General features: G+C 37.3%; 1 protein-coding gene, 3 long non-coding RNA genes and 1 pseudogene across 17 annotated transcripts, besides 36 other annotated features; 3 read left to right on the top strand and 2 right to left on the bottom strand.

Annotated features, from left to right (window-relative positions):
• The first annotated feature begins 8,793 nt into the window (after positions 1 to 8,793).
• Positions 8,794 to 40,179, top strand: PSMD14-DT (PSMD14 divergent transcript). Its single transcript, NR_110593.1, has 4 exons — positions 8,794 to 8,852; positions 12,215 to 12,441; positions 14,852 to 14,913; positions 39,954 to 40,179. It is a non-coding gene; the product is annotated as a PSMD14 divergent transcript (long non-coding RNA).
• On the bottom strand, positions 14,387 to 18,698 carry LINC01806 (long intergenic non-protein coding RNA 1806). 2 transcript variants are annotated; one of them, NR_110163.1, is made up of 3 exons: positions 18,542 to 18,698; positions 17,970 to 18,013; positions 14,387 to 16,562 (listed from the first exon to the last, which is right to left on the bottom strand). It is a non-coding gene; the product is annotated as a long intergenic non-protein coding RNA 1806 (long non-coding RNA). The 2 variants fall into 2 exon arrangements; NR_110164.1 differs by lacking the exon at positions 17,970 to 18,013.
• Positions 18,310 to 18,419: a silencer, noted in NCBI's record as "silent region_12057". NCBI's record gives its function as "represses an Ori minimal core promoter by ATAC-STARR-seq in GM12878 lymphoblastoid cells {active_cell/tissue: GM12878}" and the evidence as "EXISTENCE:reporter gene assay evidence [ECO:0000049][PMID:35858748]".
• Positions 18,402 to 18,902: an enhancer, noted in NCBI's record as "H3K27ac hESC enhancer chr2:162101046-162101546 (GRCh37/hg19 assembly coordinates)". NCBI's record gives its function as "activates a minimal SCP1, AML or CMV promoter by ChIP-STARR-seq in naive and primed H9 embryonic stem cells {active_cell/tissue: H9 hESC(naive and primed)}" and the evidence as "EXISTENCE:reporter gene assay evidence [ECO:0000049][PMID:30033119]".
• Positions 18,402 to 18,909: a biological region, named in NCBI's record as "H3K27ac hESC enhancer GRCh37_chr2:162101046-162101546".
• Positions 18,850 to 18,909: an enhancer, noted in NCBI's record as "active region_16711". NCBI's record gives its function as "activates an Ori minimal core promoter by ATAC-STARR-seq in GM12878 lymphoblastoid cells {active_cell/tissue: GM12878}" and the evidence as "EXISTENCE:reporter gene assay evidence [ECO:0000049][PMID:35858748]".
• Positions 20,139 to 20,248: an enhancer, noted in NCBI's record as "active region_16710". NCBI's record gives its function as "activates an Ori minimal core promoter by ATAC-STARR-seq in GM12878 lymphoblastoid cells {active_cell/tissue: GM12878}" and the evidence as "EXISTENCE:reporter gene assay evidence [ECO:0000049][PMID:35858748]".
• Positions 20,269 to 20,348: an enhancer, noted in NCBI's record as "active region_16709". NCBI's record gives its function as "activates an Ori minimal core promoter by ATAC-STARR-seq in GM12878 lymphoblastoid cells {active_cell/tissue: GM12878}" and the evidence as "EXISTENCE:reporter gene assay evidence [ECO:0000049][PMID:35858748]".
• Positions 24,136 to 24,205: a silencer, noted in NCBI's record as "silent region_12056". NCBI's record gives its function as "represses an Ori minimal core promoter by ATAC-STARR-seq in GM12878 lymphoblastoid cells {active_cell/tissue: GM12878}" and the evidence as "EXISTENCE:reporter gene assay evidence [ECO:0000049][PMID:35858748]".
• Positions 24,296 to 24,665: a silencer, noted in NCBI's record as "silent region_12055". NCBI's record gives its function as "represses an Ori minimal core promoter by ATAC-STARR-seq in GM12878 lymphoblastoid cells {active_cell/tissue: GM12878}" and the evidence as "EXISTENCE:reporter gene assay evidence [ECO:0000049][PMID:35858748]".
• Positions 24,296 to 25,053: a biological region, named in NCBI's record as "VISTA enhancer hs416".
• Positions 24,497 to 25,053: an enhancer, noted in NCBI's record as "VISTA enhancer hs416". NCBI's record gives its function as "enhancer in: forebrain[10/10]" and the evidence as "EXISTENCE:transgenic organism evidence [ECO:0001131][PMID:17130149]".
• Positions 27,207 to 126,474, bottom strand: TANK (TRAF family member associated NFKB activator). 13 transcript variants are annotated; one of them, XM_047441806.1, is made up of 10 exons: positions 102,951 to 103,009; positions 102,025 to 102,488; positions 86,185 to 86,325; positions 83,676 to 83,823; positions 59,842 to 59,950; positions 58,644 to 58,762; positions 39,446 to 39,522; positions 38,691 to 38,806; positions 31,886 to 32,466; positions 27,207 to 28,095 (listed from the first exon to the last, which is right to left on the bottom strand). In XM_047441806.1, exons 2-10 carry the CDS (start codon positions 102,147 to 102,149, stop codon positions 27,919 to 27,921), a joined length of 1,593 nt encoding a protein of 530 aa, XP_047297762.1. In that variant the 5' UTR covers positions 102,150 to 102,488; positions 102,951 to 103,009; the 3' UTR covers positions 27,207 to 27,918. The 13 variants fall into 13 exon arrangements, with proteins under 13 accessions (XP_047297762.1, XP_047297768.1, XP_047297761.1 ...); XM_047441812.1 differs by lacking the exon at positions 86,185 to 86,325 and adding an exon at positions 99,984 to 100,323 and having other exon boundaries at positions 100,509 to 102,152; XM_047441805.1 differs by having other exon boundaries at positions 102,025 to 102,152.
• Positions 29,251 to 29,320: a silencer, noted in NCBI's record as "silent region_12054". NCBI's record gives its function as "represses an Ori minimal core promoter by ATAC-STARR-seq in GM12878 lymphoblastoid cells {active_cell/tissue: GM12878}" and the evidence as "EXISTENCE:reporter gene assay evidence [ECO:0000049][PMID:35858748]".
• Positions 63,416 to 63,475: an enhancer, noted in NCBI's record as "active region_16708". NCBI's record gives its function as "activates an Ori minimal core promoter by ATAC-STARR-seq in GM12878 lymphoblastoid cells {active_cell/tissue: GM12878}" and the evidence as "EXISTENCE:reporter gene assay evidence [ECO:0000049][PMID:35858748]".
• Positions 70,170 to 70,339: an enhancer, noted in NCBI's record as "experimental_54752 CRE fragment used in MPRA reporter constructs". NCBI's record gives its function as "activates a minimal promoter by MPRAs in K562 erythroleukemia cells, with activity observed for both the introgressed and non-introgressed 2:162049694 variant alleles {active_cell/tissue: K562}" and the evidence as "EXISTENCE:reporter gene assay evidence [ECO:0000049][PMID:34662402]".
• Positions 73,660 to 73,829: an enhancer, noted in NCBI's record as "experimental_54751 CRE fragment used in MPRA reporter constructs". NCBI's record gives its function as "activates a minimal promoter by MPRAs in K562 erythroleukemia cells, with activity observed for both the introgressed and non-introgressed 2:162046204 variant alleles {active_cell/tissue: K562}" and the evidence as "EXISTENCE:reporter gene assay evidence [ECO:0000049][PMID:34662402]".
• Positions 80,218 to 80,387: an enhancer, noted in NCBI's record as "experimental_54744 CRE fragment used in MPRA reporter constructs". NCBI's record gives its function as "activates a minimal promoter by MPRAs in K562 erythroleukemia cells, with activity observed for both the introgressed and non-introgressed 2:162039646 variant alleles {active_cell/tissue: K562}" and the evidence as "EXISTENCE:reporter gene assay evidence [ECO:0000049][PMID:34662402]".
• Positions 93,604 to 93,773: an enhancer, noted in NCBI's record as "experimental_54734 CRE fragment used in MPRA reporter constructs". NCBI's record gives its function as "activates a minimal promoter by MPRAs in K562 erythroleukemia cells, with activity observed for both the introgressed and non-introgressed 2:162026260 variant alleles {active_cell/tissue: K562}" and the evidence as "EXISTENCE:reporter gene assay evidence [ECO:0000049][PMID:34662402]".
• Positions 96,165 to 96,214: an enhancer, noted in NCBI's record as "active region_16707". NCBI's record gives its function as "activates an Ori minimal core promoter by ATAC-STARR-seq in GM12878 lymphoblastoid cells {active_cell/tissue: GM12878}" and the evidence as "EXISTENCE:reporter gene assay evidence [ECO:0000049][PMID:35858748]".
• Positions 96,195 to 96,364: an enhancer, noted in NCBI's record as "experimental_54726 CRE fragment used in MPRA reporter constructs". NCBI's record gives its function as "activates a minimal promoter by MPRAs in K562 erythroleukemia cells, with activity observed for both the introgressed and non-introgressed 2:162023669 or rs3769979 variant alleles {active_cell/tissue: K562}" and the evidence as "EXISTENCE:reporter gene assay evidence [ECO:0000049][PMID:34662402]".
• Positions 96,195 to 96,664: a biological region, named in NCBI's record as "ATAC-STARR-seq lymphoblastoid active region 16706".
• Positions 96,275 to 96,664: an enhancer, noted in NCBI's record as "active region_16706". NCBI's record gives its function as "activates an Ori minimal core promoter by ATAC-STARR-seq in GM12878 lymphoblastoid cells {active_cell/tissue: GM12878}" and the evidence as "EXISTENCE:reporter gene assay evidence [ECO:0000049][PMID:35858748]".
• Position 96,279: a transcriptional cis regulatory region, noted in NCBI's record as "Neanderthal adaptively introgressed variant 2:162023669 (GRCh37/hg19 assembly coordinates) or rs3769979 in the experimental_54726 CRE". NCBI's record gives its function as "modulates activity of the experimental_54726 enhancer by MPRAs in K562 erythroleukemia cells {active_cell/tissue: K562}" and the evidence as "EXISTENCE:reporter gene assay evidence [ECO:0000049][PMID:34662402]".
• Positions 96,675 to 96,724: an enhancer, noted in NCBI's record as "active region_16705". NCBI's record gives its function as "activates an Ori minimal core promoter by ATAC-STARR-seq in GM12878 lymphoblastoid cells {active_cell/tissue: GM12878}" and the evidence as "EXISTENCE:reporter gene assay evidence [ECO:0000049][PMID:35858748]".
• Positions 98,946 to 99,115: an enhancer, noted in NCBI's record as "experimental_54722 CRE fragment used in MPRA reporter constructs". NCBI's record gives its function as "activates a minimal promoter by MPRAs in K562 erythroleukemia cells, with activity observed for the introgressed 2:162020918 variant allele {active_cell/tissue: K562}" and the evidence as "EXISTENCE:reporter gene assay evidence [ECO:0000049][PMID:34662402]".
• Positions 102,536 to 103,299: an enhancer, noted in NCBI's record as "H3K27ac hESC enhancer chr2:162016649-162017412 (GRCh37/hg19 assembly coordinates)". NCBI's record gives its function as "activates a minimal SCP1, AML or CMV promoter by ChIP-STARR-seq in naive H9 embryonic stem cells {active_cell/tissue: H9 hESC(naive)}" and the evidence as "EXISTENCE:reporter gene assay evidence [ECO:0000049][PMID:30033119]".
• Positions 103,147 to 167,345, top strand: TANK-AS1 (TANK antisense RNA 1). Its single transcript, NR_187173.1, has 3 exons — positions 103,147 to 103,305; positions 104,201 to 104,272; positions 166,869 to 167,345. It is a non-coding gene; the product is annotated as a TANK antisense RNA 1 (long non-coding RNA).
• Positions 121,937 to 121,996: an enhancer, noted in NCBI's record as "active region_16704". NCBI's record gives its function as "activates an Ori minimal core promoter by ATAC-STARR-seq in GM12878 lymphoblastoid cells {active_cell/tissue: GM12878}" and the evidence as "EXISTENCE:reporter gene assay evidence [ECO:0000049][PMID:35858748]".
• Positions 122,187 to 122,286: a silencer, noted in NCBI's record as "silent region_12053". NCBI's record gives its function as "represses an Ori minimal core promoter by ATAC-STARR-seq in GM12878 lymphoblastoid cells {active_cell/tissue: GM12878}" and the evidence as "EXISTENCE:reporter gene assay evidence [ECO:0000049][PMID:35858748]".
• Positions 122,297 to 122,346: a silencer, noted in NCBI's record as "silent region_12052". NCBI's record gives its function as "represses an Ori minimal core promoter by ATAC-STARR-seq in GM12878 lymphoblastoid cells {active_cell/tissue: GM12878}" and the evidence as "EXISTENCE:reporter gene assay evidence [ECO:0000049][PMID:35858748]".
• Positions 123,526 to 123,695: a silencer, noted in NCBI's record as "silent region_12051". NCBI's record gives its function as "represses an Ori minimal core promoter by ATAC-STARR-seq in GM12878 lymphoblastoid cells {active_cell/tissue: GM12878}" and the evidence as "EXISTENCE:reporter gene assay evidence [ECO:0000049][PMID:35858748]".
• Positions 126,300 to 126,639: an enhancer, noted in NCBI's record as "active region_16703". NCBI's record gives its function as "activates an Ori minimal core promoter by ATAC-STARR-seq in GM12878 lymphoblastoid cells {active_cell/tissue: GM12878}" and the evidence as "EXISTENCE:reporter gene assay evidence [ECO:0000049][PMID:35858748]".
• Positions 158,903 to 158,972: a silencer, noted in NCBI's record as "silent region_12050". NCBI's record gives its function as "represses an Ori minimal core promoter by ATAC-STARR-seq in GM12878 lymphoblastoid cells {active_cell/tissue: GM12878}" and the evidence as "EXISTENCE:reporter gene assay evidence [ECO:0000049][PMID:35858748]".
• Positions 172,511 to 172,640: an enhancer, noted in NCBI's record as "active region_16702". NCBI's record gives its function as "activates an Ori minimal core promoter by ATAC-STARR-seq in GM12878 lymphoblastoid cells {active_cell/tissue: GM12878}" and the evidence as "EXISTENCE:reporter gene assay evidence [ECO:0000049][PMID:35858748]".
• Positions 177,925 to 178,219: an enhancer, noted in NCBI's record as "tiled region #6450; K562 Activating non-DNase unmatched - State 23:Low". NCBI's record gives its function as "activates a minimal TATA promoter and a strong SV40 promoter by Sharpr-MPRA in K562 cells {active_cell/tissue: K562}" and the evidence as "EXISTENCE:reporter gene assay evidence [ECO:0000049][PMID:27701403]".
• Positions 203,121 to 203,290: an enhancer, noted in NCBI's record as "experimental_54429 CRE fragment used in MPRA reporter constructs". NCBI's record gives its function as "activates a minimal promoter by MPRAs in K562 erythroleukemia cells, with activity observed for both the introgressed and non-introgressed 2:161916743 variant alleles {active_cell/tissue: K562}" and the evidence as "EXISTENCE:reporter gene assay evidence [ECO:0000049][PMID:34662402]".
• Positions 212,895 to 215,020, top strand: LOC100131736 (DEAD-box helicase 18 pseudogene; annotated as a pseudogene).
• Positions 213,271 to 213,440: an enhancer, noted in NCBI's record as "experimental_54373 CRE fragment used in MPRA reporter constructs". NCBI's record gives its function as "activates a minimal promoter by MPRAs in K562 erythroleukemia cells, with activity observed for both the introgressed and non-introgressed 2:161906593 or rs1559527 variant alleles {active_cell/tissue: K562}" and the evidence as "EXISTENCE:reporter gene assay evidence [ECO:0000049][PMID:34662402]".
• Position 213,355: a transcriptional cis regulatory region, noted in NCBI's record as "Neanderthal adaptively introgressed variant 2:161906593 (GRCh37/hg19 assembly coordinates) or rs1559527 in the experimental_54373 CRE". NCBI's record gives its function as "modulates activity of the experimental_54373 enhancer by MPRAs in K562 erythroleukemia cells {active_cell/tissue: K562}" and the evidence as "EXISTENCE:reporter gene assay evidence [ECO:0000049][PMID:34662402]".
• Positions 223,296 to 223,465: an enhancer, noted in NCBI's record as "experimental_54344 CRE fragment used in MPRA reporter constructs". NCBI's record gives its function as "activates a minimal promoter by MPRAs in K562 erythroleukemia cells, with activity observed for both the introgressed and non-introgressed 2:161896568 variant alleles {active_cell/tissue: K562}" and the evidence as "EXISTENCE:reporter gene assay evidence [ECO:0000049][PMID:34662402]".

Raw genomic sequence — 232,989 nt, 5'->3', positions numbered from 1 at the left:
GTGGGGGAGAAAATAGCAGTAAACTTTAGGAAATCATGCTTTTATTTGCAGTTCTTCTGCTGACCAGATCAGATTCTGTAGAGGCCGTATGCGATAAGGGATGCCTACATTTTCTCCTTAATAATCTTAATATTAGAAGTCAGCTTAAAATGGCCTTAAATGAGACAGGCTTCAACCATAAAAAAAAATTTCCTCTTTTCAGGAAAGACCTCTGTTAAGACTAAGTTATGCTTCAGAGAAAATAATGAAAGACTTGGTTTAGATATTCAGGATTTTATAAAGTGGAGATCAAAACCTGTAGCTGAAATCTAGTGAGAGTGAACAAGTAAGTTTAAGCATTTGTAACATTTTAAAAATTTACTTTTTTTGGAAGGCAATTTCTCAATATATGTCAGCATATCTCTTCCTTATTCATTATTTAAAATATTTCTCATGATAAAACAGGTAAAAACAAAAAATAATTATGTACCTAAGTTTTAGATTGTAAACAAGTATATACAAAAGTAGAGTCTAAGAAATGACAAGAGGTAAGTAATGTTTTTTGTAATTTTAATATTTGAATTACAAAGGTCTATATGGACAAGACTTAATCTCAGCAATAAATAATGTCTTGTGTGAGGTAAGCAGATAAATAGAAAATAAAATGTCAAAACAGAACATACATGAATACATATTAATATCTACTGGGATTCAAGTAACATAAGTTGTACATAAAGAAAAACATTAATAGAGAATAATTAGAGAATAAGTATTTCATGTTATACTCAAAAATTGTTTATCAGAGAAATGGTTCTCTGTGTAAAAATTGCTTTTAAAAATCAAAGATTTGTTTAATTATTTCATACTTAAATGCATGCTCATCATTAAAAATTAAAACAACACACCAATATATTAGAGTAAAAAGTGAAAGCTCTTCCCCACATCTTAAAACACATCATTTTATCATCAGAGGTTAATATGATTAAAAGTTTGACATCTGTGATGGCCTGAATGTTAGTGTTCTCACCTCCCACCAATTCATAGTATTAAGAGGTAGGGTCTTTTTTGAAGTGATTGAGTCATGAGGGCTCCACTCTCATGAATGAGATTAATGCCCTTATAGATGAGGTTGGGAAGAGTGCCCTCTGTCCTCTTCTGCTATGTGAGGATGCAGCGTGAAGGCATCATATTGGAAGCAGAGAATAAGCCCTCGCCAGACATTGAATCTGTTGGAGCCTTGATCTTGGACTTCCCAGCCTCCAGAACTATTAGAAATAAAATTTTATTATTTATAATTTTCCCAGGCTAAGGTATTTTGTTATAGCTGCCCAAGCAGACTAAGACCATGTCTATTATTTCAGCATATATCCTTAAGCATTTACATCACATACATTGTTTGGAGAGGTTTGCTTGTTTAAACTCTAAGCAACACATCTTGAAGATCTTTTCATGTCTATATACATAGATATACCTCCTTCTTTTAAAATTGTTGCATAGTGTTTCAAAGTGAAGATATACCTTACTTTATTAAACTATCTATGATGAATATTTAGGTTCTTTCAAGTGTTTTCTATTGAAAACAATGATGCCACATGTAGCCTTGCACGTGTAGCCTTTGTGGGTACATTTGAGTATTTTATAGTATAGTCTTAAAGAAATGGAATTACTGAGTCAAATGCATGTGTACTGTATTTTGATGAACACTGCCAAATTTCCAACTACAGTGAATGAAAATGCCAACTAAACTTTTTTGTGTGTGTGTCAAATTACTTCTCACCTGATATGTTAGTCCTTTACCTTGATATAAAGAAATACCTGAGACAGGGTGATTTATAAAGAAAATAGATTTATTTGACTCAACATTCTGAAGGCTGTACACAAAGCATAGTGCTTGCATCAGCCTCTGGTGAGGGCCTCAGAAGCTTTTAATCATGGCAGAAGGTGAAGGGGAGCCAGCATGTCACATGGTGAGAGAGGGAGCAAGACAGAGGGAGGAGGTGCCAGTCTTTTTTAAACAACCAGATCTTGTGTGAACCCATAGAGCAACAACTCATTCATTACCTTGAGGACAACACCAGGCCATTCATGAGAGATCTGCCCCAATGACCCAAACACCTCCCACTAGGCCCACCTCCAGTATCAGAGATTACATTTCAACATGATATTTGGAGGGGACAAAACATCCAAACCATATCACCTGAGAATAGCTAAATACTTTTAAACTGTGGCTTTAAAAACAGCAAAGTTATGGAGAAGTTAAAAAAACCAAAGAAGGGTCAATTGTGTTACCATTATATTACATTGTCAGTTAATCAAAACAACAAATAAATATTGAGTGTTGCCATGCCTCTGGTGCTGTTTAGTGGTGGAAAAGTAAACTAGAAGGCAGAATAAACACTATTTTCACCTTTACGACCATAGTCAGTTCTGACAGTGGGGTCCTGTGATACAGTTTTTTATCTTACAAAAAAAAGTGTTTTAAATAAAACACAAAATATTATTAAAAATTAATTTTAGAAATTGAAATAGACATCCTACATTATTTCCACCTTGTGCATATTTCCATGCATTGATGATTCTATAGCTAAGAAAGCAAGGCTGTCACTTTTGGTCACACTCTCCTCTAAATGGGTTGATCTCTCTTGCTGCAATGCAAAGAATACTTTAAGGGATATTCACAACTAACACAGACATCAACACAGTTTGACAGCCTATTAGTCTTGCAAATATGAATTTATCAATAGTTGAGATAACACAATAAAAAAGTGGAACCCATTGGAAGGCTTTCAAGCAGTGAAGGCCATTTAATTATGTAAAACTAACAAAGCAGAGAGAAGTTAGAACAGACCTTCATTTGGGGCAAAATGAAATCAGAGTCAATAATATCAGTGGTTTGGAAATATTCTAAAAATCTGGGGACAGGATTGACCCATTTGTAATCTGTAAATGTACTGCTTTCTTATACAAAGTTTATACCAGTGGGTTGAGTAGGGAATAAACTATTTGTGCTTTCCATATATATACACACATTTCACAGAACTATAGACAGATGTTTAAATAAAAACAAAACAACTTTACTTCATTCTTGCTTTCTACCAAAACACATTTCTTATTATTGGATCTAAATTAACTGAGGCCTGGATGTGGTGGCTCATGCCTGTAATCCCAGCACTCTGGGAGGCCGAGGTGGGAGGATCTTTTGAGGCCACCAGTTTGAGACCAGCCTGGACAGCATAGTGAAACCCAATCTCTGTAAAAAAATTAAAAATTAGTCAGGTGCAGCGGCATGTGCCTGTAATCTCAGCTCCTCAGGAAGCTAAGGTAGGAGGATCTCTTGAGCCCAGAAGGCTATGGCTGCAGTGAGCTATGATTGCACCATTGCGCTCCAGCCTGGGCAACAGAGCGAGATCCTGTCTCAAAAAAAAAAAAAAAAGATAAATTAATCAACAGGTCTATATTTTTGAGAACTGACATTTATCCTCACTTAAAAATTCTTATCTCACACATATATATACACACACGCATGCACCCATACACATACACACACACACATACATGGAACAGTTAGTTCCTCATAAGACTGAAAGCAAAGGATGTTGCTCCTCCCAGTTGCCTTTTTACTGAGAATTTCGCATGTTTTTTTTTTAATTATTACAGACTCCTTTTAAAATGCATGGAAGATGCCCCTTTCAAAATTCAGTTTTTTAGAACTAACAAATAATATTTAAAAGGGGATTTTCATTCCAAAACTTGAGTCTTTGGAGGATAACTTAAAATATATGGCTTTAAAATTAAGGCTCAAAGTAGTGTTTAAAAATACATTTAAAACCCCATATTTCTGTATTATAATCAATAATGAATGGGCATAGTTTGAGTCACATTTTATTGGATGCTTTTGCCTAATAGCCTAAAATGATCCACAGAACAAAACTGACCAAATGAATTCCTAATATATCTGTTGCTATTTATCAAGAAGCAGTAAATTGGACAACTATGCTATTTTATTTTACATTAAAAATGTACATAAATATGTCAGATATTTTGCTATGATGAACTACATAATAAATACACAAGTTAATTTATTAATGAATACTACAGATTAACATGTTAGGCAATTTATCTTGAGATTAATTTATAAGCTCATAGTGTTAGAAGAGTATCTGTCTATCTCTGGCCTTCAAATGACAGTTTTAACCAGATTCATAATTGTCTATTCTCTTGCTTATAACATAGAATTATTTCACTTTCCAGACATAGAAAATGTTAAATCTTTCTTGATATTTATCTTTAGTATTTCCATGACTTAACAACAATCATTGCTCCTTATAGTCATAAATTGTTTTCATGAAAATTTTTTTGTTCTTATTTAGACATAGAGGAACAATGCTCATTATTTTTTCTCTGGAAATAAATTTTACAAGTGAATACTAATCAAGTCAGTACCTTAGCCTTTTAAGACTAAAAATGCCAATTCCCTTAGCTTGTCTCAAGGACCTAAATTAGATCTTTTTAGCTACTTTTTTATTCTTTGAACTCTCATCAATTTCTACACATCCTTTAAAAATGTGGTTCAAAGCAGGAAATAATTTTCAAATGAAAGTATAATTAGGGCCAGGTGCGGTGGCTCACGCTTGTAATCCCAGCACTTTGGGAAGCTGAGGTGGGAGGATCACTTGAAGTCAGGAGTTTGATACCAGCCTGGCCAACATGGTGAAAACCCGTCTCTACTAAAAATACAAAAATTAGCCGGGCATAGTGGTGCGCAACTGTAATCCCAGCTACTCAGGAGGCTGAAGCAGGAGAATCACTTGAACCCGGGAGGCAGAGGTTGCAGTGCACTGAGATCACGGCACTGCACTCCAGCCTGGGCAACAAAGCCAGACTCCATCTCAAAAAAATAAAAATAAAAAAATATATATATATATACTTTTATATATATATATAAAAGTATAATTTATACATGAAACAGAGGAAAAATGGTTTCCTGCCTGTTTGGGATATTTCATAAATCATGAAAACTCTTTTTCATCCGCATTGGGGACCGTTCGTGTACTCTAGATAGACCCTCAAGTCTTTTTTCTCTGTGCTTTTTGCCTAGACATTCCTGCACAATTCTATATGTTATTGTTTATGTGTACACCTCACATTTGCTTCTTTTGAGCCTCATTTTAAAAATATGATCATTATCCTAATTTAAATTTTAGTTTATTTTTCCAGGATACTAACCACCCCAATTTATTCAATATCATTTGCAAATTGGTGCAGCATAGTTTTGAATTTTTTGAATAAACAAAAAATATGTTGATTATTACAGGTTCCAAGTCATTCCTGAACCTCCTCTTGGTAAGGCTCTGGAACAACTTGCTCATCAGTCTAAAAGTAGTATGACTGAGAAGATATTTTCCTCACTTATTAAAAAGATGAACATATGTGATGGAATCTAAAATCCATTCATCTGGAGGAAAAAATGGTAGAGAATAGTCAGAAAATCCTTTAAAAGAAAGAATGATAGGGGTAGGAGCTAATCTGCCTTATCATCTATATAATTGAGTCTTCACAATTATTGTATTTGACACTGAGGAAACTGAGACTTAGAAAATATAACTAGCTCAGTGTGGTAGATATTATTATTTGCTTACAGTTCTTCATTTTCTCTAAGTCCCTGACATGCCTTCCCCGTGGAGACAATGCATTTTCCTTTCGCATTCACTTAGGGTTGATTGTGTGATCTTCAGACCAATGCAGTGTACGTGGAAAAAACAATGTGTTGGAGTTGAGGTTTAAGAGTGTGGCAAGTTTCAGCCAGCCTTCTTGTACTCTTACCATCCATTATAAGAAGAATTTATTCCAGGGAGCTGTTGTTATCACAGCCTGAAAAAACAGAAATGTGTAGCACTCAAATCTGACCTGTAGCTTGGAGCAAAGTCCATTTGTGTCCAGAAGAACACTGCAGTGTCACAGCTGACCCAGATACCCACGAAAGAGAAATAAATATTTTTTGTTGTACGCCACTGAGATTTGGGGAAGTGTTTGTCACACAGCATTATTGCAGAAAAACCTGAACAATACCTCGGAATCACACAGCTAAAAAATGTCAACGAAATAGAGGCAAAAATCCGGAACTAGATAACAGCATATCCAAGAATGTAGTGGAGAAAATAATGGATTGCTCAAAAGTGGTGTGGGGATAGTAACTAAGCCCTTGGAAGAAATATTAAATCTCTAATGTATACTTTAAAAAAAGAAACTCTAAGTTGGTAAGAGATATAAATGAAAAATATGAAAAGATAAAGATAATATAATTAGAATAAAATACTGAATTTTTTCTTACTAATCTTGTAAAGAATGTCTAAGAGTGATACCAAAGTCATTAATTGGAATACATAAAAACTTTGTATGACAAAAATGGCATAAACAAGGTAAAAAGACTAAAGACATACTAAAAAAATACACATCACAAACAAAAAATTAATATTTGTAATCCTAGAGAGGTGCTTACAAGTCAATAATAATAAGAGGTATACTCCAGAAGAACAGCAGGAATAAGATAATAGGCCATAGACGCATGGAAACAAGATAAACCTCATTACTTATCAAATTCTGGAAATTAAAAGAAACAATAAAATAAAATTTCCCATCTATTGGAATGTAAATGATTTTTAAGATTATATTAACACCTGATATATTCTGAGACTTTGCGGAGTTTGAAAATTAAAAAAAAGAGAGAGAGAAGAAAAACCAATGTAGAAATGTCTTGAGAGCAAAATGACTGTGACCTCTTTTGGAGGACAGTTCAGCAATAACACATATTTTAATTTTAAGAAAAAATATTTAATTTTAACACGAAAGTCTTAAAATTATGCAGACTCATTGAGCATTTACATTTCTTAAGGAATAATCTTGTCAAATGTGAAAAGATGTATTACAATATTCAAAGTAAAAAAAGTTGAAACTACCTAAATGTTAATCAACAGGGGATTGATCAAATAAATTATGGAACATCCATAAAATAAAATGTACGTTTCAACAATAGCCATTAAGAATTATGAAGATCTGTATGGACATTAAAAGACAGCAGTGATTATATATTAAGAGAAAAAAAGGAGGCTATAAAACTGTATGTACAGTGTGATCACTTTTATAAATATGTGAAATATATGTTAATGTAATTAATTCTTGATGAATAGGCAAAATACTATTTATGGTAGTTTTATCTGGATGATAGGTTTATGGTTGATCTTCATATAAGAAAATACTTTTTGTCTATAGTATTGAATGCTTTCTACAATGATAATATATAGTCAGAAATAAAAGCAAAACACTTTCCTTTTAGAAATGAAAAAAATACAAGCAATATCTTCTGCAAATATGGAAAAAGTCTATAGGACTCAAAATGGGTGATATCTATTGTTTACTCCTTGTCTAGGTTCTCATAAATTATTCATGGAAATCCTATCGTACTAATAATTATTTTTCCTTCATTACTCCTTTGCATTCCTTTTCAGAGAGTGACAGGTATTATACTCTGCAGGCATTTATATTATAGAGTATTCTTTATAATAGATATTTTCTTAAGCCATGTTTACATGATTCAAAAAAAATCACATAAATAAAAAACAGTTACATTGGCTAAATTAGAGTATTTCTACACAAACCAATAATTTTAGCTTGAACTTGAACTGACCAACTTGAATGGACCAATTACTTTAGGATTATTTTTAAGATTAAAGTAAAGAAAATTATGAAAATCAACAGTTTCCTTCAGTTATTTAGAGGAAAAAATAATTACAAAAAAGTCTTCAATGAGACAAATTAATTTTACAAAAAATAGCAATTAGGCAATTGATATAATATTATATATATCTATCAATCTGTAGATAGAGATACAGATATAAAAAACCCAGGGATACACTAATAAACTACAGAACTTGTGTAGGACCCATATGAAGAAATTACAAAATTTTCAAAGGATCATTAAAATTTTTGAAAACTTTCTATGTGAGTAAATATTTTAAAGCTGTCCCATCATTTATAAATTTAATGTAATTCAGCGTAGGATTTCCAATAAATTTTTAAAATTAGCTATGACATTAAATTTCTTTTAATTGGGCAGCCTCTGAATCAGAATAGGTCTAGAGAGAGTCCTAAAATTTTTTTATTATGAAAATAATATGGGCTTCTCCTGAAAAATTCAGGCCATGCAGAAGGTGTTAAATGAAAAATATTGTCCTTGGCCTACATCCTAACTCCTCAATCCAACTCCCCAGGGGTAAATCATTGTAAATAGCTTTAAAAAAATTGTGGTAGGGCCAGGCAAGGTGGCTCACGCTTGTAATCCCAGCACTTTGGGAGGTCGAGGCGGGCAGATCACGAGGTCAGGAGTTAGAGACGAGCCTGACCAACATGGTGAAACCCCGTCTCTACTAAAAATAAAAAAATCAGCCGGGCATGGTGGCGTGTGCATGTAATCCCAGCTACTCAGGAGGCTGAGGCAGGAGAATCGCTTGAACCCAGGAGGCAGAGGTTGCAGTGAGCCGAGATTGCGCCACTGCACTCCAGCCTGGGTGACAGAGCGAGACTCTGCGTCAAAAAAAACAATTGTGGTAAATAAAACATATTGTTTTAAACATTTTTAAGTGTACAGTTCAGTAGCATTAGGTACATTCACATTGTTGTGCAACTATCACCACCATCCATCTCCAGACTGTTTGCATCTTGCAAAACTGAGACTCCCCTGTACACCTTTAACAACAACCCCCATTGTCCCCTTCCCTCAGCTCCTGGCAACCACCATTCTACTTGATGCCTCTATGAATCTGACTACTCTAGGTACCTCAGATGAGTGGAATTATGCAGTATTTGTCCTTTTGTGTGTAAGTAGCTTTTTAATAATCTTTTTCAAATATTTTTTTCAAAGACATTTACCAAAATTTTATGACTAATGCTTGTTCATAGTAGAAAATCCAAACTACCTAAGAAGTTTCTTTATAGTAAAGAGCAAAATTTCCTCTTCTCCACAATGTCCATTCCCATTAACCAAAGCTAACCATTGTTAATACTTTTTTTGGCCAATCTTCCAGAATGTTTATATGTATCAATAAGGAACAGCCTCACATACACATGGGCCTGCACACACACTTCTATGCTTTTTCTGACTTTTTTAATTTTAAGAAGGCTAATATATATATTGTTGTACAATTTGCTTTCTTCACTTAATATATCTTGAGTATTTTTTCACAGCAAAACATATGTTCTTAAGTGAATCTTTTTTTAACTTAATAATGTAATTCAGAATAATATGAACGAATAGTCAAGAATGACAAAGAAAATTTTGGAAAGGAAAACTACTGAAGGACTTGCAATACTAGATATAAGACTGTATTATTTAAATATTGTGATAAAGGTAGAAAAATAGAGAAATCAGTGGAGTGGAAATTAATCTCAAGAGAGGTCTCTAGAAGATAAAACCTTTCAGCTAAATTCAAAAATCTTAAAATCAGTAGGAAAAAACTATATTATTCAATAAACTTGCAGGGACAAGCTGAAAAACAAGAATCCAATCCTCTCCTCACATGATAAACCAAAATAAATTGCAGACATATTAAAGCACTAAATGCATAAAATGAAAACAAAAAAAAATCATCAAATATGTAGGAGAAAACAAAAGTGAATATTTTAGCAGGTGGTCATGCGTGCCTGTAGTCCCAGCTCCTCTGAAGGCTGAGGCTGGAGGATCACTTGAGCCCAAGAGGTTGAGGCTCCAGTGAGCCATGATCGTCCCACTGCACTGCAGCCTGGGCGATAGAGCAAGATCCTGTCTGAATAAAAAAATAAAGAAGTCAATAAAAAATAATAAAAGTGAATATTTATCTAACCTTTTGTGAGGAAGATTTTCCTTTTTTTCTTCAGAGATGGAGTCTCACTCTGTCGCCCAGGCCTCCGCCTCCTGGGTTCAAGTGATTCTCCTGCCTCAGCCTCCTAAGTAGCTGAGACTATAGGCATGTGCCACCATGCCTGGCTAATTTTTGTATTTTTTATTAGAGACGGGGTTTCACCATGCTGGCCAGGCTGGTCTCGAACTCCTGACCTCGTGATCCACCCACCCCAGCTTCCCAAAGTGCTGGGATCACAGGCATGAGCCACCGCGCCCGGCCATGAGGAAGATTTTCTACAAGTAAAGGTAGAAATGTTAATGAAAACACTTGAGAAATTGACAATTTAAAAGTGAAAAAGTCAATAACAAAATATGATAAAGTTTAGCTTAGAAAGATCCTTGTAAAATGTATGGCATAGTGTTACTATGGCAATTTTACATAAACACCTTTCTTTATAAAAAATAAAAAAAATACAAACACCCCAACAGAAAAAATGGGTGTTGTATAGGAATAAGTACACTATAAAGCAATATTATAAATGGCAAACAATATATGAAATTTAAAATTTTTCAAGTAAGCAAAATAACTAAAAGTAAAAACAATTATTTTTTCAAACATCAAATTCGAGACCATTAAAAACCTGTTAACATTTAGTGTTGGTGAAGATTAGGATAAACAGACATTCTCATGTACTTCCATTTTGGAAGGCACTTTAGTCTACGTATCAAAACTCATAAAAAAATCCTTTTTGACCCTAAAATTCCCCTTTTAGAAATTTATCTGGAGGAAGTAATTATAAATGTATGCAAATATTTGTCCACAGAGATGTTCACATAACATTGTTTATGATATAGAAAAATTAGCAATTATTGGCCGGGCATGGTGGCTCACGCCTGTAATCCCAGCACTTTGGGAGGCCTAGGTGGGTGGATCATTTGAGGTCAAGAGTTCGAGACCACCCTGGCCAACATAGTGAAACCCCATCTCTACTAAAATATACAAAAATTAGCCGGGCATGGTGGCACATGCCTATAGTCCCAGCTACTCAGGAGGTTGAGGCAGGAGAATCGCTTGAACCCAGGAGGTGGAAGCTGCAGTGAGACGAGATTGTACCACTGCACTCCAGCCTGGGTGACAGAGTGAGACTCTATCTCAAAAAAAGGAAAAATTAGCAATTACCAAATACATAGTGTTAGAGAACTTGTTAGACAAACTATGGTGCATTTATACTATGGAATACTATAGTTAGTATTTAATGACATGGGAAAATGTGATATATTTTAAGGGAAGTGTCACTCATCAATGAGTAATGTCATATATCCTAATTATTTTTAATACTTACTAGTGCATAAAAATATGTATAAGAGGCCAGGCACAGTGGCTCACGCCTGTAATCCCAGCCCTTTTGGAGGCCGAGGCGGGCGCATCACGAGGTCAGGAGATTGAGACCATCCTTCCTAACATAGTGAAACCCCGTCTCTACTAAAAATACAAAAAATTAGCCGGGCGTGGTGGCACGCGGCTGTACACAATGAACATGTATTACTTTTGTAATCGGAAATAATGTTATAAAAATGAAATACTTTTAAAAAGCATTTATGATACAGATATTGTTATTTATGTTTTTCCTCAAGTGATTAGTTGCTCTGCCTTATTTTGGCCAAGTTCCAGGTAAGCTTCTGGGCACTTTATTGAAAAAAATAAATCAAGTAAATCATTAGACTAAAATTATATATTGATTTTGCAAAAGTAGCAGTATTTTGCTGGACAAAGTCACAGAGCTAAAATATATGATATTTTCATTTTTAACAATGAAACGACTATTATAATTAAAAGAATTCAGTTTGCATTATATGCCTTTAAATAAAGATTAAATGGACCCCTGACACACCAAATTAATATGTAATCCAGTTTCATTTTTTAACTAATGGAAACACAAATTAGTATAATTTTATAATTTAATACTCAGCAATAGATCATTTTTTAAAATAGAAGAAATTAAACATTTTTCCACATACCATCCTTAGGGAACAAGGCATATCATAAGATATGACAAATAAGCTTCTAGGAAAAGTCTTCATTTGTTCTTTCCAGAAAATGTGAATTTGCTAATTTGGTGACAAATATATGTATACATATTATATGTAATAAAATTATACTGAAAATAAAATCAATGAAATATTGAAATTTTAAGTGCAAAGCATCTGGTTAAAACTGCCTACTCTTGCTTATATATCCTTTTTTATTTGCTATTTATATTAGCAAAATGAACTTAACATAATGCCTCAAATAGTTAATGAATATAAAGCTTTAAAACAGTAAATATGTATTGTACATGATCTTTTGGAATCTGATTTCAGGTACAACTAATTTGACAGGCAGTATGATAAGGAACAATCTGAATGACACGTAAACAGGAGGGGGTAAATTCCAAGCACAGCCTGAATGAGAAGTACAACTCATTTCCTGTAACCTAGATGCCTTTTTAACACATCTATGCAGTCTCCATGTGAAACCAGGTGCTGTTCCCAAAGGAGAAAACACTGCCCTCCAGTGGTCTTCAATGAAGAAATGGAAATAGTTTCAGGTACCATGATAGCAGCATTTACATGAAACATGGTATATTTATCTAGTCTCATTTTTGGCTGTATTTCTTAAGCTGAAACACGTCTACAACTGAGCATAAGGACAAAATTTCCAAGATAAATTCTAATAGGTAGGTAGTTACTCCAGTTAGATAGACATATTAACAAGGAGGATTATGACTTTCTAACCCCAAAAGCTGACCATTTATTCGACTATCAAAATTGGATTATGTTAGCCACCTATAGTTTCTCACTTTCCAGATAAGAAAGAAGATATTTCATCTCTGTGTTTCCCTTGTTGGCCAATTTTTTAGCTAAAAGACATTTAAAATTGTACAGCAGGCAGAACCCCAGGGGACTGAACAGTGTTCCAACATCCTTAAAGGCTTCCCATCACTTGAAAAACCAAATTCTTCCTCCTGTTTCTTAAACTAACCAAAGTAGGCAAAAGCAATTTTTAAAAGTCTTTGTGTCTAGCATTGGAACTTTCTCATATTTCACACCATTATATAAATGTCACTCTAACCTATATGTATCACAAATGCTACGCTAAATTAGGGCCAAATTTGCAACCTAGTTTAACTGGGTTTCCTCTTTTTGCAAATGCAGTTTTTGTGTCTGCATTTAGCAATGCATACAAAACTGTCCGTGTAGCTAACTGCTTCAAATTGCTAAATTTGAGGATGGATGTGTAGAGTCTTTATGTATGTGCCAAAGCAATCCTGTTTCTAGTCATATAAAGACTTCCTAATCAAATGGACCTTGACTACATTGCTAAATTCTTGGACCACTTCACTTACTCTTTTGGATTTAGTAAAGGAAAAACTGAATTTTAAGAGGGGAAAGAGACAGTTTTCAAACCTCCTCCATGTCTCTGTCCTTCAGAAACCAGAATGGAACTACATCACATGATCAGATGGACTCTAGAGTCCCACAGCTATAAAGCCTCATCCATTACAAGCTATGTGACTTAAACTTAGCCTCATTTTTCTCATCAGTAAAACAAAATCACGTTGGGTTCATTAGGTGATTATTAACGACTGAATGAGGGAATGTACGTGAAGTGTCTAGCAAAGAGAAAGGGCTTCACCAAGACGCTACTGTTATTCTATCACCATCACTTCTTAGACTATTAATCCAATGGTCAAGTAAATTTTTCTAGAGATATGACTTTCTAAAATTTATTCCCATTTATCACCTTAAATAATGTTCATCATTCAGTTTACTATATAGAAAATGTCCTGAGTCCTCCAGATAAATTCTTTAAAACAAATGCCTTGTGCTAAGAGAAAATATTTTAACATCACATTCCTCAAATATAGCACCTTTAAGTATGAATCAAGTTTTTCTTCTTTTCACTCCCACAGAAGATGGTATCCATTATATAATCACCTGGATTCACAAAGCACTTTAGCATGTAAAAAATGACAAACATCAAAATTGTAATCACTGCAAGGGTAGTATAGTAATTAGACATATTTGGGTATATTGTAGTAAATTTAAAAGTTTCTGAGCTTGAGAAAATAAAATTCCATAACCATACTTGCTCTAGTTGTTTAACTCAACTTACTGTACATTTCAGAGAGAACAATTACTTTCTTTAGGAGATTAATGCACTATCCTTTGAGATGAAGAAAAACCTACAGATTTTAACAAAACATTGTTTGTTCTTGTCACTAGCTGTGGTGAGGAGTTTTTACTGAGCCATGATAGCACATCTTTATCTCCTACTTCTGTGTACACTTGCGGCATTATAACACATAGTTTTATCTGGGTAAATTCACTGAGTATGGTCTTCACTGATCATGACATCTCATCAATAATCTCATTATTATGCTTTATGTCATACAACATAGAATCTTTGATTACTCAAAATATTTCTTATAACTCAGAATCAAACTGTTTATGATTTAAAACAGAATGTATTGATGAATAGAGAATGCAACAGTGATTTGATAAATGTTTAATAATTTATCAAACTCAGAAAATTTTGGGACAAAGTACCATTTAAAGATAAAGCAAATAAGTACAGCTAAATATTGTAATAGTGTATAGGTGTTACACTGAAGCCTGTGTATAAGCATTAACTATGTACCAATAAATGCAAAGAAAATAAACTTTGGTTATAGCTTATCTAAATTAATCTCAGAATTTGACAATTAAACATATGAATTTGTAATAAACATTCTGCATTTTTTTAAAATTCATCATATTTGTAACAGTGCCAAAATAATCTAAAATCAGAACGCTTTCTGAGTATAATTATATTATTATAATTCTCTACCTTGACAGATGACAATTTTAGAACACCCTAAATACAATTTCTAGTATATGCACTAAAATAAAATGTAACAGATAGACAACTCACCATAGTATAAGTAACACATTCAAATTTAGTAATTTATTTTCCAGGTGGAAACCAGGCTTCTTGGAAGACTTCAAACTATGCCAAATGGTCTGATTTCACCATAGAGGTAGGCACTAGAGGACTAAATTTACTTCTGTGTAATTTTTGTTAGCTACATTTTACATGCAAATGTCTATACAACCATGTTAATGAAGTTATAGAGAAGAAAAGAAAGTTGGCATTCCCACTTTTGTTTTATTCCAAAGCAACTTTTCAGTTGACTTGCTATCATTTTAAGCCATTGTTGTTTAATCATAAGAAAACAGAAAAGTCTAACGATGCATTCGAATTGGATTGCAAGTCCAGAAAAACAATATGTTACTTCTAAATAAAATTTAGATTTGACATTTTTTCCCTCATAACTTTATGGTGTTCACAACATAGGATAACTTTATAGTGTTCACAACATAGAATGCTTCTAGTGGAATCAGACAAAAAAAAGTTTTGTTAATAATAAATATTTAGAAAAGTTCAGTTTTTCTGATCCAGAGTTGGTTATTTAGAGGAAAAATTTTGTTCCTTCTTATCAAGGGGCTCAAAATTTTCTGCACCCCAAATGGAATTGGCTGCTTAATTGATAGTTATCCAAAATCTTTTTTCCAAGAAATATAAGCAAATATATTTAAATTTGACATGGGTAAATTTCCTATAAAAATGTTGATATTTAAGCTTCAAAGCCCATATTGGCAATGAAAAGTGTACAGTATCCTTTTAGGTGGAACATTAATAATCTAAAATTTGTCTCATTATAAGGGAAATGTGCCTGGGGTATATGAAAAATAATGGTTTAAACTAAAGACACAGATGATTTGCAATAAAACTGAAAGTAATATCTCTAGAAGTGTAGGTGATAAAAGGAGAAAGAGACAGAAATAATGGTTGCAGCTCTGCATTTATGGTATAGGTTACAGCCAAGACTGGATACAATCTCATCTCATAATATCCAAAAGAATAAAGCAAAATAAAACCTCCTTCACCCTCGCACATTAAAAGGAATCAACATCTTGACCCAAAGTTCAAACTCCTAGAACTTGTAAATATCTGTAAAACCCCCAACACCAAGGTTTCTGTAACCTGTCACATCAGAGAAATAGGGAGATCTTCCACCACGGAAATATGACTATTAAGAATTCACAGATTACCTGAAACATTTACTAATCACCTCCCACCCCCAACACCCCCTCCTCCGAGGGAAAAAGAAAAAGGGAGTGAGAGAGGAAGACTCAAAGCACTGGGGAAAGCCTGCTATGAAAATGCCAGGCCTTTCTTGGGGCTTAGACCGTCAACCTAATCCTAGCCAGAACTATCGCAGGACTATAATAGGGCAACAGAGTACTTTGTGTTTGAGAATTGGGGTAGGAGGACCAGGATGTGAAGACATCTAACAAATTCATAGATTTTTAAAAAGCATTTGAGAGCGTTGTGTTTATACATGCTGGGCAACATAAACCATAAACCTTGCTGGATTTCTGCAAACTGCTGCGTGGAGGATACAAACGACATTCCTGTCAATGGGAGGAATAGACAGACAGAAATCAAGACAGAGATAGGCAGCACCCCCAGGATGTGAAGCTTGTTCCAATTGCAAGCTGTAGTGGAAGGAGATGATGACACCCAGAACAAAATGTCTTTTTCACGAGGATGCTGAAGCTCTTGCTTTGTGATCTCTGTTTACAGAAGGAATGATCCATGGAAAGGACTTAATTTCTCCATTTTCTGGAATCGAAATATAAGGGCTTTTTAGTTAAAGTTCTTCCTGTAGAGTGTATTGTTGTGTTCCATGAAACAGACAAAACTCAGCAAGACAACAAAGACTTGATCTGTAAGAGAAGGTATTAAACAGCAAGTCCTCTCCAGAGGGTAATTAATCCTTAGTCATTCATCTTAGAAGTCCCAGTTACAGTTAAGGTTAATGTTCAGGTAGCTTCTTTCTACTTTCTTTAAAAATTTTTTTAAACATTTTTTTTTTTTTACAGAATGTTATACTATTAATTGCCAATTTGCATATGTGTGCAGCTGCTGTTTTGGCTCTGAACTCAATCCGATAAGCTTGCTGGAGGTATCGCAGAGCACTTGGCAGCTTTCCTATTTGAAAAGAAAGCCTCTCCCCTCTACAGAACAGCTGATCGTCTATCAGCGATAGACCCTGATGGCGTGAATTACAATTACACTACTTTTCACACTAAATCTGGGTGATAGCTACTTGGAAAGAAGTTTCATCATTTTTTACCACAAACTGGAAAAAGAATTACATGGTCATGCTGTGCTTTTAAAGGCAGTTTGGTTCACTTTTGTCTATTTAACACCTAATTCCAAGAAGTCCATAGGCATCTAGAGATCTGAATGGCGCGTAATGAATTCACTGTTTAGATTGAAGATTTTAAAAATCTACCTCAAATTACATTTATTAACAGGGCGACCAGGAAGTGTTAAAGTTGTTAGACACTTCATTTATTAAATAATTTGTGGGTATTTTCAGTTGTCATATCTAGAGTCATGGGGTTTGCTTATTTTTTTTAATTAGCAATCCAAAACAATGCTACTGCAATTTAACAATTCATCACATAATCTTGGGCTCTTCAGTTCAACTGCTAATGTTAGATAATTCAGATTGTTATTTTTGTCTGTTTATAAATGATTTTGGTTGCATTGTGCTGTGAGGAGAACTGCAGCAGCCCAGGCAGATGATCTTTCTCTTATTTCCTGCATTGCTCAGGATGGTTGAGGGGCCTTCCAAAAAATGCATTTGAGGAGTTAAGTTTAGCATCTAGCAAAAGCAAACAAGTGATGGGGCAGGGGGCACTAATAATAACTTGATTTATTATCATCACTTATTTACGTCATTATCAATTTACATTTCCTGTCTGTTCGGAAAACTGAGGAAGGGCCTCTTTGCCAAACTACATTTTGTTAGAATCCTCCATTTCTCTGATTTTCTGGGACGTTAGAAAGTATTGTCTTTCCTCTTCTTGAAAGAATCGGCCAACCATCAGAAAATTTAAGAAGCTCCTAAACATCCCTTTTCTTTTCTCTTTCTTTCCTCAGCCCTCTTCCCCTCCCATCTTGACATTTAAATCAATTTGTTGGGGTGGGTGGGGGGGAAAGAACAAGAGTTAAACCCACCTCAGGCAGCAGAAGTGGAACACATTAATCCTGACGTAGTTAACCTAAGAGAAAAATAGATTTTGTTTTCCTTTTTTAGTCGCTAGCTTTATTAGATTTCTCACTCTCACAGATTATCCGAAGACTACCCATTGATTGATCGCCCGTAGAGCTGCATTTGGTGTAATGAAAAAACTCACAGCTTTATTGGCTCTCAGGAGACAAAACAAACAGAACAAGATATTCATATTAATGCAAACAATGCAACAAATGAGGGGAAGAATCGCCCGGCTGAAGCGAGGCCCGGCGCGGCCGCGGCCGGGGGGCTGAGAAGGGCCTGGGTGCCTGTCGCCCGGGAGCCGAGGTTTCCCGGCCTCCCCCGACCCCGGGCGCCAAGAGCAGTCGGTCCCCCCGGCCTCCCGCCGGCAAAGGGGCCCTGGGGCCCAGGCGCGCGGCCCCTGCGTGGCGGCAGGCGGCCCAGGCCAGCGCCGGCGGCTAGAGAAGGCCTCCAGTCCAGGCCTCATGGAAGGGCCTGCCTCGAGCGGCCCCTCAACGCCCCGCAGTGTGGCACTGGAAGGGACCTAAAAACCCACCTGGCTTTCTCCTTTCCCCTTCCCCACGCTTCCCAGGGCCCAATGCCCGCATCTCAGTTTCGCTTTCCGGCAGGGTCAGGGGTGAGAGGGAGGAATTCTCAGGTGTCACCTCCTCACCCGCCTGGAGGCGGAGGCTAGAAAGACGCCGGGGCACTCTGGAGGGGAGGAAGAGGTGTGCCTAGAATTCTCTCTCTTAAACGCTCGCGTTATCACGGAGGAGACTTTATAAACACTTTAAACACAACACCAACCATTTTATCAGCAAAAGCGAGGGGAGGGGGGCGTACAGTAAATGCTGAGAGATGTTCGAGAAGCCCCAAGACGTTCCTTGCGGAAGGAGAACGGAAGAAAGAAAATTACGGGCGGAAAAAGAGTAAATATTAGCTCCACACCTAACCACTTCCCCAGCCCCAAACTAGGAGAGAATCTGCTAAGATTCAGCTTCATATTTATATAGTCTATGTGATGTTAAAAATAGGGTTGCCAAATATTGCATGGGGCATTCTTAGAGTAAAAAATTGTTATCTACCTGAAATTCAAAAAATTTAACTGGGCATCCTGTATTTTTATTGGCTAAATCTGGCAATTCTAACTAAAAAACATTCTGCTGAAGAAATCATATAAGAAGGAAGGCTCATTGTCTGATGTAATCAGGTTATTGGGGACATGTTTAATGGAACCTTGCCTGGAAAAAGAAATTGAGTTTCTCCTACAGCATACTTTTGTAAGCACATGGTAGGGTGGAGGAGGAAGAAATGACTGAAGCGACTTGGAAATGTCCTTACATTATATTTGAGGAGGAAATGACAGTCATTGTTGCCACTTCACTAGGAAATGGAGCCGGGTTCCTTTCCTAAGGTTGGCTGACTGGGTCTGGCCCACAGAAACCCTCCCTCCCTAGCCGGTAGAGCGTACCCTAGCATGTCTGCAAGTGGAATGTCAGTTACAGTGGTTCCCATGTCGGCATTAGTGCATATATTTTTTCTAAACCTTGACTATAGAGCCACGTTACCCATTGGTATTTAGTATATTTTGAAAAAAAAAAAAGAGTTGAGTTGAGAACTTTAAAGGCAAAGTCTGCTTTGAAATGTATCAAAGGCTTTAACCTAGAAATAGATCTCATCCAATAGGGTCTTGCAGATGCTGAAAGAAAAGGCTTTTGCAGTGCCAAAGGTAAAACCTCAGGAAAAACGCAACAAAACAGTGGGTCTTTGTATATTGAAGTGTGTGTGAGAGGGTGAGGAGTTAGAAAGCTGCTTTCTGGAGAAAGCCTGCTGCTTGCATTGCTTCCCCAGCCCCAGTTAGAGAGAGCTTTTTCAAGCAAGCTTTATCACCCTTACTGATACTTTGGATCCCCAGTGAGCTAGCCTTCCTTTTAAGCCAGTTGCTTGAAGAGGTCTGAGTACACCCACACAGGATGCCCCTTTATCACTGGCGGGTAGAGCTATTTAACAGCTGCAAATGGAGAAACTATTTGTCTAATGAGTGCTGTTTTCAGAGTTGATTCACCAATACTCTCAGGGGAAGATAATATAAGGCCGAGACTTCCTTCTGAGCTGCACAGCCATCTCCAGACAGTGAAGGCCAGGTCTGGAACCAAATGAAGTATTTGGTTGGTTTAGATAATGTTTTAGTTCCAGATCAATAGTTTTAGAAAATACATAAGCTCACTTCCAGTTCGTGCTGGTTAGCTATTTTGTTTCCCCCAGACAAACTCTAACCTAGAATTCAGACTGTTAAAAAACTTAGCACTGTGGTTTGGCAGTTATGGTATGGTTTAACTCCATACTCTAGAGGTACAAATCATTTTTTATCTTCTCTCATGTTAGTTTGTGTCTACAAAAATATGTTCCATGACTTGCTCTTCCCTCATTGGAGCAGGCCAGAGAGATGCTCAACACCCAGTGGGTTAAGGTGCCTCTTTTCCAAGCAGAAATGGACTGGGGCCCTTGTTAGAGTGGTGATAAACTGACAACATTGATTGATTGATAGATTGATTGATTAAGATGGAGTCTGGCTCTGTCCCCTAGGCTGGAGTGCAGTGGTGCGATCTCGGCTCACTGCAACCTCTGCCTCCCAGGTTCAAGCGATTCTCCTGCCTCGGCCTCCAGAGTAGTTGAGACTACAAGCATGCACCACCACGCCCAGCTAATTTTTGTATTTTTAGTGGAGATGGGGTTTCACCATGTTGGCCAGGCTGGTTTCGAACTCCTGACCTCAGGTGATCTGCCTGCCTCGGCCTCCCAAAGTGCTTGGATTACAGGCGTGAGCCACCTCACCTGGCCGACAACTTTAAATAATAAACCCCACTCCAGTGTCAGGTAATGTCAGGCCCCCTACTCTCTCTGTGGTTTATTCTTTTGTGTAAAAAGACTTTGGATAGGACTTAGGCTTCCTCTGAAACAAAGTACAAAGTCAGTGAAACACTGTATTTTATTTGAGGTAAGGGCTGGTTATGGAAAAAACAATAGTTTGAAAAAGACAGGAGAGCTTGAGTTGAGTTCCAACTATTTGAGTAGGTGTGAGGGACTCATTTATTCTCTTTAGATACAGTGGGGTTTTTTTGTTTGTTTCTTTATTGTTTGTTTTGTCCACACAAAAAGAAAGTTGAATTAGGCAGTCTTTAACATTTTCTTTTAAAAACAACTATTCCTTGAATTATTTTAAAGTGAAAAGTCATTATTTTTACAGTCCTTCCAAAGGATATTAACAAGATAGTTTTTGAATGTATTCATGGTATAGCCCTAAACAACAAAGGACACATGGGCAAGTGCCAGGATATCCAGGCCTTCTGGATTCCAAGGGGACATTCAACCATGGGAGATGGGTTAAACGTCAAAGGGTTGCATAATCAGGTACAGATTCTCTGAAAATGTGTGAGTGATTTTGAGATAGACATAACCCTCTATAGTCAGGACAAGGGGATAACATGTTTGAGAACTTACTTCAGTCCTATTAGGGGATTGATGCTTCAGAGAAAAGAGGACTACAATAAGATGAAAGCTACAGCTATGCAGTAAATAAACGTGGCATAATCATTCTGAATATTCTAGTGCTTGGTGCACTTTAAAGTGTGTGAATTCATCCATGAGGAGCTCTGAGGATGGAGGAAGTTGGCAATCTAGGAACTGGTCCTAGAAATGACCCAAGAAACTTGCTTCTTTGTATCTTTTTGGTGATAGAAGATGATGTTTCTTTTAATTTGAGGCCTTCTTGAACTGTAAGCTCCCACAATCTTTCGCTAAACAGACTTCATTCACATTCTGAATCTGGTTTTTGTCTCACACATATTAAATTTTACAAAACAGAAAGAAACAATAGAGCTTATTAGGAAAAACTTGTTTTGAATAGTAAATTAAGCATAATGGAAATAGGCACATGTTTTAGCACGGTTTTTTCCCCTTTTTTACCAATTGAACATTTACATCTTTTTCAAAGTGCTGTGATTTTCCCCTTAAGTCTTAAGCTGGCACCACACACTTTCAACAAATGAGACTTACATCACTTGTATCTGCTGAGAGAAATCATTGTAATACTGTGGATTCCAAATGCACAGCCTTCCAAAAAAGAGTTTTAGTCACCCCTAAACTGTATTAATCAAATCAATGTGGCATTCTAAGAATCCAAAGAACTACTTAATTTCAAAGACAGTGTAAATCAACTGGCAGCTCTGACTGATTTCAAAATATGCCGTTTTCAGAGACTGGAAACCTGTATATTCAGAGGTACACCTGACTACATGGTGTGTTATTAAGAGATATGCCCCAGGTGGAGGAATCTTCAAAGCCAATATATTTTCTTTATAACTGGTGTCAAATTGATGTATATATTAAAAAATCTTGGAAAATGATCTCAAAAAGGAAGTAACAGCCCAATGAGCCATATGTTCAGGGAACCTAACAGGTTTCCATTGGGACCAAATTTCACTTCACCTTTTTGTCCTTATGTGCAAATAAAAACTTATCTGTAAATACACCGTTAAAACAGTCATGCAAATTTGTGAGGTCTGTATACTGAGAGGAAATTACACTAAGCCTGTATAAACCAAGTTATTGGAAGATAAATAATTTGGTGAGATACATAACAACATGGGATTGAACTAAATTTGTTTGAGCTCTGTAGATTCACAGCTTTAGAGAGACATTGCTTCTACAGAATTGGTTAATGAAGCAAAGGCTGGTGAATAGTTAATAAATTGCTTAATTTTGATGCTGATGGAACATCTGAATCTCCACGTTTACATGAATAAATATAAAGTTAAAATTTGTTTTGCTGTTAGATAGGTTGCTATTTTAACAGATTCAGACACAAGGGAATTTTCCAAATGCCAGCTAATACTGTAGCATCAAGAAGTCTGTATATGCCAAGGGCAGAGGCCTGCTTAGTGGTTTTCCAAAGAGTGGAAAGCAGAAAGCATTAACATTTACTTACACAAAATCCTTTATGTAACTCTTCTAAGATTTTTCAACTTAAAAACTTTAAAACGTTCTGTATGATTTTAGTAGATCTGAAGTTTGCATTCAGCTATTCTATTGGTATGCCTGGGCATATTCTAAAAGGAAAAATGATTCACTCTGCACTTGTGTAGTTTTTCACATGACTAGGATCAATGAGGATGGTATAAAAATACCAAAATTTACTCATTTTAATTTCATTTTTGTGTACTTTTATCATGAAATATTACAAAGCAGAATAATATAAATGAAACCTTTGTGTATATATGACTGAGCTTTAGCAAACCTTATTTTAAATTGATTTTTTAAAAAGGAACAATGGTGTGTATAAAGTTATGCAAAGGTAGGGGTCAGCAGAAGAAACAATTACACTGCACAGGTTTTTAGTTACTCTGGAGGTCCATCTATGGCTTACGGGGAAGGAAGTTTTATGATGTTTATAAGGGTAGTTTATGTAAACCCGTAACAGTAAAAATATTTTAATGGTAGGAATAAAAGTGCCTTTTAAGTGCAACAATCAGCTTTTACGGTCAAAAAGTAACAGGAGGTTGTATGAAATCTCAGGTCCCCGCCTGCATCAACAGGTATGAAAGGCTTTTTTCAGCAGACTCGGGTTCCGATGGGCTCTTTGTCGGAGGGGCGGCCAGGGCGCTGCTGTTTTTGACTAGCTTGTCTCGGGCCAGAGTATAGAACAGAGCGGCCAGGCGGGGAGCTGGGCCTCCAGATCAGGTCCTGCCCCCATCTGCCCCACAGTCTTCGCGGCAGGGGGGAGCGCGGCCCGCTTCTTTCCAGGCCCTTCTCTCCCCGCGACGGTCTTTCGAGGGAACTCTCGAGGCCCAGACGGCCCCTTAATCTAGTCTTGGGGTCAGGAGGTCAGGCCTTGGAAGCACAGCTAATGCTAAGGCCCTTTATGTATCTTCGCTGCGATCATTTAAACCGTGGACCGGTAGCTCTGGCAAAAAAGGGGCTCCAGGGGTCTAAGAGCCGCAGCGCGCGAGGCGTGGCGGGGGGCGCTGACCTCGCCGACTCGCCGCAGGCCAGCGGGGCGCGGCCACTGCAGGGCGGGTTGGGGGCGGCTGGAGGCCTCGGGGTGGCGGCCACGCTCGGGCAGGGCAGGAGATCTGCGCTCAGTCCTGGAGCCCTTCTTGGCCTTTGTGGCCCTGTCACTCTTTTCACCCCTGGCTGGCCCTAGCCCTTTCTGAATTCGCCTGGACTCCCAGTCGCGCTCGCTGGCCGACGCGGTCGATTCACCAGACAGCGAGTGGGCGTGAGAACGCAGGCTCTTCGGCCGCTTCCCCAGTACGTGGATCCCGGAGCGCGGGTCCTCGCCCCACCGCCCCGGGGAGTGGGCGCGCGGCGCAGGCCGAGCCCTCGGGCGAGCCCGCGCGGGGCTGCACTCCACCGGGCCGGCGCTGGGGGCCGCGCGGGGGCTCCTGGCCCGCTAGGGACTCGGTGGCGGTGGCTGGGTTCCACTCGCCAGCGGCGGGAAGGACGCGCGGGAAAGCGAGGGAGCAGGAAGCGGGTGGCGGCGGCGGCGCGGGGCCCGCTGGAAAGGAGGGAGCGCCGCAGGCGGGAGGAGGGAGCGCGGAGGAGGGAGGCCGGGAGGAAGGAGGGAGCGCGGCAGGCAGGCGGAGGGAGGGCTGATTAGCATGCAGCAGCGCTCGCGCGCCCGGCTCCATTGTTTTAACACCTCCCCTCTCCTCCGCGCCAATCTGTCACCGTTCAGCAGGCGAACGCTGCTGCCTCAAATGCTGCTCTTCTCAAATGAGACGGATAATTAGTTGCCCCGCACGAATGCCGCACTCTTCTCACCCCTGATTGCTATCACCTTCTTGCTCCTGGCAGTTTTGACACCTCGTAATCAGCCTGCTGCTTTTCTCTTTTCTTCCCGACTTCTGCTTCCCTCCCCCCGCTTTCCTTCCTAGTTTATTTATTTATTTATTATTATTATTTTAAATGCAATCCCGGTGCTTATTTGGGCGAGTCCTCCGCCGAGTTAACCTTTCGCGTATACATGTGTGCATTTATCTGTATATGGGAAATTGGGTGTCTGTGCGTGAGCGGGGGGCGGGCTGGCAGTTTTGCGGGAAACACTGCTTCCACGCCGAGAGAACTCGCTTCTCCTAAAGATATTTTTGGGAAGGGAGGAGTTGCAGAGAGGGACGGGAGGGGAGAGTTGGGGAGACCTCAATTAATGCTTTAAAGATCTCTTAGAAATTAACAAACTGGGGAGTCTTGGAATCTGCTGTCAGAAGCGTGTTTTCCCCTCTCTCCTCTAACAAGCACTGACAGTCTAATTACTGTAGCTACAAGCAGCTGTCGAGGCAGCAGCCCGGGAGAGGAGGCGCCACAGGCTGGGCGCGCCCGGCCGGCCCCTGCGCCCAGCCGAACCGCCGAAGCACGGCCCGACTCGGGGAAGGACTCAGGGAGGATGGAGAGGGGCAAGGCCCCGCGCCCGAGAACCCCGGCGGGCCTGCGAGCCAGCGGACACGCTTATTGTTTCCTTAAGTCTTTACCTTGAAGGTTAAAAGATGTGACGAAAGGAGGGGACGTGGGGGGAGTGGGAAGAAAATCTTCTAAGCTTCTATCCACCCCTTTTCTACCTCCTCGAGCTCTCCCTCCCCCCGTGTTGGTAAAATAACCACGCAACCCGGGGCTGAGGGGGCGGGGTGAGCCAGGCTGGAGTGTAAGAAAGCAGATGTCCCCGCTGGCAGCAGCCTCAGCCTCCGGGGAAAGCTGCACCGGGGGGGCCCTCCCGAGGACATTCACCTCCCACTTCTCAGGCATCCCGCTCACAACTGCCTCGCCTCGGCGGGGGTGGTTTTTTCAGACTCGGCGTTTCGCGTGTGCAGCTTTTTTACCTGGGAGCTGTTCTTACCCGGCCACGCTTAGCAGATGCCAAAAGCCAGACCCTGCACGACTCAGTCATGAGACAGAGGGAGAGACCTGGCGGGTGCCCACTCCACCTTTAGAGCGGTGACCCGCGCTCCCTCTGTAGAGCAGGGCAGGGGGCTGCTCTCCAGGCTGCCTTTCCTGTGGCCCCAAAGGGTCTATGTCCCTCACCACGTGGAGCTTAGGGTGCCGCTGGAATCCAGAAGAAAACCGAGTTTGCTAGTCCTGCTAAAAGTGGTGGGGGCGGGGAAAGGATGGGCTGGGGAGGAAGGTCAATGGTACACTTTAATTTGAGTCACCTTCTGGGACACGGAGTTTCCTCTGGTTGTCAGCAAGCTAGTAGATGTCAACTGTGTTGAGAGAAAGTCTTCCCATCTAGAAAAGGACAGGGGAAAAAAAGAATCCCCTTTCACCAGATAGGTACAGTGGTATATTCTGGCTGGTACACGCTGGGAAGTTTTTATTTTTAATTTTGTGTGTGTGTGTGTGTGTGTGTGTGTGTGTGTGTGTGTGTGTGCGCGCGCGCGGAGAAGGGAGGCTGGGTGGGCGGGAAGTGGGGGGAAGGGAAGAAACTTGGATAATTGTCTAGGCATTTCCATTCAGCCCTAGTGGCAATGAAAGAAAGATGTACATACCTCAGAACCCTTCGCAGTGAATACCTAATAATTACTGTCACCCTGGTGAGGAACATGTCAATATGATGTGCTTGGCACCAGGAGAAGTCGAGGCACCACTCTCATTCTTCCACAAGTTAAGGTTCTTCACTGTGGCACAGAGGCCTGCTCAAATTCCCCCATCCCACACCCTCTAGTTTAAAGCACTTGCTTCAAGAAGGCTTAAATTTCTGAGAGTTGCAAATCAATGCTTACTTCATAAAATGGAAGCCATGCCTTAAACACTTTTAAGAATCAGGGGAAAACAGAAACCTATAAGGCGAGAATCATAGGGAATAAAAATGAAAGGGAAGTCTCATTTTAAACAAATTTTGCAGCCGTCTGAATTTGGTATCCACTCTCTCAAATGTCTTCAGTGGCCATCAATCAGGCTGCTAACAATGAATAACAAATTTCTCAACAAGAATATGAACATTTCTAATCTAAGTTAACAAATATAGATAGTCCTTGCAGGGTTTTAGATTTTCTCCCGTTAAAAACAAATGTTTCTTTAGAAAGTTTAGTTTGAAGAATAATTCTAAAATTCAAAGTGATTCACTAATTGTAATAAATGCCACCAAATCTGGTCATCACCATTCTATTAGGTTACTGAAATGAAAACATGAATTTTATAAACTTCCCTAAAAATGTGATTCCTTCCTTCCCTTTTTTTTTTTTTTTTTTTACTCAGGAACAAAGGACATACAAATGATCACAACATAAGTACCTCTTAATATTTAATTAATTTCATCATGTAGCTATACACACAGTAAAAATTAAAGCCATGTATATTATTTAAAAATCTAAAGTGTTTAAATAATTCTACCAGTTGTTTTATCACTGGACAAGAAATGTATTAGGTTTGATATTTACAAAGATGTTTATGTTGTCTGCTATTTTCTATTATAGGTTTATTCAAAGAGAATATCACCTATAGCATAAATAATTAAATTTTTCAATAAAAACAAACTAAAAAAACCCTAGAAACATTTGACATCACCAAATTCAACAGCTCTCACTAGAAATCCAAGCAATAAACTTAGATATTTGAAATAAACATAAATTATGATTATATAACTCTAAGTCACATACATAATTTTGAATTATAGTAATAGCACTGTAAACATGAATACAAAGGATTACAGTTTTATACAGAATTTTTTTTGTTTTTCTTCTTTTAGGCTTATTTCTCCTTGAAAGAACAGAATGATCTTTTAAAAAATAAGAGTTATATAGTAAATCCAGAAAAAAATTCAAATAGCTGTGAAACTAGATTTTCCTATAAATGATCTTGAATTTAGTTTACAATCAAGTATTTATAGTATTAAAAACCCAAAATCATCACATAGAACTTGATATGTCTGTTTTCAAATGTGTCTTAAGTCTCTCCATTGAAGTGTGAATTAAGATGCCGAAGGAAATCCCCCCTGGATGTAATGGATGGTGGGAAAACTGCTTGACAGAATTCACATACTCGAGGTATATGCAGTTCTGAGTCTGTGCCACTTAGTACCACCGAGTCACTGTCTTGATTAGGAAAGGGCTTCCAAATGGGCTGCAGGAAACAAACAAAAATATCTGTTACTTATGTTTAAATTCAAATAGCACTGGACTTCAAATTTGAATTTCTGAATGAGTTACGCATGGGCATATATATTGAATTCCCTAATATAAAAGCAAATTACTTTTCCGTAAAGTTAGCATGACATGACTCAATTCGTGGTTTCATAAAGGGCACAACTAAACTTTGATTAAAAGTCACTTGGGACACACACAGTCATGCATTTTATCTTTATATATTTAAAAAGATTGCAGCTTTAGCATGCAATTTTTAATACTCGATCACAACAGCAGTAGTTTTGGAACAATAGCTAATACTCTGGTCTTTTAAATTAAATTCTATCTTTTGTTTTTTACAATAAAAACCTTAAATTATAGGGGCTTTATTAATTACATAGTACACAAGACATGATGTGTGTGTGCATTGCGTCTTAATCAAAATCAATTTCACTACTGTTTATAAGCAAATACAGTGAATACATCATACATGAATCAGCATTATTTTGATTTTTAAAAAGAAAATTTTCCTTTTAAACTACTGAACAAATTTCACTGATGTTATCTTTTGTTTTTAAAAACACAAATATTTAATCATTCAACAAAATCTAACACATGCAGTGTTTTGACTTCTTACTTTGCTTCTGTTATATAATAGGTAGTTTGGCCTTACTCATTCTTGTGGCTGAATAAAGTGAAACTCGTCAATAGTTGCCTGGTTAAAGAATTATGGAAAGTCATAATCTAACAGAACCACCTCCACTATAACCAGCACATAAATACCCTTTCATAACTGCATTTATTCTTTTTTTTAAATTTCTAGAAGGACAAGAAATAGCATTTAGCTTAATAATAGCTACACAATAGATGTCTGTTAACTGGAAAATATTTTCCTGAATTGTGTAAACCAAATTATTTTTTAAAATTTCTTATGTGGACACAGGTAAATTCCTCTGACACAGCTAAATTCTGATATTTTAAGAAGAATCATCTCATAAAGTCAAATTTAAAGAGACCCCTTATCCTCCTATTACTAATATGTTTTTAAAGTCACACATCCTAGTCTAGCACCTGACAAGTGTTACTGTTATTTCCCCTAACTTCTTTCATTCTGGTTAACCAATCATTTACATAAACAGTATATTACTAATGGAAGCACTTGGATTTCACGACATCACTGTCTTCTTATGAACAGTTTACTGGACAGCTGTGTACAATTGGTGTAAATATACAACGTCTGTCTAGGCACCCAGACACATTCAAATATCAGTATGGAGGACTTATAATAATGCTGACTCAATTCCTTTCATAAGAAATGTCAATTTTATTACAAAAATAGTAATATTTAAAATAAATGTTATAAAATTTAGGGTAAAATAACTCTCTGGAAAAACTTCTTTGATAAAAGTAGTAAAAATTGTGAGCATACAAACAAAAATCTAGTTAGAGTTAACTTGATTCTAATTTTAATGTTTTCAGTTTAAACAAAAAAGTACAAATCACTGTAATGGGAAATTGATATGGCCAAAAATAAAAGATTATTAAAGATAATTCTTATTTATATAAAATAGTAAGAAATTAAATCAGAAGCAATTTAGCTTCTAAATTTGGTAAGCCAATCTTCTACTCCCAATTTACCTATTAAATCCATATTCATTTTTCTCTATTAAGAACTTTTAGTTCAGATTTGATCTCTTCATAGAATTTAGTTGGGATCCCACTCACTGACTCAGCAAAGTAAAAAAGAAAATCACATAGAACAATAATAATCTGATATACTTTAGTCTTGGTTATGATAGCTGAATATATAAAATAGATGTTTAGTAGTAATGATTGATAGAAAGTAAAATTTTGAAATATGTAGCCAAAAATTTCACTTGTCTTTGCTACTATCTACAAACAACTCAGGATTTTTTTAAAAAAAAAATTATTATTATTATTTTGAGACAGGGTCTTGCTCTGTCACCCAGGCTGGAGTGTGATGGCACCATCACAGCTCACTGCAACCTCGAACTACCTAGCTCAAGCAATCCTCCCACCTCAGCTTCCCAAGTAGCTGGAGGCCACAGGCACAAGCCACCACACCCAGCTACATATATCTATATAACTATACGTATTTGTAGAGACAAGGTCTTACTATGTTGCCCAGGCTGGTCTCAAATTCCTAGGCTTAATCAATCCTCCTGCCTCAGCCTCCCAAAGTGCTGGGATTATAGGCATGAACCACCGTACCTGGCCCAACTCAGGAATTTTGTACTTATACTAGCTTTGTACTTATACTAGCTTGCATAATACTAGCTTTATTAATACTAATAAAATAGCTTAAAAGGTTTTTTTTAAAAAACTCATTTTAAGAAATATTCTTTCCATCCTAAACTGTAACATGGTCTTCAAAACAAACTAATTTCTTTGCTTTTTCTGCCAAAATATCAATTATCTAACCTTATGCCCCATGTCTTGTGACAACTCAACACTAATTCTCCTGAATTTTTTAAGCTGAATACTTTTCCATCAAGTTGTAATCACATACCAGCTGTTTCCCTTGCTGTAGTATAGAAAGCAAATGTACAATGCAGGGTGCCATCTACTGAAACATGAATGCACAGACTAGTAAAAGAACAAGCAAGACATATAATAGAGAAAAAAGTAACAAGCATTAGAACTGATGCACTTCACAGCTCCACAGGAATTCTACTTGCAATAAATGAAATTGTTTAATTTGTTTCATTTAGTAGCAACTATAACTGAGACTATGATGTGAAATAAAGTACAATGAACAAGAACATAAGTGAGGTTATAATTAAAACTTATTGTCAGCCATGCCTAGTTCTTCCCACTACTAAAATATACCACAGCTTGACAACTGCCTTCTTTGCGTGCTGATTTAAGTCTATAACCTATATGTGTACTTAAAGCAAAAGGGTATTAATAACTTTTTTAAAAAAATTAAATATCTCAAGGCAAAGAGAAATCAGACAAATGTTTGCAAGTTACATAGACATTTACATCAATCTGTATTTTCATAAGCTTCTGTTTTTTGTAAAAATTATATAGTTTTCATTTGCTTTCAGACATTAAACTTTTTTTTAACTAAAAGAATCATTCTGTGATAGAATTTGAATCTAAAAGGGAGGGCAGGAGTGGTTTGGGGGATATTAGTCTGTGAGCTTTAGAAACATTAAATAAAATATTTGATATCATACACATGCAGAGACTATTTAAAAAATATACTAGGCTACATGTTCATTTCCAGATTAGCAACCAAAACCAAACTAAACCCTACAGATCTGTGTACTATATAACTGAAGATGTAGTAGAAGTATTCACTGAAAGATAGTTCACTTATTTTGATAAATAGAAATGTAAGATGCAATTATTTACTTATGAAAGATCTTGAATTCTTATAAAGATGAATATGATATACACAAACTATTAAATAAAACAGCATTTGTTTCACACTATGAAATTTAATATTCTTATTAATCCTGAGTAAACAAGCTTTGAATAAGGAACTAAGAAAGTGACACCACGACAGATATGGATAAGGCTTAACATGTATTTTTAAATCTGACATAAATTCTAAGGTACTTTCCAATAAAGTTTTACCATATTCAGCTTTTCTAATTTCATGTCATTTATTATGGGACTTGTTTTTTTGAAAGCCTTAACTTTGGCTGTCAGTAGTTTAAAAAGGATGTTTGATAACGTAAAAGAGATGCATATCTGTGCATGTATGGCAAAATGTGTGTTCACACATAATAATATATTTGTTAATGCAAAACAGTTACCTGCTGTGGTCCTCGGATTGCTTTTCCCGGGGAATCGAGTGAGGGAAAAGGTGCATCAGATGGGTCCAGAAGTGGGAAGCTATTTACATATAATGCATTATGGTCTCCAGGTGGCAAACACGCAGCTCTATCCAGAGTTGTCCTGATACAAGTGTTTACGAGATTTGAGGGCTTTGTTTTGTCAGTTGTTTTAAGGTTTTGTATAGCTGAAGCTATGGGGTCAATTCCCTGAATTTCAAATAAAGTTTCTTCTGTTTTAACAAAGTTCCCTGGGTTGTCTCTGAACTCCATATTAAATTTCTCTTGGCACACTGCCTCAGACGTGGCAGGACTAAGGATGCCGGGTCTCTCTGGAGTGCTATGTAAGAAAGTTGAGTCATTGTCCATAGGTGGAAACTTGACATTGAATTTAGAAAGTGATTCAAAAGAGGTGTCTTCCTCATCTCTGCACAGTCCTCTTGGTGTGACAGATGTGATGGATGGTGCACCTCTATTTATATCATCTTTAGCCTGAGGCTTAAACAGCGCTTCTTGTTTATCTGTTTTATCCGTACACTGTATAGGCACAGAGCACTGTGTTTCTGGAGGGAGAAGAACACAAAAGAGAAACAGCCGCATTCAAATCATTAAAAAAATCTGTTCAATCAGCTTTGGAGAGATTATTATTATTTTTTCTATTGGTTTTTATAGCAAATGAAGACAACTGGGATTTTAAAATTTGCTACCATCTTACACAGAATATTAGCAGTCTCCAGCGGGTGAACTGAAACATAGCTTATTAGTCGCAATTTAACTACTTTGTCTTTTCCTAAGTCTTCTGCCGTAAGCTTTGCATCTTGTTCACAGTTACACTGCTCCACACTTGAAAAACATTTGCTTGTAGTGTATACATTTAAACATTTTGTCAGTAACGGAAGCTATAACTGTGAGTTTGCTTAGACAAATAAGTTGTTAAAAGGGAAAATCTTACTAGGTATATCTAAAATTAGGTCATTTATTATTAATGTCACTGTCTAACTAAGTATATCACTAATCAGTTTAGCCACTGTCTGCTCTCAATAATCCATGTGAGGGACTGGTGGTTGCAGGAGTTGGGAAAAAGAAGACAGTGAAGGCAAAGGAAGGATGAAATATTGTGATGCATGTTAAGAAAACTGTGGATGAATAGATTATTTTATCATCTTATATCTTTTTTTAAAAAAGACCTCTGTAAAAAACAGGTAAATATCTGGTAGACAAAAGGGCCTCTGTAGCTCATTTATCTAGAACCACTTATCCAACAAATTCAGCTTTGTAGGACACAGTCAAAAGCTAGAAAGAAAACAGAGCTTCTGAGGAGCCAGAATTAGAGCCACAAGGTTCATAGATAGATGAATTTTGTTCCTATTGTCATTTTAGATTTATTCTAACAAACTTGGTGGTATTTCCACAGCTCATAGCTGGTTTGAAACAGCAAATTAAAAGGGAGTATGAGTTGCTAAAGGCAGACATAGATATCAACAAGAGCTAAAAGCATAGGAAGAGATAAGAAAGACAAAGAAGCTGATATAAGAACTTAGAAAACACTACAGTCTAGTATAGGGCCAATGAGTGCTCAATACAAAAAAACAATCATCAAAGTACTCTCCATGTTGATGATTCTGAGACACTAGAAAAAGCCAAATTAAGCTCCACAATGTCCCTTAAAGAAGGCACTGAAGTTGGTAATGTATGTATTTTAAGGATTGTCATCAGCACTGTTGAACATTCACAAATGGAGACATTACCAATGATGCAAATCTAGGTAGACAGGGTATACAGAACACAAGGTATACAAAGTATCTGTACAGGTTAGTAGGCACTTAACAAATGTCAGTTCCTTTATATTCCTTTGGTCTTGGCAGTCTCATGACACCTCTCTGTCTTTTGCCACAGCACATTCCAATATATTTTTTTCTGTTTGGGTATGTGTAGTAAAATGCAACCAACTTCTTTGGTTCATTTTGTTATATACCTACTGCCTCTCTTTATACCTCTCTTCATACCATCCTTTCTTATTGGATTATTATAACAGCCTTTAAACTGCTTCCTTGCCTCTGAATTTGTCTCATATCCAATCTGTTCTCTTCACTGCAACTTCCCCTCCATCCCTTCATTCTCAGAGTAGTTTTTCTAAAATACTAATCTGACCAAGTTACCTTCCTAATAAAATCTTTTGATGGCTCTACAAGCCCCTCAGATCTCAGAAAAGGCTTATTAGACTGTTCATGACTGGCCCCTGGTCATCTCTCCATGCTCATCTTTCACTCCATACTCTGGCTATAATGAACTTTGTATAGTTCTCCAAAATAGCTACACTCTCTTGTCTTTGCACCTTTGCACCTGCTGTGCAGACTGCCTGAAGTGTCCCCTCCCATTACTCTTTGCCCAACTCTTATTTGTCCTTCATATCTTGGCTTGGACATAAGTTTCTCTGGATGACTCTCCCATGACTCTTGGATGCCCTGAGAACTGAAACACACTGTTATATAGTTATGTGTCACTTAACGACGGAACATTTTGAGAAATGCAGTCTTAGGCAATTTTGTCATTGTGCAAACATCATAGAGTGTACTTACAGAAAGCTAGACAGTATAGTCTACTACACACCTACATTATATGGTATAGCCTATTGTTCTTAGGCTACAAACCTATACAACATGTTACTGTACTGAATACTGCAGGTAACACAATGGTATGTGTGTATTTAAACACTGAAAAGGTACAGTAAAAATATGGCATAAAAGATAAAAAATGGGTATGCCTGTATAGAGCACTTACCGTGAATGGAATTTGCAGGACCGGAGGTTGCTCTGGGTGAGTCAGTGAGTTAATGGTGAGTGAATGTGAAGGCCTAGGATATTACTGTACATCACTGTAGACTTTATGAACACTATACACTTAGGTTACACTAAATTTACAAAAAAAACAAAATGTGCTACAATGTAACAACAGCTACCTACAATGTCACTAGGGTGATATTAACTTTTTTTTTTTTGAGACCGAGCTTCGCTCTTGTTGCCCAGGCTGGATAGAGTGCAATGGCATGATCTTGGCTCACCGCAACCTCTGCCTCCCAGGTTCAAGTGATTCTCCTGCCTCAGCCTCCCGAGTAGCTGGGATTACGGGCATGCGTCACCACGCCCGGCTAATTTTGTATTTTTAGTAGAGACGGGGTTTCTCCATGTTGGTCAGGGTGGTCTCGAACTCCCAACCTCAGGTGATCTGCCCAGCTCAGCCTCCCAAAGTGCTGGTATTACAGGCATGAGCCACTGTGCCTGGGCTGATATGAACTTTTAAGTACCATTATAATCTTATGGGGCCATCATTGTATATGCAATCTGTTGTTGACTGAAAATGTCATTTGGCACATGACTGTATTTCCAAGTATAACTCTGTTTCTTCCCACTAAAGTAGGTTTTTTGAGGTCTTAAACTGTTTTGTTTCCTTCTAACTCCAGACCCTTGCCCAGTGTCTGGCACATAGTATGCCCCTAACAAATGAATTCTGAATGAATCTGTAATCTCTCCCCTACAAAGCCTACTATAATAATCAACATTTACCAGATACTCTATGACTAGGAGTGCTATAGTAATTGTCACCAAGCTTAATTGTTTATCTGGATTTCTTTAGCCTCTGAGGTTCTTAAAGTCCATTAACTCTCGAGTAGTCATTTTCCCTGGCAGTAGACTTGAAAGTGGTAGGAAAGTCTAGGAAACAGTACTGTCTTTGTAGATGACATTTGCTACTTGCAAATAACAAATCAGGAAAACCAACTGTTGAGGTAATCAGATTCTGTAACACCCGAAGAGGAGAGACTTATCAAATGATCTTCACAAGGAGAACAAGGTGAATGCTGGAGAATCTGCTGCTGCTGCTGCTAATGGAAATGACTATTAACATTAATAGCACTTCCACATGGCATGTACTATTATAATAATTGTATGTACATTAATTCATATAATACTCAAAGTAATCCTGAGGCAGGCACTATTATTATCCCCACTTTACATGTGAAGAAACTGGTTGGAGAGGTTAATTCAAAGGCCACACAACTATTATAGTAAGTGGTAGATCTGCCACTGGAACCCAGGCAACCTAACTGTAGATTTGTGCTCTGAACCATTAGGCTAAATTGAACATGTTGGTTTCTATATATAGAGAGAAGTCCCCAAATTGACAGAAATGTGCTTTGAATTATTTTTCTAGCAGTTGATCTATCCCCGCTGTGAACAAAACGAGGAGAAATCAAACAGCTCTAAAAAAACAGATATTTTCTTTCAGCAAAGCTAGCTGGCATAAAACTCAGCCACATTAAAATAATCTGAGTTAATCTGCTCAAGCAGTGAGAGTTAATATCTATTAAAAAAATTTAAACCTTACATTCCTAATGCTACTAGAAATCTAAGCTGAGACAACTTAAAACTCAAATGAGATGCATGAAAGCACTTGTCATCCTGACACCATATTGAGAAACATGATCAGGTGAGCAAATAGCTTTTCTATTTTGTCTATTTTAAGACTACTTAGCTTTGCAAGGAAAAAGTAAAATGGGAAATATTTTTAGATTTCCCAGTTTTAAATACAGGCTATCCATTTAGTTACTTCTCAGTATAATCACGTTGTATATTGACAAAAGAAAAAGACCTCATGGTTGTTTATTACCCTTCTCATGGATGTTTGTTACCCTTAATCCTATATTCTTCCTTCCCAATCTCTACTGAAATTGGACACTCCTTTATGAACCAAACAGTACTTTATTTGAAGCTATGGATAAACATACATTTTATCTTTATCATTTCTTAAGTCTACTGCCATATGTAGATGAGTAGAAAAAACAAAGTAATAATAAATAGGAAATGTAGAATTCTACTAACTCAGTATTTTCAAATGAATCATATCTGGTTATTTAAAAGTAAAAATCAAATTTTAATACAAAATAACATAGGGACAATACACGTACTCTTCCCAGATATATTGTGCAAATCATATTCAAAATAGTTCTTCTATATTTTTATACAGTGTAGCATACATACTTGGAAACCCTGAATAGGCATCTTTTCAAAAAATATTTTTTCCTTTCTCCTTTTGATATACCACTGTCAGAGTATAATATTTATTTTGGTTTCTCTTTGGACCCCAGCAAAACTTCACTAGAGTCTGTAGCACAAAATATTTTGAGAATAATGTACTTATTATTTGTGACACTGTTAATATAAAGCATAAAAATAAGGCATCAGGAAGCAGTTTTAGTGGAGAAGAAATTGAAGTTAAATACTCAGTGTTCTAGCTGACAGACACATACTCAGATTTAGACCTGTGCAATTTAAAAATGGTCAAAGTATTAAGCCATTGATAATGAGATAAGTTTTCTGTGTAACAAAGAATATATCACCATTACAATGCCTTGAAAAGATGTTGATGTTCAAAAAAGCATGTTTATGAATTCTAGGTACTACATCTCCATAGCTAGCATATTTTAAACAGAAATAATTCATTTACTTCAGAGGTACCTAGTTATCTTTAGTCCATACAAAAGATCAATTTCTCATGAAAATGACAAAAATTAAGGTGAAGAAAAGAGTTGTTTTTGGGGAGGTGGGGGAAGGGAGAGAAAGAACCAAATTATGTCTGTCTACAAAGATTATTTTGTTTCTGTAATACCACATTGTGTAACTTTTCTGAAAATAAAATGGTAGTAGTAGCAAAAAGTGAATTTACACTATAAAATGATTTTAAATAGCCTAGATGTAAGAGCTGCAAGAAATGGAAAGTGATCTTTAATTAAAAGGGTGTTAGTCAGCAAGACTGCAACATCTCTCAGAGTGAAAACTGTAAATCACATCCTTTGGGAATTGTCTGCAGAATAGCTCAAATCACAAAGGTAAAGGAGAATTTATCATTATAAATGATCAGTTTACCTTCCTTTTGTTTGCAGAAGTGTTTGGTTGCCAGACCTAATCCCTTAGATTTTGCTATTCATATAGAACTACTGAAGCAAACACCAGGAAGCCAGTCTGGGGTTTTAGGAAAGGGTACAGCATTTACAAAACATACTATAACACATATGTAAAACAAATGTTCCTTCTAAATTATATTTTATACTAAATGTGTATTTTGTGCATTAAACACAACTAGCACTCAGGAAATTTGAGTGCCACGTTTTTATTCTTGAACCAAATGAGTTCAAAGAATTCTTGAGCCCAGGAGTTCAAGGCTGTAGTGCACCATCAGGCCTGTGAATAGCCACTGCACTCCAGTCTGGGCAACATAGCAAGATTCTGTATTGAATTAAAAAAAAAAGAACATTAAAAAAACATCTATCCATAGTGTATGTAATGCACTTTCAGGCAGAATTTACAAACAAACCTGATGTTATAATTTTACTTAGCTCATATAATATGGTAGTGTGGCTTCAAGGTCACTTATTAACATAAAAGTTAATGTTTAATAAGGTCCCCCAAAAAACAACTGAAAACTTTCAGGGATATAGTCTGTATTTATTTTGTATTTTTTTAAGGTGGGATGTCTCATTAAGATAATTAGTAATTATGTCTTTCAATTTAATCTATATAGTACCATATACAACAAAGAGAAAAAAACCAACAATTACACATGTAATACATTACAGAACTTACACAGCATGTACACATTCAAACATACGTGGATGAGGGGTAAATTACAGATGCTACACACTTAATAGGCATTCAGGAATATTTTCACATTCAAAAGGAAATCAATTTCAATCAAGCAAATCAATATTACTGTAAATTAAATTAAATCTTACCAGTTGCAGTGTCTGGTATATTAAGTTTGCTTAAGTGGTCTTTCTGTGCTTTTGCTAGCATGCATATTTTATGAAATTCTTCTTTCAGATCCCAGAAAGTCTTCTCTATATTACCCCTAAAAAAAAAAATCAACATTTTAAAATGTAAAGCTATAACTTCCAAGTTTTTTAAATAATCAAACTTATGTAGTACCATTTTATGTGCCACAAAATAATTATTTAAAAGTAAAAAAAAATTATTTTAAATTCCTAAACAATGTCCCCAAAATCAGCTTGTGTTTGTAGAGGGCCAGGCACAAAGTAAGTGATAAATTAAAAGTTTTAATACATAAATATAGTATAGTCTAGCATATCTACTTATTCATATATACACTAATGTTGGCTGTCTTATTCTCACATTAGAAATTTCAATGCATTGACTTTTGTTCTCTGCAAATATCTTAAATAGAATATTAAATATTCCTCATTTTGGTAAGGTTCACATTAGGAGCCATCCATATAAAGAAATACGACCTTAACACTTGGTCTATTGAAATAGTAGAGCTTTACAGAATTCAAGTTTTAGATTCAGCTCTGCTATTAACTGCATGACTTGTTTAGGTCATCTTTAACATGTAGGATTCTGGGGTTGGTCACTTCCACTTATTCTAAAAGGCTATTTTTTTTGCAATTGTTAAAGCTTAAAAAAAACAAATATAAAATATATTTCAGTATTGATAATTTTTAAGAGTTGAGAAAAAAGGATGTAGAACTACCTTTCATGGAGCAAAGGACTGCCAAGACTCCTTGCTGAAGTTTCTTTTCTAGGAGAAGAAACCTCTTGTCTTCTTACCTTAAACATACAAAATGATTACTATTACTACTTTAAATTGCTCCCAAATTCAAATGAGGTCGAGTAAAGAGAAAACACAAAGGAAATTTTATTTACCTTCCCTACTGAAAAATAACTTGAGACAGCTTATAGACCTATATGTAATATACAATTGATTTTTTTCTTTAAATGAGAAAAATCAAGGAAAAAGGAAAATGAAGAAGGAAAGTCTGAAGAGATGAAATATTTCTGGTAACTTCAATTACTATTTCCGGTACTGGTAATTCAAGAAATTTCTCAAATTCAACTATTGATCAAAATTGCTGCTCTGTTCACCAAGCACCTCATACGCTCAGAAACTTAGGGGGAAAAAAATCTATGTGTCTACTTCTTTTGATATTCAGTAAAAATGGCCTATATATTTAAATCAACGTGTTTGTCTTTTGTTATAGATTCTTTGCTGAAGAATGCAGCTGTATTAAAGGAAGAAAGAAAACCAAGCTACAGCTCCTTATAATTCAACAAGCATTTAAAAGATTTATAAAGATGGTGCAATTATGTATTTAAGCTGCTTCAACACAAGTTCTTGCCTTTCACTCCCACCCTGTGGCTTACACTGGTATTACATCTATTCTGACATTTAAAAATCAACATTAAAGAACATATTGTAATAATGTATTCTATGGTTTAAATATTTAAAAAATTTTACATCATACCTAGAAAGTGTTGTGTACTTTCTAAAGCTTATAAACTGAAAAGGATTTGAAGAATCCTAATACAGAATCATAAGTTATAATTCATCCAAAATTGTATAGTTCTTAAATTTCAAATCCAAACCAGTGGATATCTGTCTTTAGTGACATTTAGATTTTATTCAATTAAGGTCATTGTAGCTATTATAAATGGAAGATTTTACTTCATTGTGTCTTATCACTGAAGTACTTCACTCTTGCTTTTCAAAAGATTTCTTTCAATTTCTTCAGAGTCTTATTTGTTCTCTAAGACAAAGACTTGATTTCAGTTTGTTTTTCTTAAAATTAATATCTTCTCCAATTTATTTCCCAGTTTTTTCTAAATAAATACTTTAAATATATAGAGTATTATTTTTATAGTATCTCAGAATTAGTAAAATAAAATCTTGCCAATACAAACAATTTGTGATTTTATACATTATATTGTCAGACTGAAGTAAAATAAAGATTATTTTGTTGCTGCATATCATGTGTTTGACAAACATTCAGGTCATATATTCTTCTGGATTAAAACTGCTGTATTGAGCATTATAAGGCAGTCACATCAGAAGATATTTTCACATTCACAGTTTGTTTTTAAAAGTGGTAGACAAGGTTTTTCTATGGTGTTTTGTACAATTAGAACACTCAATGGATTTTAGTGTGGACTAGGAAGAAAGGCAACATTTTAAAGCTAGCCAGCCAGTCAGAACACTACAAATACGAAAACAAACTTTTAAAAGATTTTATTATTAAGTCTATATCAACAAAATCAGAGAAGAGGTATATTAAGAAAATACTTATATTTGATAATTTAATATGTCAAACAAATCATAAAATAAGTGATTATATATTAAATGGAATGACCTCCTTATAGTGAGCCAAGATTGTACCACTGCACTCCAGCCTGGGCGACAGAGCAAGACTGTCTCAAAACAACAAAAAACAAAACAAAAAAAAGAGTAATGCCCTGTAGTTTTAGCCTAAAACTGGAGATAGTTACAGAAAGTGGTAAAGATAGTGCTCCAAATTCCAAAGTCCTGACTTTGACATAAACTAGGAATGACTGCTTCTGAGATTAAAGAAGTATTAAAAAACTAATGGGGATGAAGAGGGCTGAAGGAAAAGATAGGAAAAAAATGACAAACCTTTGTCTCGCTTGGTAAATAATTGATGCTAACTTACTTCTGTGATGTTTGGATTTGATAACTAGTGTGGGTGAATTTATCAAGAAAAGATTCCTTTGGTGTATTGGCAGGAGGTAAAGGAGGACTCCTTAAGGAATTCCTATGACGTATCTAAACTAAGGTCTTCAGCTTCTTTGGGGTTAGAAACACAGCTCTGCTTACTATTATTTTTGTTTTTATTCTTATTGAAAAAAGTATTACTGGTTGTACTAGGCAATACACTGCACCTTTTATCATTCATGCCAAATAAAGCTGTTAGTATATTTCAAATGAAAATTCTGAGTTCCCGGTACCCAAGAAAAATCTTCAGAAAGGCACCTCTTAACATGTTACTTGGGGGAAAAAAAAAAAAAAAGTAAACGGTTTTCTGACAGACATTTTGAAGTCGGGTTTATTTAGAATGGGGCATAACATGTTAATGCTATTTTCCATTATAGCAGTCTGATACAACTTTCTGAAAACAATCATTAATTTTTCAAAGGATTTAGGATTAGTATAATCAATGGCAACTTCAACACTTTCCCAGAAACTCAGACTTTTTTGTCAATGCATTATCTTAATAAAGATTAATCAGTTTGTTGAGCATCTCAGAGAGTAAGATAACTTGTATTTTTCTTTCTATTCTCAAATATAATCCAAGTGGGCTCTGTACTGCAGGAAGATGAAGTTGTAACTTCAAATAAGAAAGCAAGGGAATTTTGAACATTATATTTTAGGAGATTTTAAGCATTAAATCATTCAAAAAATGAATTTATTTTGAGGTACTAAAACTTAAAATACTTAACATCATAAACTGTTCCAAGTACTAGTTTGGAAATGCTGAACTTGTGGAATGAATGCTGAAATAAGAGTTTTACACATCATACTTTTCATATACACTTCCAGTATGTCGCTGGGTAAGTCATTCAACTAAATCCATTAAGATAAACACATCTGAAACAGTTGGAAGATGTAAAATGTTTCCTTAAATTTCCTATGTGAATTGGGAGAATTTTGATTTAGTGTAAGTCAATTTAAGCTTCTCCCTAGATGGGTATTATATCAAAAATATATGTTCAAGGGACAGTTGAATATGCAGTGATATTTAAGGAGGAGAAAAAAAAGTGGTTAATATTTCATTAGTCCAAATCAGGCTTTATTATTGATGCAAAAATAATCAAAAATGTTTTTGTTTCCCATTCTAGGATATGTTAGATATCAACCTCTCAAAGAAAGAAATGTACATTTTCCTTAACACCTGCTTTTGTTATAGTTGATACTAAAAGTGAAATTATTTTATTCCTTTTATAAAAAATTGGAAAGATACAGAAAAGAAATAAAAATTGTCATTTGAAACCATATTTTTTCTTAAAAATTTTAAGCAATTAAAGTCAGCAAAATAAAATTGAGTTACAGAATTTTTTTTTCCTTTTTTGAGACAGAGTCTCGCTTTTGTTGTCCTGGCTGGAGTGCAGTGGCGTGATCTTGGCTCACTGCAACCTCCATCTCCTGGGTTCAAGCAATTCTCCTGCCTCAGCCTCCCAAGTAGCTGAGATTACAGGTGCTCGCCACCATGCCCGAGTAATTTTTGTATATTTAGTAGAGACAAGGTTTCAACATGTTGGTCAGGCTGGTTTCGAACTCCTGACCTCAGGCAATCTGCCCACCTCGGCCTCCGAAAGTGCTGGGATTACAGGCGTGAGCCACCGCGCCCAGCTGAGTTATGGAATTTTTAAAGATAATTCTGACTAAACTCTTTAACAAGATGTATATTCTCTCATATGTATGTAAGAAACCTAAACTTTAAAAGGCTTCTATTAAGTAAAGAAGGTTAGTTTTCAATGATACATATTTCACTTAACTCCAGTGTTCATATCAAAGACTCCCTTTAAACTTTAGTTACGATCCTTGCATGCAAAGGAATATTTATTTTTAGCTAGCTTAGGCAACTGAGTGTAGTCAATGTTTTATTTCGTTTCGGGATGAGGCTAAATAGAAATATGCTTTTAAAACAGAAACGAGAATCCTTACTTGGATCAATGTAAACCAAGAAGTAAGCCAAGGTGGGATGGGATGGATTGGTAGAGGGAATATAAACTATGGAATAGGTATAAATGTTAGCTTGATAAAATTCACTACAGAAAAAGGAAAAGTAAGTAGTAGGAAAAAAACTGAAAATAAAGATTCATTTGTCACTTAGATTTTTGAGAACTAAGAATGAAATGTTAAAGGAGGAACTGAGGTTGAATATTTCCTTACCAGTCTACATATACTGAGACAAAAGATGTTATAGTGAAGTCAAGCACTGGATACAGCTGAATCAGGGAGAAAGTGAAAAAAGGGCTGAGACAGAAAAAGATTAAGGTATAAAACAGGACCAAAAAAAAAATTACAAAAAGATATTTGATAAGAATAAACATAAAAGAATAGTACATAAAAGTTTGAGGATAAAAGATAAAAAAATAGAATATTGTATTTAATCTAAAAGAACTTACGGCCATATAAAATCTATGGTTCTCTCACCCTCATTAACATTCCTGAAAATCTAGCAAAGCAAGAGAAACACAAATCCTAGGAGCCTTGTCTGTTCTGTGTGATACAGTGTGCTAGGCAAACCCACTGCCAGTGTGGGAACAACTCCAGGGCAAAATGGGATCCATCCCAGAGTTCTGAAGGAAGTGGCAAGAAAATAAACAATATAAAAATAAAATTAAACACCCTAATTACTTCCAAGTTCTTTATTGGGTTGTGGTTTAACATAACCCATCCCCACAATCTCTACTGATTCAATGCTACAATAAAACATATTGTTCAGAAAAGGTAAAATCCTTTGCCAGTACTGCCACAATTACTGTAATTTCAATTCTATCAAAGTTAATTTGTAGAATGAGATGAATACTTTTCTACTATCTGTCTTCTAAGTCTTTCACTTTGTATTAGGTACCTTTTGCATATATCTTTCTGATTTCTTTAAAGGGAAGAAATATTTAATTGTGGACATGCTTTTTTAATGCAAAATAGAAACTGCATAACTTCAGTGAGCAATTTAATTAAGATTTCTCACACTCCTTTCACTCTTTCCCCAAACACTACATTTAAAATGAACTGATCTGTGCTGTGCATGGTGGTGTGCTCCTGTAATCCCAACTACTAGGGAGGCTGAGAGGGAGGAGTTTGAAACCAGCCTGGGCAACACAGCAAGAACTCATCTCAAAAAAGAAAAAATGAACTGATTTGGAAAAATCCTTTAACTACAAATTTAGTGTTATGCCACTACACCATGAAGAACAGAAGCTATCTTCTTGAAAATAGCTATTATTTAAGCAATTTGCATGTATTACTTATTTAACTGAAATCACAAAAGCTGCTTATTTTGAGATGGAGGTCTTGCAACGTTGAGCAGACTGGAGTCAAATTTCTGGACTCAAGCAGTCTTCCTGCTGCAGCCTCTGAAGTAGCTGGGACTACAGGTGCACGCCACTGCACCTGGCAAGCCACAAAATCTTCTGAATTACGTATTTAATTATGATTTTTAAATTTGCTTTGAAGAGATCAAATAATTTGTGTATAGTTTGGCAGGCGGAGTAGCTGTGATTGGAACACAAGCCTTTTTGCCCCAGTAGCTTTAACTACTTAGCCATAATGCTTGGCTGCTGGAGAAGCTAAGTGGTACAGTTATCCAGCATAGGGTTGGAGATAAAGAATGGTTACATTTACATATTGCACCAAGGCAAACTAATTTTAAGATTCTAAAATCTTCCTGTCATACAATAAAAAATATATTTATCACTGAGAAGCAGTTACAGGCCATGTTTTGATGCTTAAATATTGCCCAGGGTGGGAGGGGAAACCTTTGGTATAGCCTTTTTTTTGCTGCGTTCTCAAGGATGTATCGTACAAATAGAAATGTACATCCAAAAATAACTTAAGATAGATTTACTCAAGTTTTGCCAAACGAGTCACTTGTTAACATAGGCAATTTGGCAGTATTTTCTTTGACAAAATTTCATAGTATTTCTCAAACTTGGCATAGAAGTTAAGCATTTGACAAAGCATGACAATGGGTGGAGTACCCTACTGGTTAATTCTATCCTCTCTGGAAAGCTTAACTCCCTTCCTGCCTCCCCAGCTATCTTTTAATAAAAGACTGGGTATAGTTATAGCAGCTGATAAAGTCCTTGTCTGATAATTTCAGTGTCTGAATCATCTTAGGGTTGATGTCTGTTCTCTTATAACTGGGTCATATTTTCTGGGTTCTTTATATGTTGGGTGATTTTGGACCACATCCTGACCATACTCAGCCAGAAAAAAACCAAAAAACTAGACTTTAGGAGCTCAGATTCCATTGTGGAGGAGTGAGCACCTAACAAACCATTCTTCTGCAAATAACAGTTACAAACTTTGGACAACACACACACACACACACACACACACACACACACACACACACACAAACCAACTACCTGAAAACACTGAAGACTGAACTTTGCATATATTGGAGGAGAGTAAAAAATGTGTAGTAAGTAATTGGCTTAGAGTGCATTCCCAGTTTTCTATGGTTTTGTCCTGATGATGGCCACACTGCAGTAGAGGCACAGTAGTGGCTGAAATTCCAGTAACAAAGCCCACTAACATTCTGGCTGGAAGAACCAAGAAGGAGAATGAGATCATAACCATGGTCACCAGAGAGTGAAGGAAAGGAGCCCTAGAGAATTTGAGAACCTTAAATTCTGAGTTTAAATTCAGCCCAAGTCTCTGGCAGTCTCCAGGTTGTGCGAGGCTAAAAGCTTTGCAGCTAAAGCTCTAAGGATTGAATGGAGATTGGAGCTGCCCCTCTCCATAGGAGTGACACTTACCCTGAGCTAATCAAGTTCACTGCCTGTAAAAACAAAACTACCAATACCCTTCACCACTCTAGAAAACATTTTGTCTGTTTCTTAAAATAAACAAACAAAAAAACTCCAAACATGTAAGTACTATATGACCCAATGAATGCACTCCTGGGCACTTCAAAATTTATGTTCACACAGAAACCTGTATACAAATGTTTACAGCAGCATTCCGTCTATAAAGTAAGAAAAAGATAGGAAGCACTTTCTCCTCTGAAGCCATGATTATATCACCTAAAAACGGTTATGGTAAATGAAATGGCTCATTCAAAACTCTCAGTTTTAGCTTTCAGTTTACATAATGTTCTCCCAAGTGACCTAGAATAATTGTGGCTCTTGTCTAGAAATTATCCTTTTTCCATTAACATCTTGTAGAAAATTTAACTTTACGTATCTATGCACACATAACCAAGATAAAGGCAAATAAGAACTTGTCTTCTTTTCTGTTAGCATCAAAAAATCTTAGGGCAGGAGAAACCCTCAAGAAACTGAGGTTAGGCCTTTCCTGAGTAATAAAATTCCCAACTGGGGGCCTCACCAACTTTTTTTTTTTTTTTTTGGCCAAGAAAGAACTTAGTAAAAAATAAACTACCAAGACCTAGTATATTCTTCATGTCAAAGGGGAATGAACATTTATCAAAAAGAAAAAAAGTAGGAAGAAGAGTTTTAGATTCAGCTTTATCAAAAAATTATCACTTTATGCTTACGGCTCAGGATAAGATGAGAAGCAAGAGCTGAGGACAGAAGTGAGGAGTCTCAGGCTGCAGCACAGGTAAAAAAGAGAAAGCAGGAGAGAATGTTCAATTAGCAGAAGCAAGAAGGAAAGCAAGGAGATTCACTGTGGCCATTTGGCCGTCTAGCAGACATACGGTCCAGATGTAACTTCTAGAGAATACAGACAAGTCAGTGGCTCCCTATAATATTATTAAGATAAAATGTAGAGGGAAACATGCTGTCTTTAATGTTAAATAGTCAAGAGAAATTAGGAGCAGAAATAACAATGAGTAAATCCATTAAATATGGAATTACTTAGAGGAAACTAAGCTTAAATGCAAAAATCACACTACTATTGACAAACATAACAGGAAAGAGACAATAAAAGATGCTCGTCTTAGAATTATTTGTTTCCAAAAGGGACTTATCAGGGAGGGAGACAAAAACCACAGGTTAATGACAATGCAGAATGTGTGGAAACTGCTATACAATAGTTTTATTAGGATTCTAAGATATATAGCTTAGAGCATAAGTATATAGAAAGATGACTAACTGGCAAAGAAAAAAAATCTTTCAGGAAATAAATCAGCTTTCGTAACATAGCAAGACACTGCTTAACCAAGCAGCAGAGAAGCTCAGAGTGTATAGGTGCAAATGAAAAATTAGGTGACTCTTCCCCCTCCTCTACCCTCAAAATCTAGCAGTATCTTAGAAGGAACTAAGAATCCAGTTAGAGGATGTTAAAATACAATACTGGGAAGAGTGTTAGCTGAAGATCCTGTACTTAAACAAAGCTAAGTGGTTTTCTTAGTATTGATTTCAGATCCCAGATACAGTCTTGCGCCTTTAAAAATTAAAAAAACAGAGTACCTAGTATGCAGCACTTCATAGTCCTAGGGTTTTATGGAACATACTAGAAAATGCAGGTATCTACTATCAAACTATCTTTTAACAAATTAGAGTCAAAATTCAGAGTCTGCTCTAGACTTAATATAGATTAATTTACAAGCATCACGATTTAAAGTATGAAGATATAAGACAATTGATTATCCAATGTATGTGAAAAGAACTGATGAGGAAGCATTAGGACCTCCATGTACAAATAAAGGTTCCTGAGGAGATGCTGGAATATTCTTAGAACATGACATTTTTTCAGGAGGATGAAAAGTAACTTACTAAGAAAAAGGCAATATGATTTTTTTCTAACAGGAAATTATAATCTGGTTAAACCAGTGGTTCTCAAAATATGGTCCAGGATCCTTAAAGGTCCCAAGAGCCTTTCAAGGGATCCACTGTTGGGAGAGGTAATCTGCCATGGCCCCTGAGCATCCTGGCACATTTTTGCTGTTCATGTCAGGAATACAAGAATCTCACTGTTCTTTACCGGAGCCTTTTCTTAGGCTTGTGTTTGCAGAGCAAATTTGAAAGACTAGGTAATGTCTCCCTCTTGGACAAAGAGCAGGCATGCTTACTGCCTGCTATAAAATGGTGGGTTCCCCAAGCTCAATATGCCTCTCCTTTAATGTAACCATTGCATGTATAAGCATCATCTGTGTCTGTGTTACCTCCTAGGCAGGACCAATGAAAATAAGATGTTCTTCGCTACTAACTTTACTGTAAATAATAAAGTCCTTTTTCTCTGATTCACTTTTCTGTTTTCCTCCAGTACCCACCCATGAAACAGTAACTAACTTATTAGCTTGTAAGTAGAATAAAATGAAATCCCAGAGCCTGACATAATTGAAATCAACTATTGTCACAATTAAGATATTATTAATATTTGCATTTTTTACTGTGTTGGCATTTAGACTGATGATGCAAAAACAATGAATAAAACTGCTGGTGCCCGAGTATGACTAAGGCCATATCAAACTGTTGTCACTGTATTCTTTAATGTCACACACTCAGTTAAAAAAAAAAAACCAGCAAAAAAAGGCAGTTTCAACTAAGAATGTCCTTAATAAGGCAGTAAAAGTGATTACTTTTATTGAAACTTGATCTCAACATATTTTTAATATTTTGTGTGACAAAATGGGAAGTATACACAAAAGGACTTCTGCTGCATACTGAAGTACAATTATTGTCTTGGGGAAAAGTACTTGTGCAACTATTTGAGTTGCAAGTAAACTGGTTACTTTTCTAATGGAATGCCATTTTTGCTTGAAAGAATGACTGACACACAAGCTATGGTTATTCAGACATTTTCTCAAAAGCAAATGAAGTTAGCCTGTCATGTTAAGGAAAGCAACAGACAAGATTTGTTGCCAATGATAAAATTTGAGCTTTCAAGTGAAAATTAAAATTTTGGAAGACCTGTACCTGTCACAGTAAGCTTGACAGATGCCCAATACTTGAAAGATTTTTCTGATGCAATCAGTGATGATGTTAAATGTGATTTAAAAATATTATATAATAGGTCAACATTTGCAAGATCTACATAACTTAGTGAACCAATATTTTCCAAATGATTGATTCATGATGTTACAGAATCATACATTAGTAAAAGACATACTCAAAGTACAAGATAGACCAACAGCTTTTAATGTAGCAGAAAAGTTCATTGATACGCTTTCAGATTCCATATTGCAGCTAACATTTTAAGACACTACCAAGTTTTAGTGCAGTATCAAAGACTATCCACAATCGCTAAAAAAGCTATTAAAATACTCTTCCCCTTTTCAAATACAATATCTATTTGAGGCTGAATTTTCATCATACAATTCAACCAAAAAAAAAAAAAATAACAGCAGGTTGAATGTAGAAGCATTTCATAACACTGAAAAAAAAAAAAACCTTCAAAACAGATTTAGAGAAATTTTCTTTTTTTTTTTTTTTTGAGACAAAGTCTCACGCTTGCCCAGGCTGGAGTGCAGTGGTGTGATCTTGGCTCATGCAACCTCCATCTCCTAGGTTCAAGCGATTCTCCTGCCTCAGCCTCCAGAGTAGCTGGGATTACAAGCACCCACCATCATGCCTGGCTAATTTTTGTATTCTTAGTAGAGACAGGGTTTCATCACGTTGGCCAGGTTGGTCTCAAACTCCTGACCTCAAGTGATCCACCCACCTTGGCCTCCCAAAATGTTGAGATTACAGGCGTGAGCCACTGCGCCCAGCCAGATTTTGAGAACTTTTAGGATGACAGGTTATAATAATAAGATAAACTAGATGGTTTGTGGGTGCTATAGTTTGGATACTTGTCGCCTCCAACTCTGATTTTAAAATTTGATCCCCAATGTTGGAGGTGGGGCCTAATGGGAGGGGTCTGGGTCATGGGGGCAGATCCCTCATGAATAGAGAAATCCTGGGGGCTGTGGGGGTAAGGATGGCAGGTGAGTGAGTTCTTACTCTTTTAGCCCCTGAGAAAACTGGTTGTTAAAAAGAGTCTGCCACCTCCCCTCTCTCTCTTGCTTCCTCTCTCATCATGGGATCTTTGCAATGCTGGCTCCTCTTTGCCTTCGGCCATGAGTGGAAGCAGCCTGTGGCCCTTGCCAGATGTCAATGTCCAATCTTGAACTTTTACAGATATCAAAATCATGAGCCAAATAAACCTTTTTTCTTTATAAATCCCCAGCCTCAGGTATTCCTTTACAGCAATACAGACTAAGATGGAGGTGGACAGGGGGCTATTCCTTACCTATCAAGGTTTAGAGAACAGCCTTTCATTCCTTGGCCAAGAGAAATCAGGGCTGGATAGACTCTTATCGACTCTATTCTGTGTGCTTTGAAGACAAGTTTTAAATAAAGAGAAGTGTGAGAAAAGGGATGATAGGGGAAATAAGGAGAGAAAAGCCATACTAGAGACATTCGAATTTGCTTCTAAGTTAGGAAAGACAATTTAGAAGGTGACATATCACTTCTTATTTTCTTTTCTTCCTCAAAATTATTTCCAGTATTTTAACAAAAGCAAAAACTGTAAGATGATGTACTGAATTCAAAAACACAAACCCAGAGCAGGAAAGGGTTAGGATTAATTAATAATTTAGATTGGAAACACAGTTTCTGCAATAGAAAATTTCAATGTAATTATTAAAATGTTTTGGATATCAATATTTGTTTTCTTAAGAGTTTGTGTATCAGCCAGGCACAGTGGCACACACCTGTAATCCTAGCACTATGGGAGGCCGAGGCAGGTGGATCATTTCAGGTCAGGCATTTGAGACTAGCCTGGCCAACATAGTGAAACCCCGTCTCTACTAAAAATACAAAAATTAGCCAGGTGTGGTGGTGTGTGCATGTAATCCCAGCTATTCGGGAGGCTGAGGCAGGAGATTCACTTGAGCCTGGGAGGTGGAGGTTGCAGTGAGCCGAGATGGTGTCACTGCACCCCAGTATGGGTGACAGAATGAGACCCTGTCTCAAAAAAAAAAAAAAAGTTTATGTATTATGACTCTTTGGAAAAAACTGAACTTTTAATGAATAAATTGGTTGAAGATAGTTATTTTCCTTTCTAATTAACATTCTACCAGAAAGTCTATAAAAAAGGCTAGTCTCCAGAGGAGTAATACAGAAGCATTATATATAAAAATAGGGTATATATAATGCAGTTTCTAGAAAGAAAACCAGGAGAAGCGGTACATTTGCTTTGGACTGCAAGGCAAGGAGTACCTGAGGTACTACACACAAACACGTTTTTCTCCAGTTCTCTAAGCCCCAGCCTACATTGGCCTGTGCCATTGTACAGTGTGCATAATCACCATTTCTGTATGATAAAAGATAGAAAAGATTAAACATTAAAGGAATTCAGGGGCAAATTTTTAAAAAGTTGAGTAACAAACACATGCAATTACATTTATTTCAAGTTCCTCTTTTAGAAGAGGTGCTATGTGTTTAGATGATGTAAATGAGATTTGGCTTTTCCATAGAAATCACTTAGTAGCTAAATATGTTGACTAACGGCCTAATTTTTAGCTTTTGTTCAAATGATGAAAAACATATTTATCATTTACCTATAAACCATTTTAAAGCTTTTACAATGAATATAAAACCAGGTACCTGGACAACATACAGCAACTTAACAAACAAATGTGGATTAAGGGACTTGCAACAGAAAGTGTCTGGAGTGTTGAGAGAAGCTACAGGGGCCCAAAACTCAGACGAAGATCCCTAAGTGGGCACTGCACTTGAAGTCCAGTGTATATAAGATATGAACAGTGTAAGGATGGGAATGCCATCTAAGACCTAGACCTGTGAGATTAGGATTTTATTAGCTACAGAAGATCAGAAAGCAAAACAGAGTTCAAGTTCATGTACTGCCTGCCAAAACTGCTATACATAATTGAAGAAGCAGACCATGCGTAAATGCCGCTCACTGAAGGACTGTCTATAGAATAAAGTTAAGAAAAAGGTAGAAAGCACTTTCTCCTCTGAAGCCATGATTATGTCAACTAAAAATGGTTATGGTAAATGAAATGGCTCATTCAAAACCCTCAGTTTTAGCTTTCAGTTTACATACATAATATTCTCTCCCAAGTGACCTAGAATAATTCTGGCTCTTGTCTAGAAATTATCCTTTTTCCATCAAAGTCTTGTAGAAAATTTAACTTTACTTATCTATGCACACATAACCAAGATAAAGGCAAGTAAGAACTTGTCTTCTTTTCTGTATTTGAACTTAAACTTTGGGCCCTTGATCAAGCCTATCTTAAGCTCACTGAGAATTTTAATTTTTAAATTAAGGTCCTAAATGTTTTATCTGTGCCATAAAATTATAGTTAGAATTTCTTTTTTTTTTTTTTTTTTAGACGGAGTTTCACTCTTGTCACCTAGGCTGGAGTGCAGTGGCGTGATCTCAGCTCACTGCAACCTCCGCCTCCCGGGTTCAAGCAATTCTCCTGCTTCAGCCTCTCAAGTGGCTGGGATTACAGGTGCCTGCCACCACGCCCGGCTAATTTTTGTATTTTTAGTAGAGACGGGGTTTCATTTTGTTATATAATTAGGACTTTACATTATTTTATAATGCTTGCTAATTGCTGTAGGTCTCCATATTGTCATTTCCCCAACCAGACTATATCCTTAAAGGGGATAGATGTTGTCTATTACAATACTATTGCTATTGCTGTGTTTTGTTTTTTGTATTTCTGTTAATGACTAGCAAGGCTTGGCAAATAGGAGTTCAATAACTACTTCTTGTGTAAGTGATTGACAAATGACTTTTTAGACAACAGCTTTCTTCAAATATGTCAGAGCTTCTATATTTACTTGAAGTTGTCAGGTACAGCACATCTTACTGCTTGCAATTGCCAGCTCCACAGCTATATCACTGTTTATACTATTCTAAACCTAAAAAATCTTTCTTGTTCCTCAAAGCCACCATATCTGCTGATCTAATCACAATGATAGCTATATTCGAAATCTGCAAACTGTTTAACTGACATCTTTCAGTAACTGCACTCGTCATTTACTTGAGTTTTTGATTAACTCAGATGAAAAATAAAGACATGTTTAAAGAACAAATTAGAAATATATAGACATGAGAACACATAAACTCTATTTAATTAGTGAACTCATACCATGTTCACTTCATATTTTGGATCCTAGAATCTGAAATAACTTTTCAACATTCAATAATGTTAATTATTAAATCAAGACTTTAAGCCAGAAGACAGGGACAACATCTCTTTGCTCTCCAGTGGTTGGCAGTGTTAAGTATACATCATGAATTCAGAATTACTGGATAAATGAAGAAAAATAATTTACCAATATCACCAAATTTTTTGTCTTCTATATTATTGCTTTCTACATATTTTCTTGCATCAAACCACCGGAGAATTTTGTATAATTCTCCACAGGAACAAAAAGTAGCATAGAAAGATGAGGGCAAACAATTTCTGTCAAAACCTAGACACTCAAGATAGTATTTAGTTTGGCAACCAAACTATTTCCCAGAAGCAAATTATAAAAATCTCATTTCTGAGATTATATAAGTGACACAGTACATTACAATCCTGGTTTTTAAAAAAGTGAATTAAACTGACAATTTATAGTTTTGTATTTTTATAGAATGTCTTTATATTTGTTACACAAATACAAAACTTGTTATTTAAATAGTAACTGCTAACATGGACATAAGTTACTATGTCTGAAAATGGTGTTCTGTAAACAAGAGATGAATAGTCTTTGTCAAGAATAATTGTGTGCATTTTTGTTATCTGATTTCCTATCTGCATTTTCAGTTTTTAACATTATAAAAAAGAATTAGTAATATGCAACAATTTCTTAGTTCTCTAAGCATTGCTATTATTCTCCTCTGGAAAGTATATTCATATTAGAATTTTTGAAATTGTTCTTCAGATGACAGGCTATGATATTTTTTCCCTTTAGGATTAATAATCACATAATTCAGGAATTTAATTCACTATTAAGTGAATATTAAGTTCCCTTACGTTTCATCAATATTTGTCATAAGGTAAATTAAGTATCAGCCCCCTTGTCTCTTGATCTTTCACATCCTCTTCTGTACACCACAATCTACAATACCTGTGTTGCTTTTAAAATATATCTATGAAACTTAGATACTTTTCCCTTCAAGGGGTGCAGCTTAATTTCTTGCCCCACTACTTAGTGACTTGCTTCTAATGAACAAAATTAAGTGGAAGTGAAGGAATGTGACTTTGAGACTACGTCACAGAGGGCACCTTTCTCTCTCTCAGATCCCTTACTTTGAGTGAAGTTAGCTATCAGTTTGTGCAGAGAGGCTCATATGGAAAGGCCTCCTGCCAACAGTCATGTGAGTGACTCATCTTGGAAGTGGATCCTCCAACCAGTTAAGCCTTCGGATGACTGCAGTCCTTGTCCACATCCTGACTTCAACATAAGAGACCCTGAGTCAGGGCCACCCAGGTAAGTCACTGGGTGAATTTCTGACCCATAGAAACTCAGGTAAATTTGTCGTTCTAAGCCCTAAGTTTTGGGGTAAGTCTGGAATAATATGATAGATAATGCAAAGGACTGTGCAAATTACTGTGGTGTACAAAAGACAAAACTAAGGTTTTCCATTAAACTGAGTATTTCCTTCCCTACTGTCTCAAGCAGAGTACTAAGGGTCATCTAATGATAGAGGCTTTGTCTTTACCTCTTTCTGTCCCTTTAGAAGTCAAAGGATTTTTGCATTCTTTTTGTGTAGGAATAACATGAATAGAGACTGAACTATAAATTTCATGTTTCTTAAGTAAAATTTTCTAAAAGGGCCTCTTTCCCCTTCAAATATCCCTCTTGCCTCTACTTTGTGTCTCTTTTTTCCAAGGCAGCCAGAGTGGCTATTTGCCAAAATGTCCACAAGTCTTTCCCTTCTCAAACATCCTGACAAAACAAAATCCTAAACAAAACAAATTGTCTAAAGAAAACAAATCCTCAAACCACCCACCAAACAGAAGGAGGAAAGCACTGTGGGTGGCTCGTAGTGGCTTCCTTCTGTTACTGGTTCAAAGCATTTCTATTAACTTACTAATTCATTATAGAAGCTAGGCCAATTGATTGGGAATGTGATTTCTAGAAATAGGTTAGTTTTGCAGAAGACCATTAAAGTATATTAAAAATAGAATAAAAAAGAATCATACCATCACCTTAACCATTTCTCTATAATGCCTTCCAGTTCTCATCCATGTGGGTGCATACTTTTAAAAAACTGCAACAGACATGGATTTTTTTCATTGTGGAAGAAGCTTGAATATAACCATATATTCAGAGTTCTTTAGGAAAGGTTTCACCTGTATTAGCTAAAGGTGAATTATAACTCACTAAGTATAGATCAACACATAGGCCAATGGAACATATTTTAATTTCCATTGCTTGATGGGCCAGTATTTTTTCTAACATAGGCCTAATTTTTTACACTAAGCACACAGCCAACTCTCAAATATTCAATAAATCTAATTTATCCATTCTTTTACAATATATTTTCTCTTTTCTTTAATCCCTTATACGTTTAGTGCTCATTAGCACTTTGGCTAGAGATACATAAAAAAAGAGAAAGCTGAACTGCAAGACAGTTAATTTTTATTTTTATTAAATGGTTACAAAGAAAATTGAGTTGATGAACTATTCAAAGTATAAAAATGTGGCTAAAACATAAACCTTTCCCCTATTAGTAAAGATAATTAAGAGAACTCGCTGAAGTTAGGTTTATTCCTTACTTGGAGCTTTTCCTCTTACCGTCTGCCCAAAAATATAGTTATAATTGATGTAATATTATTCACTCTTTGCACACAGGCTATCTCTGAAATGATTTCTGTTACTTAAACTTAATTTCATCCCAGGTATCCAAATATATATTTCACAGATAAAATACTTAGCTTACAGAATTTAAACAAATATAATTTTTAAAAAGATTTCCATTGAAGGTCTGCTTTTGATACTTATTGACTGAAAATAAACTCTAAAACTTGCATAAATAACAAATTATCCAAATTAAAAAAAACAAAACTATTACTATATCTTAGAACTTTTCACATCATCCCTTTTGTTCTAACCAAGGTTTTATTTTCAAAACTACCTTCTACATACTTTAAACTGGAGATATTCTATTACTTTCAAAGGAATGCTATAAATTATTATTAAATTTGCAGTTAAGTAATGGCATTTGGAAGACATTGAAAGAGGAAGATTAGAAATATTGTTTATTTAAGCACTAAATTTATGTCAGTATAGTAATTCAACAATTTTATAATGTACTACAATAGGCCTAGTAAAAAAATTGCATTCCAAAAAGTCAGAATCATTGTTTCTCAATTTCCTCTTTTGCAAAATAAACCTAGTATATTTCATTGCCATGGTTTCTGTGTTTATCAGCATTTTTAGATAAATGAAAATTCGAATGGGGGTGAAGAAAACTGAATGACTCAAAGAATGGTTTAAAATAAAAATATATGTACTAAGGGGTACCAAGAGAACTTCTTATTCTAAAATTTTTATTTATAGAAAAAAGCTCTCAAAATTGGATTTCTCAGATTTGATGTTAAATAGTAAGATAGTCTTAGTTATGCAATCAGTAACTGAATAACCCTAACAAAGTGAAAATCTCCTACTTTATTTAGAAGGAAAGAAATAAATATAGCACTCTTGATTTAATTGTTCTTGTTGATGTTAAGAAACCTTATTTGCTAGGAGTTCGTATTTTATTCAAAATATGTATCGTCCCACTAAAAGCCAACTCATCTCATTAAAAATATCCTTTTCAAACTTATAAAATTTCAATGACTTATGAAAACATGGAGAACAATATAATATACATACATATACTACTGAGTTAACAAGTGTTAACATTTTGCATACTTGCTTGGCTCTCTTCTATTAAAAAAAAAAGTTGCAGATATAACTGCTGAAGCCCTCATTATTCCTTTTTCAGATATCACAGTCTCTTTTCTCCCCAATTCTAGAGGTGATCGTTTTTCTAAAGAAGATGTGTGCCCTTCCTGTACAGGTTTTTATACTTTTATTACATATTTGTGTTTTCACAAACATTAATGTTATGTTTTAAAAACTACATAAAGTATCCTAATTAGCCACGCATGGCAGCATGCGCCTGTAGAATTGCTTGAACCCAGGAGGTGGAGGTTGCAGTGAGCAGAGATTGCACCACTGCACTCCAGCCTGGGTGACAGAGCAAGACTTCATTTCCAAAAAAAATCCAAAAACAAAACAAAACAAAACCAACAACAACAACAAACTACATAAAGTATTCCCATTTTATCATTTTGTAATTTCCATCTTTACTCAACATTGCTATTGAAATTTAGGCAAATTAATATATATTTAGTATATTTTAATTTTTCTAAAGAGTTTCTAAAGATGGACTATTCTATTATTGGTGGATATTTAGGTTGTTTCTAACCCATGGCATGAACGTCCTTGTATATGTCTCCTTGCAGATATGTACTATTTCTTTCTGTATTACTTCAATAGAGTCTTGCTTAAGCTAGTTGGGTGTATTTTTCTTTTAAACTAAGCACAGACTATTGAAGAAAAAGCTAGAAAGCTATTATCTAATCTGTGTCTTATTATTTACCTGATTTTAATCTTTTATTTCATTGTTTATATATATACACACACACACCACACACACACATATATGTACATATGTATGTGGCATTCATTCATTAATTCATTTATTTATTTATTTAGAGATAGGGTCTCACTCTGTTACCCAAACTGGAATGCAGTGTCATGATCATGGGTCACTGCAGCAGCCTTGACTTCTTAGGCCCAAACAATCCTCCTACTGAGTAACTGGGACTGCAGGCGTGTGCCATTCTGCGTGGCTAATTTTTTCATTTTTTATAGAGATAGGGATCCCCCTATGTTGCCCAGGCTGGTCTCAAACTGCTGAGCTCAAGTGATCCTCCCTCCTTGGCCTCCCAAAGTGTTTGAATTACAGGAGTGAGTCAGTGTGTCCAGCCCTATTTCTTTGTTAAATGTTTTCTTTGTTGAAATGCTTGTGATGTAGAAAAACGGTCAGTAGGAAATACAAAACCTCAGCCTTTATTTTACTTGAAAATAGTTCTTCTATTTAGAAATATTTAAGCCACATATTTGTATATATGGAACTTCTGTTTGGAATTCCAGCAGATCACTTCAGAAAAATAAAATGAGGAAGCTATGTCACGCATCAGCATTTAAATGCTGCTTTCTGCAGAAGCAATGTCTACCTTTGGTAGTTTTTCTCTTGCTATTCCTGAAATCACTTTATCTTGTGGCTGATCAAGAGTCAAATTATTCTTTCTTGTTTCACTGTCTTCAAGCAGAGGAACACAGCCATAATTGTTATCTGCAAGACAAAAACCTCTTGGACATTAGCAGAAAACCCTTATTTTTGGTACCACCTGAAAAAGCAAAAAATAATACAAACTCAAAACCATAAAGAGAATACATTTTAAGGTAGGAGTTTTAGAAAATTCTTTAGGTAATAGTTACTTTGACAAGTTGTCCATTTATATTTTTTCCTTCCCACTAAACAAACACACAAAACCCCTGCTCTCCAAAAGCCAGCAGTATGTAAAATATGCAGAATTTAGAAAACTAGAAATATGCTCTTTGCATCTGTCAGCAACAATTCAACTTTTATATTCACATTTTCAGGTATGCGTTTCTTATTTAAGATAATTATTTGTATTATGACTCCATGCTTATTATGGGAAAATTAGAAAATGCAGACAGCCAAAAAGAATAAAAAGTAAATGCTACCCAAATTTTTATCACCTGTGAATTATTCCAGTTAATATTTTGGTTTATATATTCTATCAGAATTCTTCTTTTCCTATACATATAACTTCACACAAGAATCACCTTTTTCTGCATAAATGAAAAAAACACTTATTTATGTATCCTGCTTTGTTCATTTTGCTATATATCGTCCACATATTCTTACAAGTTAATACCTATTATCATCACTTTTCTTGGCTACATAGCTATTCATATAGATCAGTGTAACTACTGAATATTTGTTTCTAGCTTTCCATGATTAGACATTATACTGTGATACACATCCTCGCATATATATTTTTGAGTACCTGAACAAATATTTTCTTATGATATAGTCTTAGGACTTGAGTTTTTGGTTCAAAAGGCATAGATGTTTTCAAAAGCTTTTGCTGCTATTTACTGGCAAATTGCTTTTTAGGAAGTTTTATAAACTTAGAGTTCTACCATATAGTATAGTATATGTGAAAGTCCACTTTCCCATATCCTGCAAGTGTTCATTTAAATAAACATAACATATAACTGTACCACAGTTATAATATCAAAACTATTGAGAAACAACGAAGGAATAAAATAGAAAAACTCAACTTACACCTTTCTTTTCACCAAGAGGTTCTAGAAATACATAAAAAATTAACATGAACATACCTTGAGTGGAATTCACAAGAAGTAACTGAGATTTTAGCTTGTCAATAATAGTCTGTTGAAGTGACAGCTGTTCCTGTTGTTCACGTATTCTCTGCTCATAGTTCTCAGTCTGCTGACATAAAAACCAGTTAGCCTGATATTCACTGATAGACATGAACATATATTTACCATCCATTGATAATATAAATAGATATGAGTTGCCCACATTGTCATTTTGCAGGTATTGTGATTTATGAGATACAAACTGGCTCCAGGAATGTACTTGTAATTGTTACAAACATCAGTGATTCAAGACACTTAAAGCACCGCAGAAGTTTTAAAGATTAACTTATTTAAAGACATTTCAGTCAAGGATTCAATCTATGATTTCCTGATCCTTCAGTAAGGATCAAAACTGTAATTTAGCATTTATTCCTTAATGGAAAAAAAAAAGCACAAATGATACAACAGATGCTATATTAAAGTGATTCTTTAAAAATACATACTAACTTAAAAAATTAAGATTTTGTGTCTTTCAAATAAACACACTTCTAAATTTATTTTTAGAGTACACAAACACTAAGGAAGTGTTGATACAAATCAAAGGGACAAATGCAAATTATAAAATTATACTGACCAGAAACTTCTCCACTAAGTTTTAAGAAATTAAGAGAATATAGTTGACCTTTGGTGTCTTAAATGCCAGTTTCCCTTATATTGTTAATCCATTAATTTTGCTATGTTATTGCAGTGACTGTGAGAATAAAGCAATGAAAAAAGACACAAGTTTGTACTGAGGAATACAGATGCTGCAAACATTCAAGCAAATTTGAAACTGTTGTATCACAATTACCAAATTAGTACAGTCTTAAAAGCGTATCACCAAACAATAGCAGAGAACTCTTTTTTTAACCAATTTCTATCCCTGGAGGGATAAATAAATAATGACTAAGTTGCAAATTCCTTGAAATATAAAATGAAAATGAAGTTCTAATAATCTCAGAATGATCTTCAGTAGATACTAGATATTTCACTTTAAACTGATTCTTAAAGTTCAAAATTAGTGAAGCTCTATTATTTTCAGAGACCAATAAACTTAAAAATTTTAATAAATTACATAGCTGTTCATAGATTAGCAAATATAAATTAGCTTAAGAAATTAAAGCTTGGGAGGCTGAGGTAGGTGGATCACGAGGTCAGGAGATTGAGACCATCCTGGTTAACACAGTGAAACCCCATCTCCACTAAAAATACAAAAAATTAGCCAGGCGTGGTGGCAGGCACCTGTAGTCCCAGCTACTTGGGAGGCTGAGGCAGGAGAATGATGTGAACCCGGGAGGCGGAGCTTGCAGTGAGCCAAGATCACACCACTGCACTCCAGCCTGGGCAACAGATCCAGACTCTGTCTCAAAAAAAAAAAAAAAAAAAAAAAAAGAAATTAGAGCTAAATACTACATTTTCCCAAATGAAAGGTGAACTTTTATAAGTAATACACTCCAAATATGAATAACTGACAAAGCTGATAAGCAACCCATGTGGTACATTGTCTTTGCACATTGCCTAAAGGCAGTCTTACATAGTTTCACATTCCCCACAGAATTCATATGGATTAAGTAACTTATACATAGGAGATGTTCAGTATATGTTCACTGAAAAATTAAAAAAGGAAATACGGATTCCAATTACATTTTATTATTGTGAACAGAAGAATGAATCATGTAGGTCTACCTGAAGTGCATGTCCAATGAATACGTCTCAGAACTGATCACTGATACCCAAGTCTAGTCTAGGGCCTGGCTTCCCAGGATAAGACATCTTATTCCTGTATAAATTCACACCCAACCCCCTAGAAACAGTGTGGTAAGCTGACTGAATGAAGGATCCAAAAATCTACAGCAAATTCTAAATACCTTAGATTTACTTGGGCTACAGAGCACCACCAGGGCTGAAGAATCAGCAAACAAGTTACAGTCTTCTCTATATATTTCTGCGCTAATTAAAGCTTTCTCCAAGAACTCAAAGTTCTTCACAAACATCAATCAATAAGTACCTATTTTTTTCACTTTATTTTGATAGGTATATACATTATACTGTCCAGAGATTAAGTAACCAGTCCAAAAAACTTAGCAAGTTAGAGACAGGCGCAGAATAAATGCCTATGTTATTTAAGTCTCTATGTCTTTTTTTCCCACCTTAATGAAGAAACCATATATTTTCTTTTGAAACCAACTCAGAAAGCTTCTGCCAGTTAATTTTTATCTTCTATTCTCTGGCTTAAAAAACATACTTTAGCACATCTGCATATAAGATATTACAATAAATAAATAATCCTGAAAATGTATTCAATAGCTAAGAAAAATTAATGGATCAATGGCTATTTCAAATTGAAGTTTTAACTACTTCTTAAGCTACTTAATAAAGTATTATAAAGGTCGAGCAAAGTCTACAATAATTTTAAAAACCAACACTCTGGAAGTATAGTAAGGGAAACAGAACAGCAAGAGTCCATGTTTTCCTCCTACACTTTTCACATACTTGTATTTAGCAGTTATAATATTCTAGTCTAATTGTCTAATGTCTGATTTCCCTCTAGACTGAACTCCTCAAGGGTAGAGAGTATTTCCTCCTGATATCTCCAGAGTATTACAGAGTGCCTGGCACATATTAGGATGCTCAGTAAATATTAGTTGAATAAACAAACTAATTAACTTGTTAAAGAAATATCAGAGTTGAGCAACCCATGCTGCTGCTCTGCCTCTGGAGTAGCCATTCTTTTATTCCTTTACTTTCTTAATAAACTTGCTTTCACTTAAAAAAAAAAAAAGAAATATCAGAGGAACAGATATGCTTTCAGAAATGATCTGAAGGAATGGAGGAATGCTTTTGCTTATATTTCTCTAGAAACACTAAAAACAGAAACAAGGTCAGTAGGTAAATACGACAAAGGGAAACTAAGTTTGAGAAAACGGATGCAAAAGATAGGTAATGTTTGAAGATTCTTTTTTTTAAAAAGGGAAGCTTATACCGTTAGAAAAAAGGTAGTAATTTGAGAAAATGCATATTCAGAAAAAAGTACAAAGATTTTGACCACAGACTATGAGAGGGAAAGACCAAAAGGAAATATTACATCAAACTGGGAAATAACCAGTAGAACTTGGTTTATTTGCTATTTGGAAAGTAAATGAAACTAGTCTTTTTTTTTTCATTTGATTAAATGCTTTTGTTCACAGAACATATCTGCCTAAACTTAAAACCAGAAAAGTCCTTTTACAAGGTCAGATTATTGTTGCACAGTCATAGTATTTTTTTAAAATACAATTACAAAGCAAGTACATTCTAGCACTATCAAAGACCCCACGAAACAGAAAACTCACTAACAACCACATTGAAAATGTACAACAGCAATGTCTTGTCAACACTTCTGTACAGAGCACAGACATGACAGCTAAAACAGACAGAAAAGAAGATGCTTTTGACAGCCAGTGTGTGTGAATGATTCTTTGAGTCAGATGGCAGCAACAAGTTACCAACTAGGAGATCTGCATGACAACTAACCATCCATCTGTATCAAACACCATCTGGCCAAGATGACTCTGGCTTCTGTGTATTTGACACTCCTTCCAATTTCAAAGACTAGCAAAACAAGTGGTCTACCAGCATCTAAAGAGGTAAACAGGTACTTAGGTACTTGTGCTATAAGGTACTTTGTTTTTTATTTTATTATTATGTTATTTGTATAGAGACAGGGTCTTACTATGCTGCCCAGGCTGGTCTCAAACTCCTGGGCTCAAGTGATCCTCCCACCTTGGCCTCCCAAAGTGCTGGGATTACAGGCATGAGCCACCATGCCTGGCCCATAAGGTTAACTTTGTATTCTTTCTTAGTGTTCAAAAGTAAAACTTAAAACACTGGTGATCAAATATAGCACACATCCTAAATTTATCAAAAATGGTTGCCCATACTCTGGATTATGATAAGCAAAGCAAAAAGTTTATTTTAAAAATTGCCCTTTTATCCAGGCAAAATTTCAGTATTTCCTCTTCAAAACTAAGGCAGCATATTTCCTATAATTTTCTGTAGATAGATGTTTAAATTTCCATGAGTATCATAAATATTAAAATAGAGTTCCATAAATTGAATTGTTTCCTATTGCTGGTATTGAACATTTTTTTTTTGTATTTTCCAAGGCACTTATTTCTTACATAGGGGAAAAAAAGTTTAAGTGCCCTTAAGTTATCTATAATATCCTAAGTCAAACATTTCTTCTCATCCTCAATAATTAATTGCAATATTCTCAAAAATATCACTGCTTTCCTCCAATGATTTATTAAGGAATTTAATAAATGTTGAGTGGATTGAAAAAAAAAAGAAATAGTCCCAATTCAAAAACCTTTCAAATTATTCCAAGGTTAATAAAGAGAATGAAAGATTTACTAAAGGATTTGCGTGGCTACCACAAATGCTCTCCATAGGAAGCTCTACAGTTCATGAAGGAAGATAATTAAATATTAATTATCCTAATACATAGCACTTTAGATAGAAACTAATTAGACACAATCTAATTAAAATACATCTTGAAATTTTGGTAAGCTAAGAATCAACTTCAATTTTGAGTTTTCTTTAAATAGTACGAGATCAAACAGGATCAGCAACCCAGAGATCCTGGCTTACACAAGTCTTTCTTCAACCATTTTCTGCCTACTAGGTTATAAGCCCTGTACGTTCCCACCCTCCAGTACCAAGATTTATCTAGAAGATCTGCAATTTGACAGATCAGATTTCCAATCTAATTATCTACTTTTAGGTGACAGTGCTGCCACCAATTTCTCAGCATGCCAAATGGTAAACTATGACAAACTATTTTTATTTTACAATCCTGTGTTTCGGTCCTGATTAATTTACTTGCCTCTTTGAGCTTTTGGTTTCTTCCTCTGTAAATGAAAATTATACTTACCTGAAGGATTGAAAGACACAGAATATATAAAGTATTTGTCTCGCGATATGCTCATTGGAAATATTAGTTCCTGTTTTTAACAATGAGCAAGGTATCTAAATAATATCCACAGCCGTGGGAGTGAGGCCAATGCAGAGAGTCACCATCAGGGCAATTCCTAGTGGAGTTGCCCAGGCAGGGCCATCCCAAGACCCCAGACCAGTAGAGCCACCAGGGTGCAACTCCAGGCTGGGAGACCCAAAGGCATGCAACTCCAACACACAAGAAATGCAGCCAGCAATGTGATGAAGTAGGGTTGCCTGGAGCCTTGGGGGTCCAACTTCCACCCCAGTGTGTCCAGAAAATGAGAAATGGGAGTAAAAGACTACACCCAAGCTTCAGGGTTTAATGTTTGCCCTACTGAGTTTTTTGTTGTTTATCTGAGGTGTTTGGATTTGGTTAGAACCTGTTAGCCCTTTGTTCTTTCCTGTTGCTCCATTTTGGAGTGGGAATATCTATCCTGTTTGTCCCACTATTGTCTTTTGGAAGCATATAACTGTATAATTTCATAGGCTCACAGCTGAAGAGGAATTTGTCTCTGGATGAATTGTACTTTGAGTCTCATCTCCGTATCTGACTTAGATAGTGTTAAGATGAAACTTTAGATTTTAAAGTTGATGCTGGAACAAGGTAAGTCTTTTGGGGGCTTTTGGGATGGAATAAATGTGTATCACGTGCATTTATCTCATATATTTTGTATGTGTGCAGGATATAAATCTGGGGGAGCCAGGGGTGAAATGCTATGATCTGAATGTGTGTCCCCACCAAAATTCATGTTGAAACTTAATCCCCATTGTGATGGTATTAAGAAGTGGGGCCTTTTAGGAGGTATTAAGTTATAAGGGCTGCTCCCACATGAATAAGATTAAGGCCTTTATAAAAGGGGCTTCACACAGAGTTCAGTCCTTTTTGCCCTCCATCCTTTCTGCCATATGAGAACACAGTGTTCATCTCCACTAGATGATGCAGCAATGAGGTGCCATCTTGGAAACAGAGACTGGGCCCTCACCAGACACCAAGCCTGCTGGAGCCTCGATCTTGGACTTCTCAGCCTCTAAAACTGTGAGAAATAAATTTCTATTATTTACAAATTACCTTGTATAAGGTATTTTGTTATAGAGTGCAAATGGACTAAGACACAGAGCATGTAGCACATGTTTATGAACAAAAGCTCTGGTTATCACCGAAGCCAGATCTCTCAGTCATTTTTCTAGTTCGTTGTAACCTAGGATTCAGGTGTTTCTTCACGAGAAATCAGTATGGTATCTCCATTGAATCAAAAACATTCTGTCAAGCAAAGAAAACAAAACAAAAAACCAACACCTGATTGTTCGAAGTTTACAAAGAGACAAAATGGACTAAACGATTAAAGATTAATGGCTATAGTTATAAAAATCGCACATTTGTTGAAAAATTCAAATAACAAAATGACGACTACCACCAACAGAACAAAAATAATGTACAAGTACGTACAGATATGTACAAAGTAAAACATGGCAGTATCATCCCTTACTTTGCCTTCCATTTTTCCTCAAGGGTAACTGCTATTGACATTTTGGTATATACCCTTTCAGAACTCCTGTATACATGTGTGTATACGTATCACACTTTTTTACAAATGAGAACTATTCCGCAACCAAATTTTTCAACTCAGCAACACATTATCATCATGTGATAATTTCATTTAATACTATGTACCAAAATCAGTTTTATTTTCTTTATCTCATTTAATCCTTAAACCAACCTTCCCAGGAGACTATTTCCCACATTTTACAGATGAGGAAACTGAGTCTTAAAGAGGTACAAAATAATCTGCCTAGGCTCACTGCAACCTCCACCTCCCAGGTTCAAGTGATTCTCCTGCCTCAGTCTCCTGAGTAGCTGGGATTACAAGCGCTCCCGCATCACACCTGGCTAATTTTTATATTTTTAGAAGAGACAAGATTTCACCATGTTGGCCAGGCTGGTTTTGAACTCCTGACCTCAAGTGATCCGCCTGCCTCGGCCTGCCATAGTGCTGGGATTACAGGTGTGAGCCACCGCGCCTGGCCCCCAAGTATCAATTTTAATCTTAATTATTAAGATTTCCCAGTAGATAGTAGAGCTAAGATTTGAATCTAGGCTTGCCTGAATACAAAGCCCAAGCCCCTAACTAACCACTATGCCACATCGTATTAGTACCTCTAGCTCACCTGAGGCCCTCTCTTGCTATATATTCTCTTCCTAGGTAATCTCATCCATGCCAGTAGCTCAAATTTTTCTTCTAGCTTAGATCTCTCTTCTAAGCTATAGATCTATGTGGCCAACTGTTCCTGGGGAAGCACTTAGAATATTCAAAACTGATGATTTCCCCCAATTACCACTCCCTCTCATCTCTCCTCTCTACCCCGCCAAAAGTCTGGTTCTTTGCTAGTATTCCTTTTCTCAGTATATGGTGCTCTTATCTATACAGAAAGCTGTAACCATCTTTGACATCTATTTGTTGTACAGCCAATCCATTACCAAGTATCAATTTTATTTATCTTTTTGAGATGGAGTCTTGCTCTTTCGGAGCTCTGTCTTGCTCACTGGAGTGCAGCAGCGTGATCTAGGCTCACTGCAACCTCCACCTCCTGGGTTCAAGTGATTCTCCTGCCTCAGGCTCCTGAATAGCTGGGATTACAGGTGCCCGCCATCACGCCTGGCTAATTTTTGTATTTTTAGTACAGACAGGGTTTCACCATGTTGGCCAGGCTGGTCTTGAACTCCTGACCTCAAGTGATCTGCCTGCCTGGGCCTCCCAAAAAAAGTGCTAGTATTACAGGTATGAGCCACTGCGCCTGGCCCCAAGTATCAAGTTTAATCTCAACTATTAATATCTCTTAAATCTATTACCACATCCTTAATGGACTGCTGCAATAGCCTATTCTCTAGTAGCCACTGTGTTCTTTGCAAAATGCACATGTAATCATATTACTCCATACTTTTTCCCTACCCCTCACCCTTGTCCCCCAAAAAACCTTAAATGGCTCCTTACGCTCCTAGAATAAAGAACCGAAAGTCCTTAATATGGTCTCCAAGTCCCTACTAAGAGCCCCTGACTCTTCTCATTGCACTATTTCCCTTATACTTTAAGTTCTTTTAGGCCAATGGGTTTTACAATGCAGGTCCTTGAACTTAAAAAGCCCTCCAAACCTGCCCTTTCAAAAATCATTATATAATGATAATCTTCTCTGACCTGCTGGATTAGGTCAAGTCCCCAACAGACATTCTAATAGCAATTTACCTTTCTTCTTGATACTTTGATCAGAGTTTCAAGCTATATTTGTGAGATTGTTTGATTAGTCTCTGCTTTACTAGACTGTGCCACCATTCCATGAAGCAGGAAGCAAGCATGTCTGTTTGCTTATCATTGTAGATTTAGTACTTAGTGCAGTTCCGGATACATAGTAGCTGCTCAATATATTTTTGAATGAATATCATTAATTCTTTATTAACCAATCTCCTTGAACATATATCCTACATACCTGACTAAAAGTTTTAACACGACATATTTCTGGAAGTAAAACCTTGGAAGAAAGGATACAAATATCTTCCATTCTGATAACGTGGAAAATGAATCTACTGGCAAAGTACTGACAATGTACAACAAAGAAATAAAGCTTTGATCAGAAACTACCTGGAGCACTTTTATTCTAATACCAGTAGCTTCATTAGGAAAAAAAACCAGAATGAACTGCTTTACCCCATCAACACTTTGGATAGAGTATATATGTTGTTGGGGGAAAAAAAACATAAAAAAAAGAGTGGTAAACAATAATGAGGCCATTTACATTTTATGTGAAAATGAAGGATTTTTTTTAACACAGTACCTACAATAAAGGTATTTTATGCCGTTTGCAATCCTTTAAAATATGTTTTACAAGCTTTTAGAGGTAGCATAAGCCTTAGGCTAAAGGTTTACATTTCACATGGGTCAAGACTAGCTCTTGAGTAAAGCAATCTGACAACAAAACGGTCCTTATCGCTTAACATTTATTGTCAGAAAAACATTAGAGAAGATCTGTAACTTATGATAAAAAGACAAGGCACAGTCAAATTTACTCTTATTTTAGGCCTTCTCTTCAGCCTTACTGGCAAGTCAATAAGACTCTTTGCTTAGCAAATTGCATGGTTTTAAATATTATGTATCCTTCACTTTTCTTCTCGGTACAAAGAAAAAGCAGTTAATACATCATAGCATCTGAATAATTTTAGAATTAAGGAGAATGCTTCCTTTCTATGTAAGACTTTGTCAGTTTTTCTCTTTTAATCAAGAGGGGGCAAGAAGAGAAAAATTCCATTTCAAATTTCTCTTCTCAACAAAGAGATTTCTATTTTCTAATTACATAATACAAAGAATCTTGGGACAAGCAGGAGAGGCCAGCTGCAGGTTTTCTATAACCTAATCATTTACGATTATGGTAATCTGACTTGTAAATTGCTATCAGTTTTAACAGTTTCAGATGTTTTAATTATTTTATTACTGATTCTACTCTTGGAAAGATGGTCAAAGAAGCAATAGAAATTTCTCTCATGGAACAGTGGCAGAAATTGATGACAAGTAACTTGGTATGAGTAATAAACTGATTAAATATTTAATTCCATATTATGGAGTCTTGTGATACTTGAAACTCTCCAGGCAATTTTGGCGTAGTCAGCCAAAAGATGTGGCAAGGACTGCTAATTATTCCCCATATCCATTTTCTTTCTTTCTTAGAGTTTTAACACGGCACATGGTCACCCAGCTAGAGGATATATTTACCAGCCTTCTTCACTACTAGATGTGATCATGTGACTAAGTTCTGGCTAGAGGGTGTGAACAGAAATCATCTGCACAAATTCTGGACAACATCATTAAAAGAAAGCTGCCTGCTCTTCACTTCTCTTCCCCTTCTCACTGGCAAGGAAATGAGGAGAGCAGCCATTGTGATTTGGGAGAGGGAAACCATATTTTAAGAATGGTAGAGCTGCCTTACTAGCCCTGTTCTAGTCACCTGTGGACTGCTACAAAAGAGAGAACTTATTTATCTATTTATTTATTTTTAAATAAAGACAGGGTCTTGCTATGCTGCCCAGGCTGGTCTTGAACTCTTGGGCTCAAGCAATCCTCCTGCCTTAGCCTCTCAAAGCGCTGGGATTACTCACATGAATCTTTGTGCCAAGCACAGACAAAAGTCAACTTTTATATTTATGCACTGTATTTCTTAGTCTCTCTGTAATAGCGTATCCTATATAATAACCAATTCAGGGGCCAAACCAACTCTACCACCCTATACTCTCCATAATAATCTTTTGTCTTATTCTGTAAGCATAGTAAAAGTTGTCTGGTCAGAGGCTATTGTGATTAAAAGATTCCTCTACCTTGGAATGAACAGAAGACCTCTTAGTGTGGGTATGTATGAATGCTTACACATGCCAAGAAATGGAATAAGCAGTATTTGACTGTGAACCCTTTAAGTGAATGCTCTATCTTTTAATTGCTAGCATATATGATGTCCCTGGCACATGATAAATTGAAGGATGAGTAAAGGAAATATTCATAGCAAACTTTATGCTCTAGCCTCTCTTGCTAAAAAGAGATGTATAAATCACAAAGTAAGGATTCATCCAAGGAGAGAGGAGACTATATTAAGTTATTCATAGCAATGGGAAGAAAACAGTTTGAAAACCTGGAATGAGCTATGACTTAGCTAGGTTAGTATAACGAATATGGTCTTCGGTCTGATAAACCTAGTTTCAGTATAGATTCTGCAACTTAGATTGGAAAATCAACATTTCTGAGTCTAGGTTTCTTCATTTGAAAATAAAGCTAACAATGTCTACTTTTGTAGGGCTGTGACACCTGTAGAATACGCTCATTCATTAAATGTTAATTTTCCTTTCTTATTTATGAAGTAATATGAATTTAAATGTTGAAGGGAAGAAGACTGCTTCTGTGTATTTGAGATTAGTGCGCTACTTCCATGTATCTGAAATTGTCTGGTATTTTAGTATGGTCTAGAATGAGGGCTGTACCAGAGGATAAGCTAAAAAGAGCCATGTTTTAAGACTAGAGGTTCTAAAAAAAACAATTTAACAGCATGGTGGCAAGAGGGCCTAGGCATAACAATGGAAAATTTAGTCTAGAACTAAAAGAGAAAAACACAATTTAGAGGCCAGGTAAAATAAATATACTTCGTGATCAGTAGCAGGACACTAGTAGTGGTAAGAGGAGAGATTATCCTTTGAAATTTATGTGAAGTAAATTTAGGGAAAATAAAAGGTAGTATTATTCCACGCAGCAGCTTATTAAACTCATTACTCTCTTGCAATGGTACAGGTGAGAAAAAATGGTGAATATGTAAGTTCAGGTCTGGATATTCAGTTTAATATGCCTTCCAAGTAGCAGTGATACAAATGGGTATACAGTTCAGAGGGCAGGTCTGGACTAGGAATATAAATTTAGGAGTTAATTGTCACAGATATCTCAAGCCACAGGAAAAAATGAGAAGGTTCATGTAAGAATAGAAAGTAAGGGCTGGGCATGGTGGCTCACACCTGTAATCCCAGCACTTTGGGAGGCTGAGGTGGGCAGATCACTTGAGGTCAGGAGCTCGAGACCAGCCTGGCCAACAAGGTGAAACCCCATCTCTATTAAAAATAAAAAAATTAGCTGGGCGTGGTGGTGGGCGCCTGTAATCCCAGCTACTCAGGAGGCTTAGGCAGGAGTATCATTTGAACCCAAGAGGCAGAGGTGAGCCAAGTGAGCGCCACTGCACTCCAGCCTGGGCAACAGAGTGAGATTCCATCTCAAAAAAAAGAAAAATAGTGTTTTAAGAAGGAAGGGTAGTACAAGGTATTGTCAGGTATTCATGATATGAGGTAGGTTTATATGTACAAACCTGAAAGACTATTGACAATTTTTGGCAGAGAAGTTATAGACAAGAAGTTTGTGGTCAAACATTTTTTGCAAATTCTAGCTCTACTAATTCTACTAACTTAGTAGCTATGTGGTTGTGGGCAAGTTACTTCATCTCTCTCACTTCATTTTCCTCATCCAAAAAATGAAAATAATACTTCCTCATAAGATTTATACAAGGATTAAATAACTGTAAAGCTCTCTGGCAAACAAACCTCAACAAATCTTAGTGATGAAGATGATGACATTAAAACATTTAAAACCTTTTTCAGATTAGCATGCTTGCATTTTTGAAAAAATATGATTCTCATACTCTGAAAGGATATATACCCAATTACTAACAATGGATAGCCCTGGGGAGTGAGGGAGAGGACTATCACTTTATATCCTGTACATCTTGAATTGTTTACTTTAAAAAAAATAAGCATGTGGTGCTTTCGTAATTTAAGCCAATAATATTTTAAAAATCACTTATCTGTTTTGTCTTTACCTCCCTTATCAATTTGGAATACTTAGATGTCTTTCCTGAACAGAATGTTCCTTAATGGATACAGCATACTGACTTCTCAAAGAAAAACTTCTGAGTCTCAAATTGCAGTGAACTGGAAGAAACACTGAGAGAAGAACTGATGTGGAGTATAGACAGCTAAGTGGTAAAAGGCTGGTGAGTTTATATAAATTGATGAGTGACAAGTTGAATAGCAATAAAACATGGCTACTAAGATTATCTAGGCTAGACCAATTCTTTTTTTTGTAATAGAGTTTTTAAAAATATGGTAAAATATATATCAAATAAAAAATTCACATTGTTGTGCAGCCATCACCACCATCTACCTCCAGAAACTTTTTTCATCCTTCCTAACTGAAACTCTGTATCCATTACGCAGTAATTCCTCATTCCTTCCTCCCTCTCAACCTCTGGCAACTACCCTTCTACTTTCTGTCTTTATCAATTTGACTATTCTTAGTGTCTCACATAAATTTAATCATACAATATTTCTGCTTTTGTGACTGATTTAACTTAGCATAACATCTCCAAGGTTCTACTCTGTAGCACGTGTACAATTTTCTTTCCATTTTAAGGCTAAATACTACTATGTTGTGTGTATATACCACCTTACAGTTATCCATTCATCTGCTTATGAACACTTGGGTTGTTTCCACCTTTTGCCTAATGTGAAAAATGCTTTTCTGAACCTGAATGTGCAAATATCCAATTGAGTCCTTGCTATCACTTCTTCTGGGTATGTAACCAAGAGTAGTAGGATTGCTGAATCATATGGTAATTCTATGTTTAATTTTTTTAAGAATTGCCATACCATTTTCCACAATGGCTGCATTATTTTACATTCCTACTAGCAATGCATAAGGGTTCTAATTTCTACACATCCTTGCCAACACTTATTTTGCTTTTTTGAATAACAGCCACACCAATGGGTGTGAAGTAGCATCTCACTGTGGTTTTACTAATGAATAGGGATGCTGAGCATCTTTTCATATGCTTATTGGCCATCTGTATAACTTCTTGGAGAAATCTCTAAAGCCCCTTGCCCATTTTAAATCCAGGTTTTGTTGTTGTTGAGCTGTAGTTCTTTATATATTCTAGATATCAATTTCTTACCAAATATGACTTGCAAATATTTTCTTTTATTCTGTGGGTTGCCTTTTCACTCTGTTGATAGTGCCCTTTGACGCACAAAAGTTTTAATTTTGACGAAGTCCAACTTAACTATTTTTTCCTTAGTTGCCTGTTTTCAGTGTCATACGCAAAAAGTCACTGCCAAATCCAATGTCATAAACCTTTCCCCCTAAGATTTCTTCTAAGTCTTTCATGGTTTTTACCTCTTGCATTTGGTCTTTGATCTGTTTTAATTTTTGTATATGGAGAAAGGCAAGGGTCCAATTAATGAAAATGTGATTTCTTTCCATATATTTGTGTCTTCTTTAAATGGTTTGTTGTTAATGTATAGAAACACAACTGATTTTTGCATGCTGATTTTGTAACTTTACTGAATTTGTTTATTAGTTCTAACAGGTGGGTTTTTTTTGGGTGTGGAATCTTTAGGGCTTTCTATACTTAAGATCATGTTGTTTACAAACAGAGATAATTTTATTTCTTCGTATCCAATTTGATGGCTTTTATTTCTTTTTCTTCCTTAACTGCTCTGTCTAGGACTTTCAGTACTATGGTGAATAGAAGTATATCCTTGACTTATTTCAATGGTAGACAAAAAGCTTTCAGTCTTTCACTCTGGAGTATGATGCTAGTTGTGGGTTTTTCCTATGTTGGATGATCTTTATTTTGTTGAGTTCGTTTCCTTCTATTCTTAGTTTGTTGAGTGTTTCTTAAAATCCTAAAACAGTGTTGAATTTTATCAAATGCTTTTTCTGAATCAGTTGAGAGGATCATGTTTTTTCTTTTTAATCCTGTTAACGTGGTATATTACATGGTATATCATGACTAGTTTTGTATGCTGAACCATTACTGCATTATAGGAATAAGTCTCACTTTGTCATGATATGTAATTCTTTTAATATGCTGTTGGATTTGATTTGCTAGTGTTTTGTTGAGGATTTTTTGCATCAATATTGTCTTAGTCTGTTTTGTGCTGCTATAGCAGAATACCTGAGGTTGGATAAATTATAAAGAACAGAAATTTATTTCTTCACAGTTCTGGATGCTGGGAAATCCAAAACTAAGACACCAGTATCTGGCAAGTCCAAAACCAAGACACTAGCATCTTCCATATAGTGGAAGGTATCATGTGACTGAAGAGCAAAGAGAAAGGGCAGCAGCAGCCAAACTGACAGTTTTGGAGCAGCATTAATTATGCCCATGGGGGGCAGAGACCTCATGGCCTAATCATCTCTTAAAGGTCCCACTTCTTAATATTGTTATACTGGCAATTAAATTTCAACATGAGTTTTGGAGGCGACAAACATTCAAACCATAGCAAATATTCATAAGTGATACTAGTCTGTAGTTTTCTTTTCTAATAGTGTCTTTGGTATCAGGGTAATGCTGGCCTCATAGAATGGGTAAGGAAGTGTTACATACTGTTCAAGTTTTTGGAAGAGACTGAGAGGATTGGTATTAATTCTGCTTTAAATGTTTGGCAGAATTCACTGGTGAAGCTATCTCATCCTAGGCTTTTCGTTGTTGGGAAGTTTTTGATTACTGATTCAATCTCCTTACTAGGTAAAGGTCTATTCAGATTTTCATTTTCTTCATGATTCATTCTTAGTAGTTAGTGTGTTTCTAGGATGTTTTACTAGCTTATCCAATCTGTTGGCATACAATTGTTCATAGCACTCTTTTATGATATTTTTAACTTTTGTAAAGTAGGTAATAATGTCCTCATTTTCTTATTTTAGTTATTTGTCTTCCCTCTTTTTTTAGTCAAGCTAACTAAAGGTTTGTCACATTTCTTGATCTTTTCAAATAGTCAACACTTGTTTTCGTTGTTTTTCTCTATTGTTTTTCTATTTTTTATTTATATTTGTTTCCATTTTTATTATTTTCTTCTTTATGCTAGTTTTGGGTTTAGTTCTTTCTCTAGTTTCTTCAGGCATAAAGTTAAGTTACTGATTTGAGATCTCTCTTCTTCAATACATGCATTTACAGCTAAACATTTCTCTATTCACTGCTTTTACTGCATCCTAGAAGTTTTGGTACTTTGTATTTACATTTTCATTTGTCACAATATATATTCATTCTAATTTCCCTTGTGATTTCTTTTTTGACCCACTGGTTGTTTAAGAGTGTTATTTAATTTGTACATAGTTGTGAATTTCCCACTTTTTCTTTTGCTGACTTCTAGTTTCATTTCATTGTGATTAGAAAATATACTTAGCATGATTTTAATCTTTTTAAATTTATTAAGTCATTTTTAATGGCCTCTCCCAGAGAATGCTCCATATGCCCTTGAGCAAATGTGTATTCTGTTGTTGCTGGGGTTTTTACATATGTCTGTTAGGTCCAACTGCTCTACAATGTGGTTCAAATCCTCTATTTCCATACAGATCTTTTGTCTAGTTGTTCTATCCATTATTTAAAGTGTTTAAAGTATAATACTTTAATTCTCCTACTATTATCATAGAGCTGTAATGTTTCTTCCTTCAATAGTGTCAATGCTTGCTTCATATACTTTGGAGCTCTGGCATATGATGCATATATAACTGTTAATATTTGCTTGATAAACTGACCCATTATCATTATATAATGTCCCTTTCCTGTCTCTTGTAGTAGTTTTTGTTGTTTTGTTCTTTTATTTTTGAGACAGGCTCTTGCTCTGTCATCTAGGCTGGAGTGCAGTGGTGCAAACATGGCTCACTGCAGCCTCCACTTCTAGGGCTCAACCAATCCACCTGCCTGTCTCCTGAGTAGCTGGGACTACAGGAGCACACCACCATACCTGGTGTTTTTTGTTTTTGTTTTTTTGTACAGATGGGATTTTGTCATGTTGGCCCAGGCTGGTCTTAAACTCCTGTGCTCAAACGACCCACCTGCCTCAGCCTCCCAAAGTGATGGGATTACAGGTGTGAGCCACCATACCCAGTTTGGAACAATTTTTGATTTAAAGTCTGTTGTCTCTGATTTAATATATTCACTCTTGCTCTCTTTTGGTTATTAACAACTGTATGAGTGTTCTCCCTTTTCCACCTCTTTGCCAGCATCTGTTATTTTTTTGTCAAATATTTTAATCAAGAAAACTATTTTAACTCAGGTGAGATGATATCAAATTGTGGTTTTGATTTCCATTTTCCTAATGATTAGTATGGTAAGCATTTTTTAAAATGCCTGTTGGCCATTTGCATGTCTTCTTTTGAGAAATGTCTATTCAGATCTTTTGCCCATTTCAAAATTGATTTGTTTTTGTTGTTTTGCTATTGAATTTTCTTTATACAGTCTGCTTATTAATCCCTTGTCAGTTTGCAAATATTTTCTCCCATTCTGTAGGTTGTCTCTGTACTTTGTTGATTGTTTCTTTTGTTGTGTAATTTTACTTGATGTAATCCCATTTGTCTAATTTTGTTGCCTGTGCCTTTGAGATCTTACCCAAAATATCTTTGCCCAGACAGATGTCCTAAAGCATTTCCCCAATGTTTTCTTCTAGTAGTTTCATAGTTTCAGGTCTTATATATAATCTTTAATCCATTTTGATTTGATTTTTATACATGGTGAGAAATGAGGGTCTACTTTCATTCTTCTGTATCTGGTTATCTAGTTTTCCTAGCACTGTTTATTGAAGAGACTGCCCTTGAAAGCAATAAAGGAGGAAAACAATAAGGGAGAAAACCATGAAAATATCCAAAGAAAAACCACTCCAACCAAATGGGATAGTAAATGCAAAGGTTCTGAAATAGGAATATATTTGAAAAACAACAGGAAGCCCATGTGGTAGAAAGGCTGTGAGAGAATAGAGTGGTAGGAGATAAATGGACTGTCTGGTAAGGGCCAGATTAGGCTCTGCCTTAGTAGGCCATGGGAAGGACTTTCGTTGTTTTACTTTTTTTGAGCCAGGGTCTCGCTCTGTCACCAGGGTGGAGTGCAGTTGTGTGATCTCAGCTCACTGCAGCCTCAAACTCCCTCAATCTCCCAGGATCACTGGGCTCAAGCAATCCTCCCACCTCAGCCTCCTGGGTAGCTGGGACTACAGGCACATACCACCATGTCCAGCTAATTTTGTTCATAATTTTGGCTTTTATTTTATAGAAATCACTGAAAAATTTTGAGTAGGAGACTGATATAATTAACATTTAAATATTTCTTTTTAAAAGGATCACTCTGGCTGTTGTGTAATGTGATTGTAAAAAGGCATGAATTATTATTATTTTTTTTATTATACTTTAAGTTTTAGGGTACATGTGCACATTGTGCAGGTTAGTTACATATGTATACATGTGCCATGCTGGTGCGCTACACCCACTAACTCGTCATCTGGCATTAGGTATATCTCCCAATGCTATCCCTCCCCCCTCCCCCCACCCCACCACAGTCCCCAGAGTGTGATATTCCCCTTCCTGTGTCCATGTGATCTCATTGTTCAATTCCCACCTATGAGTGAGAATATGCGGTGTTTGGTTTTTTGTTCTTGCAATAGTTTACTGAGAATGATGAATTATTTTTTCACTCTATGTTCAGGCTTTCTCCTCTCTCTCTGCTATGTTATATATTCTTCCACATTGTTTCATTCATCCAAAAAAAGAAAAAAAAAACAAAAAACCAAAAACCTCACTAGTTATCACTCTATTTATCTTCTGCACAGTCAAGCTTTTAACCACGTGGTTTATATTGTCTTTACTTCTTCATTCCCTAATTCTCCTCAGCCTACTACAATCTGCCCTTCCCACTCAACTTAACTGCCTTCATAAATGTCAGTAACCTCCACATAGCCAAATGCAATTGGCTTCTCAGTTGTCATCTTACTAGATTTCTTGGATATCTGGTACTGCTAACCAGTGCTTCCTTCTTGAAGCTCTTTTCTAATGCCTTCTATGATACTACATTCTTTTTCTATAATTTGTTTCTTACCTTGTAGAGTAGTTTTTATTAGTTTCCTTAATGATTTTTCCCTCTCTATGCCTATTCTGTAAAATATTGGTATTCTCCAAGTTCTCTTCCTATGCGTCTCAAATTGCTTAACCTATGTTCTGAATCTCCAGAGGCCAAGTGACTGATCTTCTTCCCTTCCTTCTCCATCTCCCACTTCTGTCCTTCAAATATTCTTTCAACCTATACACTCTTAACTGGGAGATGTTATCCACATTTAAGGATACAATAAAATCCATTACTTCCATATCTACACTTTCCAATTCAGAACTTCTTCTAGGCCTAGATCCAAATTTACAACCATCCATTGGCATTTTCACCTATAAGCCTCACAGGTAACTACAACTATTAACTAAAACCTAATTATAGATCTTATTTCCCTACCCCAAATTTGTACCCTCTTATCCATCCTTGGTTTCAGTCATCAGCACCACCATTAATCCAGTAATTTATTCCAGATACCAGGACACCATCTGAGAGGGTACCAGGCCTCAGATGTGGCCTGCATTCAGGCACCCCTGCTTTCCATTTTATCTCCTAAATAAACCTTAAATCTTTTCCCCAACTCATCTCTAATGCTTAATTTATGTCCTCATTTTGATTGCTTGAAATGACTGCCATTCACTTTTTTAAAAAATTGAGGTATAATATATATGTGCATACATTTAGTATGTATATTAATAGATATTTTATGTATCATATAACTACATAATTTTATATCAATACATATATTAAAGTGCATAAAGTGCAACTGGATAGTTGCCAGTTATTTTATATTGCTTGCTCTTAGAACATTGCTTAGTATGAAATAGGTTCTTAATATATATTTGTTGAGCTCAATTTCACATTGTTCTGTATCCTATCTATCTCTATCCCACTGTCAGGAAGACTGTTCCAAAGCACAAATAATCCTTCAATAACTTTTGATTGAAAAGGATATAGTACAAACTACTTAGCCATACTAATCTACCTTTACAGGTTCTTTTCCTGGAATGTCCCATCATTCTCTTTGAAGCTATATGATTCCTTGTGGTACATGAAATGTATCATATACTCTCTCACTTCTGAGTTTTTTTTAATATATAGTGCTCCTCCTGCTTCTTCCTAACCTTAGCTCAAGTATCGACTCACATTGAGCTTATTAACTGATTCTCATAGACCAAGTGTCTCTTCTCTGTGCTCATGTATTATCCTATACTGATCTCTATTATAGTACAAAATACACTATAGTAATAACTACTTTTTTTATTCTACTATATAGTAAAATATCTATTTTATTTATGATTTATTTGAACTTTTTAAAGTTCCTTAATGATATAAATGATATTTTATTTATTTCAGTATTCTCAAAACTTCATGAAGGGCCCAGTACTTAGGAGGTACTCAATAAATGTTTCTTAAATAAATCTACCAGAATATTTTGATTTTAACATACAAGAATATATATTATACATTTTTTCTTCATCCATTCTTGAGTACTTAACAAATATTAGCTTTGAAAACTAAATGTAAAAAAATTTTCCTTTTTCCTTCTTTGGAATATATGCTAATGTGAGCAAAGGCTTCTTCCACAGCAGATAAGGGGTTAAACTCCCAATTGCTTACCAATGGCTAGTGCAAAAAATATAGGAGTTAACAGGAATTCCTGTTTCTGTCTTATCCAAAAGATATCTTAATACTCCTCTAGAAGAAATATAGAATTGTCACGGTTTCTTAATGAACCTAAGAAGAACGTTGAGTTTTTTGCTTTCTACAAAAGTAGTTATGTCTTAAACCTGAACTGAAAAAAAAAATAAATTCAAATTCTAAACTTCATTTCAATAATCTTAGAAAGCCCTCTCTCATACTGTGCGCTCTTTCCTCCTATCCACCCCTAATGAAGACTTACAGTCCATAAGTATTCATAGGTATTCCATAATGGAGTATTCTTTTGTAAACCAAGAGGAGACTCACAAAGAATAACAATGATTTCTGAAGAATGGAGGGAGTTATGAATGACAGCTAGTTTTATAGATTTATCAATTAGAAAGGAGAAGGAAATTGTGTAGCTCCTGTATTTAAGGAAGAAGCTAATAATTGCATGGCTAGCTGTGGCATTATGATTAGGTTTTTGTCCATGGTTCCTAGCTCGTAACTCTCACAACTCTTGTTATAGTCTTTTGTTACAATACTGAGGTGCTTCAGGCCTTGGAAGCACGCCTCAGGAAACAGTCTCTCTAACCTTCTCCTGCCCTCCTCTCACTTGCTGAAGACAGGACTCTAATATGACTATGGGTTATCAGACCTTCATTCCAGAGAGGGTCTTGCTGCATACTCTGGAGGAAGGAATGCTGCACAGAATGACCAAGAAGAATCTGAATAGACAGGAACTGCTGGGTTTAGATCACACCCTTTTTGTGCAATCACATTTTGAACTGGTTGTCCCTTCTTCAATCATGGACAATCAATGAAGTCTCCATAGAAGCCCCAAAGGACAGGGTTCAGGGAACTTCTGGGGAGCTGAACATATGAAGGTTGACAGAAAGATGAAGAACTCATCCACGTGCTGGGAGGGTAGTGCACCCCAACTCCCCAAAGACAGAAGCTCCTGTATTTGGGACCCTTTCAGACCTCACCTTATATGTCTCTTCATTTGGATGTTAATATCCTGTAAAATATCCTTCAAAATAAACTGGTACAAGTAAGTATTGGTTCCCCTGAGTTCTGTGAGCCACTCTAGCAAATTAATCAAACCCAAAGAGGGGATTGTGGGAACTCCAACTGGAAACTAGTTGGTTAGAAGTTCTGGAGGCTGGGACTTGCAACTTGGGGAGGGGAGAGGGTGGTCTTGTGGGACTGAGCCCTTTACTTGTCGGATCTGATGTTATCTCTGAGTAGATGGTGTTGGAACTGAATTGGAAGACATCTAGCTGGTGTCCACTGCTTAATATGTGGGGAGAAACCCACACACATTTGGTCACAATTGTCAAGTCTTCTTAATGAACCTAATCACAAAATAAGAATAAACTCTGAGATTTTTTTTTTTAATAAAAATGGTTATGCCTTAAACCTGAATGGAAAAAAAAAATCCAAATTCTAAACTTCAATTCTGTGACGTTCTCCTGTTCTCCTCTTCTATGTTGTTGATTATTGTTGTTGTGTGAGATTAGAGGAAAAACAAGGTTCGAGAATTTTTCCAAAATATTAGCATATTAGACTTCAGAGTTTCACAGGCTAGTAATTTTTTTTTTTAATTGGGAAAACCAACATAAGATCTCTCACTTTCAACTGCCTGTGCAGAAGTAATTTAACACAGCAGGCCTGAGGCTGTTATCTTCAGAAAGGTTTAGGTGCAAGTTTTCCCTTGGCTAGTGATGTGGTTTGCCTCTGTGTACCCACCCAAATCTCATGCTGAATTTTAATTCCCAATATTGGGGGAGGGACCTGGTGGGAAGTGACTGGATCATGGAGGCGGATTTTCCCCATGCTATTCTTGTGATAGTGAATGAGTTCTCATGAGATTTGATGCTAAAAGTGTGTGGCACATCCCCCCCTCCTTGCTCTCTCTCTCTCCTGCCACCTTTGAAGAAGGTACTTGGTTCTGCTTTGCCTTCTGCCATGATTGTAAGTTTCCTGAGGCCTCCCAGTCATGCTGCCTGTTAAGCTTGTGGAACTGTAAGTCAATTAAACCTCTTTTCTTCACAAATTACCCAGTCTCAGGTAGTTTTTTTTTGTTGTTGTTGTTGTTTTTTGAGATGGAGTTTCGTTCTTATTACCCAGGCTGGTGTGCAATGGTGCAATCTCAGCTCACTGCAACTTCCGCCTCCTAGGTTCAAGTGATTCTCTTGCCTTAGCTTCCCAAGTAGCTGGGATTAAAGGCATGTGCCACCATGCCTGGCTAATTTTGTATTTTCAGTAGAGACGGGGTTTCACCATGTTGGTCAGGCTGGTCTCAAACCCCTGATCTCAGGTGATCCACCTACCTCAGCCTCCCAAAGTGCTGGGATTACAGGCGCAAGCCACCATGCATGGCCGTCAAGTAGTTCTTTATAGCAGTGTATAGCAGTGTGAGAACAGACTAATACAGCTGGCATTTGGGAACCTGGCTTTTGAAAACCTTTCCTAAATGATAATGTTGTGCCTGCTGTGCCAGCCCACTTAAGACTATACAATGAGATTTACAATGAACACCTTTCCTTTTGAGAGAATCTGGAATTTTGGTTGACAAGAGGGTGCCTATGTGATCAATCCTCAAAAAAAAAAAAAAAAACCCTGAACTCTGAAACTAAAATGGAGTTCCTGATATACTGCACACGTTACTGAATTTTAAAGTTGAAGGAAAGGTGTATAGGAAGGCTGAACAACATGGATTCCTCTAGACTCCTCCTGATGTCTTTTTCCATTAATAATCTGGCTATATATCTTTACTATGTCACTGTAATAAATCTTAACTATGAGTATGATCCAATGTTGAGTTGCATGAATCCTTCTGGGGAATCACAGAACGTGTAGGTGAAATTGGAGACTTCTGAAACACTACTATGTAAACATAATAAAAAGGAGAGAATCCTATCATCATCATTTCACAAAAGTATATGTTAATAAAATTCTGCTCTTTACTTTGATCGTATGGAAACATGGAACATAACATCAGAATAGAAGGCAGAATTTTAGATGAAATAAATGTAGCATTATGAGAAGTTTAATAATTAGCCTTATTTTTCTCATTTTGCTGCAGATCAGTGAAAATCTCATCATGAACCAGTAACAGACATGTGCTTAAGAACTATGAGGTTAAGTAATTTTTGCCTGGATATGCCTTTCCTCCAATTTACTTTCTTCTGAAACTAAAAGTACTAAAAATAAATGTTATGTGTACAGGGATAATTGTAAAAGCTGAAACTTTAGTAAGTCATTAAAGATTTCACTGAAATAGTCTACTTTGAATTGTTATAAAGAATGGAAGAGTATTATAAATTAATACCAAATTTAGTTCTTAAATATTTTAAGATTTGAAAAGTTTTCCTGTCAGCCAAATAACAACATAAAAAACACCAAAACCAAACAAATGGAGACAGTGATACTTCTGTGTCATAAAACTGTTTTTATAGTTATTTCCTCCTTATTTATAAATACTGATATTTTAAAATTATTTATGGAAGACAACATTCACAATCTTTCACAATCACCTGAAAAGGAGCCCATCAAATCAACTCTTCCTATGGGTTGCAATATTTTTAAAAAAAACAACAAACAAAAACTTCAAATTTAATCCATTAATATATACCTGCATTTCTGTAATTATAGTTCTTCAGGGCAATTTCTAACAATATAACATTTTTCAGATGCAAAAGGCTCTAAAATTCCATGTACCAAGATAAAGAATAACTTTCAAAACCAGAACCACACACCTTTTGCTGTAATTCTTTTACTGCAGAATCTCTATCCATGCATGCCTGCCGGAAGGCTTCATACGCTTTATTGAGTTGCTCGCCAATGTTTTTATCCATTCCTCTTCGTCCTGTAGCATCACTATAAAGGATGGAGTAAATGACAGGTCTGCAAAATAATGAGATCAATTTAGATAATTACTAAGTTACATAAACCTCATTTTAAAAATGCATCTTAAAGATAGTTCTATAAGGTTTACCACAAACATTATACCACCAAGTACTATAAACATAAGTCTCATCTAAAATCCTGACTAGAAATTGTATGAAACCTTAAGTTCCACAATTTTAAAATATTCTTATTCTAATGTTCAAGGAGCAAGTGGGGTTCCGGTTCAGGAAGATGCTACTTTGAGAATACTAATCTATAAACTTAACCTAAAAATGAGAAAATATAAAAGGCCATTTTAAATTCTTTATTATGGAAATGTACAATAGGATCAGCAATGTGGGAAGGGATTTCATTTTATTAAATGGACTCTTACTCCCACTTATGAGGTGAATTCTTGCTACACTGAAATTAGAGCAAAATTAAATAGATAATAAATGTTTGTGGATGGAGTTCGCACTGTTGTTACCACAGAGCAATTAAAATGTGTGAAAATGTTCTTATTTTAGCACAAAATCTAGGGAGAGCCACTGTTGCATTGTACGTTAAAAAAGAAAAATCACATCCCTTCAGTCCTACCCCCACTACCGACTAGTTTTCCAACTTCCCTGCTGTTTCTGAATACAGGTGATTTGCTCAGTGGAGGTAATTTGGTTTTATAACCTCAGTCTGCATAACATCTCTTAACGACATTCCTTGGCTCTGAGCAGAAGGCTAACTAATGACTCTGATTCTTCCTGTCCAACTGTAAAAATCACAACACAGGACCTTTCTCTTAATTCTCTAAAAGTCACAGACTAGACAAAGTTCTCTATCAGTTATATTGGGTACCGAGTTATTTCATGTTTGTGAAAATTCTTTAAAATTTCAGTCTCTAATCTGTCATAACATCTTTTGTTATATCTTCAGGCACACTTTTTAAATTTTCACATTTTCAATTGAGATACAATTCATATAGTATAAAATCCACTATTTTAAAGTGTACACTTTGGTATTTTTTAGAATATTCATTATGTTGTGCAAGCATCACCATCAAGATAATTCTGGAACATTTTAATCACCCTCCCTAAAACAGTCCATACCTATTAAGTTAGTCCCAATCCTCCTCTTCCCCCATCTCCTGGTAAGCATTAATCTTTTTTTTTTTTTGTCTCTACGAATTTGTCTATTTTTGACACTGCATATAAATGGAATAATACAATACATGGTTTTTGTGTCTGGCTTCTTTCAGAAAGATATTTCTGAGGTTCATCCATGATGTAGCATGTAACAGTACTTGACTCCTTTTTATGGCTAAATAATATTCCATTGTAAGATATGCAACATGTTGTTTATTCCTCAGTTAATGGACATTTGAGTTGTTTCCACCTTTTGGCTGTTATGAATAAAGCTACTGTGCACATTTGTGTATACATTTTTGTGTGAACACGTTTTCAATATTTTCAGATATATACCTAGAAGTGGAACTGCTGAGTCATATGGTAATTCTATCTTTAACTTTTTGAGGAACTGCCAGTTTCCACAGAAGCTGTACCATTCTACATTTCCACTAGCATTGTATAAGGGTTCCAATTTCTCCACATCCACACCAATACTTCTTATAGTCCACTTAAAAAATTACAGCCATCCTAGTGGGTGTGAAAGGATACCCTATCAAGGTTTTGATTTGCAGTTCCCTAATGACGAGCATCTTTCCATGAGCTTATTGGCCATCTGTGTAACTCTGGCAATTTATCCATTCAAATCCTGTGTCCACTTGTAATAAATGGGTTATTTCTCTTTTTATTGTTAAATTTTAAAAGTTCTTTATATATTCTAGAAACTAGACTCTTATCCAATATATGATTTGTAAGTATTTTCTCCCATTCTGTAGATGCCTTTTCACTTCTTGATAGTGTCCTCTGACACACAATGTCTTTAATTTTAATACAGTCCAATTTACCTATTTTTTCTTTTGTTGTTTGTACTATTGCTGTCATATCTAAGGAACTGTTGCCTAATCCAGGGTCATGAAGATTTTCAATTGTTTCTTTTTAAGTAGTTTATAATTTATATTAAAGTCTTTGATCCATACTGAGTTAATGTTGTATAAGGTGTGAGGTAGGGGTCCAGATTCATTCTTTTGCATGAGGTTAGCCAATTGTCCTGGCATTATTTGTTGAAAGGGCTATTCTTTTCCCATGAATAGCCCTGGCACCCTTGCCAAAAATCAACTGATCATAAATCACAACTTTTTTTTAATACCCACATGCAAGTAATCTTTCAGCCAAAGTCTTTCATTTTAAGATACTAAATACATTTTAAGTAATTTACCAGGCTCAATAAAAACAATTCCAGGGTTTTGGATAACAATGTCATTACTTTCTGAAAAACTGAAGAAATGGCAATTCTTTATGCATTCCACTTAGGAAGTTAGTTTCTACTGCTACCTCTGATAGATGAAAAAGTTGAAATCCTGTTACGATAATTAATGTTGCTAGGATCTTGGCCCAGACATAGACACTATGGAAACATAAGCAGTTAGCATTAATAAAAAGCATCATTTTGAGTATTTTAGACACTGCTTCATTCGAAAACATACTAAGGCTACTTACAAAAAATACATGAGATTAAAAATAAATATGCAAAGAGGAAAGAAAAAGTAAGTATAGGTAGTCACAGGGACTATAATATACTATAATAAACTAATACAGAAGTTAGAGGTTTTAAGTAGCTAAGCGGCTAAGCTATCTATCACTGCCTTAAAAAGCTGCATGTCATGAAAAATTGTCAATATAAACCACACCTGTACCTTTAGATCTGAGACAAATAAGAGCCTCGAACTGGAAATCCATCTAGTCCCTTGCTTTGTTCTATTACTGACTGACCCTTAGTTAAGGGCCACTAAATCTTTTGGGACCAAAGTTTCTTTTTCTTCAGTACAAAAAGGTGTTTGGACCCAATTTCTAAGAAACTTCCTTTTTCTACAGTTCTTGAGTTTGTGAGTTAAAAATGCATGTCTGTTCTATCGAGAAGGTGCATTCTTGTTTTTAAAAATGTAAATGCAGCACTAAAAACAGCTGCATCATATGCAAGTAAATCATGTGGAGCCATCCCTTCAGGTCCTTGAATTAGATCACACAAATGTCACTGAGAGAGGAGCTACTGAGTAAATTCCACACGGATGCATCCTATTTCCTGAAATAAGAATGTATGCTAAAGAAATAAGTTCCAGGTTGATACAAATAAGTAAATGATACTTTTAATTCCTATTTCACAACCAAGAAGATAATTAGGTGTTAGATCAGCAACACTGACCAGAGAAAAAGGAAAGTCTCTGGGACTCAGCTAATTAAACTGGACAGATTTCAAATATTAACACCCTGAACTTTAAAGTCACTTGTTTATTTATTTATTTTTGGCATTTGTTAAGTATAAAATTAAGAGGCAGCTACATTTCAATTACATTTCAGTACATCTTCCACAATATTTGCCAGACTCCAGGAAAATGCTTTTTACTTATAGTAAACATGCTCAAACCTAAATCTCATGGTTAAGCTCATTCTCCAAACCCAAGAGGCTGATGCTATAGCAATCTCTCCCTTGAAAACACTCTCCTAGTTAGGGTTTTGCTTTATTTCTGGATTTGGTTTGCTGGTTTCCTTCCATTACATGAGAAAAAAATTCTGAAATCCCTGAAGGTAGCAGGGCTAGCTCAATGCAAATCACCAACCCAATCTTGTCCCCTGCAGTTCTTCTGGAGCCTGGATACTCTCATCTACCCACTGTTGTCAATCTAGCAGTAATTCCTTTTTTCCTACCCAGACCAGTGGTTCAGACAAGCAAAACTGAGGGCAGTCGGTTCTTGTCCCACCTCTCCAGCCCAGTGATTGCCCATGGTGTGCCTGTCCATGAAGAAACACCAAGAAAATCCCTGCTTCCTCTTTCATTGATCCCTTGGTTCAATAATGAAACTGTCCTGGAGTAAGAGAGGTAGCATGAGCAAGAAAGATAATTTTCTCTTCCTTTGGTAAAGCTTCCCAGCCCTAGCAAAACTTTGATTTTAATAAAATATATCCCATTACCATTCAATCAGAACAAGGTATTTGCTGGCTTATGATGTGTAAGGCACCATATGGGGAACAGCAAGGGATTCAGATATAGTACTATCTTAAAGTTATGTTTCTTTCACAAAGTATTTTCACCAATTCTTCATTTCCTATTACATATTAACATTCCTCTTTGACTGATAAGGCTCAGAAGGCTTAAATGACTTATCTATAGCTATAAAGCTGTGTTATGAACTAGATTAAATCTTTAAAATTCTTGGTTCAAGGATTGTTCATTAGAGTCAGCTGCAAAGTGCTCTCCCAGGGTGTTATGGTCAATATGCTTATTTGATAAAATATTTAGTGCCAACTATGAGCAGAAGTGTGCTGGGTACCACTGATACAGTAAGAATGAATCAGACATGGCATCTCCTCCCATGAAGGTACCATTAACTGTAACTTGAAGCATATAGTATATGAGCATCCTAAGATATCCAAAAGGCTAGAGTTTGGAGAGGAAAGTTAATCTATTTATGAAGTTTAGGAAAGGCTTTGAGAGGTAGGTGGCATTTGAATAGAGTGTTGAGATATAGGTGGGAATGATCTTACCCATTCCTTTTATTTAATTATCAAACGGCAGTCATCCTTTTTCAAACAGGTTTCCCACTGTGATAAGGATGTTTTTAATATTAAATAATATCAATTCTTTACTAAAACAGGCAAGGATTATATGCATTTCTTATGCACTGCTCAGTTTGATTTTCCTGATCAGGACAACCATGCAAACCTGAGACAATTCTTAAGCATAACAATGATGGTTACTATAAACATGACGGATTACGCTAAAGCTTTCCCCATGATGCCTGAAAGCAAGTAGAGGTGGAAATGAAAGAAAAGGCAAGTTCTGCAGCCTTGATTTTCTTTGTTATTAAGACAAAGAGTTTGGATAATAGAATCTCCTTTAACTTTATAATTGTATAACATTACCAAACTATACACAACATAAAAACTTTTGCTCAGCAAATATGGTGACTTATTTTTCCTCATAAATGATATCATATATTTAAAAACAGTAGCTGCTTTGTCTTAATTTATGTTACAAATTAAGCCTTGATTGCAAACCAGTTGCTAGGGCATTTCATTTCACAATGGTGAGAAGCAAGGAGTAAACTTTATATATAGAGTGTCCTGGAAGTAAAGAGATGATATGATACTGTAAAAATATGTGATATGAAAAATATGTGATTACAAGTAATACTGTGAAAATTACTGTGACTTTTGTTTATTCAATAACATTTATATATTCCCTCCTAAACACTTTACTAAATAGACTGAAAAAAAATACAGCCTTTAAATTCAGACCCCAGATCTGCAATTTCCTAGCCATTTACTGAACTCTGAACATCACTTTTCACATCATACATAGTTGTAGGGTTACAATAAAAATTGAGACCATATATACAGTAAAAATTAAGTAAAACTTCAGTGAGACCATATATATAAGATATGTTATTTGTTCCTCAATATCTATTCTCTCCTTCTCTTATAGTACTAATACTTCTGATTTTTAGCTGGTGTGGTCATGTGACTACGTGCTAGTCATTGGCAAATGGGTGTAACTTCCATAACAAGTTTTCCCTTTCACCTTTTTTCCCAGCTGGTTGGAATGTTACAGTGACAAGCCACCTAGAACACTGTGATGCAGGCAACCCTTGTTTAACCACTGTTTTGTGGGTCTCTAAAGGAGGAACTGAGCTGTATCCTGATTGGTACAATGTTCAAGACTGGTTCAGTGTTGAACACACAATAGGCACTCCTTTTCTCCCTGGGAAAGTGAAAAACAGTCATGGTCTTTGCCTTTTTCTCCAATTAGAGCTTATAATTGAGTGAGGCAGACACACATGAAAATAATTAGCCAAAAGGTCAATTATAAATGTTTAAAAAAAAAAGGTCTGGGCACATCTTCACAGAGGTCTGTGTAGCACAGGTATAAGCATTTGTAGACCTCAACCAATGGTTCACTAGAGATTTACGCATTTCATTCACAGTTCTACCTAAAAAGAAGAAGAAAACTGTTAAGTAAAAGGTATAAACAAGATAAAGGCTCAATAGAAGGAACAATCAAAATAAGGATTGTGGAAGGCTTCACAGAGGATCTGACACTTAAACAGAGTCCCGAAAGATGAGAAGAGTTTCAACAAGTAGAGAATGAGTGGGCAAAGTACATTCATTCTGAAAGAGCAGAGGCCCTGAAAAGTCATTAATATGGTGCATTTTAGTGAAGGGAGTATTCTGTTTATGCAAGTCTAGCATGTGTGCAGAGATGATAGCGAGGTGAGGGTGCCATGATAAGCTATGGTCAGGGTCAGCATGTATGACTGTGCTGTACTACAAAAATTCTAGGGAAGACCATACATAAAGACCATGATTGGAATGGCATCCTATAGAGCTGTAGAGTACACTGGCTGCATAAACCACATGCAGCAGACTCAGTTATGGCTAGACTATAGTAGACCTCGAATGTCACTCTAAGAAATTTAGACTTTAACATGTTGACACAAGGAGTAATGAGAGATTTTCAAGGAGATGATGGACATATTTTAGACAGAACAGATAACAGCATGGACTACAAACTAGCGAGGGAGACAAAGTGAGGCTATACCACAGGCAACTAATGCTGTATTCTAGGTAAAAGATGAGGGCTTGAACTAGAGCAGGGGAAATAAAGATGAGTGGATTCAAGAGGCATTTCAAGAGTAGAATCAACAGGATTTGGTGGCCGACTGGATGTGCACAATAGACAAGAGGGCAGCAATTCAGGTACCTGTGACTGCAAATCAGTTGGCCTGAAATGGGACCTCAGAATCTACATTCTAGTTAGCAAAGCGCCTCAGGTGATTTTGTTGCAGATGGTTCACCAGCCACTGGTTTTCAAAACACCCAGTAGAAAGTGGTGATAGCCAGACATAAAGTGACAGAAAGAAAATTTTCAGGAGGAGAGGGAAGATACTGAATCTAATTTTGGACAACAGTGCTAGAAAAGACATCATAATAAAGAGGAAGAAAGCATCACCTGCATAATTATCTATAGGAAAAAAATGAAGATAACTATGCCTTCACTATTGTTTGTATTCTTGAAGTCCTGTTTTTAATGTCTCCTGATACTAGTACATCCTTGGATGGCCAATTAGGCCAAAATCGTTTTACCCCCAAAAAAAAAAAAAAAAAAAGCCGAAAAAAACTACATTTTTGAAAAGAAAACAATAGAGAAAAGCAATACGCATTATTGTACCACCTTATAGCACAAGATGTACATGTTTTTCCTACCAAATATAAACCAAAAAAGAGGACAGGCCCACTTATTATTTCTTTGAAGGAGGCCAGAAGGAAAACTAGGAAATGCATAAAATAGTGTATGACATTTTGTGTCTGTTATTTTATGTAAAAAGACTATTAATCCAATATGTAGAAATGTTATCTAATGCTCTGCTTTGTTAACCTTTCTATGCTGTTAAATAACAGGAAAAACAACTCTGGCAGAGTATTTGAATGCAAGATTTTCCTTAAGTATCTTCTACTCTACCAGATTTATAAATAAATAATAAGGTAGTACTAATGATTTTTCAAAAGAGTGGTACAGTTTGTATCTATCCTCTGGTCTTAACCAGAAAAGTTTGAAAAAAAATATTTTCAGTAATCTCAAAAAGGTCCCCCAAAACACAAGACAATAACAGAAGTCACAGGCTACACAAGATTCATAAATGGTAAAGTTGTTTCGAAAGAGAAGTAGTTAAAATCTTATGAGTTAACGAGTTGGCTGCCCCTCGAGTATCCCTGAGTCATTTACTGTATCAGAAAAAACCACTATGGAGGAAGAGAGCTCTTCTATGAAAAAAGAGTTGAAATTTCAAGAGATAGAGGACCTTTTCACAAAAGGGCCTAATTTCTCTTTAAATCACAATTTAAAATAGCTGAGCAGCCATTTAGCCTTGAGAACATTACCAATGATAAATAGGAACAGGCAAAAACCTACATAATTATAAAGCTTTACTCTGTGCTCTTAACCACTGGCACAGGACTCTACAGCTCTTCATATCCCTTGTTTTTAATTTCCCTGAGGACATCCATAGGCTGCTGGATTTGCAAGTCACAACTTGTTTTATTAGAAGTAATTGTGAGAACTCTAATGAAAAAATAAATAAGGTTTCAGAGATTTCCGGATCTCCATTTTCAGCCATTCTGAAGATGTTTAGGGTATGACTTTAACATATTAGCTTAAAACCAGATCTAATATTTTTAATCCAGTACCATGCAACAAGTTCTCTCCTTCAGACTGTTGAATATTCCTAAAGAGAAGGCTACAAAAATCCCTGGGCAGCCCAACAGATCAACATTCCAAACTTGCATCTGTGCCAAAATTACCCAACTTTCTACCCTTTTCAAGGCCACACCAGTTTACCTCAAATATGAATATTCAGACCTAGTAAATCTTAACACTTGCTGTGCCACCCTACTGTGGGGAAGTAATAGTTGATTAGAAACTCAGATTTGCTGTTTCACTTCCTTTTGCCTCTGGAAAAAAATAAAAAGACACTATAAAATAAAGATTGCAAATGATATTTTTAACTATACCACATCTTGTGTAAAATGTACTAATTTCTCTGCTAAGGCAATTTAGATCAGATACTCTAAATTAAAAAGCCTAGTCAACTGAAGATAAAATCAGAGTTGAAGTATACAATACATGTCCAGTCTAGACAGGCTTGGTGATGGGTGAGAGTAAACAAGTCATTTAACCTTTCTATGGACCTCTGTTCCCCCATTTCTCCCAATTCAGAATCTTGGCGTAGAGTCAGGCTGTAGGACATTGGTTCGCAACCTGTCAGTAAATTAGAATCATCCACGGTGGTTTTAAAAAATACATTACCAAACCCTGTCCAAGACTCCTGGATCTAATTTTGTACAGTGGGGAGATGTAAGATGGATTTAAAATTACTGCCATAGGGGGTCGAGTCATAGCTTGGAAAGCACTATAAAATGCTATACAAATATGCACCAACGCAGGGAAACAGGCTTTCATAAAGTTGCCTTTTTTCCCATAGTGATCTGCTTTTTAATTATTCTACAAGAAGTATATAGAATTTCGGAACAAAAATAGCAGTTGCTAAGGTAGAAGACTTTCTCAAATAAATAAATAAAGGTATTTTGATACTTTGGCAGATGGCCCAGAGCAACAGCACTTTGTTCATCTTGCTTCCATAAAACTTCCACAACTCATCAACTTAATTAATAGAGAAAACAAATGTTTTCTCTATTAATGGCATTTGTTGAAGTTCTTGTTGAGAAATTTGACTGACCATAGCCCATCTCCCACTAAGTAGCAATGACACTTTTAACTTGATGTTCCTCCTATCAATACTCTAATCATCTTAATTCTATTTCAATTCTCAAACTATCTACAGATAGTTGAGAGACAAGATAGATCTCAAAGACATGCCTTTAATTCAAAGAGGCACAAAGAGTCATGGATAAGAAGGACAATCTCAGTCTTCTGTTTGGATGGCAATCATCCCAACAATGAAGAAGGTGGTTCCCTATTTGATCATGGGAAGCACTGGGGTTAGGGTCGGAACAAAGATCTATTTGCAGGTGCTTTACATAAACTACCTCATTTTTAATCTTCCCTCTGCAGAAGCATATATTGTCTTCCCTTTACAGAGGAGGAAACTGAACTTCAAAACTGAGCTTCAAAAGGGTAAATAAGTTGCATAAGGCACAGAATTAGAAAATGGAAGAACCAGATAAACCTAGGTCTCTGTTGCTAAAGCACAATCTCTAGCTCTCTCCCCTCTAATTTTTTATTTTAATCAGAGCTATACGTACCTATATCTTAATGAGTTGTGTAGTTCTACAAAATAAGAAAAACAGTAGTCCTCTGCTTTCCCCTTCCTATTTCCTGCTTCACCTTCGCAACAAATTTTGACTAATTCTTTTTTGTATTTATCTCTGTATCCCTAAATAACATGTAATACTGCCACTACTGATTTTTCAGTTTTTGTCTCTTCATTATGGAAAATTAGGATTCAGCTCTCTTTAAATATCCCCTACCTCCTATTCTCCCCCATTTCCCCAATACAGTTATATCTAATTTTTCATTAGATTAGCATTCAGCTTTTACTTTCTTATTACTATGTAATGCTATTCACTGTTGAACAATACCATGGATACTTTTCCTTTTCTGAAAACTTTTTTCCCTGAAAATTCTTGTTTGCTTTGTTTCCTATTATCACTAATACAACTCCTCAATATATTCAGACACGTCAGGTATTCTATCTCTTTAGAAGAATCACTCTGTAAGCTTTCTGGCTTGCTCCAATCTAGACTAGTTGCTCTCTATGCCTGATGGAAAGCCTTCATCTTGGGACCTTCTTTACCTTGAATTTGGGGATACCCTTTGTCCATCTCTTTCTTTAATTGAATCCCTCATTTTCAGTCTCCTGAATCTTGTTTTATATCCCCACGTGGTGACGCAAATCTTGTAGCAGCTTCCTAAGAAAGTGTTTGGGAAGTAAATTTTTTGAGGCTTTGCATAACTAAAAATATCTTTACCCTCTGACTTAACGGATCCTTTGGCTAGATTAAGAGTTCTAGGTTGGAAGTAATTTTTCCTCAGAATTCTGAAAGCTTTGCTATGCTATCTTCTAGCTTCTGTTTATTTTTTTTGAGGATCAGATCCATTTTGATTCCTGATCTTGTACAATTCTCACTCTGTTGCTCGAGGCTGGAGTGCAATGGTGTGATCTCAGCTCATTGCAACCTCCACCTCCGGGATTCAAGCGATTCTTGTGCCTCAGCCTCCCCAGTAGCTGGGATTACAGGCGCACGCCACCACACCCAGCTAATTTTTGTATTTTTAGTAGAGACGGGGTTTCACCATGTTAGCCAGGATGGTCTTGAACTCCCAGCCTCAGGTGATCTGCCTGCCTCGGCCTCCCAAAGTGCTTGGATTATAGGCATAAGCCACTGTGCCTGGCCTTAAACCGATTTTTTTCTCTTTGAAAACAATTAGGATTTTTTTTCTTTTTGTCCCTAGGATTCTGAAATTTCAGGACCATACTTGGCCATGGACTATATCATAGCAATAGGTGTTTGGTGGGCCCTTTCAATCTGGAAATTCCTCCTTCAGTTCTTGGAAATTTTCTTGAAAATTTTTTGGGGCAATTTCTTTCCTTTTGTATTCCTTTCTGGGACTTCTACTATCTGGGTTTTGAATCTTCTGTACTGGTTCTCCAATTCTCCTTATTCTGCCACTCCTTTTAAAATGAACTTCCCTCCTTATTTCATAGTGAGAAATAAAAACTTTTAATGTGAGGAGTGCAAACCCATTTTAATTATCAGGCCCAGAGAGGCACTGAAATGTAAGTGTGTGACAGCAGTCACACCTCACTCTCCCGTGAACTAAATGACCCTCTTGAAGCTACCTACTATGTGATGCCAAGTAGCCATAAAATGCCATACGTTAGATACCAAAACTCATGCCCTATAGTTCAACAATGTATAATCACTAATCAATGTTATTTCTGTAAACCAGTGAGAATTCCTATCAAATAACTTAGTATCAGCCCATTCTTTGCTCTCTTTTGCCTTTAAAAACCTGGTTGCGGCCAGGCACGGTGGCTCACACTTGTAATCCCAGCACTCTGGGAGGCCGAGGCGAGCGTATCACAAGGTCAGGAGATCGAGACCATCCTGGCTAACACGGTGAAACCCTGTCTCTACTAAAAAATACAAAAAAATTAGCCGGTCGTGGTGGCGGGCATTTGTAGTCCCAGCTACTTGGGAGGCTGAGGCAGAAGAATGGAGTGAACCCAGGAAGCGGAGCTTGCAGTGAGACAAGATCGCGCCACTGCACTCCAGCCTGGGTGACAGAGAGAGACTCCATCTCAAAAAACAAAAACAAACAAACAAACAAACAAAAACCTGGTTGCAACAAAGGCCGAATGGAGCAACCCCCCAAGGCAACCTGGAAGTGTGTCCAAGGCAGCTGTCGTCAACCTTTACCCAAATAAATTCCCCATATTAATTTTGCCTCCATTTCTTTAGGTTGACAATAGATACAATATCTTAAGTCTGTTGTCTTTGGCAGCCATTATCCTGCCAAATGACAGCCAACCAATCCTGGATAAAGAAAGTAGTAATCAAGGGTAAGTAGTGGTGCCTCTGGAGCTGCACTGAGGCTGACAGTGTATGAGCCAAATCATGTTCCACCTCTAACTGCCTGTTCAACCAGAACATCTGAGCTTTGATCAGTTATGTATATATACATTGGAATTCCACGTTTGAAGAGAATCAAAGGCTTAAAGGTAGGATTTTCGCCATCTTGACCCCAGGATGATTAGTCATTCTTTAGTAAGGTCTACTTTTTTGTAGGTGGTTGAGACAAGTGTGAGTAATTTGGGAGGCAGGCAAGGCCCCTCTGCTGGGTTTCCCCAACTGCTGAGCCTATTCTGTTTCTGGGTAAATGTTCTGCCAGAGTTCACACTTGTGGTGAGAGACCAACTCAAATCTAAAGCAGTTTCAGGATGGGGAAAGGAAACCACCTTGAATAACTGCTACTCCTTCCACTTTGCCCTAGAAAAGAAAGCCACCAGCCTTTCCCAACCCCTTGGGCTATGAATAAGAGGAGTTCATATTCTATTTCAGAAAAGTTGCCACTGTAGTACATAAAGAGGTGAATCAGTGAATGAAAGACAAATTCTGTGTTTTTGTTTTGTTTTTTGTTTTTTTTTTGAGACAGAGCTTCACTCTGTCCCCCAAGGGTAGAGTGCAGCAAGTGTGGCGGTGCAATCATAGCCCACTGCAGCCTGGACTCCTCGCCTCAAGCAATCCTTCCACCTCAGCCTTCTGAGTAGTTGAGATTATAGGCGTCAAGCCACTGTGCCCCACTACATCTTGGTCTTTTCTGTATCTTAGTTACATGCTTGCCTTCTCACCCACAAAACACATCAGGAGTAAAAAGCAAAAAAATCAGTCAACAACACGACATATACACATAAATAAGACATCTTCTCTTTTGGATGGTTAGGAAGATCTTTAAAGACACTCAAAAATATTAAGTGTGTTTTCCTTACCTGAAGAAAGGAAATGGAAGAGAACTGTCACTACTCACATTTACTTGTGATCATTTTCCACTTTTAAGGAGTTATATAACACAAGCAGCTAATTCCCCAACTGACCTCTTGCATTTCTATTCTCCTTCCACATTGTAAACTTTGGTCATGAATATACCCATAGCATATTGTACTACGCTGTTTCTGTGCTCCATCCAGGCAGCTGATATAATAGAAACCTTAAATATCATAAATCCAGCAGTGTTAGAATTTGAATTTTGTATTTTTCCATAAGCTGGAAGGCTAAATGCAACAGGATAAACAAGACAGTCTCACTGGTTAAACCCAAAGGTCCCCAGTACATGTTCTCCATTTTGCTGGATGTTAGAACTTGGTGAAATTTTCTATGTGATCTTGCAAGAGCTAAAAGATTTCACTGTCAAAGACCACACCCATGAGTCTCAGTTTTGCCTTACTTCCTTTTTTTCTCCAGTAATACTTCTTTCTCTGAGACTATTTATCAAATGTTATGGGTTTAAGTGCACAACTAAACAGTATAACACCAAAAGGGAAAGCAGGCATGTGATGTTCTACTCCTCTGAGGTGAACGTAAACATGGCACTGCTCAGTTGGCTGTGCTGAACTGAGTAATCTTTAAGGGGTATCCTCTCCTCTGACTAGGGGCAATGTTAGAATCTGAAGATGGGGGAGGAAGGATATACAATTTTGAAATAGTTAATATTAAAAATCTATTACATAAATCATATAAAGAAGGACTTTGCATAATATTCACAGATGAGGGAACTAGAAGAGAAAGTCTGTAGTCAGTATGGTGAGGTGTAGAGGAGGAGTAGGACTGTATGGGAAGGAACATGTATTACAATCCTCTAGGATTTGTGAGATTTTAATGTTTATCAGAAAGGAAATATGGATTTTTAAAGGTTGAGAAACAACAATCTCAAGGGAAAGGCATTTCTACTTTTGGGATTCCAAATACTTGAGGTTATGAAACCACATTCCAGTAAATGCCACATAATAAATGGTTGTGAATAGTAAAACCACTTAAATCTCTCACAATAACAGTTGATTTGCTGATTCCAAAAATCCTTCTTCAAGCAATTAAAAAAAATCCTTTATTTTGAAAGAATCTAAGTCTCTAACTTCTGTCCCTTATAGCAAGTCACTCTCTGGAAAAACTATTACCTGATTGGGTTGTTTCGCTGTTCAATAGAACAATTCTCATACTGCAACTATTTCAAAGACTCTCATAAGTTCAACTTGCTAAGTAACCATCAAAATGGAACTCATATTAATTTTCTTTGTCTACTCAATTTCCAGTAATTCCTTACTGCAATGACTTAAAATACTTTGTTGTCAATGTTAGCAACCTATTTTCAGTAGACCCTTCCTTTTGCAAAAAAAAAAAAAAAAAAAAAGTATTGGTGTTAAGTAAAAGCTATTATAGATCACTAGTACTCAAAATGTTTACTCTCATAACTTACTACTGATAATTACCATTTATAGAGAATATATCTCTGAAGGTAAAAAGTTACTGTCCAGGAAATTTTCCATGAGACAAACAATTGCCATCATTTACTTCCCAAACTCTTTTCCTTAAGAAAAATACGTCCCTTTAAAAATGTTTTTCTTGGTTGCATAGCAATGTGAATGCACTTAACATTATTGAACCATATACTTTAAAAAAAGGTTAAGATGGTAAATTTTATGTTATGTGAATTTTACCACAATTTAAAAAGCTTTTATAGATTAGGAATTGGAAAATGTGACACATGTACTACATAAGTCCCAAAGCCTGTTTTCAGTTGCATAGGGCTTGGTACCAGTTACCCTCAACTTATTTGAACAGTGACCAAATACTGCACTTAGTTCAAAAGACTTTGAAAATTAATTAACAACTCACTGAAAAGGTAGTTCATTTCATATTCTGTTATCCCTTCCTGAAGATAATCATAATCTTGGTTCCGAACTATAAAGCGATTTTTGTTACATATCTAAATAATAGCCTCCTCTTTCCCTGTATTTATGATTCAAAACCATGGCAGCAAGCATAGGAGATAACAGGTGGGAAATGGCAGCCACAGCATAAATCCTACAGGAAATAGAAACTAAAACTAGGCTTTACGTAACTGAACACAAACGAACTGCAATTAAACAGTAATATTTTATGCTTATAAGGTGTTAGAAAACAAAAAGGATAAACAGTAACAGTCAATCAGCTAATGCATAGCATCGAAATAGCGAAGCTTTATGTCAACAGTCTATTTTTATTTACCATTTGCTTTTGGACAAAGGTATGGTTTTAAAAAACATGCAGTCTTCTTTCATCATAGGGCAACTCCCCAATTATTTTTGCTATAGTAGCCCATAAATGGAAATAAAATACCCACGCATTCACATAATGCCTGCATCCTACTGTTAGTAACGCTTCAGTGTCTGTAGGTATCCTCCACAGTTCATAGATGCAAACTGCTAAATTACATTACCTGTCTCAGGTCATATTCTTGAAGGTGATCAAAAAGCATTTGAAATAATCATTTATAAAAGTCTATCAAAGATTACACTATTATCGAGGTATTAACAGTAAACCATTAGTCAAGTAAAAAGGTGGGCTTCTGTTAGATGACAGCACTGCCCCATGTGCGTGCACATACCATGCACATACCTGAACTATGCTAATGATTTTCACTTCATGTTAAATAAGTATAAGCATGTTAAGCTTGTATATTTTTTCACCCACTCATTTTGAAACCCTCTGTAGGATTTGGCTACAGTAAAATGTCAGCTTGGTTATTACCTTTAAATTAAGAAATTTCCCGGCAAAATTGGGAAGCTAGTGACAATAAAGTGAAACTGATGCTTTCCCAGTTGAGTTTCACTCTTGGTTTCTTTCAGGGCATAGACAAATTTGCCCATGTAGAAGCAATACCCTTGCTTCTGTAACATAACTGAAGAAGAGAAGAGAAAGAATAGCAAGACATTTTACTTAACAGCCTCAGCCTACCTACAGCATTTTTCCTTGTCCATGAAAAAAAAGTTGTGTGTAGGGGGGAAATAACCAGCATCAGTACAGCAGCTGTTCTTAGTTCTTGACATTACCGTGTCCCAGACTCTTTCATTCAATTGTATTTACTCCAAGGAGTTTTTGTTTGTTCTGAACCATTTTGCTGAGTATTGTTGCTGTCTTAAGAACAATGAACTCCCAGACCCACATGGTTTCATGAGTGAATTCTTTCAGATCTTCAAAGAGCAGAGTTCTTAGGCTATTTAAACTACATCAGAGCGGAGGAAGAGGAACTCTGCCCAGTTCTTTTTAGGAACCAGCATAACCTTGATACCAAAACCTAGCAAAAATAACAGAAAAAGGTGAGTATAAAATGAATCTCAATCATTGATTTTAAATAAAAATGCTACCAAAGGAACCAATATATACTTAAATATTACACCATGACCAAGCGTAAGATTGGTTCACAAACTGCAAATATACTAAAGTAATTCACTATCCTGTTAGGTCAAAGATGAAAAGTACCTATGAAAGGTTATGATAGATGTCAAAAAGCCATTTGACAAAATCCAACTTCCATTCCTGATAAAAATGTTAAGAAGTAATGAATATACACACCAAATGAACATCCAATATCTATTATTTAAAATTGTTCTCAAAGTGCTATCTAATACAATAGACACTCCCCATCCCCAGTTGCAAAAATGACTTTGGATGCAATCCAAACAGTTCTCTGCAAAAATCACAATGAGCTAGAAATATTAAAGGAAACTTCCCTGATAAATATAATTTATTAGATATTAATAGTAACTTCATATTTAATGATGACATAATAAAAACATCCCCAAACTAAGAAACAAGATAAAGGATGGCCAGAATCACTGTTTTATTTACCACTATTCTGGGGAAGCCAGCAATTCACTAAAGCAAAGAAAGAAAGAGATAAGATGAATTATAATTAGATGATTGTTTTCCTAGAAAATTCAAGTGAAACAATTTATTAAAATTAATAAATTTAGAAAGTTGGCCAGATACATAAACACTCATCTACATACCAGTCACAAAATATAAGAAAATATAATGGTTAAATCCCAAAAAGAGTATTTTAATGAAGCATGAACAGTTTATGTTAAATTTTATCTCAAAGATAATGCAATTATATTCAAGAAAATTTTGAAAAGGAAAAATGAAGAGGGACTTGTCCTATGAATTACTAGAAAACGTAATATCAAAGCAGATTGGTATTTTTAAAGGAAGAGACAAAAAGATCAAAGCAACAGATGAGTCTAAAGAAAAGATGCATGTACACTTGAGAATTTACTATATTAAGGAGGTATTTCTAGTCAGTTGGGAGAGAAATGATTTCAACAAATGATTTCAGGAAAAAATGGCTGCCTAGTCATAAAAACAAAGAAAAAAATTAAATCCTTATCTTAGCATACAAAAATCATTTTCAGATGTTTTAATGAGTAAATCATAAAAAGAGAATTAACAGGCAATATAGGAGAAGATTTTAAGAATTTTTGAGTGGGGACTACCTTCTTACCTGAGATAAAAAGCCTGGGCATTTTAAACCAAAGCATTGATAATTCTTGAAAATATTTGCCATATATTTCACAAAGGATTAATGAAATCTGTAGTCTAATGAGAAACAGATAATTTTGAAGAATACTGGGCAATATATACGGACAGGACATAGTAAGTGACAGTTAACTATAATTTGGTACATCTACACAATGCAGTACCACGCCAACATTACAATAAAATAGAGCTACATATGGCAAGACTTTCACCATATATATATATTTAATCTGAAACAGATTATCGAACAGTATGCATAATCTCATTTTCATAAGAAAGCAAAATAACATGGTTATGCACATACAGGAAAGATGTGGAAGGCTTGGATTACAACTGGGGAGAGGACTGAGAAGGATTTCACTTCCTGCTTTGCACATAGTTGTATTATTTGAGGATCCCTCCTCTCTCAAATGAGGACACAATAATTTTTAACAGAATGCACTGCTTGCTTCTCTGCTACCTCTCGTTTGGGTGTGTATTCCAACCGCGGTAAGAAGGCAGGTCATTTTCTTTTCCTTCAATTTCACGTCGCTTCTTCACTTCCTTTACTACCATCTCTCCCTTATTATAACTTGTCAAAAGCATCTCCTGTGAGGTGAGATAAACACCACTTTACATAGCAAGGCTGCTTTACTTTTGCTCGTTATAGCATAACAATAAAGGCACAGCTCTTCTTTGATTATCCTCCCCCTTTCTACTTCTAGAAAAGCACAGCTTTTTTGCCTGTAACTCGTTGCTAGTCAGTTTACACCGGCGTGAGGACTCTACCTAACGCCTGGGTTCCCACTGTGGGCGGGGTTGGCTTCTGTTCTTCCTGCCTTGGCCACCCACTCCCTCCGTGACCCTCTGGGAAGTTACCCAACTTCTCATTGACCAGGCTATGATGACACCCCACAGGAAGGCAGAGGGGAATTGTGCAACCACCTTGGGAAAACAACAGAAAGAACCAATTAAGTTTTCGAAAGAGTAACCACGATACTACTTGATTCTAGGAGGCAGTCTCTCTCCCGAAGGGAAGTCGGGAATGTTCCTGGAGGGTCCACTGCTCACCTCGACACCGCAGGCCCTTCCACCCCCATTTCCCGGGCAAAGCAGCCGGGACGAGTCCCTCCCTTGAAGCCGTTGGGGCAGAGGCCGACGATGCTATGCTGACATCGCGGGCCCGGAAACCAACCCACAAGGAGTCCGCTCCGGGGGAAGGACTCGCGTGGTTTCTCCCGCACAAAATCCCTCCCCAAACTGCAAATTGGTTGTCTCCGCTGCTCCTCGGCTTCTCTCCCTGCGGCGCCCCTACTGTCAGCGCGTCCCTCTCGCTCACGCATACAAATTCTCCGACGTCGTGCTTGACGGATTCGGACACACCAATTCACAAAGTTTCTTACTCACACAGTTCACGCTTTCAGCTGCGTTCCCTCTCCCCTCAGGTCGCCGGCGCCTGGCCGAGTGACTCCAACCGGAAGTTGCATTTTGTTCCAGTTCAGAGGGCAGTGCCTGCGCGCGGAGCCATTAACTCTTCACCTCCACCCAACAAGGCCAGGGCCCTTCCGCCCTGCCCCACCCAGCCCAGGGCTCTTCTGCCCCGCCCCTGCCCGCCCCGCCTAGCGCCCTCCCCCAGCCCTGCCCAGCCAAGTCCCCGCCTCTTAGAAAAAAAAAGCGTCAGCAGCGGAAGAGAATCCTATGTCAAGTGTAAAGGTCACTTGTGAGTCTTTGCTGGATTTTTTTGCCAAACGATAAATAACCGGTAAATAAATAACCAGTAAATAAATAACATCACCCTATATATGAGTTAGAGTACACAAGAATCACCTGAGAAACAAAATGTAGTTTCACCAACCGACTCCTACAGCTTTCATTTCAGAGCAACTGGAGTGAAGCCCAGGAACCTGCATTTTCAACAGATCCTCGTAAATTTATGTAATTAAACGTGGTTAAAGTCCACACTCTGAGAAACACTACATATACACATACCCATTTGGTTTCTCCCCAACTGGTAGTATTTTTCACTAAATGTATTTGTTAAAGAGGAATGGCTGGAAATGGAGGTGGAACTTTATTAGAAAATTTCCCATGAATTAAGACTTTCCCATTATTCCAATTCCTAGCCATGCATGAATATTATCTAAGATTCATATCTTAGATACCGCAAGAAAGATATCTTTTCCCTTTAGGGCAAGAGGATGAGGTCTGGCTGCCCCAATTTCTCCCTGTATTTCTGAATCATGGATGTTTACACATCTTTCCTTAGGCCAGTAAGTCCAAGGATTTAAAAACCTGCCAAGTTGCAGTGCATTCTGTCTAGTTATCTTGAATGTTGCTGTATACTTTTAAAAGTCAAAGCCTAAATATATTTGAAACAATGTTTTTAACAAACAGAAACTTCTTATATATAACGTTTTGACCAGTTGAATAGTTTTCTTGTAATAAGTAATTGAGTTAAACATCACAATACAGTACTGCTTTAAAAAAATTATTTAAACTTTTTTTGAGGGCAGTTTTAGATTCACAGCAAAATGGAAAGGAATGTCCAGAGATTTTCCATATACTTTCTGCCCCGACACAAGCATAGCCCTTCCCCATTATCAACATCCCTCACCCCAGTGTGATGAAAAAAAGCTGTTATAAATATCTGTGTGCAGGTTTTTTTGTGCGGACATAAGTTTTCATCTCCTTTGGATAAATACCAAGTAGTATGATTGCTGGATCATAAGGTAAGAGAATGTTTAGTTTTGTAAGCAATTGCCAAATTGTCTTCCAAAGTGGCTACCATTTTGCATTCCCACCAGGAATGAATAAGAGTTCCTGTTGCTCCAAATCCTTGCCAGCATTTGGTGTTGTAAGTGTTCTGGATTTTGGCCATTCTAATAGATGTGTGTCATATTTTATTGTTGTTTTAATTTGCATTTCCCTGATGACATATGACGTGGAGGATCTTTTCATATGGCTATTTATTTACCATCTGGTTAACTTCTTTGGGGAGGTAAAGGCCTTTGGCCCATTTTTTAATCAGGTTGTTTTCCAAATGTTGAGTTTTAAGTGTTCTTTGTATTTTTGATAAGTCCTTTATCAGATATGTCTTTTGCAAAAAATTTTCTCCTTGTCTGTGGCTTGTCTTTTTACTCTCTTGACAATATCTATTGCAAAGCAGAAATTCTTAATTTTGATGAAGTCCAGTTTATTCAGCACTGCTTGAGCAAATTAAATAAGCTGATTTGAAGATTTCTGATTGAAATAGTGGAATTTAGTAATATACTCAGAGTCTAAAGCTGAATGCATAGGCATTTTGAAATATGGAGGTGCTAAAAACTTTGAATAAGGAAATAGCTAGATATACACATTTCTTAAATGCGTATTTTTCTCTTTCCACTTCCATGATGTTGTAGTCTTGAAGAGAAGTGGCTGCATAATTCCCCTGTATGTGAAATATGCATAAATGCTGGTAGAATTATTTTGTAATCAATGCTAAAATGGCATCAAACATTTTCCTTTTCCTATAATGATGATTTTTTAAGAATTCACATACAGTATGTTTTACAAAGGTTAGAAATTGAGTTGACATTTATTTGAGGAATAATCTTTTAAAATAATGACATAATTTTATTCCAATTTTCCTTCACTCATATTATTATATACCTCAAGTTAGTGAGCAGTGATGTGGCTTTGGAGGTTGGGTATGGTGGCATGAAAATGGGGAACTGACCAGGTGTGGTGCTCACACATATAATCCTAACACTTTGGGAGGCCAAGGGCAGAGGATCACTTGAGCACAGGAGTTTCAGACCAGCCTGGGCAACATAGTGAGACCACGTCTCTATTTAATAATATTAATTAATGAATTATTATTAAAAGAAAATGAGGGAATTGCAGGCCTTTAAAAGATATTTTGGAACCTGGACGGGTGCAGTGGCTCACGCCTGTAATCCCAGCACTTCGGGAGGCCAAGGCGGGCTGATCACTTGAGGTCAGGAGTTTGAGACCAGCCTGGCCAACATGGTGAAAACCCGTTTCTGCTGAAAATACAAAAATTAGCCAGGTTTGGTGGTGCACACCTGTAATCCCAGCTATATGGGAGGCTGAGGCAGGAGGATCACTTGAACCCGGAAGGCAGAAATTTCAGTGAGCCAAGATCACGCCACTGCACTCCAGCCTGGGCAACAGAGAGAGACTCTGTCTCAAAAATATTTTGAATCCTAGTTTTAAAACTGCTTAATAATTTATTGAGACTTCTGAATATAAACCTAAGGACAAGGAAACCTGGCAATATAAACAGTTACTATGACTTGGAATGTCAGTTATGTTCTCAGTCAAATCTTTGATGTGCAATATCACTATTAATGGAATCTGGTTGACTTCTGATTTACGATGACATCTGGACTGGCTGATTATATTGCAGACTCTCCAACTAAAATGGCTATGAAAAATCAGAAAAACATGAGAACTCACAATGGCCTTGGAAGGCAGACTGACAACCAGGGCCACTGTGTATGGTTGAGCAGGCTGTGCTCAGTTGCAAAGCCTTGCCTCCTTCAGCCTGTGTCTTCTCAGAGAGGTGCTTTTTCTAACTCACAGAAAAGTACCATAAGAGCAGCTATAACCCTGTTGACAAGCACCCTAGTTCCAGAATTTGATAGGATACTGGACTTATTGCAAGAACTGTGAAGCTGAAATGGACATGTACTTTTTTGTTGGAAGGCAATCAAAGGTGTTGGTATGGAAGGATAGTAAGGAAGCTACCTGCCTCACGGCCCCTACTAGTAATTCCACTACTATGTGTGATGGCTAAGAAGTATTTTACACCTCTTTGCCCTAATCTCTCCCATTAGTTTCTCCACTCTATGACCCATTTTGGAGCTACGGCCTAGAGAATACCAGCAATAACCCAAAGGGAGTGGATAGGTGTAATGCTCTGTGTCCAAGCTTAGGAAACTAATAATGAAAGGGGTTGGGCAGACAGAACTGGGTGTTTGTTTCTCTGGGGGTTTACTTTTTCATATATGGTTCTTATCAAGAAAAAGACAAATCATTGTTTCTGATTAACCAGGAATTCTTCTCTTTATAGTAAAATAACTAGCTATTAAAGGTAAGGAATCTCACCTCAGCCCAACACCCGCAGTGACAAAGTTGATAAATGTCAGCTTCAAACCAAAAAGTTAGCTGTTGACTGTGCATGTCTATATGTCTTCCAGTTCAACATCTATGCTGAAGAACTTAATAGCATCAGACAGATAATGAGAAGAGCCAAGAACCAAAATCCACACATTCAGGTAGTAAGGTTGACACAAGGCTTGGAACGAGTAATTCAAGAGAAAGCATCCCTTTGAAAAGATTATGCTGTCTGAAAGAGAGTCTTCAAAATACAAAGAAAGTGAATACTTTGGAAAATTATTTACCAGAAGCAGAAGTATATGGAGAGAATCTGCTTTGTATTTTCTATGCAAAAAGAGATGAAATACATGATAAGCTATTAGACTAAGATAAGGAGGGAACTAGAGACAAGGTGAAATAAAACCAAAGTTGGATAAGTTAAGTCTGTAAGGACACAGAACAACATGCAATGGCAAAATTCACATATAATTTGGACATAATCAAAGATGGAATCAGTATTGCAGAATAATAAATCAATGATTAGAGTAAAAGCTTGAAAAACTCTTCCAAAATATGACTGGAAAGTACAAATAGGTGACAACCATTAAAGGAAATGGTAGAAAGATTATGCCCCAACTTCTTCCTGAAGAAGAAATTGGGGTAAATAGAACAGAGACGGCAACCACAGATATATCAGAAGCTATCTGAAGTAATACTTTGAACCAATACAATACTTTGTAAAAATGAAAAGGACTCAATGTGTTTTGAAATATATTAATGACCTATCTTGTTAAAAATTTCAATATTAAATGCCCTATCAAGTCATTAATTTAATCAGTGAATATTTTGGGAATATTTGCTATGTGCTAAGAATTAGGGATAGAAAGATCACTAAGACACTGTCCTACCTTTAAAGAACTTGGTGTCTATACTGGGTGACATACATACAAGAATCAGGCAATTACTATACAATGTGGTATTATGATTTTTACATTAGGGGTAATATATGGTACTCTGAAAACACATTGGAAAGTCCATCATCCAGCCTTGAGAGGGTGAAGGAAGGCTTCTGGTATCTAAGTTATGGAAAAAGTTCGACAAGAATCCAGGTGGAAAAAAAATTAATTGCAAAGGAAGAAAAACTTGTCTTCAGCAGTAAACTTCAAAAGCTGAATAGAATAACATCTACAGTTGCCTGGGAAAGATTTGACCTATAGTGTCTGCCTACTCAAGTTATCATTTATTCAAGAAAAGGAAAACAAAGACATTCTCAGATACCTCAAGGTTCAAACATCATACCACCCATTTTCTGAAACAATTGAAGATATGCTTCCCTTATTCGAGAAGGAGTCAAAATTAAAAACTCAAGAAAGGTGAAATTTTGATATAAAATAAATATTAGGAAACATTTGAAATAATTTAAACATAAATTAAAAACATGTTGCAACTACAAAGCAATGGAAAAATGTAATTTTTGACACATAAGATATAAATTATTACCTAATAAATAATTTAATAATAATAATATGGTCACAACTTTCTGATTACAGCAACAAATATGCAAGTGGGTGGGAGAGAGGTGGCAGGAAGTAAATGTGTTCTGCTATTTTACTCATTTTCTAATCTATATATAGAAATAAGAAAATTACAGGATCTCATTCTAATAATTGAAGATGTATCATTTTAGTTTTTTTAATATGAAGATAAATAACTACAAGTAGAATTTAAAAGTGTACGCTTGTTTTTGGCTGCACATTGTAGCTCACACCTGTAATCCCATCACTTTGAGAGGCCAAGGCAGGCAGATCACTTGAGGCCAGGAGTTCGAGACCAGCCTGGCCAACATGGAGAAAATTCATCTCTACTAAAAGTACAAAAATTAGCCAGGTGTTGTGGTACACGTCTGTAATCCCAGCTACTCAGGAAGCTGAGGCACAAGAATCATTTGCACCTGGGAGGCGGAGGTTGCAGTGACCTGAGATGGCACCACTGTACTCCAGCCTGGGCAACAGAGTGAGACTCTGTCTCAAAAAAAAAAAAAAAGTGTATGCTTAATTTTTATGTTAATAGAGGAAGAAAGAAATTAAAACATTGTCCACATAATAAAGATTTAAATATCTTAATTCCCAACATTCAATCAGTCACCCAATCAGGTACATCATGTGAGTACTCCTCTGCAGTATTTCTTGCATGCTTACACTCTATGTCCCCATTGCTACTATCTATCTCCATTCCTACCCGTTGTTCAAGCCACCATCAACTCATAGTTTCAATGCTAACCTCCTAATTGTTTGCCTCACTTTCTCCCTTGTCAGATTCTATGTTGTTATGTTTCTTTACCACCTACAACTATTAAATGTCTTCCCCTCACCTTTAGAATAAAATCCAAAATCTTAATCCTGGAATAAGGCATCTTCCTAACTCTCCAGACTTATGTCCTGCTGCTTCTTCCTGGTGATTTTGGGCTTCTTTTAATACCTTAAGTGATCACTCTTTTGTCCTTTTCAGGTATTTGCTGCTTTCCTCAGCCTAGAACATGTTTTCCTCATATTTTACCTGGTCTGTTGAGTCCTCTACTGAATGATCTGATTCTAAGCTAGGCCACACTTGATTTCCTTTCTAGGTTAAGACTGTGGGCTTAGCTGTGGGCTCCTATTTTACCCTGTCCTTTCCTCTTTATGACATGCATTATGCTTGAAATTTCAAGATACATATTTGAATGTTTTTAAGCTTAGGATGGCCATTATGACTGATATTAGAGAAACTTATACTCACTAGGCAGAGTCCTAGGTTATCATTGCCCCCACGAAGGCAAACTACAGCTGAGAGAAGCTAAAGCATGATGATTGTAAGTGAGAGTTCTGTGTTAAAGTTGCCTCGTTCATATGTTGGTATTGCCATTTACTAATCATATGACTTTACTAATCCTGTGCCTCAGTTTCTTTTCCTGTCAAAGGTCGAGTGTACTTGTCCAACAAAATAATGTATGAACAAGATCTGGCCTACAGGAGGACTGCAGTAAATATTGGGTAATATAGAAAATTCCTGTAACTTAGTAGGTGGTTCTACATGCAGTTGATTTTTTTTTTTTTTTTTTTTTTTTGAGACAGGGCCTCACTGTTGTCACCCAGGCTGGAGTGCAGGGCAGGATCTTGGCTCATTGCAGCCTTGACTTCCTGGGCTCATGTGATTCTACCACCTTATGCTCCTGAGTAGCTGGGACTACAGACGTGCACCATCATGCCTGGCTAATTTTTGTATTTTTTGTAGAGACAGGGTTTCACCATGTTGCCCAGGCTGGTATTAAACTCCTGAGCTCAAGAGATCCATCTGCCTCTGCTTCCCAAAGTGCTGGGATTACAGGTGTGAATAGGGATCACACCCAGCCTGATTTTTAATTTAAATAAAAAGTCATAATTATCACTTAAAATGTCTTTAAAAGTTCATACTGAGAAGGCCTCTATATTGGACTTAATAGAAAAAGACTTTCAATCAGTTGCCTTAAATATGCCCGAAGAACTAAAGAAAACCATGGACAAAGAACTAAAAGAAATCAGGAAAATGATTTATGAACAAAAGGAGAATATAAAAACATGATATAAATTATAAAACAGAACCAAATAGTAATTCTGGAGCTGAATGGCACAATAACAAATGGAAAATTAATTATAGGGGTTCAATAGCAGATTTCAGCAAGCAGAAGAAAGAGTCAGAGAATGTGATAAGATAGTTAACATCAAGCTTACCTTCTATGCATTGTGGGAGTCTTGAAGGAGAAATGAGAGAAATGAAGCAGAAAAAATATTTCAAGAAATAATGGCTGAAAACTTCCCAATTTGCTAAAAGTCTGAACCAGCTTATTCAAGTTGCTCAATGAACTCTAAGTAGAATAGACTCAAAAAAATCCACACTGAGGCATTATAATCAAATTATCCTTTAGCTCTTTGGGCATATTTAAGACAATTGACTGAAAGTCTTTTTCTAGTAAGTCCAATATCTAGACCTTCTCAGTGTGAATTTTTAGACATTTTAAGTTATAATTATGGCTAATTATTTAAATTAAAAATCAAATGCATGTAGAATCACCCACTAAATAACAGGAATCATTTATATTACCCAGTATTTATTGAGTTCCTTCTGTAGGCCAGGTCCTGTTCATATATTATTTCATTGTACAGATACTCTCAATTTTTGAGGCAATTTTTGAACTGAGGACAAAGAGAGAATATTGAAAGCAGCAAGAAAGAAGTGACACATTATGTGCAAGGGATCATCAATAAGATTAACAGCCAATTTTGCTTTGAAACTATGAAGGCCAGAAAATAGTAGAATGACATATATAAAGTGCTAGAAAAAAGTGTAAACCAACAATTCTATAAATGGCAAGACTATCCTTCAAAAATAAAGAAGAAATTAAGACATTTTGAGATAAATGAAAGCAGAAGGAGCTTGGTGTTAGTAGACTTACCCTAAAGAAATGATAAAGGGAGTACTTCAGGCTGACTACTAGGAGATAATTTGAGGCCATACAAAGAAATAAAGAACTTCAGTAAAGACAACTACATAGGTAAATATATTAAAGCTAGGATAATTGTATTTTGGTTTGTAACTCCTCTTTTTATTTCCTATATGATTTAAAAGACAAATCCTTAAAAATAATTATCAATCTGGCACACAACTTATAAAGATATAATTTGTGACAACAACACGTAAGGGGTGATTAAGCTGCTTAGTAGTGGAGTGTTTGTATGTTACTGAAACTAAGTTGGTATAAGTTAAAATTAGGTTGTTATAAATTTAGGTTGTTAATTGTAACTCACATGGTAATGACTAAGAAAATATTTTTTAAAAATCACAAAAGAAAATGAGAAGGGAATAAAATGGTATACCACTAAGAATAAGCTAAAATACAAAATAAGACAGTATTGGAAGAAGTGAGAAATAGAAAAATGGTATAGAACATACAGAAATCAAATAGCAAAATGGCAGCCGTAAGACCTTCCTTATCAATAATTACTTTAAATGTAGATGGATTAACCTCTTCAATCAAGAGGCAGAGCTTGGCAGAATGGATAATACAACATGATCAAATGATCAAATCATATGTTATCTGCAAAGGACTTAATTTAGATGCAAAGACCAATAGATTAAAGTGAAATTATGGAAGAAGATTTTTCATGCAAACAGTAACCAAAAGAGAGATGGCGTGGCTAAACTAATATTAGATAAATAGACTTTTAGTAAAAAACTGTTACAGGAGACAAAGAAGGATATTATGTATTGACAAAAAGATAATTCATCAAGAAGATATAGCAATTATACACATATATCCATCAAATAACAGGGCCCAAAAATATATGAACGAGACATTGGCAGACTTGAAGGGAAAAATAGACAGTACTACAATAGTCACTGGAGACTACATTATGTCACTTTTAATAATAAATAGAAAAACAGAAGATCCAAAAGAAAATAGACAACTTGAAAAATAGTATAAACCAACTAGACCTAGCAGACATGTAGAGCATTCCACCCCAAAAAAGCTGAATATACATTCTTCTCAAGTGGATATGAAATCTTCTCCAGGATAGATCAAATGTTAGGCCACAAAAAGTCTTAATATATTTAAAAAGATTGAAATCATACAAAGTATCTTCTCCAACCAAAATGGAATGAAACTAGAAGTTAATACAAGGAAAACTAAAAAATTTACAAATATGTGCAAATTAAGCAACACATTCTTAACCAATGAGTCACAAGGATAAATCACAGGAAAATTAGATTTACTTGGAGAAGAATAAAAACAAAATTGCAATGTATCAAAATATATGGGATGCAGTAAAAACAGTGCTCAGAGGAAAATTAATAGCAGTAAATGTTCATATTAAAAAAGATGTGAGAGTTGGGCATGCTGGCTCACGCCTGTAATCCCAGGACTTTGGGAGGTTGAGACAAGCAGATCACTTGAGGTCAGGAGTTTGAGACCAGCCTGGCCAACATGGTGAAACCTTGGCTCTACTAAAAATACAAAAATTAGCTCGGTGTGGTGGTATGCGTGTGCCTGTAATCCCGGCTATTTGGGAGGCTGAGGCAGGAGAATCGCTTGAACCTGGCAGGCAGAGATTGCAGTGAGCCAAGATTGCACCAGCCTGGGAGACAGAGTAAGACTCCATCTCAAAAGAAAAAAAAAAAAAAAAAAAAGAAGAAGAAGATTTGAAATCAATAATCTAACTTTATACCTCAAGGAACTGGAAAAGGAAGAGCAAACTAAATTGAAAGCTAGCAAGGATGAAACTAATAAAGATTAGAGAAGAGATAAATGAAACAGAGAGTAGAAACACAGTTGAGAGAATCAATGAAACTAGAAGTTGGTTCTTGGAAAAGATCAAGAAAATTGACAAAACTTTAAATCGATAAGAAAAAGAGGAAGAAGAAATAAATAACTAAAATCAAAAATGAAAGTGAGGACATTACCACCAACCAAATAGAAATACAAAGTATTATAAATATTATGTTATGGAACAGTTGTAGATCAACCAATTAGATAACCTAGATGAACTGTACAAATTCCTAAAAACACATAGACTACTAAATCTAAGTAAAGAGGAAATAGGAAATCTGAACAGACTGATAATAATACAGAGATTGAATCAATAACCAAAAATCTCCCCACAAAGAAGCCATCAGGACCAGATAGCTTCACTGGTGAATTCTACCATGCACTTAAATAACACCAAATTTTCAAACTGCTAGAAAAAAAATGGGTGGAAAGGATGCTTACTAACTCGTTCTATGGGGCTAGCCTTGACTTTATACTGAAGCCAGACAGAGACGTGATAAAAAAGAAAGCTAAAAACCAATATTCCTTGTGAATATAGATGCAAAAATTCTCCACAAAATACTAGCAAACTAAATCCAACAGCCTATTAAGTGTATTATACATCATGATCAAGTGTGATTTATCCCTGTAACGCAAGGGTGGTTCAACATAAGAAAATCACTTCGGGCAATGCACCACATCATAGAAAAATGGAAAAAAAAAAAAACCCACATGATTATCTCCACTGACGCAAAAAGGCATTTGAAAAAAACCAACACCCTTCCATGATTCCTCAGAAAACTAGGATTAGAAGGGAACTTCCTTAACATAATAAAGAGCATTTATGAAAAACCCTCAGGTAACAACATATCAAATGGTGAAATACTAAAAGCTTTCTCCCTAGGATTAGGAACAAGACAAGGACACTTTCTTTCACCACTGCTATTTAACACTGTCCAGGAAACAGTAGCCAGTGCAATTAGACAAGAAAAAGAAATAAAAGCCATCCAAATTGGAAAGGAAGAGGTAAAACTATTTCTATCCTTAGATGATATTATCCTATATATGAAAACTCCCAAAGTATTCACAAGAAAGCTACTAGAGCTAATAAATGAATTTAGCAAAGTTACAGGGTATGATATAAACACTCAAAAATCAGTTTTTTCTATACATTGCCAATGAACCCTCTTAAAAGGAAATTAAGAAAATTCTATTTACAGTGGCATCCAAAAAAGAAAATGCCTAGGAATAAACTTAACCAAAGAGGTAAAATAGTTATAGACTGAAAACTACAAAACATTTCTGAAAGAAATTATAGAATACCTAAGTAAGTAGAAAGACATCCTATGTCCATGGATTGGAAGACTTAATATTATTAAGATGGCAGTACTCCACAAATTGATCTCCAGATTCAATGCAATTGCTATTGAAATTTCAATAGCCTATTTTTTTTTGTAGAAATTGAAAAGCTGATTCTGAAATTCATATTAAATTGCAAGTGTAGCCAGAAGAATATTGCAAAGGAAAAACAAAGTTGGAAGACTCACGCTTCCCAATTTCAACACTGACTACAAAGCTACAGTAATCAAAACAGCATGGCACTAGCATAAAGATACACATATGGACCAAAGGAATAGAACTGAGAGTACAAAAATAAACACTTATAAGGGTGCCAAGACCATTTAATGGAGAAAAAATAGTCTCTTCAACAAATGATGCTGGGACAAGTGATAACCACATGCAAAAGAAAGAAGGTGGACCCCTACCTCACACCACATACAAAAATTAACTCCCAATCGATCAATTACCTAAATATAAGAGATAAAACCATAATAGCACACTTAGACAAACACAAGTGGGTAAGTCATCATGACATTGGATTTGGCAATGGATTTTAGATATGATACCAAAATAACAAACAAGAAAACAAACCAATTTGACTTAATAATTTTTTAAAACTTTAAACATTGAAAGATGTCAAGACACTGAAAAGACAGTCTATAGAAAAGGAGAAAATATTTGCAAATCACATATCTGATAAGGGGCTAGAATCTAGAATATATAAAAAACTCATGACTCAACAACAAAAAGACAAACAATCCAATTAAAACGTGGGTAACTGACTTGAATAGACATTTATCTAAAGAGGATCTACACATGGTCAACAAACACATGAAAAAATGCTTGACATTATTAGTCTTCAGGGAAATGCAAATCAGGACTACAATGAATTACCACTTCACATTCACTAGGATGGCTGTAATAAGAACCCAAATAGAAAATAACAAGTGTGGAGGAGGATGTGGAAAAATTGGAAGCCTTATATAGTGCTGGTTGGAGTGTAAAATAGTTCAACCACTGTGGAAAATAATTTGCCAGTTCCTTAAAATGCTAAACATAGAATTACCAAATGACCCCAGAATTCTACTGATAGGTATATACCCAAAAGAACTGAAAACAGGTACTGAAACAAATACATGTAAATACATGTTCATAACAGCATGATTTACAATAGTCCAAAAGTGAAGACAGACCAAATACCCTATCCATCAACAGACGAATGGATAAATAATTAGTGGTATATACATATAATAGAATATTATTCAGCCACAAAAAGAAATGAAGTACTGATACATGCTACAACATGGATGAAACTCAAAACCATTGTGCTAAGTAAAAAAAGACAGTTTAAGAAAGTCACAGGTGAGGACATGATGGCCGACTAGAAGGAGCAGCGATTGGAGGCTCCCATCAAAAAGGACTATAACAGCACGCAAATCCTTCACTGGCAACGGAGGTATCCAGGTTCTGTCATCAGAACTGACCAGGCAGCTGGCGTGACCCTCGGAGAGGAAGGAAGACCATTATGGTGCGGTGGCCCACCTGAGAGCCACATGGGGCAGGGAAGCCCCCAGCCCACAGCCAAGGGAGGCAGTGAGTGAGTGTGCTACCCAGCCTGGGAAACCATGCTTTTTTCATGGAACTGTGCAACCCACAGGTCAGAAGATCCCACTAGTGAGCCCACACCACCAGGCCTAGCCTCCCAAGCACGGAGTTGCACTGATTCTCAACAGCCACTCAGCTAGAATCTGCTTAAGCCTGCTAAGTTCCCAGGGGCAGGGGCAGTCAGCACCACAGCTGCAGCTCTCTGCTGTCCAAGCTGTTTGAGCTCCTTGGGGGGAGAGATGGTAGCCAACACTGGGACTGATAGCCACCTAACACACTAAGTTCCCAGGGTGGGGGAAGGGAACAGCCATCTCTATAGCTCCAGGCTGCGCTTTTTCCCTGCTGGAGCCAGGGAGGCTGGATGGCTTGGTCCCAAGCAGTAACTCCCACACCCCCACCCCAACACACCAGCTGTGGCAAACTGCGGCCAGACCCTCTTCAAGCCTGACCCTGACTCATCCCTCCTTATTGGGCGGGGCCTCCCTGCAGGAACTCCAACAACTCCAGCCAGGGACTCAGGGACAGAACTCTGATCCCCCTGGGGCTGAGCCCCTAGGGGGAGGGGTGCTGCGGTCTCCATGGACCAGCAGACTTAGTCTTTCCTTCTGCTAGTTCTGAGGAATCTAGGCAGCCCAGATGAGTGGGTTCCCCCCAGCAAAGCACACCCCCTCCACCAAGGGATAGTCAAAGTGTTTCATTAAACAAGTCTTGCTCCCCATGCCACCCAACTGGGTGAGACCCTCCAACAGGGGTCATCAGACACCCTATATAGGAGCATTCCTACTGCCATCTGGTTGGTGCCCCTCAAGGTCAGAGATCCCAGAGGAAGGAGCAGGCATCCATCTTTTCTGTTCTCCAGCCTCCTTGAGTGATGTCTCCAGGTGCAAGAGCAAACACCAGATGAATAAGGCCTGTAGTGAATCCCTAGCAAACCTCAGCAGTCCTACAGAAGAGAGACCTGACCTTTGAAAGAAAAACAAACAAACAGACAGCAACAACAACAGCATCAACAAAAAAATTCCCCACAAAAACCCCATCCAAGGGTCAGCAACCTCAAAGATCAAAACTAGACAAACTTGTGAAGATGAGAAAGAACAAAAAAACTCTGAAAACCCAAAAGGTCAGAGTGTCTCTTCTCCAAATGATCACAATGCCTTTCCAGCAAGGATGCAGAACTGAATGGAGGATGAGATGGACAAATTGACAGAAGTAGGCTTCAGAAGGTGGGTAATAAACTCCACTGAGCTAAAGGAGCATGTTCTAACCCAATGCAAAGAAGCTAAGAAGCTTGATAAAAGGCTATAGGAGCTACTAAATGGAATAACCAGTTTAGAGAGGAACAAAAATTACCTGATGGAGCTGAAAAACACAGCACGAGAACTTCGTGAAGCATACACAAGTATCAATAGCCGAATTGACCAAGCAGAATAAAGTATATCAGAGTTTGAAGATCATCTTGCTGAAATCAGGCATGAAGACAAGATTAGAGAACAAAGAATGAAAAGGAATGAACAACACCTCTGAGAAATATGGGACTATGTAAAAAGACCTAACCTACGATTGATTGGAGTACCTGAAAAAGACAGGGAGAATGGAACCAAGTTGGAAAACACACTTCAGGATATTATCCAGGAGAACTTCCCCAACCTAGCAAGACAGGCCAACATTCAAATTCAGGAAATACAGAGAACACCACTAAGATACTCCACTAGAAGATCAAACCCAAGACACATAATCATCAGATTCTCCAAGGTTGAAATGAAGGAAAAAATGTTAAGGGCAGCTGGGGAGTAAGGCCAGGTAAACTACAAAGGGAAGCCCATCAGACTAACAGTGAACCTCTCAGCAGAAACTCTACAAGCCAGAAGAGAGTGGGGGCCAATATTTTAAAGAAAATAATTTTCAACCCAAAATTTCATATCCAGCCAAACTACATAAGAGAAGGAGAAATAAAATCCTTTCCAGACAACCAAATGCTGAGGGATTTCATCACTACCTGGCCTGTCTTGCAAGAGTTCCTGAAGGAAGCACTAACTATGGAAAGGAAAAACTGGTACCAGCCACTGCAAAAACACACCAAAATATCAACATCAACAAAGACCAATGACACTATGAAAAAACTGCATCAACTAGTGTGCAAAATAACCAGATAGCATCACGATGACAGGATCAAATTCACATATAACATTATTAACCTTAAATGTAAATGGGCTAAATGCCCCAACTAAAAGACACAGACTGGCAAATTGGATAAAGAGTCAAGACTCATCAGTGTGCTGTATTTGGGAGACCTATCTCACATGCAAAGACACACATAGGCTCAAAATAAAGGGATGGAGGAACATTTACCAAGCAAATGGAAAGCAAAAAAAAAAAAAAAAAAAAAAAAAAAGCAGGGGTTGCAGTCCTAGTCTCCTAGTCTTTAACAAAACAGACATTAAACCAACAAAGATCAAAAAAGACAAAGAAGAGCATTACATAATGGTAAAGGGATCAATGCAACAAGAAGAGCTAACCATCCTAAATATATATGCACCCAATACAGGAGCACCCAGATTCATAAAGCAAGTTCTTAGAGACCTACAAAGTGACTTAGACTCCCACACAATAATAGTGGGAGACTTTAACACCCTACTGTCAATATTAGACAGATCAACGAGATAGAAAATTAACAAGGATATTCAGGATTTGAACTCAGCTCTGGATCAAGTGGACCTAATAGAAATCTACAAAACTGTCCACCCCAAATCAACAGAATATACATTCTTCTTAGTACCACATGGCACTTACTCTAAAATAGACCACATAATTGGAAGTAAAACACTCCTCAGCAAATGCAAAAGAACTGAAATTATAACAGTCTCTCAGACCAGAGTGCAATCAAATTAGAAATCAGGATTAAGAAACTCACTCAAAATGACACAACTACATGGAAATTGAACAATGTGCTCCTGAATGACTCCTAGGTAAATAATGAAATTAAGGCAGAAATCAAGAAGTTCTTTGAAACTAATGAAAACGAGATGATGTACCAGAATCTCTGGGACACAGCTAAAGCAGTGTTAAGAGGGAAGTTTATAGCACTAAATGCCCACATCAGAAAGCTAGAACTGAAATTGACAACCTAACATCACAATTAAAAGAGCTAGAGAAGCAAGAGCAAACAAATCCAAAACCTAGCAGAAGACAAGAAATAACTAAGTTCAGAACAGAACTGAAGGAGATAGAGACACCAAAAAACCCTTCAAAAACTCAATGAATCCAGGAGCTGTTTTTTTGAAAAAGTTTACAAAATAGATGACTACCTAGACTAATAAAAAAGAAACGAGAGAAGACTCAAATAGACACAATAAAAATGATAAAGGGAATATCACCTCTGACCTCACAGAAATACAAACTACTATCAGCAAATACTATAAACACCTCTATGCAAATAAGCTAGAAAATCTAGAAGAAATGGTTAAATTCCTGGACACATACACCCTCCCAAGACTAAACCAGAAAGAAGTGATACTTGAATAGACCAATAACAAGTTCTGAAATTGGGGCAGTAATTAATACCCTACCAACCAACAAAAGCCCAGGACCAGATGGATTCATGGATGAATTCTACCAGAGGTACAAAGAGGAGCTTGTACCATTCCTTCTGAAACTATTCAAACAATTGAAAAGGAGGGACTCCTCCCTAACTCATTTTATGAGGCCAGCATCATCCTGATACCAAAACCTGGCAGAGACACAACAAAAAAAGAAACTTCAGGCCAATATCTGTGATGAACATCAGTGCAAAAATCCTCAATAAAGTACTGGCAAACCGAATCCAAAAGCACATCAAAAAGCTTATCCACCAAGATCAAGTCAGCTTCATCCCTGGGACGCAAGGTTGGTTCAACATACACAAATCAATAAACATAATCCATCACATAAACAGAACCAATGACAAAAACCACATGGTTATCTCAATAGAAGCAGAATAGGCCTTCAATAAAATTCAACATCCCTTCATGTTAAAATCTCTCAATAAACTAGGCATTGATGGAACATATCTCAAAATAAAAAGAGCTATTTATGACAGCTAATATCATACTAAATGGGCAAAAGCTGTAAGCATTTCCTTTGAAAACCATCACAAGACAAGGATGCCCTCTCTCACCACTCCTATTCAACATAGTATTGGAAGTTCTGGCCAGGGCAATCAGGCAAGAGAAAGAAATAAAGCGTATTCAGATAGGAAGAGAAGAAGTCAAATTGTCTCTGTTTGCAGATGATATGAGTCTATATTTAGAAAACCCCATAATCTCAGCCCCAAACCTCCTTAAGCTAATAAGCAACTTCAGCAAAGTCTCAGGATACAAAATCAGTGTGCAAAAATCACAAGCATTCCTATACACCAATAATAGACAAGCAGAGAGCCAAAGCATGAATGAAGTCTCATTCACAATTGCTACAAAGAGAATAAAATACCTAGGAATACAGTTAACTAGGGATGTGAAGGACCTCTTCAGAGAACTATAAACTACTGCTCAAGGAAATAAGAGAGGATCCAAACAAATGGAAAAACATTCCATGCTCATGGATAGGAAGAATCAACATCATGAAAATGGCCATACCGCCTAAAGTAATTTATAGACTCAATGCTATTTCCATCAAACTACCACTGACATTTTTCACAGAATTAGAAAAAAAACTACTTTATATTTCATATGGAAACCCCAAAAGAGTCCATATAGCCAAGACAATCCTAAGCAAAAAGAACAACCTGGAGGCATCACGCTACCTGACTTCAAAATATACTATAAGGCTACAGTAACCAAAAGAGCATGGTACTGGTACCAAAACAGACATATAGACCAATGGAGCAGAACAGAGACCTCAGAAATAACACCACACATCTACAACCATCTGATCTTTGACAAATGGGACAAAAACAAGCAATGGGGAAAGGATTCCCCATTTAATAAATGGTGTCGGGAAAAGTGGCTAGCCATATGCAGAAAACTGAAACTGCACCCCTTCCTTACACCTTATACAAAAATTAACTCAAGATGGATTAAAGACTTAAACATAAGACCTAAAACCATAAAATCCTTGGAAGAAAACCTAGGTAAGACCATTCAGGACATAGGCATGGGCAAAGATTTCATGACGAAAATGCCAAAAGCAATGCAACAAAAGCCAAAATTGACAAATCAGATCTAATTAAACTAGAGTTTCTGCACAGCAAAAGAAATTATCATTAGAGTGAGCATCAGCCTACAGAATGGGAGAAAATTTTTGCAATCTACCCATCTGAAAAAGGTCTAATATCCAGAATCTACAAGGAACTTAAACAAATTTACAAGAAAAAAACAACCCCATCAAAGAGTGGGCACAGGATATGAATAGACACTTCTCAAAAGAAGACATTTATGCAGCCAACAAACATATGGAAAAAAGCTCAACATCATTGATCATTAGAGAAATGCAAATCAAACCCACAATGAGATACCATCTCATGCCAGTCAGAAAGGTGATTATTACAAACAAGAAGCAATAGATGCTGACGAGGCTTTGGAGAAATAGGAATGCTTTTACACTGTTGGTGGAAATGTAAATTCGTTCAACTATTGTGGAAGACAGTGTGGCAATTCCTCAAGGATCTAGAACCAGAAATACCATTTGACCCAGCAATCCTATTAATGGGTATATACCCAAAGGAATATACATCATTATACTATAAAGACACATGCACACATATGTTTCGTGCAGCACTATTTACAATAGCAAAGACATGGAACCAATCCAAATGCCCATCAGTGATAGACAGGATAAAGAAAATGTGTACTTATACACCTGGAATACTATGCAGCCATAAAAAAGAATGAGATCATGTCCTTTGCAGTGTCATGGATGAAGCTGGAAGCCATCATCCTCAGCAAACTAACACAGGAACAGAAAACCAAACATCGCATGTTCTAACTCATAAGTGTGAGTTGAACAATGAGAACACATGGACACAGGGAGGGGAACAACATACATTGGGGCCAGTCAGGGTTGAGGGGCAAGAGGAAGGAGGGATAAATAGCTAATGCATGCAGCACTTAAAACCTAGATGACAGGTTGATAGGTGCAACAAAACACCATGGCACACGTATATGTATGTAACAAACCTACATGTTCTGCACTTGTATCCCAGAACTTAAAGTAAAATAATAATAAAAAAGAAAGTCACACTGTCTGGTTTCACTTATATGAAACATTCAGAATATATGCATCCAGAGACAGAATGCGGATTTGTGGTTGCCAGGGGCTGAGGGGAGTCAGAAATGCAGAACAACTGCTTAATAGTACACTGTTTCCTTTTGAGGTGGTAAAAATGTTTTGAAACTAGATAGAGGTGGTGCTTACACAACATTGTCAGTGTACTGAATGCCACTGAATTGTTCATTTTAAAATGATTAGTTTTGTGTTATATGAATTTCACCTCAATTTTAAAAAGGGAAAAAATAAGAAAACCCGAATAAACTATGGACTTGAGTTAATAATAATGTACCCATATTGGTTCATAAATTGTTACAAATGTGCCATACTAATGCAAGTTGTTAATAATAGGGGATGCTGTGAGTGGTGGGGGTAGGAAGGGTGGTATATGTGAATTCTCTGCAGTGTTCGCTGAATTTTTCTCTAAATCTAAAATGGTTTTAAAAAAGACAGACTATTCATTAAAAAAAAACCCTTACTATCCTAAATAAATCTGATCAAAGAGGAAATAAAACTTCAATTAAAAACTTTAAGACAGTGAAATGTGAAAGCAATGTATCAGAAGTTGTAAGATGTTAAAATAGTACTAAAAAACTCCTAGCCTTAAATATTTTCATTATAAAAGAAGAAAGAATAACAATACATGAACTAATAATTCAACTCACAAACTTAGAAAACTAAAATAGTCTAAAAAAGGCATTGAGAAAATATTAACAAAGATAAAGCAAAAACAATTTTACAAAGAGCTAACTATAGAAGAAATAGATCCAAGAAATTAGTTCTGTGACATCCAATCAGAAAAAAAAAGAAAAGACAAATGGACAAAATGCATCATGAAAAAGGGTTATCCACATAGTTATGGAGATGATTTTAAAAAGTTCAAGGGAATACCATGTATGCCAATATATTTGAAAAATTTTTAAAAAGAGTAATTTCTAAGCAAAAGCAAGTAAACTAAGCTGCATGAAAAATAGCATAAACCCCAAATAGATCAATAACAATGGAAGACATTGTAAGCATTTAAAGAATTATTTTCAAAAGGGGATGCCAAGGCCCAACAGTATTATGGATTCTTCTTTAAACATTTCAAGGAACAGATAACTCCTATTGAATTTTCTTTAGAACTTGGAACATTTTGGTATTTTTATCATTTTACTTTATTAAGCTAGTCTCATTTTAAAACTGAAACCTATCAGTGATATGTTCTAGAAAATAAAAATATAGACTAATTTTTACAGACTTATGAATATAAAAACAAAAATACTAACCTTCTAGTTTTGAATATGAATATTAAAAATTCTTAGCAAATTTCAAACATTTCTCTTTAGCATACATTTTCTTAATATAAGTTGGATATAAGATTAATCAATTTGGACACACATTTTGCTTACCACAGTTGTAACTAAATTGCGGTCTGCAGCTAGCACTGTCATAATAGGAAGAAGGCTTTTTGCACAAAGCGTAGGAATAGCTGCTTTGTTTATTTGGCTGCTATGCCTGGATAGGGTTACTTGGCTTATGTCACATTGTTTTCATTCTTTTTCTGTTAGTTTGAGTTGGGAACAGAATTATGAAGCCAAAATAATAGAGAAGAGGTGTCTAAGCATGTGGATTGGAGAGAAAAAGAGGAAACGTGTAGGTTTGGTTGGTTTATTTTGAACTACCAATTTATTATTTTAATTGGAGCAACAATAAATCATAGCTCATAACTATAAATCTACCTTTATTACCAAAGCAATCATTTTCATATCACAATATTTGATGACATGGACTTTTTAAAAATGCAATGACTCTCTTGTGTAACAGCAGACCACTACACAGTTTGAAGTAGAAAAACCATACAGTTGTCTCTAATGATATCAAAAAGACATTGAGTACAGTTTAACATGAAGTCTCTATTTTGTTTTTATTTAAATAAGCCTCTAGTAAACAAGGTACTTGGCAATTATTTGGTTTTTATGATAAATGTACTTATCTCAAACCAACAGCCAACCTCATTCTTAATGTTAACCACTAGGGAAATTCCCACTGAGATCAGAAACAAGACAAGGTTGACTGCTCTCTTCTCTGTTATTAAACACTGTTCCAGAAATTCTGGCCAATGTGGTGAGGAAAAAAAGGGATAATACATAATTGTATTTTTTTCTGTCTAGGCATCACATGTTAATTACCTAAAGTAATTTAGAAAAAATGAGGGATCAATAAAATTGCTAGATGAAAGATAAATTTGTGAAATTAAGAAGCCAGCAATAATTAGTTAGAAAATATAGTGGAAAGAATATCCCTATCAAGTACCTTTACTACACACACAAGAAGACAAAACAAAATATATTGGAATACATTTAATGATAAATAAAGAACTTCTATGTCTACTGAGGCCTTAATACATTAAAGACATATTAATAGAATATTCAGGCAGGAAGTTTCTATGCTATAAGGATGATCACTTTCCTCAAATTAGTGCATAAGTTTCATGAAATTCTAATCAGAACTTTTTCAGGGGAGCTTTATTTATTTTTAATCATCTAGTTAGTTATCTCTATGACTCAATGTCATAAGTGTTTAAAAGAAGTAACTAGACATTGCTCTAGGTCCCCAGTTGGCTGCTGGGCAGAACCTGAAGGCAGGTTAGACTGGGTATACAACCCCACATCTTCTTCCGGCTCTGAAGCTAACTGCTTGGAGGCACACTAGTGTGCCCACCTGTATGCATGTGGAAGTGTATCCTGGAGGGAGTGAAGAGATGGGAGTGGGTGAGTGAGAAGAAAGACCTAGCTTCTAAAAATGACTTGGTTGCTGCGTGAACATGGCCAAGTCATCTTCCTTTTTCTATCATAAGAATCTCCATCTTTTGGGATATGACATCTCTCAAATATTATTTTAACATTATAAGAATGCAGGGCAGTAGTAACAGAAAGCCCTGGATAAAGAGGTGATATGAATTTATGTTTAAGCCCTGGTTCTGCCACTTACAAGCTTGAATATGACAGCTATTATAATAATGTAACAATAGTGATAATAATTCTTGACTTTTAATCTTTTTGAGCTGTCATTTTTCCTATGATTATTCTTAAGAAAATAACTTAATGAAATATTACATGGTATTTAATGTTCATTTTTGGTTGTGAAAATATGAGGGCTAATTGATAATAGAATAAGACTAGTTTACTATAACTGTGTAAGTTTAAATGGTCCAAGGAGATGCAGCATTGTCTATAAGATTAACACTTTAGTGTAATGAAATATTCACTATCATGTGCTTTTTATGAGATGAGAAAAATACTAAACTTGAGTTAATCATTATTATTATTTTTTTTTTGAGACGGAGTTTTGCTCTTGTTGCCTAGGCAATAGTGCTGTCTTGGCTCATTGCAACCTCTGCCTCCTGGGTTCAAGTGATTCTCCTGCCTCAGCCTCCTAAGTAGCTGGGATTACAGACATGTACCACCATGCCCGGCTAATTTTTGTATTTTTAGTAGAGACGGGGTTTCATCATGTTGGTCAGGCTGGTCTCCAACTACTGATCTCAGGTGATCTGCCGGCCTCAGCCTCCCAAAGTGCTGGGATTACAGGAGTGAGCCACCATGCCCAGCCTTGAGTTAATGTTTGTATAGACACACTGGATCAGGCCAGGATCGATTTTTAAAAATATAACCAAAAAAGTATGAATACATTTTTACTTTAATTTACTTTTCAGCCTAGTAAGTTATGAACAACTTAAGCCAAATATCTTTCAGCATAATGTCAACATTATGTTATAAAAATCATTCATTGGAGAAGGCTCTCATTCCAGATATAAACTTAAAAAAATCATTGAGGTAGAGACATAAATTCTATCTTAAAAGTTAGAAAGAAAATTAAAAAAAATTTAAAATTTTCCTTGGTCTTGGCTAGGGACCCCATTATTTACTTATTTATTTATTAAATAGAGATGGGGTCTCACTATGTTGCCCAGGCTGGCCTCAAACTCCTGGGCTCAAGTGATCCTCTTACCTTGGCCTCCCAAAGTGCTAGGATTATAGGCATGACCCACCACGTCCAGCCATTTTTTAAAGGCCAAATTTCTAACTATGACGTTAACTACAAAGGCATTATTGAATCATGTCATAAATTACTCACATAGCAAGAGTAAGAGGGTAACACATCTGCAACACTTCAGTTTAAGACATCCAGGCCCCTTTCCTAGGTTAAGAATCAGTAGGAACTATTGAAATTAGATTACCTCTTCTCCAGGTTACAAGTCTTCCTTTGTAGACTATTCCTCTGTAAAGATGAAGACAGTTACACAGTTGTAAAGTGTTTTCCACAGGCTCTAACAATGCTGCTCAAACTGTCCAGAGCTCTCCCTTATGTTGAAGTGGGAACTTCCACTGAGAAATCCCCCAACTTGAAGACTTCCTTATTTGTAGCTAGCAACAGCCAATCATGGCACGATACTGAAATGAAGCAAAGACTATCAGAAAATATTCTGTAAACCACTCGTGACTGTAGCTCTGACTTCCTTTTGAAGCAAGATACTTTATGTGAATAGTTAAGGCATTTTAACAACAACAACAACAACAAAAACCCCAGGAATTGTAAACACAAAAATACTTTTGGATTAAGCATTTTATGTAAGAAAATTTAAAAGTTCAGTTTATTTGATAAGTGGCTTTTTAACCTTTAAGAAGTCGCTTTTTGACCTAAGAAGCATGTTTATAAACAGGAGGTAAAAACCAAATTTGATTATAGTTGTCTTTATGGCCTACAGAAGTCACTTGGAAGAAGCTTTGTAGTAATAAGGTTTAAGCTCAATTGCAGAGCCTGAGCTTAGGTACTCAGAAGAGAGGTGAAGCAAACAAGGCTCTTAAGACAGCTTTTCTGCCTTGAGAACTTAAGGTTCACTGTTCGTGGGATAAAAGTGTGTTCCAGCAAACTCGGGAAATGCTTTACAAATACATGTATTTCTCTTAGGTTGCTTAGAGCAAAACATCACATTTTACATGCAAACGGAAGACAGCATGTGCACCACAGACATTTTTCTTTGATATAAAATTTTAGAGCTGGAAATGTCCTTAGACAACATCTGTTCCATTTCCTTTTTATTACAGATGAGGGAAACAGGAGAAGGTAAATGCTCAATGTCACAAGTAAAGTTAGAAGCAGCGCTTAGATTAAAATGTGAGTCTTTTGAATCCAAGTGCATTTCTTTTTTTTACTGCACTACACTCTTGGCATATAAAGTTACTGAGCTGGATAAAAACTGAATTAAGCAGTCTCCTTTTTCAGCTCCTGCATTTTACAGATGAGAAGTCTGAGGCTTTACCTAAACTTCAACAGTTATTAAAAGGTCTAGAATTTAGAACTTCTGATTCTTAGTCTAGTTTGTTTTCCACTTTGAAACACTGCCCTCTCTTAAATTATATGTTAAATAAATCTGAGATATTGCTACTTATGATGAAATTATTCTATAAAAAATAATTTCAAAAGTATCTAAAATGCTGAATAAACTTATGATTAAAGGCTTCTACGTACTCATCTAACATACAATGAAGCATTACATTTCTTTTGGAACTATGGGTTTTATAACTATCTTACTGATGAAATGCTAAATATTAAATGCTATTGTGTGCAATGGAAAAATAAAACCAACCTATCCCGTGCTGTAAATATAGCAAAACAAACCAACAAAAAAGTGAGATAGCCACTAGTGAAAGGAAAACTTACTTCTTAAGAATTTACAGTTTTGAATGAGCAGAGTTTTAAAAACACAGCTTTTAAAAAAAGCAGCGCTCCTGTCTAGACTGGGAAATGCCCCTTTCTTTGGTCTCTTCATCCTGTGCCCCCTCCCTCCTCTATTTACTTTGGCATTTGAGCTTGGCTGACACCCAGGATCCTGCAGAACTGGCTACTCCAGGGTATGCTGGCCTCAATCTGGTGGGGCATTGTTTGAGAGAGGGTCCTACAGCCAAAACAGAGAAGCTACAGTTAGAGAAGCTTTTTGAAGAAATTCTGAGTACATGAAATTTAAAACCTATGCCACTAACCAGTTCTAGACTAGGCAAAATATGTGAGGCAGATGGAAGTTTTAATTTTTGTCGTCTCTAGTAGTTCCTTTTCCTATTTCCCTACTCCCCACCTTTTTCCTTCTCTTGGAGTCGTAAATCAAGTGACTAGGGCTGACAAAAATGCAGAAATTCCTTCAGAGGAGGAAGCAAACTGGTACTAAGCCAGGATTGGCAAGGGTTAGGGTATAATGACCAGGGCAGGAGTGGGATGAGCAGCTCCAAGCCCAAGTTAGAGGGTGGGAGGCAAAACTCAGGTTCCTATTCAGGGAGAGAAGAATGGCTGAGGGGAGTTACTAGTCAAAGAATGCGGACATCACTGCCCGGGGGCAGCAGGATTCTCAGGGCAGGTCTGGTCGAAAGGCCTCCCTAAGAAGAATCCTGGAAATTTTTTTTTTAGTGAAAGTGGAGAGCAAGAAAGCCAGGTCTCTTAATTGCTAACTAGGATTTAGAAATAGGTTCCCTCCTTCGGAGGGAGACCCAGGTGCCTGCGACTCTGGCCAAGTAGCTAGTTAGGTAGCCAGGCTGCATGGGGTGGGTGTTTGATTGAGAAACTTGGTTCAGATGATCACATGGACACCTACAGGACGAATTCATGCTCTAGGCACAGTATTTGTGAAAACAGCATGTTTTCCAGGCTCTACTTGCTGGTGGGCTGATGCTTCAGGATTTTATTGGCCTGTGGCCACAGCAGGGCTGATGCTAAGGGGAATTGAGACCTGCAGGGATGATAGATGCTCTTTTTCCACGACCACCCCAGCCTCTATAAATGGTGCACTGGGCAGAGTAACCTATATGACTTATTTGCAACTCAACAAAAATTTATGCCAAAGTTTTGCTTCTCCAGAGGGGATATTTGCATTTTAGTTCGAGTGGTGGAATTAAAGGTATCCCCATTTAATGAAACTTCTGGTCACACTGAATGGATGAAAGGGATATAGTGGATGTAGGGAGAGGGGTAGTGTAGGGAAAATGTCCTTACTCTTTACAATTCATATACTTAAGCTGTTACCTAAGTTAATGATTGGCCTTATACCTGTAGGGACATTTAGTTAGCATGCTTGGTCAGTTACAGTTGCATCAACCCCCCTCGTATAACTTTTGACTCCTCCAAAACTTAACTACTAATACATCTTACCTATAATATAAAATCGATTAATGAATATTTTGTATATATGTTATATACTATATTCTAACAATAAACTAGAGGAAAGAAAATGTATTTAAAAATCATAAGGAAGATAAAATATATTTGCTATTCATTAAGTGTAAGTGGATCATCATGAAGGTCTTCATCCTTGTTGTCTTCACATTGAGTAGGCTGAGGAGAAGGAGGAAGATGAGAAGGTCTTGCTGTATCAGTGGTTTGAGGAGTCAAAGAGAAGGAGAAGGTGAAAGGGGAGGCAGGGGAGGTGGGCCCACTTGGTCTAACTTTTACTGAAATATATTCACATGTAAGTGGACCCACACAATTCAAACTCATGTTGTTCAAGGATCAACTGTATTTATTCAATAAACATTTATTATCTACCATGTGTTAGGCTCCATGCTGGGTGCAGAAGTTCTTAAAATGGTTTTTTTGCTCTTGAGGAGCTCATGTTCTTAAGCAAGAGATAGACGTGCAAACGTTTAACTCTGCTCATTGACAAAGTTAAGAGTGGTGATGCATACAAAGTTCTGGCTGTGTGGGCAGAGAGGCAGTTCTCAGAGCTCGAGCTACGCATGAAGAGATGCCTAGATACCCACGGATTAAACAAGTGAAAGGATCAAGGGTTAAAAATTTATTTTATACCCTTCTCCGTATTCTCAATAAATCCACTCTGATTTTTTTTAGACTAAGCTTGTGGTTTTCTGCTTGTTTCCATAGCTTTATTAGTAAAATAATTGTAAAAATCTTATCTTTTTAACATTGTAGGGGATTATTTATAATCTTTACTTTTTCTTTTTTCTTTTCTTTTCTTTTTTTTTTTTTTTGAGACAGGGTCTCACTCTGTTGCTCCTGGCTGGAGTGCAGTGTTACAATCATAGCCCGCTGCAGCCTTGAAATTCTGGGCTCAAGCAATCCTCCCACCTCAGCCTCCTGAGTAGCTGGGACTACAGGTGGGCACCACCACTCCCAGCTAATTTTCTTTTTAAATTTTTTTGTAGAGTTGAGATCTCATCATGCTGCCCAGACTGGTCTTGAACTTCTGGGCTCAAGCAATCAACCTTGGCCTCCCAAAAGGTTGAGATTACAGGTGTAAGTCACTGTACCCAGCATATAGTCTTGATGATAGTTAGACACAATTTGAGTGTTCTTAGCATCTAGCCTTAAAAAATAAATCTGTGAGGTACACAGACTAAGTAGTTAAGAAGTAGCTTGAGCATATTCTTTTTAATTTTTTTAACTTTTAAGTTCAGGGTAAACTTGTGTAATGCAGGCTTGTCAAATAGATTATTTTTTCACCCAGGTATTAAGCCTAGTATCCATTAGTTATTTTTCCTCATCTTCTCCCTCCAGTGTGTGTTGTTCCCCTCTATATGTCCACGTGTTATCATTTAGCTCCCACTTATAAGTGAGAACATGTGGTATTTGCTTTTCTGTTTCTGCGTTAGTTTGCTAAGGATAATGGCCTCTAGCTCCATCCATGTTCCTGCAAATACATGATCTCATTCTTTTTCATGGTTGCGTAATATTCCATGGTGTATATGTGCCACATTTTCTTTATCCAGTCTACCATTCATGGGCATTTAGGTTGATTCCATGTCTTTACTATGTGAACAGTACTGCAGTGAACATACACGTGCATGTATCTTTATTGATAGAGCAATTTATATTCCTTTGCGTACACACCTAGTGTTGGGATTGCTGGGTCAAATGGCAGTTCCATTTTTAGGTCTTTGAGGAATCGTCACACTGCTTTCCACGATGGATGAACTAATTTACACTCCCACCAACAGTGTATAAGTGTTTCTTTTTCTCTGCAACTTAGGCACATTATTTTTGAGAACAAGAATAAAAGTGGGACCCTGGATTCCCCAGCACCTTGTCCTCCCCTTTATATGATAGGTATGTATTTTTGGCTATCAAAAGAAAGAGGAAACTTAGTAATATGTGATAAAACAAAGATTGATAGACTAAAAATTTAAAAAACTCTTGACAAACTCAAGTAATAGGCTGATGCCAAAATGAAATTCAATAGGAATAATTATGAAATTGTCAGTTACTACTCCCCTCCCTACCACCATCCCACAAATGAACAAAAACCAGAAAGGAATTGCATAATCACAGAAAGGGTTGATGAGATGCAAGTTAGTAGCAGTCACACAAAACTGACTTGAGTTTTATTTGAGGTGATAATATGGGGATTCTAAAAATATCCCCAAAGTAATAGGACCTTAGAATTCCCTCTAGAATGAGGGACGCATTAGTCCTGCTTTCTGACCTATCTTTCAGGGTACCACTCTTTAAGACCACAGACAAACTAGTTATCAAATACTCATCCATATTACATGTGTATGATTGCAGGAATGGAGAATGTTTAGCTTAGAGAAACTGGGAAGGAGAGAACTGTATTCAAATATCAAATTCATTTATGCAGCTCCAAGAAAGGCCTCAGACAGTGAGCCAGAACTATAAGGAAAAAAAAATTCGCTTGTTACAGGAAGATCAGCGTTCCAATAGTCAGAAAATGAGATAGGCCACTTTAAGAGGTAATGAGTTCCTTCTTCCCTGGGAGAAAGGAAACATATGATGAATGACCATTGTTTGGGAATGTAGAAGAGATTAAAATCTCAGATGGATTAATAATGACAAATACCTGTATATAATTTACTATGGTCCTGGCACAGTTCTAAGTACGTTACATGTATCACTTTATTTAATCCTTATAATACCCTATAAAGGAGGTACTCTTTTATAGATTCAAAACTGAGGCATAAGGAAGTAAAGTGGCTTGACCAAGTAAACATAGCCATTAAATGTAAGTGGAAACTGAAGTGTCTGTCTCCAAAGTCCATCCTCTTAACAACTTTTAAAGCACCTGGGATTGCCCAATACACTGCACTTTATCTAGTGAAGATTCTCTCATTCATTGATACATGAAATTTTAACGGAGGTGGAAAAAAATTCAGATGCATTCTCTACCACTTTCAATTTCTTTCTTTTTTTTTTTTTTTTTTTAGATGGAGTCTCGCTCTGTCACCAGGCTGAAGTGCAATGGCGAGATCTCGGCTTACTGCAACTCCACCTCCCAGGTTCAAGTGATCCTCCTGCCTCAGCCACCATGCCCGTCTAATTTTTTGTATTTTTAGTAGAGACGGGGTTTTACCGTGTTAGCCAGGATGGTCTCAATCTCCTAATCTCATGATCCGCCCGCCTCGGCCTCCCAAAGTGCTGGGATTACAGCCGTGAGCCACTGCGCCCGGGCTGATTTCTTCTTATGCCTAGTTGTGGAAGCTTCCAGGCTGACAAGAACGTAACGAACTGAGAATATGCCACCTTCAATTCCTGCTTAATACCTACCTTGGTCTTGGGATGGGCATGTTAAGAATAGCATAATTGAAGATGGCAGGAGGATGGGAAGGGAAAAGGAGGGTGATGCAGAAGAGGTGCTGATATGATTGGCTTTGTGTCCCCATAATCCCCACGTGTCAAGGAAGAGACCAGATGGAGGTAGTTGAATCATGGTGGGTGGGGGTTTCCCCCATGCTGTTCTCGTGATAGTCAGTTCTCACGAGATCTAATGGTTTTATAAGGGACTCTTCCCTCTTCGCTTGGCACGCCACCTTCCTGCCCCCTGGCGAAGAAGGCGCTTTGTTTTCCCCTTCACCTTCTACCATGACTGTACATTTTATGAGGCTTCCCCAACCATACTGAACCGTAAGTCAATTAAACCTCTTTCCTTTATAAATTACCCAGTCTTGGGCAGTTGTTCATGCAGTACGCAAACGGACTAACACAGGTGCTCTTGTTGAGAAGTGGAGGAGCAAATTAGACATGCTGTCTCTTTTCAAATGCCAATTTAGAAAAATAGGGCAACCTGGGAGCAGATTCAATACAATTAGTCAAGGAAGATGATAATGCACATTTGTTTCTGCAGTTTTACTCATCCTTCCATTTTTCCTTTCTAATCTGTTATGTATAGCTTAATATGTCTCATAAAAAATACATGATACTTTCTACAGGGTACAAGGTGAACTATTTAAGTTTCCATAAAAAGTCTCTGTAAGCTGACAGAATTTAATCAGAAAATGAGACATCTCACCATTGAAGAATTTGTTTTAGATATTATACATTCTACTTTCTGTTTTATTGGCCAAGATAGCAATACATTTAGTTTATTACCAATTAACCTTTCTATTTTGATCTATGCACTGGGATTTCTCTTTTCTAAAGTTGATGAGAAACACCAGCCAAAAGAATGAGCCTCACAGGCATTTTCTTTCTAAACTGAGAAACCTAGAAAAGTGGTTTTGATATTAGGATAAAATAGAAATTACTGAACTCCCCTCAAAGAGGTAAGGAATATATAAATTGTAGAAAACAAATTTGCATTACCTGAAATATATTTCTTTTGGAATTATAAATTCATGAAATTGAAATTGCTATGAGATGCCTGTCATCAATAATTTTCTATGTGAGAACACAGTAATTTAGTACTGATACAATTACTAATATTAGTAGGATTAATAATAATAGTTCATACTTGTAATTATCTATAAATGAGAAAGATAAAAAATGTCAGCCTGTCTGTAACCTCTAAGACACAATGGTGGTGAGAAAGAAATCAAAGAGGAGAAGAGAATAGAGGGAGAGATGGAAAGAATAATCCATAAACTCTGGGTTTTTCTATTACTTCAATAAAATAAGTCAAATTCTCAATGAGATCTGACCTTTGAAAACTGTTTAGCATGACTCCAGGGGGATGTTGGGAGGATTAACTAGCTGAAGCTTGCAGAGAGATTTCAAAGTTCCTTGTGTGTTATTTATTCCTTGCTTTACCAGTTCAGTTCCTTTTTAATTTGATCATATTTGGTGGGATGCCAGAGCCATGATAAAATATCCAATAAACACGGGTTTCAAGTAAAATCACAAGCTATTGTTTGAGGAGGAAAGATTGAGGTAGTTCTAAAAGTGTAGAGGTAATTCTGTGCGTAGACATGCTATTTTTAAAAGATTTTTTTAAGTTAAATCACTTCAAAGAGCAGGAAACGGACCCAAAGAGATTAATTGATTTTCTAAATATCAAACAGCTGACTCATAATTTTGACAGTTTTTCACTGGCATTAGAGATCCTGGCTTCAAAGTACTTGATCACCTTTGGCATTATAATTTGAAGATGCTGTTATGGTTTGGAAGCTGAGTGGGATGGAATTGGTGAACTTTTTCTAATTATTCAATTGGTGAAAGAACTGTGTGTTTTATTCTTCTCTTATCATTGGGTTTCAGATTTTAAAATATTGTTTGGATGGAAAAAAACTTTGTAGAAACACCTCTTTCTCATGTCTCATTTATTTATTCTTTAACCCTTCATTCATCAATTGCAATATGCTGATCAGCTCTTGGGAGAGGGAGCCATAGAACCAAGCCCAGCGGCACTTTCTGGAGCACGTCAGAAGTAACATCCATCTCTCTGCAGAGGAGTTAGGCAAATAGGTGCTGGAGCCATAATGCCTACATTCCAAATCCTGACTTCACCTTTGACAAATGTCTTGCCTAAAACTTATGGTAGTTTTGAGAATTGAATGAATTAGTATGTGTAAAGGATTTAAAACCCTGAGCACATGGTAAGACTATGTAAGAGAGTTTCTTTGTTGTTTTTTATTCATTGATGTATTTTTCTTCACTGTCTCTGTAAAATTAAAATGTGAATTGGCTGGGTATGGTTGCTCATGCCTGTAATCCCACCACTTTGGGAGGTCGAGGTAGGTGGATCACCTGAGGTCAGGAGTTCGAGACCAGCCTGACCAACATGGTGAAACCCTGTCTCTACTAAAAAATACAAAAATTAGCCGAGCATGCTGGCAGGCACCTGTAATCCCAGCTACTCTGGAGGCTGAGGCAGGAGAATTGCTTGAACCCGGAGGGTGGAGGTTGCAGTGAGCCAAGATCACACCATTGCACTCCAGCCTAGGTGACAGAGCAAGACTCTGTCTCAAAAAAAAAAAAAAAAAAATTGTGAATTCATACAAGTTTTGCAGGAAAACTAGATGGCGAGAAATTAAATTATTTAAGCAAGATCATTTTTGTTTGTCTATGCAACTTCTATATTGCCTTTTCCTTTTTCCCCTTGTAGCCTATGTACTGTTTGGGAAGCAAACTCCAACCACTGTCCATGAGTAGGCTAGGACTGGCTCAAACCAGTCAGTACATTATATTTCTCCTACTTTTGTTATTGGCTGAGGGTGGAGTGCATGACACGAGCCAGTCTAACCTTGGTGAATACCAGGACTCTTGCTTGGATTACAGAGCTGAAAGTAAAAGTGAAGCACAGCCTTCATTATTTAGGCTGACAAACAGCCTAAAGCTGTAAGGGTCTTCAACTACAGAATAAAACCATCATCACGAGATGGCCAAAAAGAGAGATGGGGAAAAAATTGGTGTTTTAAAAATTTTAATTAATTTATTTACTTTGAGATGTAGTCTTGCTCTGTCACCCAGGCTGGAGGGCAGTGGCATGATCTCAGCTCACTGCAACCTCTGCCTCCTGGGTCCAAGCAATTCTCATGCCTCCACCTCCTGAGTAACTGGGATACAGTAACTGGGCACAGGCGCATGCCACTGTGCCCGGCTAATGTTTGTATTTTTAGTAGAGATGGGGTTTCACCATGTTGCCCAGGCTGGTCTTGAACTCCTGGCCTCAAATGATCCATCTACCTCGGCCTCCCAAAGTGCTGGGATTACAGGTGTGAGGCACTGTGCCTGGTCAAAACATGGGTCTTTAATAATATTGCTGAACCACTAACTCAAACAACTTTAAAGCTCCCTCTACCTCTTGACTTTTGAATTATGTAATCCCCAAGGTTCCCTCGTATTGTTTAAGCCAGTTTGAGTTGGATTTTCTGTTACTAGCAATTGAAATCTTCTTGCTGTAATACTCTATATGGTCAAAAAGGAGTCGTGAATACAACAATAACCACAACAAATAGCCTTTATGGAGATTTGCTCTACGTCAAACACTGCTCTCAGTATTAATCTTTACAACAAGCCTGTGAGACAGGTATCATGACTCTCAATCATTAGCACTCTAAGTGTGGGACTCTGCATAACATATGCAAAGTATCATGGCTGCAGATCTTGCATTTCCAACATGACCTGTTTTGGCCTATTTTGTGATTACGTGTGTGTGTGTGTGTGTGTGTGTGTGTGTGTGTGTGTGTGTGGCTTTTTGAGATGGAGGTCTCTCTATTAGTACTGATACAATTTCTAATAGCAGGATTAATAGTTCATACTTGTAATTCTCTATAAATGAGGAAGATAACAAATGTTAACCTATCTAACGTCTAAGACCCAATGACAGTGAGAAAGAAATAAGAGAGGAGAAAGGAATAGAGGGAGAGATGGAAAGGATAATCTATAAACTCTGGGCTGCTGTGCAGTGACCATTATCAAGTATGATCATAGCTTACTGCAGCCTTGAACTCCTGGACTCAAGCAATCCCCTATTTAGCCTCCTGGGTAGATGGGACTACAGGCATGCATCACTGCACCTGGCTTAGTTTGAGATAATATTTTTGCAGAGAACAGATGTATAAAGTCTAGCTAGTCAGGCTCCTTTTCCCTGCTTCCTCCAGATAATTTTTAAACTGAACACAGAACATATTCATTTGGGTACCATACTGCAGATTAACAGTTGATTAAGTCCCTTGTATATTTCAGTTTGAATTTTTAGTTTAAGGGTTTTGTTTTATTTGATTTTTTGGTTGAGGGTTTAATATGAGAAACTATCTTTCTTGGATTTGAATGCTCACTGGTTTTTTTCTATGTCATTTGTTATAGTCAGGATATTAGAGTCATTTGAAATAGACTACTCTGGCAGAAGGGCAAACTATCTTCTGGTTCTTTGCATACTTTGGGTTTTTTAAATAAGTGCTTGGAAAGTTTATTCCTTAGGAATGAAGGCCTTTTTCCCCAACCCCTCTTATACCAGTCAAGGTTCAATCAGGAGACAAAATCAGATAGTAATTAGAACAGGGAAAGTTTAGTATAAATAACTATTAACTATACCAGGTGCTGATCTATAAAGGAGTAAAGATACTCAAAAGGATATCTGGGGCTCAGGGAGGGTATCTAAAGAAGGAACAAATGTGGGAAAGAGAACCTCTTTCCTAAGGCCGGAATTCAGACCACAGTGGAAAAGGTGTGGTTGTAGACCAGGAGATTCCAGAGAAGTGTGCTTGGTTGCCCAGGCCAGAACTGGTCCACAGATGCTGGGCAATGAGTAAACCACCCCTCCAAAGTGCACGTGGGCCAAGGCTGGGAAGCTGACTTTCGGGACACCTGTGAGATTCATCGGGAAGCTGTCAATAGGAATGCCACTGCAACTCGATGAGGAGCCATCAGTATGTATGCCACTGCAACTTGATGGGGTGTCACTAGAGCAACCTTACATGCACAGTTGGTAGCCATGAGATAGGAACAAGAAGAAAATAGAAAACACCAGAACCAGGAAGAGGAGCCCTATTCCTCTTGTAGTGTTTCTCCACCTCCGTATACAGACAAAGCTTGACACTGTTGTCACTGCAAAGAAGAAATATTTCAACATTCCAGCTTCATTTTTGCCAAGCAGCCAATAAAAGGTGGCTTTGAAGCTGGGATGCAATACATACTTAGCTGGCACACTTTTGAATGCAGGGGATAAGTTTTCATTATACCCTGTTATGTCAACATTCAGCAGTAGCTTTGTTTAAGTATATTACTTACATTATATGAAGGTCAGTGAAGCAGATGTTAACTATAAAATGTCTTTACAGGTGTAGTCCCCACCAACATCTTGGGGCTCCTCAAATCTTCCTTGAATGATGTCTGAAATAGGTTAGATCTTTATTTGTAATATAATGCTTTGACCCCAGTTAAAATATAACTACCTCATGAATGAGAACTATTATACTGTTATTGGCTATTAAACTTTAAGATGATTGAAGGTGATAAATTACCCCAAGAGGCTGAGGAGAGGACTTTAACTGACTCCCTGTATTTTAATCAACATTCTCTCTTGAAACTTTCGACAAATAGTATCAAACCATCTTAATGAGCTCTCAGAGTATTCTCTTATTTTCTATCCACTGAAACATGGTAAAACCCTGAATATGCTCTTGTCTGAACATATGTTTATGTTAATGAGGAAAGTTTACTTTATGTAGGAAGAAAAATTGTTTCTATTTCTGACATGATAAGATGTAGGAACAGGCTACAAACTTCAGACTTTATGTGAAAGAACATTTGAAGATAATGAAAGTTTATTTCCTCTTCTTGAAAGATGTTAAAACTTTATAAAAGACACAGAATTCTAAATTGACTTTTTAGGTTAATTTAAAATTTGTTAGGGGTATGGTTCAGAAAGTTTGTGCAGCTATAAGATATAGAGCACTTAAACTTATAAGTAGCAGAATTTTTTTCCCCTTCCATTAACCAGTTTATTTGATGTGCTATCTGCTAGAGCTGCCATAACAAAATGCCACTGATCAGCGGGCCTAAACAACAGAAATTTATTTTCTCACAGTTCTAGAGGCTGGAGGTTCAAAATTAAATTGCTGGCAAGGTTGATTCCCTCTAAAGGCCTTGAGGAACAAACCCATTCCAGGCCTGTCTCCTTGGCCTGCAGTTAGCTATTCTCTTCTTCTCCTTCACAGGGTGGTTCCCCTGTACAGGCAGGTCCCTTGTGACTGTGTGTGGCTAAATTTCCTCTTATAAGCACACCAGTCTGATTAGATTATAGCCTATCCTAGTGGCCCCATTTTAACTTGATCATCTCTTTAAAAGTTCTATCTCCCAAAACATTTTCTGAGGTTAGGGGGGTTAGGGCTTGAACACACGAATTTGGTGGGACTCACTTTAGCCCATAGCATTGGATGAACTAAGCATGATATATGCAGAAAGCACTTAATTTCTTTTCTCACCACTGCCTTTTATCTGTGCTATTTGAATTTCTAGATCAGCTGTTTGGGTGGCTTCTTAAATTCATAATGTGTGTTCTTAATCTTCTCTGTTCTAGGGTTTCTGATGAAAATCAGAAGCAACAGAAAAAAGCCTGTATATACTGCTATATGCATCAGTAATTTTACTACTGAGACAATTTAAACTCAAAGTTTAGATTCAGGTTATATCTATAGACAGAACAAGAAGGTTTGATTTGTGGACTTGTTTTCTCAAACTATTGCTTCAGTCAATGTGGTTGGACCAGTTTGGTGTGTAGAATTAGTCTCAGAGACATTCATCATTCTTTCAGGGTGGCTCCCAGACAGGCGAGTGGATAGACTGGGTAAATGGGAGTAATTTTGTAGGTAGGGCTGACAAAGATTTCCAAGAGATCTACTTAAGGTCTCTTAGGCCTTCTTTCCCAGGAAGCCTGAATCAAGGGGCTTCACTTAGCATCCATCTATCTCTGGTCTGTGTTCCCGATCCTCAAATAATGACCTAATTCTGTTCTACCATTTTCCTAATTTTGGCATGTCCACCAGACTCAAACAGCCTGTGTTCCTGTGATATTTCTGCTTTACTCCTGATTTCAATTATGTTTCCAATCCTGGATTTACAATCTGGGCTTGATTCCTGCTACTCCCTTGCTTGAGTTCTGTTGTCTGTGGCCTTGAATTGCTTGACTATGAATCATTCCATTTCATGACTCAGCAGGAAGCACCCTGCCACTGCTTTCACAGCTTGCCTACTCGTAAAGATTTCAGAAGTTTTTATTTCTCTAATTTCAAAAGCATTTTCTTTGGTTTCTTCTTTATTGTCATTGAAGCCAGTTTCAAAGCATAGGAAAACAGAGTTTTGCCTTCTCTACAAATCCAACACAACTTCTTAAAAGTGATTACAGAATTAAATCCTGACAGCGACTCAGGAACTTGTTTCTTTTCTGGATACTTATCCTGTGTGGGCTGCTCATAAATGCAGCCCATACCATGTAAAGTAATCAGTGGCAACTTGGTGGGAATCAAACATTCATATTCTGGAAAAACTGATAAAACAAAGTTCTCTTGTTTAGGGCTGGCATTTCCTCAATACAGAGGAAAGAGGATTGTCATAACTAGGATATCATAGAACCTATCAATATGGACCAACAGGTAGGAGAAGGAAGCTGGGATGGGGCAAATAGAAATCAGCCTTCTAGGAACAGCTCGTGTCTACTGCAGAGAGCATGGAAAGGATGATAAACCTGGAAGTGGTTTAGGTTGGTACTGATTTTCAAACCAGATTCATTCCCTGCACAAAGACCCTAGTCTTAGTTATTGATGAAGAAAATATTACTTGCTATCAAAAGTTCCTCCTGTTACTTAAGCCTACAGTAGTACCTAAAGTGGAGTGTATGGACTATTGTTTATGATGAAGTTTTTATCAGACTAGGTGAAATGAGAAGGATAAGGCTAGTGTAGTGATTTTTCCTATAAAGCTAAATTTATTCACTTTTAAGGAACTGCTTTTTATTATGAGATTAGTTCCCTCCTAGTTATGTTTTGGTATTAACATGTGCTTTTAAAAAATAAAACAACACTGTTAATGGATGGTAGTTATTTGTTTTTATATCTTTGCTTAGCTAATTAAAGATTAGCAATCTTATATCAGTCCCCAAATTGTTTTTGAAAATATTACCTAGTTCATAAAATCCAAATATTTTGGAAGTTCTGATTGAAGCCACACACTATCCGGCGATATAACAATGGGGAAAGGAAAAGGAAACCTAATTGGCAAGAGACCATGTTCTTTGAATGATGGCAAATAGAGGGTGGGACAAAAATGGCATCAAACCCCAGACTCAGTTTATCCAGAAAGTCTCTCTCTTCACCGTGGTGCTTCCTATGCACTGAATATAAAAGTGGGTTATCATAAGTGGATTGTGTTTTTCCATAGGAGCAATGCTTTAATTATGGGACATACTTTTATCCAAAGACTCAACATCAAATATATCAGAAATGGTAAACAATGTCTCACAAAAGAAAAAAGAACTTCAAACAGTTGAATTATGTTCTGCCCACAATTAGAGGTGAAAAAGACCATGGATATCCTTGCTATTTAAGTGTGGTCAGCTGGTTGGCGACATCAGCATCATCTGGGCAATTGTTAGAAATGCAGACTCTCAGGGCCCTGCCCCTGCATTTCTGAATCAGAACCTACATTTTAGCAAGATCCTCAGGTGATTCTTATGGACATCTGTTTGTTTTGTGGAGGAAAACCAGGACCAAAAGGACTAGCAAACAGAACAAAGTCTATTATGACCCCACAATGGGAATAATGTAAGGGCAAGATTAGGAGATGAGCCCAGGGCAGGTAGGGCACACAGGGCCAGGTTAAGACATCAGGAAGGTTGAAAGGAACAGCTGCTTAATAGGAAATGCTGCTGGGATGTGCCTGGAAAGTCATGGCAAACTCACAGCGCTCCTTCTTGGGAAGAGATGATGTGGTTCTTCCATAATCCCATCCAGTGTTTTGGCTGGAGTTGGGACTCAGAATAATCAGTGGGGAGCACAATGGGAAACTCTGACATACAGTAAATAAGAGGGGAAAATGTAGTCAAATCTCCCTCCTCCTACATCCCTCAGGCTGTTCATTAAAATCACCCAGAGAGCTTTACAAATGCCCCAACCCCCAGTGCCTGGGTGCTACCCATGGAGATTCTGATTTAATTGGACTGAGGTCTGTCCCAAGCATCAGTAATTTAAAAATGTCCTCGGTTGATGGTTATATGTGGTCTGCATTGTAAACTCTGAAACATTATTGCTTTAAAGACCTGAAAGGGAAAAATAGTAAGTATTTACAATCCATAAAAAAGCAGCTCTGCTATAGCATAAATATATGCCATATAAATTAGTATAAAAATTGGAGTAAGCATTTAATTAGAAATTTTATTTAATCATGTTAGAATCTGGAATGATGAGGGGGAGCATGGATTTGAAGGTATTTTAAACCACAAATAAAGTATTGTGTTTTCATCTTATTTAAATTTCCTGTTGCAAACAGATACTCAAAAGTATAAATTGGGATTAAGACTCGGGAGGCCTGGATCTGCTCTGCGACCTCTTGCTAGTGATCAACCGTTGTTGAAACTGATGAATGCGTGGGTGAAGGTGAAGAGTGAGTGTTAATTAGACTGCCTTGAAGTGGAGCAGCTCCACAAAAGGCTAATCTTGGAAGCACGGAGTTTCTTTTTTATTACCTTGACACCTAGTTTGCAAATTCCTATGAAGGAAAGTAGCAAGAAGCTAACTTTTATTGGGCGCCTATTCTGGGCCAGGCTAGGTTTTCTCATGTCATTTTCCCAACTACCCTTTAGATATTTTTCAGAAGATCAAGCAGGCTCAGAGACTGAGTAACTTGGACATAGGTAGTAAATGACAGATACAGTTTTTGAACTCAGGTGTGCCTGTCTTCAGAGCCTATGGTCTTTCTATGGCACACATGCTGTGCTCTCCAGAGAACAGAGGAGCCTGCTATAGCATCTTTCTTTCTCTCCTTCTTCTTATTTTTTTCTTTTTTTGAGCAGGATCTCACTCTGTCACCCAGGCTGGAATGCAGTGGCATGATCATGGCTCACTGCAGCCTTGAACTCCGGGGCTCAAGCCATCCTCCTGTCTCAGCTTTCCAGGCAAGTGGGACTACAAGTGTGCACCACCATGCACAGCTATTTTAAACAACATTTTGTTGACATAGAGTCTTGCTATGTTGCTCAGGCTGGTTTCAAACTCCTGCACTTGAACAATCTTTCCATCTTGGATTCCTAAAGCAGTGGGATTATAGGCATGAACCACCATGCCTTGCCTAGCATGTTTATATCCATAAAGATGTGTCTCACACAAAATAGATGGCTGCTAATTATTTAAGAAGGAACAACTTACTTATGAAACATATATTAGCTGAAGGTCTACAGCTGTGCCTTACATCATGACAGTGGGCCATGGCCATGAACTCTATTTCCCTTTACTTCTCCTCATCTCCTATCATTCTCTTTTTGGTAATTCTTCAACTATTCCCACCCTGTGATATGCTTCTTCTCTCCCTGTGGAGCTGAAGAGCCAAATGCTGACCCAGCTCCCAGATTCCCTTTAGCTGCGGGTCCTGGCCTGGCAGTCTTTGGAAGTATAGTAGAAAGGTCAGACTGACCCAGGTCTGGAGGTACCCAAGAAAAGCCACAGATGCATGGTGCTTGAACCTTGATATGAATTAGACTCAGGTACAGAAATGGAATAAAATTGCAGGCTCTGTTGGGGGTCAGAACACATACTCCAAAGTATAGTACCTTGGGAATTGAGAAAACAGCTGAAGCAATAAGGTAGTTCTCTGACTTCCTTCCACATTTCTCCCCTGAGAGCTAGCCATCAAAGAAGTCTGACCTCCTTCTCCTGAAAGTAGGTCATAAGATCCTCATGTGACAGGTGTCCTGACCTATACCCCAAGGGAAGGAATGTCACACAGAAAGGTCAAGAAGAATCTGAACAAGTAGGCCTTGTGGAGATTCCCCCAGTTTGTTACCATTAGCTCATACCCTTTTGTCCTACAATCATTTCTGCATGACTGTCCACAAAAATACACAGTTTTCCCTAGGTCTTTGGTTCTTCATTTCTGAAACCTCTGGTGTCACATAAACCTTTTATAAAATAAATTGTATGCTTTTCTCTTGTTAAACTGTCTTTTGTTATAGAAGTGTTAGCCATGAACCTTGCAATGGGCAAGGAAAGAAATCTTCCCACCCACACAGCTACTACATTCTAATTTAGAGATTAGTTAAGTCTTCAATAGTTAACATGATGGATTCCTAAGACCCTGTATATTTCTGAATTATTGATGGGACTGAATAAAACAGACTGTTCTCAAAAATTTATTCTGGGGCTTCCTCTTCCATATGATTTGGTGTATTCAAGACTACTTGAGTCACTAAGGCTGAGCTCAGGAGAATTTTTTTTTTTTGATGGTATCTCCACAAAATGGGTGCTAAATATTGAATAACCAAAATGAAAGCTGTAGTTTTGCTGGATCTGAACTAGACAATGTCCTAGAAATGAGTAATTCTATTAAAAAATCAGTGAATTGATAATAGCTGTAAGACAGATTCCACAACAGAAGCAGTCCTGTGTTGGTTTGGGACAGCTGTATGGGCAAATGATTGTCACAAGTTATGGTTTCAATACTAAGCATAGTGTGAGCACTCATTAATCTGGTGAGGATTAGCTAAGCAGAAAATACAGTTTTATAACTAGTTGGAAACTTAGTGCATTACTTTGAGTTCTTACTACCTCCAACTTAATGTTTGACTGATTTCCTCTTTACTCAGAATTTATATGACAGTAATGAGAATGATGATAATATTTATGATTTGTTAGATACACAACTGTCCTAGATACCTGTATATATTAGTTTTGAAGTTAAAAGCTCATAAATAGAACTTATTGTAGCTAAATAGTGTCAACTGACATCTTTTATTCCAACGCTGTGCCATTTCCCGAGACACCAGCATCACTGTTACTGAGCTTCCCTGGAGCTGTGCTTGGGTAGGGCAGATGTTAGAGCTGAAGATTGTTCTCTGTAAGTCACAGAAATACAAGCTATACTCTTTTCAGCTGTCTGTGTGCACTGAAGAAACTGAATACTAGCAGTGGTCTTGGCAGGGTCTTGGCAGGGAACCTTTGTTTCTTAGTACAGTCAAAAAAGCACAAGAAAAGGGAACAATTCTGTATCCACAAATCATCTGTTATATTGAAGCATCTCCTGGCGGGCATTTTTGATGAGGTGAAAATCATGCAATGAAGGAGCTTTAAAATAGGCAAACTTATAGCTGATTTGTTCTCCCTTCTAGCTTTTACATTAACAAAAGAACAGATCTGGGTGAGGAGAGTTTGGGCTGAACGTTGGCTGGTCCTCAACCTCTTGCCTGAGCTGCTGTGTAGTGCACCTCCTGAACATTTCATGATGTTCCTGACACAAGATATGGTGCTGTTTATAAAATAAAGGTGTGGTTTAAGAAGAGTATTTCATCTTGAGAGCCTCTATATCATATGTTTACAAGGTAGAAGGAAAAAATTATCTCTTCCTAACTTGAAACCCTAAGAATAACAACTACAATAAACAAATATATTCAATTCCAATAGGCCAGTTGGTAACTTTTGCACTCAAAGCAAAATGTATTGTGAATTCTAAGTTTGGCCAGGTAACCCATGGATTTCCAGAGAGGGAAAATGAGGGTACCTGAGGCCATAAGAGAAGAGAGAGAGAACGTGATTTCTAGACTGAGAAGTGAATTAAGAAGTCTTGATGAAAAGAGGTTACATATTAGTGGGAAGATGATGGGAAACAAAAAGATCATAATGTATTAAAGTGAAATCTAAGCCCCATGAGAAATCAAGGTAAACAGAATGAGTCGCCTTCACCTATTCTCTTGTTTCATAATACTTGCAAAATAGGTGTTGTTAATTTAATTAGTAGAACTGTTAGGCAGAGCCTGCAATTAGGATTTCCAAGCTCTGTCACAGTCTATCTATTTAGCTTAATTGTAGAAAAAATACAATGTTGAATATATTTCTTTAAAAAAATTGAGGGAGAGGACTTTCCCATAATCTGACAACTCTGACATTTTCTCTTGTAGTTTTTTTTTCAAATACAGAAGATATTTAGTTGCAATCATGTACATGCAATTTTGTGCTGTACATTTTTTTCTATTTTCTAATGCATATTTTTGTATTGCTTAATTTTTTTTAGTGATAATTTATAAAAGCTGAAAAATATTCCATTGAGTTGATGTATTGTACTTTAACTGTTTTTCTATTGTTGGATATTTAATTCAACAATTCTTTTAGACTTCTTGCCTTTTAATAAAGGAAATTAAACTATGTGTATCATTAAGATATACTTGTTCTTTAGAAATTATCCTATTTAACTAAAAGTATATATTATATCTCTTGCTTGTTTGCCTTTTAATAAATGGCTTATGCTTGTGTCTTGTATTTTATGGGACAATTTGTAAAATAACATAATTATTGAAATTCTATTGGTGATAATTTCAAAGGAGCTGTTCTCAAACCTTAGTGGCTAACAAGAATCACCTGTGGTACTTGTTAAAATGCGTATTTCTGAGCTCTATCTTCAGATGCTCTGATTAACTAGATCTTGGGTACTGGCTGAGGCATTCTCATGTAGGGGGTTATATAGCACAGGTAGGTAAGCACTGTCTTTACGGAAATTTAGGATATCATTTAGCACAACGTTAGTCAAATTAACCACAGAATGCTGGAAAATCTTTAATTGCATTTAGGAGTACTTTTTAAGGCAGCTTGTAAAATCTAATGATTCTTGTGCCTACAAGCAGAAAGTCTAGTTTGACTTTATGTAAAAACTCACCAGGCAGCAAAGAGGAAGTTAAGGCCAGGAGAACGAAGAAGAGAGCTCCTACCCCTGAGGTGGAAGACAGAAAGGGTAGAAGACTTGCCAGCTGCATGTTTGAGATGATGAGAGGTCTGGAGAAGATGTGAGGACTCACGAATCATAGATCCGTACTGTTCTCCAGCTACAAAGTGATGTGATAAAGAGACAGCAAACCTATTTGATTTCTTAAGAAATCTAAACAGCAGTTTCAATAAAAATAGTGTTTAAACATATTTAGTCAGCTTTATAGTTTGACAAAACTAAGGGCTTAAACTCATGTTCAGCACTTACAAAAAAAAAACCACAGTATTTCCACCTTATCAGAATAAAATATATGTAAATTTGTCATACTTTCCCCAAAGTCATTGGAGAATAAAAGTGTGATTAGGACCCAGTATGTCTTTATATGATGTTCTCCTATTTTAGTGTCCATCATGAAACTCAAAGCATTTGTCAGACTGTTCTTTTTCCTTTATTTCTCAAAATAAGCAGTGAGTGGGCAGATATCATTCCTATTTTGTAATCACAGAAAGAAAAGCACTGAAAAGTGAAATGTTTTGCTTGTAGTTCCACATCAGCTAGTTGATCTTCCACTGAATTCTGGAGGGCTGAGGTCTTACTTCTTTAGCTTTTTAAAGTGCTACAGCAGGCTTAGCACTGCTGGGAGAACTTTTCCACGCATCTGTCACATTTCTGCATATCTTAGGAGCAGAGACATCGACTATCTGTTGCCCAAGAATGTCTTTGATGAAGTTTGTACAGCAAACAGTCTTTGAAGACAGAGATAGTGTCTCCCTTTGGTGCAAAGGCAGGGCATGCTGGCTGTCCAGTATAAAAGATTCAAGTTCCCTAAATTCAAAGTCCTTTTCCTGAAATGCAAACCACTGCTCGTGCAGGCCTTCATCTCAATCTGCATTGCTTCTGTAGGACCTGGGGACAAGGGAAAAATATGGTACTCATGCTGCTTGCTGTGCCATCAGTAATAAAGTCCATTGTCTTTGACCCAAGAGTCTTATGTCATCAGCCAGCTTCCATGAATCTATGGCAGGCTAACTTGTTAGCTAATCAATGGGGTAAAATCTCACAGCCTTCACAGTTCTTGACAATCACAAAATGGTATTCAATTAAAGACTGTAAAAATGAACAAGACCCAAATAATAGAGTCTGAGTCTTCTGGCTGTAAATTCAGGGTGCTTGGAGAAATCTGTACTACCCTATAAAGTGCAGCCAGAGAAGTAGTAACAACCACACACGCCCTGGGGAGAAACAGATAACCCATTTTGAGTAGAATAACTGCTGACAAAGGTGGTTCATCTAATTGTATTTGAAACTATTGAACTTGGTGTTACAAACTTGTGTGGATAAGGAATGTTCTTAAAGTTACTGAGCTCACAGGAAACCTAATTTTTGTCCTTGTTCTCCTTTTCCTTCAATCTAGAGGTTTGCATTTTGCCCCGAAAATGAGGGCAGAGCCAGTGTGGTCCATTATGGTCACTTCTGATCTGCTCTTTAAGCTAGTGTGGTGCCTTGAAGCAGCTGATTCTGTGCTTCTGTGCTGATTTGGCACGGGCATCTCTACTGAGGCTGCACCCAGAGAGGGAAGTGAGTTCCCAGGCTCCTTGCTCTCTTTCCAGTTGAGGGGAAACCCTCTCTCTCTGTTAGGACAAATTCTCATTATACACATAACATAATACCTTCAAGGAGCTTATACTTTTTGAAAAACAAAATCAGGAAGGAAACACATCCTGGAGCAAAGGAGTCCAAAGGGTTTTGGCTCTTTTTCTGGAAAGTGTCTGAAGAGGAAAAATAATTTGAGAATAAAGCACAGTTAAATATTTCAATAAATCATCCAGCTAAACTGTTTTTTTTTATCTTTTCCTTCTTTATATTCTTCTTGAATCCTTTTCCAAATAAAAATGGGTGACCATTTTTGGAGCGTTACATGGATTGTTTTAAGGGTACAAGTTCTAGGACAGTAGCCTGGGAGTTAGAGGGGAGTTAAGGAAAGAGGTGGTACATGCAGAGGGTGAGCAATACAAATAGAAAACCTTTAAATTGGTCTCTTAGGCTTTAGCCCTCTTAGTTCTCTTCAACTAGTAACCCTTCCTCCCCGTATCAGGCTCTCAAGGTAAAACCAAGCAGCAAAATGCCTGCTTAACCAACACTTTTACAATTGAAGACTATGTAAATGACAATAAAACACTGGCAGTATGTGCAGATTCTCTTGCATACTAGATTCAGAACAGAAAATATGGTCTGTCTTGACTCTCACTGCTGTCAAGTGTTTAAATTGTCCTTCCAGCATATATTTAAAACACATTGTCATTGCAATGTTACCAAACAGTGAGCAAGTCAATGTATCTGAGACCACACAATGATTGACATTTTATAAGTCAAACAGAGAGACATGGAACCTCATTCTGTGACTGCTGTTTCCAGCTCTGAGGACTGCTGATACAGTTTCTGACAGTATGGGGAGATGTGTAATGTTGGTTCACAACCACAAGCTGTAGAGTCAGAAGGTAGCCTCAACTCTTCGGTCGCTTGGCACGTGCTCCTTTCTGGAATGAGAGAGAACCAACTCAAAGGACAGTAATGTCACTAACACATTTTCAAGCAGTTGTTCTCTTTTGTGTGAATGTTGGGGTATTCTGATTTTGTTATTTTCCATCTTTTACTTCTTTTGGGTTTGGGAAAGATGAGCTTATCTGGGTTATATGTAGGGCCACTTATACGATCACAGAGCAAGGCAAGGGGAGACACAGACCTTCTGGGACATGACACATGGTCATACATGGGTGAGCAAGGTTCTTGTCCTCAATTCAAATCATTTACCAAGTTTCTCACATACCATCAGAAAAATTTAACTAAGATTCAACTTTTAAAAATTTAATTTGCACCTGAAATGAAAGGACAGATTAAGCTTTTTAGTTAGAATAAAGTTCTATCCAAGCAGCTGCCCCAACTGAGTTAGGGTGAGATATTTTTCGCCCCTAGATTGTGAGCCATTGCAGAAGGCAGAAACTGCATTTTTAATTTTTGTATTCTAAAAACGTAGCTCAGTGCCTGGCACAAAATACATGCTTGATAAATTTTTGTCAAATAAGAGAATGAATACCAACAATTGAATAACAACAAATATAAAAGACTTTCAGACTTCCTGGGTTTTGTTTTCAGAGGTTACTCTTTCTATTGACATATTTTTTTTTCAGCTTGAATAACTACATCTCATTTTATTACATCTTTTATCTTTTTTCTAATTAAAGTTACCATGGTTCACAAACCCTGAGAAAATAGCAAGCTTATCCACTAGAGAGAATTTCTTGACCCTCATTCCCTTAATAAGCGTCCCTGGCAATGTTTTTGACTTCCCAAAAGAGTTGTTACACAGATTTCATATTATTTAGATGGAGAAAGAAGAGAACAACATGATCAATGAAATTAAGGCTTTTGCATAATTAGGGGAAAAAACACCCTTTGCCTGGCACAACTTCAATCTTCCTTTCCACCAGCTGCTAAGTCATTTTCATATCCCTTGCTGCTTTCTCCAAGCACAAACACACCTGTTCTCCCAGCTCAGTACCCATTTTATGCTGGCTCCTGTGAGCAGGAGATGTGAGTGTGTTTTGACTTGCGTCAGAGAGCTGAATAATCATCTCTTTATTCTGAAATGATAATAGCCCTCTTTGGCAGAGGTAGGTAGCTAAATACTGTTCAACCTTAGAATTTTTCTCCTGAGACCATGAGCAGGACAGTTCACTTAGCAAACCATTTGTAAGACAATTTCAAGCTCGAATTTCTCTGGTCAACTTGTTGTATCAATCTGTGAAAACTCCTCTGGTCTTTTATACTTTATGCAGTGGCTAGAGATGTGTGTTTGGTGACCTCACCAGAAACAAATATTCTTACGCTTCCAGTCTGCTGTAGATGAAGTTGCCACCAGATTGGGTGACTGGCAGCCAGCATGGCATCTCTTCCTTTGACACTCAAGAAAGGAACGTGATCTATTGCATAAAGGCTGCACAGTTTATGTATAAATGGAAGAAAGCAAGAGCAAGCATCGGGGCACGAGATTAAGAGGCCAATGGTAGAGCAATTGGTGTGCTGATAGACAATGATATTTGGCAAAAGTAGAGGCTATTCACATCTCTGCTATTCTTTTCTTTTATTTATTTATTTATTTCTTTTTTTTTTTTTTTTGAGACAGAGTTTCGCTGTTGTTGCCCAGGCTGGAGTGCAATGGCACAATCTTGGCTCACCAAAACTTCTGCCTCTCGGGTTCAAGCGATTCTCTTGCCTCAGCCTCCTGAGTAGCTAGCATTACAGGCATGCACAACCACACCCGGCTAATTTTGTATGTTAGTAGAGATGGGGTTTGTCCATGTTGGTAAGGCTGTCTCGAACTCCCAACCTCAGGTGATCCACCTGCCTTGGTCTCCCAAAGTGCTGGGATTACAGGTGTGAGCCACCGTGCCCGGCCCCATCTCTGCTATTCTTTTATATTTCCATTCCATGTGGATGAACTATATGGAATTCAGGCATTTTGGCTCAGAGCATTTTTAGTGCTTCTTATCACAGAATATTCAGGAGTGACTGACTCATTTTTTACTGGGAGTTGATTATAGGACCCCAACCCCAGCTGATTTATAACAGTTTCCAAAATAATGGTGTCATTCTGAGGATTTCGCTCCATTGTTCCACTCTGTATTTTCCCATCTGGTTAATACACCACTCATCTTAATTAGTAAAATGCCATCCTGTCTGGTTCTCCCTTGCCCAGAAAGTCATTCAGTTCCCAAATCACTTCTTCACCTCCATCATATAGTTTAGTATTTTGCAACAGGAAAACTGTAACATAGCACATTCTTCCTCTCACAGGGAAAAGTGAAACCCGCTACAGCAATGCTAATTAAGCAGAGTTTAACATTAGCTTTAATTTAAAGCGGCTCTCCTGAGACTTCTTAGCATATACCCAGGGTGTCATAAAATATGAAGCCACACTCCCTCTCAATTAGCATCCATTTATTTGGGAACAACACCAAGCAGCAATAAACAGGCACAACCTGTTCCTTTCTTTCATATTCTGCCTAGGAGCAGATAGCTTATTGGATGGTTGCTTCATAAGAAGTGGCATCTTCTAGGTGACTGGATTAAACCAAATTTGAGCCAGGAAAAATACCTTGCTAGGCATTCCTCTCAAATCTTAGGTATATTTTTTCAGTTTTAAGCTGCATCATGGCAGTGAGTTAACTGTTGAAATAGCTTGCATTAAAAGGAAGATGATTAAATCACATTCAAAATGGAATTGGCTTGGCCAGAGGTGATTGTAAGCAGAAAGCAAGCAGGTGGAGGCTACCGGGCCCGAGACTGTCAATGTGTTAGGTCTATGAATCAGGCTTTTAGAAACTTTTCCTATCCCTGCTGTAACACCTTCACCTTCCAGATCTAACCCTCCATCAGTTTTCTGTCTCTTGGCAGCTAGTGCCTGCCTTATTGAGCCTTTCTGATTTCCCTCTGTCAAACTGTAAATGACTAGTATATCTCTGGTCAGTAGTTAATGCTACTCTGCTAGTTTAGTCTATAGTGTTGATGCTAGACCTCCCAGATAAACATTTTTAGTATAGATGAGGCTGTCAAATTGTTTTCTTTCCATTTTAGTTCATGAACACCAAAAAAGAGGACATTTTTAGAAGAAAGGAAAGGAAAGGAACTTAGAATTAATCTATTAGCCTGCATCAAATCCTGGCACATTGGGTAACTGTTCAGTCCAACTGTGTCAGTTGTTCCTACTGGGAAGACCTCAATGCATTTACAAATGCATAGAAGTAATAATTTAAAAATTGTCTGGATAAGGTGATCTTGGCAAATTCAACCCAAACACAGAAGGCTTCTGCTTTTTCTTGTTATGTAGATCAGAGCTAGAATTTTAATAAATAATAAATAAGAGAGGTGGGAAAAAGAAAAAAAAATTACAGAAAATATCAATAATATCAAACATCTTCTAGGGCCCATCTGTTGCATAATCCATTAGCTGAGAAATTGCAGAGAGCCCTAATAATAGTACCTGAGATTTAAATAGTACATTTCAAACAAAGAGCTTTGCCATCACTAATCTCATCTGTTCTCACGACATCCTTTTAGGGTGAGCGCCTGGGATAGGTATTATTATCTATGTTTTACAAATAGAAACACCATGATACAGAATTTAGTGATTTAAGCGAGGTTATACACTGTTAGCCAGGGGAAATATAAGATGTATACCAAGTGCTATAACTATAGCACATCATTATAGCAGCTACATTATTCAGCTCTATGCAGACATGGTCCCAGATGTAATTTAATGACCTAAACAGCACTGTCCATAAGGTACTTGTGGGAAAAGATTAGATCCTCTTTTTAAGGGAATGCTGGTTGCATATATGATAATATATGTTCTTTATAAATGCATAACAAATGTCCTTTGCCTGGATGAAACACTTAAAAGTCCTTTCCCCAGCATGCATTTGTCCTTCCCCCCCCAACCCCCCGCAGATGGAGTCTCACTCTGTTGCCCAGGCTGGAGTGCAGTGGCCTGATGCCAGCTCACTGCAACCTCCGCCTCCGGGTTCAAGTAATTCTCCTGCCTCAGCCTGCCAAATAGCTGGAACTACAGGCATGTGCCACCACATCTGGCTAATTTTTGTATTTTTTAGTAGAGATGTGAGTTTCACCATGTTGGCCAGGCTGGTCTTGAACTCCTGATCTCATGATCTGCCTGCCAAGGCCTCCCAAAGTGCTGGGATTACAGGCGTGAGCCACTGCACCTGGCCGCATTTGTCCTTTTGATTGAAATATATGTTTATCACAGTCAGTGTCAATCATAAATATATGTGTGTGTGTGCGCGCGTGTGTGTGTATTTGTATATATATGTATGTGTGTGTGTGTGCATGTGTGTGAGGAGATATGTATGTGTTTATGTGTGAAACTTTTTGATATGCTGGCCAAATCTGAGGCTGAGCTACTGTCATTAGAACAAATTTAGATAAAAAGCAGCAGGAAATCTGGTCAGAGACAAATATGTAACAAAGTTCTGTCAGTCTCAGATGCACTCCAGCAGGTTTCCTTAGAGTTTGTAGTTGGGTGTTATCTTCCACTAATGGAAATATTCCTAGTTGGGGGTCCAAATAGAATTGGCTGTGGGTAAGACCATGGTGTTCCGCAAGAAAAATCACAGGGAGAACAGTGGGTCTTTTCATATTTGAGAAACGTTTAGCATGTCAGAAAAGAAGGGCAAATATCACATTTTAAAGTATTTTCTAGATTTCTCAGTTTTGCTTATCGTTATAACCTTGGAAACAAGTATTTAATAGAATTAGTTCATTCAGTCGACAAATATCAATTAAGCTCTTACTATGTGTGAGATCTTTATCTGGGAGCTGGGGACAGATCATTTAACAAGACATCCTAGGTCCCTGTCTGCATTGAACCGATATTCAAGGGGAGAGAGAGATAATAAGCAAGAAAAGAATGGGACTACAGAAAATAAACACATAAAAAAAAGAAGATAATTAGGGATTTTTAAAAAATCTCTTAAGGAAATAGGGTTAGGGAGGAGAGAGAGAGAGAGGAACTGAAAAAGGTCCTTTTGGACAAGGTGATTAGAGAAGACTTTTGAGAGGGTGACTTTGAAGCTGGGGCCTAAAGTTGTTGATAAAATGATATTTGTGATATTTATGTGTTTCTTAATCTGTACTGGGTCTCACATGCTGCAAAAGTAGAACAATATTTAATTATTAATTCCTTTGGAATAAAGCTTGCTATTCAACACACACCTTGGTTCTTATAGAGCCATGGTTCTCAAACTTTCTAGTCTCAGGATACCTTTACACTCTTAACAGTTGTTTATGTGGATTATATTAAGATATACTGTATTTGAAATTAGAGACATTTTAACATATTAATTTATTGAAAAATGTGATGTTTTATTACTGTTAACATAAGCAACATAACTATATATTTACATATTATAGATTTATATTTAATTATTTTTTAAAACAGAACCAACTAGTGAGGAGAGTGACATTGTTTTACACTTTTGCAAATCTCTTTACTGTCTGGCTTAATAGGAGACAGCTGGATTTGGATGTCTGCTCCTGCATTCAATCTGTCATGAAACGTTGTTTTGGTTGAAGTGTATATTTTTAAAAAATCCATCCTCACACAGCTATATAGTTGGAAAAGGGAGGATCTCATGTTCCTCTGGGAACCCACTGTCATAGAGTAGCTTTTAACTCAGTGTATGTAAAGCAATTCCAGGACAAGTGAAAAATCTCCATGGGAAGCCAGATATCTGGTGATCCTAATCATCTTCACATTTATTACTTTTCAGCGGTTTACCTCCCTGTTGTTATGGGCATGCATCAGGTTAAACTCACGTAGTAATAAAACTCAAATTTGACTTCCAGCAGCTTGTTCCTTTTTGAGCAATTTGCAAAGTGACTTTTAAATCTCTGAACATAGAAAATGTAGCAGGTGGTAGGAATTTACACACTATGACTCCTATTTTCACTTTATTTTCTACGACCAATGTCATTGTACTCTGGAGACTTCATTCCCACTGATGGCAGTATGCACTGGCTATGACGCACACCCTCACCTCTGCAGGTTCAAACAGTCTCTTTTCAGTAATTACTCAGTTTTCCAGGGTCTCTTCTCAGAGGCAAGTTTATGGGAATCTTATACTTCAGGGCCCCTCATTTGCCCAGGACCCTTTCAAGGCCTGGGAGGGACCCCAGCAATTTTCTATTTATAATTTTGTATTCTTTTTCCTAAAGAGGGTTCTATAAATTGTATAAACTTCAGGCAAAGCAAAACCTGGATTCTCCCCCTTTCCCCTTCTCTGTGTCTTCCTTTCCCCCTCCTTCTCAAGGTGGCAGCTAGAGGTGAGAGGGGATACTAACTAGCCTTTTGGCAATGGGAGAGGGATGTCTGCTCTTGTGAGGGATGCCTGGGTTCTTGCTGAATGAGCTTCTGAAGTGCCCTTGGTCCTGGGAACTATGATGGAAACTATTCTTGTTTCCTAGCTTGGCCCTCGCTTTAGTAGTTGCAGTGAGATAAATCTTCTGGGGTCTGGCTGTGATCCCTGACTTAGCTTTTGCTTTGTGGTCCTCTGCTGAAGAGTTATGTCATCCATGATCTTGGTAAACCTCTTATGAGCTTCACAGTCAACACCCTGAGCTATCTTCTGTGACTACCCAAGTAGTCACAATGATATCTCATTGTGCTTTTGATTTGCATTTCTCTGTTGAGTAGTAATGTTGAACATCTTTCCATATGCTTGTTAGCTATTTGTATGTCTTCTTTGGAGTAATTTCTATTCAAATTCTTTGACTGTTTTTCTTTTCTTCTTTTGCTGACATCTCCTGCCACCTTGTGAAAAAGTCTTCCTTTCTTGGGTCAGGAAATTCCTATAGCTAATAGTCTTATCTCTCCTGCACCGTAGTTCCTTGTAAAGCTCTCTGCTTCAGTTTTCTCTACCTAGTTCATGAAAAGTAAAGTTTCGCTTCACAAGTAAAGCCTGGAATTTGCAAATCAAAATAACTTGTTTAGACTATTGTCCTACTAACTCAAAAGGTGATTAATTCCCTAGTTTAGGATTTATTATATAGAGAGATTCTCCCAAAGCAGTATATGAATCCACTCAATCCTGCTCTCCACTCCAACCCCACTTAACTTCCATTTTTCTTGCTGCAGTTCTAGTTTAAGCCCTGATCATTTTTCATGTGAACTCTCTCAATAGGCTTCTGTTTTGTTTCCCCATGTCTGATCTTGATCCTTTCAAGCTATCTTGTTCCTTATTGCTAGAGTGCTGCTATTTACAAAATATGATTTTGATAGTTACTCAACGCTTAAAACTTTTCAATGGCTCCTGTGGCCTACAATAAAAAGTCCAGATTTCTTAGTGCAGTGTATAAGGCTAATTATCATATGAGTTTTGACTACTAGCTTGTGTCTCTACCATACTCTGAATACCTTTTTTTCCTCATAGTACTTAAGCCTTCTTCCTCCTCTCATAGTCAGCCTCTTGAGGGAAGGGCTCTGTAACATCTTCGCATCCTTTTATCTCACATAGTTTCCGACACAAGATAGGTACATGATAAATATTTGCTAAATTAATAAAGGTAAATAATTATGCCTAATTGTTCATTTTATTATTTTGAACTTTATTATATTGGCTTTTCCTTAAGCTGGAATATATATGTATATAATTAAATTAGGTTTTCCTGAAGCCACATATATATGGCTTTAGAAAGTATATAGGATAATATAGGATATGTATGTGTATCTATATATGGACACACATTAATATCCTATCATATTATCCTATATATTTTTATCCTATATTATTTTATATATTATATTATCCTATATATTTTCTAAGGCCATATATATATGTGACTTTAGGAAAAGCAAATTTATTATATACATATATATTTCAGCTTACGCATATATATGTCCTATTAAGACATATAAGTACAGGGATACATAATATTTTGGGTCAAATTCCATCATCCTTAAAATCTACATTGATAAACTAATAAAATTTAGAGACTGAAAAGAAATGAAATTATGCGATTCATGCCCCAAAAAGATTTACAATCTGCTAATGATGTCATAGCAGAGTTTTAATAAAATGTCCTAAATAAGCAAGGAATTACGCAGGAAGAGGGAGTCATTCCACTTTTAATTTTATCCTTCTATATTTTAATGGAAAAGGCACTGTTGTTTTCACTGTCCATTTCTTCTTGTTTCAGACTCATGGTTCAGGGGTTTACTTATTTAAGGCATGAAGATCTTCCTGATATTTAAGAGATATTCTTCCTCATTTTACCATGATTTAACTTTGCATGCTGAACCAAATATGGCAGAATCAAATAATGCATTTTGCACTATGTTTTCAAAGTTATTATTATTATTATTATTATTTTACTGAGTAGAATACCTATTTTGAACCTCTCGGTTCCATCCCCTATCATGATTGACTGTCAGGAAGCACCGTGGGGGCTGATGTTCAGAAAGCCCTTTCAGCTACATTTCATATGTTCCTTCTCAAAATATTCCTGTGCCTCAGTGTTCCTTAGCCAATATTTATGTGGCAGGGAAATGTGTCTTATCTCTTTTGTGTAGATGATTAAAGTGCTGCACAACCATAAGGTGGTTTCATTCTGCTGTTTTCTACCCTACACCTGTGACTTTGATAGGGAGCTGTTGATGGGCCTGGGAATAGCTTGCAGATGTGTATGTACCAGCAGTATGTTAGGATTCAGTCTGAAAACTAGCAAGTCTGCAGCCTTGGCATCCAGGGCTAGATGTTTCTCACATTTTTCTTTCCTACATTTCTTCCTGTTCAGCCCCTGGTTTTCCAGAATCGTGGTTAGGTTTATATTGGTTAAGGTTTCTGTTTGTTTGTTTCTTAAAGCTTCCTCTTGTAGTTTAAAATCCTGAAGATCCTCAGAGCTTGAGCCTTGACCTTAGGTTTGGAGAATGTGGGGTCTGTGCAGCTGTGATCCTACTTGAATAAGTTTGGGCAAGTCATGGGACAGGAGTCTCTGTTTCTTCATTTGTTATATGGGTTTATTATCACCTGACAAAAGGGTTTCTTTAAAGTTTCCATGAGATTATTTGTGAGCGAGTGCTTTGAAAGGTGTAAACTGTTGTACAATTTTGACCTGGTATAATAATGATTTTTTTTTGAGACAGAGTCTTGCTCTGTCGCCCAGGCTGGAGTGCAGTGGCATGATCTTGACTCACTTCAACCTCTGCCTCCCGGGTGCAAGTGATTCTTCTGCCTCAGCCTCCCGAGTAGCTGGGATTACAGGTGTGTGCCACCATGACCAGCTAATTTTTGTATTTTTAGTAGAGATGGGGTTTCAGCATCTTGGCCAGGCTGGTCTTGAACTCCTGACCTCATGATCCACCCGTCTCGGCCTCCCAAAGTGCTGGGATTACAGGCATGAGCCACTGCGCCCGGCCCGATAATGATGTATTTTTTAACCTATGGCTATTAAATTCCTGTGGGCAATTATGTGGGATGAATCTTTGCTATATTATAATAACCAGTGATTTCAGCTAATGCAGCCAAACATCTGGTCAAATCCACTGTAAAGCTATTTCAACTGAATTGGTTAATAGACCTGTATATAGAGAGAGTCCAAAATAGCCTCAAAATTTAACTTTGCTTTTAATAAAGAAGCTTCCTGTTTGTCTCATTAATGGCACCTGTCTGACTCACTTCTGAGCCAGATGTTATACTTCATCGTTTCATAATGTGTCATTTCTGCACACCGACTTTCTTTTCATAGTTTCTGAAGCAAAATCTATTTCATCCCATCACCAGGATATTGTTGGTGACAGCTGCAACACCCGAATAGGTAGCTTTAGCTTTCACATGGACATAGATATGGAAAATGTTCTCAGAATCGAGCCAGCAGGGAATGAAACATATGGCAGGCAGTGAAAGAAGTGAAGGCTCGTTTCTATAACAAACCCCTCTGAGTTTTGACAAGGCTCTCTGATATACTGTCAAACCACCCCAGGGCTGAGAGGCAGGTAACTCTTCTCTATCTCTAGTCTGAGCACTAAGACTTGCCTGAGGAAAGAACTTTCTTACATTGTTATCTAAAAACTGTGAGTTCTTCATGATTAGATATAATAAATAGTTTGTAACCCCTAGCTGCTCATCAGATTCACCTGCATAGATACTTAGAACTCTCCCCAACCCCCTCCCCCTGCATCCTTCAATATTTTAATTCAGTAGGTCAGGGATGGGGCTCAGGCATTTTTTTTTATTTTTTTATTTTATTATTATTTTTAGTTCTTCTGGTGTTTCTGACGTGCAAAAAGCTAGCCAGAAATGTATTAGAGAATCTAATTATCAAATGGACGGTTGTTCTAGAAGATGGACTTTAAAGACCTCTGCCAAAGCTGAGTGTGTAAAAGTAGATGAAGATAAATCTTCACTTGCAGGGGTCAAAGTCTGCAATGCATACAGGAACTAATAGGTAAGGTGAATGTGAAGTGTGAAGCGGCTTATACAATATAAGTAGTGATGGGGATTGTGGCAAACTGGAGAATGAAACTCTGTTGAAAGGCACGCCAGCTAACAAAATGTCACTGTGGACAGATTTGGCCTTTGTTCTCCTCTTTTACTTGAGTATAAAGTCTTCATGCCTGGAGTTTTCTTCAGTTTCTCCTGTGTGAAATACTCAGTGTTATTTTCCTTTTGAGATTTTAAAAATAATGTTAAAACATTAAATGTAAGAGGGGTATCTTGTAGACTGCTTTTCACAAAGGTAGAGGAGAGGAATATGATTAAAATGGATCCATTTCTATTTCTCATTTTATCCCCCAGCTTACCCCATCTGACTACATGGATAGCAAGTTTGAGTTGGATGAGGCTAAGCAGGGCATAGTGAACCTGACATTCAGTTTTTCTCAATTTCTTCTGCTCCTGGATTCACTCCTAATCCTGTAGGACAGTGGTAAGAAAGACATCAATAAAATAAGAGAACTATAAATGAATAGGAAGCACTTCAAGAAGATTTGAAGAACTATTTTAAAGTTAGAAGTATTTTAGGGGCATCTGCTGAAAATGTTGCCTAACTGTGATATTTCTTTTTTTCACTCTGGGGCAATGAAATTTTATGAGTCACTAAATACATATTTTGACATCTGGCTTCACTGCTTTTTTTTTTTTTTTCTGGAATGCTGTAAATTCTCATCATGAGAGTTTACTTCTTGTCAGTCTTTTGATACTATACTCTCAATCATTTTCTGGGTGATTTACAGATGGTGGTACCTAATTGCCTTAGGCCTTAGTTTCCTGTTAATTCCCTAGGCTATGGTAAGGCATAAGGCAAGGAATGAAAATGTTAAACTTTATGTGAAGGCAGGCTTAAATTTTGACCTTCCCTAACTATGCAACTTTTATCTTTGTGCTTGTTTCATTTGTTAATGTAAATTCTTATATTTAGCATTATTTAGACATGATTTCATACAGATTTGAAGATTCTCTTGACTTAAAATTTTGTTCTGACACCTCTAGTCTTAACTACAGCTACCAGTTTTGGAACTCTGATCCATGTGAGATCCTGAGATGTTTTAATTTAGAGTTTGTTGATTTTATTTTGTAGAGAAATTAATTTTACATAGACATAAGGTAACAACTGCTCTTTTTTTATAAGTAAATTTTTAAAAATTTCAACTGAATATTTATGAGCATCAAAGAGAGTTTTAGTTTCCCTGTATGTCTATGCTGTTTGATACATGGAAAATGTGGATGAGCAATAGGTACTAGCCATTTTCATGTGTATGAAATAAAAATTTCTTCTATGATTGTGCATTTTAGGCTATTGGCTCAAGGGTAAGGAAGGGACTAGATTATAGTTCTAAGCTTCTGATCATAGTGTTTTTTTCCTCCCTATGGCTATATTGCCTGATTGTCTTCTGATTTTTATTTTTTATTGGGGTCCTGGTTCTGTATTTGTGAACTTATGTTTTGACTTATGAAGTTTTATATTAAGAGCTAGGTAATGAATAGAAAATGACTATCAATGATACCACATCAAAACTGGCTGCCTAGAGTATGTATAATTTTCTCTCTTATCTCCCTCTTCTCCAATTTTATGGATTCTTCTAGAGTATTTTAAGAGTTTCATTGAAACCTGATTACCATCATAGTGAGAAACGTCTATCAGTAACACTCACCATTAGGCAACCTTGTGGGAGGTATACAAGGAAATTTCTGGAGTGAGTTTGCAATTACATGTTCCAGGAAATTAAGGATAATATGAAGTCCAGCTCTTTAATAACCATCTTAATTAGTGAAAATGTGATGGAGAAAATGGATGGAATCCTGCATATGTATGTAAACTTTTAGAAAATTAGCCCTCATGCATACCTAACATCTCAGATGTCAACATTGAGTTCTAGCCTGTCGCATTAGTTCCTTAAATGGTACTGCCTAACCTTAGGTATTGCTGCCAGAGTGTGAAAGAATGTGTTTTGGGTAAGTTACTCTTTACATTTACCAGGAAAACTCCTTGGGGTGTCTAAAGGCACAGAGTTAATTGCTGAAGCAAACTACAGGAACTCTTAGGACCACAGCATTCTTAGGATGGCAGTGAGAATCTTGGAATGGGAGATCATCTTGAGTTGCCAACATTTCCCAGCAATTGGTTTCTAGTTGAGAACAAATAGGCATTTATTTTAGAATCTGTGGAGGCGCTTTCACTTTTTTTGTTTTGTTTTGTTTCCACTTCTGACATTGGAATTAGTGAGGAAGGTTTTGCCAGCAAAGGATAAGATCCTAACATGCTGGAATCCTAATTAATTGCTTCAGGAAAGATATTCAATCTACTTGCCTGAGGGTTAATGACCAGTTTTGTTTTCCTGACTTTCCTGAAGAGAACTGCTTCATATGCAGCCTGGATTTGGGCAGGGCGTAGAAGTTAAAAACAGGCCCAGCTTTGAGGGGCAATGCTTGAGTGACTCAAAGTAAGGTTGTTTTGTTTTTGTTTTTGTTTTCCCCCTCACAGGGTGCCTCTATGCTACTCACTGATTTTTGTTCTCCCAAATATCACATATATCAATCCTATAATATTTGATTAAAATATTAGAATAGTTTTGAATTTTATTGCCTCTTGCATCAGAGCATAGCTTACCCAGACAGCCACATCACAATGAGCACATTATTGATTATTCATGAAGACACCCTAGGCATTGTACTTATTAGCTCTTCTTTAAATTGAATAGGCCTACTCATGTAATTGAAAAGATTAATAGGAGCCGGGGCTGCAAGTGAAGAAATGGAAGGCCAACTTGCAAATCTGATTAAAATGTCTAGTATATTGAAATAGAGGAGATGTAAAATTAAGAAAGTTACAAGCAGGAAATGGCAAACACCAGCTGAGGCGATAGGGAATGCCATATGTTATATGTTCTTCATGCTTTTTTTTTTCCTCTTGCTTTTTTCAAGAAAGACTATATATAAAATACACACATTATATATATACATGCATACATTACCCTGGCACATGTATCATTAAGGATCTCCTTGGAAAGACAAGTTGATATATTTATTTTTTGGAAACAAAAATTCAAAGTTATTTTCTGCAACATCAGGTTTGCATTTATACCAGTAATCCCACGACTCTATTCATTGTTGAAGATTTAAAATTCTAGTCAGTTTACTTTTGGTTTTCCTGTTAGATTTTATCTGTCCAAGTTCTGAGCTCTGCTGTCTCTCTGTGTTTCTGTTGATGAGCATCCAAGGAATAGTTTTGAAGCCTGTTCCAATCTATTCTTCCCACAATATTTGTTTAACACAGGATAAACAACTGATCACAAAGGATAAACAATGATAGAATATTCTTAATCTTATTGTATTAGGGCCATGCAAATCTGGGAAGCATTTATTACGTGAAGGCAAATGCAAATTTTATGTTATTTCATAATGTGAAACTACTTTTGGATGTCAAAATGAATTATCCCATTTATATTCCCTGTTTAGATTTACTTTAAAAATTTGACATTTCCTTCTGAAATTCACTGTTCAAAACCTGTCTGCATATTTATGTTTTTTCATCATATACTGCTCTAAACAATAATCAATAAAGCATGCAATAAAAAGTCTAGAATTACTAGTTGTTAAGAAAATCAACAACTTTTGAAAAAGGAGCAGCTATTCATCCTATCAGCTCATCTACATCTCTCCAGGCCTTAGATGTCTTTGACCTCCCTAGTTTGCCTTCCAGATGGCAGTAGCAACTAAATGTCCTCTACATGTTCTGTATTCTGATTTCATAGAGCTCATTTAAAAGGAAACATCTCAGCCTTGATGAACAATTTATCATTGTTTAATAGATTTACAAAATTACATCAAGAATGCTCTCTGAGAGGAAGTCAAATTGTCTCTGTTTGCAGATGACATGATTGTATATTTAGAAAACCCTGTCGTCTCAGCCTCAAATCTCCTTAAGCTGATAAGCAACTTCAGCAAAGTCTCAGGATACAAAATCAATGTGCAAAAGTCACAAGCATTCCTATACACCAATAATAGAGAGCCAAATCATGAGTGAACACCCATTCACAGTTACTACAAAGAGAATAAAATACCTAAGATACAATTTACAGGGGATATGAAGGACCTCTTCAAGGAGAACTGCAAACCACTGCTCAAGGAAACCAGAGAGGACATAAACAAATGGAAAAACAGTCTATGCTTCATGGACAGGAAGAGTCAATATCGTGAAAATGGCCATACTGCCCAAAATAATTTATAGATTCAATGCTATCCCCATCAAGCTACCATTGACATTTTTCACAGAATTAGCAAAAACTACTTTAAATTTCATATGGAACCAAAAAAGAGCCCATATAGCCAAGACAATCCTAAGCAAAAAGAACAAAGCTGGAGGCATCATGCTACCTGACTTCAAACTATACTAAAAGGCTACAGTAACCAAAACAGCATGGTACTGGTACCAAAACAGATATATAGACCAGTGGAACAGAACAGAGGCCTCAGAAATAATGCCACACATGCACAACCATCTGATCTTTGACAAACCTGACAAAAGCAAATGGGGAAAGGATTCCCTATTTAATAAATGGTGTTGGGAAAACTGACTAGCCATATGCAGAAAACTGAAACTGGACTCCTTGCTTACACCTTATCCAAAAATTAACTCAAGATGGATTAAAGACTTAAATGTAACACCTAAAACCATAAAAACCCTTGAAGAAAACCTAGGCAGTACCATTCAGGACATAGGCATGAGCAAAGACTTCATGACTAAACCACCAAAAGCAATGGCAACAAAAGCCAAAATCGACAAATGGGATCTAATTAAACTAAAGAGTTTCTGCACAGCAAAAGAAACTATCATCAGAGTGAAGAGGCAACCTACAGAATGGGAGAAAATTTTTGCAACCTATCCATCTGACAAAGGGCTAATATGGAGAATCTACAAAGAACTTAAACAACTTTACAAGGAAAAAAACCACCAAAAAGTGGGCAAAGGATATGAACAGACACTTCTCAAAAGAAGACATTTATGTGGCCAAACATAGGAAAAAAAGCTAATCATTACTGGTCATTAGAGAAATGCAAATCAAAACCACAAAGAGATACCATCTCATACCAGTTAGATTGGAGATCATTAAAAAAATCAGGAAACAACAGATGCTGGAGAGGATGTGGAGCAATAGGGATGCTTTTACACTGTTGGTGGGAGTGTAAATTAGTTCAACCATTGTGGAAGACAGTGTGGTGATTCCTCAAGGATCTAGAACCAGAAATACCATTTGACCCAGCAATCCCATTACTGGGTATATACTCAAATGATTATAAATCATTCTATAAAGACATGTGCACATGTATGTTTATTGCAGGACTGTTCACAATAGCAAAGACTTGGAACCAACCCAAATGCCCATCAATGATAGACTGGATAAAGAAAATGTGGTACGTATGCACCATGGAATACTATGCAGCTATAAAAAAGGATGAGTTCATGTCCTTTGCAGGGACATGGATGATACTGGAAGCCATCATTCTCAGCAAACTAACACAGAAACAGAAAACCAAACATCACATGTTCTCACTCATAATTGGGAGTTGAACAATGAGAACGCGTGGACACAGGGAGGAGAACATCACACACCAGGGCCTGTCGGGGAGTGAGGGGCTAGGTGAGGGATAGCATTAGGAGAAATACCTAATGTAGGTGACGGGTTGATGGGTGCAGCAAACCACCATGGCACATGTATACCCATGTAACAAACCTGCACGTTCTGTACATGTATCCCAGAACTTAAAGTATAATGATAATTTTTAAAAAATGCTCTTCCTCTCCATGACAAAACAAATAGCAGTGATATTTTCATTTTAGAAAGGAGCACACCGCTTAAATGGCTGATTTGTTCCGTGGCTTAATTCTCTGCCGTTTTGCAGTCTTGGAACCGGTAGGGACAGTTGTCTTTTTGGTAGACAATAAAAGTTGGCTCTACTAAAACAAAGAAATATGCTTTATAACCATCAGATACTTCATTCTGGATGTGACATTATCTTCTGGAAGACCCATTTGTAGAAGGAAAGGTTGCCTAGTTGTCAAGAATTGGCAGTGACCTGGTATGTCAGTTTAAGCTACACATAGACTGCAACAAAAGCTCTTTGAATATTTACTTTTTTGTTTGTTTTGTTGTTGCTGTCGTTTTTTGAGACAGGGTTTCATTCTGCTATCCAGGCTGGAATGCAGTGGCGCTATCAGGGCTCACTGCAGCTTTGACCTCCTGGGCTTAAGCAATCCTCCCACCCCAGCCTCCTGAGTAGCTGGGTTTACAAGTGTGTGCCACCATGTCTGGCAATTTTTTTTTTTTTTTTTTTTGTAGAGACAGGGTCTCCCTTAAGTTGCCCAGGCTGATCTTGAACTTCTGGGCTGAAGTGATCCTACTGTGTAGGCCTCCCAAACTGCTGGGATTACAGGTGTGAGCCACCACATCTGGCTGAATTTTTACTTTTATTTTTAACAGGCAAATCTCACTATGTCACCTAGGCTGGAGTGCAGTGGCTACTCACAGGCCTTGAAGTCCTGGGCTCAAGCAATCCTCCCACCTCAGGCTCCTGAATAGCTGAGAACACTACATGTAGTCTTACATAGACCAGCATTACTGGTATGGATAAAAGCATTATAAAAATTATTAATTCAGAATGCCAAAAAGGTTTAGGGTCTGGGGATTATAAAGGGTTGGGGATTATATATATAAAAAAAGCTATGTCCAGAAAGACATTGATAATCTTTGGATTATTCTACAAATCCCTGAGTTACTACATGTTTCAGAAAAGTGCCTCCTCCACCTCCTCTTCCTCCTCTTTTTCTTAAACAAGTGAATTATCTACCTATGTTTTGATTGTCTATTGTATTTCATAAATGATAGTCTATGTCAGGAAAATGGAAGCTCAAAGTAAGGAAATGAAAGCTTTCTCTTTTTAAATTATAAGTAAAATAGTGGTTATAAATACAAAATCCCAGGGTAATTTGACTGACAAATGTAATCAGACCAAGCTCATTCTTTGTTTCAGTCTTCACAATGGGAGATGCAGAACAGCTGGCAGGAATCAATGTACTCTGTGTTTCTCATGGGAGAAAGAAAGAACACTGAAGGAAACAAGGACTGTGCCAGGAGAGGTGATTAAGCAATTAGAATATTTTGAAGTCTAAAATAACTGTAGTATCAGGAGAACAACTGAACGAGAAAATAAATTACTGAGAGTAAAGCAGTCTGTAGATTTTGGGAAGATTCGTAGGTGTGTGAGAAACAAGACATTTTGGAATCTTAATGTAATCTGAGAAGTAAAATAGACCTGTATTCCTGTCATTCTCTTTCTCATTTTCTTCCTCCTCACCAAATCATGATGTTGAAGGTCAGTGAGAAGAGTCAATTCGGGCTGTTTCTCACGAAGGTGTACACCAGTCATCCGGAATGTCAGTATCCCTTATTCAGAGTGATTTTGATAAATGTGCTTAAATAAATAAACACTCTCATTTCAACTAAATAATTTGGTGGGAATCATAGGTAAAATGCCATAGTATGAACTAAGTCATATCACTGGTCCCCTGAAAAAGTGAAGGTGGAGTTTTTGTGCTTGTAAATACTGAAAAATGATGTTTCTATATTACTTATTTTTATAATGCTATTTTCATTCTGTGTGATGTTCAGGTTCTGAATATCACAGGGGTGGAAAGATAGACAAAAAGACAGGTAAGAAAAGGGAAAGATAGGAAAAGCATTTAAACATTTTGTAGCATTTCCAGAGTACTGGTGCCTATTTTTTTTTTTTTTTTAAACTTGCTTTAATTGATTTCTCTCTGTGCTTCTCAACAGAGCTTTCCTTAAGAGTGAGGTGTTATATTTATGGTAGGATTAACATGTTATTGGGAGAGTTCTGTTTCTTCCAAGATATTTTAGTTTCTCACTCTTTTAGTTTCTATAGTTTAACCATTCAGAATTGATTTCTTCAGGTCTTCAAAAATGGCCCAGTGAAATGTAAATATACCAGGAAAGTTAATACTTTGAGCTTCCGTTGGCTGAAACCAGGGTGGGGGTAGGCTCACTTCAGTAAGATAAACCCTGAATGTAATATAGGCTAAATGTGAGGATGGGAGGACAGTCGTGTTCCCAGAGGACAGCTCAGCAGTAAGGTGAGAAACTTTTGTGGAGCCAGGGAGTGCTGTAACTTGCTAGGAGAACTAGTTAGCAGCTGATTACAGCTTCCATTCTTAAGTTGAACAGATGAGTTACTTAAAATGGTTGCGTTGGGGGGCAGGTTGAAGAATTTTGTGTCGTTCATCATCTTACTGAGAGTCATAAATAAACAGGCTTACATTCTATTTTAAAACAAAGAAAACAGAGGGCTCTGACAGAAGTACACTGTAATTGTGACCATGTGTGAAACCCAAATATAGGCCATAACAATATTTCTACCTGTCCCTGCAGGAACTAAGACATTTGGTGAACTACTTTCTAAAATTTCAAATAAATTATAAAAATTCAGCAAATATAAGAAAACAAAAAAAAGTTACATGGAGTCTTATCTTCCAAAGATAACTGCTGATAACATTTTAGAGTATTTATTTCCAGTCTTTAAAAAAATTAATAATGTTTCAACTTACCTGGTTATGAAAGAAATAGATGATCACTGCACAAAGTTTAGGTAATTCAGAAAGTGTAGAGGAAACAGTCTTTACAAACCGTATTAACTTAGAGATAGCCACAGTATTTCCTTCCTGCATTAAAAAAAAAAAAATCTGTCCAAATGAGATGTGACAGACTACTGGTTGTCCCCAAAATTCATTCTGCTTTTCTTCCTGGACACATGGCAATTCAACTGAAAACTAAATTTCCCAGGTTCCCTTGAGGTTTGCTGTGGTTACGTGACAAAGTTCTCACCAATGAAACATAAACAGAAGTCATGTGTACAATTTCTGCCCATTTTCTGTAAGGTGATTGTCCTGGCCTGTTCCTCTGTTTCCTTCCCACCCACAGGGCCTGATTCTTTGGACGGGAGCAGGAGTTCCAGGCTGATCACAGGGGTAAGGTATGATAGCACATACCCTTACCCCAGTCTGGGATTTGCCTATATTTTTCATCTTAGAGAACCCATGTACCTTTTGGGGACTTCCAAAGGGATACTCAAGCAGAAGGAAGTTCGAGTTTGTAACCTTTTAGTTAACAGCTAATGATACAATGATCCCTTGGATTTAGTGGCCTTCCTTACAAACAAGCCAATGGGACCTAGGGGAAATTTGAATTTGTATGTTGGTATTTTTAATATTCTATACATTTATAAATACTCTGTAAATATTTAAATAAATACCATACATTTATTTTGGCACATATTCCTATATCATTAACTGTTCTTTGAAAACATGATCTTCAATAGTTGTATAATTACATGGATAAATTATTTTTTATTGGACATTTAAATTGTTTTCAGTTTTTATTAGAATTGATATATGTATGTATATATTACTTTGACTTACTAATTTTGTACTTTGGATAAAATGCTGAAAGTAAAATTAATGGGTCATAGGTCGTGTACATTTTAAAGACTGTTGGCATATTTTGGGCTTAATAAACTGTCACCATAACTGTGAGGTACCAGGGATGTATCTGTAAGTCTCTTTCCCAAAGACAAATTACACATATGACAGCAATGGAAGGAATCACAGAATGCTTACAAAAGGATCATGAAAAGTCCCTCATTATCAAGAAATTATGCTGGTTAACTCTCTAATGATTCTGTTAGAGAATAGAGAGAAAGTTGATTTTTAGTGCATTGAATAAGTCAAGAAATTTGAGATTGGATATTACCGTGCATCTTGGTGTTATTATTATTTTTTTAGAGATGGAGGTGTCACTGTGTTTCCCAGGCTGGAATGCAGTGGTGCAATCATAGCTCATTGCACTCTAGAACTAACTCCTGGGCTCAACCGATCCCCCTGCCTTAGCTCCCCAGTGACTGGGACTACAGATGTGAACCACCACACCCAGGTATCTTGGCTTAAATAATGTGAGACCTCTGCAATCTCCTGATTTCTGCTTCAGAGAAGGTGACTAAAGGGGATGGAATCTTTCTCCATTTGAAGCAGTTTCCCACTTGCTACCTTAAAGCTTGCTGTATCCTGGGAGCAAATGCTTCCTCAAGTAGGAAGAGTAAACCAAGAACGTCAGTCCAGAAGATCATAGACAGCAAAGAATCTCATCTTTGACAGAGGTCTGGAACTTAATGAGGTTTCATTGGAATACTGCTTAGCACTATCTGTGTTGGGAAATTAAGGCAGAATAGAAGCATTTAGCTTAAAACTTCTGTTTCACTGTGATGACAAAACTGAAGTAAAACAGCTCAGTATGGGGGAGGCAATCCTGGTTCGTTGTGATAGCTCCTAACAACATTAGTGACTCTTGAAGGCTTAAATTTCACATACAAAATCTATAGTATGGAGAAGCCATTACTGCCTCCATCACATAAATGTGCTACTTGCTCCAATTCTGAATTTTTTTTCATAGCACTTTCATTTAAAATAGTTAAAAACTGGAATGAAGCCAAATGTTCATCAGCAGGTGAATGAGTAAACATATGGTGGTATATTCATACAAAGGAATACTACTCAGCAATAAAAATAGGAACATATTTCTGTTATGTGCAATATCATGTCTTAAATTTTATACAAATGAAATAATACAAGGTGTACTCTGGTTTCTTTTGCTCAGCATAATGATTTTGAGCCCCATCCAGCTAGAGTCCATTTGCAATAGTTCACACCAGCTGATTGCACATATCTCTTTCCAACTCTGCATTTAGTGACATCACAGTAGCAGTTTGAAATAAAGCATGATGGGAGTATTTGTATCATGGAAATTGGCAAATGCTACATAAACCTGGACTTTAATAAAATTACTGTGAACATTTTTGCACAAAAACAGCTATGGACGTTCTTGCAGAAGTCTTTTTTTGTGGACATGTATTTTCATTTTGCTTGGGCAAATACTTAGGAGAGGAATTACTGGGCCATAATGTAGATATATATTTTACTTGACAAAAAAACTATACCTCATTTTTGAGGCATTAGGTATTCAAACTGGAAAAAGAAATGTGGAACCAGGATGTCCAGCATCCTTTCCTTAGACTCTTGTTTCAATGCTACTAGTATCCCACTCCACCACCACTCCTCCAGATTAGAAGAGAGAAACTCATGTGCTATGGTCTGAATGTTTATGTCCCTTCAAAATTTATACATTGAAACCTAATCCCCAAGTGACAATATTAAGAGGTGGGACCTTTGGGAAGTGATCAGGTCCTAAGGATACAGCCCTCATAATAGGATTAGTGGCCTTATAAAAGGGGCCCCAGAGAATTGCCTTGCTCTTCCTCCATGTGAGGATGAATCAAGAAGGTGCCATCTTTGAGGAACAGCCCTCACCAGACACTGAACCTGTTGGTGCCTTAATCTTGGGCTTCCATCCTCCAGGACTGGGAGGAATAAATATTTGTTGTTTATAAGCCACCTAGTATTTTGTTACAGCATCCTGAACAGACTATGACACTATGACAGCTTGTGCATTTAATCATTAGTTAATTAGTTCATTCAACAATACTTATTGAACATCTACTATGTGCCAGGCACTGTGGTATGCACAGGAAATACAGTGGTAAATAGCACAAGTAAGCACAACTTACAGTCTCGTGAATATCCAGCCTCTTTTGGACCTCTTCATTTCTGCCACATTTTTCATATGTAGAAGGGACAATTATAGAGCCACTCTCTTAGTCACCAGGATGGAGAGTTTCATGGAGAGTGACACCTTGGTTCCACATTTCTTTTTTGTTTGAATACCTAATGCCTCAAAAGTGATGTATAATTTCTTGTCAATCCGACCACAAAATCCAGGCAGATTTGAGGCTTGTCATGAATGATAAGTTGAACTTGTTTAAGGTCACTTTTGCTTTGTTTTACTATCTAACCAGAGAATAGAGGTGTGCCTGAAGCTTGGGGGTGTCACCGTCTGGGCAGAGTAAGGACCCCACAAGGTCAAAGTAGCCCAGAGCTGTGAATTATCTGTCCTAACGTCAGATAGCATTGAGGGATGGCCTTATGGCAGCCTTTAAGGCTTCACTCTATTGTCATAGAAAACTGAGTCTTGTTCTGCCACAGTTATCTACTTCTGTGTTTTTTGTTTGTTTGTTTGTTTGTTTTTACTGTGTCACTGAGCCCACCAAAATTTTTAGTGCCGGAGACCCCGTATGCTCATGTTGAATTTGCCAACATAATGACAGTATTTGTTCTTTCCAACACTCACCATCTGGGAAGGAGAGAGCTTAGTGAGTGTTATGTCCTCTCTCTGGGCAGAGGTAAATAAATGATAAGAAAATATCCCCCAAATAATTATGCTGCTGTTGGAAAATGATCATCTCCATTTTAAAGACAAAGAAACTGAGGCTGGGACTTATATGTGCTATGTAACTAATAGGATTTGAACTATGTGGTTCCAAAGTTGTACATCTTCCTGAGTCCTTGGTAGATAAATTATGGAGATCTAAGGTGATTGGGAGAGCTCTCTGTCTCCTGGGGTACCCCATGGCTAAATGTCAAGTGTTTGCCCCTTTGGAGTTCTTGTAATGTTGGACTAAAATGACTAGAGGTGGAGTTGGCTCCCAAACGTTTTGACCTCATCAAAGGGCCATTTGCTAAAGGCTAGCCTATCTCTTCCTTATTTTAGTTCTGTCAAGAAAACAGAGGCAAAATTGACTTGCCTACTTTACAATGTTGCTGTGGCTGGCCCTTGTTATAGATTGCCAGTACAGATCCTAACTTGTGGGGATATCAATTTATAAATGGGTAATTAGACATCCTGCCTGAGTTCTCTTCTTGAGGAAGTTCCATGTGGATGCCTGTGTTTGAAAAGCGGGGATCCGCGGGTAGCGTGTTTGGTGTGGAGGAAGCTGTCTTGGTATGCAAGCTCTGCTTAGAGGCACCACTCACCGAGCCAGCATTTCCTGGCAATGTGTTGTTGGGTGAAAAAGCTGTATAGTTTCTTTTTTATTTTTTTCTCTTTCCTTAAAGCTTTATCTATATTCACACACCAGCTAGAGGGAAGAAAAAACCCTCAAGAGCTGAGTTCAAACACCTGCAGTTATTTTGAAGACAAATGATTGAATGAACTTAACATTTCCCCCCAGCAACAAGTGCTGGTGTGAAGATGAAACCTGGGAGAAGAGCAGCAAGTTCAAGAACCATAAAGTAAAGCAGAAAAAAACCTACTTTGGGTAGTTGTAATTACTCAGTTCAGGTTGTTATTGTATACAGCTTTAAACATTTAATATCTTGCTTTATAACCTTATAAATAAACAAGGACCCACATAAGGCTTTGGGCCAGTTTGAACCTCAAATATGAAATATGTCAATCTACACATATAATACATAACTATGAGAAAATGCCTTTTCTTGCTCTTCAACATTTTCTGTGTAGAGTCAGCTGAACATAAAAACACAGGGGATGGATTCACCACATTTATTTCCATTGCACAGAAAGTATCTTGCTTGTTTACTTAGTAGGTCTGCAGCAATTGCACATGTTCTTACCTCATTTCTTCCTTGGTAATTAGCATATTTTTTCTTAGAGGAGCATATGGCATCCTCACTTGTAAACAAACCCTGCAAACCTCTTTCCATGTTGTTGAGATCTGAACTGAGCTGTAATTTTATCAAGTCATAATCATGGAAGCTCATGGATTCCCTAAGATAATAAAATTCAGCACACAGGCATAATAGGTAAATTGTCAGGAACTGGACCAATGTGGTCTTATATTGCTAGATGATTCAGGATATATACAGTATACAGAACTAAGGGATGAAGTGAGAAGACCCAATTGCAGCAACTTTAGCCTGTAAACAAAGCTAGAGAATGAAAGACCAGACAGAAATAGAAAGCTGCTGAGTTTGAGTTACCAATCTGGGTTCAGTGACTCTCTGAGAAAACTGAAGTTGTTCTTTAAACAAAATAGATTTTTTTACTAAGATTCCTATTGTCTGAGATAGGAATAAAACATGATTTTCAACTACCTGTTTTGTCATAATGTAGTAGAAAAGGGGTGATTATATATGGTCACATTTTGGAGTCTGTTGTCTGAAATTGCACATGGAAATTTTGCTTGACAATCATTGTATTCAATATGCTTATCACAATTGCAGCACACAAATAACATTTATCTTCTTCCTAAATATGTAGGTGTAGCTGTAGTCATTCTAACTTTAAAAACAACCCGCAACATTTAAGAAATTCTGGCTTTGAATTTGGGAGGCCAGTTGTGCCGAAATCATACTGAATGTTTATAAATTGGTCATGAAAAAAATCCTAACAAGACAATTCAAGTGTGTTATTTTTCAATTGTGACACCTATCTACACCCAAGGAGAAAGGTGTAGGTGACTAAGTGGGGAGGTTAGAGTGGGTGCTTGCCTTTTTGCCCAGGAAATCATTTTAGCATTTTGAAACTGTTTTTATGGCACCTTGTGTAAGATATATAAAACAGAAAGTGTTAATTATACATATTAAAGAATAGGGGAAGGAGAGGAGCTAAAAACTGAGGGAGTTCTAGAGATTCTTCCCATTCCCCCCACCTCATAGCCATGCCTTGATGCTGCCAGGCCCTAGACTTTCCTAAATGCCTTGTAAAACCAAAACTACTCAGAAGATTCACATCAACGTACATGCATCAACCTTAGCTGACTTTAGTGTTTCAGAGGGAAGTGAGAGTTTTGGGGCCTCTGGGAATTCTGAGCTAAGTGGTTTGACAGTAGACTGAGAAAAAACAAGAGATGTTATGAGGTGCATCAGAACCCTTGGGGTAGCCTCAGGACTGTCAAGCAGGGAGTTGCGGATTCAGGTTGGGATATGACAAACACCATGCCTGATAGCCTAGGAAGAAAGTGAGAGCCAAAAGAGTTAGGTGTCTCTGGGGGGAGTCATTTCGTCAATGGTTTCTATAAGTTCTGGCTCTATATTGGTCAGATAAACACAATGAGCCCCAGTGTTGGTCAAATAAGCACAATAAGCCCAAAGGTATATTACCTGAGTTAAATCTTACATCGGTGAATCTCAGTCTTGGCTATATATTGGAATCTCCTGGGGAGCGTTAAAAAATACTGATGCCTGGTTCCTATGCTTAGAAATACTGATTTAATTGGTTAGGAATGCTGCGTAGGCTTTGGGAGTTTTAAAAGCTCTCCAGGTGATTCTAATGGACAGCCAAGGCTGTGAACCACTGCGTATGACCTAAATTGAGTCTGTTTGGGTAAATATGTTGCAATTCACCTTCTCTAAAATAGTAAAAATACTTGGTTTTAACCTTGCACTAATATTTCAAATATTTCAACAACCTTTCAAGGTTTAAGAGTTGAGTAGTATACATTTGAGATGTAGTAATATCCCAGGGTGAGGTTCCCCTGGGACCTACCCTGGCTAGCCTCAGCATGATGGCGCTTGCCTGCCCTTCACCTCAAATCCTTGCTGCAGTGCTGTGTTCTGTCATGAGAGTCACAAGATACTTGGTGATTGCAAATCTGCTGGCTTATAATAAGTAAATAGTGGGCAAAGCAAAGGTCCTTAGGAATCGAAGATACCTATGGCACCCTATTATCTGTAAGATAATTTTGGACTTCATTGAATCATTTGTGTGTGTGTTATTAATACTTTGCTTTGCTTTTTCCAGATGAAAAAGATGTCTTATACAAAATTTGTCAATCAAACATAGCTGAGGTATTTTGCTCAACAGATATATTGCCTCTTATGATTTAAATGGGGGATTAACGAAAGGTTTTGAAAATTTGGCATTAAGAAAAATGGCTAAAACTCACTTTTGATTGCCCCTGAGTGATGGTGAAGGAAAGGGGGAATAAATGAAGTCAAGTGACTTATGGTTGTACCATCTAATTTTCTTGCATCTTGACAGACCTTGTCTTGTGACAATTTCCAAGGGGTTCTTGCCTTTTTATATCCAGAGTAGTATATGTGGACCCAGGATTCCTACTCCAACTAGAGGACTAACGTCTTGAAGGCTGTGATTATGATTTTTCTTCTGGAATTATTAGCAAGTCAAGATGTAAGCAATAAAGCTATAATGGTGGAATAAATGAGGTGGAGGTAGAGAATTAGGGGTCTATTTATACCTGATCACCTAGGTAGCTCACCACCCCACTACCTCCAGGGTCCACCTCACCACCCTACTACCTCCAGGGTCCACCCTGTCTAAGCCTCAGAATCTATCTACATGGATGGGAAGGATGCTAGCTTGTCAAAGAAAGCAAGCTTTGAGAAGACCACCAAGACATATTCTGAGATCAGATTTTACAACCTTATTTACTGAGATCATTAGACTGTTTGCAAAATGTTTGTTGTTGCTGTTCTACTTAGTAAATGGGCCTATAGAGATCTATTTAGTAAAACCTTGTTATTTGGACAGAGAAAACCAAGGGCTAGGGAAGTTAAATTGGCCATAATCAATACCGTGAGTTTTTTTTCTTTTTTTTTTTTTTTTAAAAAAAAAGCTAAGACTAGAACCTGGTTCTCTAGTACCAAATCCAAGGCTGTTTCCTCTGAGATGGTTGCAGTTTCAGAATAAGAGAAAGAACCTCTTAGTCAATCCCACAGTTTAACAAAGCTGATTGGGAAAAATGAAAATATTAAAGAAAACATGTTTGTATAGTATTTATGTTTAGTGATGTTCAATCAGCATTTATTTATATTATAAAAAATTAGAAATTGCCTGAACTGTCACAGAAAGGAAGGTTGCTTGGTAAAATACCATTTCCATTATACAATATGAAAGAAAATAATTCAGCCATTAAAAACCATGTTCTTGAAGCCTATTTAAAGATATTGAAAGATGGTCATAATAAATGGCAATTCATGACAGAAAGCAAAGTTGAAAAAGCATGGGTTAGATGCTAAGCATTACTTCTAAACTACTAGGCTTTGTGTCTAAGGCTACACATTTCTGAAGTTTATGGAGAGCCTTTAAATGTCAGCATCAGTTTTAACCAAGAGCTCTTTTCTTACACAACATCTAAAAATATCTATTAGTTTAACTTGTCAGCATGTAAAACATTTGCTATGATTTTTCTCATCGTATCACTCAAATCATGTCAGCTAGAAAGAAAAAACTGCTTGGATAATCTGGCAATGACTAATGTTATTTGCTGAGATTTTCTGGAGGCTATTTAGCAGCAATTTAATAATTGTTATAATCATAAGAAGCCTAATCAAAGAGTTCTATTTACTGCATATTTCCACTTAGGTATCCCATAAGCAATTCAAACTCACAATGTCCCAAACTAAACTTTGTGTATAGTACCAGTATCCATTTAGTTGCCTAAGTCATGAACTTTGAATCATCTTCTAATTTGTGTATTTTTAGCCTGGATTACTGTGAAAACATCTAAGTCTTCTCTCTAAATCTAGGCTTGAACCCCTCCAATCCATTCTCCACTCTGAAGATAGAAGAAATGCTCTAAAAAGGAAATCAGATTATGTTACTTCCTTGTTTATAAACCTTTATTGGAGTCCCATTGCCTTCGGGATAATATAAGCTCCTTGGCATGGCCTTCAGGGCCCTATATGATCTCTATCCTGTTTTCACCTCCAGACTGAAAGCTTGCTGGTTCTCCAGATATGCTCGCCTCTCAATTGCTGACTCCTCATCTTTCTGGGCCCCAGTTGTATGTTGCCTCCTTTGGGAATCAAGGCCAATTAAGTGCCCCATTCAAGGAACTTCCCTGGGACCAGGATGTAACATTTTATGTTGTAGTTGCATGTTTACTTGTGTATCTTCTCTCTTAAAACTGTTAGCTCCTGGAGGACAGAGATTTAGTTCTGTCCACTCTGATATCATTAGCATCTATCACAGTGTGTTACTACTTTAAAAAGAATCTTTCCTCTTTCCATATCATTAACAACATGGAGGACTGGAACAGAAAGGATTGCTTACCCAACATTCACGCCATATGTATTGCCCCACCCCACCCCAGCCTGCCAGTCCTTTTTCACAGCAGAACCAGATTGTGTGCATATATCCATCCTCCAAGTGTTTCAGGGGAAGCTGACCACAAGGCTGATTTGTCTATGACAATTATGTTAATCTCCTCCCCCTTGCCTGCAGTTGGTTTAAGAAGGGTCACATGACTCAGCTCTGGCCAAGGAGGTTTGAGGAGTAGTCTGATGGGGGTTTCTGTGAAAGGTTTCCTTGCTTCTAAGAAAGAGACACAGGAAGAGACGGTTTGTTTTCTCTTGGCATTTTTATGACAAAAACCACTATAGAATTTTTGTTCCCATGAAGGGAACCAGCCTGGGAATAAAGCCAACACATGAACAATGGCTGAATGGAGAGGTAGAAAGGACTTGGGCCCCTTTCGGCATAAACATTGATTATACTTCTTGGAGCCCACCCAAGCTCCAGACTTCTTATGTAGGATAATCAATTTTCCCATTGTTGAAGTAAATTTGAGTTGGGGATCTCCGTTAATTGTAGCCAAATACCTATAAAATGATAAAAATATATATTAGAAATAGGCCTTGTTCTACTGATAATTATTCTCCTGGTATAAGAAAGTAGGCTTTCTTCCACTGGGAAGTATAACACTAGGCATAATATAATTGTACAACAGACCTGAACAATTGAGGTTCCAATAACTTGGAACAGCAAGTTATTCTTGCCTTACATTCATATATAACTTATTTATATGCTCTCGTTGGGTTGTTTGGTGGCTTATACAGTACCCAAAGAAAAATGACATTTGATATTTTGGAATTTGAGGCAACAGAGAAACCTCACTGCATTTTAAGTTGCTGAAGTCAGTATCAACAAAGTTAGATAACCCATAAATTAACTACGAAAAAAAAAACCAGCTTTAAATTTTTTAAAATATTTTTTAAAAAAATAATTAATTTTTTTAAAATAATTTTTTAAAAAAATAATTAATTTTTTTAAAATAATTTTTTAAAAAAATAATTTTTTAAAAATAATTTTTTAAATTATTTTTTTAAAAAAATTATTGAGGTATGGGTAGACATAAAGTCTCTCAGATGCTAACAATTATAAAAAAATTAGAAAATACAAACAAATGTAAAAAATGTAAAAAGTAATGCATAGTTTTATTATACACTGATAACTAATTTTAATACTTTGATGTATTTCCTTTCAATCTTTTAAAAATAAAAATATAAAGATACACATTATAAAAATATGTAAGTATATGCATAGCTTTGACTCATGTGTTTTCCACTTAATATTTTTTCATAAACATATTTCCATGCAATTATTTTTCCAAACTGTGCTTTTAAATAGTTGTATAATATTCCATCCCCTACATAGATGTGTCATCGTTTAACCACTCACCTTGGTTGACTCTTTTAGGAGTTTCTTAACATTTTTATCATAAGGCAATATTAAGAAGAATATTTCTGGGTACAAAACTTGGATTGTATCCTTAGGGTAAATTTTAATTTACGCTGGTCTTTGGGCTATCTATTCTGTTTCATCTTTCTGCCTATTCTTACATTGGTATCACTTTTTGAAAACTATAATAGCTTTATAATATGTCAATTTCTAATACAGCAAGTTGTTCCACATAAATTTTCTTTTGAATAATTTTCTTGTCCTCATGTTTTTTCCCTAGATAATTTCTTTAAAAATTGTCCCAAACGCCAAAAAAACTAATTGAGCTTTTGATTCAATTGTATTAAACATATATATTGACTTGGTAATAATTCACAATTGTATAATATTGAATCTTCTTATGTTTATTTATATATCACTCCATTTATTAAGGCTTCTTTTATGTCGCTCAAAAATATTTTTAGTTTTTCCCAATTTCTTTTTAAGATTTTTTTCTCTGCTTTTCTTTAAATTTTTTTTTGTTGTTGCTATTGTAAATGTTTGGGCAAAACTATTAAAAGTATCTTATTGAAAGCCTGACCTTTTAGCATCAGGCTATTTTTTTTTGAAGATGTTCACATTGGCATCTTCTGGCAACAAAATATGACTTTCATGAAGTATGAGGCAGGAATAGTCACATGCTCTGAGTCCCAGTTCTGTCACTAATGGTAACAATTTATAAAAAGCAAACCTCTTCTTATCTCATTTTATAAATCTAAGAATAAATATTTAATATGACTTGAACATATGCCGTTTAAATCTTTCAATCATTGCTTTAAAAAATTAAACCTGTAAAAAATTATACCCTGGAAGAGGTAAATTTTAAAACAAAATTTTTCCTTTTCTTCTTTATATATAAAGCAATATAAGACCAAGTACATTTGGTTTCAAAGACTTGATGGCTCACATAATTATGTAGAACTAATTAATTCAAAATCTGTTTATCAACAGTAGTCTGTAGCTACAGCATTTTCTCTCAGAGGCATTAACAAAGGCTTATCACCTGCTTTCTTGTTGCAGTTTGTCTCAAAGGCAAATCAATACAAAAAATGTAAAAATGCTATTCCCAGAACTAACACTTTCAGCAACTTACAAGAACTTTTAGTATCTGATACCAATTAGTTTTCTTAGCTTAAATTAAAACAGTTTTATTTTAGCAATGAAATGTGTCAAAATACTAAGGATTTTAAAGGGCATAATAAAGTTTTACCAATGATTTTTTAAATTTAGGTTATAGATTTGTTTATTTATATATGTGCATACATTTTTAATTAATATAAAATAAAGCTATTACATACTTTATAGATTGTACAACATAATGTACATTGCACATACCCACATTACATGCATATGGAAATAAAAGAATCCATATCATGGGCAATATCTTCCTTTGTATAGTATCAATGAAATAGCAGAAATGAGTTATCAATGAATGTATGTATCTGATTTTTGATAGGTTTCCTGGATCAATTAGATCCCCCAAACATTATTCAAATTATTACATTTCTGTAAGTTCACTGGATAGAACAGTAGGTAAAATGCAACAGTGTTTTGAGTTAGAGAGAAATACTTATTTGCTTTTACAGAAAAGAAAATGAAATTTCAGGAATTGAAATTCCCCTTTCCTCCTGTTTTTAAAAAAGGTCACCTGTCTTTTGAAAAATTAAAAGTGCTCCTTGTAAATTAAATGAACTTATTCCTTTTTTTAGTTCATTTTTATAGTTGGCTTTGCAGGATGAAAGAAAGGGTTAAAATCTGCTTCTTTTGCCTCAGGATGCCTGAGGGTTTGGCCCTTGTTCTTATGCTGCTTACAACACAACTCAAGGAACTATTAAAAGTTTCCCTATGAAAACCTACAGAATGTGAGAAAATTTTTGCACTCTATCCATCTGACAAGGGGCTAATATCCAGAATCTACAAGGAACTTAAACAAATTTACAAGAAAAAAACAACCCCATCAAAAAGTGGGCAAAGGATATGAACAGACACTTCTCAAAAGAAGACATTTATGCAGCCAACAAACAGGAAAAAGCTCATCATCACTGGCCATTAGAGAAATGCAAATCAAAACCATGATGAGCTACTATCTCATACCAGTTAGAATGGCAATCATTAAAAAGTCAGGAAACAACAGATGCTGGAGAGGATGTGGAGAAATAGGAACACTTTTACAGTGTTGGTGGTAGTGTAAATTAGTTCAACCACTGTGGAAGACAGTGTGATGATTCCTCAAGGATCTAGAGCTAGAAATACCATTTGACCCAGCCATCCCATTACTGAGTATATACCCAAAGGATTATAAATCATTCTACTATGAAGACACATGCACACATATGTTTATTGCAGCACTCTTCACAATAGCAAAGACTTGGAACCAACCCAAATGTCCATTAATGATGGGCTGGATAAAGAAAATGTGGCACATATACACCATGGAATACTATGCAGTCATAAAAAACGATGAGTTCATGTCCTTTGCAAGGGTATGGATGAAGCTGGAAACCATCATTCTCAGCAAACTATCACAAGAACAGAAAACCAAACACTGCATGTTCTCACTCATAAGTGGGAGCTGAACAATGAGAACACATGGACACAGGGAGGGGAACATCACACACTGAGGCCTGTCGGGGGTGGGGGTGGCTAGGGGAGAGATAGCATTAGGAGAAATACCTAAGGTAGATGATGGGTTGATGGGTGCAGCAAACCACCATGGCATGTGTATACCTATGTAACAAACCTGCATGTTCTGCACATGTATCCCAGAACTTAAAGTGTAATTAAAAAAAAATCTAAGAAAAAGTCAGGAAACAATAGATGCTGGTAAGGGTGTGGAGAAATAGGAACGTTTTTACACTGTTGGTGGGAATGTAAATTAGTTCAACTATTGTGGAAGACGGTGTGGAGAGCATTAGGACAAATACCTAATGCATGCGGGATTTAAAACCTAGATGACGGTTGATAGGTGCAGCAAATCACCATGGCACATGTGTACCTATGTAACAAACCTGCACGTTCTGCACATGTATCCCAGAACTTAAAGTAAAATTAAAAAGAAAACAACAAAAAAAATCTTATCCAATTCCCTACATGTTAAAGCATTATAAATAAAAATATATTTTTCATCAGAAAAAAGTTTCCCTATGCCAGATCTAAAATAAATGCAAGTTCTATTGTCTATGAAACCTAGCACCTGTACCTTACTGTTAACATTGTCTATCAAGTAGCGAGTAACCAGTATTGATGAGATGCAGCTGCACAGCTAGCGAGGTATGAAAGGTGAAGATATGCCAGAACTGATGGTGCTATGGTTTGAATGTCCCCTCTAAAACTAATACTGATATTCAGTTGTCATTGTGATGGTGTTAAGAGGTGATTAGGGCCGAGTGTGGTGGCTGACATCTATATTGCCAGCACTTTGGGAAGCTTAGGAGAGCGGATCAGGAATTTGAGGTCAGGAGTTCAAGACATGGTGAAACCCTGTCTCTACTAAAAATACAAAAAAATTAACAGGGCATGGTGGCATGCACCTATAATCCCAGCTACTTGGGACGTTGAGTCATGATAATTGCTTGAACTCGGGAGGTGGAGGTTACAGTGAGCTGAGATCGTGCCACTGCACTCCAGCCTGGGTGAGGGAATGAGACTGTGTCTCAAAAGAAAAAAAAAAGAGGTGATTAGGTCGTGGGGCTCTGCCCTCATGAATGGATTAACAACATTATTTCAGGAATAGGTTTGTGATTGTGAGAGTCTGTCCCCCTTTTTCTCTGTCTTGAGTGCTGTCACTCTTCTCACTATATGATGCTTTCTGCTGTTATAATGCAGCAAGAAGACCTTCACCAGATATGGCTCCTCAGTCTTGGACTTCCTGGTCTCCAGAACCATGAACCAAGGAAACTTCTTTTTAAATTACCCAGTTTGTGGTATAACAGCAGCAAAAAACAGACTGAGACATATGGCTTCCTTGAGCTTAGAGATGCTGTGTCTACTCAGCTTCATCTGTCATTATGACCATACATTTCCCAAGTGTGTGGGATTTGGACATTGGAAGCTGTGCCTAGGAGTTGCGAGACCTCTACTACACTGTTACTTTACATACTGTGCTGTTACTTTTTGATTCTTTCTAAAAACAAAGTAAATTTGGAGTTAAGTGAAGTCTTTTGTGTCTCATGAGTTGATTATTAATCTGAACCCAAGTTGAGCAGAGTTGGAAAATTTTCATAGCAATAAATTATCCTCTGTATTCTAACTTAATCCTTCTAGTCTCAACCGCCAAAGCCCAAAGGGTCTACAAAGAGGAAAAACCTACTTGATAAATGGGTAGGTAGATTCTCATTATGACTTGACGTTAATGTCCCTCTCAGCTCAGCAACTTCAAACACTAAATTGTCAATGACCCTAATGGTTTTCTGAGATAATAGAAAGTACCATCATGAGAGAAAGAGGTATAAAAAACACAAAGGGAGAAAATCCTATAATAAAATGGCATGCAATTGGCAGCCACTGATTCAATTTCTCCCACTCGCCCACTAAATGTTTATGAAATACTGGTAAAAGGCAAACCTCACATTACCTCATGCTAAAACTAAAACTGACAGATAATCTATTGCTAAAACCTATAAAAATTTGTATCCATTTCCACAAGGAAATAAAAGCAGATTGAGGAAAAACAATTTTTAAGTTAGCTAATAATTGCCTCCTGAAATATAACAGGACAGCTAAGCTGAAAGAAGGTAAAAAGCCAAGTATTTCTCCATGAGCCCTGCTGATTGGTCCAGGGTTTAGAACAATCAAGAAAAAAAATGGATGACAAAAGAAGTACTTTTTGAGGTATACTGTTCTTCACTCCCACTTTCCACATCAATTCATAAACACCCTGGAAGGGAATGGGATTGGTGGCATGCCATTGCATCTGGGGAGATTTGGTCCCCACAAATAAAGCACTGTAGTTGAATGTAGTACTTGAAGAGTCAGACAGACTTGCCACTTACTAGCTAGGTGACTCTAAGTGGGTTATTTAACCTCTCTCTACTCAATTTCCTCATCTAGGGTTGCTGTTAGTATTAAATGAGATAGTGAATGTACAGCACAAAGCATAGTACCTTGTACAATGCTTTGTTCAATAAATGGTAGGCATTTTTATTATGACAAGGGTAGAAAATGGGAAAGTTCTAAGAGTTCTAGGAGTATGTGTGTGCATTGTAGGTTGAGGCTTTGTTTTATGCTCTATGTTCAGTGTGTCAGAGAATCTAGCCATGGAGTGAGAGTGGGGTGGAGTGAGAGTGGATTCTCTGTTAGTCTTATGCTGTCATATATGACGAATGTTTGTCCAGGTACTTGTCATTTTAGCCAGATTTCCAGCTACACAGTCAATGAGGGGCTCACACTTAGCTGAATGGATAGGGTTGTACAAGCCACAATCCCTGTCTTTGGTAAAAGACAAAAATTGACACTACAACAAAAAAACTGACATGGGTTATGGGTCTATGAAAAAAATACTGCACAAAAAAATGGCTTGGAATCCTAAATAATATGGAGGAATACACAAACTCTATGAAACAGCAACAAGCTAATTAGCCACCTTAAACACTGAAGAGTTGGGTACCTCATTTCCCCTCATCATCTCTACCCATTTTACCACCATTCTGGGTGCCCTCTGTCTCTTCCTGAATGACCATTCTGTTGTGGGCTAAATTGTGTTTTCAGCTCCATCCCCATTCATATGTTGAAGTCCTAAGTTCTATTGCCCCAGGATATGACTATATTTGGAAATGGGGTCTTTAAAGAGTTAATGAAGGTTAAATGAAGTCTTTGGAGATTGGTCTCAATCCAATATGACCCATGTCCTTGTAAGGGAAGATTAGTTCACAGACAGAGAAGAAAGAACACTTAAAGGCACAGGGAGAATACGGCTACCGACAAGCCAAGACAAGCCTCTGAAGAAAGACCTTGCTCACGCCTTGATCTCAGAGTGCCAGCCTCCACAACTGTGAGGAAATGAATTTCTGTGGTTTAAGCCACCCAGTCTGTGGCACTTGGGAAGCCCTAGCAAACTAATATACCATCCAATTGCTTGGCCTCTCAGTTTCTTTATTTTCTCATCTCTAGGGACTTTTACTGTGTTTCTCTTCAGCCCCTCCTCCCAGGGCAGCACCCTGATGCTGTCATGATCCAGAACCTTCTGAAATATTACATTCAAATCTGTACTGTTGGGAAATCTCTGACCATAGTTATACTGCCTTGTGACCTTCACATTTGGCTACTGCCACCCAATCCTTCAATGTCACCTGTGTCCCCAAATAAACCCCACTTCTTGCTCCCAACTCCCCCGTCATCTTCCTTGTCAACTGAATCTAGACATTGTGGTTTATCACTTCATCCTTTGTTTTGTCAGTATCTTTAAACCTGTATTTCCTTCCATAGTGACAGCCTCGCAAAACCCCAACCCAGCTGTTTTCCCTGAACTCATACAGTATTTCTGAGCAGTGTTAAAGGAAACCGCACAGCCACATCATGTGTTCTGAACCATTGTAAAGTCATTTAGGTCTTCAAGCCTGTCCCATTATCTCTTCCCTTCTCTGCAGCTACTATTTCAAACTTCCTCTATTCTCTCTTCAAAATTTGGCTCTCACTATGTCCAACAGATGACTTCACTTCCTATTTTATAGGGAAAATTGAGGTCACCAGAGAGAAATTTCCCCCAGTTCTGCCAACTAATCTGTAAACATCTTCATTCTCACTAGTCATTCTTTGTTACCCTGTATTACACACGAATATGTGCTCCTTTTCCTTCCTGAGGTTAATTCCTTAATAACCCTTTGAATTCCATTTCTCACAGTTCTTCCAAGGCCTCACACTTTTCATTGTTCTTTTGTTCTCTCTCATGTTTAATTCTCTACTTTCTCCCCTTATCTGTTCCTTCTGCTCACTATTTAAATACTCTCAAAATATCCCAGTAGCCCCTGCTACTTCTGGAAGCGTGCCTCACGCCTCAGTGTGCTGGGGCAAAATGTTGGAATGAGCCCCACTGACACACGGACATACAAAGTTTGTTTGTTTGTTTTGAGATGGAGCTCTGTCACCCAGGCTGGAGTGTAGTGGCGCGATCTTGGCTCACTGCAACCTCTGCCTCCCGAGTTAAAGCGACTCTCCTGCCTCAGCCTCCCGAGTACCTGGGATTACAGACGGCTGCCACCATGCCCAGCTAATTTTTGTATTTTTAGTAGAGATGGGATTTTGCCATGTTGCCCAGGCTGGACTCAAACTCCTGACTTCAGGTGATCGCCTCAGCCTCCTAAAGTGCTGGGATTACAGGCAGGAACGACCACGCCTGGCCTGGCATTGTTTTAAGTGTCTTTCATATTTTAACTCAACTACCACACAACAGAGCTCTAAGAAAGTCACGATTTTTTCCATATTGGGCAGCTTAGAAAATAAACCATACATAATAACAGAACAATAACAAAAGCAAACATTTACATGGCACCTAATATTAAAAATGCTGTACATTATTACATGATTTATTTCTCACATTAACACTATGAGATTGGTACTATGACCGTTTCTGCTTTACAGAGTGTGACTTCTAAGGATACCCAGTTGGCAAGTGGTAGAGTCAGGATTAGAACCCAAGCAGTTTTAACACATTGTTAAATGTGTTAGCACTGTTTTGAGAAAATCTTTAATCAAAAAGCAAATCAAAAGTAAGACCTGAAGAAGGAAGAAGTCACGGAATAAAAGAATCATTGACTAATTTCTGTCCTACCAGCTCCACTGCTTCCCAGCTCTGTGACCTGAGGCAAGTTGTGTAACCTTTGTGTCTCAATTTTCTCATTAAAAAAAAGGAATAATAAGATTATTTATTTCTTTGGTTGTGAAGATAAAAATATGTTAAAGCACATAAAGTGCTTATATCAATGCTTAAGAATGTAAGATGTACTAAATCAGGGGTGTCCAATATTTTGGCTTTCCTGGGTCACATTGGAAGAATTGTCTTGGGCCATACAAAAAATACGCTAATAGTAATGATAGCTGAGAACAACAACAACAAAAATCCCCCAAAATCACATTATGTTTTAAGAAAGTATGAATTTGTGTTGGGCCACATTCAAAGCCGTCCTGGGCTGCACGTGGGATCAAGGCTGCGGGTTGGACAAGCTTGTGCTAAATCATACTATTTTGTTTTTCTTACATCTTCTCAACCATGCATAATTAATGATGAACAGGAGGTAAGGTGAAAAGGAGGCTGGCAAAATCTCTCCTGAAGGATTTACATAAGTGACTTAATTCCTTTTGGAATGTCCCTCTGCATTGCTGCAATGAGTACAGCTCTTAGCCCAGGAAAGAGGAGTCTCTGTCCAGGTCCTACAATTTAGAGGGCCCCTTGTATCACACATAAAATGAATTCATTAAAGAATGCATGGGTGCCTCTGTCACTTGGTAATCCTAAAAATTCAGTCTCAGGACAAACACCATTCAGGCCACAGAGAAATCCTTCTTCAAATCTGCTTGATGGCCTCAAAACAAAAGTCACCCGTTCAAATGGCATGGAAGTGTATGGGTTGAAATACTATTGGTATGGAAGACACACACTACTTGGAATCCAGGAGCAGTGGAAACACTGAGCTACATGAAAATATAAATGTCTAACTTGTTAAATTCTCCCTCTTAATTAACATGCATGAAATAGATTCTTGTTATGGTGAAGTATCCCAGTGCTGAATGTCTATTTTCTCGCTTCACTTCTTGTTCCAATTTGTGGTTCTAGAGGTACTCATAAATTAGTGCAATATTTGAAACAGTTGCACAAAGCTGTAGAAATTCTGTAGGATTAGTTTATATTACTCGGATTTGTGTATATATATAGGTTTTAGCTTAAAATTTTTGAAGCATGTAAAAGATATTGATTTTTTACATTATGAGTAGATCTACATATTGCTTTAAGAGATGATAAAAGTTGCAATATAGGCAATAGCTATACATATGGTGAAGTTAAAAATATTTTGCAATATTTTCTGTAATAATTTATCAATATATCACTTTTACAATATCTGAGCAAGACATGTATATCTTACTCATTTCTAAATCTAACTATTGAATTAATAACTTGACAATTCCTGCCCCTATTGCCTCAGCAGAGCCAAGTTTCTTTAAACAGGAATTAATAAAAATTTATTTAAAAACAACAGTGACTCAAGAAAGTTTGTCTAATTTGGCATTACTATCAATAAAGCACAAATAATGTGAAAATCTTGATTATAACAACATTTGTGATGCTATGGAAATTAAAGCAAGACAGAAACATTTTATGGAATAATATATAATAAATTATGAATTATATGTATTGTACTTGTCATAAAAACATTACTAACCTATGAACATACATACATGATGAAATTCAATTTATTCCTTTTTGATATTTTGCTTAATTTCAATTACTATATATAAAAATCATAGCTTTTCACACACTTTAATTTTTTATCATTATAAAGATGTGTTTGTCAAGGCAGGAGAATAGAATATCTTTTATCTAATCACCAGCAGCTTGCTTTCTACTTTTGAAACAATTGGACATATGGTATGTGGACTCCTATTTGTACTGTTGCCCTGGGTCCTGCAAATGTCAGAGGTCAAGACCTGGGATTGTGAGTTTGGGAATTTAATGTGCGTTCTCTTGAGAATGAAAGTTCAATATACAGTCAGCCCCCTGTGTGTGTGTTGGTTCCACATCCATGGATTCAACCAGCCACAGGTTGAAAATATGTTAAAAAAATAATAAAACAAATTAAAAGAGAATACAGTGTAACTATTTATAATGCATTTACATTGTATTATGTATTACAAGTAATCTGGAGATGATTTAAAGTATACAGAGGGATGTAGGTAGGTTATATGCAAATACTACACTCTGTTATATAAGGAACTTCAGCATCTGTGGATTTTGGTATCCTGGGGAGGGGGTGGGAGTGGGCATAGAACCAATCTCCTGCAGATAACAAGGATGACTGCATATCTAAAAATATCATCTTGTAGGTGTGTGGTGTTATTTCTGAGGTCTCTGTTCTGTTCCATTGGTCTATATGTCTATTTAGGTACTAGTACCATTCTGTTTTGGTTACTGTATCCTCATAGTATAGTTTGAAGTCAGGTAGTGTGATGCCTCCAGCTTTGTTTTTTTTGCTTAGGGTTGTCTTGGCTATACGCGCTCTTTTTTGGTTCCATATGAAATTTAAAGTAGTTTTTCTAATTCTGTGAAGAATTTCAATAGTGGTTTGATGGGAATAGCACTGAATCTATAAATTACTTTGGGCAGTATGGCCATTTTCACAATATTGATTCTTCCTATCCATGAGCATGGAATTTTTCTCATTTGTTGGGGCCTCTCTCATTTCCTTGAGCAGTGGTTTGTAGTTCTTCTTAAAAAGGTCCTTCACATCCCTTGTTAACTGTATTCCTAGGTATTTTATTCTCTTTCTAGCAATTGTGAATGGGAGTTCATTCATGATTTCACTCCCTGCTTGTCTATTGTTGGTATACAGGAATGCTTGTGATTTTTGCACATTGATTTTGTGCAAACCTTTGACAAACCTGACAAAAACAAGCACTGGGGAAAGGACTCCCTACTTAATAAATGGTGCTGGGAAAACTGGCTAGCTATATGTGGAAAGCTGAAACTGGACCCCTTCCCTATACCTTATACAAAAATTAACTCAAGATGGATTAAAGACTTAAATGTAAAACCAAAACCATAAAAACCCTAGAAGAAAACTTAGGCAATACCATTCAGGACATAGGCATGGGCAAGGACTTCATGATGAAAATGTCAAGAGCAATTGCAACAAAAGCCAAAATTGACAAATAGGATCTAATTAAACTAAAGAGCTTCTGCACAGCAAAAGAAACTATCATCAGAGTGAAAAGGCAACCGACAGAATGGGAGAAAATTTTTGCAATCTACCCATCTGACAAAGGGCTAATATCCAGAATCTACAAGTAATTTAAACAAGTTTACAAGGAAAAAACAAACAACCCCATCAAAAAGTGGGCAAAGGATATGAACAGACACTTCTCAAACGAAGACATTTATGTAGCCAAGAAACGTGAAAAAAAGCTCAACATCACTGATCATTAGAGAAATGCAAATCAAAACCACAATGAGATACCATCTCCTGCCAGTCAGAATGGTGATTACTAAAATGTCAAGAAACAATAGATGCTGGCGAGGCTGTGGAGAAATAGGAATGCTTTTACACTGTTGGTGGGAATGTAAATTAGTTCAACCATTGTTGAAGAGAGTGTGGCGATTCCTCAAGGATCTAGAACCAGAAATACCATTTGACCCAGCAATCCCATTACTGGGTATATACCCAAAGAAATATAAATCATACTACTATAAAGACACTTGCACACGTATGTTTACTGCAGCACTATTTTCAATAGCAAAGACTTGGAACCAACCCAAATGCCCATCAATGATAGACTGGATAAAGAAAATGTGGTACATATACACCATGGAATACTATGCAGCCGTAAAAAGGAATGAGATCATGTCTTTTGCAGGGACATGTATGAAGCTGGAAGCTGTAATCCTCAGCAAACTAACACAGGAACAGAAAACCAAACACTGTATGTTCTCACTCATAAGTGGGAGTTGAACAATGAAAACACATGGACACAGGGAAAGGAACAACAACTGAGGTCTGTTGGGGACTGGGGGGTAAGGGGAGGGAGAACATTTAGGACAAATACCTAATGCATGTGGGGCTTAAAGCCTAGATGATGGATTGATAGGTGCAGCAAACCACCATGACACACATGTACCTATGTAACAAATCTGCACGTTCTGCACATGTATCCCCGAACTTAAATAAAAACATTAAAATGACATCTTTACTCATTCAATACATTTGCTCATTCATTCAACATGCGTTGAGCACCACACTGAAGATACAAAGATAATCACTGACTAGTACAAAGACATACACCTGGCAGGGCAGTGACAGGCTTGTACACAGGTATCACTTTTTCCCAGAAGCTTTCCCTGACCATAGGCTGATACTCTTCTGGGTCTTTTCCTTCAATGGTTTCTATTTCCGTGGAACAGTGAGTGAATTCCCTGAACTTAGTAAGAAAATCTGATTGTGAATCTTGACCTTTTCACTTATTGATCATAAGGTCTTGGGTTAGTTAATCACTTGGACTTACTGAACTTCAGTTTTCATTCCAGTAGTATGGAGGTAAGAGAACTTGTCCCAGAAAATGTAGAGTGTTGTTGTATGGGTATATACACATGAAGAGGAGCCACATGCCAGATAAACAATGAGCCTGGGAAAGGTGATATTCAAGAAAGTACTCTTCAAATTCGAAAGTGCTATTGAAATATGGGATGGTGATATTCTAAGAATCAAGTTCGGTTTTTCTGAGATTTTCTCCGACTATAACAATTTACTATGTGACCTCCTCTGTAGCGTCAATGTGACAAACTGAGGAATTTAAAGTGTCTTGGAATTATATAAACTTTTCTCATGAATAGACTGTTTTCTATATAGCAGTTTAATAAAATATCTTGTGCTAAGTTGTTTAGATATCCACTTTTCAGGGTTTTTTTTCTTATTGATAATTCCTCATCAAACTGTAAGAGGGAGGGAGGGAGAAAGAGAAAGAAAGAGAGACATTGCGTCTCATTTCCTCAGTCTCCAAATTGTGTAATTTACCACCTTCCAGGCAGGTACTCAAAATTTGTACTTGGGAAAAGGCCTTAATGAGCAAGTGGAAAATGTTTTTATAAAATTAAGGTCAAACTTACAGTTGTGATAACTTAGCAGTCATTACTACCTTTGTAACCCTGAAGGCTGTTCTTAGTCACTTGTGCATGTATACTGTATCTCCCATATGTATCAGTAAGGAGAGGCTGGTTTATATTGTGGCAACAAATAACCCCCAAGTGTTAATAACTTAAAAAAAACAAAGATTTATTTCTTGCTCACATAGGTTTATTTCCTCCTCCAGGATGCTCTCAACAGAGCACCTGCTATGGACTCTTGCTGGTCTTCATGGCAGAGGAAAGATAGCTCTGCAGGCTCTCACCCTGGCCTAGAGTAAGTAAATGCTCTGGCTCAGAAGTGTCGTACACCACCCATTTCCCCAAACACTGGCTGAGATAGTCATGTGGCCCCACCTGACAAAGGAGCCAGGAAATAGAACCCTATCATGGTCCAGAAAGGGGAGAACTAGAAGTATATGGTAAGCATTACTAATGACTGGCATGCCATTACTGCTTGCACAAAGCAGTAATGTGGGTTTCTAAAGTGAATCCAGCATTGCCCAAGAAGGCCAGCAGGCTGATGTGGTGTGATTGTTGGTCTCAGTCTGCCTCAGTGTCAATCTCCCTCATCCACTCTCCACAATATTTCCTACTGAAGCCTGTTATTTCTTTGTCAGAATTTACTCCTTATGTGAATTCTAGGCATAATTTTGTTCTCTTTTAAAATGCATATAAACATTAAGTATAGCATAATTTAGTCTGTTCATCTGATGGTTTTGGGGAGCTGGCTGATGCAGAGTTCTTGAGGATGGAAAAGTTATTTTTGAAAGACTAGAATCTCCTCTGAAGAAGGGGAGAAGGGATGTCTGAAAGTAAGTTATCTGCTTCAAATTATTTCCCAGAATAGGTCCTGACCACCAGGGTGAGGATTTATAGGGCTATGCACCATATATTGTTCCTCAGTTGCAAGCCCTGGAGCAGTCACATAATCGATTCTTGTCCATTTTAGGAAATAGGCCCCAGGAATATCAGGTTTGGGATGCTTGCAGCACAAAATGACAAGGTACATACTGAACTATACATTCTCTGGTGCCCAACACAAATAGAATTTCCATTCTTATAAATGTACAGGAATTAAAACATCATTTCTCTTGAACATTTAAAAATGCTTCCCATTATCTTTAAAAACATCTTAAAATATATTGCAGTTTGTTTTCTAATTATGCAATAAAATCACTCCCAGTTCTGGTATGTTGGTTAAAAGTCAAAACAGCTTGTATTTGAATACAGATATACACATTCAACATTTAAAAGCTGTTTTCATCATGATAATTAGACATTAAATTGTGATTTATATTGTTAAATACTGATTTAGAGTTAACCAAGTAACAGTCTGGAAATTTTGAAGTACTTTTAGAATATTATGTTATATTACGCCCATAATACATCGCATTTTTTTCTTTCCTCCCAAATTTAATGCATTATTATAATTCACATCTTAAAATATTTTGGGTAGGTAATATGTATACATAATACAAATGGCTAAAGTTACAAAATAGTTTTTCAGTGAAAAACAGGTATTTTTTCCTATCCCTGTCCCCTAATCCTCAAATTTCCCCTTCAGATATAACCACTGTTATCAATTTATTGTGTTTCCTTCCAAAGATAGTCAATGTTGCTATAATTTTCTTTTCTTTTCTGTTTTTTTGTTTTTTGTTTTTTTGTTTTTTTTTTTTTTTTTTTTGCTGTTGTTGTTGTTTTTGAGACAGAGTCTCACTCTGTCACCTAGGCTAGAGTGCAGTGGCGCAATCTTTGTTCACTGCAACTTCCGCCTCCCGGGTTCAAGAAGTTCTCCTGCCTCAGCCCCTGGAGTAGCTGGGACTACAGGTGCACCCAACCATGCCTGGCTAATTTTTGTATTTTTAGTAGAGACGGGGTTTCGCCATGTTGGCCAAGATGGTCTTGAACTCCTGACCTCAAGTGATCCACCCACCTCGACCTCCCAAAGTGCTGGGATTACATACATGAGCCACTGTGCCTGGCCGCTATAATTTTCAAGTGTGTGTGTGTGTTTGGTTTGGTTATTTGTTTGCTCTTATACTTTATGTTTTTCATTTAACAGTATGTCTTGGAGATTGTTTCATGTCACTATATACAAAGCTGCTTTATTCACCTAACAACAACATATATTCTATTATTTTAATCTATTATAATTTATTTACCCAGGTCCCTATCAATAGATATTTATGTTGTTTCAAATCTTTTTCTATGTAGACAATCCTGAAAATTATATTCTTACATTTATTTCTATATATATGTGACTTTACAGTAGACATAATCCTAGATTTGGAATGGCTAGATCAAAGGCAGATTTTGTTATAGAAATGTCATTAGCATAAATTAAATTTTATACTGTGACAATAAAATTAAAGACTTTTTTTTTAACCAAGGTGAAGTATTTGTGAAATATTTGTTCCCTTAATTGTACAACTTTGGGCTAACACAGTCAAATGAGTCATCATTTCAGACCTCAAGGGACTGAAATACTACGGGTAAAATGGCAGCTGTTTAGAAAGTACATATCTTGAAAACCATTTTATTGTCATTCTTAAAAGACTTGTTTATTAACCATATAATTGAATCTAAAAGAGATATTCAAATGTTCCTACTTATATATCTGGACTCTGAAAACTCCTAACTATAGAACATTATAATAATAGTTCTTCAAAAGTGAATGCATTTTCGAGTAAAGTTCTGTTAAAAACATCACCAGGATTAATCACATCAAACCTGTCTGGGGGTTTCATAAACAGTTGACAAAGTCAAAACAGTGATGTGCTTTGTTAAAGGGCTCACTGAAAAGCTAATTTGTAAATTGGCCATCACTTAAATGCATGTATCTAAGTTAGCTCACTGAGAACTTCTTTAGACTAGAAAATCCCCTGCTTTAAGCTTCCAAGAAGATACTTGTACTCTTTAGAAAACCTTGCATAATTACAGATGATTAGAGAAGCCATAGTAACTTCATGGGACAAAATTAGACATCCATTTCCTTCTAGAGAAGAAAGGGTGTGGTTTCCCAGAGCAGCACAGGAGGGGTTAAACTATCATTCCTTCCTGATAATTTCATATCTCTTGTATAAGATTGCTAAATGTCAAAAAGTGTTTATTTTTTTGCTAACAGTATAAAACTGAACATACTGTGAGACATAAGGTAGCAGGTGTCTTGGCTCTAAACTATCAAGTCTGTGGGCATTCTGTTATAACAGGTGCTCCAAAAAATTTGAACAGATTTTAACAAGAGCTGTATGGGCTTTTTAATTAGCCTGGTTATTCAGCATGTGTAAAAAGCATTAGGTATATGCTTAAAACATCATAGAGTCTAAAAAACAAATGCTTCACATAGTTACTCCCTCCGGCTTCTCTTTGCTTTCTGCTGTTACATTTGACGTATGTGTTTCTCTTATCACAGAATTTCCCCAGCTGAGACAAGAGCATGACAAAACATGACCAGCGGTAACAGTGATAGAGCAGAGATCCAGAATACTCTTCTGGCTGATACACAGACACGCTGTACACTTTTCATAGAACTCAAGTTTGATATGTATTAGGGGCATCCTTACCTTCCCTGGAATAGCCTCTTAAAAATTTTATATGTCTCATAAATTGACTATTATCAGAAGGATTTTACATCAACCTCTACAATATGGGAAGATGAGCTTTTACTAGGGATTCATGTTCAGGATTTAAAATTAAAAAACTTCTACCTATATTTTAATTTCTCTTACAGGTCATTATGTTAACACAGATGTTAATTTAAGACTATCTTTTTCCTTTTGTTGTTAATGTACTAATGTGACATTTGATCTTTGGGATCCAACTTTGCAGCACTAATTCATTGGTCTAGCAAACATTTTCTGAAAATCTATTATGTTGAGTTTGTGTGTGTGTGTATGTATGTGTGTGCATGTGTGCAGCAAAGAGGAGTAAAACAGATTTCCTATCTTTAAGGCACTTAAGATCAATATAAATTATAAAGTGGAATATGTTTGACTCCCTAGTGATGTAAACAGAGTATACCATGGGAGCTGAAAGGATGGGGAGATCTACATTTAATGAAACTGAGGAAAGATTCATTGAAGCAGGTGACATTTAATTTCGGTCTTGAAAGTTGAATAGAATTTTGAAGTCATGATAGAAGCTGACATTTGGGGCTACATTACAGGCACAAATGAAAGTACATTATAGGTTGTTGACTTATTGATTATAGTTATTGCATATATTGTGATCAGTGCTTAACTTTTTAGATATACAGATGTAAGGTACAGATTTATTTTAAATAAACCAAGTGAAAAGTTACCAATTACTGATTGCTTAGTGTGCCAGGTTCAGTTGCCAGGCTTTACCCACTTTGCCTCAGTTGATGTTTATGACAACCCTCTGTGAAAGGTATCATTCCACCAGTTTTACACATGAAGATACTTAGTATCAGAGAAGTTAAATAGCATATTCAAGGTCATGTGATAAGCAAGAGGTGGAGTTAGGATTTGAACTTAAATCCATCTGTTACCAAAGTACATACAGTTATTCTCCACAACACTGCACCATCCTCCTGGTTTTAAAGTAAGAAGGAATCTTGGAGATCCTTCTTGTGGATATAATTCATGCATTCTCTTGGGAGGTAAAAAAATACTCTTTATGTATAAAGTGCAGACATACATACAGTGCATATTCAGTTGTACAGTTTAACTGTGGCATTGATATTTTATGATGGAGGGTGACATGGGAAAAGAGTCTAAAAAGGCTCTGTAGGGGTGTGATCACGGAAAAAGGTTGGGAAGCATTGATCTAACTCAAGCTCTTTCACTTTTTAGGGAACAGATGTGGAATGTTGGAGAGTGAAATGACTGCCCCAGTCACACGTCTAGTCAGTGATGTATATGCATGTGTGTACTTAAAAATAAATCCACTGTTTTTAGGGGCAAAAGGCTCATGCACCACTTATCACTTTGCCAAGCTCAACAATCTTGTCCTCTCCTTTAACTCGATTTCTTTCTGGGTTTGTGCGTGGGCTTATTTATGCTCTCCCCCTTAAGCTGTGAATCACTAAATTTCAACTTCCTGGAGGTCAACAACAAGGAGTGAAATAGTCCCACCGCTAAGTCTTGACCCTGGAATATGTCATTTAAGCTGCGGTGTTTTGGGGGCACTCTTGAGCGGTCCACCTGGTGCTTCTAGAGCAGCAAGCAATGTATAGTAGGTGCTCAGAGTTATGAATTAATGCGTGAATATTGACAGTAGCAGAAAGAAAAGGGCTCAGAAGGACTGAGAACTGCTTGTCTTTTAAATTATTAAGTATTAGTTAAATTTATTTCACATGGAAACAAGCAACACTGGCTCATTTGCTGGCTGTCGGACATCTGCTGTTGAGCTAAAAGTGGCCTGAGGTCTTGAAGAAAAGTTGGGCACCAAGCAGAGCTCTTATCTTGGGGTCAGGTACTCCACTAGGTCTTGAATTCTGTTACTGCTAGTGAGCTGAGAAGGGACACCCTTAGCTTGTTTGGGGCCAGACAAGATTTCATCATGAAGGAATAATGTTAAGGAAGCCCTTAAACAGTTTTACTTACACTTTTCCTACGCATCAACACACAATCATTAAATCTGTTGAAGATAGAAGAGGGATTTTTTTTTAACCTACTGACATAAATGATTCTATTACATTTAATGTATATGTGCTATTTCCATGTATTTCCCCCCTTCTCCAGCCCCACATAAGAATGCAGTAATATGTTTTCTTTCCACAATCTGCCTAGTCTATTTCCATGGACCAATGTTATTACTTTCATGGGCATTTTTCTAAAGTTTCTTTATGTTTATAAAGCATATTATGTTATTTTTAGATAATAGGTATATTACTATTAGATAATAGATAGTAATAGATATATTAGGCTGGGTTTGGTGGCTCATGCCTGTAATCCCAGCACTTTGGGAGGCCGAGGCAGGCAGATCACCTGAGGTCAGGAGTTCGAGAGCAGCCTGGCCAACTTGGTGAAACCCCGTCTCTACTAAAAAATACGAAAATTAGCTGAGTGTGGTGGTGCGTGCGTATAATCCTAGCTTTTAGGGAGGCTGAGGCACAAGAATCGCTTGAACCTAGGAGGTGGATGTTGCAGTGAGCCGAGATTGCACAACTGCACTCCAGCCTGGGCGACAGAATGAGACTCTGTCAAAAAAAAAAAAAAATGTTATCCTCTCTCCGCTGTAACTAAAAAGTACCATATTATGCATATGGTTCCATACCTTTATTTTTTTCTCCAAATAATTTATCTTGGAAATGCTCTGCATTGGTAGTATATGTATTTGTGATGTGGTTAATTTGTTAAATTGTACTTTCTAGGAAGTGTGTCAATTTATACTTAGAGTAGAAATGTTATGAGTGCCTGTTTCTTCATAACTTTGCCAAGAGGGTGTGAACAAAGTTTTAAATTTTGCCAGGCTGAAAGGTAAATATAATATTTTGATGTCAGTTTAGTTTTCATAGCTCTAATTTTGGGTGAAGTCAACCATCTTTCCTGTGTTTAAAACCATTTTTTAAAAAATGTGTGAATCATCTAATAACATTCTTTGCAATACTGAGTTGTTGATTTTTCTTATTGATTTCTAGGAACTATTTATTTATTATAAAGAGTCTCTGATATGAGGTTACAGATGTTCCCATTTGACATCAGTGATATTAAATATTACATAATTAAAATTTTATTTTTAGAATTTGCTAGCATGATGAATTGACATTGCTGAAAAAGATTACTTGACATAATCACACTATTTATTGTCTCATATTAAAAACAAATAGGATACTTACAAAATAATTACATCTACAGATGGAACTACAGCACCCCATTTTACATTTATTTGCATTGAGACCAGTAAACTGTTCAGAGAACTAGCTGCTTGTGCTGGGGTAGAAATAATTTTGCCATTTATTTTACCAATGGTCCCTAATAAACAAATGACAAATCTAGAACGTCCAAATTTCTAAGTTTGCCCTTATGATCAACTGCCAATTGAACAAGAAACTTAACAAGGTTATGTTCATAACTTGGCAAAGTGTCTAGCATATAGGGCTTGAAAAACGTTTATTTATTATAGAGATAATATACTGAACTGCCTTTCTACCTTATTGTGCCTCAATGTAGTTACTAGAGTAGAAAAGATTTCCACTCTTGGCTGCCATTCACAGGGCTCAGCTAAGAAGTTCCCTCCCTAGCTTACATTGAACTATATGAAATTGCTGCTTTATTGGTCAAAAATGGTTGACTGTTGGCACTTTCATACGGTTCAATCTATATCTGAAAGCCTGATGCAGTTAGAGAGGATTCAGCTGTCACAGCAAAAAGCTAAAAATTTTCAATACTGGGTGGACTGGAGTTCCTAGTCTCCTCACATGTCTATGTGGGAAGTGGGGTGTCACAGCTCTCTTGCTGGAAGCGAGGACTGCAGTATTCAGCAAACACCACAAGAGGGGGCATTTCTCTTGGAAATGTGAAGACTGATGAATGCTTTTCAGACTAAGAACCGGTACAGTCAGTCTGGGGGGTGTGCCAACAGGCTAGCAATAAACATCGAGTTGGGAAGAAGAGGGGCCAGTGATTACATGTTAAGCCATTGTCTGTCTCAGAGGGAAAGTCAACAGCTTTCTGTCTGGCAGCCTTAAAGCTAGTAATGCTGAGAACAGGCAAGCCAAAGTGAAGGGAGATCATAGCAATTGTGATTTTTGCAGCCAGAATCAAAACATCAAAAGTGACAAGTAGAAAGGGCTGAAGGTGCGCCTCTTACATATTTGAAAATGTCAGCTTCTTGGGAAAATTCGAGATGATGTAAGAGCTCTGCTGCATTTGCCGGTTGAATGGCATATTCCTGTTGGAAGTTCTGGCTGCCTTGCTAAAAATGCAGTGCACTCTAGCAATCGGCCCTGTGCACAGATGTTACACAGCCTTTACATTAAGCAGATAATGCAGAAAATATTTTCCTTTGTATTGGCACAGCTGTTACCATCTTCAACTCAAAGACTGTGCAGCTCTTGATTAATAGGAGATTTGTCTTTTGTTTGGCTATGAAAGTTAGCTCTAAATGAGAGACTTGGCTGCTCTTTCGCTTGTGTAACACCACATGGTAAATGAGTGCAGAGCAAGGGAGGTCCAGACTTCTGGGGCTGGCTTGTACAATCAGTCTCCCATTGACCAAGAAACTCTGCAACAGCCAAGCCCCCTATATGAGAACATTAAGTGGCCCTAAAGAAATTGCTCAACTAGAGGGGTTCTTATTAGAAAATTAAGGAAGAAAAAGGACAATATGACAAATTACGATATACTCTCATAACATTGAATTTAGCAGTCCCAGCCTTTTTTCATTGCCCAGCATCCTAGGTCAATTAGAATTCAGTGATTCTTGGATTCAGTTAGTGAATTGTTATAATTTGACTCTGAGATAATAAACAGGTAATTATTTCTCTTCTGTACTCCCCTCTCCCCACCCCAAATCCTCCAAAACATTTAAGCTAACTGGGGTGTTTTGCTATGGTGGTTTGTTGGAATTCTTTCTCCTCCACATCCAAAATAAACCATCATGTTTTTACTTGTTTTTCTGAGAAAGCAACACAGATGTTACGTTAAAAAATGTGAGCTTTAGCTTGTTATTGTGTATAAGCATGAAAATGGCTGTCTTATACATTGTAGCAAGTGTAAGCTGTCCTATCTCATGCTGAAAGGAAGCAACTTACCAGTAATGCTGGTGCCAGATTAAGATTCTCAGTGCATCACAAATGAATTACCATGTCTGTTATTTTAAAGGAGAAAAGAAAATGGCAAAAAAAAAAAAAAAAAAAAAAACCCACAAGAAACAAACAAAACCAACCAAAGCCAAGAAATATAAGAAGGGGGACATTGGGCCAGACTTTGCTAAAAGGTACATAACTCACTTTAGATTATCAGCTGGATAGATTATCCTGTTTCATTTCTAAAACAGATTTTGCAAGTGAGTAGTGAACAAGGAATCGTTGATTGCTCTTTTGGCTGTTTGAGTTCTTATGGCCCAGAGATGAGAATATTCAGATAACAGGTCTTTCATATTTTGTGTGTGTTCCACAAAACCACATGTGAAGAGAAACATTTTAATATATTGATTTGTCATAATAAGTGCTCAATAAATGTGTTATTGAAACAATGAATTAAAGGGAATCTTAGGGAACTCTACTACATATAGTGTGTGAAGTGCATCACAGATAATAAATACAATAAATAGGGTCTGGGAGGTGGATAGAGATGGTTTCTGCTGGGGAAAAGGGTGGAAAACAGTGGATGTCTTCTTCCAGCTGCAAGTCCTTGAAATATGAGCCGTAGCTTCCTCTTCCCCACAAGTTTCACTTTAATTCCTAGATAAAATAAGAGAAAAACAGATACGTGTTGAGGGCTGAGTTACAGAGGTCTTGTATGTTCAAGATCTGTGTCTTTTTCAAACATTCCCCGTATTTATCCTGACCATCGGCTTGCATCAATAAGCCAGAGATAAGCTTTGCAAGAAGTGGAAAGGAGAATTTATCAGGGAACAGAGATGGTGGAATATCAGAGAGACATTGTATTAGTGAGGGTTCTCTAGAGGGACAGAACTAATAAGATAGATGTATATATGAGAGGGAGTTTATTAAGGAGAATTGACTCACACGATCACAAGGTGAAGTCACACAATAGGCCATCTGCAAGTTGAGGAGCAAGGAAGCCAGTGGTTGATCAATCCAAATCCCAAAACCTTAAAAGTAGGGAAGCTGACAGTGCAGCCTTCAGTCTGTGGCCAAAGGTCCAAGAGCCCCTGGCAAACACTGGTCCAAGTCCAAGAGTCCAAAAGCTGAAGAACTTGGAGTCTGATGACTGAGGGCAGGAAGCATCCAGCATGGGAGAAAGATGAAGGCCGGAAGACACAGCAAATCTGGTCCTTCCATGTTCTCTGGTCTGCTTTATTCTGGCTGCTCTGGCAGCTGATTAGATGATGCCCTCCCAGAATGAAGGTGGGTCTCCTTCTAGTCCACTGACTCCAATGTTAATCTCCTTTGCAATACCCTCACAGACACAATGAGGAACAATACTTTGCATCCTTCAATCCAATCAAGTTGACACTCAATATTAACTATTACAGACACCCTTGGAATAGTCCAGAGGCTTTAATTGTAATCCTTTCTTGGAGATTACTCTGACCATATCTGTTCATGATGCTCTTCTATTAGCAAAGAAGAAGAGCCAGTGCTTTGTGATAAAGGCCCACCTGGGGCCAGTGTGTCAAAATTAGAGTAGAGGAGGTTTGAGTCAACAGGTGTTTTCCATTATTATAATTCGGCTCTCACCTGCACTCAGGATTAGCAAGACCTGCTTCAGGCATTCACAGCTGAGAGGAAAATGGAACATCTGGGTTGCAATTTTTCTTAGGTCTACATTTCAGAGTGATATTTTGTGTCAGTTTCCTTGAAATGGAAATAAAGTTTTGGTTCAGGGCATGTCTGTGTAGCTATTTGTATTTCACAGGAATGTGGGCTTTCTTACAAGGAACTAAAGAGTTTTAGAAATTCTCAGGTCTTGTTTATGAGGTTGTTAAGCCATCTGTGACATTATATGCATTTTCCACAAGGATTTCAAGAAAAGGAGATACGAGTGTGTTCTGCCCCATCGTATAACTCATTGTTGGGTCAACATAGGACTTAAATTCTTGTTAGTTTTCTAGATAAAAGTGGAGAGTGAGAGGAGGCTTAGAATGTTTAGTGTAATTGTTGTTCATTGGTTTTGTGCAGGAGATAGGGACTTCTGTGGATGCTTATGAAGAGTACTGAAGCACTGAGTAGAAATGGGATACAGTTCCTAGATGATTGTAAATATATATTTTTGTCTCTAAGTGAATTCCAAGGCCTGAAAGTGACATGATTTACTTTACTACAATAGAGCTGTCCTTAGTGAAACTCATGAGAACACTACGTTTTATCCTCAAGGATCAAGAGAGTGGACAGTAGAATTTCTCCCCTGCATCCACACCACTGACATTGTGCTTATTTGTCAAGGCCAGATCCTAAAATCTGAACATGCCATTGAGGCATGTGTGTCATGGCCACAGATACGTGTTGAGGGCTGAGTTACAGAGGTCTTGTATGTTCAAGACCTGTATCTTTTTCAAACATTCCCCGTATTTATCCTGACCATGTGTTTGCATCAATAATCCAGTTTGCAGCACCCTTCTAATAGCCTATTCTCTAAATATTTTAGGATTTTAGCCTGATGCTAACTTCCTGCCTTAGAAGAGGAGAAAGGGGAAAAGAATAGAAGGGGAAAATTTGAATTCTCTTAAATTTTCTAAGGATAATGAGGTTATGATTTCATGAAGATACAGTGTTTCTCTGGGGGCATCAGTCAGGCTAGACAATTGTTCTTCCTACTAAATGGAACCAGATATTCATAGGGGCATAAGGATGCTTTCCAATTTCATGAGTTCTACAGCTGGCATACAAAGACTATGGTTTCTCTAGAATCTAGAGATTCTCCTCCAAGAGGAGTCTGAGGTAATGCTGGAATTATAAAGCTCTGAAGTTAGAAGTCTAGAAGTTACAAGCTTCTAGGTCAATTTCACTAATAAAAATCTAGAACACAAACAGGACTGTCTCTGCCTGGAGCTCTCCCTCCTTGATGAACCAGTGCCTGATCCCTGGCCTCTGTCTGCTCTGGTGTCAGGCCATTCTAACTTGGCTTGACTACAAGGCAACTTCTTGTTCCACGCTGTGTCCAACCTTCTCTGACCTATGCCAAACCCCTGTGCCACTCATTGCCAACACTGACTATGTCTGTCCCCATTGCCTGCCTCAGATGAGGCTAGCAGTTTGCTTTTCCAGAACACACTCATATTTCTTTTGCTATAGTACAAACACATGTTGTTCAATGTTAAGAAAGATGATATTTGAAAATCAAACCCTCACATCTGATGGACTAGGCAGCATTCCTTGTTCTAGATGGGAACAATAAGCTTAGCTGACCAGGTGAGGATGCAAGGCCTGTGGCAGTAGCCTGGCGCTGGAGGTTGGGATGGTAGATGGAGTCAGGGTGGGTCACAGTTCAGTGCCAGCTGGAGCCCAGGTCATAATAGCCTCATGGAAAATTCCTTGGAGTTAGGGTTTTATCTGGAGACTGATGTAGTAGCTGCTTCTTTATTCCTGGTCACCCAAGTGTTCTCTGATTTATCCTTAATACCTAAAAGAGCCACCAAGATAAGTGTTGTTCCCTGGGAGAAGGATTCCTAGAGCTAAGTGTTCTTGGTTTCTGTGTCTAAACCAGAGTCAAGTCTGCCCTTGGCATGTTGAACGTCTGTGGAATCTGATTCCTCTTAGGAGAATGCACACCCTGACCCCTTCCTGAAGGAGTCAGTAACATTTTTTAAGCCTTTACTATGATCTAGGCACTCTTAAGTATTTTCTATAGGCCTAGAATTCTATGACATTCTGTATATATTGTTGCCATTTTACTGTTATGGAAATTGAGGCTCATCAAGGTAAAGTAACTCCCCCAAAGTCACATAATCAATATGAAGCAGAGCTTGGCTTGAACCTAGGTCTGCTGGACTGCAAAGTCTGCAACTACTCCATGGAACAGAAAGAGAAATTCCTGCAACGGGATCATGATTAGATAGATTATTTATACCATAAAGGACCTTTTTTTCATATATACACACAGAATGCCTCTAAATAGTGAAATCTATTAGTAAGTTTCAAATGTCTGATTTTGAAAAGATCAAGGTATGCTACTTTACAGCAAAGTGCATTATTGCATAAAGCAAGCTACAACTTGCAACTTTTGTATGTCTGTTTTCTTGGCAATGTTCAATAATGTTGTATTCTTCACTTAATTACTTCCTGTTTTTTTTAGGTTGCTTTATCCTTAATTTCTCCACATTATCATATTAATTACGCTTTTCAAATGTGATAATACCTTTTCATATATTCTCAAGGAAATGCTCTTTTTACCACTGGGCTATTTTGCTCTAGAAACAGAGATAACAAGCTGGGCACAGTGGTTCACGCCTGTAATCCCAGCACTTTGGGAGGCTGAGGCAGGTGAATTACCTGAGGTTAGGAGTTTGAGACCAGCCTAACCAACATGGAGAAACCTTGTTTCTATTAAAAATACAAAATCAGCTGGGAGTGGTGGTGCATGCCTGTAATTCCAGCTACTCGGGAGGCAGAGACAGGAGAATCGCTTGAACCCAGGATGCGGAGGTTGTGGTGAGCCGAGATCGCACCATTGCACTCCAGCCTGGGCAACAAGAGTGAAACTCCATCTCAAAAAAAAAAAAAAAACCCCACAAAAATAGAGATAACACAACTAATCTTCAATTCAAGAAGAGGCTTTGGATACTGGGAAGAAAAAGCAGCAACTCCAAAATAATGTTACCACCAACTCTTGCCCTCCTCCTCTACTTCACAGCAGCCTCCTCTGCTGGTGGCATTGCTGGCAAGAGCTTCTGCTGGCCCCCGCCCCACTGTGAAGCCTAATTGTGTTAAGCCCATTAATGATCCATTTGTTTCTTCTCCTCCTGCTTCCACAAAAGGAAATGTATTATTCATGGATAACCTTTCTCCCCTCTCCCTTTGTGTTTTAGCAATACTCTAGACCATCTGAATTTCATATTGTTGCACAGACTGTGATATTGGCTGTTTCAGTGTCTCTGTTGTGAAATTACTCCATTGTCATCAGACATTAACAGGGTTCAAGTAAACATTTGGGTAGCAGCTCCTTGTTTCACTTAGAACTCCAGCCATCCTTCCTAATGGCTCTCAACTGGCCCACTTCAGCAGAAAGTTGGTCGAATCTCCATTCTATTCTCTTGGGGAGACGCCACTTGCTTCTTGTGTATCTAACAAATATCCTACCAGCTACTGAAACCTCCTCTGGAGGTACAGGAGTTGTGATCACATTTTTTCTCCATGTTATCTTTGATCATCAACACCAACAAAATAAAGCTGTGTCCTAAGAGCTATAGCTCTATCTTTAATTGGTTGGGCCTATTCTACAGCACTTCAGGACCAGGGTCTTTGGGGGATAGGACTCTGTGCTTTTGTATACCAATAAAACCCTGTTTAAAGTGGTTGCTCTGACAAACATATGAAAAGAGCTCAACATCACTGATCATTAGAGAAATGCAAATCAAAACTATAGTGAGATACCATCTCATGCCAGTGGAACGGAAATTATTAAAAAGTCAAGAAACAGATGCTGGTGAGACTGTGAAGTAATAGGAATGCTTTCACACTGTTGGTGGGAGTTTAAATTAGTTCAACCATTGTGAAAGACAGTGTGGCAATTCCTCAAGGATCTAGAACCAGAAATACCATTTGACCCAGCAATCCCATTATTGGGTATATACCCAAAGGAATATAAATCATTCTATTATAAAGATACATGGACACATATGTTCATTGCAGTACTATTCACAATAGCAAAGACATGGAATCAACCCAAATGCCCATCAGTGATAGACTGGATAAAGAAAATGTGTTACTTATTCACCATGGAATACTATGCAGCCACAAAAAGGAATGAGATCATGTCTTTTGCAGAAACATGGATGTTAGAAGCAGATAATCGGTGTCACCAAGAAAAGTCAGCATGGAGACAAAGGATCTCTCAGCAAGGCAACCTTTACTTTCTGCAGAAAGGGTGCTGCTTGCCAGCAGTCTTGCCACGAGAGCACACTGAACAAAGAGGATAAAAATATTTATATCTGACACATCCGTACCCTACTGCTGTGTCCTGATTCCATTGGCTGGAATTGGACCTCACAGTCTAGGCTGCTCCCGATTGGCTAAAGGTTTAAAACTTTTCCTAAAGAGATAATGGCAGAGAAGAACAAAGGAAAGGAGGAAGTTTCTTATGAAAAGACTTAGAAAAGTAATAACATTCCCAAATAAGGAAGGGGCATAGGCTGCGAGCTGGGACATGCTTGTGAGCACATCTAGCACAGATATCTTGGTTAAAGTACAAGGTCATAGAATGTACTATGTGCCTGTGAGCATGTCTAGCATAAAGTTAGTCTTTAAAAGAAACTATTATTTCTAACACTTATGACTTATTCTTTAACAAGAAGAGAAACAGTAAAAAGGAACTTTTACTTTCTGCAAAGAAGAAGCTGGAAGCCATTATCCTCAGCAAACTAATACAGGGACAGAACACCAAAACCGCACATTCTCACTTATAAGCAGGAGCTGAACAATGAGAACGCATAGACACAGGGAGGGGAAAAATACACACTGGGGCCTGTTGTAGGGGCTGGGGGGAGAGGAAGAGTATTACAATAAATAGCTAATTCATGCAGGGCTTAATACCTAGGTGATGGGTTGATAGGTGCAGCAAGCCACCATGGCACATGTTTACCTCTGTAACAAACCTGCACGTCCTGCACTTGTATCCTGGAACTTAAAAGAAAAAATGGTTGCTCTGTCTTCTGCCCAGCTGTATATGGCTTTTTGAATTTAAATGAATAAAAATGAAAATTTCAGTTACGCTAACCACAGTTCCTGTGCTCCATAGCCACATGTGACTAGTGACTGCTGTATTAGACAACACAGTAGAATGTCCATCATCTCAGAAAGTTCTAATGGCCAGCAGTGGTCTAGTAATGCTAAGAGCTAAAGCTTTTTGTGTACCTCTTATGTGCTGGGCACTGTTTGCAGCATTCTACATGTATGAATTCTCTTATTCCTTATAGCAAACCTAGGAGTTAGATACTATTTGTCTGATTTATAGATGAGCAGACACAGGCACAGAGAGCTTATTTACATCATAAAACCACTTGCATCACATCCTTAATATGTGACACAGACAAGACAGTCACAGGCAATCTGTCTCCAGAGCCCAAGCTCTGCACCTCCTGGCTCTCACACTGGATACATTAGAAAGAGATGGAGCCCCAGACTAACTATGATTTAAATAAATGCTTCTATTTTCAAAGAATGAAAGACTGTTAATCTAGTAATCATTGCTTCCCTGCCCTTCCTGGCCCTGACTCTGCTCTGAGCAGATGGTTGACCTTCCATTTTATAAAAAGGAAAGAGGCAAAACACCTTTTTCCTTCAACCATTTTCTTTGCTACTTGACTACTGCCCTGTTTCTTCAATTTTTGTCTCCTCTCTTGTATCCTCCTAAAAACGGCTAATACCTTTACCGGCCTGTCTGATTTCATCCTTTCCCACCTCACTCAGAAACAAGCTGCCATTGCTTACTTTCTCTCTAATCAATGTTTTCCCTCGGTAAGATTCTTTATCTTTGCAGAAAACACGTGTGGTACTTTTCTTCCCTATGCCTTTGTTTAAATATGCCAGCCCAGCTTCTAGTTCTCCCTTCAGAGTTAACAGGTATCATCTGTTTAGGAGGCCCTTCAGCCCCATCACCTCCCCTTTCCTCAGACCAGGCCACCAGGCTAATAAATGCTCTTGTTCAGTGCTTCCGTAGCCTGCTGGTTACCTGGCTTCAGGTTGAACAATGTAGTTACATTTCTGTTTTCTCCTCTAAATTGTATACTGCTTGAGAGTAAGGATCAAGTTCTAATCATCTCTGGATCTTGCCAGCCGCACAATGTAGGCACTAAATAAATGTTGATTGGAATATAACCATTTATTCTGAAAAGAAAACCGCACCAAACACCTAAACATGTCATCTTTCTTTTGACTCTGTTTCCTCCTCTGATATTGGCTTCTGGCTTTTATCCTCAGACTTCTTGAAACATTTGTATTTACTACCAATTACTCTTTTTGTCTTTTTGAGACAGCTGTTGCCCAGGCTGGAGTGCAGTGGCACGATCTCAGCTTACTGCAACCTCTGCCTCCCGGGAGTGATTCTCCCACCTCAGCCTCCTGAGTAGCTGGTATTACAGGCATGTGCCACCACGCCTGGCTAATTTTTTTATTTTTAGTAGAGATGGGGTTTCACCTTGTTGGCCAGGCTGGTCTCGAAATCCTGACCTCAAATTATCCTCCCACCTCAGCTTCCCAAAGTGCTGGGATTACAGGTGTGAGCCACCACACCCAGCCTACTATGAATTACTCTTTATCTCCTGGCAATTTGGTCTCTGCATGCAACGCGGCCTTTGTGTATAAGCACTGTGTGTGTGTAAAAACATTGAAACTTCCTTAATAAATGAAGAGATGTCCTTTTTGTACATCTGGATTTGTGAAAGGCATAATTTCTTGAGATCTTAGCTGCTTGGGCAACTGCTTGTGCAGTGTGACCCATTACAGTTTTTGATTGATCTAGTTGAAAGACTTCATCACAGTTGTCATCACAGTATTTCAGATGACTGTAGTTATAAACCTGAGTGCACACAATTACTAACCAAGTTACCATGTGTTTATATGTTTCCCTTTTTATACATTTCCTTTTTTATTCTATTTCTTTATGCATATCATTTGCTTATAACTGTTATACCTGTGTAACTGTTGTCAGTATATGAGAGCATTTGCTTGCAACAATATGTATGTTATTATTGCCTATATTATTATGTGAAGTAGCCTATGAAATGTTCTGTTGTGATATGTTTCTCAAATAAACCCCCCTTTTAAAGTGTGAAATGTCTTTTAAAGAACTTTTAACATTTTTTTTTCCCAAATTACATTTCTGGGACTTTAGGGATTTTGATCTTTCAGGATTTCATCATTTAGGATTATGTTGTACAAGACTGTGTCAACATTATAATCAGCTCCCCCTTGATAATACATTTTTGGAATTTAAACTACTTGATATTAGTGACCCCACCTTGAAGTTCTCCTCTCTCTTAAATTCTGTTCACTTCAGCATTTGGATTCCTGTTTCTTCTTTGGTCAAATCACTTCTTGCTCTTGATGTTCTTGGCTAGCTTCTGTTCTTCTACCATTCATTAATTATGATGGACATTCCTTAAGCTTTAGGAATTCTTCCCCTTTCTTTGTGATGGTATAAATTTCTGTGACTTCAATTATTTTCTCCATGGGAATGATTCTTACGTTCATGTCCTTCTTAGTATCTGTATCCTGCTGGTTCTTGAAACTTAACATTTGTAAACTAGGTTAATCATTTTTGCTGTTAAACGTGTCCATTCTCCTGACTTTCCAGATTCTTCCAAAGTCATCACTATTTTGCATTACTATATTTCAGTCTCAAACTCATCTCTGATGTCTCCTATGTCTTCAATCCCATATCTCCAATAAGCCATTATATCCTATTGAATTTTCTTTGAAATTGCTCTCACTTCTTTTTTCACATGCCTTTCACATGGCGGCCTCCCTAATCAAGACCTTTATTTAGCTCTCGTCTGTTCTATTGCAATAATTTTCCAGCATCTAGCCTCTTCTGCCTTCTAATATATCTTTCACACCACTGCCAGAGTGATCTTCTCAAACAACTCTGATTATATCTGATTATGTCTTTTCTTTATTCAAAATATCTTTAATGACAGTTTCATGCCTAGTTAAGAAAGTCCGTATCATTTGCTTGACAGTCAAGAACCAGATATAACAATTTTTCTTTTCATTTTTATCTCCCATGGTTCTATGCATATACCCTGAATGTCTCATTTCCCAACACACTTTCCATTCTTTCATCTCCACACTTAAAAAAAAAATTCTCCATCCTGCTTGAGTTGCCCTAGATCACTCCTCTGTCTTCTTCACCTCCAGTTCTACTTATTAAAGTGCTTTCCATTCAATGCCCTGTTCTGATGCCATCTGCTCCATGAAGACTTTCCTGATGACTGCAGCCAGGAATGGTCTCTCTCTCTCTAAACTCCCACAGTCTTCTATCTGGGCCATGAGAATTACTGCCTTCTGCTTGTTACCTGACCACATGTATTCTATGAGATGGTAGCTCCTTGAGCATGAATACATGTCTAATTATTCTTCACATTCCTCACAATATTTTGCTAAGGGCAGATGCTGAGTCAGTATTTGTTGACTGTGGGACGCCCCCAGCTTTGATACTGCACTTCTTTTGTCCAGAGTATTGCATTAACATCTCTGCTATGAGAACTTCAGCAGGAATAAAGAAGAAGCTGAAAATCTGCCATTTAAATAATAGGTGGCAGCTCTGTGATGTGTCTGCCATTTATCTGTCTTTCTTTTGGATGGTAAAAGAGTATAGGCAATAAATCAAGGATTGAAGAGAAGAGAGTTAAATCCCAATTTTGGCCTCATCACTAGTCTTTCTGCAATATGCACACATCCTTTCTTTCTTCACTTTCTTCTTCAAGGAAATTGGCATCACTGGGCTACTTCAAAGGAGCCATGGTGATAACTACCAATTACATTGACACTTCAAAGTGTTAAGACCATGTGGCTGTCACTTTGGCACATTGTGCTTTCTTCCTTCTGAATTCTCATGACTTTTCCTGGATTCCTTACTAACTTACACATACTACAGTGTATTGGATGGTGGTCCTGAAAACATATGTACACATCCTAATCGCTGGAACCTGTGAATATTACCCTATGTGGTAAAAGAGCAAATATTACCTTATATTGCAAAAGATGTGATTAAGTTAAGAATCTTGAGAGGAGGGGTTTATCCTGAATTATCTGAATGGGCACTAAATGCCATCACATATATCTTTATAAGACAGACAACACAGAAGAGAAGGCAATGCAAAGAAAGAGATAGAGATTGGAATGCTGAAGCTACAAACCAAGCAACACTGGGGTTGGCAGCCACCCTTAGAAACTAGGAAGGAGTCATTGAAAGAAATCTACCCTAGAACCCTTGGAAAGAGTGTGGTCCTCTCAGCATCTTGGTTTTGGACTTCTGACCTCCAGAATTGTGAGAGAATACATTTCTGTTTTAAGCCACCACATTTGTGGTAGTTTGTACAGCAGCTCCAGGAAAAAAAATATACCTATTCCATCCTGTGATACATCTTATGCTGATATTTAATATTTGCATCCATGTTTTGACTTTCTTACAAGCTACTTAACAACCACTATGCTTAAAACTTTCCCTTTCGACAGGTATTGATTGAGATTCTACTACGTGCCAGGTACAATTTTAGGTCCCAAGGTTACAAAACCAAAAAAGATCTCATTCCTGCCCTCAAAAAAGTCATAATCTTTAGGGGATAAGGTAGTCTAAGTGAAGCAGGGGCAGGTAAGGAAGCTTCCTGGATGAGGTGACATTAAACTGAGTTCCAAAGATTGAATTGGGATTAACTAGGCTGGGGGAGTTAGGAGATAGAACAATTTTAGGCAACGAAGACATCATGAAGAAGGTCACAGAACCCAGACCTCATGGTGTGTATCTTGTGTGGACAGGGATTGGTGGGAATTGCAGCTGGAAAGTTAGGGAATAGCCAGATCACTGAGGCTTTATGTTCTTAGAAGAAGGGGAGAAACCAAGTTTTAATCTCAGTTAAACTACTCATAGCAAGTGGAAAGTTTTAACCATATAGTCAGTACTCAGTAGATGTTCCCTGAATGACTCTGTATTAAAATAGATGCAATTTGTAATAAAAGTTGGTAGCAATTGGTATAAAAAAACCCAATGTTTTCTTACTGAATAGTGTCTAAATCTGTTGGTTATCTGTAAGAGTGCAATGAGGATAATTATGGGATAAATAAAATTCACAGACATGTTTTTAAATACTGAACAATATAATGGATATTTTACAACTTGCTACCTTTCAGATTGGTTATATGAGGTCCATAAAGCAAGTTTGTTCAGTGCCATGCATATTAATGAAAAGCCATTTGGAGAGTGGAGGACCCATACAGTGGTGCTGCTGTGAAGATGTGAAGGCGTCTCCCCAAGAACACATCTTACCTACGGATGACACTCCTGTGCAAGAAGATGGAGAGGCAGAATTTCAAATGGTGGCAGTGAAACCTAAAGCCACCGGGGGCTTTGGATGTGAGCCTATCAGAGGCTCAAAATGGAAATGTGTCAGAAGAAACAGTGGGGCATGGAAAAGTTAAAAAAATCCCTAAAACATGTTATGATTGTGGGCTTGTCAGAAGCCCCAAATGGAGACATGTCTAAAGAAATAGTAGAAAATGTAAAAGTTAAAGAAAACTAGAAATCTATCATACTAACCAGTGCAGAAGCAGCAATTCAGTCTCTAGATTCGAAATCAAAAAAGAAAAGAAGAACAAGAGAAAAATAGTGACTAATGCTGGGCGTGATACAAAAAAAGCAAAAACTGAAAACAAAGGGGAATCCGAAGAAGATGGTATCGAGGCTCCTGAAGAAACAGAAAACTGGGGGGAAGCCAGACAATGAGAGAGATGAGAATACTTCATTTCTTCTCTAATTTTGTCAGTGAAAACACTTTGAAGGCAATAAAAGAAATGGGCTTTACCAACATGACTGAAATTTAGCATAAAAATGATGGGCCACTTATGGAAGGCAGGATCTTCCAGCAGCTACACAAACCAGCAGTGGCAAAAACCCTGGCATTTCTCATCCCTGCATTTGAACTAATTGTTAAGTTAAAATTCATGTCCAGAAATGGAACAGGAGTCTTTATTCTCTCACTAATTAAACAGCTTGTCCTGAGACTCTTGGTGTTCTTAAGGAGCTAATGACTCACCATATGCACATGCATGGGTTGATAATGGGTGGCAGTAACAGATCTGCTGAAGTACAGAAGCTTGCAAATGGGATCAGCACTGGTGGTCACACCAGGCCATCTCCTGGGCTGTATGCAGAATTCTGCAGGATTTAAGTATAAAAACCTATGGCGTCTGGTTATGGATGAGGCTAATGATATCTTGGATGCTGGGTTTGAAGAGAAATTAAAGCAAATTATTAAACTTCTTTGAACATGGAGACTATGCCCTTTTCCGCCACACAAACTCAAAAACTTGAAGACCTGGCAAGGATTTCTCCAAAAAAAAAAAAAAAGGAACAAATGTATGCTGGTGTTGATAATGATAAAGCTACTGCAACAGTGGATAGTCTCAAGCGGGGATATGTTGTTCGTCCCTCTGAAAAAGGATTCCTTTTGCTCTTTATATTCCTTAAGAACTGAAAGAAGAAACTGATGGTCTTCTTTTCATCCTGTAGGTCCATAAAATACCACTATGAGTTGCGGAACTACATTGACTTGCCTACCTCAGCCATTCATTTCCAGAAGCAAAATTACGTGTAGAATTACATTTTTTCCAGTTCTGTAATGCAGATTCAGGGATATTGTGTACAGATGAGGCAGGGAGAGAGCTAGATATTCCTGGCTGGATTGTTCAGTATTATCCTCCAGATGACCCTAAGGAATATGTTCATCGTCGGGGGACAATAGCCAGGGACCTAAACGAAAGAGGGCATGCCTTGCTCAGTTTTTGCCCAGAAGAATTGGGTTTTGTTTGTTACCTGAAGCAACCCAAGGTTCCATTAAGTGAATTTGACTTTTCCTGGCCTAAAATTTCTGACATTCAGTCTTGGTTTGTAAAATTAATGAAAAAGAACTACTTTCTTCATAAGTCAGCCCAGGAAGCATATAAGTCATACATACGAGTAAATGATTCTCATTCTCTGAGACAGATTTTTAATGTTAATAACTTAAATTTGCCTCAAGTTGCTCTGTCATTCGGTTTCAAGGTGCCTCCTTCTGTTGATGTGAATGTGAACAGCAATGAAGGCAAGCATAAAAAGAGAGGAGGCGAGAGTAGATTCAGCTACCAGAAAACCAAGAAAGTTAAGTCCATAATCTTTAAAAACATTAGCACGAAATCATCTGATAGCAGGCAGTTCTGTCACTGAAGATACACCTTTCTTTCATCTTGAATAAGTGTCCTGAGGTGGAGTTTTTCCCCTTTGCTCTAACAAAGGCATTTTTGTAGGCTTTAGAATTTGAATGGATATAACAACAGTGTAGACTGACTTGGGTTGCGAGCACTGAGCATTGTTATTTCCAGCAAGTCTCTTTTGTATTTTTGGGATTTAAAACAGATTTTAACTGTTCTTGGTTGCTCAAGGGCAAAGCAAGGAGTCTTCTTCATCTTTCTTGTGATGAGATGATATTTTAATTTTAAATACACCCCAAATTTATGTAATTGTTTTAATATAATTTTGTACCTTAAAAAGAACAAAAGCCTCTTAGAATCAAGATGAAAACTTCAAATTTTCTGTATTTTTTCTTTTTCTATTTTTTCCTTTTTTTTTTTTAGAGATGGTTTCGTTCTGTCACCCAGGCTACAGTGCAGTAGAATAATCAGAGCTCACTGCAGCCCGGACCTGGCAGGCTCAAGTGATCCTCCCACCTCAGCCAACCAAATAGCTAGGACTACGGGCATGCACCACCTTGCCCGGCTAATTTTTATATTTTAATTTTTTGTAGAGATGGAGTTTCACTATGTTTTCCAGGCTAGTCTTGAACTCATTGATTCTCATACCAAAGTGTGAGGATTACAGGCATGAGCCACAGCACTCAGCCCAGCTTCTCTTTATTATGAAAAATGAGAGCTTATTCTTGAGAGGACAACAGGTTTCATTGTTTATCTGGTCTGTCTACTGTAATGAAAGCTGGAGATGTTATTTAGGCAATGAGGCACAATACTGCTGTCACTAGCATTGGTGAGCTGTCCCCACATGGTATGATTATGATTTTCATGTCGTTAGCACTGAAGTCCTCAGAAATAGGATAAAGTGGGAAAGCAGGTGTCAGGTGAGAACTCTGTCCTTGTAAGGAACATCCAGTTGATAGATATGAATGCAATTAAGTACTTCCTGTCACTGGATCATATCATTAGGACTCTGCTCACCTGATCTGTGATACAAGCTGAAATCAACTATGCTGTGAAAACTTTTTCAAATTTTGTCATTTTAGCAAATTACAAAATATTCTCTATATGTAAAAATCTCCAGGTGGGCATTTAAAGTGAAGTGAGCAAGTTCCTAAGAAATATTTCCTGTGTATCTGTTGTTTTATGTTTTGCTAGAAACAAAGGAGATGTAGTTTCAGCTCACAAAGGGCTTAAAGTTTTGTTGGAAGAGAAAATGATAAAGACACTTGACAAAAGCATGTACTTTTTTTTTTTTCTTCAGAGACAGGGCCTTGCTCTGTTGCCCAGGCTGGAGCACAGTGCTATGATTATTGTTCACTGCAGCCTTGAACTCCTAGGCTCATGCTATCCTCCCACCTCAGCTCCCCAAAGCACTGAGATTACAGGTGAAAACCACTGTGCCCGGCCCACAAATATATAATTTTTGGAAGCATGTTGTGACACTTGGAAGTCCCTAAGTGGAAAGTCATATTGAGCAACCAATTAAAAGGTGAAAGAGTTGAGACTTGCATCTGACTCAGCCTTAGAGCACCAGATTTGAATTGGTATGGCAGGAAAAATGGTTTGAGTGGAGAAACAGTGTGGGATTAAAAACAAATGAGCATGTTTAGGGACTGAAAGGAGACCCACTTGACTGCAGCAGTGGATTCCTGTTTCAGAGCACTGGGATGTTTTGGATACATAAGTTGGATCCAAATCGCTAAAGGTTTAGCTTTAGATTTTGATTGCTGCCATAACAAATAATCACAAATGTAGTAGTTTAAGATGACACAAATCTATTATCTTATAGTTCTCTGGGCCTGAAGTCTAGTGGGCTCAACTGGTTTCCCTGCTTGGAATTCATAAGACGAACGTGAAAGTGTTGGTGCAGTTGTGCTCTGGAGAAGAATCTGCATCTGTGCTCATTTAGGTTGTTGGCAGAATTCACTTCTATGTAGTTGTAGGACTGAGGTCTCTGTTTTCTTGCTGGCTGTTGGATGGTGGTTGTTTTTAGCTTTTGGAGGCCACTTGCCTTCTTTGCTCATGGATCCCTTGCTCCATTTTCAAAGCTGGCAAAGGCAGTTTGAGACTATCTCATACTTTAAATCACTCCAGTGCCTCACTCATCTGCTGTATCACCCTGATTCTTCTGCATCACCCTGATTCTTCTGCCTTTCTCTTCCACTGTTAAGGGCCGTTGTGATTACATTGGTCCCAACTAGAGAATAAAGGATAATCTCCTAATCTCCCTGTTTTAAGGTTCAGAACCTTCTATCTGCAAAGTTCCTTTTGCCATGTCACGTAACATATTCATGGGTTCCAGGGACTAAGGGCCAAGCTGAGGAGTTTGAATGTGAGACAGAAGATAATAGAGAAGCACTGTAGATTATTGAACAGAGGAAATGTACGTAGGTACACAGGACAGGCTGATGATATGACATTCCTTCAAACCAGTATTATTTAACTATTCGTGTAACATTTATGTAGAGGAGAGACTGAGCAAGACATAGGGAACAGATGAGGAGAACTACTGGTGGCTGTTTTTGACCTCTCTTTATTAGACCCAAGCAAATTGACTCAATCTTGAAAACTCCACTCAGTAGAAGAAGATTCCTATAGTTGATTGTACTCACCCTCCTTCAGGGCAGTTTAGCCAACACCCTTGTGGGAGGGTGGCTCATCCTCCCCCTGACTTATGTGGTTTATCCAAGTATTCCCTCTATAAACATTTGCGGAGGAATTCTAAAATAAATATCCTTTATCTCACTATCTTTTCAGTGAAGCTTCAGCCCCCTTTTATAGATGGGCATCTTAGGCCACCACCCCACTGTGCCCCCCAGCCCTAAGCTGGTTCTGAGGATATTCATCATTTTATTCATTCATGAGCATTTGCTATATGCAAGTAATGATCCAGGTGCTGGGGTTACTGCAGTGAACAAAGTCCCTTTGCTCCTGGAACTTAACCTTCAAGTGGGAGAAGAAAGTCAGGAATCAAACAAATATACATCAGATGATGCAAATGTGAAGAAACTAAGTAGGTTAGAAGGATAGAGAGTGGTGGGTGAAGATGGAAGGTAACATTGGAAGAGACACTTAAAAGAAGTGAAGGGTTAAGCCATGTGGCCGTCTAGTGTAAGAGTGTTTAAGGCAGAGGAAATAGCAAATGCGATGACTGTGAGAAGGGGGCATGCTTGGGACATTCATGGAAAATAAATGGGTCTAAAAGACTACATATTGGGTACACTGCTTAGGTGATGGTTGCACCAAAATCTCAGAAATGACCACTAGAGAACTTATTCATGTAACCAAACACCACCTGTTCCCCAAAAACCTATTGAAATAAAAATTAAATAAAAATAAATTGGTCTATGGCTGGAGCAGAGTGAGTGAAGGGGGAGGAGTGTTTGGAAAGGAGGTCAGAGAGGTGGCAGGCAGTGCTGTAGTAAAGTCATCTGTCATTGGTCTACATTAAGCAACATTCTAATCTTGGGTCTGCATGTTCTCACACACTGTTTACTCCAAAACTTTAGTCTGATTACCACACAGAAGGATTTATTTGTCTCAAGAAATTTGGACCAAAGAGCAAAATAGCATATCCAAGTTCTGGGTATAGACTGCTGTGAAAAATTAACTTATATGCATTTATTGACTATTGTTTATGACGTAAACAAAGCTGCTCTTCTTCTATAATAAGAAGAGTTGGTAATATTGTACCTTTATTTTCCACCGTCAATATTATTATAAAATAAAAGAGCTGAATATATAATATACTGCCGAGAGGGTAATGAGCAGGATTCAATCACACATTTAAATAAATTTTTAAGAAATCTGAACCATGTCCAAGTTCTTCCATCTAAGCATCACTTAAGAATCTGTTTGTTCAGTTGAGTTTCATCTCTGCAGCTGCCAAGACACTTCAGTTCTGCCAGCTCGACTCTCTGATTGCAAAATAAAGGGTGGTCAGTTAACAGTGGATGTGAAGAATAAGAATGTTCTGTGAAAAGAATGACATTATGAGAAACCCTGATAATGGAAAACTGGAGGCTTCCCTCTTGTGCCCCCCTTAGCCTGAAGGCAGTTAAATGGGAGGGTATTCTCACCTTCCCCGAATCTCAGCAGCCTTTGACGGGGTATGTGTGCTTTTGGAAGATGGATGCACTTTGCTGCAGCTTACATTCATAAATATTTTTGTAGTATAATAGGTTGTCAAAACAAATCTGTGTTTTCCATTTGTGTGTGCGTGAGTGTGTCAGTATGCCTCTTCATCTTTTTGTCCATCTAGAGGTAGAGCACAAATAGTTTACTTTCCTCATTGTGGATTTTTCATTACAGTATAGAGTTTTGCAGAAGTGAGTCATGAGGAATAGGTAAATAAATGACCATATAATCGGTGGGAACAGTTTGTGTATCTTTGTTTTAGCAGTTCCATGTCTTTGCTGGAAATCTGTGGTTCTTTTTAAGCATTATTTGATGGAAAATCTTATCTGAAGCTTGGCAGTAACTATATCATTGAGCTGGGGAGGGAAGGCAAGGTGGTCTTGTTGACAACACAGTCGTGCCTGTGGAAATGCAGCATTGTGTTCAGAGGACAGGCACCAAGTTTCATACAACTTCATCACTTGTTAGCTGTGTGACCTTAAGTGATCTGCTTAACTTCTCTGAGACTCCATTTTTTATTTTGTAAAATGAGGAAAACAATGCTTACATCCTGGAGTGGTTGTGAGAATTACATGAGGTAATATAAGTATAGTGCTTAGTGTAGTGCCTGCACCTGCTAAATGCTCTATAAATGGTATCCATTTTTACTATCATTTTTCTTTGGCTTATTTCATTCTGATGGCACAGCATGTAGACTTGGCATAAAGCAGCAGTCTTTCCGGTGCATGGAAATGTAGTTCCTTAGAGGCTAGCACATCAAACCCTGAAACTCAGTGTATATCCTCCTTCAAATTTTTCACAATATTTTTCTCTCTTCAAGGAAACCTGGACAAAACATTTTGCTGCTTGCTGCCTGAATTGACCAGCAATTCTAGTTTCCAAGGAGATTGTAAATGGATGTATTTGTGTATGCTGATTTGCCTCAACTTTAGAAGAAATCCTCAGGGTATTCTTCAAAAGAGACAGAACATAATGGAAATGCTTTTATTTTTTCATAAGCCGTGGAAAATTGTGTGTGTATGTGTGTGAATCCTTAGTGATCTAAAAGTTACTTAGAAGTGGTCAGGCAAATGGAAAGATTTGCTAATGAAAGATTTATCTCCCCATGACTGCAATTTTATATGTCCTTTCAGATTAATTTATCTGGGTCTTTTTCTATTTAGAAAGGCATTTAGTGTAATTTGGAATTGTAATTAGGATATTCTATACCATCTGCAGTGCTCGATGTAATTCTCTAGCTTCACTATGGTTACATCACAAAGGAGGCTGGAGCTGAAGTCTGCTTTTTTACTCTAGAAAACCCAACAGCACTCACACAATGTCTATCCTTGATAGGTATTCAATACTGGTTAACTGATAATAAAGTTTTACTCCTGGTACAGGTTCCATTAGGGCTTGTGGTGAAAAATTGCACATTAATATCTTAAAAATTATGGATTGATGGACAGAGGATGCCACTTTCAAAGGCTCTTGGTTCTAATTCTAGATAGCCCATATGACATTGACCCAGGCCTCTCTTAGTCTCTCTGTTTTCATTCAGTCAATTGTCAGATGGGATAATAAAACTGATGTAGCTTCTAGTATTTTAAGGAGAGTTATTGCTGTTATTTTTTTGCATATCTAAATGTTGAAAATTTTGATTTAGAGGTCAATATCATTCTTTTCACAGAACACTTTTATTTTTCACATCCACTATTAAATGGCCACCCTTTATTTTGCAATCAGAAAGTTGAACTGGCAGAATTTAAGTGCCTTGGGTCCAGGCTTGTTTGATGGATTGATTCATTCATTCATCACTCATCATGTATTCGTGCAGCACTGAGTGGCACAGTGTGGTGTAAAGGACACAAGCTTTAGAGTCAAGACTTGGGTTTGCATCCAAGCTCTCTTACTAGTTTTATGATCTTGGTAAAATTACTTCACCTTTATGAGCTTCCATACTGACATCTGTGAACATAGGTGGTTGCAATGATTACAGAAGAATGAAGAGGTGAAATGCCTGCACAGTGCATATTCCTTTTAGATAGGAGGTGCTCTACTTCCCTCCTACTTTGCACACTGGCATCCCATGGAACAGACTGACAGTCTTTACTCTTTAGAGAGTTTGCAATCTAAATGAGGAATATGTAAAAAGGAATAATTATAACATTACGATTTGGCAAGAGCCATCCTGGTCTTATTAAAAAATGAGTCTGTGGATAGTTTGAGTGAAAACAGTGAGTAAAAACCAGGGTTCAAGAAGAGATTCTAAACAAAACATGATTGGCAGCCAACCTTAACTTCTGATACTGGAGCTGCCTTTGCCAGTGCTTTCTTCATCAATGCCTAAGTTGTAGTGAGACCACAAAAGCGAAATCTCTCATACCTGCTTGCTGATCAAGGGGATTATGTTCAGTTATATGTGAGTTGTACTAGATTAAGTATTAGTAAAGAGTTTCTTTTCTCAACTTCTCCTAAATAGATTAAGTGGTTTATTAATGTGCTTTTAATTCCATTATCTTTAACATTTTTCATTCAAAATGTATGTAATAGATTGGGAGTGCTGGGGGATGTACCCAGCCCCCACAGGCAGATTTGTTACCACCCCATCTGCCATCCCAAATGCTAAATCCCAGGAACACCACTGCTTTGCAGTATGTTCTATTTTATAAGACTTTGAGGAAAGAGAAACACAGAAAGACAGTGACAATCACTGCAGGGTTAGAGAGACAGAGAGCATAAGGTTAGAGCTAAAACTTCTAAAAAGCAAATGGAGTGTTGGAAAAAAGGAACAGAGGGAAGAATTGAATACATTTACCAGGGAATTAATGAATAGGCTAAAGGTATTTATGCAGGCAGAGAGCATATGGAAAAGGGGGAAATGAATCATGGAAGAAGGCAGCAAGTCTTATCACACGAGTTTTTTCATCTTGAGAAGTGTGTGTGTGTGTGTGTGTCTGTACACAAGCTAACGTGTGTGTGTGATTGGAAGGAGAAACAGTTACTAAGTCCAGTCCATACCACAGGAGAGAGGAAAAAAGTATCTACCATGAGGTTGTCATGATGGTTAATGTGTTCTGAAGTGTTACATCTGAGCTATACCTTGTAGAGGACTTCTGTAGTAACTATAAAGAGAAAGCCATAGAGCAAGGGGAAGGGCTGTGGAGAGCTGAGATCTGGATGAATACGGTAAGCTTCTCCACTTGCTGGCACTTTTATTGCCCCCTCCTCCTTCCTGGTTTCAAGACTTGCTGTCATACCAAGTGATTGGTTTTGCCAGGGCCCTTACAGGTATTGGTGTCTCCTGTAAGAATGACTGTAGAGAAATGGGAGGCTTGGAGAGATTGGGGGATTTTGAAAGACTATGGGTTTGAAAACTTCTGCAACTTGGGGCTGTAGAAATAGGGAGGGGAAGACAAACTTATTCCTAAGTGTTTCTGATGAAGAATATCTTGGCCGGATGTGGTGTCTCATGCCTATAATCCTAACCCTTTGGGAGGCTGAGGAGGGTGAACACCTTCACCTCAGGTGTTTGAGACCAGTCTGGGCAGCATAGCAAAACCGCATCTACAAAAAGTACAAAAATCAGCTAGGTGTGGTGGTGCATGCCTGTAGTGTCAGCAACTCGGGAGGCTGAGGCAGGAGGATCGCTTGAGCTCAGGAGGTTAAGCTTTCAGTGAGCCAAGATTGCACCACTGCACTCCAGCCTGGGCAACAGAGCGAGACCCTGCCCCCCTACCCCTCCAAACACACACACACACAGAATATCTTGCCTCATTAAATATAATTGTAACATTGGGGACAGGGTTCAGGAGAGTATGTGGTACAAGTGAGCGTGGGAAGCAATTAAGCACATGGGAGGAGCCTGAGAATAATGCAGACAAAAAAATGTCAAATAGGACTCAGAGCAGTTGAAAAAAATGGCTGAACCTGGATGATATAAGAAAAGGCTCTAAGAAGGTGGGTGTTTCTGAGGCCAGAGGATGGCCAGCAATGGAACTGCCCTGCCAGTCTACAGTGGAGCCACCTGAAGTGAGAGCTGAGCGGCCAGCACAAGGCCAGGAGTCATGGCAGTGACATCTGTCCTAAACCCATGGGCTAGGCTTGGGTTGTGCCTGCAGGGACAGGGCCTGGAATTGAGTTCTCCCGCAGGGTGATCTCTATACAGATGTCTGACTGAGGCCTGTGTACTGGCACTATGCTCCCTGCTCAAAGCTCGTATGTGGAAATTATAATCCAGCAGATTATTTTTGAAATCTTGAAAAATCTCCTGATCATAATAAGTTCCTAGCTAAAAACCTCCAGATAGACAGGAAAGCACAATTTCAAAAAAGAGCTTACATCTAAGGAAGTAAAAAAAGGTAATTTTATAAAATCAAAAATGTAAATGCATTTAATAACCTCAAAGAGATAAAGAGGTGAAAGTATCTATACATAGACATATAGATAGCTATATAGATATATAAAAATATGATGTTATAAATCAAGAATGGGTTATTATGAAAAAGAACCACTTAGAAATAATGGCAATAAAAAATAAGGTTGTTGATATAACAAGACTCGACATAGTGAACTAGACATAACTTAGACATAACTGAAGAGTCAATTAGTGAATCATAAAATTGTGTTGAAATATTAATTTTATCTGATATTAATTGAGTAATTATTTTGTGCCCAACATTATTCTAAGCATTTAATATGTATAATTTCATTTAATCCTTGCAAGAATGATATAAAGTAGGTTCTCTTTTCATTCCCAATTTATTGATTAGGAAATTAAGGCCAAGAGGATAAGTAATTTGCCAAAAGTCACACAACTAGTCTTAAATCTAAAAAGAGCCCTTGTGTTTAACCATCGCACTATAACACTAACTCCCAAGATTTCTCAAGATGCAGCACAAATAATTAAAGAGATAGAAACTAAAGGAGGAAAAGTTAAGAGGGGATAAATTCCAGAGATAATGAATAAAAATCTGTATTTTAACAAATCCACGGGTGATTTATAAGCATTTTAAAGATCGAGAGCTTTGTTCATTCCCAAGTGTGTTTTCTTAAGATAGTAATGAACAAAGCTCTTCTCTCATCCTCTATTGGATGCTTCTCTGAACAGTGACTCGGATTCTGGGAGAATTCGACAAGGGAAGCTCACTATTCAGCAGTCCCTAGGGCGATTTGGCAGCATAGATCTTCTGAATGCCAGTTCCAAATGATTGCTAGTGGTCATCTGAAGCTATGTTGAGAAGGATTCTGAGGCTACATCTGGCCGTAACAGGAAAGAGTACTGTAATTAGTGATATGTGTCATGGGCAAGGGAAGGAGTAACATGGGGGAGGGTTAGCAGTATGTGGCCATATATATGGCCTGGAGAGAATCCCATCTGCTAACCATCTTTGGAGGCCAATGAAGGACAGGATTAGGAGAGCAATGAGCAGGTAGTGAGGACCACTTCTTTTATAGAGACCTCAAATTCTGGGTTACCGAATTTTCTGAAGACTACCTTTGTTTTGAGGTGACATAAGTAAATTATTTTTGTACAAACATGGGCTTGAGACCTTCTCAAACTGACCCATATATTTCAAATTCTAGTACTGAAGAGAACCCAATAGGACCAGCTGATTGGGGAACATCTACACCAGCTTATGTGAACTTGGTTTCTAATACCCTAAAATCTCTATTGACAAAACAGGATTTCTGAGAATTTGTCACCATTCATATTAGTGTGTAGAATTGAATACTCCTATCAATTTGTCAGGACTTTCATATTCCTGCTCGGCTCCTCATTTCTATCCTACTCATCTCAAGCTGACCTAGGTTAAAGGGCTGAAGCAGCTTTCAGCAGACGACACTTATGGCCCACCACGCTTGTCAGGCCATAGGATGTTGCGCCGTTAAAGATTTTACTCAGGCAGTGTTTTTTGTTTGTTTGTTTGTTTGTTTTTCTAAAGTGTTTCAATTTCCTAAGATATTTTAGGATCTTTAATATTTTTCAAGAAGGCAAAGTCTTCTAGAAGCAAATAGTTTATTAACAAAGAATAAAAAGGTCTAATAGTGCTAGACAAGGGGCTTTAAGAATGGAATTGAGAAGTCAGGGATCTATAATAAAATGATAATATGACTGCCTTTGGATGAATTGCTGCGTTGGAAAAATCAGGAAATTTGATATCTGACAGGTCTAGGTAGAATTTTGACTATTCTAAAATGTACAAATTTGAGAAGGTCTCTGTTTCCTCAGTTGTAAAATGGGTAAAATAATACCTCCCACACAGTGCCATGTGTATAAATGTGTGACACATTAATAACATCTAAACAAAAAATGAGAGTTTCCCTTTCTTCTGTTATCTGGTTTCATTGCACATGACATGTTGTTATCAACCTCAATTTTAAGAGTTCAGAGGAACATGATGCCAATATTTTAGTGTTCCAACTTCCAATTAGGAAAGTAACATGTTATCTAATCCAAATCTCTCATGTTTTAATTTATTCTGCAAATTATGAAAATAGCAAATTCTTATGCTGATCAAGCTGCCCCTGAAGACATGGATGTAGGGTCTAAGTACCTTAAAGCTCACAGAGCGAGTGGAGCTGAGTTGGTGCACTTCCTTTGCCAGCAGGATAAGCTGCACTCACCTGCCAGGCTGCAGCAGGGAGATGAAGTACCCTGATCACTCATGTCTTGATTCTGAGTCCAGCCAACACTGCCTTTGAAAGTGATGAGGATATGCATTCATTGCCATAGACTAAAGGAGAAATGTCCCGTAAAAATAATTCTTGCACTTGCAGACATTCTAAAGCCTCTATGGTAAGATCTTTTCCAGTCTATTTGCACTGTGAGGAGGAGACTGAAGAGGAAACTGAGACACACTCAGCTGTCAGACATGGAGCTAAGAATACACATAGCCTCCTGATTCTAAGTCATGCTAACCAGTTTGCCTCTTGATTGCCCCCAAGGTACAAGTACAAAGGATTTATGGACAAAATCATCTCTTTATGTGGTGCTCCTAAGGTATCTAGCATAGTCCTGGCATCTAGAAAGTGCCATGATGTCTGACTATTGTTGCAGAAAGTGACTTTTTTTTTTTCTTTTTAACTACAGTAGCCATGACAATCTAGGGATGTTTGGGATTCAGATAGACTGTTTTCCCTTCTTCCTTGAGCTCAATCTGGTCAGTAGGAAAGGAAATTTGACCATGATGCATCCTTAAGGAAATCTTCCATAAAAAGACATGCCATAAAGACTTAAGCACATGGCAGAAATTATTACAGAGTCATCTTCAGAAAGTTTATGACAGTTAAGGACGTGGGAACTGGAGGACTCAGGATAATTGGATCAGGCTGTGATGTACTGAGAATCATTTGTGGTTTTGGTGGCAGTAAATGTGCTAGTAAGACCAAACCAGTCAAAACTAACTGCAATGGGCCTATTATTTGCAGGAAATATGTTCCCATAAGAAGCCCTTGATGAACAAGTAGCTTAATGATAACATAAAAACCTAGAGACTTTAGCCTGAGGTCAAAGATACTTAGTAATAGCCAGTTCTTGGTCTTGACATTAAAGGAAAGAAAATATCTGAAAATCAAAAAAGGAATTCACTAGATTAATGAAGGAGGCCAATTAACCCACTTTGCAACCAAAACTAAACAAAACCAAACAAGAACAAAAACACCATGCCCAGAAAGTTGAGAAAAAAGAAAATTAACATAAGTGTATCAGGCTTTGTGAAACTTTGGAGCATCCTAGGAAGGAAATGATATGGACTATCACCAGCTAATTATTAGACAGAATCTGCTGCCAGCGTCGGGGAAACAGAACCAAGGAGGAATCAATCTCCGCTCCGTGAAGTGCTAATTTCAAAGCCCAGTTAGGTTTCCACGGCCCTGATTTCTTGGCTATGGACAAAGTGTGTGGCGTTCTCACCCTTTTCCATGCTGCTGCCAAGCTTGTCCTGCACTGTGTCCTTAGGTGCCCACTGATGATATCCTGAACCTGAGTCACCTGAGGTCATCCCTGCTCAGACAGAGCTCCAGCCAAATTGTATCGGATTCAGATTCAATTTTCAATACTTACTTCCAAGAGAGACTCAGTCCCTGGTTCAGATACTGGCAATCCTTGGCCTTTTCTCGACCATCTCCACCCACCTATGTGCTGAGGGCCTTTCTTAGAACAGGGGTTTGGTCAGCATTTCAGCTAAGCTAAGCAGCTGTCTCTGGAGGATATCAGGACAGACCCTCAGAGTCTCTGTGTCCCTGTGACCACCCTCCTCCCCAACATATGTACTTCACTGCCACACTGCCAAGTGACAAGATCAAATAGCCTTTCTCCATAAATGGGACATAAGGAGAGAAGTGGCATTTAAGGCACAGGAAAGGATGGGAAATTTTTCTTTTCCTTAAGTGTCTCTTGACTCTAAGGGATTATATAGGTGTAGGAGTCAGAAAACCTGGACTCTAATTCTGGCTCTGCTAGCCACTTCACTTGAGAGCGTCATGTTAGGTGCAAAAAAGAGGTAGTTGCATTATGGAAAGCAGTATGGCAATTCCTCAAAGAGCTAAAAGCAGAACTATCATTCCATCCAGCAATCCCATTACTAGGTATAGCCAGAAAAATATAAGGCATTCTACCCTAAAGACACATGCACGCAAATGTTCATTGCAGCACTGTTTGCTATAGCAAAGACATGGCATCAACCTAAATGCCTGTCAATGACAGATTGGATAAAGAAACTATGGTACATATACACCACGGAATACTATGCAGCCATAAAAAAGAACGAGATCTTGTCTTTTGTGGGAACATGGACGGAACAGGAGGCTATTATCCTTAGCACACTAATGCAGGAATGGAAAGCCAAATACTGCACGTTTTCACTTACAAGCTAAATGATGAGACCTTTTGAACACAAAAAAGGGAATAACAGACACTAGCGTCTACTTGAGGATAGAGGGTGGGAGAAAGGAGAGGAGCATAAAAAAATAATTATTGGGTACTGAGCTTAATACCTGGGTGATGAAACTATCTGTACAACAAACCCCCGTGACACAAGTTTGCCTGTGTCACGGCAAACTTTGTATGTTATCTACATAACAAACCTTCACATGTACCCCTGAACCTAAAATAAAAGTTTTTAAAAAGAGGGGGTTGTGTTAGATAATCTGTAGAAGGATCCGTTTCAGCCCTAACTGTCTTTCATAATCTGTGAAAATGGCTTGCAGTCAAGGAGGTTTCAGGCATTCATTGCATTCTCTTCCTATCATTTGCCTTTCTTGACTTCCATGTTCTTTCCCTCCATTGAATCCATATGCACTTTGTACCACCTTTAGGGCATTTGCCATGTTCTGCCTTATAGCCATTTGAATTCTTGACTTCTTACCTCCTACAGATGATAAATTTGGGAGTATCAGGGATGGCAATTTATATACCTTGGTTTTGCATCAAAGTACCAAGTGAAGTGCCTGGCACATAAATATTTGGGAAGTTAGATTGTCAGTGTCTAGCATGGGAACCATGATAAGTCAACAGTCTCTGCCTTATGGCAGGTGCCTGGTGTCTGGGAACAATTCTCAACTTGCTGTTAAGTTGTCATATCCCAATCAATATTGTGGCCATGGTTTGTCTGATGAGTGGTAGTTGGAACCTTTTATTTCAGGTTGTTTGGGGTCAACTTGTATGTTTTGTGCTCTTTGGTAGCTTCTTTAGATTATGGCCCTTGGGCTTTTTAATTCTCATTTCTCTTGGGTGTTTTTTTTGCTCAGTGCTATGGTGCTAAAGATGCTCTACATCCACTGTTGTAATCTCAGTTGTCTTGAAATCATCAGGCTTTGGTAGGAAAGATTTGCGACTTAATTGAACAGTGACTATGAAGGAGTTAAGTGTTATATTGTAAAGCAGCCACTTGATTAATGGATGCAAAATGCCTTTCCCTTCCTTTATTGTTTTTCTTCCTGCTTTGCCTTAAAGTTGAGAGATCAAAGGAACTTATAGTAGTTATAGTCATCTATAAATTATTTGGTTCTCAGTTTCTCAGTGAATTTGTAGACTACTTTGAACCTCTGTACTACCAACGAGATTGAATAGAAAGGGATTCTGTGATGCTTATATTCGGATATGCCAATGAGAAAATAGCTACATTACCATTTTTCACTGTTGTCTGAAGTGCCGCTTTTAAAATTAATCTCCACAGCATCACTTGGATAATTTGTGATGTCGGCAGAAAGCAAGTCTTCAGGGTTCAATGGTGCTCAGTTCTGAGAGTGACACTAAAGAACAGCAAGTCATGGATGCAGGAGACATTTGTCTTGAGTTTTGACTGCCTAGTTCTTGAGCACCCTCCCTAGGCTTGTAGGAATTTTCCTCATACAATGCAATGTTTCTCATGACCAAAGAAGCTGAAAATACCAAATACTCGCTTTCTTGCAGCTGGAGGATGGGCACGTGACTGGGTTCTACCAATTGGGTGCACTCACCTGTTTTTTGGAAACTGATGAAACAAAAAACCTCAGAACACTTGAATTTTTATCTTAGGGAGGTTGATGGTCACAGCAGCAACCTAGAGGTTTCTGAAGTGGTTGTGACAACAGTTTATCTGCAGTGTCCAGCAATGTGGCTGTTGGGAGGGCTGTGTCCAGTGATGCTGTTTGTTTTCACAGGACCAACCAGTTCTGTGGTGGATCTGGGACCTTGTTCTGGGCTGCAGAGCCTCTAAGCCTGGTTCTCCAGCCCTTCTGTAGATTCTGTGAGCTATGTAATATATTTTAATAAAATCCTGTTTCTGCTTTAATTAGCCAGAGTTGGTTCCTGTTGCTTGCATCTAAAAACTGTGATTGATACATTGGTCCATGCTCCCAAGAGATTTCTAATCTTGGGGTGGAGGTGACTAACATAAACATCTGGAATATATAAGATAGTATGTCAGATTATATCCAGTGGATAGTGCTTCATACTAAAACAACTACAGGAATAGAGAATAGGAAGAGAAAGCACAGTGTAGTGATTCAGACTCCAGACTAAATCCAGGGATTACCCACTCAGATGCCTTGAAGGGCCATGCAGATAGAAGTAAAAGAATGCAGCAGTTGGGCTTTGGGGAAAATTAAACAAGACAGTAGTTATAAAGCTCAGTGAACTGTTTATAATAAATGAACAAAACTGGTACCATGGTAATAGCAACAACAATAATGAAGGCTAAACCAATAAAAATCGCTAGTCTTTACCTATTCCTTACTGAGAGCCAGACCTTGTTCTAGAGCTTTATTCTTAGGGTACATAAATTACCTATTCAGCTTGCCTGGGAATGTCCTGCTGTATCCTGTTTAGTTTAGCTTTTATCCTGGATTTTCCTTCCCCTTCCCCTTCCCCTTCCCGTTTTCCTTTCCCTTTCCCTTTCCTTTGACAGAGTCTCATTCTGTTGCCCAGGCTGGAGTGCAGTGGCATGATCTCTGCTCACTGCAACCTCTGTCTCCCGGACTCAAGTGATTGTCCTGCCTCAGGCTCCCTAGTAGCTGGGATTACAGGTGTGCGCCACCATGCCTGGCTAATTTTTGTATTTTCAGAAGAGACGGGGTTTCACCATGTTAGCCAGGCTGGTCTCGAACTCCTAGCTTCAAATGATCCACACACCTGGGCCTCCCAAAGTGCTGGGGTTACAGGTATGAGCCGCTGTGCCCGGCCTCCACAGTGCGGTTCTTGATGGCCACTCAGTGGACCAACTAGATGTGCCAAGGCCCATGAGACATAGCCTGCAAGGAAAGGGCCAAATAAAGCTAAGCAACTGATTAAAGAATGTGAATATGCCCCAACATGAATATTCTGCTTATATATATTTTTTAATATTCAGAAAGCCAAAAAATTTAGGCTTAATGTATACTGATATGTATTGTTTTTGGGAAAAAATTATTTCTGAAATAGTGTTTGAATAGAACTATTTTATAGATCCATCAATAAGCTTAAAATATTTTCTGGGGTCAGTAAATAAGTTTAATTGAACTGCGCATCATTATTTCAAAAGTAATATGCATTTTACTCATTTTTAGTACCTCTTTTCACACTCAGAAATATAATGTTTTGGGCAATAAATTATAAGATCATCTTATATGTTTGTATTTACTTGCTTAATCCTCTCAACAACCTTCTGAGGTAGATTTTTTAAAAAATTCTATTCACAATTGAGAAAACTGAGGGTCAGCAAATTATAGGAATCTGTTGCTTAAAATACTTAGCTAATCTGCAGCAAGCTGAGATTTTAAATTTGGCAATCTGGCTCCAGAGTCTTTGCTCACAACCATTACTCAAAGGTAGATCTAATGGGAGAAGTAAGATTTTAATACAAAGACTTGCTCTACTCTTCCACCGAGCCTCTTCCTAGAGTGGAGCCTGGGGCAATTTACTTCCCCTCTTTGAGCCTCTTATCTTTATCTACAAAATGGGAGTACTACTCTCCATGTCATAGAGTTGCTGGGAGGAATCAATGAATTAATGTGTAAGAAAAGTGCTTTTGTAGGCTTAAAATGCTGTACATGTTTAAGATAATCATGTGTGGCCTTTTCCATACATCTAAGGCAGCATTTCGTGGGATGATGCCGTAAACCAGAAGTCAGGGTGCATTCTGGGTGATGGGCAATGACTCTCAGTTTCTCCAAGTTCTATCTCCAGTTGAATAAAGTCAAAGATAACACTTCAGATGTGTGTAGAGAAACACATTATGATGTTAGATACCAAGAATCCTCACACTGGTGGCATGAAGCATATGCATATGTGGTTGAATTCTTCTGGGTTTACGTAGAGTCATAGGGCCTAAGAGATCAGAAGGATTTAAAATCTGTTCTATTCTTTTAGAAGTGGCTGCCAGCAAAGAGAAACCATTTCTGCCTTGTTTCTCTGATTTCTGCCTAAAATCTAGGTGGAAAGTGGGAATAAAAACTGGGTCATTGTGGCTAACTGATGGATTTTTTTTAATAATCCCATGAAGGGAACTAGGTAATTTCCCATCCTCATGGCCATTGTTCAGGCTCTGATCTCTATCCTCTCAACAATGGCAGGAGTTGGAATTACCTCAAGTCTGAACTCCTCTGACCCACTTGCTTTGCTGCTACTGCACAGATTTTTCTAAAGTGCAAATCTGATCACTCCACTTCCCTGCTTACAATCTTTCAGTGACTTCCTTTATCCTTAGGATAAAGTTTAAAGCTCTTTGCATGGTGGGGTGGACATCCACTATTTTCCCTTGCTCCGCTATCACTCCATATGGGATGGATTTGACTGAATTACCTGGAACTAACTATGGGCACGTGACCCAGGCCTGGCTAATTAGAGTATTAGAGATTCATTTAGGGATGGGCATAAGATCCAGTTCAGGCCACTGCAAAGTTAAGCCTGAGTTGAAGGAAGACTCCTGATCCATTATTTTTCCCTGCCCCACTCTTCACTCCACATTGGATGGATTTGACTGAACTGCCTGGAACTAACTGTGGGCACATGACCCAGGCTTGGCTAACTAGAGTATTAGAGATTCATTCAGGGATGGGCACAAGATCCAATTCAGGCCACTGCAAGTTAGGCCTGAGTTGAAGAAAGATTCCTGATGATCAGCCAAGTACTGTAACCAGCCATACTGGAAAACTCATTTACCTCCTAAACTCTCTAGTATCTGAGTCACTGCATTCCACATTTTGTTATTTAAGCTATTTGTATCGTGTTTCTGTGACTTGAAACCAAAAAGTTCTTGCCTAACACACCAGTATACAACGTTCTTCATGCTCTGGCCCAGGTTACCTCATCTGACTCATCCCCTTGCACTTTGGATATACAGTGTTGAATTGCTCAATGCAGCGTGCTATTTTATGCCTCTGAGCTTTCTGCCTAGAATGCCTTTCACTATTCTACTCTGCTTCTTCATCCTCCTATCTTATTCTATTCATCATTCAAAATGCCACTCAACAATGGTATCTTCTCAAAAGCCTCCATTGAAACACCAGTCTAGGTTGCTCCTTCCTTGTGTTTGCTCTTATCACTCCACACTGTAGCCA

This window comes from Homo sapiens, chromosome 2 (genome assembly GCF_000001405.40).
Source record: "Homo sapiens chromosome 2, GRCh38.p14 Primary Assembly".
NCBI classification, from domain to species: Eukaryota; Metazoa; Chordata; class Mammalia; order Primates; family Hominidae; genus Homo; species Homo sapiens.
This window is presented reverse-complemented; position numbering and strand designations above follow the sequence as displayed.

Excerpts from the sequence above, each read along its gene's own strand:
- TANK (XM_047441804.1), bottom strand. The coding sequence starts at position 102,886 with ATGCGTGAGCGAGAGGGACGCGCTGACAGTAGGGGCGCCGCAGGGAGA. Across the intron at positions 59,951-83,675 it reads TAAAAGAATTACAGCAAAAG|ACTGAGAACTATGAGCAGAG; the intron begins GTGTGTGGTTCT and ends TTATGTCAGCAG. Across the intron at positions 38,807-39,445 it reads AGTCCTTTGCTCCATGAAAG|GGGTAATATAGAGAAGACTT; the intron begins GTAGTTCTACAT and ends TTTTTTTTTTAG.